Source organism: Eumetopias jubatus, unplaced genomic scaffold (genome assembly GCF_037043125.1).
Source record: "Eumetopias jubatus isolate StellerSeaLion01/CBP00866 unplaced genomic scaffold, mEumJub1_p1.0 scaffold_17, whole genome shotgun sequence".
NCBI lineage: Eukaryota > Metazoa > Chordata > Mammalia > Carnivora > Otariidae > Eumetopias > Eumetopias jubatus.
The window spans coordinates 76,537,615-76,825,972 of record NW_028274823.1 but is presented as its reverse complement, the minus strand read 5'-3'; the positions used below and the strand labels follow the sequence as shown (position 1 = coordinate 76,825,972).

Genomic DNA, 288,358 nt, shown 5'->3' with positions numbered 1-288,358 from the left:
AATTCCAGAAACATTTCCAGTTCTAAAATTATGTGTATGAGTAATTTCATGCATACCATATGCATACCATAGTGGCAAATTTTCACTAGACTATCACATTTTCACCAGCTTTTTTTTTTTTTTTTTTTAAGTAGGCTTCGCCCCCAGTATGGGGCTTGAACTTACAACCCTGAGATCACCAAGTCACATGCTCTACTGACTAAGCCAGCCAGGCACCCCACCAGCTCCTCTTTTTATTCAAACATTATTTTCACAGCGATATAACTAATAGTAGTGCATCAAAAGCAGATAAATATTTTCAAGTAGTTGAAATGGTTACTTCATCACAAGCTTGTTTCTCTTTGGCTCGGTCTAGTTTCTTTTAGATCTTTTTTTTCCTGTGTGTGTCTAATTTTTACCCCTGGTTATAAATCCAAAATCTGCACAAGAAAATAAGCTCTGACTCACTGGAGTTTTAACAAATTTGGCAGATCGTGCAGAACGTGTACGTGACAGTAAAAAGTTGCAGACATTGACCTCTGTGTTGTGCAAGGGCTTCTGGGAGCCGACTCTGGACTTTTAAATCTGCATGATTAGGGAAGAAATCATCTGGGTTTGACAACCACAAACACTCAGGAACCCTGTGCTCCTCACGTTACCTGCAGATCATCACCCTTTTAATCTGTGCAAGAACTCCCTTGAAAACCTATTAATATCGATGTGGAAAACTGTTGGAGGCCCAGGTTGGATACTGACCTACTGGTTGGGGAAATGTGTGTGGGACCCTTGACGGTGGGGCTTTTAGGAGAAGGAGTCATGAAAATAATGACCCAGGTAATTTGGCACAGGAGCTGGAATTTGAGACAACCAGCTCTCTTGCTGCTTGTTATTCTTCCTTATCTATCATTTAATAGCCAACCAACGTTATTAACACACCCATTGTGTAGGCACTGGGGACAGAGATCTCTACTAAGAGCTACATTCACCACTCAGAATCAGAGCTATTCAAAGTGTGAATATTTTCAAAACTCGGTGTGCCATGAGGTTGGGTCATGAGAGCCATACCTCATAGCACAGAGAATGGACCCTAACATAGCATCTTTAAGAAGAGGTTCTGGCCATAGGCGATCAGGAAGCTGGTCTGTGTCTAGGAACAGAGCCCTTTGCTTGTATAGGACCCCATGTGAAGTTGTAAAGACAATTCAACCTTTAGCACTTCGGGTGGTTAGTGTGTTTGTTAAACTTCAGCAGCTACTCTTAAGGGTCAGCTCATTCTAGATTCTGCATATGAAAGAGCACCTCTTCAGAGAGCCAGCCCAACACCCCTGGAGAGTTTTTCATGAATGAAACCCCAAGATTTGGCAAGCAGAACTGTGCATGAACCAGTTCAGGCATTTAAAGCTGGATTCATTTAGAAACTAAATATTTTGAAAGAAGTGAAGACAATCTAATTACAAATCTAATATAATCCCAAATGCCCAGATGCCTTCTTTCTATAACTTTCCCCCATCTCTCAGGGACGAGCTATAAGAAGAAGAGAAATAGAGTGATTTTATCATAAAACCTGACGGTGGGGTGGGCTGCAGGCCAGGATTGACTCCTGCCAGCAGGATGAAGGGGCACGGTGAAGTAGACTGAGAACACCAAAGCCCCTCACTGGACATTTAAAGAGGGTACTTAGCCAGTTCTTGGGACCTGGGATGAGGCAACGGTGTCCTGTGTTGTTTTAGCTCAGTGAGCACCAGATTTACTGTTCGGGAGTTTTCCTCTGCTAACACCTGTTAAAAAAAAAAAAAAAAAAAAAAGAATCCCAGCTCCCCTGCCACCTTCCCAGGCCTCACGCCATACACTGGCAGGCTTCCTTCTAGAATGCCACTCCATGGTGAAGTCCTATGTTGCTGTAAAAGACAGATTAAACCCAACTAATACTTCAAATCTATGTGCCATTTCAACTTCCTTTGGGCATGCGTATCTTTTAAAGTTAAGACACATTTGTTTGAGATCTTAGCTCTTTGGAAATCATCCGTATCTGGAGGTGTTTAGGGGAAAATTGTAATTTCAGATTTTTTAAGATTCTTTTGTTTTTTTCATGTTGGATAAATGGTTTTATTTCCTTGCTTTTTATTTATTTATTTTTTAATTCAAATTAATAAGCCATCTCTCTGCTAGAATTACAAAGCTGCATGGCTCATAAAATTCATCAAGGAATTCAATTAATTCTCTATCCCAGCAGATACATATTCAAACCAATCTGTTAGGGGAATATCATGTCCAAATAGTGAAGATGAATTCTGACTGGTTTCAAATTCTGGGCTTTGCCAGCAAAGCACCCTGCCAAACAATACAAGCAATGCAGCAAGCCTAGCAGAATGACCAGCTCCATCCTACACGCTAGTGTACATGAAGCTCCAAGGCATCCCCGAAAAGGCACCCGACTTCTCTCCCACCTTCATTGATCTCTGCCAACCTTGAAATGCAACGTTTTCTTTCATCAAAGGCACATTCAGCGCCTGGCCTGAGGATCTTGCTTTTTCACATCCATTTGCGTCTTTAACTGAGCACCATTAGCCAGTGGCCTCGCTGCTCGTTAATGCACACACTTCCTAGAGAATTTGGTTGGGGGCCACGGATGCAAAGACATTTAATCATAATTGTCCATTTAATTGGATATACAGTTCTTGTTCTGCCCACGAGGCCCGAGAGAGCCTTTAGACATTTTTAATCTGGGGTAAGTTTCTTGTTTCATTCAAGTCGAAAGTCCAAGGGCTACTTTCTCTTGTAAGTGAGTTTTTGTAGTTACTGCTTTGTTTTTAATGAAATCATTTTTACTGTACATTTTTAGTACCAAGTCAGTAGGCTCTTACAGAAACAACGTATAAACAACAAGAACACTAACGTGTCACATACCCAGGGCAACCACGAAGAATGAATACCTTCATATGCCAATAAAGATGCTGTGTTTTCTGCAACATCATCTTTTTTTTGTGTAAAATTCTACGAATTAATCCAATTTACAGAGTTGTGGTCTTTTTTTTTTTCATTCATCTTTTAAAATAATGTAGGTCTGGGGCTCCTGGGTGACTCAGTCGGTTGGGTGTCTGACTCTTGATTTCTGCTCAGGTCATGATCTCAAGGTTGCAGAACGGAGCCCTGTGTCGGGCTCCATACTCAGAGTGGAGTTGGCTTGGGATTCTTTCTCTCCCTTTCCCTCTGCCACCCCCGCTTCGGGGTCACATGCATACACGTGCTCTCTCTAAATAAATAAATATATAAAATCTTAAAAAGTAAATAAAATAATCTAAGTCTTATAAATATTTAATCACCTTTTCTTATGTGTAATGTAGGACTACTGTGGTTTGAGAAAAATCAGGTAATCATGGCAGTACTTAAGTGTCCCTAAAAGCAATTCCAGACGTCCTCCACGAAATTACTACACCCCTAGTTACTAGAGATGTGTGTGAAAAGCATGTGGTTTGTTCTTTGAAACTTCTATGCTTCAACCGATAATTTGTAAATGCATTGATAATGCAGTTCACATAATTTTTTTGAAGCAACTTCTCTCTTCAAAACAACTGTATGAAATCAAGTCGCTGTTTAAGAACTTTTAATGTTATTGGCCAGACAACAAAAATTTCCTACCATCCTTTTGGGCCACTGTAGCTCCTGAAGGCCCCCTTCACTCCAAATGTCTTCTTCCCTACATGGCTGTCGTGCTTGGTGATTCTGTTGTTCCCGCTCTGGGTTTATTGCTAAGTGCTGCTGGCCCTTCAGGAACTCTCTGTATTAGGGGGAAACCCCAATCAAAGCAAATCATTTCTTTGACCTGAAGATTCTGCCGTAGGACAGTCTGGCCAACGTGATCTCAGGAAATAAGGGATTCATGGATGCTAATGGACGTGTGTCTGCGAATTCAGTGTGCCTTCTCTCTGGTAAGCCAGGCTCCACTCTTCACTTCCTTTTTCTTCTTCAAAGCCCCAGAGGCTGAACTTTTTTTTTGCTTTGCTTTCCTAAATCTGCTGCCATCTACATGGCCACCAACAATCCTTTCAGACAGTAGAAGGGCATGCAACTGGTCCAGGGCTCCACCCAGCTTTCCTGTCCCTCCTTCCCTCCCTCCCTCTTTTCCTTCTTTTTTTCCCTCCCTCCTAGATTTTCCTGGATTAACTCTAGGGAAACAGACAGAGCTGTTGAAAAACAATAAGAGGAGCGAAATTATAGACACTCCAGGGGTCTTCTGACTTCCTCATGGTCGTCATTTCTGAATGTGTGTGTTTCTTCACCTCCTGTCCTTAGGTTGTCATGAAAGCAGAGATGAGTGGTACAGTGCAGAGCCTCTGGGACCAGACTCACGTGTCGGGATCTGGATTCCACCACCCACATGACCTTAAGCAAGTGACTTAACCATTCTGCGCTTTAGATTTCTCATCCATAACATGGAGATAAGAGGAGTACTTACCTCATAGGGACGTGAGGGCTTAATGAGTTAATATATGTAATATATATAGAAATAAGTCACAAATACCATGTAAGTACATTAGCTGTTATTACTTTTAAAATTCTGGAAATCCCACATCGCTTTTGGTTTGGTGATGACTTTTGCCATATTTAAGTGCCATAATTCTTGTATCTCAGAGGTACCCCAAAATTTCTCTCATAGTAACAGAAAATAAGAATAGGTTATACTTTCACTGAACTTTTATCATATCTTAACTAGGTCTTTCTTGCAAAATAAGATAGTTTAAGAGAGCCACACCAATGGTGGTGGCAGGAAGTGGAAATGTTTTCTGACTCAAATTCTACAACGTAGGCAGCCACTATCCTTGCCAGTTACAGGGATTTAGGAGAGGTGTACAGACCAGAACCAAGAACGGGCACTAGATTCTCCAAGGAAAAGCAGGGTCTTACACTTTAAATACTCTTGGCATTTGGCCCTTCTTGGTGTTCTGAATAAGTATTTCTTCATCCTTGTGCCAGTCATTCTGTTTTGTGACATGGAGAATGAAAAAAATACAACTTCACATATGTGCGTCTTAGAATTAGTTTATTATCTAACAATTTGATCAATAGGGCACTCTTTTTTTAAAAAAATTATTTGTTTATTTATGGGAGAGAGAGAGTACAAGCAGGGGGGAGAGGCAGGCAGAGGGAGAAGCGGGTTCCCCGCTGAGCAAGAAGCCCAATGCGGGACTCGATCCCAGGACCCCGGGACCATGACCTGAGCTGAAGGCAGATGCTTAAATGACTGAGCCACCCAGGCATCCCAATAGGGCACCCTCAAAAGCGTAATTGAAACAGTGATATAGAGCTGCAATTTGGGTTTCCTGACTTGGCCAGAGTTAAGACGAGTGTTCCTGCTTTCATTCAAGGTTATAAAGTCCTCCTTTTCTGACCAACATGTTTTTCTCGTACACAGTTGGAGGTATAGCTTTTTAAAAAAAATAAATAAATAAAGCTGCTCTAAACATGTGTGTTCAGGCTTCTGTGTGGACCTTTGGGTAAGTACCAAGGAGTGTGATTGCTGGATCATATGGTAAGAGTATGTTTAGTTTTATAAGAAACTTCCATACTGTCTTCCAAAATGTTTGAATTGTTTTGTATTCCCTCCAGCAATGAAGGAGAGTTCCCATAGCTCCACATCCTTGCCAGCATTTGGTGGTGTCAGTGTTCTGGATTTTGGCCATTCTGAGAGGTGTGTAGTGGTCTCTTGTTTCCATTTGCAATTCCCTGATGACATATGATGTGGAGCATCTTTTTATGGGCTTCTTTGCCATCCGTATATCTTCTTTCCTTTTTATTGAGGTATAATTGACATATAACATATGACATATAACATTATATTAGTTTCCGGCGTACAACATAATGATTCAATATATGTATACATTGTGAAATGATCACTACAATAAGTCGAGTGAACATCCATCACCATACATAGATACAAAAATTTTTTTTTTGTGATGAGAACTTTTAAGATTAACTCTCTTAGCCACTTTCAGATATACAAGACGGTATTGTTAACTATAGTCACCTTCCTGTATATGACATCCCCGTGACTTATTTATCTTATGACTATTAGTTTGTACCTTTTGGCTCCCTTCACCCATTTTGCCGAATTCCCCACCCCATCCCACCCCCCGCCTCAGGCAACCACATATCTGTTTTTCTATATCTGCGAGCTTGGTTTTGTTTGTTTTTAGATTCCACATATAAGTAAGATCATATGGTATTTGTCTTTCTCTGTCTGGCTTATTTCACTTAGTACCATGTCCTCAAGGTCCGTCCATGTGGACCTAGCTTTAATGATTTCCCAGGTGATTCTCCACCCTAAGCCCTCAATCATTTTTTAAAAATGTATTAAACTTATTTCTAAAAATGTATTAGAGGGTTGATATTTTCTAAAAGTATTCTAGGTTCAGTCAAATATATTGACATGCTGTGATGGGTTAATTTTATGTGTCAACTTGACTGGGTTACATGGTGCTCAGACATTTGTCAAACATTATTCCAAGCATGTCTGTAATAGTGTTTTTGGATGAGATTAACAGTTGAATTGGTAAACCCAGTAAGCAGATTGCCCTCCCCAATGTGGGTGAGCCTCATCCAGTCAGTTGAAGACCTGAATAAAACAAAGAGTCTGAGCCGCCCACAAGTAAAAGGGATCTCCAACTGACTGATGGCCTTGAGTGAGGACTCATCTTCTCCTGCCTTTACATTTAAACTGAAGCACCGCTCTTCTTGAGCCCACCAGCTTTCAGGCTGGAACTTAACATGACCAGCTTTCCCGGGTTTCTCGCTTTTCAATGCACACTGCACATCTTGGGATATGTCAGCCTCCATAGTCGCATGAAACAATCCCTTAGAATAAATCTCCTTATGTATGTATATACACACCCTATTGGTTCTGCTTCTCTGAAGAACCCTAATACACCTGCGTTTTGGAAATTGCCTCTTTGTTAACTATGATGGGGGAAAACGTAGCCAGGTAGGCCAGAAGCTGCTAGATCTAGCACTTAGTGGGAGAGGGACATACCTGAGATGGGGCAGCAATGTTGGGGTGGGCTGGCCCCTCCCTGGGCACATGGTCAGAAGGGCAAGGCCATGTCTACCCAGTTCCTCAGGGCCTGGCATGGTGCTCACACAAAAGCATTATTTGTGAAATGAATGAAGCTTTCAGCAACCTTCTAGTGAATGCCCTCCTCCATTTGAAAGCTTTCTAATTAAATATTTAAATGTTAACTTGAAGCAAAATATTTTCATAGTCACCCTGCTTGTTAAGAGCTGAGTTGTCTTTGCCAGGAATGGATAAAACAATGCCCTTTTTTTCTGAGTGGTATATAAAAGGATTTTGGTTTTCCTGAATAGAAGTAAAAATAGATCCATCAAGAACCTGTACAGAATATTACTGCTGAGCTACCATATTTCTTCAAGACAAACATATATCATGTCCCTGGAAAAGGTGAAAACAGTCTCCTTCACTGATGGGGACAGGTATTTGATTTGGCTGGGGGCGGGAGGGTAGGGGAGTGCAAGGGAAGCAAACAAAGGAATTTAAGCAGGATAGTAATCTGACTTGGGGTGGTAAGGCATAAAGGGAAACTGGTTGCGTGTCAGGGAGACCAGTTGTGATGACAGCAATAGGGCTAGACAAGAGTAGATGAGGCCATGGGCTGGTCTGGGTGGTAGGGACGGAGGCAGGGCCAACGGGACTGGTGATCGCTGGGATGTGGTCATGAAGGAGGGCAACACCAAGCTTGACTTCCCAGTTCTTCACTGGAGTAAGTGGGCACTCTCTTCTCTGAGATAGGTAATTTAGGGGGAAGAACAGATATTAAGCAGGAAATGATGTCTGCCATTTTGGATGTATTCTATTTGAGGCACTTGGGACTTGTTCAATGGACAGTTGCATTCTGTACAGGAGGCACAGGAGGTGGTCAGGGCTAAGAAACAGGATCATGGGTTACTAGCATAGAGGTTGTAATCAAAGCCAGAGAGATTGAGTAAAACATGAGAAGGGTAGGGAAGGAAAAATGCAACACTAAGGGCCACCAACATTTAGGGAGACAGCGAGGAAGACGAGGCCACAAAGGAGATGAGAAGGAAGAAATCAGAGAAGTAGAAAGAACCAGGAGAGAATGGAGTCTCAGAAGCCAAGGGAGGGACAAAAGAAAGAAAGAAAGAAAAATTTTCCCCAGCTTCTCACGTCTACCTGCAGACATGAGGCCCTCGGCACCTGCTGACTTCTCTCCAACCAGAAATGCTTCCCTGGGAGTCCTTGGTGGCATTGCATCTGTGTTTCTCTCCCACGGGATTCTCCGGATAAGGCATTTCTCCCCTGGGCATGGTGGGCCTTCTCCAGCCACATGGCTGTGGCTCTGCAGTAGCTGGGGGTCAAAGGCACTGTTGCTTCCCACTCTACTATTCATGGTCCTGTTCTGCCATGGCCACCCTAGGCAGTCAAGGTGCAAAAACTTCAGGGGAATTTGTGACAGAGTGAGGGGGGCATGGTTCCCTCCCCTTTGAGTCACGGTTTTTCAGAGGCATGTTATTTGTTGGATGGATCTCCAGGTTTGGGGCATCCACTGGTGGAAGATTTTAGAAATAGTATGCTGGAAACCCCTACTTCCTTCCAATGAGTATGTGTTGGTACCTTAGGAGTTTGTTATAGACTTGGTTCCTTTTCTCAGCTTGTGCTCTCTCCTGGGAGGTCCCTGCAAATATGACTTTGGTGGAAGACCTGTCTAATTACCCCCACGTGTCCAGATCCCCCTAGTGGTAGCCACGACTGGAGTTCCAGCTCAGCAGCTCCTTCGATCCCGCGCAACCATTCTCTGTTGGATCTGTGATGCCACTTTGTCAGCAGATTTGAACCTCACCAATGGACACTAGAGGCCATGCATGGAGCAAGACGAGCTCCTGTCTATATAAGGATATAGACTGGTGTGGATAAGTGGATGCCTCAGTAGTTAGAAGGTCAATCTTCACCTCTGCCAGATACTTTCACTGGAGTCAGACTTCAGCAAGTCACAGAATCCAATGGGAAATGAAGAGTTCTAGACCAAAAGAGCAGACAAATTCTTCTAAGAGGCTAGGCTGTGAGAGAAAGGAGAAAGATGGGATGGTAGGAAGCTATAGACAACAATGAAGTTGAACTTGGGGGCCTTTTTTTTTTTTTTTTTAATACGGTGGGAGAAGTTTGGATGGAAGGCAAATACCATAATTTATTTTTTGTCTTCAGTTTATACTCCCTTCTGTTTTTGTGGTCCAGTTGGTTCTCTTACATTATTTATTGAGTCTATTACCAAACATACGATGATTTTTCTGTAACTTGTACAAATCCAACAGCGACAGCCCCGATCACTTGGGCCTCTTCGGTGTTTTGTCCTATTCTGTCCTGGGAGAGGGAGGGGCCGAGGTGCCATCAGGATAAGGTCCTTGGATGCATGGTGGCATTTGGAGCACGGTCCCTCACTACACAGACCCTCGGAGGAACAGGATCTTCAGCCCTGGGCATGTGGAGAGGAGAGCAGTGGAGGGCAGGGTTCCAGGGTGCTTCCTGTCACCTTGCTGTCACTAAGGAGATGGACGACACATGGCCTGGTTTCGGGGTCACAGAGCAGAGCCTCTACTGGCTGTCAAGACCACCTCCCTGTTTTGCTTATTTTGTTTTTACTTTTATATTTCATTTTATTATTTTACAAAGAAAATTTGGAATATAGTTGACACAGCATGTTACATTCATTTTAGGTGTGCAAACAGCTTCTTGCTCGCCTCCCCCGCTTCCTGCCTTCTCCCTGCTCCGCCCCCCCCACCCAGCTGCAGGCTCCCGTCTCTCAGCTGGGAGCTGGTCTTTCTGTCTCACTTTCTCCTGTGGGGACAGTGGTGATTTTTTAAGCTCTTTTTCTCCCCCACTTGGGGTACAATTTACCGAACATGAAATTCACCATATTAACCATTTTAAAGTGCCCCATTCAGTGGCTTTTAGAATATTCACAAAGTTGTGGGCCGGTCTCCACTATGTAAATTCCACATTTTTGCTTTGACCTTTTAAGCCCACGGGAAGGAGGGAACGGGTGAACCTCATCAAAATTAATGAGAGTTCCAGTGTCCAGAGGCATTCACGGTTTGGAGAGTGAATCCCCTTGTTTCGTATTTTCTATTTATAACCTTTTTTTTCCTCCTCGCAGGCCATGTAAAGACAGACTGCTTTATTTAGTGTCTTTCATTTATTTATTCACTAATTCCATTTCATTTTGTTCAGCGTATTTAGAATCTCTTCTAGGCCAGTTAATACTGATGACCCAGAGGTGAATAAGGGAACAAGGTCCCTGTCCCCGAGGAGCTTGCTACCTAGCAGGATGACACTGCAGTCAAGTAGTCACTTTTGTGGTTCGTGCTGTGGAGTAAATGACAGGAAGATAACCAAATCTGGGAGTGAGGCGCAGTTTCTCTGAGCTAATGGTGTTGAGGGTGAGGCCTGGTGCTGAGTAAGATCCACTGGGAAGAATGGTGTATCCAGGTGTGAGTGCAGCTGTGTGTGGACAGGGCGGAGGAAGCTGCATGGGGTGAAGACATGGGCAGGATAAAGAATGACAACTTTGGGCAACTAGGATCCAGTGAGGCTGAAGCACCAGGAGCTGTGGGAGAATGGAACAAGATGGCGCCGGGTGGGAGGGGCAGTCTCACAGGACTTTATCTCGAAAATGAGAATCCATAGAAGAGGTTAACATGGTGACGATAGGATCCATCAACTATGTGGAGACTGGCTGGGAGGCCCTTACAGGGTGAGGAAGGGTGGCTGTTTGGGTTAGGATAACAGTCATGAAGGTGGGGAGGAAGAAGGAAGAGATTTAAGCGAAATTTGGGAGGTGGAATTGGCAGGGAAGGCGAGGAAGATCTCCATGATGACGTAAGCAACAGGGTGAGTGGTGAGATAGGGAACTCTGGTGAGAAACAGTTTGGAAGGAAGGGTCACAGTTTCACTTTAGGACAGGTTGACTTTGAGGTACCTGAGGATGCATCCATGTGGAAAGTCCAAGGCAATTAGTTTGTGGTGTCTGGCACCTCGGAGGACATGCCATGGCCAGAAACAGAAAGGTAGAAGAGGCAGAAAGTAACCATAAAATCATCCTTCATGTACAGAGTATCGGAAGCATTTGGTTGGATTGTTTACCTGTCTTTCTTCCTACCTCAGTGATTCTCAATTTTGTTCTGCCCATTCCTGGACCACACGTGCATGGCTCGTCCCAGGAACGTCTCTCATCGTGTACAGAGATTCTTCCCTTTCTATAGGCTCCTTGAGAGCGGGAAGGTGTTCCTTACCTTTGCATCCCCAGGGTCCAGGACACATTTTAGAAACTCACTAGTTTTCTGATTGACAACTGACCAACAGATCACATGAATCAATGATTGCGTTGGAATCCATATAAAAGCACCAATGAGAGATAATGGTTGACATCAGTCTCGAATGTTGTAGTACCCATTGTTAGAGTTAAAATAATCTTTAGTTGTTTATAAGAAAAATACAAAATCAAACAGGAGATCAAAATGAGGACAGCTTAAAAAGTACACCATTACGATATATAAATAGAGTATCACAAAAATTCAGTCATTTAAAAGCATTGTCTTTATCAGCTGAAAAAATGTCCTCTGGGAAGCTTCAGAGGGCATGTCTCAAAGGAAAATGGGTCATTGGCTGTCATATGACATGGAAGATCGTGGCTCAGCTTGGGAAGTCAAGAGAAGCTACCCCCCCCTTTTTTTTTTTTTACATTTCCAGAAGGGTTAGTAAACTCAATCATTTCATCTCAAGTTGCACTGTTGACTGATCATTTCAGTTCAATCTGTGGAGTTGGTTTCTACGAGGCATCCTCAGCAAAGCACAGCCCCAGGAGGAAAGAGAACAGGCTCTCGTCTGCTGTGGGCTTCGAGTGTCGAGCACCCCAGCTGTGGCACCCCCTCACCCCAAGGCTCCAGTGGGCCCAGCACATGGTTTAGCTTCTCGACACACTCAGGAAGCAAGACTTGCCCTCATCCATTTATACCCAAGCGCACAGTCTTCAGAGGTGAGTCCGAATTCCCAAGCAGGAAATCATGCAACAAATTAGGGTGAACGTTTCTCATCACTTCTTTGGGCGAACATAGTTATGTATGTTTCAGTTACAAGGGCAGGAAAAGGTTTTAACATTATTAGGCCCAAAGTGTCATTAAATATGAAAAATGATCCAACAAATTGTTCCTGCATGTGTAAGTGAACAAAGAAAGCAGATGTTAGTCCGTAGCTAGGAGGGAGAGGGCCATGGGCACAGTGAGGAAATGTGACTCAGAAACAAGTGAACAGCTCTAAGGTAAGCAACACAAAGCAGAAACATGGACCCCAAGGAGAGGAAAAGTATAGAACAGGAAGGGCAGGAGTGGAGAATGTTATAAGGAGGATGTGGTCTTGGTTCAAAACTAAATGAAGTACCTATTGCTTTAAAAAAGAAAGTGAGGGGCGCCTGAGTGGCTCAGTCATTGAGCGTCTGCCTTCGGCTCAGGTCATGGTCCCAGGGTCCTGGGATCGAGCCCCGCATCGGGCTCCCTGCTCCGCGGGAAGCCTGCTTCTCCCTCTCCCCCTCCCCCTGCTTGTGTTCCCTCTCTCGCTGTGTCTCTCTCTGTCAAATAAATAAATAAAATCTTAAATAAATAGAAAAGAAAGGGAAAGAAAATCTGCTAGGCTTTAGTTGTGAGTGTCGTATTTAAAAGAGCGTATTTTTATACTATAACTTATAGAGGAAGAAGAAAGCTAGTGCTCGTGGTTGGCGTCTGCTGTAATTCAGGCAGAGCAATCCCTTTGCCTTTTACACGAAAGCCGCTGTTGCTCACGGCCACTTCCCTGAATATGAAAGAGCGTCACTAAGTCAAAAGGGAGAAACACCAAACATCCACAAATAGCTAACTCTAGAACTACATGGAGGGAAAGCCTTACTGACTTAATTCCCAGAGCATGGACCTGTTCGTAGAGCAGACTGGTCACGCAACTGACCTGGATGAAGGGGCTCCTGGACCCTCATCTCAGTTATGCCGGCCTCATTCTGCTTCTCAATTTGGAAAATAACTGGGCTCTTCCCATCTTTTATCGGGGCTACATGTAAGGGTTCTACAACACCACCTATAATGAATACAAGGTTGGCTCTGGGCTGGTCTTAGGACGGCAGCCAAACCAGAAAGGATGTGTGTGCTGATTTTATGCTCCAGCAGAGGGCAGTACCACATAAAAATTACTCTCAAGGAGACCCTGACCTGTACCATCTTTTGTCTATTACGGCAAATTTTCTATGTTGTTGAATGATTGTTCAACCACCAAAATGGGTGCCTGGTCCACACGGGGTATCTAGAAATATCAGTGGGCAATCCTGGCAAACAACTGAAGCCCTAACCATTTTAAACCTTACAAGTGAAGGAAAGCATGGCTTGTTTGAGTCTCTCTGGCGAGTCTTCCTCAGTGTGTGTCCTGCGTGTGTGTGGTGTTTATTGCAGCTTTCTTCCCCTTTCTCATATTTGCAAGCAAATACATTGGGTTCATAACATAAAGCGTCACTGTGTAACACTGCAGTATGCGAGTGTTATTTGAAAGACTATATCCTGGAATGGAGCTGAAGTGATTTCATCTTTCTAATAGCAAAAGGACCTCATCATAAGCTGTTTCATTCACAGCATGGTCAATTTAACCAAGATCCCTAGGAACACATAATGAGAAAAACTCCTATGTATTAATGAACTTACATTTTAACAGTTATTTCATCAATTAATCATTAAGTGATTTCCTTCCTTTCCACTCCCACTTTTGTGAAGTCTCAGCATATTTACGCTGTTACGGTATTTGTGCTAAAGATTTATTTATTGTAGAGAAAGAAAGAGAACGACTCGGGGGAGGGGCAGAGGGAAAGAATCTTCAAGCAGACTCCTGCTGAGCTTGGAGCCCCACGGGGCTTGATCCCACGACCCAGGAGATCATGAACTGAGTCGAAATCAAGAGTGAAATCAAGAGTCCAACACTTAACCGGCTGAGCCACCCAGGTGCCCCGCTGTTATTTATTTGCTGAAAATCAACTTAAAAAGTATTTGGGGTTATTATGCAATTGTGTTCTGGTTCTATTTCCATTGAGGATTACTCTTTGATATGCCTGAATGCAACAGAGACAAAAGTCACCCTACATTTAATCTAGAGTCCGAATGAACTTGTATTTAAAAAAACTTTTGGCTAAATTTCTCTCTGCTAATATACTTCTAATAATTGAAACTTTTCATAAGGTAAATGCTAATTGATAAGAGATGTCAGTAGGTGCAAATAATGGTAGAATCAAATTCAAAAAGTATGGTCATGTCAGCTCCCCCATTTAAAAAAACCCCGCCTACCCTGGCACTTCCCCCACACAATTATAAATGGGAATTTTAAGCTTTCATAGCCAGGATAGGAAATTATTAGCAATGAGGACTTTGGAAGCAATGATGCCAAATGGGGAGATGAGGGGTGGGACTCTGTGGTCATGTGCTTTTCCTGGATTCCTGAATTTGACAGTAAAGGAGCCCACTCCGCTCCACCCGTACCTGAATCCCCTGAATTCTGTCTTCACGTTTTTGATCTACCTCAAAGGTCAGTTCAGCAGACACTTAGGAACAATAGCCATGTTCAAGATACATATGATGGTAAGTTCCATTGAAAGTCCATTTTGAAGACGAACCATGAGAGACAATGGACTCTTGAGAAACTGAGGGTTCTAGAGGGGAGGGGGGTGGGGGATGGGTCAGCCTGGTGATGGGTATTAAAGGGGGCACGTTCTGCGTGGAGCACTGGGTGTTATGCACAAACAATGAATCATGGAACACTACATCCAAAACTAATGATATAATGTATGGTGACTAATATAATTTTTTTTAAAAAGTCTGTTTTGAGATCGAAAGTTTCTGTCCCACAGAAGCAGTGCCTCCAGGGACCCGTGTTCCCAAACCAGCTTACAAAAAACGTTTAATTCAGGAATTTGTGAAATCTAGAACTGACAGTTCCAAAGAACCTAATCCCCACGTATAACTGTGTTTCCGTGGGAAAATTTTTCACAGTATTTCCCAGATTTAACGTCTGGGATATTAGGACCTTAAACATTTTTTAAAATTTGCAGCTGTGGCCCTACGGGATGGAAATTTAGAAGCGCCCCCCTGCCCCCCCCACTACTGTTCCAAGCCACTGAGGGGGGTCTGTGACCTGCCCTCAGTGGCTTGGAACGTGGCTTGGAACAGTGGGCTGGGAAGCGGGGGCGGGGGGTGTACCAGGGAAGTTGGTGAGGCAGCAGAGGAGGGGAGGGAGGGCAGGGTAGTGGGGTGGTATTATTCCAATCCTCTCCTCCCTCGGGTTGCTCTTTCTTCCCATTGCACCTCTGTTCTCTGTGAGCTGGAGGCAGAGGAATTCTCTGGAAATAAGGGAGACCTCCCCGCCCTCCCCACCATGGGAATGATGGCTGGGCATGGGGCTGCAGGGATCACCTGTTGTTTTGGGTCTCTGTCTGGGGGGCAGGGGTAGGCCTAGAGGCGGGGGAGGAGGGAGGAGCCAGCTGAGGAAAGGGAGCCAAAGGGCTTTTCCCTCCCGTCTCCCTCCCTCTGGGCTCTCCCCACTGCTTCTACCTGGCCAGAGCCTCTGCAGCCTGGTGCTGAGCCGGGGTGACGAGTCTGCCAGGATGGAGACGGTTAGGAGGGTACTGTGCAAAGATGGAGTTCCCCAGCAGCACGGAGAGGGGAGGGACTTTCTGTGGCACTGGCCAGGCAGCGGTCAGCAGGACATCGGTCAGGCTGGGATCCCCTCCTTGAATCCTAAGGGTGGTGGGACACAAGGTGACGGCATCCCCTGCTGGGGGTCCATACCACGCCGCACTGAATAATCACAACCCTTTTCCCTAGCGTTGTCAATAACAAATACCGAAAGCTCCTCTATATTTTTCCCCAGCACATTTTGGGCTAACATATGGGGGGGGGGGGGCGTGTCGCGTGTAGCTTAATGAGAACATGGAGCATAAAAATCAAATTCCTAGAAGATTAGAGCCCCTTTAATGAGTTCTGTATGGTGCCTGGAGCATGGCTGACAATAATTATTTAACGACCCCCTCACTGGACATCAACTGCTGAAAAACCTATTTTTAAAAATCTCCACATTTTATTACGGGCTGCTCCTTTAAATACATCCTGTGATAAACCTGACATTTATCTGATAAATCAGACAAGGGAAGATGAGCTGGGTGTGATGAACCCTGAAGGAGAAGTGATGAGTAAATCTCCATAGATTTTGCTAGTTTAGAGTTTACATTTGGTAGCGAAGCTGACTGTATATATTAGCAACCTAATAAAACCCGCTAAAACTGTTCGTGGAAAACTACGTTAGTGGTTGAGAAAATAATTTTCTTTTGCGTTATTCCTAATCTTTTTTGTACTCCAGTCAATGCTCTTCATCATTTTTGCTTGTTTTAATCAGGGACGTAGACAGAATACCACCAAACCGAAAGAAGAGCCTTAGTTGTCTGAACCCACAGCCAAAACCAAATAGCGCTTTTATGAAACTGTCAAGCAAGCCAAGGCTTTGCCTTGCATCTGTTACCCTGTAAAAAATCGAGAATATCGGATCTCTCCAGTAACAAACCCTCCCATCCTCCACACTTTACCTCCCCTTAAGCCACCAAATAAGAACACCAGATATTGTTTGGACCCAATTTTTCATTTGGTTTAAAATCCTTTGAAGTTTGGATTTTAGTACCGATTCCCGGTTCTTGGCTAAACCGCTAGGTAGTGCTTGTTACAAGTGGCCCTGTTTCCAGTTGGGATAGCAGGTGCTAGAAGAGTGGTTAGGTTGCAGCCATGGGCCAGGTGATGTTTATTTATTTCTTCACTGAGCTTGATCTCAGGCGTGAAACCCTCAGCCTTATATAAAAGATGTAAAAGTAAACATTAAACTAATTTTTAAAAAGTCTTGGGTAACAAAGGGCATTTGGTGTACTCTCTTTGTCAAACACCATGCCCAAGGTCCTTATTCCCCCCGAATCCTGACTCTCTCTTCCCACCACCAATTTTGCATTTCTTCCAAAAATGCTTGAGCAAATGACATTTTTGATAGTGCACAGATTACCAAAGTATTTGTATAAAAGAGACGGCACATACGGTGTGAAGGTACGGCCCCATAACACCAATATCCTGCTACTTCACCTAAGCACTTTACGACCAAAACAGGTAACTTCTCTGTGCTGTTTTCTTGTCAGCTGTGGGAGTGCTGTCCATCCTGAAGGAGCCCATGGATGACGATCGACTGGGGCCATCAACAATCCTAGTTCTTATTTTAATCTTCCACAGCATTGAAGGGAGAGGATAATTTTATTTTCATCATGGCATGAATCCACTCCGATTGTAGACTTTGGCCCAGGCCCCTATAGAAGTCTACAAAGTATCTTTCCCGCTTCCAGGTTCAAATATTAAATTAAAACCGAGGTGCAAAACTAAACAAAAATCCGCCACCAAAACATAACCTACCCCTCCAAAAAAACCACCAGCTTTGGGGAAAACCAATGTCCACGGTTCCACGTCCTTATCCTAAACTCTTAAAAAAAAAAAAAAAAAAAGGACAGATCCTCAACCTGTGGTTGTTTCAAGGTCCTGTGCCTGGCTCAAGGTCCAAAGAGGCCAGTACGAAGAAGCGGAGGTCTAGAAGTTCCTGGGGTGGTCTCCACGCCCCCTCTTGGGCCACTCCTCGTCCACCCACCTGTGCAGGACCTTCTCCACGTCAGCCCTGTGGTAGAATCTGCACAACTCCATCAGTTGGCCCACTGGTCTCTGGCTGTTCCGCAGCAAGAACTCCAAGGTGGGGCTCTGAGGCCTCTGCTCCAAGAAACACAGTTCATCATAGGGCATGCCCCATTTGCTGGCAAAATTCCTCCAGTTTTTTACTGTCGGGTGACATGGATCCAGCTTTATCCTGATGACGTCAAGCAAGTCCTGATCATTGAGTAAGTCACTTATGGTCGGGGCCCGGAGCGAGCAGGCGGGACAAGTACAGTTCTCCTTGCAGGACTCACCTTTGCTTATATCTGCAGGAACAAGCAATACAGCCCACAGGTCAGCAAGAAAGCAAACGCATGCATCCATCTCTCCCGTCCTTGATTTTCCTGCTCAGATGCCGAGAGCACCGGTGAGAGTGTAACACAGCGTAGCCTACAGATACTCATAGATGCTTTCAGGTTACTCATTTCCATAGGCTCACACAACGAACGTGGCGTTCTTGACAGCCAAGGGATGGGTGGCTTTGCTGGAAGCACTAGTAAGACTTTATACAGCCAGTTTCCCTTTCTTTCGGAGACTCTCTGAGTCTCACATTGGGCATTTGCAAGACTGCTGGCTGGAATTTGGGCTCCGAGGAGCAGGGCTCTCTCTGGGGGCGGGTCCCCGGTGGGAGTCACACTGCGCTGTCCCACAAGTAAACTAGCCCATACTTGCCTGAACCTCCACTCTTACCCCTTCCAAGTTACAAGTCGGCCCTGACGGCTTTTTAATGCCAAACACAGCACGTTGGGGTATAAAGGATTGCACAACTCTTTAAAAGGCCTTTAGACACACACCCACATACACTGAAAACTGGAATATTCACTCCATATGCATATTTGAAACGGAGTGATAATTGATAATGCTAGAAAACTTACTTTTGAGATTTATGGCCACCTTATCATCCTTTGCCTTTATCTGTGTTTTCTTCACTCACTTCACTTCTTCTGCCTTTGAAGTAGAGCCAATACCCTGAGGTGTGCACCGTGGGATGGAAGAACAGGAGGCTTTTGAGCTGAGCCTCACCAAGAAGGGCACAGCCCCAGCCCAGAGGAAGGGCAAACATTCTTCCATCAGTCATCTTTAGCCTCATTTCAATGCAAGGAGGCATGTTGCGGGGTGGGGTGGGGGGCGGGGAATGAAGGAGTCGGGAAGAAGTGCTCACAAGTCACTTATCATTAAGTTGCTAAGTGGTGTTTGCACGACATGGCAACCTGAGTGTCTTAACTTCTGCATCAGCACCGGGGCTCCTGACCCTTCTGACCAGGGATTTTAACAGCCAAAGGCTACACGAGAGACCACTGGCTTGGAAAATTCTGGGAGGTTGGTTACAATGACCTTTACTATACTGAGCCCTGGACTTCCCAATTTAGGAAAGGAAAGAATTTGGGAAAAAGGAGTGTCTTCGGTGATCTGAAGGTTGAGAACCAGCCATCCGGAGGCAAGCACAAACGACAAAATGACAAGAACCATGAAAATCCTGCTGCTACTCTTTGACCTACTAACATAACTTCTGGGAATCCAGCCTAAGGAGATAATCTAGAATATGTATACACATGACTGATTCTAATTACAGTCTTATCTTTATTATCCATTTTTTTAAATAAATGCCAAAGGTGAGGGACTAGTGAGATAAATTATTGTACTACTTGATGGAATTTTATTTAAGTAACTATGAAGACTAGGTAGCGACCCAGAAAACGCGTGTGCTGTAATTTCAAGTGAAAAGTGCAAGATGTAAAGAATGTGCGTCCTTGACATTAGAAGCGTGAAAACTCTATACTACGGAAGGAAATGCACAAAAATAGTAATAGCTATTGTCTTAATTCTGTAGGAGTGTTTCTGTTTTCCAAACTTTCTCCAGTGGTGTTTTATTTCTGTGGTAACCAACACAATGTATTACACGAATAAGCAGGCTCCCACCTGACTTTGAAGGTCACCTGGACCTCCTGTGGCTTCTAATGCCCCCCTCACCCCAGCTCCCCTTGGATACGGCTGCCTCTGGAACTGGGCCCAAGGCTCCTTTGCCCCTTTGGACACTGTCTATTGCACGGCAGGGTGCATCCTCCCTGAAGGTTCCTTCCGACAGCCGAGCCCCAAAACCCCAGCCCCAGCCCACCATGTCCCAGCTGCATCCCTCCCCCATCACCTGACGTGCTGGGATCCCAGCCTGTCTCGCTCCCTGCCAAGTCCTTGAGAGGGACAAGGAGGTGCTCCAGGTCTGTTCTTAGCCAGAAGCTTTCCCCTCCCCCCCTCCCCCCCTCCCTCCCTTTGGTCACCTCCTCTGCTCCCAGTGTTCCACCACACACTCCCACTGAAATGGAAGGCCCCTTCTTTTTGCATCTGTGGGACCCCCCCGCACAGCCCTTGACATACAGCAAATGCGTAAGCAATGTTTATTGAATGAGTGAGTGAATGCACGAGTGAACAAATGAGTGAGCAGCCCTGCTTGCTCTTCTGGGCTCCACAACTGAGCACTGGGAAGCCCCTCTTGATGTTCAGATGACATCTCCAACTCAGGGGACCTAAAACAGTACTGAAGTGTCTCCCCTTAAGCATCAAAAGCACCCTGACCCCCTACTGACACAGCTCCCTAGGTGTCCTTGTAGACTTTTTCACTGTATTCAACCAGTGACCACGTCGTGGCCTCCACGGGAAGCTCTCCATGCTACAATTCCTGTCTTCCTTCCCAGAACTTCCTTAAATACAATCTGTGCTCCAGACCAGCTGGACTACTCCATTCCCCGAACTTCATCCATCCTGTAAAGCCTACCTCAGATTAATTAAAAGACAGACTAATATAGCGCAGGGTAGAAAAATTGGAAATTATATACCATTACAGATTTTGTATAAACTATTGAACATTTAGGGTTTTCTCCAATTCTCATGACTAAGAGGAACAATATGATGCAGACCCTTGCATATATATTTTTGGCCACATCTATACTCATCGTACCCAGTAATGGGATTATTAGGCCCAAAAGTATGAGCATTCTAAGGCTATCAATGCATGTGCCCCAAAGTGCTTTCCAGAAATAAAGGTGGTACTAATTTACACTCCAACCAGGGAACAGTGATGCCGCTTATCTCACTTGACCTTTGTCAGCACCGAGTGAAAAATGTTTGTTGGTTTCACAGGCAGGAAAATTAGGCTTCATATTCTTCTGCCTCCACATGTCTTTGCTGGTGTTTTCTCCCTGATCAGTTTTCTCTCTTCTCCCCCTCTCCCTCTCGCAGGACTCCTTCTGCTGAACTTCATCCATCCTATAAAACCCACCTCAGATTCACCCCTTGCATGAAATCTCCCCGGCTGTGGCCCGGAATGCTGCCCCATTCAGAATCCCATCATTTTGTTTGCATTTCCTGACTCTCCGTTGCGGTGAGATATTCTGCATGGTTTTCTTGTTCCTCATTACACCTTAAATGCCCCAGAACAGATCCAGATCATTCTGCAGTGTGCTCTACATCTTAGAGTTTAAAAATGTTGCATTACATTTCTATGTAATATAGCCGTTCTTGAGCCATATTAATAATGATGCATTAAGAAGTAAAGCTTTGGGGCGCCTGGGTGGCTCAGTTAGTTAAGCATCTGCCTTCGGCTCAGGTCCTGATCTCAGAGACCTGGGATCGAGCCCTGCATCGAGCCCCGCATCGGGCTCCCTGCTCAGCGGGGAGTCTGCTCCCTCTCTCTCTGCCCCTCCCCTCTGCTCATGCTCTCTCTTTCTCTCTCTCAAATAAATAAGATCTTAAAAAAAAAAGAAGTAAAGCTTTAGCAGCACAATGGGACAGAAGTCTATTTGTTTAAAAAATGAACTTTGTAATGGTAAAGGTGATTTTTTACTAAAAGAAAGGTATAAGGGAAATCCTACAATTTTCTTTGCTTTTATTTAAAGGTAGGGTCAAATGAACAATATTCCATCAAATGGCCAAGAAAGCAGGCTACCAAAGAGTATGTATAATTCTGATTTTCTAAAAACAAACAATATAGTAGGGGCGCCTGGGTGGCTCAGTTGCTTAAGAGTCTGCCTTCAGCTCAGGTCATGGTCTTGGGGTCCTGGGATTGAGCTCTGCATCAAGGCAGGCTCCCTGCTCACTCTCTCAAAAATGAATAAATAAAATCTTTTTTAAAAAGACCAAAAGACAATATAGTAATTCATACCCATGTAAAGCATATATTATATATATAGTCACAGACAGAAAAAGTCTGGAAGCATGTATAACAAAAATGTTACCAATGGATATTTCCTAATTTTTTTTTAAATGATTGTGTTTCTTTGGATACCTCAAAAATATTTTTTATATGTCACAGAAAAAGAAAGGAGGATTTAAATCTCAAAGTCCAGAATTAAATGTATTGGTGCCCAAGGGTGATCTCTGGTACCACCTTTGTAAGATTCATTGTTGGCAAGGTTTTCTCCTTTGGTGTCAAGACGACGACTAAAAATAATACAATAATAAATAATATAAAGAAGAAAGACATCAGTAAGGTTTCTGTGAAGCTCCTTTAAGCCCTCTAGTGTAAGAGAAGCTTTTCTTTGAACAATTACATTGACGATTTATTAATTTGTTTGAAAATAGATGATGTGCCAAAAATCTATCGATGTTTTCCTTTTGTATTTTCCGTGACACAAACCACAAACCGTTTATTGAATTGCAAGCTCCACGAACTGCCAACACTAGTGAATTTAGAGCTGCCTTTTAGAATCATAAACTATAATTAGCTCTCTGGCGGACTTAAGAGGAGAAACATGTTTTGTTTTGTTTTGTATCAAATATATTTTGTCCTGCCCTGCTTTAAACACCTATCATGTAATAGTGCACATAAAAGGCTAGGCTAGGTGATGCCTTGGGGAAGAAACAATTGTGGGGAGAGAGACAGAGGACCAAAGAAGCTTTCATCAGAAATGGGGAAAAATGGGATTATTATCTGATGCCTCTCAAAAAACAAGCAAAAGATTGCTGTACAGTTGAAGCTCAGAAATTGTTTGCCAGATGAATGAATAAGAACAATGCTTTCTCCCAGGAGACAAGGGACGCTTGTTACTTTTAAGTAATCTCTACACCCAGTGTGGGGTTTGAACTCACGACCCTGGGATCAAGAGTCACATTCTACCCACTGAGCCAGCAAGGCACCCCCTTAGAGACTTGTTACTATTGTTTGATGACTCTTAGGACCTGAAGAGAGAAAGTTAAAAGAAAGGGAAGTTTGCTGGTGTCTCCTGGTGATAAATAGATATTGGTGGAAAACAATACAGCGTTGGTTAAAATACAACAGAATGGACTGATTCTAGATTGGGGGAGCAGAGGAAGGGGCTATTTCAGAAAGGAAGTTACTTATGTATAAAAAGTCACTCAGATTCGCTAATGAGGGTCCTCACTTGCCACATTTTGACGCCTGACTTGTGTATTTTCTGCTGATGAAAAGCCAGAATGGAAGACACCATTAACGTATGACTTCTTATTCTAGAGGCCAAAGCCCTGGAAGACTCGTTCTCTGTGAGTCTAGTCTGAGTACCAGCTTACACCCGGGGAGAATTTGTCACAGGAGGAAGTGCTGGATTTCTGTGTCTCTTCATCACACCAACTGTCATTTATGGAAGGGCTACCGTATGACCAGCCCGGCATGGAGCCCTTGATCCTACATCATTCCAACCTGTGTCATGTGGGGTTCATCAAATCTCAGCACTCTAACCTCCTAGAGCTTGACTTCTCCAGGCATTTAACGTCCACAGACTTCAGATTCCTCATCCATAAAATGAAAATGATAATTTCTCTATCTCATGAATTAAATGCGATAAAGGATGTGAACGCATTTTTGTCAGGTCTTATGTAAAGATGGTAGGTCTTACTTTTTTTTTTTAAGGACACAGGGAAGAAGAGAGTCCCTATGTAGTCTGGCCTCTGCAGATACCTCTCAGCTCACTTCCTTCTCTATCGCTCTTCCCTGCCCACACTTGTCCCTAGATCGCTAAGCTCAGGCCTGCCTCAGGACCTTTACACCAGCTAGCTCTTCTCCCTGGAGTCTTCCGTCCTCAGATCTTCACATGGCTGGCTCCTTTGCATTGTTCAGGTCTCCGTGAACTTTCTTAGCTAAAGCAGCTAAGCTTCCCTGCCAGGCAAAATCCCATTACCCTCGTTTATTTTCCTCAAGGCACACTCTACCACCGTATGTAATGAATTATTTCTGTTTATTGTCTGTCACTCCCAAGTAGTACATAAATTCCAAGAGGAAAGAGACTTTCGTATCTAATGTCACCACTTCATCCCAGGCACACAGTAAGCGCTCAGTAATATTTGTTGAGTCAATCAAATGAATGAAGAATGTGTCATGGAGAAACAGTCCAATTATAGTCCAATTAGAAACCCCTGGGCAGCCTAAGAAGAGCTATCTAGAAAATTCCACATCAACCGAAACATTTTTGTGTGTGTGTGTGTGCTGAGCATATATAAGGCAGAAGAAAGATGCCTGGTCGCTATGGAGAAGACGTAACCTGTGTACAACAGAGATTAAGAACAGCTTTAGAGGCATGCCAACGGACTCAGTATCAGCTAGCACGATGCAGGTGTGCAACTTGGACAGGTAACTGAGCTCTCCAAGGCCATATCCTCACTCCCTGAACAGGGACAGTGAGATCTATTTCACAAGGTTGTTGCAAGGATTGAATGAGAGCATCCATTAAAGCCTCAACCCACGGCATGGTGGGCAGGCAACAAAGGATTAATAGCTGCGGGTAAAGAAGCACAACCAACAGCCCTTTTTAAAGCAGTAGTTCTCAACCTTGGCCACGAGATGGAACTCCTCCTCCCCCAGAACCCTGCCCACACCCCAAACCCTCTGGCCCCACCCACTGAAATCCTTATTTAATTGGTCCTGGGGTGCAGGAGGGACATGGGAATTTTTAAAGGCTCCCCTGGGAATTCTAAAATGCAGCCAGGGTTGAAAACCATTGCCTTAAAGACATCCACAGAGTAAGTTCTTAGTCAGAGGGCCTGCCATAATTACATTTTGGAATCAGAGCTACTTTTGAGAGATGGTGTGTCTGTTCAGTGATTAAGTCTTTGAACAGATAACATGTCCCCACACTCAACAGTAGATGAGTGGGTTTTCCTATGGGGTGTTTTCTGTCCTCTCCCCCTGCTCTTCATCCTCTCTCACACACACACATTTACATAGACTTTAAAGAAGTGTTTCGGGATTCTAGAATGTTCTCCCTCCAGGTGTGGCTATGTCACTTAAAACAACGGTAAGAAACAGCTCGCATCCAACGGCGCAGTGTCTAACTCCGGTTTGGGGCTGGCGGGTTTTAAAATACTGTTCAATTAACAGTTAATTGTAAACTGGAACAAGATTCAGGATTCAGAAAGGTCATGATTACTTGAGCCTAGAAATTGGCTCCAGTCAGATGTTGGCAGTGGATCACAGATTGACTTAATGTGTCTCCCTGCAGGGTAGGTGCCGTTTTATCTTGTACACTCTGGCTTTTCGAGAACTATTACCACACGGGTGTTTCCCTCCAGTGTGCTCAGGACCACTGTGAGCTCTTAGATCATTTATAATAATGTTCCCCAGGATAACTAGGTCTTGAGTTAATTCAAACAATTAAATAGTAAACATTTTTTTATTGGCAACTTAGCAAATAGCAAAATATTGTGGTCCTGAAATAAAATAACTCTATCCCAGGTGTCTATAAATTATCAGATTTGGAGCCTGCAAAATACCAACAAAGTGTGAGAGTAGAGTCAAATACTTCTGCAGTTATGTGTGTTAAGGGTATAAACTCATGCTTTTTTCTATGTGTGTGTGGTTTCCAATGTGGTTGGAAATATATTTAAAATGTCAGTTTATGGCTTTGATAAATCACTGGGGTGCGCGCGCACACACACACACACACACCCCCCCCACATTATTCATCGGAGGTAGTTTATATGCTTTGAGCTGGAAAATGATGAAGAACTATTTTTATCTCCCAAGAAACTAACCCAAGGGCTTTTGGTGGGCGTTTGATCTCTTAACCAAAGGGAAAAACAATGCAATTTCATTCTCTCTCTCTCTCTAAAACACCCTTTTAAGGAGACATCAAGTTGGCAGCAGCTGTGGGGAGTCTAACTGACAAATTGGAAGGATCTGGGCTAGTAGATCACGCTGTGCCTTGATTTTGTCATCAAACAAAGCTGGAGTGTAGAGGGCACTTTAAGAAGAAAAAAAAAACAACAACCAATTTAGGTCAGGAAGGACCCAGGTAAAAATTCAGCTTAGAATTCCATGTGAATTTGGATTCTGAAATTACGTGACACAAACATATGAATGAAGTGTCATGTAATGGACCTAATTTGAAACAAAAGTAACAATCCTATTTTACCTGCATTTCTGTGGGGAAATTAGGTTTAGGTTGGGCAAGCGCTGAATTATGCAAGGTTGTCAGAAAATCATCCTTGAAAAGCTGGCCAAATGTGGAGAGCAGGTGCATTATTCTATTAATCGGGGGCACCACACAGAGTCTTCTTTCTCGCGCTCTGCCTCCCATGGGTGTTTGCTTCTGTACTCCCTGGTTCCATGAAGAGGGGACTTTGCTTTTCCAGGGGGAGCTGATTCTGATTTGTATTCTCTTTCTTTCCTTGCTTACAAACTGTCGGCTGTCATTTCCCATGTCTGTCTAATCCCTCCCTCTGTGGCAGTGCCTTCCATTGCTTATTTTAACCAGCTATAAGCTGGATCACAGATAACTAAAGTTTTCAAAGACAAAAATTTAATAAAATCCAGGCTCTGAGTTCAGGGCCTGAGGGCCTGATCCAGGGAAAGTAGGGAGCTTTTTGTGAAAGCTATTACCGTGATTCAGAGACTGACTCTGAGGGCGGGGGTGTGAGGGTGGGCTTTGGTTTTGTTCCAGGTTAAGACTGTATCTGAGAAGGCTGACCCTCACCCCCCCTGTATGACACTCAAGCATTTGATGTGTGTACTACCCAGGCAATGCATCTGACCAGTAGAGAGGCAGCCTGGTTTGGTGGTTGGGATTGAGCTCCTGCCAGGCCCCAGGCCTGAGTCCCACTTAGGACTCCTGTGACCCAGCACCAGCCACGTGATGCAGCATCACTTCTGTAACCTCCATCTTGTGAGGAATATAAGTTCAGAGCTGTCATGTGCACTTTTTCTAAGCGGCTCTTTAAAGTGCTTACAACAGGGCCTGGTATATAGTAAGTGCTAAATTAGTGTTTGTAAGTACAATGATAAAGCTTACTTAAGCTGCTACTCTCGCTCAAAGACCGAAATATACAGATCAGCTTTTGCCAGTTTACTCAAGAGCAAAGCCATTAAGTGTCTCTCATCCCCTTGTTTATGAAAAACAAAAACAGAAACAAAAACCCAACCAAACACTCACTCTTGTGTGCAGGGTAGCACGTCGGGTGCGAAAGGTATTGACTTCAATAGCACCATATGCACGCAATCATTTTACCTATCACTGTGAAAAGTTTATTCTCTTCAAAAGTCTTCCATTTCATTTTGACACAGGTAAAATTTTTTTTTTAAAGATAAATGTACTTCTATTTTTTTTTAAAGATTTTATTTATTTATTTGAGAGAGAGAGAATGAGAGATAGAGAGCACGAGAGGGAAGAGGGTCAGAGGGAGAAGCAGACTCCCCGCGGAGCGGGGAACCCGATGTGGGACTCGATCCCAGGACTCCAGGATCATGACCTGAGCCGAAGGCAGTCGCTTAACCAACTGAGCCGCCCAGGCACCCGACACAGGTAAAATTTTTTAAGAGATGATTGAAATTTGATTAAAGTTAATCTATTGGTCAACAACAACCTTAAATCATAAAGGTTTATAGATATTCCTAAACAACTTACTTTATCCATTTTCATTTTAGCTCACATTCCACATTACTATGTAGGGTGTTAGTCTTTTAAAAGTTTAAATACAGGTTTTTTGTTTTGTTTTGTTTTAATTAGAAAAGAAAGGGGTGCCTGGGTGGCTCAGTTGGTTAAGCCACTGCCTTCGGCTCAGGTCATGATCCCAGGGTCCTGGGATCGAGCCCCGCATCGGGCTCTCTGCTCAGCGGGAAGCCTGCTTCTCCCTCTCCCTCTGCTGCTCCCCCTGCTTGTGCTCTCTCTCTCGCTGTATCTCTGTCAAATAAATAAAATCTTAAAAAAGAAAACAAACGAAACATGTGCTTACTGCAGAAAATCTGAAAATTCAGATGAGCATAGGGGAAAAAAATTCATGCTCTTACCACTGAGGTCGATCAGTTAGCCTTTTATGGATTTCCTTATTTTATCACATGTTATATATATTTGCCTACATCTGATCATTTGTTATATACAAGTTTGTATATACAGGTTAAAAGTTGGGGGGGAGAGATTTTTTTCTGATATCCACTCATGTTAGAAATTTAAAAAATATAGGAGAGTGGAAAGAAAACAAAAATTGACTGCTTGTGAGCAAAGATGCTTTCTCCGCCTCACATCACCCAGCTAGTGCTTCTAATTTGAGCTTGTCGGCTGCAGCATTTGTGGAAGAGAGATAATTACTGGCCAGCAGTCCTAGCCTCCGGTGGGGGGCGGGGTGTGGTCCAGGGAAGGCAAGTTCCAACGGGGTGTCCAGATGGGACCCTGACCTTAGGCCTGTACCGTGAAACCTACTGGGAAGGCTCCAGTACAAATTCAGCTGACTCAGTTTCCCCTTTGACTTCTCTAATCACAGCAGGATAGTGGCTGGACTGGAACCAGGATCCCAACTTCTGTCTCCCAGAGCTGTACTTCTGTCTGGGACTCACATAGTAGGTCTTTAATAAATAAAGATCTACTGAATGAAAAAAAAATCACCTAGAGTCTCACCACCCAGAGCTAACTGCTGCTAACACCTTTTTTCTTTCTTTCTTTCTTCCTTCCTTCCTTCCTTTCTTTCTCTCTCTTTTTTTTTTTTTTAAGTAGAGCCCAATGCAGGGCTTGAACTCATGACCCTGAGATTGAGACCTGAGTTAAGATCAAGAGTGGGATGTTAACCGACTGAGCCACCCAGGTGCTGCTCATGTCATGTTTCTAAGGGAGGAAAAAAATTGATTATACACTACATGTTCTGATTTTCAGCATGGTTACATGGGCACAGTCTAGGTAGGATTGGTGACCCATTATCCTGAGGGCTTTAGGGTCCACCACCCTCCCCCTAAGAAAGAAAGAAACAAAACCCTGATGACTCAGGTCCTTCAATATGTGTTTTAAGAGGTATAGAAAACATTAGGGAGGTTTTAATGTTTTTTAGTTATTCTTTTGGTAGCTTCTTTTAATGCTCACTCCAGATTTTCTCCATGATGAATTAATAAGAAATCTGAAGACGGCCAAAGTTTCCAACTTACATTAACAAGTGGGAAAGGAGGCAGATCTTCATGTTTCTCTGGTTAAACACACCAGCGGCAGACGGGACGAGCACATGGCCGGTGCGGGAGGGGCTCCTCAGCTAACAGAGCGCCCCAGGCACAGAGAAGGGATGGAGGCAGTGACTGGCTGAGCCGGCCCTTCCCACAGGGGCCTGTTTGGCCCCAGCCCCGTTGCCTTCTTCCACCTGGCAGTTTTCCATCAATGCCAAGGCCCCCAGCTCTGTTGTGACTGCTACCCCCTCCTAAACTTTTCCTATTGAGAACCCGGCTGTGCCCTTCACAAGCCAAAGAGGGTCAGCTCGGAGAAAATACTCTGAAGGCTTTTGTGAAATCTGGTTACCATTTCCTTCCACTTCCCCTGGGCCTGTGGTTGGAAAGTTTCTCTAGCCTTTAATACAGATTTTTAAAGTTAATGATAAACATATTTGCAAATTATCTTTAATTCTGTCATGCCAGTTATCAGAAAAGCCCAGACCTCTGCAGAATCAATCCTTTACCTGAAAGGGGATCTCCAGTACTGTCTGGAAAGCCATTTTCTTCTCCCTGTTAACCAGAAAGCAACCTTCATTAGAATTATACCCATATGTGCACGGAGATAGTATCAATTTTCCAATGTAGTTAAATTTCCACCAGAGCCTGGCAGGGGAGGTGGTGATGGCTCTCAAGAACAGTATTGTAATGGGTATAGAACTATGCATTTCTTCTAGAATAGGGGCTCCTGGAGGGCAGGAGCTTTGGTCTGTTTGCTCCCTGTGCTGGGTTCTCCATTCCCAGGACAGCGCCTGGCACACAGCAGACCCCAGTGGATGAAACAATGTGCTACATTTTACTTTTATTTCACACGAGGGATGATTTTTATTTTATTCCCTATCTACTCTTTGTTTGGGCTTGCTGTCAGTCCAGGTTGTAATTCGTTTCCGGATCTATTGTATTTTTTAAAAATATATTTCGAAACGGCGAAGAGACACGGTCCAAAGGAAGTGTCCAAATCTCTTGAGAGATGATTGCGTTTCTGCCCTTCTGCTGGGGGTTCTGTTTTTACAAACAAGGCTGTGCTACGGGATAGGCTCCATGTAGGGATACAGTTTCCCTTGCTGGGGGGTGGGGTGGGGTGGGGTGGGGTGGGGTGGGGTGTGTATGTGTGTGTGTGTGTGTGTGTGTGTGTTTTCAATGAAGTCAGCAGAGGAGACCATCCTCAGGACATGTTTGTTTATATTAACGACATCTTCAGACAATGAAAGCCTCTCTCTGCCGCTAGTATGACCCCCTCCATCAGGTTCCAGAATTAGCACCAGCATGGGGTCAGAAGCCCTAGGTTTTCATCCAGCTACACTAATAACCTAAAACACCTCACTTACTGGCTTGGGTCTCTGCATCCTCATTTGTAGATTAAGGTAGCCGACAGATTGGCTCATCCCTAAGGTGCTCTGTGTTCTCAGTTTCGCCCTGAAAGACGTGCTAATGCCCTGGGGTCATGCCTTTTAAATAGTCTTTTTCTCTCCATCGTCTAAGAAGCCCTCCCCCTCACTCTGAGCTCATAAATCCCCATGTCTCAGCCGTGTAGATACATTTGTCTAATTATGAGCCTCATTTTTTTTTCCACATAAGAAGCATTCCGATGTTTAACCAGCCAGATCCCTGCCCCCCCTCACCCCCCAACGAATCTAAATATTTCTTGTTTCTGTTTGAGTCTCGCCTCTCACCACTGTCCTAACTGGAATGAAAAGCAACCTGCTCGCTCTATGCATACAGGGGCTCAGGGTTATAGGAAGTTTTTGAAAGAACAAAAATCTCTTTTTCTTTTTTACTTTTACAAGCCTAACTCCAGAAGCTCCACAATGGTAGGGCCACTGTTCGACGGGTCATGCAGGGACCTGCCTTCCCACATCTGTACAACTGTGGCAGGACTGGGCAGGCATGCTTTTTTTATCAGCAAAGTCACGGTTCTGCTCACCGAATTGGAAACATGCATGGAGCAAACAGAAACAGGACCTTCAGCTGGTGCTGAGAGACACAAACGTGAAAACGGAGGTCCCCGCTAACCCATGAGCTTTCCCTTAACTAGAGACTACGTAACATGGCATATGTGACCTGATGTCTCATAACCTGGAGAACATTTCTACCAAAGACAATGTCTGGCCAGAATCATCCCCATGACAGAGATGAGGGACATGACATGACTCAGAATGACTTTTGAAGGTTGAAGGAGACAGAATAATAGAATAATATCTACGATCTCTGTTCTTGCTCTGATTATTATGTCATGATACTTCTTAGGTTAGTTTTCTAAGAGTGAAATCAGAAAAGACTTATTTTTGCATTTTTTAAAATGGCCTTACTGAAACCACATTCATGCCTTTACTCCACACCTCCGGATGGAGTACCCAGGATGTACCAGTTCCCCATGTTGAACCTATATACAGAGATAAAGAAATCTGAACCCCTGACCTCAAGGCCTGCCTTCAGATATGCTGGGGAAGTAGAGACGCACACAACTAACTAAAATACAAGGCAGACAGTGATGGGTTCCAATAGAGAGGTGCAGACAGAGAGGAGACGTTTCCTCTGATGGAAAAAACCACAGGCGGTTTCTTTGAACCAGAGATATTTGAGATGAGCTTTGCTGAGGATCTGGACAGTAGGCACTTGGAGGCAAGGGCATTGAACCAGAGGCCCATGTGAGCTGGCAAGGAAGTGGCAACATGGCGCCTGTAGGGCACTTCCTCTGAAGCAAAGGCCATGCAAGGCAAGAGATGGAGATGCTCTGAGGCCAGACTGAGGCTTGGAAGCCCATCTAAGGAGCAGGGCTTCCTCTCACATACAACGGGCCACTCACTCAGGAGCTCTCTCCAGAAGCAGGCCTGCTCAGAGCTGGCCGGGAGTGGAGCAGGAAATGCCCCCTACTGTGTGTGCAGCATAGGTACATGGCGGTTAGGGAGCATGTACAGGCCAGGTGACTGTGGGGTGTGGGGGCGGGGGAAGCAAGATGGCCTCAGAGGTGACAATTAATGAGACCCCAGACCACGCATCTGGGAAAGGAAGGGATAAGGCCAGAGCCACCACAGAGATACCGTCATGAGGTGAAAGGCGATAAAATCAAGAGTTTTGAAGGGTGATGGATGAGACCATGAGATGTCCGTGGCTGTTGAAAACATGGTGCTGGGTCCTTGAGGGAGGCCAGGGCCGGAGAGGAAAATATGGATGTTGACACGATTATGGAAGAAGAGAGATGCTGGAGAGCAAGACGTGTGGTCACAGCCTTGAAGAGGACACCGACACGTATATTTTGGGGGCAGGGGAGGGCACGAAGGGGGGGAGCAGAGAAGGGAGGTCAGAGAGGAGGGAGAAAAGCAAGAGGTGACAACATCTGTGGGCCCCGCAAAGACAAGATTTGGTGAGGAGCTGAGTGGTGACATCCGAAAGCAGTTCCAGCTGAGCGAAAGCCAGCTTCCACCAGGTGGGCAGTGAGGAGAGGCGTCAGCCCGCAGTGCTACACTCCCCTCACCCTTCTGTCTGCTTAACTTCCTCTTATCTTTGGGGTCCCGGCTCAGACATCACTTCCTCTTGGAAAGCCTTCTGCAAACTCCAGTGTGGGTCATGTGTCGGGGTGTTCCCAGGGCATCCTGTCTGTGCCGCCCCACGGGACGCTTGCTACACTGGGTGTGGGGAGTTGAAGTGTCTCTCTTCTGCACTAGACTCTGGACTACCAGGCAAGGGCTCATGTCTCGGCTGTCCTGTGATTAGCACGTGGGAAACAGATAACACGTAGTATCTGTGGAAGGGACAGCGAGTGGGAGGGAGGAGAGGAAAGAAGACACAAGTATGGTGTGGAGTCTGTGGTCTCCGGAGCAGGGGATGAACTGCCGTCCTCCATGATGCTCTCTCCGTGCTTCCCTCATGCCCTCTGACCCTGCTCGTTGGCCTCATCTTCTTGGGCCCTGATTCTGTGGCCTCCAACCGCACTCCATTGTTCTGGCCTCACCTGGACTCCTGTCCACTCAGTCATGGTCCAGTGTCTTAGCCACGTGTTTATAAACACCCTAGACTTGTCCGTCAGCTGCGAGCCCCCGGCCAGTCCTTAGCTCTGCCCTCCTTTCCCCCCGTCTTGCTCTGAACTGCTGAGTACGGCTTGGGAGAGAGAAGTGATAAACCTCCCACATTCATAAGATCACATATCTGATCTCAGCTGGGTCTCAACTCTTCCTCGGTCATGCCTGGTTTTTCTTCCACTGTCCTCCTTAAGGCCCCCTTGGGTTTTGTTCCAAACCTTTTCCACTCAGCTGAAGGCTTCATACCCATTTGCGTCACTTATCCCGAGAAGGGGCTGGGCCTGTGTGTTCTTTTCTCCTATCTCCAAAGAGATGGTGTCTTTTCATCTTCGAGGCCTAACCTTTATCCTTGAACTAGGGTCCTGTGCAGGTGTTTTTAATGGCACTTTAAAACCGGGAAGGTTGGGACAGATCTTATCCATCTTTATATTGCCTAGCGCTGAGCTTAGATGCTGCGTGCAGAAATGTTAGTTCAATATAACTGAACCCAGCATTGTCGCAAGGGGGCCTCTCACTACAGCTCAGCCCTGAGGAGTGGTCTGAGGTGGACAAGGGAGCAGAGGATCAGCTCATGGACAAGGCCCAGGATACAGAGGATGTCGCAAGTTCTGTGATGGTTCTGGAAGCAGCTGACATGAGGGATTTCCAAAAGGAGACTGTGGGCTCCACCTGGATTTCAGAGGGATGTGACATACCAGTAGGGAAACATGGGCAGATGATCCCGGGTGGCAGACAGGGCCAGTACCGGTCCTCAGGAGGTGTGCGCTGTTGGGAACCTAACATAAGCCCAGTTCTAGGAACCGGAGTCCAAGGGACTGGGGGAGCTGTGACTTGGGCACGGAGGTCCAGCCTGTGGCATCCCTGGGACCTAGGACTGGGGCCTGAGGAAATGAATGGTGCTCAGTTGCACAAGCCGTAGCTTGTGATCTGCTGCTCCTGTTGAAACTGATCCAGGAACATGGAGGAGGGCAGAGTTGTAGGTCAGAGTGGCACCGGGCTTAGCTGTGAGCAACCCAAGACAGCAGGAGAAATGAGCCAGGGCCTCCTATCACATACAAGTCTCCCCTGTTCTAAGCCAACCTCTGAAACCAGTCCCTTCATTCTACCCCCTTTCTTCTTTCCTAATTCTTCCCAGACTTCTCAAGGACTTACTTCTGCAGAGTGCATACTATGTGCCAGGCACATGATGCTGTGGGTTAGCTCACTGCCTACTCCAAGTACTTCTCAGGAGCGAAGAACTACCATTTACAAATGACAAAAAAGATTTCTGTTTAAAAGCCTTATTTTAATTCTGAACGAAGTTCAAGTATAAAATATCGGTTTTGTGGGAGAGAATAGTTTCTGGGTATGGTTGGGCCCATGTGCCAAAAAAGAAAGGTCTAGATAAGAAAAAAGATGGAAACGACCCAAATGACTGTTGACAGATGAATGGATTAACAAAATGTCGAATATGACCCAGCCTTAAAAAGGAAGGAAATTCTGTCCCAGGCTACAAACATGGATGAACCTTGAGGACATTATGGCAAGTGAAATAAGCCAGTCACAAAGGGGAAAATACTATATGATTCCAGTTATATGAGGTACTTAGAGGAATCAAATTCAAAAGACAGAAAGTAAAATAGTGATTACTGGGATGTGGGGTGAGTGGACAAGGGAGAATTAGTATTTAATGGATATAGAGTTTCAGTTGGGGAAGATGAAAAAGTTCTAGAGATGGATGGTGGTGATGGCTGAACAGCCTGAATGGACTTAATGCCACAGAACCATATACTTAAAAATGGCCAAGATGGTAAATATTACGTTATGTGTACTTTACCACAATAAAAAAAATTTTTCTTAATCTCCTTAGGAAATTTGAAGGGACCGCAAAGTTGAACACCAGCGTTTTCTATACCCAAGCAGGCTAAAGAAAATCCCCATTTTGTAAAGCCTTCTCATTGTGAATACGGGGGAATTACCTTATACTTGGGAAAAGATGTTAACTGCTGCCAAGAATTCTTTGAGCAGAAAGTTGGCTAGGTTGCACTCGTTTTGTACTTTGGTTAGCTTATAAATGAGTCGCCAGGTCCCATTTCTGCTTAGGGAGCTGAAGGCACCAGGTGACAAAGAGCCACCTCTGGAAATTTCACACAGATTTCACATGGCAACAGAAACCCAAAGGCCAAGAACACTCTGTGGGGAAAACTTTCTCCTCAGAGATGAATGTGTATCCCACGTGGGGATGGACTGATAAGCAGAAGACGCTGACAGATTGATGGGGAAGGTACTAATCGGCACCTAGGAGTTAGTCTTCTAGGAAACATGCTCTTCCGGACTGTCTAGTTCCACTTTAAATGTCTATGCTTAGCTAATGAATAAAGAGTTCCATCTTTGTTATTTTGTAAACCAGGGAAAGGAAAACTGGGTGGGAAAGCACTCAACAGGTTGGTTCACCTGATTATCACCTGAGTCTGGTTGGAAACCACCATGGAGACCCAAACCAAGTTATCACTGCTCACTTGGTTGCAGCAACCCGAATTATACCCAAAGAGCCAGAAAAGAGCTACCTTCCACGCAAATGGACTTACCCACTTGAGGTACCAGTTCAGTCAAAATGCTTAGGTAGCTTCTTTGGGAGAACAACCAATGCTAAAGCTTGATCTCTGTGCTTTAAGACAATATTTTAGTAAATGGCTTTGAAAATATGATTTTAAAAGCTTAGGTGTGCAATAGTAACAGATCTTCTATAGCTTGGATTTAGACTGACCTAGAGTCTCCTGTCACATGGCCAGTGAAACTCAAGCCACTTTCAGTGGTGTGAATTCCCAAGACACAGTGGGTATCTGGTGTAACTCTCCTGAATGAATGTTATCGATCATCCGCTTCTACACATTAGGACTAGACTATGAGTCTCCTGTTGGATTTTTCTAAAGCAATTTATACTTAATTCTTTTTTCTGCAAATTAAATATGATTGTTGCAGTTAACTGTTTACACTTTTACTTTTTACTGAAGTATACTAAATATATAAAAAGCTGGGCATATCTATTTATTTGAAAGTATATTCCAGAAACTGGCCTTTAGAAATGTATTTAATTTAGGGTACGTTTACCAAGCACCAACGCAGCGTCCGAGGCCATTCTAAGGCTTGGAATATGGAGACAAAGGATCCAAATCCTCGTGGCTTCAAGGTTCCAAGCCGGTAATGAAACAAAGACATGAGCATAAATATTGATACCACAAGGAATGAGAAACGTGTTAGAAACGCACAGAGAGAAAGCCAGGGGAGCACAAAGGTGGGCAGAAATTCAAGTGAGACCTCAGGGAACAGGGAAAGTTCCACTGAGGATGAAAGAACAAAATGCAGAAGAATGGAAATTTGAAATAAAGGCTGCACTGCTTTGCTGGGGTGAGAGCGAACCTGTGGGTTTGTGTACATTTGGTTCAAAGAGGGTTCTATCCAACCGCAAGGAAGACCTGCTACTTCTGGAGTTGAAGTGGGGGTCAAAGCCCGGAGCAGCTACTCCTGTGACTTGGAGGCCAGGCACACTCAGGTGTAATTTCACACCCTTGCTACGGTTTCAAAGGTGAAGGAGGGAGGGGTTTTCCCCTTGAGCATGAAGTATAGTTGATTACTGTTCCGAAATATCATCAAGTGTTTCACAGGAGGTTACAGTTTGCACATGCAAAGGGAGAGGGTGTCTCAGAGAGGCAGGGGGTTTCTGCCTAGATTTCTAACACTCGAAAATCGATGCACGCGATGCCGGAGCACACACTGCCTGTAAGATGAGCAAGCACCCTTACCACTCTGCAGTTTACCCTATCACCTTCCCATGGTGCATAATTATGTAGGGCTGGAGACAGACCACTTGGTTGCAAGTGTCAATATATGGAAGTTGGTTAGGCCTTTTTAAAATTTTTTTTTAAAGATTTTATTTTATTTATTTGACAGAGAGAGAGAGAGACAGCGAGAGAGGGAACACAAGCAGGGGGAGTGGGAGAGGGAGAAGCAGGCTTCCTGCAGAGCAGGTAGCCCGATGTGGGGCTCGATACCAGGATCCTGGGATCATGACCTGAGCTGAAGGCAGACGCTTAACGACTGAGCCACCCAGGCGCCCCTAGGCCTTTTTTTTAAATTTAAGATTTTATTTATTTATTTGAGAGAGAGCTGAGAGAGAGAGAGAGAGAGAGAGAGAGAGAGAGAGAGAATGAGTGGGGGAGGGGCAAAGGGAGAGGGAGAAGCAGGCTCTCTGCTGAGCAGGGAGCCCAACATGGGACTTGATCCCAGGACCCTGAGATCATAATCTGAACCAAAGGCAGACACTTCACCAACTGAGCCATCCAGGTGCTCCTGGAAGTTGGTTAGGCCTAAATACCATTCAAATGTTTGAATGAGTTATTCCATGACTTTAATTTGAAAAAAAAACAAAAACAAAAATACACACAAAATAAAAAATACAGATGGCTCCTGACTGATTTTTCTTTAAAAAAAAAAAAAGGCTTATGATTTTTTGGCTTTACAGGGGTGCAAACATGATACATGTTCAGTAGAAACCACACTTGAGATTTGGGATATGCATATTTTCTCGGGCTAGCGATCTCCCAGAACGATCCTCTCTCTTGATGCCAGGCAGCGGCCCCAGCTTCCAGGCCACCATGCAACCACAAGGGTCAACAGCCAACACACTGACAACCCTTCTGCACCCACACAGCCGTTCTGCTTCCCACTGTCAGTAGGGTGCTCAATGACATGAGATCTTCTGCACTTTATCAAATAGGATTCATGTGAGATGCTCTTGCCCGACGGCAGGCTAACATAAGTGTTCTGAGCGTATTTAAAGTTGGCCGGGCTGAGCTATGATGTTTGGTAAGTTAGGCGTAGCAATGCATTTTTTTTTTTTTTTTTTTTTTAGATTTTATTTATTTTTGTGAGAGAGAGGGAGAGGGAGAAGCAGACTCTGTGCTGAGCAGGGAGCCTGACGTGGGACTGGATCCCAGGACCCTGGGATCATGACCTGAGCCAAAGGCAGACGCCCAACCAACTGAGCCACCCAGGCGCCCAGTAACGCATTTTCAACTTAAATATTTTTAACTTACGATGGGTTTATGAGGGCATAACCGCACTGTAAGTTAAGGAATATTGTTATTCAAACTGTTTTTTTCAAAAAGCCACAAAAGATGTGAAAATCTTTCAATCTCTCAGCCCATCTCCCTCTCAGAGGTTACTGGTTACAATCTGGGGCATGTCCTCCCTGATTCCTTAGTCATAGGAACAAAGACTGAGACAGTTTTTTAACCCCAAACCATACTAGTCTGCATCTTTTTTTTTTTTTAAGTGGAGGAGGAGCAGAGGAAGAGGGAGAAAGAATTTTAAGCAGGATTCCCACCCAATGTGAAGCCCAATGTGGAGCTCGATCCCACAACCCTGAGATCATGACCTGAGCTGAAATCAAGAGTCAGACGCTTAACCGACTGAGCCACCCTGGCACCCCTACAATTTGTTTTATTTAACAATATCTTATGGAGGACAGCCGAGTGGCTCAGTCGGTTAAGCATCTGCCTTTGGCTCAGGTTATGATCTCAGGGTCTTGGGATCGAGCCCCATCTTGGGCTCCCTGCTCAGCGGGGAGTCTGCTTTTCCCTCTGCCCCTCCCCCCGCTCATGCTCTGTCTCTTTCTCTCAAATAAATAAAATCTTTAAAAAAATAATATCTTATGAATATCTTTTAAGGCCAGTGGTCTCTCCTCTTTTTAATGGTTTTAATTGTACCGTGTCAAAGTACCAAAATGTCTTCAACCAGTCTCTACAGATGGGCATATAGGTTATCTGCAATTTTTCTCTATTTCAAACACACTCTGCTGGGATTTCTGTAGGATCCTTAAAGGGTGATCGCCTAATCAATGAGTAATAGATGCTGCCAACCAGTGTCCTGAAAGTTGTATCAATTTGCACTCTCAACTGTGCATGTAGGTGGTTGTACCCCAACACCCACACCAGTGGGAGGCTAGTGGAATTGTAACTCACTAGTGAAATTCAAAGGCATTACAGTCAAATAAAGCACTGAATGATAATGAGAACAGAAGCCTTTAAGTCAAACAATTAGAGTGGATATAATGAGGGACTGTATAATTTAGTGATTAATAAACTCCTCTTATGCTGTTCCTAGGGAAATAATTACTAAGTGCTAGAAAGCCGGCATTTCTGCCCTTTGGCTTGTATGTGTCTGACCACAAATATATTATTTTGACTTGGCCCAAAAGTAGAAATAAGTTAATAAAACATCACATTAGACTATCAAATTAGATTCTAGATCTTCCTTGACTTATGACAGTGTTATATCCCAATAAACCCATTGTAAGTTGGAAAAACCCTAAATTGAAAATGTACTATGATAGCTAACCTACTGAACATCATAGCTCAGCCCGGTTGACCTTGAACATGCTCAGAACACTTAACATTAGCTGGCGAGTCTGGGTGGCTCAGTCAATTAAGCCTCAGATTCTTGGTTTCGGCTCAGGTCGTGATCTCCAGGTTGTGGGATCGAGCCCCATGCTCAGCAGTAAGTCTGCTTGAGCTTCTCTCTCTCTCTCCCTTGCCCCTCCCTCCTGCATGCTCTCTCTCTCAAATAAGTAAATCTTAAAAAAAAAGAGAGAGAGAGAGAACACTTATATTAGGCAAGAGCATCTCTTGCAGTTGGGCAAGAGCATTTGATAAAGTGCAGAAGATCTCATGTCATTGAGCACCCTACTGACAGTGGGAAGCAGAACGGCTGTGTGGGTGCAGAAGGGTTGTCGGTGTGTTGGCTGTTGACCCCGTGGCCGCGTGGTTGCCTGGGAGCTGGGGCCACTGCCTGGCATCAGGAGAGAGGATCATACTGGGGATCACTAGCCCAAGAAAATATGCATATCTCAAATCTCAAGTGCGGTTTCTACTGAACACGTTTCGCGTTTGCACCCCCATAAAGTCGAAAAATCGTTCAGTTGGCCCATTCGAAGTTGGGGACTGTCTGTACTTTGATCTTTCTCTTAAAAGTTCATTTCTGGAAAGTTTATTAAAGAAAACATTATCGAGGCCCTGGAATGATGACTGCAGTGGACAGCATGAATTTGTTGTGGGAACAGCAGTTTACATTTCATTATTGTGTCCAGCATTCAGAAACACAGAATACAGGTGGTCCTGGTCTACCCCAGCTGAGCGCAAGGCAAGGCAGGGTCCACCAAAAATCAGCAAGAGCAGCGCCGTCCGAAATGCCTGACAAGGGGAGGGCTGTTGAGAGCTGAGGCTGCAGGCAGGGGGAGAGAGGAGGAGGGAGAGCAGAAAAGGGACAAGGTTGGGTGTTGGGGGCGGGGGTGGAGGACTTGCTCCCTGTGATGATGTGCTACCAGCCACAGTCATTCCCAGGGATGGCGCAAGCAGAGCGAGGAGGCAGGCCAGTGGAAGGTCACCTTGCTGGATACACAAATTAGTCTAGAACAAGTAAGTTTCTTGATACAACCTGCGGAAGTTCAGTTCTATCCTGGGAGTCAGATCTTTATGTGTTTTAGGCAAAACTGTTTAGGGTATCAAGACAAAGAAAAGATCTACCCCTTTGAAAGATTCTAATCAAATTCACCTGGTACCACTTGGTTTTAAGGGGTTCGTGTATCTGTTCTCCACATGGGGCACCCCAATCCCCAATCCCCTTAGTAGAGGTGAGGTGGTCAAGTGTGTAGACTCGGGGGCGGGGGTGGAAGGTGGGTAAGTGAAGGAGAGAGGGAGCAGGGGAAGTGGGAGATGTATAAAACTTACATTTACAGAACAGGTGGTTCCATCCCAGCAAAACCCACCCTTGAAATTCCTTCCCCTTCCTCTAAATGCGCCTCGGGAGCCCTCTCCCAGCCTGTTTCAAGAAAGGGCACTCCAGTCTGGACTGGTAGTGAGGGACCGCAAAGCCGAAGGAAGTCCCTCTCACCAGAGTTAAAAATAGCAAGTTCAGGCTCCACGGAAAGTTTTCTAGTTTTACCTAACAGCACTGCTTCCTCATTCTCGAAACGTCAGTCTCAGGGATGAAGTGAGAGACCACTAAGTATTTCCTCCAGCCAGAGCTCTCTGCTTTTCCCTCAAAGAACAAACCAGAGGGCTCAGCAATCTGTTAAGCAGATCTTGTTGGCGCTTGAACGGATTGCTGCGAAAGGGCAGGTGGTGACCTGCCGGGCTGCCTCCCCTCAGATACCATCACCGGCGAGCGCTGCCTGGGTCCGTTCCCTGTTATTATAAAGCACATAATTGCTCCGGGTTTGCAGAGTCTGCTAGATCAGTGGGTCTGCCAAGGCAATGTAGCTGCTGGAGAGGATTTTGCCAACTACCTCTCAATCCAATTTAAGCAAAAGAGCAGCCCCACCGTTTACCGGTTTTGTTCCAGTCGCTCTGACCCACGCGGCGCTGCCAGACAGAGAGCATTTAGAACTGTGGGAAAAGCCAAAAATCTCCCCAGGCAAGAGGCCCAGCAGCAACTGGGAAGAGCAGTGGCTACTGACTCAGAAATGCTGGGCATCGGGGGTGGGGAGGGGGTGTGTGTGTGTGGGGGGGGGGAGGGTGACCCAGGACAAGGCACAGGTCCCCACACTGTCCCTCATCAATGGTCTCTGGTTCCCTCTGCTGTAAAACAAAAGAAACCACGAACAACATGAATTCTGGGGGCCCCCTCGGCCCGAACCCTGCCAAGCTGTCAGTTTGCACATCTGGGCCCAAACCCACGTTCTAAATTGTCAGGATCAGCAGTGCCTAGCTAGCTGGCCTCTGGGAGCTGGGAGGAAGGTGAGGACCCAGAGATCAGAAATGAAGGCACGGAGGTGCCTGGGTGGCGCAGCTGGTTCAGTGGCTGACTCTTGGTTTTGGCTCAGGCCGTGATCTCAGGGTTGTGGGATCGAGTTTCGTTTGGGCTCCGTTCTCAGCACAGAAGTCTGCTCGAGACTCCTTCTCCTTCTCGCTCTGCCCCTCCCCCTGCTTTCTCTCTCTCTCTCTCTCTCAAATAAATAATCTTAAAAAAAAAAAAAAGAGGCATGGATGGTAGATGAGGGGTCAAGGCCACGGGGTGGGGGGAGAGAGTCCTACCTAAGATACAAAACGTGTGTCCTCCTAAGATACAAAACATGTGTCCTTGGAAATAAAAGACTTCTGTTTCTTTGATGAATAAACAAGATCCAAGATTAGCCACAATGTCTTGGGCATCAATCATTAATTAAGAGAGTTCTCTGACTTGCAAAGGGTTGAGAACTTCAGTCTTGGTCTCAGTAGGGTACTTGGTATACTACTGTCAACAAGCATGCTTGGCATTCCATGGCTTAAAAAATGGGTGTGGGCCCCCTGCCCCCCTCCCATCTAGTCTGGGCAACATACTGTGCAGCTTTATCTTTAAAAGGTTTTGTTCAATTTCAAAGAAATCACTTAGTTATTGAGAGGCTTTCAACAGATAAAACAGCATCTTTTTATTTAGTGGCGTTTGTCGCTAGAAACTGATTTGAGCTCTTATAACTCGTTCGGAGGAAGGTCAGACTGGCAGCCTGGCCTGTTAGGTCTAGTCTGTAAATACAGATGCAAATGTAGTCTAAGAAATTGACAGCCTCACACGGGGGCGGGGGCGGGGGCGGGTGGGGGGAGAGAGGCAGGGGAAGGACGTTGACCACAGCACTATTTCAGAGAGCAAAACAGTTGAAACCACCTCAAGTTCCACAATAAGGAAACTCTTAAATTACTCTACGGCCAAGAATATCACAGGATATGAGATGGGACATTTTCCTAGCGTCTCAAGAGTTTTGACTGGGGCCCCAAGTGGAGGACAATGGTATGTGGTGCCAGGTAAATCCCAAAGGACTAGCTAAAAAGGGGCCCAGAGTGGTGGTGCCACCTTTAATTACCCCATCCCCACCTTCAGCTTTTGTAAGAGATTTCTTCGAAGGAACTGGAAGAAGAGGCTATTTCCCTTCCCGTGCCATTAGGAGGGAGGGGAGCCTCTCTGCCCATTCAAACCAGGTGAGGGGGCCTCAGGATCACCACCTGTGGGGGGGTGCTTGCCAGAAGGGGGAGGCCAGCCTCCCACTCCTTGACTGGATGCTGACTGACGTGTAGCTACCCTGGGCCCGACGCTCCTGCCACTGGGAGGCCCGAACCGGCATGTATGAGCAAGTGACAAGGGAGCTGTCCCTGCCCCTGACATGTTTCCCGTGGCCAAGTGGAGCGGAGCCATCTTGAAAGGTCCCTACTCAGGTAAGACGCTGTGAGATACCACTGGGGGAGAAGCGGCTGGGGTTGGCTGTTGGGGGCAAATGCAAACATTCAGCTGGGAGTGCTCCGTCCACATCAGGCCATTATAGGGTCCTGTGTTCTCACTGGGGGAAGGAGAGAGGAACTACGTCCATATCTCTTTGGGCCTCAAAATTTCAATCAGGCCTGAGCTGGAGGTGAGGAGACAAGCTTTGAGTTTTAAGGCCAAGAGTTAATCAGGTACGGTATGATGTTCATTTAAATGCAACACTAACCAGATATTTATTGAGCGTTTACTGTGTGCCAGGAGACTGGTACTATTCTACCCATTTTAGGAAGGAGGAAACTGACCAAGAGAGGTCAGGTAACCAGCTCAAGGTGACAGAGCTAGGGGCCTCATAGGTCCGCCTAGCTCCAAAGCCCATGGTGAGGCCAGTAGCAACCCCAAGCATGGAGGCTGGAGTCAATATGCCTGCACGCTTCAAATCTTGGCTCTCCTACTCAGTAGCTGAGTGGCCGTAAATGAATTATTTAACTCCTCTGTGTCGCAGTGTGCGTCTGTAAAACGGACATCATACTAGTGCATCCCACATAGGGTCATTTGGAAGATTAAATGAGTTCCTACAGGCGAGTGCTTGGAATAACTCTTGGCCTTAAAAATGTTAATTACTATTCTTTTGATTACACCCCATTAATCTCTTAGAATGCTTAGAATACCGTATTAAGTTGAGAAAGGAAGGGTGCCTGGGTGGCTCAGTCGGACTCTTAGTTTTGGCTCCGGTCAGGATCTCAGGGTCATAAGATTGAGCCCTGTGTTGGGCTTCATGCTCAGCAGAGTCTACTTGATATTCTCTCTCCCTCTCCCTCTCCCACTCATACTCTCTGTCTCTAAAATAAATAAATATTTTTTTAAACGTTACATGTACAGTGTGATTACAGCTATTTACAAAAGTTATATCCCCGTAAAGGGGGAATAAAAAAAGAGGAAATAATACTTCCCGTATCTTCTTTTCATAATAACATGACTTTTATTTGGAGATTAGTTAGTTGGGAAAAGCCCTGGCTTTCTGCTTGGAAGAGGATGTAAACAATCAGGGTGTGTGTTTTCTGCACAGATTAGTGGTTGGCACACAATACCCCGGATGCTAGAAGGTAGGTGTTCATCCGTCCATTCCACTTATTAAATGCCAAACGAGTATTAGATTCCAAGATAAATGCTGTAATATAACCAACACCAGATCACTGAATGCTGTTTTAGGTTGAATTGTGCCTCCTCCCACCACCCCCCCCCCCGCCCCCACTCCGAATTCATACGTCAGAGTCCTAACCTCAGTACATGACTGTATTTGGAAATAAGGTCTTTACGGAGGTAATCGAGTTAAAGAGAGGTCATTAGGGAGGACCCTCATCCAAGAGGATGGGCGTCCTTATGAAAAGGGGACATTTGGAGAGGGGCACCACACAGGGCTACGCCGGGAAGGAGCAGGTGGGAGCATGCACGGAAAATGAAAAGTTAATGCTGTGGGCGTGTCTGGTCCCCTCACGTCATGGATGCATATCTACCCCAGCCTTCCTCACTATGCCTCACAGTGAAGTTCCCGGGGCATTAAGAACTATCTGTGATGGGAACCTACCCCAAACCTGATTTCAGTTAGAATCTCTGCGGGATGGGACCCAGGCATTGGTGTATCATAAAAGTTCTCCAAGTGATTCCTATGTGCAGTCAGGGTCCAGATCCATTGGGCTGAGCAGATCATAGGTGGACACTAATTTTAGTAAGAAAATTTAAATCTGTTTTCTATGGGTCACTAATAGGTGCTTTCCACGTTCTGTAAATCTGTCCTTAAGGATTCTCGTTCCTGCCTACGGCATCAGATCATAGAGCAACCACTTGATGAGCGAAGGACGCCTGCCCCTTCTCTGTGCAAAGTCACGTGTCAAGCTCACGGATTATCTAAAAATGGCCAAGAAGGGTAAGGTGGTGAGAGGATATGGCAGGTGAAGGGTAGGAGGTACATTTGTGACCAATCTTGCAATAACTGCACCTGTAGATTTATGTTAATGTGAACTAAAATTATTCATACATCAGCCTTGCTGTAGAACAGGTGAATTTAACCCATGGCCAGATGCTATTCCTCCCATTCAGTGATTTTGTTTGCAGGAGAGGAAGTGGGGTGCCTCGGAATCACCTATAGGGCTTTTAGAATCTACCCCTGGGTTTGGGAAGGTTCCGCCCTCCTCTTCCTATTCTGGAAGCTCAGAGCTCCTACAACCTGCCCCACTCCCTTATCTCTACCCCGCCTGCCTCTCTTCTCAGTGATGGCCAGCAGGGTGGTCTCAAGGTGCAGGAGCCTGTCTGAACCCCCAAAGTCAATGCCTTGAGCTGTGTTTGTTTCCTTGCATGTCCTGCCAGCTCAGCTCCCCTGTGGGTTTCTGGAGGGAGAAACCTGGCCGTGTGGGTCCCTGCAAGCCACATGGCCACACGAGGGCCTGGGTGGGTGGAAGGGGGGAGGCTGCTGGTACCTGAGGCTCTTGATTTCTGGGGACTCTGCACGTCTTCTGCCTTGACTGCTTTCTTTTCACATGTTCCCCAAATGTGTCATTTGCTCTGGTACCCAGAACACAGCAAGCTTGATTCCAAGTCCCGATTACAAATGGCAACTCCCACCCAGTCCCTGGGGCTCCCCGTCCATTTCCCCTGCTTCGTTTCCCTCTGAGCACTATTACCAGTGGAAACACTCGATATTATACCGTTTGTTCCTGGTCAGCCTTACGTATTAGTTGCACACCCACGAAGCCTCTGTGATGTGCTAGATGACATTTTAAGAGCTTAAAGAAAGATCAATTCATTCCCCGCCTCCCCACTGCCCAGATTAGCTGTTTTCCTATTTCTGGCAGTGACCCCCGAGTGCCCGGTCACCAGTGTTCCTTCTCTTCAGTGCCAAGCCTGACAGATGCCAAACCCTCTCACCTCCTTCCACACATGTTGTCATTTGGTTCTCGTTTTGTTCTGTTTGCAAATGTCCTTATGAGTTGAATTATGTACCCCGCCCCCAAGGAGATACGTTGGGGTCCTGGCCCCTGGCACCTCAGACCGTGGCTGTATTTGGAGACGGGCTCTTTACAGAGGTATTGAGTTCCATGAGGTCATGAGGCTGGGCCCTAAACCAGTATGACTGGCGTCCTTGTGAAAAGGGGACGTTCATACAGAGAGCCATGCACAGGGAGGAGATGGCCACTGACAAGCAAGGGCAGAGCCTGCCCCCAGCGCCCTCAGAAGGATCCGTCTCGGACTTAGAGGCTCCAGAGTGGTGACACCCCACTTGCGGTGCTTGGGCAACAGCAGTCCTAGACACCAGCACGGGTGTTCGGAATGGCACCCTCCTCTCTTCACTCTACCCTCCGCATCTCACACCCGAGCCCTGGGGACCCCATTCCTGGGTGAGCACCAGAGCCTCTGGGTTTCTCCCTAGGTCTCCCGTGGATAAGCCACCGCTGGGATGACTTGTCTAAAACTCTGTTCTTATGCCATCACTCTACAGGGAGACTCAGGAAGCTCCCCAGGTCTGGGAGACCAAGACCTCTTTGCCCTAAGCAGCACTTTCCGAAGTAGAGCTGTTAACGCCGCTGGATGCCCAGGTTAACAGGCATGCCCAGGTGGTGGGAGAAACATGGCTTCCTCTGTTCAGAGAAGTTTGCTCATCTGCCGAATGAACTCGATCAGCTGTCTCCTCTCCCTCCCTTCCCTTATGGAGATGTGCTGAGATTCTCCGAGAATCTAAGGGAGAGTTTCTCAGCTTACCTGCCTACGGGGGCCTCTGTTCTGGGAGCATCCAGAAACATTACTACTCAGCTTTCCAGGCCGGAGATGTCAAAATGCTAACTTTGACTGTGGCTCTAAGCATTCCCCATTATATCCCCGGTACCTAAGAGAGTGGTGGTATCGAAGACTTGACGGATGGATGGATGCGGCATCATCTATCCTGTTGCAATCCATTTCCAATTTACCAAATGCCACCATGCCACTGCCTCATTCATGACGGCCTCTCGCCTCCCTGCTGTGTGGACGGAACACACCCTCTAGCTCCTAATCTCCTCACTAGATTTCCTCCCTTCCCGCCCCACTCAAGGGTCGCCATCCAGGGCGCTACTCAAATCTGACATCAGCTATCCCAGCTTCTAGAGTCTGCATCTAAAAATAATGCTTGTATCTTTACCTAACCAGTCTTCTTTTTGTCCTGTCTCTGAAAAAGTTGAGATTCTGACTTTTATTTATTTATTTTTTAAGATTTTATTTATTTGAGAGAGAGGGAGAGGGAGAGAATGCGAGAGGGGGGAGGGTCAGAGGGAGAAGCAGGCTCCCCGCTGAGCCGGGAGCCTGATGTGGGACTCGATCCCAGGGCCCTGGGATCACGACCTGAGCCGAAGGCAGATGCTTAACCGACTGAGCCACCCAGGCGCCCTGAGAGTCTTACTTTTAAAATGCTAACTCATTGATACGTACCTCAGATATTTATCTAATATATGTGTGCCTGTATCTTCCCTGCCAGATTATACATTCCTTGAAGGAAACCAGTATGTTGGGTGTTCCCTACAGGACATTTTTTTAAAAAACTAGGCTCCACACCCAGCATGGAGCCCAATGTGGGGACTCGAACTCATAACCCTGAGATCAAGACCTGAGCTGAGATCAAGAGTCAGACACTTAACCAGCTGAGCCACCCAGGCACAACCCCACAGAACATCTTTAAGCACATTATCAATCAGTATTTGCTAGGAACATTAATCCTGTAAGGAAAACAGACCCCACTAATTATTACTTCTCCTTCTTCTCCTGTTTTGAATCTCTCCACTCCTGGTGATACCTTATCCTCTAAAATCCACTGTCTCCCATCCTGAAAAGAAGCAGCTTTTTTTCCCCCGTATTTTCTCACACCCTCAAACAAGAATTCAATATTTTTTCCTTGCTCCCTTAAGGAAACTTCCAGGACTGCATGAACTTTCTTATCACCCACTCACTCTTTAAGCCTTACACTTACGTTTTTGTCCCGATGACCGATTTTTCCTTCTGAGCCCCTTTTCTTCCTCTGGCCTCAAATGAGGAACACTTGAGGTGTTCCTCAAGCTTCCATCCTTGGCTCCCCTCTTTGCTTTTCTACAAGGACTCCCTCCTTGGCAGTCTCGTCCACTCCTGAGGCTTCAGCTGTAACCTCCTGATGTGAGAGTCCTAAACCAAGACCTAGAGCCGCATTTTCTATTGCCACAAATCTCACATGCCCCAGCCTCTACAAACCTCGATCTCCTGTTTCACAGCCCACAGACAAACAGAAGTTAATCCCGGCAACACATGAATCCTATCTTCTTCCTGAATTCTTTATTTATATTTTTGGTAGGACCAGGTCCCAGTTACAGGCTTAAAATTTACCCTCATCTTCTCTGCAGCCCCCTGGGGCTCCCAGATATGGTCATTGGTCCAGCACTCACAACGCCCAATACCTTCCATCCACCCGTGTCTGGCATTCAAGGCCCTAGGGCCCAGGCTCCAGCTTATCCCTCAGCCTTATCACCTAGGACCTCCTAATACTTCAACTCCAGGCAAAGTATTTGTCAGCGGCTCTCTCCTCAGAGCGTTGACAGGTACCGCTGCTGGTAGCAGGGATGCTCTCGTCCTGCCCTTGACACACATCCCAGAACCACTTCCGTGTCAGAGACGGTAATACCACACAGCCGTTCAAACTGATGGCACGGCCATGTCACAAACTGAATAAAGTTTGTGAGATAACATTACATAACAGAAGGAAGATATATTTACAAACAGGTTTGATAATTATTCATATGAAAAAAAAACGTATGAGGGAATCCATCCAAATGACAAAAAAACAGTAATATTAGAGTAGTGGAATTGTGAATGAGGTTTTTCATTTTCCTAGATTCTAAATTTTACCTAGTGTGGTTTTTAAAATACATTTTTACTTTAGGGGCGCCTGGGTGGCTCAATCAGTTAAGCAGCCGACTCTTGATTTGAGCTCAGGTCACGATCTCAGGGTCGCGGGATCGAGCCCTGCATCAGGCTCCATGCTCAGCGGGGAGTCTGCTTGAGATTCTCTCTCCCTCTCCCCCTCCCCCCACCTGCACGTACTCTCTCTAAAATAAATAAATCTTTAAATAAGATAAAATGAAATACCTTTTTATTTTAGAATAGTTTTAGACTTACAGATATCTTGAGAAGATGGTATAAAGAGTTCCTGGATACCCTACACCCCATTTCCTTTATTATCATTATTATTATTATTTTAAAGACTTTATTTCTTTGACAGAGCAAGAGAGCACAAGCAGGGGGAACAGGAGAGGGAGAGGAAGAGGGAGAATCAGGCTCCCCACTGAGCAGGGTGCCCGATGTGGGACTCAATCCCATGACCCTGGGATCATGACCTGAGCCGAAGGCCGATGCTTAACAACTGAGCCACCCAGGTGCCCCCATTTCCTTTATTGTTAACACCGTACATTAGTATGATACTTTTGTCACAACTAAATGAGCCCAGTAGTTTCATGTAGTTTCTAAAACTTAAAAGATAAAGACTTTAGTTTGGTAAAACCAAATAAACAACATAAATCGAGGAAAATGTCATTCTTTCTATCACCTCTAACTCCGCGTTAGCAACCTGATCTTTATTATTTTTATTATTACTCCGGTTTCGTCTTGGCATGGATTGTTGGCTACAAACTGGGACCAATTTTGCTTTAGTCTCATTTGCCAGATGTTTGTGCATGTAGTTCACATAGTTGAAACTTCATTGTTGGCTAAAGGTTCTGGAAAGTGTTTTCTTGAACATAAAGTTCCAGACATTTTTTTTTTTTTCCCTAAGTAGGCTCCATGCTGAGCATGGAGCCCAGCATGGGGATTGAACTCATGACCCTGAGCTCAAGAGCTGAGATCATGAGTAAGATGCTTACCCAACTGAGCCACCCAGCCGCCCCAAGCTCCATGAACGTTTTTAAGCCCTGTGAACCATCCCCACACCTAGAATCTCACGTTGGATGCCCTACTTCGCCAGCGAGTCCGTAAGCTCTTTGGGGGTCTTCTCTCCTCCCTGCCCCACCCCCTGCTTTTTCTTCCATCCAAGAACACCCGGTCCAGATTTGGTCTCAGAACATACACTCAACAAATGCCACTTGTAATAAGTTGTAGACATAGGACAGGCTCTACCAGATGGGCTATGTGTTTTAAGTTCCTAAAAGTAAAGGATTCTCTATGTAATTTGTCTGAGATGTCAGACTTCGACTTTGCACATGAGGACGCTGCAATGTTTTCCCTCTGCATCATCCAAAGTGGATTTTAGTTTTCAAGTAATAAAAAGCATTCACACACCAAATGTTACATATTCTGAAGAACATATCTTCAGCTTGCTTTTAATGTCGGAGCTCCAGAAAATGGACTATGGGTTTTGTTTTGTTTTGTTTTCTTAAACATGTCTCCCCTGGTGAGTTTTCTGTATTTTAACTGCCAAGTTGGTTTCAAAGAATCCTTTGGATATCTAGCAGTTAGAACAAATCCTATAGATTATGCAAAGAAATAACGAACTGAAGTAGCTAGGTACAGTCCTACTTTTCATAGGAATATGACAATTTCTTTTACAACAGAACTGGAAAAAAAATCTCAAATAGGTTTCTTCCCCTTTTATTCATTTACAGATCTATTTTTATCTTTTAGTCTTTACTTCAAATAGCCAGACCTATGACACTAAAATTAAACAGTTTCTGAACAGTGTCCTAATCTTAACTGGTTTTGGAAAATCCCTAAAAGCAAGCTAAACAAACAATGTAGCATTCTTGCATCTTCATGAGAGTCTATATCGTGTTACAAAACATGCGAAGAGCAAAACTTGGTTAAACAAATCGAGGAACGCAAGAAGAGAAAATTTCAGACTTTGGGGTTACTACAATTGTTTAAATTTAGTCGGTGCCCAAGTCAATCATTAGATCGTAATTCCAAGGAAAATGCTAAGGATTCCTAAAGACTATGTATATTCACAACAGGTGACTGAAGAGCCCCAAACCAAAGTTAAAAGCAGCATCACTGACAACTTTCAAGAAAGCTGTGTACAATTAAAACTGACTGTTCTATCAACTACAGTATAATTTTGCCTTTTTTTTGCAAAAGTGATCTGACTATCCAAGAGTATCACTATTAATGATCTATGACAGACTGATGTTTGACAAGTAAGCCTAAACAGAACTTTCAATTTGTCTCACTAAAAAAATTACCTTGGCGTTATGGAACGGGCAGGACCAAACTAGCCCATCTTGAGGCAAGACATGCTTTTTGAGACATTTGACACTCTAAATATAGTTCAGCAGCTGTGAAGCGTTGTGCAATTCTGCTAATGAGCTTTGAGCGAATAGAAAGAAGTGGGCTGGACAATACAAGAAGTAACGGAAGCACAAGGTGACCCAAGGAAGCTTCGGGAAGGAGGTACCTCAAAAGGTGAACAATGGAATGACAGGCAATTCTCAGTTTTTTGGGGTACATTTTTGTCCTTTCTGAAGTTTAAAATAACAAACATTCTTTTATAATCAGAAAACAGTACCGGGATTTGCTTTTTGGGGAAGGACAAAAAAAAAAAAAAAATAACGTGTTACTGAAAAAAGGAAAAGTTTTATAAAAACATTACAAAAATGTTATTAGACTATCCAGTTTTGTTGTGGCTTAAAAAAAGCTTCCCATTCACAGCAGACCAACTCCATCTGAAAGAAAGCAGGCTCCGCTCTTTCATTCACCTACACTGATGGTCTGTGTTTAGCCTACAGACAAAAGTTTTTTTTTTTGAAAAACGGATTAAAGCTACCATAGTAACCGGGAGTAACAGACGTTGTGTGGATGTGCTCTATCTACCGGGCTGTCTAAAGATCATTTCCAGACTTATTTTATTACCTAAAAATCCTCTTCTTTCTTTTCAAAGCTCTGGAAGAGAATTTCTAAAAAAATTCTAGGAGGATTAGCAAGAGCCTAAGGGTGAAAATATAACTGAAAGGAGTCTTACCTGATGTTGCACATCAGAATCTGTTGGGCAGTTCAACGTAATGGGATCACATTCCTCAGCTGGGGGGTGGAAAAAGACACAAGCTTGATAAAGAACACGCTCTGCGGTGTAAGGCCTACCATTAGGATGCAATATTATGTGCTCCCGAGACATCTAGTAAAATCAGGAAGGCCTCAGGTCTCCTGCTCTCTCTGCATCCATGTGTAAGGCCCCTAAGCTACACCCCACTGCCTGGGAGGGCACCAGCCACAGTCCCCACTCACCCCTGAGTAAAGAGTCTCAGCTCCCTGCCAGTCCACAGAATTACTCAGATGAGCCAGTCACATCCTCCCTGCGGAACCAGGGTGCTCCATCCTCTTGCCACATTTACCACCTGCAGTCCCTGGTTGTTCACGCTGTTCCCGAGGGCAACCCTCTGTGACCTTGCATGGCTTGCAGCGTCCCCCTCCCCCAGGCCGTGAGGATAAGTGACTCATAAACTGCTGTCCCTCTCCTTTGTCCAGTATCAGGTATGTGTGGCCATCCGCCTAACCCGAGGGCAGGATCCGTCCCCCACCAGCTGGGTAAACAGGAGGTGGTCTGACAACTGGCCTCACAGACAGCATGGCCCACCCACTATGGAAGACATTCGGTCAGACTGAACCAGTGTCACTGGCCCAGTGAGGGCTGCCTGGGACAGAACTGCCAGTTGCCAGACATGCACGTCGGTGTTTGTCCTCTCTTCCCACCTAAAATGTCCTCGTCCCCAAGATGAAAACTGCTGTTCACTGTCTGTCCCCCCCCCCCCCCCGTGTGACGTGTTGTCGGGTTCCACTGATGCTTGGCAGGCAAGCTTGGAGGATTCCAGCTCTAAGTGCCCTGACCGGTCCCTACTTAAGTCCCAGCTATCAAGGGCTGGGCTCGAGCTCTCCGGGGGCTGTGTCCAGCCTGGTGGCCATCACGGTACTTGGGGCAGGTGCACAAGGACCGCGATCGTACATGGCCAGGATGGCTGTGGGGATGGCCCTTTGGGAGGTCTGCAGAAAGCAATGAGATCACCAGCCCAGGGAGAGTGAAACATGGCTTCCTGCGTGTGGTTGTCTGGGCACAAAAGGCGACCTTGTCTGTCTCCTCTGCTGTCGCTGCCCTTGTGGTGGCACACATGCTCTCCTGACCCCCGAGGGCATCAAGGTACACATCCATGGCAGCCCGTGGCCCAGGAACTGGGGGGAATGGGAAAGGAGTGTTTGGCACGTGGCTGTTGTGCCAATGCCACGCCCCCAAGCCCGTGCGCCCGGGCTTAGCGCAGCTGCTTACAGTGGCGTGCCAAAGGACCAATCCTGCGATCGTGGGCCTGATGGACCCTACGCGACCCATAAGCAGTAGGCCTTCCTGGAGGTGGACCCCCAGGCAGATTGACTGGCCTTCCCTATGAGGTGGGCCATCAGCCTCCTCAGCCTGTCCCCATAAACCCCCCAGAGAGTCTGCACCGTGAATGATCAGAAAGTGAATGCTGAGGCTTTATGCAGGTAGAAATAAAAATATTCCACAGGAATCCGCAGAGAAAGCATAAAAAACAAAGGAACGGCAGGGCCATAGCCAAAAGCCCAGTTTCAGCCTGTTGCCGCTGGGCCACTGGGCTACCTGTGCCTGATACGATGAAGATCCGGATCCTCAGTTACAGGGGAAACCCATGGTCCCCCTGCGGCATGGCGAGGGGTTAGTTAGTTCGAGCCTGACGCAAGCCTGGGGTCCTGAAACCACATGAAAGCAACCACTACCGTACGGCAGGCAGCCATGGCAGGCCCCAACCCCCATATTACTGATCTGAGGCTCTGTGGAGGAGGAAATGTAGAAATATGAGCAGAGCAGAGGATTCCCCCACCTACCCAGAGTTGATCTGCTGACACAAAAAGAAAAGGGCAGGGGAAATGAAAGAAAGACAGAGGTCCGGAGTTTGACCCAATGGCAAATCCAACATTTACTACAATCATTTACACAGCCCACAGATGAAAGAGTGCTGGATGGGTGGCTCAGTTGGCTGCGCATCCAACTCTTGATTTCAGCCCAGGTTGTGATCTCGGGGTTGTGAGATCGAGCCCGGTGTCAGGCTCCACGCTGAGCATGGAGTCTGCTTGAGATTCTCTCCCTCTGCCCCTCTCCCACTGCATGGGTGTACACACATTTAAAAAAAAAAAAATAAAGTGCCGGATGCCTCTGTGCCTGATGACATAAGTTCTGAACTAGCTTTAATATCTGCTAAAATGCATCAATTGGCAAAACCCTCATGGACTTAATCAGTACTGGGGCTCCAATTACAGTTACACCTGGAGATGCCACTAAAGGTCAACCCGGTGTCCCCCCCTCCCGTAATCTTAGGAGAGCTCCTGAATGTACAATAGAGGACAGGCATGCCTCACCCTGACCGTTTTGCCTCAATATCCCATGGTCACGGCACCCATTGCCCTAGAGCATCCCACAGGGGGCATGGCTACTCCGACTCCATAAATTAATATTCAATCTTTACAGTTAGAAGGTGACTTGACAAAATGAGACCCCATAGACCTCTTAGTTCAAATAACCAATATCAAGGTAAATTAAACAGGACCTTCAAAAATCAAAACTTATTATTTAAGACCTGATGAGTGAAAGGCTGATTATCTACTGCTTCTCCATTTAACAGTTGAATATGGCCTCTTCTTAAACATGGAAGAAAATGAATGGCACCTCAAAGTGCATTACTGCAACCTTAATGCAGTGGTCCCATCCTTTAAAGCCCCATACCTGATGCCCAGTATTATTGAAATTACTGACTCCATCCTATCAGCCACTAGTAAATATGTGGCTATTAGAGATTTGTCTAATATGTTCTGTCCGGTGTCTGCTTTAGCAGCCTCTCATTGTAGTGTGCCTTCATCTGCAAAGGCACCTATACAGGGTAACCAGGCTACCCACGGGGTACCTAACAACCTCGTCCTACCACACAGCGTTTGCAGGCAAGATCTTAACTACACCCAACCTTCTCCAGGATCACAGGTATGACATTACATGGATGACATCCTCCTCTGAGGACATCCATTTGACAGAGTCATCCAAGCCATCGAAATATCCATAAAAGAGCTCACAGAAAGGGAACGGCACATTGCCGCCCAACACAGTGCACCGCCCTGCCAACTTGGTTAAATTCCTAAGACTCTTCCGGTAAACTAAGGGCTATTCCATCTCTGATGCTGCCAATAAAGAGTTATGGAGCCTCTCAGTCCCTGCAAGTTAAGACAAGTCCAACATCTTTTAGTTCTTTTGGAACTCTGGAGGCAACATATTCCCCCATTGACACACTTTACTTACGCTCATTGCTACAGTTACTTGCAAAGTGGTCCACCATAAATTTGGCTCCCTCCAACAAAAGTCTACAACAAGCATTCTCAGAGACCCCTTCATTGCCAGGGTTCAACAACCTCTTCATATTCCTCTTGAAGTCCCCAGACCACCCATGATAGCCATAAGTTGTCCACATGCTTCTGATGCAAGAAACTGCCCTCCTAGGCCCTTCTCTCTCTATACCATTAGAACAGCGATTGCTGGCTACATGCCAAGCTCTTCTGGAAATAGAGGCTCTCACTGTGAGCCTCCGTGCCCTGCTGCCCGTTATGCCTTAGGTCACAGAAACAGAACCGCACAAGCTTGACATGGCTACTGAGGCCTTGCTACTAAGTGGAGCAAACCCCGGACCCTCTGGCATGTTCCACCCATGGGAGGGGGCGTCCCCCACTACCCTCAGTCTCTTACCAGATGCCATGATGCTGGAAGAGGTTACTCTTCTGAGATGCCTGGGTTACCTGGGGCGGGCGGGGCGGGGCGGGGCGGGGGGGGAGTCCCTTCAGAGCAACTGAGTGAATAGCAGTGGGAGTTTGCAAACACTGAAGATGAGATCACCACCAACATACACGATGGAGCTCATGGATAGTTGTGCTTTCCAGCCCATCCAGGATGTCCCTGATAACAGATGGGATTTAAGGGTGAGCACAATTGGCCAAACTTCAGGGTGTCATCTTAGTGCCGGCTGCCCTGGTCAACAAATGGTCCCGTCAGCAGCATCACTATTTTATTATTATTATTATTAATTTTTTTTTTTTTTTTTTTTTTTACAAACTCTTGAACCATTGCCTAAGACTTGCCCACTCTGGGGTAAAGAGCTCTGGGAATCTCTTGCCTCACAGATGAACAGAATATAAAGCAAAGTGACAGATGTCTTGCCTAGAGTAAGACCACCATATAAGGTCTCGCAAGAACACTCTCTATCCCCTTGGAGCTCCAGACATTACTGGATAGGGACCAAGGTGTTCATTCCACTTCTCAAATACACAATGCCTGGCTCTGAAAGGAGCCACTCGCTGCAACTTCCATCTACTCTATAGGCAACAGGTTCCATCGGAAGGTAGAATGGGCTCCTCCCAGAATTCCTGTTTTAGTTACAAAGTGCAAACAGAACCCCTGCCTGGTGTCACTCCTGCCAGAGGCATTGGTTATATCGATTCATGGCCTCCGGGGCCATGCCCTCACTGCCCCCATGTCACACCACATGGCCCATTCTCTCCTGGTCAAGTGCCTGTTTTGCTATTTAGGGAGGCCCTTCTCTACCCTGTAAGTCTCAATCGTCACTAAGATTTAAATTGATGTCAAGATACTGCGGAGTCCACTGGGGTATAAGATCTAAGACTGAGACTCAATATTATGTGCTGTCTTGACAGCTGGTAAAATCAGGAGGACCTCGAACGGCCTCAAACCGCACTCTGCTCCATGGATAAGGCCCCCTAGCTAAACCTAAGCCACAGCTGCCACATACCCCTGAGTGTTGGGTTTCAGTTCCCTGCCAGCCCACAGAATTACTCAGATGAGCCAATCACATCCTCCCTGGGGAACCAGGGTGCTCCATCCTCTTGCCACCCTTACCACCTGCAGTCCCTGGTTGTTCAGGCTTATCCTGAGGGCAACCCCATGTGACCCTACATGGCTTGCAGCGTCCCGCTCCCCCAGGCCATGAGGATAAGTGACTCATAAACTGCCGTCCATCTCCTCTGTCCAGTGCCAGGTATGTGTGGCCGTCCGCCTAACCCCAGGGCAGGATCCTTCCCTCACCAGCCGGGTGAGTAAGTGGCACTCCAAACACATTCCCCTCTGCTTAACCCTGCATCAGATTCCACTGTGCTCATTTGCTCGTCTGACATTTGACTAAGCCTGGCAGACAGCAGGCAGTGGGATTATACCTGTCTTCATAGCTCAGCCTCCTAAAAGTCCAAGCAAAGCCATGTCAGCTCTATTTTCAAAGTGGGGGTTGCCAGTGAAAGTCAAAGGAACCCGAAATGCATGTGCCACGTTGAACACCTTTTAAAAACTTGACTTGGGGAAGAAACCTCCATTCTTAGGTTGTTTGACCTAGGTGTTAACTTCACAGCTCCCCGGCTTGGAGTGAAGGTGGCCCAAATGTGTGAAAAATTGATTTTGGTTCCATCAGATTTGAATCTTTGTAGAATTCAATACTGCGGTCTAAACTTGAAAGCTGAGAGACATATAGAACATTATGAAAGAAAGGTTCGTGCAAACTTTGAAAGTTATAAAGCTTTAAAGAAAGAATCATTTATCAGGGGTCAACAGTTAAGACCGAATGAGAGATTCGTTGATTCATCTCTTTCTTACATTCGTTAACATTCATTCACCTATTAAGTGCCAGGCTGCCAGATTTGTTCAAACAAGGGGCTACATTCATGGCCTCCTACTCGATTCCAACTAAAGGACATTTTTTCCCCTTAATAGTATTATCTGAGAAATTTAAACTAAAAGCATGGTTTTTTCACTAAGATTCTCCATGATATCTTTTGAAGCGAGAGCAGTAGAGATCTTGCCTTGGCCTGTGCTCAAGATACAGTGCCCAGCATTGTGGCATCCAAAGCACGGTGTGGTTAACAATGCAGATTCCCGGGCTCCACGCCAGACTTCCGTCACTGGAATCTCGGAGCCCCCAGAAATCTGACAGCCAACGGGCATCCCACAGAATTCCGATGCACTACAGCAAAACGTAACAGACGTGTGATTTCAGTCACACTGATTCTCAGAAGGACTACTGTCATAACAGTTAACCCAGCATTTTGGTAAAAGCATGGTTTTTTTTCTCCCCAATATGAGGATAACTTGAACTTACGTAGTTACTTTTGTGAAGCAGTATCCCAAACGCTCCTATGGTCCTATCCCTCTCTCTCCTCTCTGCCCTCCTCCAGAGGAAAAAAAATTGTGCAGGATGGGGTTGCCTGAGCAGCTCCGTGGGCTCAGGTCATGATCTCAGGGTCCTGGGATCGAGTCCCGCATCGGGCTCCCTGCTCAGCGGGGAGCCTGCTTTTCACTCTGCCCCAGCTCGTGCTCTCTCACTTTCTCATTTGCTCTCTCTCAAATAAATAAATAAACTCTTTCTAAAAAATGGTGCAGGATGGTCACCTTTGTATTCCAAACCGTATAATTTGGGGGAGGAGGGAGTTTATTGTTACAGGAGTCCCAGTCAAGGTTGAGTGGGAGGCAATGAACTTGGACCAGGACACAGCAAATCATGCAGGCAGGAGGGGTGTTTGGTTTCCTCTTAGAACAAGGAAGCCTATTAACAAAATGCTGTCAATCAATGAGGGGAGAGATCATATAAAATATTAACATATTGGCTTGTGAGTTTTAGGGTAAACATTTTTACTTCTGAATGATTTTAGTGAATTCCTTCATATTTATTTTTCTCCTAACTTTTTCAAACTGAACCACTACTTCTACATGTAGTTAACAAATTGTTCTAAAAGGTCCCCCCCAAATCATCTATGTTTGAGTTCCGATGCCTCAAATTTAGTAACTATAGAATTAGTCTACTTTACTTCTCTTTAACTTAAAATTCACCACAAATTTTTTTGAACAATAAAAGAGCAGGAACCATAGAGAAAAATATGATAAACTCTTGACTGATTTATGATGTACTTATGCGCAATAATTTCCCCTCACTGGGAACAGTGGCTCAAAAATCAGAATTTTTTTCTGAACACATTTTCTCTCAAATTGTGAAGAGTCACAATCCCTTCAGAACACTTAAGCCAGCAGTTTCTACAAGATATCAGGAGCTCTCTGATACAAAATAAGCTTCACTCATGTCACAAACTGCATGATCTCATCCTTTTTAACAGTTGTGCAATATTCCACCACACACACACACACACACACACACACACACACACACACACACACACACCCCACCCCACATCTTCTCCATCCATTCATCTGTCAGCGGACACTTAGGTTGCTTCCTTCTCTTGGTTATTGCAAATAATGCAGTTATAAACACAAGAGTGCATATGTCTTTTCAAATAAGTGTTTTTGTTTTCTTTGGGTAAATACCCAGTAGTGGAATTACTGAATCAGATGGTAATTCTATTTTCATTTTTTTTAAGGAACCTCCATACTGTTTTGCACTATGCCCGACCCCTGAAACTGATGTAACATTATGTGTCAACTACACTCAAATAAAAAAATAATAAAATAAGCCTCACTCTTAAATTAGTCCTGAGTTTAGTGCCTGCAGATTCTCATAGAACAGCTCTCAGAAAACAGTCCTAACAAAATGAACCCCCTGAAATCTCTAAAATCAGGGGAGGCAGAAGCTACACATTTGTTCTCAATAAGAAAACAAGTTTAACAACATGTTTCATCTCAAAAACATGCTGATCACTGGACTACATTAGTTTTCCACTGTTGATTTATGGTGAAAGCACATAATTCGGAACCACTCTAGTCTGGACGGTGTGAGGAATAGCTTTATACTGCCCATGAATACAGTAGGAATATACTAGAAGCATCATAAAGATTTTGTGAAACATGCTTAATCTGCTTAAGAAAATGAATTTTGAAGACTTTTTAACCATATGGAAATCGTTCAAGCTAATTACATGTAACTCCTCTGTTAAATATAGCAGGAACCCCTAAAATTGGCTTAAATGTTAGAGTCCAAGTTTGGACTTAATTAGATTATATTTACTTTTAAATCTATACATTGGCCCCATTGGTAGCTTTTAAAAAATACTAGCAGATATCAAGTCATAGATATTATCATTATTATTATTATTTAAAGATTTTATTTATTTATTTATTTGACAGAGACAGACACAGCGAGAAAAGGAACACAAGCAGGGGGAGTGGGGGAGGGAGAAGCAGGCTTCCCGCGGAGCAGGGAGCCCGATGCGGGGCTCGATCCTAGGACCCTGGGATCATGACCTGAGCCGAAAACCAAGAGTCAGATGCTCAACCAACTGAGCCACCCAGGCCCCCTTGGGGTAAGTTTTTCAACTTCTAGACATTATGTATAAGATGATGTGTTTCTTTAGAGATAAGAAATCATGTGCTTAATTAATTATACTGTTCTCTGTGAATAAGGATAGAAGAAAGATCTAGTCATATTTCTCATAAACGTGGTTTTCACAGTGATGTTACTTGTAAAATCTTCACCAGTTTAATTAAGATTTTGTAAATCTCAAATTCCAGGAGAAACCCAATAATACTGTTACTGTTGTATCAGGTTGCTAAGCAACCAGTCTTCCCCCCCCCCACTTTTTTTTTTCCCCAAAACAGAAAATCACTTTCAAGGGTGTTAAAAAAGATCTTTAGACAGGGCAAGACATGACATTGCATTTCCAGAGTCACTGTAGCTCAGTCGTTGTCTCAAGCAATGCTGTTTTTGCCAAGGGGCTGGGAAAGCATCCTCAAGCCTGATTTTGCACATTTCCGTGGCCAGATTTCCCTCCACCATCTGATGCTTGCCTGTGTCAGGCACTGTCCTGGACTAATTTCACTGGATTCTCACTAGTGTTCTGGGAGGAGAACACTGTCCTTCCTGCACTAGGAGACAGGGAACTGAGACCCTGACATGTGGAACAACCATTCTGAGGACACTCAGAGTCCAGCTGGTGGTCTGGCTACAGTTTTGTTCTCTTGTCTATATGCCTCCCTGGTGGACACACCAAATCCTTGAAGCTTCTTAGGTTAAAGTGAGGTCTGCCTCCCAACCACTCAGGTATGCATTTACACACAGGTTCCTGGGCCTGGCCCCAGACCTACCACATCGTGATTCCAGAGCAGCTGGGCCCAGAATCTGGATTTTAAACAGCTCCCCCCCCACCCCCACCCTCGATAATTCTTTACTGCACACTGAAGCCTAAGGAACACCACCTGAGACTGCCTCCCATCTGTCCCTGGTCGCCTGGCTTGCATCTTCTACCTCTTGGCTGAACTAGAGAATCGAATCACAGACTGGAGGATTCAGGACACTTAGAGTCGTTCACCAACAGGGGAAAGGAGGAAGGGAGCTTGCCAGAAGCCTCCCCGAGTACAGCCAGGATTTGGACTCAAACCTGGCCTTTAGTCTCTTTTCCCTACATCACTGCCACTCCCAGGGCATGCACAGGGGGCAAAAGGAATGAAACGCTAGCGGTGTAATTTCTGGGCGTAAGGAGAAGAGTCTGGCGAGTAAGGACTGGAGGGAGGGGAGCCTTGGCAGAACCCTGCACTCAACCTCAGGTGGACCCTGGGGGGGAGCTCCCTCCCCACCCTCCAGTCAGGTGACCCTAGGACTACCCTATCACAAGGACTGCCAGGAAAACCCACATTAGCGGGTGCTGGGAAGTCGTACCTCTCCAGGAACCTGGGGGCCCCTGCCCATCTCTGAAGCTGATCAGATCGGATGGTCCCCCACACCGTCCGTCCACCCCTCCCTCTCTGGCTTATCAACAGAACACAGGGGAAATACTCCAGGAGGGCAACCAGAAAGCCTCCACAACAGACATGGCTCTGCAGACTGCCCCACAGAAGAAATTACAAGAGGCTATGCCTAGCCATGTCTATGCCATGGCTAAAACATTAGTCCATGAATTACAAAAGATAGGTTTTTGGGGGGTTTTGGGTTTTTGTTTTGTTTTTGTTTTTTTGTTTTTTTGTTTTTTTTTTGCTTTTCGCTTTAGGGCCTGACAAGCATCCTTTGCCCCTCTGTCTAATAACAGAAGCCTCTTTCCTGTGGTTTGCATGGAACTAACTCTGTGCCCTCCCCCACCCAACCTCAAGGGCACAGACCTGACCAATGTCCTCCATCCTCCTGATGGCAGCAACTGATTCACGGATGGCCACGTGACCAAAACTCCCCGAATGACTGTCATCCCTAGAACTGTGCTGTGGGCGCTGGGGGGGGGGGGGCACCATCTTGACGGGCACCGCATACAGCTGGAGGTACAGGTGACCATCTTTCCCACCATGAAGGGAAAGCCTGCCGCAAAATGGAGCCAACACAGATGAAGACGGAGCCAATGAGAGACACAGAGAGACTGAGCCTGAGAGCATCCTTCAAATGTCCAAAGACCCGAAGCCAGTATGTCTCCCCTCCCTTTTTAAAATGAGCTTGAGTTAGGTTTCTGCCACTTGCAACCCAGAGTCCTGGCTCTCTTCACTTTATGCAACTTAAAAACACCATAGGGATTTAATGTGTAATAATGTGTAATGAAATAATTTATAGACTTTAATAAGAAACTCCATGCCTGAGATAATCAACAAGTCAAAAGCTAAATTGTCAGCCTGTTTCTGTTTAACAACTTTAAGTAACAAGAGATGACTTTGACTAGTGCTTTGTTCAAGATCTTAAAATAATCACAAGTTCAAGTAGTTATATTAAGTGTACATACCTTTAGGGAGTCCCGTATCTTGAATGGGATATTTGTCTGACTGTGGAAACCAACAAAAGAAGAGAGTTATTTTTAAACCCCATAGCTCAGTTATAAGAGCAAAGTGAAAAGAAAGCTTTGTTTGGGGAAAGTCATGATTTTAGCTTAAAACCTTGCAAGTTTCTAGCCTTGGATTTATCAACAGGCCTGACCCATTCCTCACTTTTATCCTCGGCCTATAAAAATGAAATCAAGGTTGACAAGAAGTTAATGTTGGAACGTGAGACAGAATAAGCCTTCTAAACTTCCTCAGCTCTGACGGCTAAACCACACTTCCTCTCTTTTCTGAGGTGCTACCCCTGCACCCCCTCCCCCCGTTTCCTGTAGTTGAAAACTGAGGAGCATTTGTTTTTGTGAATTATGGGGATAGACCCATTTCTCATCCCCATTTCTGTGGCGTCCCTTTGGGTCAACAAGCCTGTGGACCAGGGAGTACTCACTCTTGTAGAGCTCTGTTCTGGGTTGACTATGACAGGATTCGAAAGCCAGCCGGCCTACCGACTGCACAAAGATCTACAAAGATCTACTCATCGTGTATAATTATGCACAGTTCCTCAGTGCACTGGATGGAGACAGTACCATGGGAGGGAATTCAAAATAGCAAAGGCTCTTGCAATCGCATATTTCTTTCTTGGTACCTCCATGCAGGTATTCCGGAAACTTTTGACTTCCGATCAAACTTTGACTTCCACGAGAGGAGCGGGAATGTGCCCAGTCTCCCCATCCGGTCCCCTAACCCCTGCTCAGCTCCCACTCCCCATCTGGGCCTTCGCATCCATGCCCTCCAGCCTTAAAAAAAAAAAAAAGGCTGCACCTTCCAAATTGCCTGTAGGTCTCACGCATGTCTTCCTCTGACAGAGGAGAAAAAGAAACAACCGTGGGACCAAGGATTTTGCTTTAAAACTCCTTCCCTGCAGTTTCTTTGGAGCTGAACAGTGAAGTTTCCAAACCTCTAGAAGCCTCGAACTCCTCTTCCACAGAAGAACACAATCAATCAATCATCAATCATGGAGAACTTAAGTCAAATTCTCCCTGAGACTAAATTCTTCTAGAGAGTCTGTTCCCCAGAGCACGGAAAACACACCTGTACTATAACACTTCTCAGGCTGTTTTATTTTGTTTTGTTTTGTTTGTTTGTTTTTTTAAAGATTTTATTGATTTGACAGAGAGAGACAGTGAGAGAGGGAACACAAGCAGGGGGAGCGGGAGAGGGAGAAGCAGGCTTCCCGCGGAGCAGGGAGCCCGATGCGGGGCTCAATCCCAGGACCCTGGGATCACGACCCGAGCGGAAGGCTGACGCCCAACGACTGAGCCACCCAGGCACCCCCAGGCTGTTTTTAAAGCACGGACTTGCCTATTTCCTCAGATAAACTCCGAGTTCTTCAAAAAAAGGAACTATGATCTTTGCAAACCCACACTTTGACTCAGTGCTAAATAAGCATCTACCAGAAGTCTACATGAAGGGCCCAACAGGCTGGAGCAAATGCAGGTTTCCTGGAAGGACTGACATTTGAGCTAGGCGTGAAGAATGCCCATGAACTCGGGTGACCAAGAGGAAGGAGCATGGTGGACACAGAGGAGCAAGTCCAGGTGGTGTGAAGGGTGACAGGTGTAGAAGCAGAGATGCACACTGGAGAGGGGCAGGGGTGGATAGGAAATGAGGGAGCCAGTTTACATGGAAGATTCTGGAAGCAAGGTGAAAAGATTTAGGTGGGTGCCATTCCGGGTTCTTGGAAGCTTGGGCCATCAAACTTTGCTTTGTGCCAGGCATTGAATATGGGAAGACATTCAATACAGTCTTGCAGGAACTCACACAAGCAAATAATTCCAGCACGGTGTGATAAAAAGTAGGGGTTGGGTCGTGGAGAAAGGAGCCCCCCAAGGCCCCAGGGTGAGGCAAAGAAAGCGTCACAGGGGAGGAAGCACAGGAGTTCCTTAGGTGAGGAAGCTGGGAGATTTTCCTCACTGGACAGAACAGCGTTAGCATCCCTGGAAGGTGAGAAGGCGTGGGGTGTTTCAGGAGCAGCAAACAGCTACACTCAACTGGCTCATCAGGAGGGATGCTGAGATGAGGTCATGGATGACCTCATCTGCCACGTTGAGTACAGGCTTCATCCCGGGAGCACCTGCAATGTCATGGGCTGACATGCATCCTCCCAAAAAGATCTGTTAAAGTCCTAACCCCTGGTCCCTGCAAATGTGACCTCATTTGGAAATAGGGTCACTACAGACTTAGAGAGAGGACTAGTGAAGATGAGATCATACTGGAGTAGACTGGAGCCTCGACTCAACAGGACTGTTCTCCTTACAAGAGAAGAGACGCAGAGATGCAGACCCACGGGGAGAACCCGGCCACGTGCCAAGGCAGCGGGGGCACTGGAGGGATGCAGCTGAACGCTGAGAACCACCTGGGGTTACCGACCACCACACAGACCAGCAGAGATGAGAGAGGATTCTTCCCCATCGGTTTCGGAGGGAGGAGAAGGGCCCTGGCCTTCCCAACCTGCAGACGTGGCGGGGCACTTAGGTCACCCGCTGCGTGGTCCTTGGTTGCGGCAGCCCCAGCCAACTGACCCAGGGAGAGTTTGGGGGAAATCACCGTGCCCTGGCACGGAGAAGTGAGCAGGGGGAGGCCGTGACCCTAGGCGAGAGGGAAGGAGAACCTGATGTTGGCAAGAGAGTGGGAGTCTGAGAGCAGTGCAGGCTGGGTGCTGGGGAAGAGGACCGGAAGGACAAACGGAGTGCACCTTCTAGCGCCGAAGGTTCTCGTTCGGGGCTACAGCACGCGGAATGGTGAGCGATAGCCACAGGGCCGGCCACGTTCTGTCTTTCTGGAATGTAGGGACAGGGGGTGTTTCCATACTGACTTCCACCGTGCGTCCAGCTTTGTCCCCCATGCTGTCCCTTAGCAAAGTGTGCAGTGGGGACTCGAGACATAAGGACAAACACCTCAGGCCTTCAAGACCCTGAGGTGCCTCGTGAATCACCAAAGACTTCAGGATATTTCATGTTTCATTGAGTTATATTGTCTAATGATATTGTTGTGTGTATTTTATGTCATTCTAACTAAATTAGTTAATCAGAATTTTTCGTGGACTGGGCGGTTCCTCTCCTCCAAACACTTTTTTTTTTTTTAAAGGAATATGTCACACCCTATGTGCATAATAACACATGTGATGTTGCCAGAGGCAGGGATCTGGTCATAAGCAAGAGGCGGTACCACATCGGAGAGCAGGGCTCCCGTGTGGGTGATTTTATACAAATCTGTTAACATTCATCGCTTCATCTGTAGAATGGGGTGGCTGTCCTACCATCTCAGTGATTACTTGGAGGATGAAGACGATGTATGTGAAATCCTTGGTAAACCTTCAGCAGCAGACACACCACAGACTGGTTCTGGGAGGGCCGGGCAGGGACCTGAAGCCAGCTACTAGGTCTGCATCCCGCCTAGGCTGCTTCCAAGGTGGGCCATTTACCCCAACCCCTGTGTCTCAGCTGTTCATCCGTGAAAGGGGCAGAGCTTGCCTTATGGGGTTGTTGCACATGTGAACCAAACAGCGTGGGCCCAGCTAGCCAATGGGTAGCCCCCAGTTAACTGTACAGTAGTCCTGTTGTTTCCTTCATCTCACAGTAAATATTTTGCATTTTGAAGAAGAGGAAGTTAAAAGGAGCCAGATAAATATTTAAAATGGACAAGTATACAAAGACCTGATATAATCTAAGAAGACCATAAGAACAGAATCTAATACCATTTTTAGCCCTGAGAAACCCAAAGTTTATTACATCACAGAGAACACTGTGATAAAGACATTTATCTTGGGAAAACCTTACTTCGAGGTTTCTGATCTTCGTGTAAATACTAAGCAATAAAAATGTAACAAAGGGAGAAAAGGATTAACAAGAGCTGTCACCACTGATGTAAAGATTATGACCTACCATGTTAAAGGATAAAGTGCTAGGGTCTGTGTCTTCCACCGGCTCCTTTGCCGTATGATCTGTAAAACAAAACAAAATAAAACAAAACAAAAACAAATGGAGAGTATTTTCTTTAAGAGACGTGTCCTTTGAGAACTGTCTTCATAATGATGCAAGCTACCCTAGTCAGGCTTGAGAAGAACGTTATTTTCAACCATTTACTAGAAACGAAATAGGAAGGAATGGGGTCAGATGGCACCAAGAAAGAGATTAAGACAAGCTTTGTTTAAAAAAAAAAAAAAAAAAAAAACACACCATACTTTGAACAGTTTACCCGTAGAGATCTACAGACACTCGGAGTTATATATAACCGTGGATGACGCAAACATGGTACCCAGGACTCTTTGGTATAATTTGATTATAACTCTGAGCAGGGATGACATGATCTTGATTTCTCCTTCTCTCCATGTTTCCCACTCTTCTGTAATGCTTTTTAAAATCATTTAAAAATATTAAGCTTCTGGCTGTGGTTTAGGTAATTTAATAAAGTCAACAACCTCCCAGGATCATTATCTACCAAAAAGTGATTTCGACTTCCCAAGATTTTGCTTATTTACCACGTGTTGCATTTAAGAAATTGAATGAGGAAAAACGGAAAAACGTATAGGCCTCGGTCGAGGCCACCACTAGATCTTAAGAAATTATTCAAAGCAGAAAAGAGCCCTCCCACTCCGAGACACTTGCCCAGACATCTGCCAGAAAACTATGTTAATAAAGAACCAAATCCATTTGAGTGGGGCCCTCTAGATTTGTGCAGTGCACAACCTAAGAAACCCGAGGTGGAAGCCTTAAACCAGCCAAGAATTAAGTATACACTGTGGACCAGGTACCAGGCCCAGCACATGCCTTTGGGGATCAAAACGAGCATATCAAGATGATTTCCTGATATATTAATTTGTGTTTGTTCTCCTTAGATGGCTCCCTTCTAGAATGTGTCTGGGCTTTTCACAGATCTTTGCCCGGCAGGTGTTGACAATGCCCAAAGGAGAGGCAGTGTGAAGGGAACATCTATCTGTTTGTTTTATGACAGCCTAGTCACTGGAGAGATGAGGGGCCCAGAGGAGTGGGGACGAACGGAGATCAGCCCTCTGCTAGTGTCCTCCCATGGAGTGGGGGGTAGACATCTGCAGCCACATGAGTGGGACTGTGCCCCGGTCCCTGGCAGGGCCCAGAGGTAGCAAGGCCACATCACGGGATGCACAAAGGGGACTTCCCCGCCCTAGCAAAGAAACCCATGATCTTGTGCCTGGCACAGATGCAGAGGGCCGCTGGATCTCAAGGGTCTTTTAAGGCTCAGACCCCGAGGGTATTGATGCCTACCAAGATGACACCCTAGTTCTCCTGGCACCACATCCTCTCGGATTCCTGTGTGATGCTAAGGGGGGGCCCAGGGCCCCCATTCGGACTAAAGATGGAATTTCCTGGCAGCCCAGTAGAATATAGACCTGAACATGGATTTAAATCCATGTAAAGAAATTAAGAGCCACTTGTGGTGCTAATTCCACTCCAAGTTCACAGGACTTCTGCGGCCCAAGTAATAGGCACTTAGACAGCAGAGCACTCAGTGTTGAGTAACGGAAGCGCAGAATGATATGGAAACAAGAGGAGGAGCCCGTGCCCAGGCTTGGGTGCGTGGTGGGGGGGGGAGGAGCGGGACAGAAGAGCCTGCAGGGGTACTGACAGCTGAGCCTGGAAGGCTGCGCTGAAGTGAGCCAGGAGAAGGGGAGGGACAAGCATCGTAGGTAGAGGGAACAGCATGGGCAAAGGCCGAGAGATGAGAAACGACACGACATATTAGTGTACTCCAGATACGTCCAGCCAGACTCACCAAGTTTGGTTTTTGAGTTTTTCTTTTCCGTCCTTCTCGTTCTGGTTCCTGGCTGGGGAGAGGGTGGTAGACGCCACCTCAAGTTCCTTCCTCCTGCCCCTCCTATCACAGCCTTGCCTCAACAATTCCATTTTCACTAGAGTGGAGCTGGAGATAATACTTAAAAACATGCCCCCCCCCCCGCCATCAGGGGTGCGGTATGTATACTAGCAGGTACCAACGATGGAATTTCAGATCCACGGGCTGTGCAGGACCTGGGGAGCTGGGGTGTGTGTGTTGGGGGGCGGGGAGGTGGTTTCTAAACGACCCTCAAAAGGATCTGTGCAGATACCATCCACTGTATCTATGACAAGTTAGCTCTGTTTCCTACAGAAAAATTAGCATGAGAGGAAGGAAATGGAGGACATGGCTGGGAAAGGCAGAATTACACCAAAAGGGGCAGCGAGGATGCAGACAGCACAGTTACAGGGAAGGCAGACTGGGCTTGTGTGCAGAAGGCCTTGGCTCTCCCAGCCATGTCGCCGCTGAGCAGCGGTCCGGCCTTGAACAAGTCCAGGGGTGTGACCTTGGATGACCTAAGCGCTTGCTGCCTCAGGCTCCTACCCCTGTAACCTGCAGTCAGGGGGCCCAGGAGATGGATGTTCTGGTCAGGCCGGGGGTGGGCACCCCATCCACTCCCCTCAGACCCTGACCCCGCTCTGGGTTGCACCTGAGTATGTCTCCGGAGGCTGGGAGGCGAACGGGAAGGGCCAGGCCGATGACAGCACCTGTCTGGAGGCCCAAAGTCTCTTGCTTTGGTCTGAAATCCCTGAGAATAGATGGAACTTACGATGGGAAGGGCACAACGAATTTAGGTTTCTCATTTTCTGAGGCATGGCCACAAGGCAAAAGGGCAGTCGGGAAAGGCAACGGGCTCGGAACCAGCCATGGAGGCACCTTCAGGGCTTTGGATCACATTCGCTGGAGCCTCTGATGTGGATCAGACCGTGGAGAAAGTTCTTCCAGGCGCGTCATTGCCAAGTTCGCTCACAGACCCAGGCTCCCGTGGTGCCCGACGTGCTCTGCCCTGACCCTGTGCCTTCTTCTGCCTGGAAAGTCCTTGTGGTTTGCACCCAACTGACCTTGTTTGCAAGACCCGGATGGCTGTGTACCGAAGAGATTATTTGGAGGAGGGCTGACTCTAGTTATCTCATACTGGCCTGGAAGTAGGAAGTTGTCCTAAAGCATTTCTGAGAGCTCTTGGAGCTGCACGGTTACAATATTTTTAAGTCTGAAATCAAATCGTTTAATCGGAAGCATTAAAAGGTTTATTTTTACAGGCCCCAGGGAATAGCGGGGGCGGGGGGGGGGGCGCCCAGGCAAGGCTCTGATATCAGTTGAGACATGAGGCACAGGAGGGACCGAAACAGAAAGGGGGACCATGGGAGCTCAGGCCAGGGCGGCACGGGGACCTTCCTCTAGCTCTTGGCTGTCGCTCTGGTGTCCCGGGCAGTCCCCTCCTCCCAAAGCCACCTCGCCTCTCCTGGATCGGTGACTCTAAGCAAGGCACAGACCTCCCCAAATTAGCTAGCAACTGACCAAAAAGGATCTCACTGGTGGCAGCGAGGATGGTGTTTAATTTATACGAACATCTTCTGGAGAGTTCTCAAAAGGCATGAGAGAGGCCCAGGGTGAGCTCACGCAGCATGGCCCTTGGAGAGGGCACCTGGCCTTGCTCTTGGAGACCGAAGGTGAGAGCCAGCGAGGTAGGCAGGCTGCACGATCACTTGTTTCTCTGTCCCTAGTCTGTAATATTCACGGGTGAACAGAGAGCCTCCGCATGTCCTTCCAGCTCTAAAGGTCTGTGAGTGGTGAGAAGCAGGGCCCCCAGGGGCAAAAGAGCATCTTCAGGCTAACGTCACTAGGACATAGGAAGCCAAGGTCCACAGCACCTTCGTCTGAAATCCTGCTAGAGCTCCCACTTACCTAGTGCCCAGCCTGTGCCTGTTTTCCACTACTTTCAGAGGTTCTAGAAGTTCGTGCACTGACCATCACTGACAGTGGGGGAAATCTCTCTGTCCAGGTTTTCCCTTGTCACAAGGACGTCAGTTACAGGAGATCAAGGGCCCACGCTAATGACCTCATTGTAACTTGACTGCATCTGTATAGACTCTAGTTCCAAATAAGGTCCCATTCTGAGGTACCGGAGTTAGGATGGCCACAAGGTTTCAGGGGGGAAATGCAGTGCATAACGGCCCACTCTCTGGCCCCCCCAATTCATGTCCTTCCCATGTGCCAAATACCTTCACCCAACGTCCCCCGAAGCACTAGTCTTTCCGGCATCGACTCGGAGTCCAAAAATCTCAGCCGTTCTCATCCACTCGAAGACCCAAATCTCACCCGTAGAATCAGAACCGCCGACTTCATCCCACAGCTTCTTCAGAAGCAAGAATCTCACATTTTGCAACACAGCCCCCGGTGAGCTGCCCAACAGCTGCGCTGTTCCTTCCTGACATCTCCCTTCATTAGTCCCGGCAGCCGAGGGCTAACAGTTCCGAGAGACAGTTTCTCCGAGGAAGTTCAAAGGCGGCCTCTGAGGACGTTCTTTGGGAGCCAACAAAGAGGGGAGCGTGTCAGAGCTTCCTGACCCCCTTCCCGGGGCACCCGGAGCCAAGAGAGTGAGGCCTTGGGAGCTTTCTAGTGACGAATTCAAGACAATTCTTCAAACTTGGGATTTCAGAGTTAACTTATTTTTCATTCGTGATTATTTTTGTGTGTGTGCGATAGCTTTTCTTTTGACCTACAGCTGTTTTCATTCCTGGGTCTGAAGAAGCCCCAGAGTCCTAACCCTATTCGGGACTCCGAAAGCTCTTAGAGCCGCAGGGCGCCTGGGTGGCTCAGTTGGTTAAGCGACTGCCTTCGGCTCGGGTCATGATCCCAGGGTCCTGGGATCGAGTCCCACTCCCTCAGACCCTCTCCCCTCTCATGCTGTTTTTCTCTCTCAAATAAATAAATAAATAAATAAAATCTTAAAAAAAAAAAAAAGCTCTTAGAGCAGCAATGCTGGGTGGTGGTGTGGACGCAGGATTCATCTCTCCTCTTCCCTGATTCCGCAGCAGCCCCGCTCTGTCATCCTCAGACCTCAGAGCAGGGGGGCTGAACAAGCGGAGGAAGGACCAGGGGCTCAGGAGGGTGCCCACCTAAGAGTGACTTCCCTGGAGGGTGGCCAGGCATTCAGTGTGTAGTCAGGCTCATGCCTACAGAGGGGACAGAGCTGAAGAGGGGCCAGGGAAGGGGAGAGGGAAAAGAGAGAGGGAAAAGGGAGAGCTACAGCATGCCATGGTTCCCAGTGCCTCTGAAGAAGAGCTGGCTGGTCCGGCTTGTCAAACACGGCGCTCACTCTCCGGTCCTGGCTTCTGCTCCCAGTGCTACTGGGCTTTGCCAGGAGGGCAGGCCGCCACCTGGGACCCACCTGAGCCCACAGGAGGGCTGGGAGAGGTAAGATGCCACCCAGCACCGTCCCGAGCTGCTCCCAGCCACCAGCCGTGCCACGCGGTGCAAAAGGGACGCCAGAACAAAGGAAGGACACATGCCCACATTGCCAGTGGCCCTGGGCACTCAGCTCTTGCAGCGCATCGCACCTCCTCCTCAACGGAGGCTTTCAAAGCCTCTTTCTTCGTTCCTGGCTTTCACGTCTGTACGAATGTGAGCCAGATTTTATTCACCTCCGACAGACGATTCTGACTCATCCCGTGTTAGATTTTTATTAGCGCCGGAGATAGAGTAAGATAGAAATGCTGCAACCAGCATGACTATTTTCCTTCTATGTGACCTCAACAGTCTTACACATTTTCTTAGTGTACAAAGCTGTCTCTTTCCATGAAGCTCATAACATGGTCTAGTAGCATGTACACGCCTTCGTTAGATGCATGTGGAGATACAAACGTCTTTTTTTAACCTTACAAGGTGAAGTCAGGGAACACATCTAACTTGAGGAATACGTTTCTAAAATGTCAATCCAAGGAAAGCTTTTTCTGCCCACAGTTTGAAGCGTATGGGGTGAAATTTGTAAATTCTTTCACTCACTTGGTGAGGCAATAAGGAGTTCATCCGGGCTTACTACGTGCCGAGCACCGTGTCAGGTGTTCTAGCTAAAGGGACGCGCACCCTCTCCGAGAGCTTTCGAGGCTAGCTGGGGAGAGACATCAGGGACATAACCACACCGAGAAATGGAGGCCAGTGCTAGAAAGGAAAGAACAGGGTGCATGGAGACTGCATGGGGCTTGTGAGCTCAAGTCTGAAGAATAAGTAGGAGGTAACTGGAGTGGGGAGGGGAGGGAGATGAAGGGGGGGGGGCTCTTCCCAGCAATGAGAATCACCTGTGCAAAGGCTCGGCGGCAGGGGCGGGGGACGAGGGCTCTCAGAGGAAAAAGGAGGCAGTGTGATTGAAGGGCAGAGAGGCAGGGGCAGAACAGGCATCAGTCAGTTGGAGGGTAGGGAGAGCCGGATGTGAGGACTCTGGACACCTTCTGAGGACTGAGAACCTGTTAGAAAACCGATGCCGGTTTCTAAGTAGACAAATGACAGGAACTGATATGTCTTTGAAAGGTCACTCTGGCTGCCTTTTGGCGAAGGGGCTGGTAAAAGGCAAGTGCAGGTGTGAACACACCAGATGGCGAGTGCAGGAAATCAGGTGAGGGTGCACGGGAACTTGGTCGGGGGTGTACACGTGACAATGGCCTTTAACAAGTTCCACAAATTGGTACCATCTGTAGCTTCATTACAGCGCTGGAAGGGGTAGGTGGGTGTGTCCCGGAGGTTATAGAAATTACATGAGAAAGGGAAATCATTTTAGATCTTTTTTTTAAACCGGAGGAACCGGCACCTTATTGATAGAATTCCAGAGTGGGAAATGGATGCACATGAGGACCTCTTTGAGATGTCTGAATTTTTTCTTCGACATCTTTCCAAGTGACAAGGAGACCTCGACCTTAGGAGGCCTCGCCCCTCTTTGTAGCCAGAAAGATTTTACCTACAGATATGGGTTCTTCCTCTTAAATTTAGTCAAGGAGACAGATTCCTTCCGAAGGACACCCTCCTATCATTCTATCCTCTGTTCACGCCTCACGTGCCGGGATTTCCAAGACCTTTTGTTCCAGGTTGTGAGTATCCATTTTGGCAGGGCCGGGCTGACCAAGAACACCATCGTGGGAAATCTAGATCCTGTAGTGCTGTTACATAAGGTCATCTAAGACTGTATTAGCCCCCCTGGTGGTCTCGTCACACTATGACTCACTGAAACTTTTTACACATTGTATCACTATTAAGCTGTAGTTTCTGAGCCTCGCCTTCTCTGGTGCCATTAATTTTTAGGGGCCCAAGCGGACTTTACAGTGGCCCTCATTCAAAGGATCTCTGTATCCCCAAGATCTTTCTGAATGCCTTTCACCATGATCCTTGAGTGAGATCTGAGATCACTGTTGGTAAAAATCAGGCCCAATACTTCTTGGCACTTCATCCATTAGGTTCTTGGAAGAGGAGGTAGATGTGGAGGTGAGTGGGGACCAGAGCGGGAGGATTTCTCTCTTCACTTCCCTTTCTGTTTTCCCAAATAATGGGTATGGGGGGGGAAGGATATCCAATTTATTTTTTTCCATCTCCCGTTTGAAGAATTTAGATCTTTCTTTAGAGTCTCCAGGAAACTCTCCCAAACCCAGCATACCACGATGCCAATTCAGCTGTCTTCTGACTCACCTCCAGATACCGTCTCCTCCTAATTGCTCAAGCCACAGATTAATGGTGGAATGTTCAAGCCCTGCTCAAGCCCAAGCAATAAAATAGGAAACACGTTTATCTAAGCAGTTACATGCAGTTCTATACGGGTATATATGGTTCTCTGCCTAGCCTTTCCAACCTCAGCAAACCAAGAAAAAGCCCCAGTGTGCTCTGGGGAATACATCATTCATTCATTCCTGTGTTCAACAGTCGTGGCGGATCCCGGCCAAGACCGTGGAAGAGCAAGGACCGAGAAATCCTGGGAGGTGAAGTCTGAGGAGGATTTCAAATTCAAGTAAGAGATGAAAGAAAAATCTAGACTCCGTCCTCAGGTACACACACTATTTTAAATTAAGGCTAGAACTAGAGACCACTCTAATCAAAGGCCTCTACAGGTGGGATCCGGCTCTCGCTTTCGTGTATACTAATTTACGAAATAGCTCTGAGGGTCAATATACGGAACAAAACCATTTAATAAAAGTGAAAAGGAGAGAAAAGGAGACCTGGGAAGGCAGGTGAGTGGGGAGGAAGGAAGGGCCAGGGAGGAAAAAATGAAGATCACTCCTTGCGCTCTGGGCTGCCAGAGAGGTTTGAGGGACTTGTTTCAACCTGGGATGCCGAGTCCAGAACAAAAGCGACGGGGCCACAGCGTGGGAAGAGGGAAGGAGCGTCCTCGGCACGCGCGGGGGTGCCGAAGGACCGGGGCCAGAGCGCCCGCTGGCGGGGCGGGGCGGGGCGGGGCGGGGGGGGGGGGGACCTCGCGCCGCGTACTCGCGGCCCCGGCGCCGCCGCCGTTCCCGGCCCGACCCGGCGCGAACCCGGGTGAGGCGCAGCGTCCGGGAGTCGTCCCGGGGGTCGTCCCGGGGCTCGCGGGAGGCTGGGCCCCGACAGCCCCGCCAGCTCGCGGCCCGCGGTTCCCGCTCCGGGGGAGGGCGCGGCGCGGTGTCACTTTACCTGCGCGCAGAGGGTCGTCCGGAGAAGCCATGGGGCGGGGTGGGGCAGACGGGCGCCCGAGCGGGGCTGCGCGGCCTCGGGATCGGGGCTGGAGAGCGGGAGGCCAGGGAGGGCAGCTCCGGCGGCTCCTGCAGTTGCGACGCGCCCCTCCTCCTCCAGCACCTCCACCTCCTCCCAGACTCTCCGCCGCGTCCTCGTGCTCACTTCCTGCTTCGGCAATTAGCAAAGCCCCTTCTCCGCGCCGCCGCCTCCCTGCCTCCCTCCCTCCGGAGGCGCGGGCAGGGGTGCGGGGAGGGGGGGCCCCCGAGGGCCCCTAGCGTCGCCGGCAGCGGGCGTCCTTCCTGCCCCGCGCCCAGGCTCCGCGAGCTGGTGTCGCCGCGCGGCCCACGCGAGTGCTGTCCCGGACTGGCTGCGAGGAAAGGATCAGCCCTAAAACCTGGCGGCAGTCTGGTGTCGCTTTGGGGGCTCCCTAATCGCGCCCGAGGCCCGGACGCAGCTCTCGCAACGCGGCCTGGGCTGGGATGCGTGCCCGCGATCTGCTATTTAAACCGTCTCCTCCTCTTCAGGCAGGGTGGCACACGCGAGTAGCTTCGATCTGGATTTTTGTCATTGGTTATTACATGACCTCCAGGGTAGGTGCTGCACAAAGGGAGTGAAAAGATACACACCCGTACGGCCATTCTAGAAAAATAGCTCGGGGTTCTCTCGGAAATGCGGCATTGGTCCTTAAAAGCAAAGCACTACGGTTTAATTGAAAAGGGATTATGCACCGGTACTTAAGTGAGCACAGATTGGGATCGTTTACCAAGAATATATTTAAAACAGTTCTGTTTTAACTAAACCTATCATCAATCATATATCTATTACACAAAGGTTACAGGCAATTTAAATTGAATAGCAGTGTCTTAAGGATTTTAAATAATCCATGTCTGCCTTGGCACACGAGAATGGAAAGATGGGAAATGGTTTGTAAGAGATAATATAGCTTTTAGTATACGGTAGCAGCAATTTATCGTAAAGGAGCGGCCTGCAGCTAAATACTCAGCTTTGAAAAATGCAGAAAAGCAGCAAATGTCTACATAACCTCTTGGTCACCAGAGGCTTGCTTTGTGCCTTTCATCATGTTTCATAGTCCTGAGGCCCATAGCGCTCTCTAGTTTATGTCTTATTCTCTGGAATAGGCCATGGAAGAAACACCAGGCTCAAAGAAGAGGGTCCTGCTGGGGTGTCTGAAGAGGGTACAACCTTAAATGGAGCTTTCGGGGGAATTTTTTAGTGGGAGGATAAACTTCCCTTTGGTCTGCTTCTGATAGGAAGGGAAAATTTTTTTAAGAGTATTTTCTCTTCGAATCTATTCTGAGGTTTGGTTTGTGGTTCTTCTGACTTCTCATGAAGATGGAATTATTTCTGAAGTTGGTTGTCAGGAACCGCATATCAAATTGAGCTATCTTGTTAGCAACAGAAGTTCAGGGGTTGCTATAAAGCTGTTTTGCTTTTCAAAACCCTGAACTATAATTCATGTATCATGGCCATTCTTTATTACATCAAACAGGAGAGAGGTGGCAGAAATGCACTTTCGGGTTAATTTTTTTACAAGGAAGGGTGACTATGGACCTTGGTTATTATTCCTATTCCCTTTCATTCAGTTTCCCTGAACCTCCTTTTCTATGAATTGCAACCATAACCCATCATTATCTTTATTGTTGCCACGTGCTTTGTGTACACTACAAATGGGAGGGTTTTTTTTTTGCAGTTTACAAAAAACTAATTTAAACACACTCATCCACCAGAGTTCCCAAAGGGTTCCCATTTAAACTATTTCCTGTTACATTATGTCATTCTGCTTTTGCTTCTATTGCTGTCTAAATAGTGTTGTAAAACACTCTTTAAAATGGGCATTTTTTAGAAGATTTTGTTTTAAAGATTTTATTTATTCATTTGTCAAAGAGCACAAGCAGGGGGAGTGGCAGGCAGAGTGGGAAGCAGACTCCCCACTGAGCAGGGAGCCCGATGCAGGACTCGATTCCAAGACCCTGGAATCATGACCTGACCCGAAGGTAGACGATTAACCGACTGAGCCACACAGGCGTCCCTAAAGTGGGCATTTTTGACATTTCCTGATAGCACCTACATACTCATGAATCTCAGAATCATGATAAATGGAGATAGTGGGCTTGGTAATCATGGAGTCAAGCATGCTGGATTTGACTCATGGGCCTGTCACTGTGCGTTTGGGTTGCTTGCTAAACTTGCTTCATATAAACCCAAATGTGTAAGAATTTGCAGGATTGTGACAGTTCAGTGGAATAATGTGTCTATAAAAATACCTAAACCAGTGTCTCTCACATAGTAGGTACAAATATACCAGTTCCCTTCCTGCCTTCATTCTGTCTTTGGAATTTCTTCCATTGGGAGAAGTTCCTACTGCCTTTGTTACAAGAAATGAACTGATATTTATTACAGCGTTGGTACATAGCATGGATCGATGCATTGAGTGATAGCATTAACATACTTTTTGAACGGCCTATTGCCCCCCCCCCCCAAGCACCAAACAAAATGTCAAGCCCTGGGGAAACCAAAGTGAGAAGTCCCCAACTTTTAGGAGTTTAGGTACAGGAGAGATTTGCAAAAACTGTTTCACTGTAGAACCAGGGTAACGAATGGTTAAACCAGGAGGGGAGTGTGTGTGGGAGAAAGGCACTGATGATGTATGAAGCCATTTGGCTGGGTGTTGTCTACCCTCAAAATGACAATGTGCCATGAAAGCTTCCAGGCAAATTTATGACAATATGGCTAACAGCCTTAAGTGGGGCGGGGGGGGGGGAACAACCACACAAAAAAACTGTTGGTCTTGTGTCTTTTCACAGATAATGAGTTATCAAAAATGTTATCTTTAAATGGGGAAAACAGGAACTCAAAATGTATTTCATTTGATTCATCACAGAATATGTTGTTTTTGTTCATTTTACACCATCTTCATTAAGTGTTATTTAAATTTATGCAATCTGAGATAAAATGTTATATTCTTGAGGGTATGTGCATTGTATATAAATGAACCCAGCAATTTGGGCTCCTGGACAGGGTCTGATCTATATAAAAGTGGCTAGAGCTGTAAGGATAGTGCATGGATTGGGGTCTATCGGAGGCTCCTTTTGTTCCAGAATGAAACAATGCCTCCCTCGGTTGCATTTGCTTGATACAGCCTTGTGGAATTGCATGTGGTGGAAGAGGCCTAAATGGGAGTTAATACGTTCGCTTGTCTCTTTAAATTGTGTCCAGAGTGTGTTTAAGGCAGTCGTAGGGGACCTTGGTGGTTTTGCCCTCTGACTTCTCATAATAATGCCCCAGTTTTCTTCCGGAGAATCACCGTTCCCACTTTCAGTCCATGTGGTTAGGCGGTGGCAACGTCACCCTGACTCCTGACTCCAGCAGTTGGCATGTGACCCAGTAATGGCCTTTCAGAACATCACTGGGTGAGTCCGTGAGTCTAGGAGACGCTCGAGACCTTTGCTGGGTCAGTGGGGAGATGGGTCTCTAAATAACTAGCCCACTTGTGCATGGTGGAAGAAATGAGCAGAGCGACACGTCTGCCAGGGTGCACATCACAGAGAGCCTTGAATGCCAGACGAAAGCATTTGAGACTATTTTTTCAGGCAACAGGAAGCCAGGAAGCTAGTTTTGAAAAGCAGCGTATGAAAATTGGTGTTTTGGGAGGATTAGTTGGACAGCTGTGTGTAGGGTAGGGTGGAGGAAGGAGAGAACGCAATCCTTGAGTGCATTTAATCTTTACAATGCCCTGTAATTTATTACAGAGTTGAATTTGCATCCTTATCCAAACGTGAGGGAAACTCATGTTGGAAAATTGTAAATGTTCTTTTGTTGCCTTTTGAAGCATTCCTTGTCTCACACGAAGTGATTGCTTTACAAATTTGCAGATGTGTGTTAAAATGATGTATTCCAAAATGGTAACAGAGGGACTAAAAAACTTATGTAAGTAAAATATTATCATTTTTGCTGATTTGAAGCCTATTTGACAAGGGGCATAGCATTCTGGTGCATATATTTAAACATGAATAATTCTTAAAGCTTCCTCTACTCACTTATATAAAAGCCCTTTTTCATATAGAAGATTAAATCTCTCTTGCCTACTCCTACCAGCTTACTTTGAATTATTTACCATCCAGAAGCATGAGCTAGAAAACCACAGTTTTTGTGCTGTTTAGTTTTCCACAAAGAGAATTGCACAGTGTGGGTGATTCTCAGTATGGTGTGTTGCTAAAAACATTTCGAATGGATAGGAAGGGGGAGGTGTAGAGAGGTAAGGAGACGGGAGAAAAGGTATGGCTCTCTAATGAGCACTTTATTCTAGAATCTTCCTCCAGCCTCGGGATCTCACCACTCACAAGTGTGTGCTGGTGCCTTGATCTTATGGGCCATCATGCTCAGCATCTTCTAGCTGCTTTCTTAGTGAATATATACGTAACAATTTATTTCTTGCTCTAGATTTTGAAAGAAAAATCTGTTCAGAGGGATGAACTTTATATATTAAAACCTGAAACCCAACTAACTAAAGTCAGCTAGAAGAGATTTTGTTGTTTCTGCTGTTAGAAGAGGACAGATGAGAAGAAAACCTGGTGTTATCAGTGACCAGCTAAAACTTGTATAGTAAGCACCCCAGAGCTTAGTTTCCTGTGTTGTGTACTCCCAGAACGTGGAACACAGGCTCAAGTCGGTGCTTGGAAATCTACAAAATCATCCATCGTTAAATAAATTATTTTAACAACTTGTCATTTAGAATTTATTCTGAGCTAAGACAAGAAGGTGGGCTTAGATCTAAGTGAGTCAACTGAGAAACTATTAGAACGTAAGTGAGTTTAACTTGCAGGAGAGAGAAAGCTCAACATATGGGATCCCAACAGCTTTCTTACAGACCAACAATAACCAACGGTGGGGTTGTGGGGGATGATCCCATTTACAGTAGCAAATAAAGCTATAAAGTTACTGGGGATAAATTCAATAAAATTATTTAAAAATTGCAAGAACTGAGGCGCCTTGGGTGGTGCAGTTGGTAAGTGCCTGACTCTTGGTTTTTGGCTCCAGTTGTGATCTTGGAGTCGTGAGACGGAGCCCTGCATGGGGCTCTGCGCTCAGCACGGTGTCTGCTTGGGACTCTTTCTCCCTCTACCCCGCCTCTAAAATTAATAAGTAAATCTTAAAAAAAAAAAATTGCAAGAACCACAGAGCTTTCCTTAAAGACACAAAAAGTAAATCTGACTAAATAGAGAGCTATCCCAGGTTAATAGACAAGAAGCGTCAATATTGGGGCACCTGGGTGGCTCAGTCTGTTAAGCATCTGCCTTTGGCTCAGGTCGTGATCCCACTGTCCTGGGATCGAGGCCCGGGGTGGGCTTCCTGCTCAGTGGGAAGCCTGCTTCTCCCTCTCCCTCTGCCACCACATCCCCCAGCTTGTGCTCTCTCTCTCTCTCTCAAATAAAGAAAAATCTTAAAACAAAAAGAGGCCTCATTATTATAAAGGCACTCATGATACCCTAATTAATCTATGGAGTTAATAAAACCCAGGCAAGCTAATAAGATTTTTCTTAGAACATGAAACGTTGCAAATGTATATGAAAGGGTAAATAAGAGAATTTTGAGAAAGAATAACAAAAAGGGGGGATTTGTCCTATAAGATAGCAAAATTAGTAAGAAAGACTATAAGAGAGAATGTCTTACCTTCAGTAAGCAGGAAAGGTTTTCTTTTTTTTAATATATATTTATTTATTTGAGAGAGAGCACCTGTGTGCATGTGAGTGGGTGGGTGGGGAGGGGGAGAAGGAGAGGGAGAGAGAGTCTTAATCAGACTCTGTGCTGAGCGCTGAGCCCAACGTGGGGCTGGATCTCTTGACCCTGAGATCACAAGCTGAGCTGAAAACAAGAGTCAGTTGCTTAATTGCATGTGCCACCCAGGTGCCCCAGAAAAGGCTTTTTAAGGCAAAAAAATAAACAGACATGAAAGAAAAATCTAATAAACCTAACTGGATAAAAATTTCAAATTCTGCACCATAAGACAATAGAAAATTATAAAATGGGGGTAAACTTATATATAATATTCTATTTTATAACTATAATAAAAGATAAAATTTAATTATAAAATATTTGTATTTCAAATTATAAAACAGAACAGTATATAATATATAATTTATATATATAAAATATAAGATCAGCATCCAAAGTTTTCAGCATTCTTTAAAATAAAGTATGTTAAATGATAATATAAGGTCAGATAAAGACTAGAAAATTCCTAGAAGAAACCTAAATGATCAATAAAAATATGATAAGGTGCTCAACCTTATAAAAATAAGAGAAATACAAATTAAAGCAATAGTGAGCTAGCAGACTGGCAAAAACTTAAAAGCTTGCCAATATCAAATACTGGCAAGATTGCAAAGAAACAGGTCTTTATACACTGTAGGAATGTAAAGTGATATGGTCACATTGGAGAGCAATTTGACCTAAAATTGCTAACTTGGCTAAAATTGACCTAAAATTTCCCTAAAGGAACACTTACATGTGATACAAGGAGGCATGCATAAGAATGTTGGTTGCAACATTGTTGGTAGTAGCAAATATTAGAAACAACCTAAATGTCAACCAATAGGAGAAGGAATAAATATATAATATAATCATGCAATGCAATATTTTACAGAAATTACCAAAAGTAAGCTAAAAAAACATTTTAAGTGAAAAAAAAAACAAGTTGCAATGTGATATGAGGGGTAGACACAAGCCAATCTATGTTTTCTATAACTACGTGTAAAATTTTAAAAAAATGAATACATGTCAACTTTGGAACCAGATTTACCATCCTGCCTGAAATAAGAACAATAAAAAACCCAAGTAAAATATATGAAACAACAGTTTTTAAAGCACTACACATCAGACAAAAAAGGTCAGTGATTCCTAAGAGCTGGGATATAAGGAAGGTGATTCTTTTTTTTTTTTAAAGATTTTATTTATTTATTCGAGAGAGAGAGAATGAGAGACAGCACGAGAAGGGAAGAGGGTCAGAGGGAGAAGCAGACTCCCCGCTGAGCAGGGAGCCCGATGCGGGACTCGATCCCGGGACTCCAGGATCATGACCTGAGCCGAAGGCAGTCGCTTAACCAACTGAGCCACCCAGGCGCCCCAAGGAAGGTGATTCTTATGATTGCTCCGGCTTACTGCCTTGCAGTGCAGGGAAAGGGAACACAGCAAAGCCGTATGACTCCCTGATGGGAAGAGATGTAGCTAGAAGTCACAGGGCAGAATGCTGTAGAGACTTCACAGAAAGTTCCTCAGAGATCCATGGAGTGTCCCTCTTGACTACTCAGCATAACATTTACTGATGGATGCATTCATGTTGGAAATGACCCACAGTTGGAGAAAGGATGATTGGAGGGACTATGTCAGAGGATTAGAGGGGACAGTACCTCGTGCTTACTCAGAGCCATGAATAGTGCTTATTCCTACCAACTGGAATGGAAAAAAACCTTATATTTCATGAGAATTTGGCAGAGTACACAGAAGATCTTGCCTCAGTAGTGGAGAATAATTAGGAGAATAATTATCCCTGGACTGATCAAGCACTGCCCCAGTTCCACCCAACAAATCTTAAAATCAAGACTCAAAAGGATCAAACACTTTTCAAGTAATTTAGCTGCATCCTGAAACGCTCAATAAATACAAATACAAAATATAGAAATACAGAAATATCCAATACCCAATAGGGTACATGCAGTGTCTGGGATACAAAGATTACTGGGCTTCCAAGAAGTAGGAAAACGTAGGCTCATAAGGAGGAGAAAAATTAGGTAATTGAAAATAATCCAGAACTGACACAAATGTTAGACTTAACAGAGAAGGACACTACAACTTTTATTGTAACTGTATTCCATAAGTTCAACAAGCTAAGTAGAGACATAGAAACTATTAAAAAACCGAAAATAAAACTTTTAGAGATTAAAACTGTAACACCCAAAGGGGGGAAAAATACGTTGGTTGGGATTAACAGCAGATAAGATATTGCAAAAGAAAAGATTCGTGACTTTAAGACACAGCAATTGAAAGCATTGAAAATGAACCTCAGAGAGAAAAAATAGTTTTACGAAAATGAACTGTGGGACAACTTCAAGCCATCTAATATTCATGTGCCTGAAAACCCTGAAATGGAAAGATGAAGGGGGACCAAAAATTGTTCGAAGAAATAATGGCTGAAAGGTTTCCATATTGGATGGAAACCTTAAACCCACAGATCCAAAAAGCTCAGTGAACCCCAAGCACTAGAAACATGAAGACAACTTCACCAAGCCCCACATAATCAATTTGCTCAAAGCCATAGACAAAGACAAAGTCGTAAGCCAGCCACAGGAAAAAAAAGATCCATTACAGAGGGACAAAATTAAGAATGACAACAGATTTCTCATCAGAAAGCATGCGAGCTAGGGGACAGTGGAGAAATGTCTTTAAAGAACTGAAAGAAAAAAACACCAGTCAACTGAGAATTGTACACCCAGTAGAAATGTACTGCAAAAACGAAGATGAAGTATTTTTTCGGACATACAGAAGCCGAACAAGTTCATCTCTGGCAGACTTGCACTAAAGGAATTGTTAAGGGAAGTCCTTCAAGCAGACAAGAATATGACACCAGATGGAAATTTGGATCTACACAAAGGAATGAAGAACAAATGATGAATCTGTGGTTACAAAGAAAACAATTTTTCCCCCTCAGTCGGTGACTTTAAAAGCTAATAGATTTTTAAAACAAAGTAGTAACAATGTATGTGGGGTTTATAATATATGTAGAAGTGAAATTAATGTCAACAATGACTCAAAAACCTGGAGGAGAGAAAAGGAAGTATACACTTCTAAGGCTCTAATGCAGGAATTGTTGAAATATCACTTAAGGCTCTACTGTGGTATGTTAAAGATGTATAAATAAACTCTAAAACAACCACAAAAATAATAAATAAGAGTTATGGTTAGTAAGCCAAGAAAGGAGACAATATGAAGTCAGAAATAATACAACTTGGCAGTTTCTTAAAAATAATTAAATATATACCTACCATATGGTCCAGCCATTCCATCCTTATTCATTCAAGAGCAATTAAAACAGGTCTAAAAGAATTGTGCATGAATATAAAACCTAAAACTATAAGCCTTGTAGAGAAGAAAACAGAGGAGAAATTTTTGTGACTTTGGGTTAAGCTAGGATTTCTTAGGTACAACACCAAAAATACATACTGATTTAAAAATTGAAATATTGGACTTCATCAAATTTTTAAAAATATTTATTTGAGAGAGAGAGAGAGAAAGCATGAGTGGGGAGGAGGGGCAGAAGAAGAGAGGCAGGCTCCCAGCTGAGCAGGGAGCCAGGGCAGAGGAAGAGAGAGAAGCAGGCTCCCAGCTGAGCAGGGAGCCCGATGCGGGGCTCTATCCCAGGACCCTGGGATCATGACCTGAGCCGAAGGCAGATGCTTAGTGGACTGAGCCACCCAGGTGCCCCGGACTTCATCAAATTTTTAAACTTTTCCTTTTCTAAAGAAATTTAGAATAATGGAAAGACCAGCCACTGCTGGGAGAAAATATTTGCAAATCATGTGTTTGACAAAGGACTTTTCCCCAAAATATGAAAAGAACCCTCCCTCAACACATAAAGAAACAAACAACCCAATGAAAAATGGACAAAACATTCAAAGAAACACTTCACCAAGGAAGATGGCAAATAAACACAAGAATAGATACATCACTAGTATTTTAGGAAATTCTAATTAAAACCATAATGAGATACTACTTAACACCTGTTAGGATGACTAAAATTTAAGACTGATTATGCCAAATGTTGACAGGGATATGGAGGAACAGAAATTCTCCTGCCCCAGTGGTTGCAGTGTTGAGTACAACCTGTTTGGAAAACCATTTGGCAGTTTCTTGAAAATTTAAATATACACCTACAACATGCTCTTGCTATTCTACATATTTATCCAAGTTTTTAAAAATCACATATCCAGACAAAGACTTGTGCACAGTTCAGTGCAGCTTCATTTGTAATAACTCTAAACTGGAAACAACCCAGATGTCCATCAACAGGTAAATGGGTAAAAATATTGAGATATACCTTTAGAGTGGAATACTACAAGGTAATAAAAGGAATGAACTATTGTACACATAGCAGCATGGGTGAATCTCAAAATAGTTATGCTGAGTGAGAGAGGCCAGAAAAAAGGAAGAGTATATAATATGTGACTCCATTTATATAAACCTATTGAAATGCAAACTCGTCTGTAGTGATAGAAAGCTGATCAGTTGGTGCCTAGGATGGAGGATGGCAGGGAAATATGATTACAAAGGGAAATGAGTAAACTTGGGGGATGGATAGGTTCACCACATAGAGCTTGGGGTAATAGTTTCATAGATGTATATGTATGTAAGAACTTATCAAACTGTACACTCTAAATATGTGTAGTTGATTGTATGATAATTATACCCCAATAAAGCTTTTTTTTTTTTTTAAGGATGGATACATGCCAAACCTATAACAATGGCTAATAATGGCTATCTCTGGGCAACAGGGGAAGACAGCGAGGACTGGAACAGAGTAATGCTTAAAGAGGCTTTAGCTTTTTCTGTAATTTTCTAATTTTATGCATAAATATTTATGTATATATTTTTTAATTAAAAATTTAAATAGAAAATTTGGGAATACTTGTCATAAGGGTGCCTGCTTAACAAAATCAGTCTTGACCTGCCTTGCCCCCCCACCCCCATAAACACTGTTTCAGGCTGATCTGTTTGCAAAGATTTAGTCACTTGGAAAATTTTCCTTCATTCTCCTCATTTTCCAGACTATGAAATGTTCAGTATTGCAGACTATGACATAAATATGAAAATAATAATTGACTTTTTATCCATTTTACACAAAAAGTGGTGGTTGGCATGTTTGAAATGGTTTGAGACTTTTCCTATCTGAGATTATATACCAATTAGCATTTCATTCCTCTGTGTCACACTATTTTGATCTCTTTTAAAATGCAAATAGTTTCATGCTATTATCAATTATTTTTATCCAATCAGGTTTTCTCTGGGGGAACAGAGGAGCATTAGGAAGAGAGGAAATAATGAAGAGGAGCAAGGAAATGCACCAAGAGGGAAGGTAGAGGGCACCAAAGGCAAACACAAGTACAGAGGACCTGTGCGTGAACAATCTCAAACAAACATCTGTACTAGCAGTTTCAGTGGAAGCAACGTGTACTTTTTTTATCAGTAAGTTACAGTTGACACAATTAGCATGGAGAGAAATTTAATTCAGTTGAAACAGAAGGGGAAGTTTAAGTTGCACGTTGTAGAATATAATTTCTCATAGGTTAACAGAATTTAATTGACCTTTCTCTTATAATCATTGAGAACTTGCGTTTTAGAAATGCCCATCACCAGCATTTCAATAAAAGCTTTCTCAGTTTCAGGACTACTTATTTCTTTAGTTGAGAGGGTGGACTGTCACTTAACTTGTTTCAACAGGCAACTCCTTATGACACTCAGACATTTTCCATTTCAATCAGTGCAAAGATTTGAAAATGTGGAAAGAGGACTAATCCTCATCTGTCTCCTCCCCCATCCTCCTCTCCCAACCAAAAGATCCAATCAATTATGAATATCACAGTCATTTTCTTAATAGAGTTTGGGACTGAGGGTTATAGATGTGAACTTGGATATAAGGAGAAAATAATCCAAAGAAGAATAATTTTAAGTGCACAAAGATAATAATTTCAGCTGAAGTATAACTAAGAAATAAGAGTAGAAGCACCTAAATTGTCAATAATAGTAGAGTGGTTGAATTATGATACCTTAATGATAATCACAAAAGTAACAACAATAAAATCATTATTTTGCTTTCAAATACTTAAAACCTTATAATGGCCAACATGGAGCCTGAAAGTCATCACCACTCCTCCCTGACAACAAGGAAAAAGCTCAACAAACTGGAAAGTCAACAACCCTCCTTAGACCCATCAGAGAAGTGGGGTCACAGGGCAAACCACTGCTTTCAAAATTGGAGAAACCAAAGGGCCAGTACAGAGGATTACAATCTACCAGAACAGAAACCCATAAACAGAAACCTTCATTGGAATTAATATCAAGGCAGGAAAACCTGCACTGTAATTGATCAATTGCGGAAGGCTCAGTATGGATTTCTGAGAAATAAAAACTCCATGGGTGACCACACATTTTTATGAATTTTACCTCATAAGTTTGACCAGGTTCTCACAGTGAATATCAGCAGCAAGAGGAGAAATGGAATAATTTTGAAATACCCACAGCATTCTGTTCTTAAAAGGGCCTTCCCTTCAGAGGAACTATTCTACCAGAGTCGAAACTATTGGGGTTTTATCACAGCCTAACCAACCTGGAAGAAGGAAATGTCCAACTTCAGCTGACTCTAACCTTTCACATGGGGGAAAGGAACAACCCAACTCCAACCCACTCTAGCAATTTTGTCTCATCTCAGGGTGAGAGTGGACTGAGAAGCATTTGTGAAGCTTGCAGTCCAGAGGCACAGACTCACTAGAAGACTGAAAGCAAATAATATGACTACAGAATGCTTCCTCTCCCCCACACTCACCACCACATTACTGAAGGCCTATATACTGCAGTTGCTTTTACCTAGTACATCATCAGGAAAAAAATTACAAGGCATACTAAAAAGGCAAACAACAGAGTTGGAAGAAACAGCAGTAGAACCAGCCTCAGATTTGGCAAGGATGTAAATTATCAGACAGAGAATTTAAAACTATGATCAATATGTTATGGGCTCTAATGGATAAAGTAGACAGCAGGCGAGAACAGATTGGCAACTTAAGCAGGGAGATGTAAATTCTCAGAAGAAATTGTTTTTAAATGCTAGAAATAAAAAAAAAACCCACTGTAACAGAAATAAAGAATGCCTTTGATGGGGTCATTAGCAGATGGGATATGGCTGAGGAGAAAAACTCAGAGCTTCAGGATAAGACAGTAAAAAAATCCCAAAATGGAAAAGAAAAGGGAAAGAAGACAGAAAAAGAAACTAGAACAAAATATTCAGGAACTGAGAGGTAGCTACAAAAGTTTTAACATCCATGTAATGGGAATATCAGAAGGAGAAGAAAGACAGAAAGGAACAAAAGAAATATTTGAAGGGAATAATGACTGAGAATTTATCTAAATTAGTATCAGAGACCAACCCACAGATCCAGGAATCTCAGAGAACACCAAGCAGGATAAATGACAAAAAGAGAAAATCAAACCAAACCAAACAAACAAAAACTGTACCTAAGTGTGTTATATTCAAACTTTAGAAAAGTAATGATAGCAGTGCCTGGGTGGCTCAGTCGGTTAAGCATCTGCCTTTGGCTCAGGTCATGACCTCCGGGTCATGGGATTGAGCCCTGCGTCAAGTTCCCTGCTCAGCAGGGGGTCTTCTCCCTCTCCCTCTGCCCTTCCCATCGTCCCTGCTCTCTCTCTTGCTCACTCTCTCCCTCTCTCAAATAAATAAATAAAATCTTAAAAAAAAGAAACTTATTTTAAATATAAAGACACATATATAGATTAAAAGTAAAGGGATGGAGATACATATACCATGTTAATGCTAATAAAAAGAAAGCAGGAGTAGCTATATTAATTTCTGACAGAGCAGACTCCAGAGCAAAGAAAGTTATCAGAGATGAAGAGAGGCATTACATAATAATAAAGCAGTCAATTTTCCAAGAAGACTTAACAACTCTTAATAGGTATGTGTCTAACAACAGAGCATCAAAATGCATGAGGCAAAAACTTCTAGAACTACAAGGAGAAATAGATGAATTCATTATTACAGTTGGAGAATTCAATACCCTCTGTCAGAAATGGGCAGATCTAGTAGAAAACCAGTAAGGACATAGTTGAACACAACAGCACGATTAATCAAGTGGACATAATCGACATCTATCAACTATTTCATTCAACTACGGCAGAATACACATTCTTGATAAAGAACATGTACCAAAAAATACAATTAACATTACACTTAATGGTGAGAAACTAAGTTTTCCTGCTAGATTAGGAACAAGATAAGGATCTACATTCTCAACACTCCTTTTTAACACTGGAAGTCTTAGGTAATGCAATAAGACAAGAAAAGGAAATAAAAATATACTGATTGGGAAGGATGAAATAAAACTGTCATTGTTTGCAGATGACATGGTCATTCATGTAAAAAAATTGTCAAAGAATTGTCAAAAAATTCCTGGAACTAATAAGCAATTATTGCAAGGTTGCAGGATACAAGGTTAATATAAAAAAGTCAATCGCTTTCCTGTATACTAGCAATGAACAAGTGGAATTTGAAAATTAAAGACACAATACCATTTACATTAGCACCCTCCAAAATGAAATACTTACTTATAAGTCTAACAAAATATGTATGACATCTATATGAGGAAAATTATAAAACCCAAAGAAATCAGAACAACTAAATAAATGGAGAGATACTCCATATTCATGGATAGGATGTCAGTTATTCTCAACTTGATCTATAGATTCAACAGAATCCCAATAAAAGTTCCAGAAAGTTATTTTGTGGATATCAACAACCTTATTCTATGTTTTATATGGAGAGGTCAAAGACTCAGAATAACCAACACAATATTGAAGGAGATAAACAAAGACTGATAAAAATCAACTTCAAGACTTACTATAAAGCTACAGCAATCAAGATAGTATGATTGGCAAAAAATAGACCAACAGATCAATGAAACAGAATAAAGAGCCCATAAATAGACCCACATAAATATCGTCATATAGTCAATTGATCTTTGACAAAGGAGCAAAAATATTCTTTTCAACAAATGCTGCTGGAACAACTGGACATCCACATACAAAAAAAAAAAAAAAGAATCTAGACAGAGACCTTACACCCTTCAGAATTAACTCAAAATGGATCGTAGACCTAAATATAATTGCAAAGTTATAAAACAGATGACAACATTGGAGGAAACCTAAATGACCTTGGATATGGCAATGAGTTTTTAGATACACACCAAAGGCATGATCCATGAAAAGAAGTAACTGATAAGCTGGACTTCATTAAAACTGAAAGCTTCTGTTCCGCAAAAGACATTGTCAAGAGAAAGAAGAGAAACCACAAACTGGGAGAAAAATATTTGCAAAAGACATAGCTAATAGAGGACTGTTGTTAAAAATAGACAAAGAGCTATTAAAACTCAAACATAAGAAGATGAACAACCCGATTTAAAAATTGGCAAAGGACTTGAACAGATACCTCACTGAAGAAGATATAGAGATGCCAATAAGCATATGAAAAGATGCTCCAATGCTCCACATCATGTATCATTAGGGAATTGCAAATTAAAACAATAATGATATATCACTACACATCTATTAGAATGGCTAAAATCCAAAACATTGACAACATAAAAGGCTTTTGATGATGTGGAACAAGAGAAACTCTTCATTCATTGCTGGTGAGAATACCAAAATGGTGCAACCACTTTGGAAGACAGTTGGGCAGTTTCTTACAAAACTAAACGTACTCTTACCACATGATCCAGCAACTGTGCTCCTTGGTACTTATTCAAAAGAGTTGAAAACTGTGCACACAAAACAACCCCGCATACAGATGTTTATAACAGCTTTACTCATAATTGCCAAAAGTTGGAAGCAACCAAGATGTCCTTCAGTAGGAGAATGGGTAAATTGTGGTACATCTAGACAACGCGATATGATTCAGCAATAAAAAGAAATGGCTATCAAGCAATGAAGAGACATGGAAGAAACTTAAAATTCCTATTAATAAGTGAAAGAAGTCAATCTGAAAAAACTATATGCTGTATGACTTCAACGATATGACATCCTGGAAAAGGCAGAACTATGCAGACGGTAAAAAGGTGAGTGGTTTGTAGCAGTTAGGGAGGAGGAGGATGAATAGGCAGAGCACAGAGGATTTTTAGGACAGTGAAATCATTCTGTATGATACTTTAATAGTAGATACATATCACTACACAGTTGTCAAAACACATAGAATGTACAATACCAATAGTGAACTCTAATGTAAACTGTGGACTTTGGGTGATAATGATGTGTCAGTGTAGGGTCAGTGCATGTGACAAATTATCACTGTGGTACAGGATGTTGACGATGGGGAAGGCTGTGTGTATGTGGGGGAAGAGAATTTTACTGTGATCCCTAAACTGTTCTAAAACATGAAGTCTATTTAAAAAAAAATTTGTAATGCAAGACAATACAAAACAAGAATGCATATCAAGAGAGAAATAATGTTTAAAGGGGACAAAAAGCTTGAGTAATGTGTACCTAGGGATTTTGGGTTGTACATTTGTAGGGAGTTCACATTGTTGTTAGCAATTGTTTATCTGTCCAAAGCAGAAGTAACACAAATAAATAGTGACGAAAACTCAAAAACATAACGTTCAAAAATGCCATCTATGGGCTCTTAAGAAATGGAACAAAATTATTTTCCATCCAATACTTCTTGGCTTTATAAGGGTTGTGAGGAATGAAGGACAGAATTTAAAGTCAGCTTTATGATTTTTAAAAGATCAGATAATGTGTTCTACAAAGAAGCCCCTCCCCCCCCAGTAACAAAGAAATGAATATGGTAGCAGAAGGTGGAAAAAATGCTACATCCCTCTCAGCTCACGTTCTCTGAAGACCTGGCACTTAGTAGAGACACAATAACTATTTGAGGAATGGCAAATGGTAGTCTTTTAGATTCCTGAGATTTTCACTAAGAAGCCTTGGTGTTGTCATTGTAAATGAAGCTTGTGAATGGATTGTTTTTTTTTAATATGTAAAGAATGTCTACACTGCAAGTACCTGCAAATAACTGAAGTTTTGGAGAGAATATTTTAATCAGCAGAGAGGGTCAAAATGACAAAGTTCCAGGATCGGAGTAAATATGGGATTTAAAAAAAATGATTGAAGTCCTTTTAAAAGACAGTTGGCTGTTTAAACCAAAAGTATAACTCACTGAGAGAATCACCACATTATTTATTTGGGTGGAAAGGACCTGGGGGTCCATTTTGCAGAGGACGAAAGAGAATCACTAACAGGTCTCATGCCTTGCCCAGCGAGTGGCTAAAATCCATGCCTCAAGAGACCCTGTGCTGGAATGCTGGCTAGAACCATCTAGAATCATGTTACTCTTTCTTGCATGCCAACATGTATTTAAGTTTAGAGCATAGTTAAGAGCATAATAACTAATAATATATATTAGTTATATATAATATATAAATATATATATTGTATATATTATTATATATATAATTTGCTTAATTAAGCAATATAATATATATAGCATATGTATATACATACACATACATATATGTGTATATACATATATACATATATAGCATATAAATAAGCAATATAATATATATATTATATATAATTTGCTTAATTAATAAAAAATATATAATTATATATAATATATATAAATGTATATATATTATATAAATATAAATAATAATATATAAAAATAACAAATAAAACCAGTTAAGAGCATAATAACTATGAGTTATGTTAAGTTGTAATGATTATCAGTGTCTTTAAAAGCCTTGTAAAATTCCTTTTTGAGTAACTCTCACCCCACCCTTAGAGAAATTTTTCTGTGAATCACCTCTTTGAAATGTCTCATTGTTGTTATGTATTTACCATAGGGGGGAAAAAAAAAGCTCTCTACTAATGGGGGCGTTCAGAAGGGGGCGCCACTGACAACAATGAGAGTTTTTGCAGCCAGGACCATTTTGCTGCAGAAACAGATGAAAGCAGTTCAGGTCAGACAGAGCCAAGTGCTAGAGGGATCTTTAAGTTACAAAAACCAAACCAAAACAAAACAAAACAAAAATCGTTTTGATTTGGCCAAGATTTCAAGTTTGCTACTCAAGGTATGACCTGCTTCTAAGAAGGGCGAGTGACTTGCTCAAAATTATATTTGGAGAAGATGGAACTATTTGATGCAGCAAATCCATGTAGATCATAAATTACTAGGTATGGAATACATCGAGGGTACAGGAAGGAAAATGCTTCACCTGATCTGATCAGGAAGTGGTTGAGGCCTAAATTAAAGTGATGTAAAAAAAATAAAGATCTGGGAAATATATGGGGGAAAATCCCTAGAACAACAGCAGTAATAACCAGCTACTATTTATTGATCCAGACCCTGTGGTGGGCAAAGAAGAGCCCACTGGAGCCAGAGGATGACCTCCATTTGTCTTCAGGATCTGGCATTTCCTGTGAGCCAGGCATGGGGTTCTGCACTGGAGCTGAAAATGCTGGGGGCCCTCACCGCTCCTTCCTCTTCCCAGGGGGATGATGGGCACGTCCACAGTACAGTGTGACAGGCTCTTTACTAGAGGGAGATAAAAGGTTGCCAACGGTCGGTTGGAGCTGGGAAGGAGCCACTTAGCAACAGATTTTCAGGGGAGGTGAGGCGTGAATGCAACACAGAAGAATGAGTATGAATGTGCCAGGTTTCCAAGTGGCAGGAGGCCACACCGTGCATTTGGGAAACTACAATAAGTTCATGACAACCGATCTGGCAGCATCGGGTGGGAGGGGGAGGCTGGGGATGGAGGCTGAGCCCAGAACTTGACCCTGGGGGTGAGATGGTTTGTATACTATGCTGAGGAGCTGAGATACTACACTGTGGGGGCACAGGGAGCCACCGGAAGATTTAAAGTAGTGAAATAATAATTGTAATAGAGTACTTAATTGCATCTTAGCTTTTATCAAGGGTAAGATGCACTACATTTTATGTTCTGCTAAGAAAGAGAAATGTTGTTAAACTATGACATGTCAAGTGCAAGTTGCTTGCCACCTTAAGAGATGTTAAAATGGGGGGGGGGAGGACAAATCTTAGAACCAGTAAACGATGGTAATAGAATAATTAAGAAAGGGTGAACATTTGGATCAACAAAAAAGTGATTATTGTTTGCTATGTGCCCCAAACTATCTTAAATCTTAGAACAAAAGACGTGCTGGGTATCCTTCCCTTCCTAACGCCCCACAGCAGTTAGACCCAAAGTATAGAGGGCAGCCAAATACCATCTGTCACCATGTACCATGTGCAGACTCTAAGAGCAATGGCCTTTCAGAGAGGAAAGCGTTGAGAGTGGACTTTCTGAGGTAGAGAATTACTAGCTCGGAAAGTAGGAAAATTGACACAGAATCAGAGTTGACATCACTATATGATAGTCTATGAAATTTCCCTTCTCAGAGATCTTGAGGCACCTCAAAAACGTAAATATTTTTCATTTTGGACAGAACATGCAGGATAAATATGATCTATCCGAATTCCTGGTTCACTCATCAGGAATGTTTCTTAGGCTTCACTGGCACAAGAAAAAGGGTTTTGATAGTCCAGGGGGAGTCCTGACAGAAGCAAGGCACGGCATTTAGGACAAACTATCCACTGGAAAGAGAACAGATAAAAAGCCAGACTGGTCTGACCCTGCAGGCTAGGTAAGGGTTGGTCTGGCAATAGGGGCAGATGGGAAGTGCCTATCTCCTGCTAAAAGATCTGGAGAACACCCCTCCTGGAGAGACCACTGGGAGAGCAGCGGGTGCCGAGAGGCACTCAGGCCTTTGCTTGAGGGACCCCTGCCTGACGCTGGAACCAGCGAGTTGCAAGGGAGCTGAGCAACCTTTAACTCTTGAGAATTGGGTTGGAGGGAGAGGTCGGTGAAGGAGGAAGATCCAAAACTTGTGTAGGAGCTACAAGGGCTGGTGAAACCTGGCGTCTTACAGTAACAAGTTCTTTGCCTGTTTGAAACTTGACAAAGCAGTGAGGAACCACCAACAGGCACTGCACCTCCCAAATGAGCTTGCTGTTGTTCCCCATCAAAGGCAGATGAATCTTCTCGGGGAATGGGGAGCCATGACGGATTTTTGGTATCACTCGGACAGCTGGAAGAGTCATCAGCTCACACGCAGTGGGAGACAGCTTTCTGCAAAACACATTCCAGGCCTTCTCCATCATTCCCATGGCTCCCAGCTCCTCTTTGGGATGTTGCTCTTCCCCCATGAGCCCTCAGGCCCCTTCTGACTGCCCAGGGCACTCCATTGTGGTTTCCCAAACAGAACTCAGCTTACTTCCCATAACCAAAATGTACTAGTGATGCTTCTTGTTATCAAAACCTTAATTAATGATGGAAGGCCATATGCTACGATGTCAGTGGTGGTAATGTGTTGGCCTTCTCTAAGGATACAGTATTTTAAATTAGGACCCTTTATGCCAAAAGTAATTAGCAAATCTTTTTGTCTATAACATGAATGATAATTTCATTATTTAATTATCATTTCATTAAAAAGGTATATCCCTTCAAAAAGCTTACATATTCTTAGTAAGACATATATAGTGAAATAATAATGTCTATAGCTGGATAATGGAGAGAGAGTCAAATGATTGATACAGAGTAAGTGTTACAAAGTTCAGAAGAGATAGAAATAGGAGAGAAAGACGTCCTTTTGAGTTGTAAAGTTCACAAGACTAACAAGAGCTAAAAACTATCATTAGCCTCTGAATGATTGGATGGCAGCTGGGGTGAGGAGAAATGGGAACAAAGATCATGCAGACAAGGGGCCACTGTAGATAGTCATTGAGTGAGAAATCAAACAATAATGAGAGAAAGTTTTCCTAAAGATTCTTATGGGGGAAAAAAAAAGAAGAAGAAGATAGCAGGAGGGGAAGAATGAAGGGGAGTAAGTTGGAGGGGGAGATGAACCATGAGAGACGATGGACTCTGAAAAACAAACTGAGGGTTCTAGAGGGGAGGGGGGTGGGGGATGGGTTAGCCTGGTGATGGGTATTAAAGAGGGCACATTCTGCATGGAGCACTGGGTGTTATGCACAAACAATGAATCATGGAACACTACATCCAAAACTAATGATGTAATATATGGTGATTCACATAACAATAAAAAAGATTCTTATGGGAGATAAGGTTGGAAAGAAGTGGAAGGGCTCAACTGAAGAAGACCCTAAATGCCAGCCAGCGATTTGTTTGTGCTTGAACATGATACATATTGTAGGTTACATGATGACATTTTTGGGATGAAATTTTAGAATTACAGAAATTAATTTTACTTGGACTATGAATGTTTCATATAGTAGGTACTAGGATTGGAAATTAAGGACTAGAAACATGCCTGTTTCATGTTGTTCCTTCTGAAGGGCACATCTACTATTCAGCATTACTTCTTGACTCGTGGTATAATCTGGTTTTACACGCTAAACTTTTTTTTTGTTTTTAGGAACATGTCCTTCAGTAATACAAAAGTAACCTGAATCTGTACTGAAAGATTATTGATGTGAAGGACAGGATTCTAAAAAGAAAATAACAACTGAGTGTATTTAATTTTAAAACCAAATGGACCATCAATTTTTATGGAAGGAGTCTTTAACTCTTTTGTTTTCTCCATTTTTCTACCAGAATCAGTCAGTAAACGTGTAGTTACAGTACTGTCTCTTCCTATGAATTATTAATTATTAAGCCTAAAAATCGCAGTCCAAACTTCCCAGTGTGGGGTTTGAAAAATACTGCTATTGCGTGTATGTAGAATTTGGTACTACTTACAAAGTTAGAGGTTATCAGCTCCAATCTCAAGAATATAGCGAACAGTTAAACGGATCATTTCATCAGCAAGCACTAGGCACGAATTCTGGTGCACTCTGTTTTTCTGGAATCCTGATCTGTTGATTTCATAAAATGTTTAAGACAGCATCAAAAAAGAAAAAAAAAAAAGCCACCCTTAGTTTTCTGCTTCCAGCAAACATACAGTGATATGGACTCGATTCCTTGTCCAGCCTGAAACAAGCCCCAGAACGGACAAGACAGATGAAACAATGGTTTTCAAGGAACTCTGCATCAAAGAACGATCATCTCTGAGACAAAAACCAAAGCTGGTGAGTCCTAGACCGTCACAAACACGCACTACCTGGAGAAAGTTCTCAGGCCAGGGGAGGCGTGGCTGGTAAGTGCCTGGAGGTAGGTCACAGAAAGGCGACCGAGAGGAGGAGAGCCCTACTTTTGGGCGGTCCGGGCCGAATCCTGGCCCCGGGGCTGTGCAGGTGCAGGTGCAGGTGCAGGGCTGAAAGGCTGCGTTCTGAGCCTGCGAGGAGGCTCGCGGGAGCGCGGAAGGGCGGTGGGGAGGCTGCTGGCGGAGGGAAGGGGAGGGGAGGGGAGGGAAGGGGAGGGGAGGGGAGGGGAGGGGAGGGCGCCTCGCCCGCACCGCCTCTTGTTTTGGAGGCCCGCGTGGTCCTGCTTCATTGGCCGCCGTGGAGCCCGAGGCCGCGGGGAGGCGGAGCGGCCTCCGCAGCTGTAGTTCCCGGGTTCTCCCGGCCGCCGGCCCCGCCTTCCCGCAGAAGGCCGTCTCCCCCCCGCGCGGGACCACGACTCCCACAAGGCGCCGCGCTCGGACAGGGCGTGGCCGGTAAAGGGGCGGGGTCTGCGTGGAGGGGCGGGACCGTGATGCCGGTGTCTTGGTGCTCAGCATCTCCGCCTCCCCACGCGGCTTCCAGGAGCTCAGGAGCTTTCTCCTCGTTGGACTGACATCTGACGGCTGGAGTCATTTAAGTCCCCGGGGCGGCGCCTCGACCGGGCGCTCGATGGGCAGAGTGTGCCAAAGTGTTAGCTGGGGAGGCCCAGGGCTGGCGACGGGGTAGCTAGCGTTGAAGCCGCTGGTAGTCCTAGGCTTCCTGGGGAGCCTGTCTGAAGAGGTTACAGGTGCTGGTAGGGGAATCCCGGGGCGGGGGGGGGGGGGGGGAACTGGGGCCCAAACCAGCGCTTTGAGACTCCAAGCCGGAAGCCAACAATAACTGGGAAAAGGCGCAACCGCTGAGGTGCTTTACTTTTGGCGGAGAAGATAAGCAAGAAAGATGACAGCCAAACCAATGGGATGTCTGTAGACATGCTGAAACTTTTAGATCTGTCTTCTATAATTCCTTACCTGTCATTCATAGCGTTTATCTTTTTATTCCTTGTGTTGCCTTCTGGGAGAATTCCTTAGCTTGATAGTCCAGCTCTCTGGTTTGATTTTGAGCAGTGCCCATTCTGCTATTCAGCTCATCTCTTGAAAGTTTCCTTTTTATTTCAGTAGCTGTTTGTATTTCCAAGATCTCGGTTAATTCTTTTCATAACTGCCTGCTCTCATTTCATGATATGATATTCTGGCTTATCCCTATGATTAACTGTACTGATGTTAATGTCTTAATCACTTTTTCCCCCACCCAGGTGCAAATTCTCTCTTGAAAAAAAGGATAAAACATATTAAAGTTGTTCTTTTTTTTCATGGTTTGGTTTTTCTGCAACGTTTATGATTGTTGGTTTATGTCTCACTCATTTTTATGTACCCCGAGAGTCACTGTTTTTTCCTCTCTTTGCAGGAGGGAGGGGGATGAGGAGGAGGGAACTGCAGGGTTTTAATTTTTTTTTTTTTTTAACGAAAATGGGAAGAGTCAAGGTTTGTAACCTACTGGTCACCTGGGTACCCCTCCCCATTCCTCCTGAGCCTGATAGTCATCGGGATTTGGTTTGTTTCTTTTACCCAAGTTCCCATACTCTCTGCTCCAAGCTGGAAGCAAATATCCCATTTTCTACTTTCTGAAAGGCTGTATTTTGGTGAAGCTTCGGTTCTAGTCTCTCAGCCAGTTCCCCTTTCATTTTATGCTGGCTTTCTCCCTCCAGGTTTTCACCCCCTTTCTTCTTGTACAAATGGGGATGGTAGGAAAGAGTGAGGAGCCCTTCCAAATATTTTTTTAAATTTTTTGTTATGTTAATCACCATATATTACATCATCAGTTTTTGATGTAGTGTTCCATGATTCATTGTTTGTGCATAACACCCAGTGCTCCACGCAGAATGTGCCCTCTTTAATACCCATCACCAGGCTAACCCATCCCCCTACCCTCCTCCCCTCTAGAACCCTCAGTTTGTTTTTCAGAGTCCATCATCTCTCATGGTTCGTCTCCCCCCGACTTACTCCCCTTCATTCTTCCCCTCCTGCTATCTTCTTCTTTTTCTTTTTTCTTAACATATGTTGCGTTATTTGTTTCAGAAGTACAGATCTGTGATTCAACAGTCTTGCACAATTCACAGCGCTCACCATAGCACATACCCTACCCAATGTCTATCACCCAGCCACCCCATCCCTCCCACCCCCCACCACTCCAGCAACACTCAGTTTGTTTCCTGATATTAAGAATTCCTCATATCAGTGAGGTCATATGATACATGTCTTTCTCTGATTGACTTATTTCACTCAGCATAACACCCTCCAGTTCTATCCACGTCGTTGCAAATGGCAAGATCTCATTCCTTTTGATGGCTGCATAATATTCCATTGTGTATATATACCACTTCTTCTTTATCCATTCATCTGTCGATGGACATCTTGGCTCTTTCCACAGTTTGGCTATTGTGGACATTGCTGCTATAAACATTGGGGTGCACGTACCCCTTCGGATCCCTACATTTGTATCTTTGGGTAAATACCCGGTAGTGCAATTATTGGATCATATGGTAGCTCTATTTTCAACTGTTTGAGGAACCTCCATACTGTTTTCCAGAGGGGTTGCCCCAGCTTGCATTCCCACCAACAGTGTAGGAGGGTTCCCCTTTCTCCACATCCCTGCCAACATCTGTCGTTTCCTGACTTGTTAATTTTAGCCATTCTGACGGGTGTGAGGTGGTATCTCATTGAGGTTTTGATTTGGATTTCCCTGATGCCGAGCGATGTTGAGCCCTTTTTCATGTGTCTGTTGGCCATTTGGATGTCTTCTTTGGAAAAATGTCTGTTCATGTCTTCTGCCCATTTCTGGATTGGATTATTTGTTCTTTGGGTGTTGAGTTTGATAAGTTCTTTATAGATTTTGGATACTAGCCCTTTATCTGGTACGTCATTTGCAAATATTTTCTCCCTTTCTGTCGGTTGTCTTTTGGTTTTGTAGACTGTTTCTTTTGCTGTGCAAAAGCTTTTTATCTTGATGAAATCCCAATAGTTCATTTTTGCCCTGGCTTCCCTTGCCTTTGGCAATGTTTCTAGGAAGAAGTTGCTGCGGCTGAGGTCGAAGAGGGTGCTACCTGTGTTCTCCTTTAGGATTTTGATGGACTCCTATCTCACGTTTAGGTCTTTCAACCATTTGGAGTCTATTTTTGTGTGTGGTGTAAGGAAATGGTCCAGTTTCATTCTTCTGCATGTGGCTGTCCAATTTTCCCAACACCATTTGTTGAAGAGACTGTCTTTTTGCCATTGGACATTCTTTCCTGCTTTGTCAAAGATAAGTTGACCATAGAGTTGAGGGTCCATTTCTGGGCTCTCGATTCTGTTCCATTGATCTATGTGTCTGTTTTTGTGCCAGTACCATACTGTCTTGATGATGACAGCTTTGTAATAGAGCTGGAAGTCGGAATTGTGATGCCGCCAGCTTTGCTTTTCTTTTTCAATATTCCTCTGGCTATTCGGGGTCTCCTCTGGTTCCATACAAATTTTTGGATTATTTGTTCCATTTCTTTGAAAAAAGTGGATGGTATTTTGATGGGGATTGCATTGAATGTGTAGTTTGCTGTAGGTAGCATTGACATCTTCACAATGTTGGTTCTCCCAATCCGTGAGCATGGAACATTTTTCCATTTCTTTATGTCTTCTTCAATTTCTTTCATGAGTATTTTATGGTTTTCTGAGTACAGATCCTTTGCCTCTTTGGTTAAATTTATTCCTAGGTATCTTATGGTTTTGGGTGCAATTGTGAATGGGATCGACTCCTTGATTTGTCTCTCTTCTGTCTTGTTGTTGGTGTATAGGAATGCCACTGATTTCTGTGCATTGATTTTATATCCTGCTACTCTATTGAATTCCTGTACGAGTTCTAGCAGTTTTGGGGTGGAGTCTTTTGGGTTTTCCACATAAAGTATCATATCATCTGCAAAGAGTGAGAGTTTGACTTCCTCTTTGCCGATTTGGATGCCTTTGATTTCTTTTTGTTGTCTGATTGCTGTGGCTAGGACTTCTAATACTATGTTGAATAGCAGTGGTGAGAGTGGACATCCCTGCCGCGTTCCTGACCTTAGGGGGAAAGCTCTCAGCTTTTCCCCATTGAGAATGATATTTGCTGTAGGTTTTTCGTAGATGGCTTTTATGATATTGAGGTATGTACCCTCTATCCCTATACTCTGAAGAGTTTTGATCAAGAAAGGATGCTGTACGTTGTCAAATGCTTTTTCTGCATCTATTAAGAGGATCCTATGATTCTTGTTCTTTCTTTTGTTAATGTATTGTATCACGTTGATTGATTTGTGGATGTTGAACCATCCTTGCAGCCCAGGGATAAATCCCACTTGGTCGTGGTGAATAATCCTTTTAATGTACTGTTGGATCTTATTGGCTAGTATTTTGGTGAGAATTTTTGCATCCATGTTCATCAAGGATATTGGTCTGTAATTCTCCTTTTGGATGGGGTCTTTGTCTGGTTTTGGGATCAAGGTAATGCTGGCCTCATAAAATGAGTTTGGAAGTTTTCCTTCCATTTCTATTTTTTGGAACAGTTTCAGGAGAATAGGTATTAATTCTTCTCTAAATGTCTTATAGAATTCCCCTGGGAAGCCATCTGGCCCTGGGCTTTTGTTTGTTGGGAGATTTTTGATGACTGCTTCAATTTCCTTAGTGGCTATAGGTCTGTTCAGGTTTTCTATTTCTTCCTGGTTCCATTTTGGTAGTTGATACATCTCTAGGAATGCACCCATTTCTTCCAGGTTATCTAATTTGCTGGCATAGAGTTGCTCATAATGTGTTCTTATAATTGTTTGTATTTCTTTGGTGTTGGTTGTGATCTCTCCTCTTTCATTCATGATTTTGTTGATTTGGGTCATTTCTCTTTTCTTTTTGATAAGTCTGGCCAGGGGTTCATCAATCTTGTTAATTCTTTCAAAGAACCAGCTCCTAGTTTCATTGATCTGTTCTACTGTTCTTTTGGTTTCTAGTTCATTGATTTCTGCTCTGATCTTTATGATTTCTCTTCTCCTGCTGGGTTTAGGCTTTATTTGCTGTTCTTTCTCCAGCTCCTTTAGGTGTAGGGTTAGGTTGTGTATTTGAGACCTTTCTTGTTTTTTGAGAAAGGCTTGTATTGCTATATACTTTCCTCTCAGGACTGCCTTTGCTGTATCCCAAAGATTTTGAACAGTTGTGTTTTCATTTCCATTGGTTTCCATGAATTTTTTTAATTCTTTAATTTCCTGGTTGACCCATTCATTCTTTAGTAGGATGCCCTTTAGCCTCCATGTATTTGAGTTCTTTCCGACTTTCCTCTTGTGATTGAGTTCTAGTTTCAAAGCATTGTGTTCTGAAAATATGCAGGGAATAATCCCAATCTTTTGGTACCGGTTGAGACCTGATTTGTGACCTAGGATGTGATCAATTCTGGAGAATGTTCCATGGGCACTAGAGAAGAATGTGTATTCCGTTGCTTTGGGGTGGAATGTTCTGAATATGTCTGTGAAGTCCATTTGGTCCAGTGTGTCATTTAAAGTCTTTATTTCCTTGTTGATCTTTTGCTTAGATGATCTGTCCATTTCAGTGAGGGGGGTGTTAAAGTCCCCCACTATTATTGTATTGTTGTCAATGTGTTTCTTCACTTTTGTTATTAATTGCCTTATATGTCCTTCCTCATCTCTTACTACAGTCTTTGTTTTAAAATCTAATTTGTCTGATATAAGGATTGCCACCCCAGCTTTCTTTTGGTGTCCATTAGCATGGTAAATGGTTTTCCACCCCCTCACTTTCAATCTGGGGGTGTCTCTGGGTCTAAAATGAGTCTCTTGCAGACAGCATGTTGATGGGTCTTGTTTTTTAATCCAATCTGATAGCCTGTGTCTTTTGATTGGGGCATTTAGCCCATTTACATTCAGGGTAACTATTGAAAGGTATGAATTTAGTGCCATTGTATTGCCTGTAAGGTGACTGTGACTGTATATTGTCTGTTCCTTTCTGATCTATGCTGCTTTTAGGCTCTCTCTTTGCTTAGAGGACCCCTTTCAATATTTCTTGGAGGGCTGGTTTCGTGTTTGCAAATTCCTTTAGTTTTTGTTTGTCCTGGAAGCTTTTTATCTCTCCTTCTATTTTCAATGACAGCCTAGCTGGATATAGTATTCTTGGCTGCATATTTTTCTCGTTTAGTGCTCTGAAGATATCTTGCCAGTCCTTTCTGGCCTGCCAGGTCTCTGTGGATAGGTCTGTTGCCAATTTAATATTTCTACCATTGTAGGTTACATATCTCTTCTCCTGAGCTGCTTTCAGGATTTTCTCTTTGTCTCTGAGACTCGTAAGTTTTACTGTTAGGTGTCGGGGTGTTGACCTATTTTTATTGATTTTGAGAGGGGTTCTCTGTGCCTCCTGGATTTTGATGCCTGTTGCCTTCCTCACATTAGGGAAGTTCTCTGCTATTATTTGCTCCAATATACCTTCTGCCCCTCTCTCTCTTTCTTCTTCTTCTGGGATCCCACTTATTTTAATGTTGTTTCGTCTTATCGTATCACTTATCTCTTGAATTCTGCCCTCGTGATCCTGTAGTTGTTTCTCCCTCTTTTTCTCAGCTTCTTTATTTTCCATCATTTGGTCTTCTATATCACTGATTCTCTCTTCTGCCTCATTTATCCTAGCAGTTAGTGCCCCCATTTTTGATTGCACCTCATGAATAGCCTTTTTGATTTCGACTTGGTTAGATTTTAGTTCTTTTATTTCTCCAGAAAGGGTTTCTCTAATAACTTCCACGCTTTTTTCAAGCCCAGCTAGTATCTTTAAAGTCATGATTCTGAACTCTAGGTCTGACATCGTACTAATGTCCGTATTGAGTAGGTCCCTGGCTGACGGTACTACCTCTTGTTCTTTTTGCTGAGGTGATTTTTTTCGTCTTGTCATTTTGTCCAGAGGAGAATAGATGAATGAGAGAACAAAATGCTAACAGGTTAACAACGTCCCCAGCAAATATACTGTATACAAATCAGAAAAGACCTGAAACCAGGGGAAAAGAAAGGGAAAGAAAGAAAAAAGAAAGAGAAAAAAAGATAAAAACAAAAACAGAACAATACAAAAAAAGCAGAATATGATCAAATATGATCAGGCTAGTGCATAGATCAGTGCCACACACTAGATTTTGGGCGTATTTTGGTCTGTTAGAAAAAAGTGCCTCCTAAAATTTTAAAGGAAGAAAGACATATATGTACAAAATAAGGGTTGATACAGTGAAGGGATGGAAGATGACTGTAAAGATGAAAACTATAAAAGATTTTATAAAAGGAATTGATAAGATAAGTTGTTTGAAAAAAGAAAGAAGATTTAAAAAAAAAAGAAAAAAGGGAGAGAATGTCATCAGGCAGGAGACTAGAACAAAGCCATACACTAGTGATTTAGGGTATATTTTGATCTGTTAGAAGAAACTGTATCTCAAAATTTTAAAGAGAGAACAACTTATATATATATATGCCAAAAATAAGGGTAACTACTATGAAGGGATAAAATATGACTCTAAAAATGAAAAATAAAAAATGTTTTTTTTCAAAAAGGGATTGATAAGATGTTGGTTGAAAAAAGGGAAAAAGAAAAATTAAAAAAAAACAGTTAAAAAAATTAACTTTGATGAACTAATGAATCATGGTAAAAAAAAGCCATGAATTCTCTGTGCAGTATTCCCCTAGCGCTGGAGTTCTCCCGTTCTCCTTGATCGGTAAACTTGGTCTTGGCTCGCTGGCTGTTCGTACTGATCTTCTGGGGGAGGGGCCTGTTGCTGTGGTTTCCAAATGTCTTTGTCGGAGGCGGAATTGCCCCGCCCTTGTGAGTCCGGGCTAAGCAAGCTGCTTGGGTTTGCTCTCAGGAGCTTTTGGTCCCTGCAAGCTCTCGGTAAAGCTTTGGAGGATGAGAGTGAAAATGGTGGCCTCCCAATCTCCACCCGGAGGAGCTGAGAACTCGGGGCCCCGCTCCTCAGTGCGCCCCCAGTGAAAAGCAGTCACTCCCGTGTCCCCAGTCTCCGGCCGCACTCCGTGCTCACCCGGCCTGTGACCGAGCGTTTCTATCTCTGGCACCCGACCCCGTGTGGAGTCTCCAAACCCAGCAGATCCCTGCGGTGCGCTCCCGCGCCGCTCCTCCCGGGGGAGGGAGGGGAGTCTCCCCGGCTCTGCTGCTTGTTGGGTCCCTGCTGGAGGAGCAGTGGCCCGACTTCCGGTAAGTGGTCGCTTCTCTGTTCAGAGAGTTGTTGCTACTCTCCTCTTCGGTCTCCTGTTGAGTTCGTAGGTGTTCAGAATGGTTTGATCCCTATTCAGCTGAATTCCTGAGACCAGAGGAAATCTAGGTCTCCTACTCCTCCGCCATCTTGCTCCGCCCCCCTTCCAAATATTTTTTAATATCTTCTTTTCAGTACTTGAAAGGGAACCAAACATCTTCACCAGGACTCTCAAAGATGAATGAAAAACCAGTAATAATTTGCTACAGAAATGACAAACATCGATTCTTTGTACTGCATCTAAACAAGTAAATTTTTAAAATTAACATTATGGTAAGCATAAGAATTTGCTGGAGGTAATCCTTTGAAAGTTGATGTTTGTTTACTTTTATATCTTGGTCAAGCAAGGCACCGAAGAGTCGTGCTGATCATCCATATTCTATATAAGAACTCTCAGTTCTCTTAAGGACATGAAAGAAATTCACTGGAGAGAGGGGAGGGAATAAATGACTAACTTAGGATAAGTTCAAATTTAAATTGGTACATCAAAAGCTCTCTCTAACTGCCTCTCTTACACATATCTCTACTAAAATAGCAAACCCAATAGAGTACAAAATTATTTGCTTCAAAATACATAGCCTTGAACTTTTGTTATGTAGATAGAAAATTACCCAGTTGCCTCTATTGGTTGGTTAGGATTTTGAGAGGAAGCTCATGTATAGAAAGGGGGATTTTTAGCACCGAGAGAGGCCAAGAAACTGGGGGACATTAACACTGCCTGCACAGTCTAGCAGCAACTCTCTGAGGTCACATGCTGATTTTGGATGGTCATCCTTTCCCTCGGGGAGGTCATGACTGTTCAGAGTGAATGTGTATATCTGAAGAGAGGACCTCAAGACCTCTGGAGGTGGGCATGCCTCATGCACCGCTCAAGGGACTTACTGCTTCAGGTGTTTGCACAATAGACTCTAGTTAAAGTCCACCTTCAGCTACGTACAATCTACTGCAGGTGATGGGCCCTCAGAGGCCTTTGCAAGAAGTCAAAGCCCTGACTGTTAAGAACACAGAATTGGATACTACGTACGTAGCATACATGGTGTGACCAATAGGCATTAATAGTCACTCAGAGGTTCTGGTACATTGTTGTCCACTAGATTGTAGGGGTAAAAAACATCTGGAAGTTTCCCAGGAAATGGTGGATTTTTTTTTTTTTTTTTTTGGAAAGAAGAGGAGGGTGGGGTTACTAGACCTTAGGAGGTAATGAATAAAGCATGAGAGGTAGGAACTGAATCGTGAACTTTTGTTGTTGGCTTGGCAGGAGTTGAGGTATAAGGTCCTGGGTCTGCATGGAGGTGGGTAGGTCACAGGGAAGCAGTGAGGTTAGTACTCTAAAGGGGAGCTGGCATTTGGGTTTGGGTATCAAGAAATCACCAATGTAATTAAGCGGGATAACCATGTTTGTACTGTATGTGTGTGTGTGTGTGTGTGTGTGAGTGTGAATTCTTCATAGCTGGGGATACTGAGTTGGATGGTTATTGATATCCTATCCAATTCCAACATTCCTAGTATTTATGACTTCTCTGGCTCAAGTATTAGCAACAGCTATGGAGAGAAGTGTTAGACCCCAAAGCATGGAGCACAGTGTATAGAGAGTTTCTTCAAAGCTTGAAAGAAGGCTTTATCGGTGTATTTTTGCCTGCTCAGGCTGCCATAACAACGAGACTGGGTGGCTTAAATGACAGAAATTTATTTTCTCACAAATCTGGAGGCCGGAAGTTCCAGATTAAGGCGCCAGCAAGGTTGGTTTCCAGTGAGCCTTTTCTTGTTGGCCTGTAGATAACTATCTTTTCAACTGAGCTTCTTCTCCGGGGGAACTCAGAGGGGAGGCAGGGAGAGAGCTGTCATGTCTCTCCCCCTTATGAGGACACCAGTCCTAGCAGATTAGGACCTCCATGACCTCATTTAACTTGTATTACCTCCTTATAGGCCCTATCTCCAAATGCAGTCACCCTGGAGATTAGAAATTCTACATACGACGTTTGGGGGACACAATTCAGTCCATAACAGTCAGTGCAGCAGAAAAACCACAGAATGAATTCTAGAGTAGTCACACTGTGATGTTCTAAGATAAGTGGCTATAAGAAAGCCCCTCTGAAGTCCAATAGGGCGTTAGTGCTAGAGGCCAACAGGGAAATCCCATATGTTCCACAGTTCTGAGTTTGATGCAAAGATAACTCTGAAGGGAAGATATTTGGGAGGCCTCTGCCAACCACCACCTCTAGCCAGGGGTGATTGTGGCGTGAACGGGTCTCAGAGCCCAAAGTGCTGCATTGAATCAAGACTTTGGGGTTGGAAAAGTACCACCCCCAAAGCCTGAGAAGGATGGTGCTGTAAGTTACTTAAAGAGTACTGTTCAGGGAGATAGGAAATCTGGGGTGTCTTCTTTGTTCTGTGTGAACAAACCAGATGTGAAAACTCAGGTTAATTCCTTAACCATCTACAATCTACCACCATGTGCTGGTGTCATGTGTCCCAAGCCCCAGAGTCAGTTTTATCCATAACCACAAGCAGGTCCTTTGGTTCCCAAACTCTTAATTGGGCTGACAATCACAATATATACAGGGCACGTGACAGCCACTGGTGAGAAGTAAGGGTTGTCTTCCCCTTGGGGGGAGTGGAAAGGCTCTGGGAGAGGGCAGACCATAGGGTCAAATGCTGAGCCAGTGCCTGGGAGTGGAGGGATGGGGGAAGAGTGTGCTGATGACAGCCTTGTGGAGGGAGGGCAGAAGGTGCCATCACTGTGACACTTCGGACACTTCTGGGGTCAGAGAGAGGGGCAAAGGGGGATAGAGTGACAGCAAAGTGATTTGGCTGAGCTTAAGCTCATAGCGCCTTAGCAAATTAGAATGGGAAATACCTTGCTATTGTTTTTGACTCTGTGAATGTGCATTTATGAGTGACAGAGTGGGGACAGAGAGAGAGAGAGAGAGAGAGAGAGAGAATATGCATTAAATTTTAAACAAGGGCAATAAGGGATGCCTGGGTGGCTCAGTCCATTAAGCATCTCCCTTCAGCTCCGATCATGATGCCAGGGCCCTGGGATCGAGTCCCGCATCAGGCTCCCTGCTTGGGGAGCATGCTTCTCCCCCTGCCTCTGCCGCTCCCCTTGCTTGTGCTCTGTCTCTCTTTCTCTGTAATAAATAAATAATAAATAAAAAATAAAAAAGGGCAATAAGTAATGTTTACTTTTATTTCTGATGAGATTTCTCCTGTAATATTAAGAAATACAATATAATTGTAAATGGGGTGCTGGTGCTGGACTCCAGACATAGGTGCAAAGAATTGAAGAGGGCGATCCAAGGAGCTAGCCTCTTAAGAGAAGTGAACACTTTGTCACTGGTAAGATCCCGGGTCCTGCAATACAATATAGCTCCTGTGATCTGGGTCCTGTTAAATGCTTCTCGCCATCTTCAATCTAATAGTTTGATTCTTCATTGCATTAAGTCCAGTGGGCCTGGCTGCAGCCCAGTGTGGGGACCCAGGGGAAGCTAGGACATTTGGCCCTTTGTTGAAGGAATTTTAGTAGTATAAATAGCAATAATTATCAGTCCTGGAACGCTTCCGCTACTCTGCTCCAGGCACCGTGCTGTGACCTGGGTTTACAGTGGTGAGATAAACATAGAACTAGATGTGGGCTCTGTTTCCAAGAAGCTGAAGCCCACAGTTCTCCTTGGCCCATTCCCATTCTGTCTTCTCCAGCCACCGAGCGCCTACAGGGTTGGACATGTCTGCTCTGTAAAAGGACTTCGTTGTCCTCTGTGGGCTCATCAAGTTGGTGGAAGAAGAAGCAGGGCATTTCTTCTTTCCATTTGCTGGTGATTTTATCATCGGGGGATGGTTTCTGGTTGCGGAAAGTTGGTGCTGTTATCTGGCATGGCCAAGTTGTTAAGCGTGAGAGAAGAGTGGAGAAAGGGAGCCTGAGATCGTAGAGGAGGAGCAGGTCCCGAGCAGTCTGTCCTTCCTTCCCACTCTAGGGTGACAAGCAGATTCCAAGAATGCGGTCAGTTACCGGAGGATGGCCGGCAAGGAGTGAGGAGGGGTTTGGGTTTAAAAGCAAAACAAATAGCCCAGTTCTGTTAACTGATTTTCTGAATGCAATTATGGGAAGTGCGGTACTGAAGAAGATGGTCTGCGGAACAGAGGGAACAGAGGGGTGGGGGGATTACAGAAAATGTTGACCAGTCATTGAATTTATCACTCTTGATATCCCGAGCACAGCACTCATTAATCTCTAGCCTGGTCAATCTGTTGTTTGTAAAAATGAGCTTTCTCCAAACTGACAGTTCTCATTTTAGCAACATAAATCATACTAAACTTTATGACTCATATATTTAATCCTGTCTAGTAAAGAAAACTGGAGAGTTCCATAGCTCTGTAAACATTTAAGAAAAACAATGGACTCAACTCTAGTTACTTTTTAACCCTCTTGACTTGCTGAGGGAAGGAGAAAGTAAATACCAAAAATCTTATCACCAAGCACAAATTGCAATTTGTACCTGTCAAAATGTTATTCAATATATAAATCATCAGTCTCCTCAGGTGCCTTTTACCTTCTTGTATCTCTATTATGCCGGGTAAATGAGTAGTGACCAGAGCCCAGCTGGCTCATCGATCACAATTCAGCTTACTCTCAGAAGTACAAATAAATTCCATGTTTATCCTGGTTACTGGACACTGATATAGAATTATTCACTGGCTGATTCCTAGATCAGAAACCACAAAAAAATTCTTTTTTTATGGAATTATAGTTGACACACAATGTTACATTAGTTTCACCTGTACCACATAGTGATTTAACTACTCTATAGGTTAAAGCTCTAGATGCAAAATTTTAATAGAACAACAATATCCTTGATGGTATCATGGAAACGTAAGTGCCCAGTGCACTTTTCTTAATGTGGACAATTACTTAAACATCACAGTAAATGAATCAAGGCCATTGTCAAGCCTCCGTCAAGGAGAGTCATTAACTAGAGGGATTTCCCATTGCTCTTCAGGATGATAACCTCTGAGCGACAGGTTCTGTTAGTTGGCCACACACATTTGGAGCCTTGTGGACTTTTTGACAGCTGAGCAGCTTATCTGTGTTTCAAGCATTGTGATCCTTTTTCTTCATGCAAGAGTGCCAGTTGTCACCTTTCCTGTTGCCACTGTCTTTAGGAAAGTTCCTGACTCTGAAGGTCGAATCAGTCCTCCAACGGGATTTTCAGGAGAACCACCTCCAAGATGATCACCTGAGATATCTCCAAGAAAAAACTGAAATTCTAAGCATCCATAATAAGTCTATTCATGTTGATAAGGAAAGGATTTTCCCCTTAATACCAAACAGGCTCCATGAGAGCGAGATCTTTACCTGTTCTGTTCACCCTGTGTCACCAGTCCCTAGAACAGCACCCGACACATCTCTCAAGATTATGTTGTTTTGAATGAATCACTATGGACTTTGATAGTGAGGTAGTTCATGGTCCTTAGGCAAGAGATGGGATTTACGTTGGGATTTCAAAAATGGGAGGAGCCAAAGAGCAAAATTGAGAAGCTAAACGTGAAAGGATACACTTTACTGGACTGGGGTAGGTCTGAATACATTTCAAGCATAACTAACCAATGGCTGTGGGTCTCTATGCATTTTGATAATATTCCTTTGAAAATGTGAGGCACACAGATGTCATCTCCAGTGAATTCTCCTTGTCCATATACAGAATCGCACACACAAAAAAAGGCATCCTGACTGGCCTTAGCTCATTCACTCCGGGATTATAAGTATTTCTCCCCCATGTTCTTTCTGACATCATGGACTTTCAGGTTGACCTCTCCCATCTTGGGTCCCGCTCCCATTAGTTGTAGATGTCATGCAATGTTTGCAATGTGAGGGTTGCAATACTATCTGACCTTTGGTCATAATATATCTTTGAAAGCCAGTGTGTATTTTACATTTACGGCATTTCTCCATTTGAACTGGCCACCTTTCAAGTGGTCAATAGCCACAGGTGGCTGCTAGCCATGGTATTTGGACAGCACGGGTGTAGAAAGTCCATACATTCTTCCACTCAAAGGATCTTGTGAGTTAGGCTACATCTTTTTTTTTTAGTGTCTTTTAAAAATATTTAAATTCAATTAGCCAACATATAATACATCATTAGTTTCAGATATCGTGTCCAGTAATTCATCAGTCGTGTATAACCCCCAGTGCTCATCACATCACATGCCCTCCTTAATGCCCACCACCCCGTTACCCCATCCCCCACCCATCTCTCCTTCAGCTGCCTTGTTTGTTTCCTATAGATAAGAGTCTCTCATGGTTTGTTTGTCTTCCTCCCTGATGACTTCCCATTCAGTTTTCTCTCCCTTCCCCTGTGATCCTCTGCGCTACATCTTAACCTCAACAATCAAGTCAAATGGGTGTAGTAACTCAATCATGTATATCTATTCTAAACCTGGTGAGGCAGATGCTTGCACTGCCTTTGTCTCTGCTAGAGTGCTTACATTTGTTATTTTTATTGCTGTTGTTTTCATGTCTCTTGTTCACTGCATGTCTGATAAAAGAATTAGTGAAATGTGTGACTGCAAAAAATGTAATGAGTCATGCATGATTAAGACTTCCTTCTTGACCAAACTTGAGTCAGGTTTCTCTGAGTCCTCTTTCGGCCCAGGCCCTGAACTCAGGCTCTGAGCATTTAGTCCAGTTTTAGCAAGAATCCTGCCGAGTCAATTTTTCAGAAATCTCCTGTCCTACACTTGATATCTGATCAAATTCCTTATCTCTCACCCTTGGTATCTTATCACTCTTATTTTTAAGATTTTGTTTATTTGTTTTGAGAGAGTACACGCGCATGAGCGAGGGGGAGAGGGAGAGGGAGAAGCAGACTCCCCGCTGAGCAGGGAGCCCAATGCCAGGTTTGATCCCAGGACCTGGGATCAGATCATGACCTGAGCCAAAGGCAGACACTTAACCAACTGAGCCACCCAGGTACCCTGATATCTTACCACTCTCAATATCTGATCAAATTCCTTATTCCCTGGGGTGCCTGGGTGGTGCAGTTGGTTGAATGTTTGACTCTTGGTTTCTGCGCAGGTCGTAATCTCAGGGTTGTGAGATCAAGCCTCACATCGGGCTCTATGCTCAGCGCAGAGTCTGCTTAAAATTCTCTTTCCCTCTCCCTCTACCCCTACCCCTACTCCCTCTCTCTAAAATAAATAAATCTTTAAAAAAAACTCCTTATCCCCCACTCTCAATATTTTATGACCTTGGCCTTCCTTCAGCAATATTCCTGTCCAGGTGATTCAGCCAGAATCCCTCCACCCTTACCCATGATGTTCCTTCTTAATTTTCCATTCAATGACACCCCACCATGCTCTTTAGCTATAAATCTCCATTTGTCCTTGCTGTATTCAAAGCTGAGCCAGATCTCTCTCTCATACTATAAAATAAAATCCCATCATAGTAGCATCCCTTGAATAAAATATTCCCTACAGTCTTTAGCATGTGTCACAAATAATTTTTTTCCTTAGCAGTCAAGAAGGTGCTAATGGAGAACCATGACAAAAAGCATAACTTCCTATAATGGACATTTCCTGGGTTTACCTGTCAAATATTCTTTTCCTCTCCCTCTAAGGTAGTACCCTCCTCAGTTCCAGTTCTTAGTAGAACAGCCAACTGGCCCAGGGGTGGGCAAGTGAGCCAGATGGGGCCAAAATTAAAATTCTGTTGAGAAATTGGACCTTGAGGATTCAAACCAAGGATGAAAAAGAGTTGGTGCTCCATTATTCTGATGGCCCATTAATTCTTGTTTTTTTGGTTCCTGTATCTATCATAGTCCCTGCTTTTCTGAAGATAATGATCACTCATCTGAGTACACAGTTCACAGAGTCCCTTTATGTGGCCCATGTAGGCCAAGGTGGTGGAGGATAATAGATCTCTGTAAGTTTTAAAAGATGCCTTTGTCCCCGTTGCCCACGGCCAGTAAAGACAAAGGTCTGGGTGGGAGAGGGGACATTGGAAAAGGTGAAGTTATAGCTACTCACTGATTTTGTGGTTGGTGGAGAGAAAGCAACACCCACATACAGGGCCAGTGGGGTGGGTGGCTGGAGGGAACATCCTTGGATCTAGGAGGTATGGGGGAAGGAGAGATGTTAATAACCTTTTTCTTTAAAACTGTCCCTGAAGCCTTCCTCACAAAGGAAAATGCCCTAGTGTGACTCTCCTAAACTTTGGTAAGACCCTTAAATGTAACTGACTGCTGGGTCTGATGCTCCCTGCTAGATAGCTCTGATCATGATTTGATTGCTACTTATTTTATTTTTAAATTATTTTAAATCCAATTAACTTATAATGTATTATTAGTTTCAGATGTAGAGGTCAGTGATTCATCAGTCTTATATAACACCCAGTGCTCATTACATTACATGCTGCCTTCCTTAATGTCCATCAACCAGTTACCCTATCTACCTGCCTCCCTCCCCTCCAGGAACCCTCAGTTTGTTTCCTATGATTAAGAGTCTCTTATGGTTTGTCTCCCTCTTTGATTTCATCTTGTTTTATTTTTTCCTCTCTTCCCCTATGATTCTCTGTTTTGTTTCTTAAATTCCACGTACGAGTGAGATCATGTGATAATTGTCTTTCTCTGACTGACTTATTTCACTTAGCATAATACCCTCTAGTTCTATCCAGGTCATTGCAAATAATTGCCATTTAATTTAACTCAGAGACAGAGAAGGGCACTGGAAACAGCAGGTGATGGCCCCAGCTCCTGCCCCTCCCATGCAGAACATCTGTCAACACCTATGGACATCTTTCACACCCCCATTCTTATAAATGTTGCTCCGTCATTACATGGGGCAGACAAAGGCTTCTGGTCAGTGGCGTGGACACACTGGACAAACTTGGCCTTCAGTAAGACAAGGACTAGATTCAGTTACTCAAACCGAAACTGGGAAACTACCAGCCTGCCAGGAAGTCACATTGGAGGTACCCAACCTGTGCCCCTCCACAACCTGTGCCTCCCTTGAGGGTTTCCGACAGTTGTCAACAGTACTTTCTTTCTAGAGGCCCCATGTGGACCTCTGGGACTGCACCTCTTGTGTAGAATTCAGGCATTATTTTGCCTCCTTCCCAAAAGACATGGACTTGTACTTTAAGGGTGGGCCTGAGGAAAGACCACCAGGAGGTCATATAGCCCTAAGATGATGGCAGAGCTCCGCCTAAAATGAGGCTACTTTTGGTTACTAAAGGGAATCTTTCAGAGCGATGACTGATTTATTACTTACGCACATATTGCGGACGGTTTTCCCTACAATGGGAGTCATCCAGTTAGAAAAGGTGGTACAAAATTTGTTACCAACTTCAATGACGTGACTACCAGTTTGGCTATGGGAAGCAGTCAGGCCAGCCTCAACCCACTGCCTGAGGTTATTATGGGTGTCAGAATTGCCCTAGACTTCTTCCTGAAGGGCCAAGGCAGAGACTGTGCAATCACTAATACATCCCGCTACACCTGGGTTAAAGCCTTGCACCATGTGGCAAGGTCAGTACGGAATCTTGATGACAATGATGGTTTATGAGATTTGTTTGGCTGGTTGGGTCCAGGAGCCTGGAGGGCATGGCTGAGGTCAATATCACAGGTTAGCTTCATCCTTCATCCTGTTCTATTGATAGTAACTTTAAATGTTCTATGAGATCAGATGAATGGATTTGGTCCCAGCCTCTACTGGTCAGAGTCATCAGATTGTCTCACTTGTGAGAAAATTCACAAGAAGCCAAGAGAGTATAGAAATAAGGAGTGGGTATTGTGGGAGACGGTTCTCCACAGATTTATGTCTGCACATCTTGTGGGCAAAGGCATTGAAAGCCTTGGTTCCAGACTATCTTTTTAAGGATATTTATATAGTGAATATCTTTGAAACATGGAAAGAGTATCTCTCTCCTGAGCAGATGGCGGGTTGGCTTCCTGTCCTGTGTAATAATGATAATGTCTCCCTCTAAGGGAAGTTCAGCCAGGGGGCGCCTGAGTGGCTCATTCCGTTAAGCGTCTGCCTTTGGCTTGGGGCATGATCCCAGGGTCCTGGGATCGAGTCCCACATTGGGCTCCCTGCTTGGCGGGGAGTCTGCTTCTCCCTCTGCCCCTCCCCCCTGCTCCTGTGCACATGCACGCTCTCTCTCTCGTGCATGCGTGTGCGCAAAAATAAATAAATATAATCTTAAAAAAAAAAAAGGAAACTTCAGCCAGGCTTACTGCCCATTATAAAAGATTTGGTGTCCCTATATTCAGGATTCCTCAGCGTGCACAGTATCCACCTGGGCTGCCCCATGTTTCCTCCATGGTACCCAGGGAATGAGCGAACCAATGTGAACATGAAGTTCATGCTACTTGCTGTGCCATTAAGCAATAAAGTCCTTTGTTTTTGACTCAAATACCTTGCATTTCCTGCCGGTGTCCATGACATTGTAGCAGGCTAGTCACAATAAAAATTTCAGACCCTTCACAGTTCCTGATAAAAAGCAAAGTAGGCAGCTGAATTTTTAAGTATGGAGTCCACAGGAATAGTCTGGGAGTTATAGGTCCTGAAACATTCCTAATTTGCAGATGAAGAGCCTGAGCCTTTGAGATGAAGGGCTTATCCAAGGTTATGGCAAGGGTACACAGAGCTGAAACTAGATGCAGGTGTACGTGCTTATTTGTCAAGGCTGGCTGTGAAGTCGAGCTGCCTCAAATCTTGGTCCTTTTTGTCACTTCTTTTTCTCTGACCCTGTTGCATAGTTTTGGAAGTAGGGATAATAATATCAGCGAATGGGTTATTCTGACTTTTCAAAGTTTTAGTCCTTGTCAGACATTTACCACAATGCTCAGCGTGCGGATGTGTGTGTGTGCACACACACGCTTGGCACTCAAAAAATTGTTCCATAATATTAACATTGCTTATCAGTGCACTTTGTACCCACCACCAGTTGGCTGTTTTGTCAAAAACTGATGAAAACAGAACCGTTATATGAGGAACTTCTAAGCCCAAGCATTAAGTGCTGTGAGAAACCAGCACCTGGGTGGTCTTGTCTCAGCTGTGCATCTGTGATTAGAAGGTGGCAAAGCAGGCTTTGGGGACATGGTTCGTCCCTTCATGAAGCAGCCATTCAGGAACTTTCTCAGAAGGGCTAATGCCTAATCTTCTGAAGACCATCAAGAACAAGCCCGTGGTCTGTTAAAATCAGATTTATTGACTCAATACAGTGAGGGAGGACATTCCTCAGGAACCATAGAGTGCTGGTTACCACGAGGAAAGCATCTTTTACAAAGTTTGGGCTCCCACTGAAGGAGTCTGAAGCAGGTATATGGGAAGCAGAGGTCAGTTCCAGATCGGATGCTCTTTCTGAGGGGAAATTAGTAGAAGCAGGGATTAACCAGGACTTGGACCCTGCCTTAGTCAGTTCAGGCTGCTATAACAAATGACCATAGACTGGGCGGCTTAAACAACAGACATTTACTATTCCTGGAAGTTCTAGAGGCTGGGAAGTCCAAGATCAAGGTCCTCGCAGATCTGATGTCTGGCAAGAGCCTGCTTCATTGTTTGCAGACCTCCATCTTCCTGTTGTATCCTCACATGGCTGACAGCAGGCAGAACAAGCTCTCAGGTCTTCTCTCAGAAGGGCATTAATCTCATTCATGAGGTCTCCAATCTCCTGACCTAATCACCTCCCAAAGGCCACACCTCCCAATGGCATCACATTGAGGGTTAGGATTTAGACATCTGAATTTGGGGAAGACACAAACATTCAGTCCATTAACCGGTGTTGTCATGAGGACAGGGTAGCTTAGCAATTGGGTATCCCCAGGAATCCATGGGACTAGCAAAGCAGATCAGGGGGTGTCATTGGTAGGAAAGCAGGAGTTCCCCAAGAGGGAGTCCTCATAACATTTTACAGAGACAGCATGACCCTAGAGAAACAATGGTTCTCATGACCCATACAGCGGCCTTCATCTATGCCTGTCCTCCCAGCCGGATTCACAGCAAGCCTGCTTCTTTCTTTTTCAGTACAAATTGATTTCCACTCTTTGAATCCTAATGAATTTTTGCTCTTTTACAGTTAGTAGGTTGTCCTTCAGGATTTGGCACGTTAGGATTAGCAACCACGAAAACCGCCAAAGGTCCAGAGCCCTGGGTTGCCGAACCGAGCTTCTGTCACCATTTCCCAAGGTAGGGACTCCAATTACTCATGCACCCTGTGCTGCTGCCAAAGGTTTGTGTACACTGGCTTGTTTTTTAAAAAAATGTAATTGCTTATGTGTGTGTTTGAATGGTGGTGATCACGCTGAACTGGGCTTTCAGTGAAAATGGTGGCCAAGCTATACCTAGAAGTCACTGAAGAAAGTTCTAAGAACTCCTGGTTGGTATGAGGCTAGAGAGAGAGAGAGAGAGAATGAGAGAAAAGAAATCTGCCTACCTGCGTTTTGAAAGTCCCTGGGCAAATCGCTAGGGCTGTGCATTCACCAGATGGAGATTCCGTGCAGGGAAGCCCTCCTGAGCCTCATGTCCTTGTGCTCCTCCTCCAGGAGCAATTCCTAACTTGAGACCAGGGTATGGAAAGGAAGAGCAGCAGAGTAGGGTCCAGAAGGAGGGACTGCCACAGACCATGGGGCACGAGAGGGCAGAGTGCGGACTCTCTGGCACCTGCTCTGTGTGGAGGTACAAATGGGCTCATCTCATCAGGTGCAGGGGTGCCCTTGGCCCCTATGGTGGGCTTTGCTGTGCCCCAAACTCGGGAGGAGAATAGGCTTGTTCAGGTGACTTACTTTTGGCTAGGAAGGAGCTGATGGCAACGTAAATAGACCAACTAGGGAATGATGTTGGAACTTGAGGGTTCATCCTTTATGACTCAACTTTCTCTCCTGTCTTCCCTCGCTCTGTATTGTGTTCTCAAAGAAGTTTTTGGCTTGATATTCCTGTTCACTGATTTACTCTTCAGCTGTGTCTTTTCTGCCGTTCAGCCCATCTGGTGAATTCTTTTGCTGTAAAAACTGTCTTCCCCTTGCAAGATCTTGTCTCTGTACCTCGTCTATTTTCTGCACGTGCCATTGTCTCTGAGCCACTAAAAATATTAACTGTAGTTATTTTAGAGCCCCATCGGCCCTTTCAAAAAGATTATCCATTTATAGAGATTGTCATCTCTCTTTAATGACGCTGGTTTCTCCTCAGAGATGTGTGAGTGTTGGTTATTAACAAATCTGACTTGAGAGTCCCTGATAACTCGGGGTCTTACTCTTCACACCACGGAGGGTGGTCTGGGAGGAACTCGAGCCTGAAGGCAGACCCTCCTCGTGTTGCTGCCTGGCTCAAGGTGAGACATGAAGCCTTTTGGGTCACTTTCCCCATCTTTATGTCATGGTGATGATAGGGTGATCTGAGGTATCAAAAAATTTTGTATTTTTATTGTCTCTTCATAACTGAGAAGTAAATGGGCATATATTATGGGAATGTCAAATAAAAACATACAACATATTAAACATTACTTGTTTTTTACAGAAACTTCTATGCAAAAAAGATACTTTGTGCTGTAAAATATATAAAGATTGATTTCTTTTAAGTCATCTTGTAGACACAAAAGTAGGCTTCAGATAATCAAAGAGAACACTCTTTTCTAGTTCCCAACTGATACTTAAACTAGCAACAGAAGGATCATCTATCTTTCCTCAAAGCTTTTGTAACAACCCTTCAAATAGAAAATCTCTGAATGCTGATGAAATGATTTATGAGTTTAGAGCTTACCAATGGTATTGACCATGAATCTCTGAAGCCACATAAAATTGAGATATGTTTTGGGGTACCTGGGTGACTCAGTCAGTTCAGCGCCTGATTTTATTTTTTAGATTTTCTTTTTTTTAGATTTTTTGACAGAGACAGAGAGAGAGAGGCACAGCAGGGAGAGCAGCAGAAGGAGAGGGAGAAGCAGATCCCCCCCCTTGCTGATGCGGGGCTCAATCCCAGGACCCTGAGATCATGACCTGAGCTGAAATCAAGAATCAGATGCTTGGGGCGCCTGGGTGGCTCAATCAAGGCGTGAAGCCTGCTTAAGATTCTGTCTCTCCCTCTGCCCTAACCCCATCCATCCCCACCCCCTGCTCCTGCACACTCTTTCTCTAAAAAAAAAAAAAGAAAAAAATTGAAATATGTTTTGAGCTGAGCTCAGGATGCTTCAGTCTATCCATGCTTCTTGGGAAGGGCTTCTCAGCGTTCTTCAGGTAGATCACCAAGGGCAACTATTGCTCTCCATAGCTCAAGTTTAGTATTATGGAAAAGCTTGAACTAACAAGATTAGAATGTAATGTTTCTATTTTATATTACTATCCTTCAAATGCATTAATGGTTTCTTTTATAGTATCTCCAGAATTATAGTGGTCTTATGCCAAGGATAGGATCAGACTCACCAAGACTTTAAATATTTTTTAAAGATTTTATCTATTTATTTGAGGGAGAGAGAGAGGGAACACAAGCAGGGGGAGTGGCAGGCAGAGGGAGAAGCAGGCTCCCTGCTTAGCAGGGAGCCTGATGCGGGGCTGGATCCCAGAATCCTGGGATCATGACCTGAGCCAAAAGCAGATGTTTAACCACTGAGCCACCCAGGTGCCCCATCCAGAAGTCTTTTCACCTCAGCAGGGTTTACTGCATTTCCTTTCACCTGGACTAGAGAGTAGTGGAATGCCTGGTTCTAAGAAGGATAAGACCATTATTCCCAAGCGGTCCGGGGCCAACCCCCGCTTTGACTAGCATCCATACCAACCACAGAGCCGAGAGGAGGGAGGCTGAGGTTATGACAGCCGTAGGCCTGAAGAACAAACTTCTCCTGGGGGGACCATCATCCTGCTCGATGTAATGACACTTTACTGGGAAATGTCTGTAACTTAGTTGAGTTCAGGTGCAAAAAGACACAAACTATTTAAAACTAATATTAGTACTATTTAACCTAATATATTAGTAAATACATAACTAATATGAGTGATTTAATATTTTAAGCTAGCTTTTTAATTTAAGATAGCAATTTTTTGTGACATTAATGCTTCAAGATCATAGAAACTAATAAGCATGTTATGGAATTCATATATACAGATTGTAAGATAAAGAAAGGTTGACAAGCTGGACAGCAAAGGAAAGGTCAAATTATTGGAAGGAAACATCCAGTAAAGAACACTGTTGAAAATCTAATCTAAACATACAGCATAGTTTATGTAATCTTGGTCTTTTAAATACTTGTCTCTTTGTTTTAAATTTTCTTATCCTGATAACATGGTCCTTCATAATATTAAGGTTTTTTTTTAAAGATTTATTTATTTATTTTAGAGAAAGGGAGAAAGCACCTGCATACACATGAATGCGTGGGGGTGGGGAGAGGCAGAGGCAGAGAATCTCAAGCAGACTCTCTGCTGAGCGAGGAGCCTAATGCAGGGCTCAATCCCAGGACCCTGAGATCATGACCTGAGCCGAAATCAAGAGTCGGACACTTAACTGACTTAAGCCACCCAGGTGCCCCTATAAATATTAAGTTTTACTGAGTATTGTCAGCTGATAGCTCTGTGATAGGCCTTGTTCTAGAGAAGTTAAGCAAGTTCAGGTGCCAGCATCCATTTCCATAACCCCACTTTGACAACATCTAATACTATTCGTTCCTTGCCTTCTCCAAAAATTAAAATAGCAGTTATTATTTACCAAACGTCTGCTCTGTGTCAGGGCAGGCTGTAGGAGCAAATCTTCCATTTAAGGAGACCTAATAAAGCTTGCTATTCTCGCGGACTATCCTTTTTTTGCTTCTCAAGGGCATTACTTAAAATGCCACGGGGGAGATGGCTTCAGATCCCGCTTTCAGATGACCACAGCTTATTCTCCCAACTCACAAAACTAAGCCTAAGCCAATGGGTTCAGGAAGAGATGGAAGTCTAACAACTATTTCCCAGTTGAGTTTCAGTGAAATTGAAGTGTAGTAGGTACCTATTAGATGGTCTGTTTGTCCTTCTCACTGCCACCCCTAACCTGCATCCCTTTGAAAACTGCTCATTCATACCAATGGATCCCTAATGGGTTGGCTGAGGGAGTGGCCACATTTGGATAACACGGCCCTGCCCCAGGCCCAGGACCTGGCACAAGAGTTCACACCTGACCACGCTGAGCCAATCAAAGTGCCTTTGCTGAGAGTTTGGACTGATTACCAAGATACCCCTCAGAGACCACACGGGTTTGAGGAGGGAGGGAGGGGAAGCCTGGCGCTGGGGCCGTCCGTGTCCTTCTGTATAAACTGGGGAGCAGAGAAAGCTGGTCTGCAGGGCGAGGTGAAGGGAAGACAGATGTTCAGAGAGGAACAGAGGTATGAGGGAGTGGATCTTGGTGGTGTTCGGTTGCCCACTTCCAGTTTGTTTCTGGGATTAGATGCCCTGCAACCCCCATTGACATAAGCCGACTTCAGCCACCAGAACTCGAAAGCGATAAGACCAGTGAGCGCATTTCAAAGAAAATACTTTCCTGTTTGCTAAGGGCTGAAGAGAAAACAAAAATTAGAAGCACTTGTTTCAAAGCCAATGCTAGTATATTCCAGGAGTCATTAATATTTTGGAATGAGGTGACTTCTCCTCCTTCTACACTTGTCCCTTAGAAGAAAGGTAAAAACCAGCAAAAGGTATATTGATTGAGGTAGGACTGCCTAAAAGTAAAAGCACAGATGCTGGAGAGAGACTCACTGGTATAAATCCTGGGTCCACAACTCCATAGGAATGCAACCTTGGGTGAGTTACTACGCTTTTCCAAAGAAAGAGAGCTCTGAAGGGTTGCCGGGAGGATTAAAAATGTTCAGTACCTGTAAGCCACTAGGAACCGTGCCTGGCACCTAGCAAATGCTGGATAAATGGGAGCTACCATTGCGCAGGTGGTGCTCTGCTCTCACGGTGCCGGAGCAGAGATCAAGGGGCCATTTATACCCCCTCCCCACCCGCAAGAGATGCTCCGCACACTAGAGCTGGTCAGGGATGGGTGGGAGCGCTATTTGAATCAGAACCAGAAATGTTAGCAATAACTCAAAAACAACTTCTCATAGCTCCTTCACCCTGCACTTACTTTCCAGGAGGTTGTTTGTCACCAAGCAATACAGAGCATTCACTTTAATTTATATATATATATAATTCATGTAACTATATAATTCATATAACTATATAATTACATATAACTATATATATTATAATTATAATCGGTATAACCTGTATTTTATGATACTTGGTTTTGTGTGCAACTTTTATAAAATAACTCAAATTTTTCATTTCAAAAATCCATACTTTGACTGTGCTAAAAAGCCAGATAGTAAGATTAGAAATCCATGGATTATACTGGAGAGTTGATGTTTGGGGAGGGTCTGGAAGGAAAGGCGTGGCATAAGTGACTCCTTTCACACTGGGGGACATGTGTATTCCAGGAATGTGGGTCAGCCTGGCAGTCGTTCCCATTAGTGATACCCCCAAATGAAAATCCTCTTAAATACTCACATAAGGACCAAGTTCAAAGGACTGATTTGAAGACTTGCAGAACACATACTCTGTTGTCTTTTTTCCAAATAAGAGAACAGCATTGGAAATACAAGCTACAATCTTCTTCTTCTTCTTTTAAGATTTATTTATTTATTTGTTTGACAGAGAGAGACACAGTGAGAGAGGGAACACAAGCAGGGGGAGTGGGAGAGGGGGAAGCAGGCTTTCCACGGAGCAGGGAGCCCGACGTGGGGCTCGATCCCAGGACCCTGGGATCACGACCTGAGCCGAAGGCAGACACTTAACAACTGAGCCATCCAGGCGCCCCATGCTACAGTCTTCTTAAGGAGAAGGTGAAGTCCTTGAAGGGAGTCAGAGAATGGACACCAGTGATCAAGAAAAGCGACAAAACAGAAGCGACTCTACTCCTGAGTGGAGATGGAAGATCAGAAGGTTGGGAGCAGAGACCTCCTCCACGGAGCCTGCACAGGAAGCACCAGGCTCTTCAGGGAGGTGATGGATCTGATCCTTCCAGAAGAAGAAGCAGCAAGAAGCAAAAGGGAGCAACCACATGGAACCAATCAATGTGGTTTTGAATGAAGGGGGTGGGGAGGCATTGACCTTGAGGAATTCCCGCAAGAGTGCTCAAGCCCCGTGTTGTGAGGTTCTCAATGTCTTGGGGTACAGACTGACAGAAGGGAGAAACTCAGTGCCAACACAAACTTAGCTTCGCCAGCCATCTATGACCAGCAGGGCTGTGCAATCAGCCCTTCCCTGTCTGCAGTCAGTCTCTCCATGACCTTGTCCCGGGCTCCACCAGGTGAGGTTTATTTCCCACTGTCTAAACAGCGGTGGCGCTAGTCCTCACTGTGATTTCCCCTGGGTCCTGGGTGGAGCGGGAGAGAGCAGGAAAGTGGGAAGAGTTAAGAAAAGGTTCAAGGGTACCTGGGTGGCTCAGTCAGTTGAGGTTGAGGTTGAGGTTGAGTGCATCTGACTCTTGGTTTCAGCTCAGGTCATGATCTCCAGGTCCTGCAATGGAGCTCCGCCTGGGACTCTGAACTCAGCCCAGAGTCTGCTTGTCCCTCTCCCTCCCCCACTGCCCCTCCCCCCACTTACGCTTTCTCTCAAATAGATAAAATCTAAAAATAAAAGGGGGGGGTGGAGAGAGAGAAAAGGAGGAAAGGGTCCTAATGTGCTGGTTCTGTTACATTACTCTCTGATCTGTTTTAATCTTATTAAGAGTTGCCTTATAGAAGTTAATGTGTGAAAAAATGGAGAATTACGGCATGAGTTATGTTTTTTAAATCTTAGAGTCTCCCAAATGTGTCTAGCACATTGAACGCCAGCCGAGCTCAATATGTTGGTGATTTTTAAAAGATCTTTCTTGGGACCCCTGGGTGGCTTAGTTGGTTAAGTGTCTGCCTTCGGCTCAGGTCATGATCCCAGGGTCCTGGGTTCGAGCCCTGCATCGGGCTCCCTGCTCAGAGGGAAGCCTGCTTCTCCCTCTCCCTTTGCCTGCCACTCCCCCTGCTTGTGCTCTCTCTGACAAATAAATAAAATCTTAAAAAATAATAAAATAAAAAGATCTTTCTTCATGTGACATTTCTCTTTATATAAACTCAGAGTTATTAATGATTCTGAATTATTTCACGTTTTCCTCTGTTGTCTGGTAGAAGGAGGTTTTATACTCAAGAAATGCTGTGGGGTAAGAAATCAGTCTTTCGCTTTGGTTACTTTCATTCCTATTATTTTTTTTAAAAGAAAGAGAAGTGTCTTGAGAAAAGGCCAGAAAACCCAACGTCAAGCAAAAAGTCACTCATATAAGTCACAAATAAAAATCCAAGAAACAAGTCACCACTATCCCTTTTATAGTACGGTATTTGTGAGCACCAGTATCCAGCTGGTTCATTCTTACAAATTCATCTTGCCATTAAAAATACAAAGTGTGTTATTACATCTTCCTCCCAACACCTTCAGGTTGAAGTAGAACTGTTTAGTCAACTGTTTCCTCATTCATTAAAAAAACAAGTCAACTGAAAACACAGTCACGGTAGAATGGCAATACATTTGCTAACGTCATGGAAATGCAAATAGTGCAATTTAATTCACACAAACTCTTAACACTGTGGTAATCTAACAAGGAGCTCTGAGGCCTTTGTTATTTTTTTTAAACATTTATTTATTTGAGAGAGCGTGCACACATGCACACGAGCGGGGGGGGGGAGGGGTGTGCAGAGGCAGAGGGAGAGGGAGAAGCAGACTCCCCACTGAGCAGGGAGCCCAATGTGGGGCTCCATCCCAAGAACCCAGGATTATGACCTGAGCTGAAGGCAGATGCTTAACCGGCTGAGCCACCCAGGCACCCTGAAGCCTTTGTTATTATTATTATTTTTTAATTGTTAGCCATTTAGCAGTGCTTCAGAGAAAACCTTGAGCGGGTGGGATTTCTTGTCTTGGTCCTGAAACGGGTAACCATAAGGTTAAGGGGACTAATAAGCGCAACTACAGACTAATAAGCAGAACTACAGCCTTTTCCTCAGGCCTTGTTCACCCATCCACCTTTAGGTTTCCCTGACTCTTTTCCTTAGGTGAGGCAGATCTGAGGCTCTCCCTCCCATCTCTCCTTTGGCTGCCTCTCAGATAAACCCTTTCCCTGCTGAATACTTGATGTCTCGGTGATGGTCTTTGCTGCACACCAGGCTGGCAAACTCGAGTTTGGTTATAGTACCAACACGTAGGATAATCATGTAGACATTTTGATTCTCTGATGAACTTTTTGGAAGAAGGTATATCCTTTGCTAATGAAAGATCACTTTTCATCTTACTGCCTTTTCAAGAAATGCCATACGCAAGTGATCTAAGAGGAATATTGAGGGTATTGGAGAAACAAGATTCACGTTTTACTTAGGCAAGTCTGTTAAGATCATAAAATGTGTTTTTCTGAAACAAACCTTGAGAAGGAATGTCAAGACAATGTGTCTTAGTGCTTTCTGCCTAGAAAGTGAATTCACGCCACATGTATACTGGTGAAGTTATAGAACAAAGATGAGCTAATCATCATAGTGATGGCATTGACATTAAAGCTTGGGTAAGTAAATTCAATTTCTACAACACATGAATTTAAAACTTTTATTTCCCTATAATAAACACATAATAAATACAGCCTCTTACAACACACTTGTAACCCTAAACTCAGGATTATGAATTAAATTCCACAGGAGAGGGAAAAAATTTTTGTACTTCAAAATAGATTACTACAGGAGATTGTTTCACCTTTCATAGAAAAAGAATTAGCCAGAAACTCAACTTCATAATGCTAAAATTCAGAGTACATTCAGCCCTTCCTTAACCCCACTTGGGTAGTGTTCTTTTCTTTTGGTGTCATTATGATGACTGATAAAGTAAATATTTTTCCTCCTTCTTTTTCTCTGTCCAAGAGTAACGACAAGTTCAGTGTTGATGTCTCAAAAGGGCTTGCATCATTGATTTTATCCTCTCAAGGAAGTCTACTAGTTTTCTAAAAACATTAAATTTAGGGGCGCCTGGGTGGCTCAGGTGGTTGTGTCCGACTCTTGGTTTTGGGTCAGGTCAAGATCTCAGGGTCCTGGGGTTGAGCCCGGAGTCCGGCTCCACACTCAGCCAGGAGTCGGCTTAAGATTCTCTCCTACCCTCTGCCCCCGCCCCTGCTCGCATGCACGCATGATAAATAAATAAATAAGTAAACAAAATCTTAAAAAAAAAAAAAGATGAAATGACCCTATACCAGGACTTCCCTCACCCTTAATCTCTTGTATCCTAGACTTTCAAGCCAACCCCCTGTCCCATATCCAATACTTTGCTTCAGTGTGGATGAGGATTTATAATCTTACCACCACGAAGCCTTAAAGAAAATTCTCAGCCTTCGTATATTTAACGATCTTTAAAATTGCAGCACTGAGCAGATGTTGCCTTCTAACGCTACCTGGGTCACTGATCATTTTACTTCAGAAAATTTCATGAATTAGAGATTTGCTAGTTAGACATTTGCAGTCTCAGACTTGAGCCATGACTTTATTAGTCAGGATCAGAAGAAAGAATATATAAGGGCTCCAGAAATAAAGTAACCCAGTTAAAGAATTTAGGAAAGAATTACACAAGTGTCCGCCTATACACAACACTCTTCACAGTCCCTCCCTTGTTGAAAACTCAGGAGAAGGAGAACACAGCCCCTCTCATCTCTTCCCTCTTGGTTAGCCAGAGCTGCCTTCCTCGCTGGGAAAAGCAAATGATCCCCCACCCACGGCATTGCCACTAATTTGTGGTGTGATTTCAGGCAACTTCTTGGTATTTCAGTAGTAACCCGCTGGGGTTGTTGGGAGAATTAAATAAGTTAATACTTGTAAAGGGAAAAGCACAAAGCCTGCCATGGAACAGTCCTAGAGGCAGCTACTGTAGTAAGAGTAATACTTGCTTACCGAGTAATCCAGTTTCAAGCTCAGTGTAGCCCTGGGGTGGTGGGGGTCTGCCCGATTGCAGAACAGGAATTAAAAAATAAACTATAAGAATTCACCACTTTATTTCTTAGAAATTGGGAGAATATTTGTGGGACTTCACTTTTAAAGGTGTTTGACCAAAAGGATTATAATTTTTTAAAAGATTTTATTTATTCATTTGGCAGAGAGAGAGAGAGAGAGAGCACAAGCAGGGGGAGTGGCAGGCAGAGGGAGAGGCAGGCTCCCTACTGAGCAGGGAGCCTGATGCGGGGCTTGATCCAAGGACCCTGAGATCATAACCTGAGTTGAAGGCAGACCTTTAACCAACTGAGCCACCTAGTCGACCACAGACCGCGAGGATTATAATTTTGAATCCAGATGAAAGTATTGCTATTGGTATGATCACCACGGTGTGCATTCAACATGCTAACCTTAATAGATGGTTACGTTTCGACGGTTTTCTCGGTTACCTGTTGCGAGCTTGGACCTCATGGTGCCCATGTTAAATTATATAAATAGGTAAGTAATCCATTGGCACACTAGAACAGTGGTTCTCAGACAATTAGCTGTCTACAGATATTTTCGATGGTTACAACTGAGAGCACTCCAGGATAAAGGTCAGAGGTGCTGCTAAACATCCTACAATGAGCAGGACAGTACCCACAATGAAGAATTATCTGGCCCCAGGGCGCCCGGGTGGCTCAGTCGTTAAGCGTCTGCCTTCGGCTCAGGTCATGATCCCAGGGTCCTGGGATCGAGCTCCACATCGGGCTCCCTGCTCCGCGGGAAGCCTGCTTCTCCCTCTTCCACTCCCCCTGCTTGTGTTCCTGCTCTCGCTGTGTCTCTCTCTGTCAAATAAATAAATACAATCTTAAAAAAAAAAAAAAAAAGAATTATCTGGCCCCAGATGACTGTAGTTCCAAGGTTGAGAAACCCAGATGTAGAGGAAGGAATGCCAAGACTTGGCATGCTGAGAATACTGGCTTTGAGCCACATGAATGTTATTCTCATTCATGCCCTTGCTATGTTCCCAAAAGGACAAGAAAATTATTTTTATCCCTTGCAGATGAACTTTTTAATTAAGGACATAAGACGACCTGAGTTTTGGATGTTAGTCTCCTGGTTCCCTTGCCAACCCAGCATGCTCATGAATCCATCATGCTCAATGGCAGAGATTCAAGTTATGTGAAAGTTCAGTTATGTGGACTTTCGATCACCAAACCTGTCACTGTGCAATGCCTAATTTGGTGGCCACCATCATTCACCCTGAACCCCCCATCTGGCACCCTGGCCTGAGATGACCAGCCAGCTACCTAGTGGTATGCCAGTGACCTTGGACTTCATTCTTCTTGGAAAAGGCAGGAATTTTTCCTTCACCAGTACAGACACATTCTGCATTTGGATTGGCCTTTTCTGTCTGCCCTGCCTCCCCCAGCATGATTATGTGTGGATCCTCTTTTGCAACAGGAAATGAATGAGAATCAAGTAATGGGACAAGCCATTTTGGACTATAAAACACAGTGGAACACATTAGAAAGAATAATCAAAATATTTTTTAAGATTATAAATCTGATTAAAACTTGGTTAAGCGTCTGCCTTCAGCTCAGGTCATGATCCTGGCTAAAACTTGGTTACTTATGGAAAAGAAATATTAAATTGCAAGAGATCAGTTGCATTATGTAACAGACATTCAATTAGTAGTTGAAATGTTAAGGAATGAAGAAAGTTCTGACTGTCTTTTGATAAATTTGGAAAAACAGAATTCTGTTTTGAGCAGTGTGCTTTTAAAATTAATTGAAATGAATTGTGTAAACATGAATCCAACAACCTTTATTAAGTATTTAAGCAATGTTGCAGACAAGATTGCAGACTACCTTCCCTCAAGATCACAAGATAGCCGCTAGTAGCTTGTAAGACAAGACACTTCTTCACTTACCTCTATCCTGGTCATAGACTAAAAGCTCTTTCCATAGGTCTGACTGGACCAACATTGGTCACTTCCCCCACCTTGAACCAATTGTCTGGGGGTGTCATGATTGGTTCTAATTTTGGTTTCTGGTTCTATTATCGTAAGGTCAATGGAGTCACCATATTTGGCTTAGATAAATCAAGACCCACCCCTGTGGCTAGGAATGAGATTATCAGCTCTGGAATCACGTGAGTCATAAGGGGTACAAATAAATGATTGATGAATATTGGTGATCTGATGCAAAGGTGGAAGGGAGGGACAGATGCTGAGGGAAGAGTGTCCATAAGGAGCAAATTCTCTTTCCCTTGTCCAGAGTCAGGGCCACATACTTGCCAACACTGTAACTCTAACTCCCTCCTTCTTGTCTGTTCTCCTGGTTGAGCAAAAAAAAAAAGAAAGGTAAAACAAAACAAAAAACAAACAAACAAAAACATAGCCAGGTGGCAATTGCAACTTCTGTTTCTCCGCAAAAAACTTACTCTGTCCTGGGAGGGGGTATAGAGAGAGGGAGAACACATCAGTAGAACCTTTAGACCCACAGGACCAAGAGTCCTGGGAAAAGGAAGCAGGTGGTTCATGAGCTACGACTGTGGAAAGAATCCTCTTCTCTTCCTCACCCAGCTCTCCTCTTGGGTTCCTGCATCTATGCATTCTTATACGGGAAGAAAAAACTGTATGGGTCACTAATTCAAGGTATCTGAAAGGCAGGATCCAACCCCCCATCATGTCACCCTTGGTAGCATAGATAAAGCTGACCCACAAAGGAGGGAAGACCACGGAGAAGGTTCCAGAAATTGAGCAGGAGCTCTGACCAAAATGCGCCTGAAACTTAATCTACTTTCTGATTTCCCGTTCTTGAGAAAATAAAGTTCATTGTTTCTGATTCAGTTTTAAATGGAGATTTTCTAAATTGATATATTGATATATTGTAATACAACGAGGTCATGAAGAGAATGGTGAGAGTCGGAGGTCCACTCTGGGATCTTCCTTAATCACCAGTCCTAATAGCAAAGGTGCATGAGGACTACTAGTACCCTACAGTGGCAGAAGGATCATGGTCTCAGAGCCCTCAGGAATAAAGCATTCAGGTACTCTGCTGAGCATAGACCCCTGACCAGTAGAGCTGCTGGCCAGATGTGACAGGGAGGAAGGGAAAAATGAGCACCAGCTGTATCTTCTGACTATGATTTACTCTGTATTTCCTTATTTTCTTTGTCTTCTATTTATTTGAAAAATTTTCCTTCTCCTTATGCTTACCTCTCACATTATTAGCAGGAGTTTGGGCAATGGTTAAATTCACCACGGACTTCAGAATATTAAGGAAATATTGGGATGGAATCCAGAAATGGAATGGACATTATTGGGAGCCTGTAAACTCAGAAAACATTCAAGTCTTTATTTCTAGTTGCAAGAGGTAGGCATGACTTTGGGCTGCCTTTCACTGGTAAGAGGATGAGAGTGTTTACAGTTGTATGTGGAAACTTGCAGGATCTCAGGAACATTTTGGGAAAGCCTCAGAAGAAGGATTTAGAGTGTATAAATGTGTGTGTGCTGGGAAGTTAAGTACTGGAAAATGGTGGTGTTGGAATATAGCTGTGTCTTTTCTGCCCAGCGCCCATCTTTGGAGAGCTGTCTTCACCCACTCCACATGGTACTTGATATGTTAGCTCAGTTCCTTTGAGATCAGATGGCAAAATGGGATTAAAAGAGATTTCTCTGGGGGAAATGCCTATGAGAGGGAGCTGGGAAAGGGTGGGAGAGCTGTCAGACCTGGATACTCCCAGGCTTGCCTCATGTCCCATCTGAGCTCACAGGTTGGCTGGGAGCAGCCTGGGGGGAGCATGGGGTCCGAGCTAGCCTGGCCATGGATTCACAACATCAGAAGCCTGCAGTCAAAGATCTGAAAGGCTCATTCCCCTGGCCTGTACAATCAGTAAGAAAAGGGAACATGTCAGCCTACACACTCCTACCACAAGGGAAGTAAGACTAAGTGGGTCAATGACATACCCTTTCAGGAATTTCAGTTTCCAAGGAGAAAACCCACAACAGACTTAAGGTCAGAAGCAGTCACAATGGCAGGGCCCACAGAGAAGTTCCTGCAGCTGAGGACTTCGGTGCTGCCATAATTTCCGTTTCAAGATTTTTATGATTCAGCACATTCTTTGACTATATGGACTATTCAGTATAATCTTAATATATCCTTGTTCAGTATATCTTAATATATCCCCTTGATTTGAAAATTTTAGAGTTATTTTCTATTGCTTATAAACTTCGAAGAACCCTAGCAGTGGAGGAGTAAAGGGGCTAGCTTTTGAAAATAAAAAATATTTTTAGAGAAATATAAAAGTAGGTACATAGTATTATTTAAAATCTTAAAGAGTTACATACATGATATCACATTATATGTGTTCTGGAAACCTGTTCTGTAGGCATATGTTTAAGATTTCATCCATGTCTATAGTTCATTATGCAATAATCCATTGAATGAATATACCGTTCATGAGAATGGTATACCCATTCTCCTCTTCATGAACAATAAGAAGGATTATAATTTTTGCAATTACAAAGCTGAGAGTACATGTATGTGTCTTGTGCACCTGTGCAAACATTTCTATGGAATTCATACCTAAGACTGTAATTGCTGTGTCCTGAGGTACCCACTTTTTAAAACTGGTTGGCTGGGAGCAGCCTGGGGGGAGCAGTTCAGTTCACAATGTTTGAAAAATTTACTTTAGGAACACAGCAAATTTCTCATCATTCCACATCATTGAAATACTTAGTATCTTTAGATTCATAATGTGGCATATTTATAAAATGAAATATTATTTGACAATAAAAAGAAATGAAGTGCTAATACATGCTAGAACACAGGTGGACCTTGAAAATATTATGCCAAGTGAAAGAAGAGAGTCCCAAAAGACTATGTATTGTATGATTCCATTTATATAAAATGTGTAGAATAGGCAAAGCTAAAGAGACAGACAGTGAGGGGCTGAGGGGTTGGAGGGAAATGGGGGATGCATACCAAAGGTATGGGGCTGCTTTTGGGGGAAATGGTCCAAAATTGATTGTGGTGGTGTTTTCACAATTTTGTGAATATACCACACTGGCTGCACCAGTTTACATTCCTACCAGCAGTGCAAGGGGTTTCCCCTTTCTCCATTGAGCTGGGCACTTTAAATGGGTGAATTATATGATATGTAAATTACATCTCAATAAGGCTGTTACCAAAAAAAAAAAAATGTTTGGAGACTACTGGTCTAAATAGAGTAGGAAATACTAGCAACAGTAATAATGTAACTGATGGAGAAAAATGAAATAAATAAGATACCGATTTTTATTGCTTACTGGAGATGGGATAAATTAAAGATGACAGAGAGTGCAGATAGACAGGCAGAAATGTGGTTTTATGAGTTGAGATGATACCAATGTCAGAGAGGGTGCAGATTTTGTTGGCAGCACCGTGTGTCTCCAACAGCTGTGATTTAGGGACTGTCAAAGCCTAGTGATGCTGAGTGGCAGAGAGCTTTGGGTGTGCCATACAACAGGAGAAGTAGGTGGCTGCCTTCTGTCTTTCTGATGTATTGTGGTTAAAGCGTTTTGTGAAAATTAAAGGTAAACCAAAACCATGAGTTATTTTATAAATATTTAAAGGACAGAAAGTAATTTTAATTGTGTCAAATGTGGTACATTGAGGACTAGGATTGACTTCAAACTACGATGTGCACTTCTTATTCTTTTTTTCATTTAAATTCCAGTTAGTTAACATTCAGTGTAATAGGAGTTCCAGATGTTCAATGTAGTGATTCAACACTTCCGTACATCACCCCACGCTCATCACGACAGGTGCGCTCCTTAGTCCGCATCACCTATTTCCCCCATCCCCCCACCCACCTGCCCTCTGGTGACCATCAGTGTGTTCTCCATAGTCAAGAGTCTTGGTTTCCCTCTCTCTCTCTCCATATATATACATACATATATATATAACCACTTCTTTATCCATTCATCAATCAATGGACACTTGGGCTATTGTAGATAATTCTGCTAGAAACATCGGGGTGCATGTATCCCTTTGAATTAGTGTTTTTGTATTCTTTGGGTAAATACCTAGTAATCAAGTTGCTGGTTCTTAGGCTGCTTCTATTTTTAACTTTTTGAGGCCCCTCCATACTGTTTTCCACACTGGCTGCACCAGTTTACATTCCTACCAACAGTGCAAGGGGTTTCCCCTTTCTCCACCTTCTTACCAACACCTGTCGTTTATTGTGTTGTTTGATTTTAGTCAGCAGATGTGAGGTGATACCTCGTTGTGGTTTTGACTTGCCTTTCCCTGATGATCAGTGGTGTTGAGCACCTTTTCATGTGTCTGTTGGCCATCTGCATGTCTTCTTTGGAAAAATGTCTATTCATGTCTTCTGCCCATTTTTAAATTGGATTATTCATCTTTGAGGTGTTGAACTTTATAAGTTTTTATATATTTTGTATACTAACCCTTTATTGGATATGTCATTTGCAAATATCGTCTGCCATTCAGTAGATTGTCTTTTAGTTTTGTTGATTGTTTCCTCCGCTGTGCAGAAGCTTTTTATTTTGATGTAGTCCCAATAGTTTATTTTTTATTTTGTTCCCCTTGCCTCAAGAGACATAGCTAGAAAGAAGTTGCTACAGCCGATGCCAAAGAAGTCACTACCTGTGTTCTTTTCTAGAATTTTTATGGTTTCAGGTCTCACATTTAGGTCTTTTAATCTATTTTGAACTTATTTTTGTGTATGGTGCAAGAAAGTGGTCCACTTTCATTCTTTTGCACATTGCTGTCTAGTTTTCCCAACACCATTTGTTGAAGAGACTGTCTTTTTTCCCACTGGATGTTCTTTCCTGCTTTGTTGAAGATTGACCATATAGTTGTGGGTTCCTTTCTGGGTTTTTAATTTCGTACAATCTATGCGTCTATTTTTGTGCCAGTACTGTACTGTCTTGATCACTACAGCTTTGTAATAGAACTTGAAGTCTGGAATTGTGATGCCTCCAGCTTTGTTTCTCTTTTTTCCTTTCTTTCTTTTTATTTTTTTATTTTTTTAAGAGAGAGATAGATCATGAGCAGGGGGAGGGCATGCAGAAGAAGACGGAGAGAGAAAATCTTAAGCAGGCTCCATGCCCAGCATAGAGACAGATGTGGGGCTCGTTATCATGACCCTGAGATCATGACCTGAGCCAAAATCAAGAGTCAGATGCTTAACCAACTGAGCCACCCAAGTGTCCCAACGTTTGTTTTTTCTTTTTCAGGGTTGCTTTGGCTATTTGGGGTCTTTTGTGGTTCCATACAAATTTTAGGATTATTTGTTCTAGCTCTGTGAAAAATACTGTTGGTATTTTGATAGGAATTGCATTAAATATGTAGACTGCTTTGGGTAGTATAGACATTTTAACAATATTTGTTCTTCTAATTCATGAGAATGGAATGTCTTTCCATTTCCTTTTGTCATCTTCAATTTCTTTCATCAATATTTTATAGTTTTCAGAATACAGTTCTTTCACCTCTTTGGTTGGGTTTACTCCTAGGTGTCTTATGGTTTTGGGTGCAGTTGTAAATAGGACTGACTCCTTAATATTTCTTTCTTCTGCTTCCTTATTAGTGTATAGAAATGCAACGGATTTCTGTACATTGATTTTGTATTCTGTGACTTTACTGAATTCACTTATCATTCCTAGCAAGTTTTTTTTTAAAGATTTTATTGATTTACTTGACAGAGAGATGAGCGAGAGAGAAAGACAGAGAGAGCAAGCCCAAGCAGGAGGAGTGACAGAGGGAGAGGGAGAAGCAGGCTCCCCATTGAGCAGGGAGCCCAAAACAGGGCTCCATCCCAGGACCCTGGGATCATGACCTGAGCCAAAGCCAGACGCTTAACCGACTGAGCCACCCAGGCGCCCCAGTTCTAGCAGTTTTTAATGGAATCTTCCAGGTTTTACATATAGAGTATCATGTCATCTGCAAATAGTGAAAGTTACACTTCTTCCTTACCAATTTGGATGCCTTTTATTCCTTTTTGTTGTCTGATTGCTGTGGCTAGGACTTCCAGTACCATGTTGAATAGAAGTGGTGAGAGTGGATATCCCTGTCTTGTTCCTGACTGTAGAAGGAAGGCTCTGTTTTCCCCATTGAGGATGATGTTAGCTGTGGGTTTTTCATACATGGCCTTTATTATGTTGAGGTAAGTTCCCTTTAAACCTACTTTTTTGAGGGTTACTTATCATAAATGGATGTGGTACTTTGTCAAATGCTTTTTCTGCAGCTATTGAGATGATCATACGGTTCTTTTCCATTCTCTTATTGATGTGCTGTATCACAATGATTGATTTGGGAATATTGAACCACCCTTGCAAACCAAGAATAAATACCACTTGATCATGGTGAAAGACTTTTTTTAAATGTATTGTCCGATTTGGTTTGCTAGTATTTTATTGAGAATTTTTCCATCTGTGTTCATCAGATATATTGGCCTATAGTTCTGTTTTTTAGTGGTGTCTTTACCTGGTTTTCGTATCAGGGTAATGCTGGCCTCATAGAATGAATTTGGAAGTTTTCCTTCCTCTTCTGTATTTTGGAATAGTTTGAGAAGAATAAGTATTAACTCTTCTTTAAATGTGAAGCAATCTGGTCCTGGACTTTTGTTTGTTGGGAGTTTTTTGATTACTGATTCAATTTCTTTGCTGGTTATTGGTCTGTTCAAATTTTCTATTTCTTCCTGTTTCAGTTTTGGTAGTTTATGTTTCTAGGAATTTATCCATTTCTCCTGTGTTGTCCAATTTGTTGACATATAGTTTTTCATAATATTCTCTTATAACTGTTTGTATTTCTGTGGTGTTCATTGTTATTTCTACTCTCATTTGTGATTTTATTTAGCACTTCTTATTCTTTCTGGTTAGCACACCTGCCTGTCAGCACTGCTTTCTCGTTCTTGGTGGAGAAATGATAAAATTATTATCCTCCTTATACTGTATGGTACATGATCTAAGAGTTGCTAAATATAACATAAATCTGTAATTACTGATTGCTAATGGGAGAAGCAATATTCTCAACTGTGGTTTTGGTGATATTGCTATCTTGGTTCATATCCACAAATGAATGGATTTTCAGTATATGTGGGACTATAGTTCTAGATTTTCCAGAGGTCTTGATTTAGTATGGTTTAACTATTGTCGAGAATAGTAAGTGGTGAAGTATATCTAAAAGTAATCCAGACTAGGATTTCATTCCCAGTCTTTCATTCATTCATATATATATATATATATATATATATATATATATACATATATATATATAATTTGATACTTTCTAAGGGAATAACACACACACATATATATTTATATGTGTGTGTAATATATATGTGTAATAACACACACATATATGTATTTGCATATATATATATAATCTAAGACTACATATACCAATTTTCTCATGAAGAATTGTCATGAAGAAAAATCTCTCTGTGAAGAACTCTGTCTTATGTGCATAGTATTTCAGGGGTTTTCAAGAAACAGTCAATTCGGGGCACCCAGGTGCCTTAGTCGATTAAGTATCTGCCTTCGGCTCAGGTCATGATCTTTGGGTGCTGGGATCGAGCCCCGCGTGGGGCTCCCTGCTCAGCAGGGAGTCTGCTTCTCCCTCTCCCTCTGGCCCTCCCCTCTGCTTGTGTACTCTCTCTCTCAAATAAATAAATAAAATCTTTGATAAAGAAAACCAGTCAATTCGTAAGTTAGCTATACATTCATCATCATTATAGTTTTCTGCAAACATGACATTTGGAGCATATTATCTATATAATTCTAGCATTTTGGCTTACTCATCTTTCAAAAGGTGCATTTGTGAAATAAAAACTTTAAAAAACCTAGAGTCTTAAAATGTATATATTTTATGCTCTGAGGATGATTTATTATTAAGCAAACCTTGCCAAAAGGCCATTTGATAAAGTGGACTTCCCGGATGCCTGGAATCTTTATTATTAACACCATTACCTTAATGTCTTCTAAGGAGCTGTTTGCATTTTAGCGAAGCTGAGGTTTTTTTTAACCTGGAAATAGTCCCTGATTGAGCAAATGAAGTGGACAACATCTGCTGAAAGGGGCTAATGTCAGGGGAAAACCGTAAAAAGCTAGGATAAGCATGGCCACTTCAGTGGCTATTCAGAGTCCAGGAGGTGTGGACATTAGTGAAATGGGCTGCTGGGGGCTGCTGGGGGGTGGGGGGAGCTCCAGGGAAGTGGTGCATGGACCCATTCTAATGGCATCAGTATCTGCTAAGTTCCAGCTGATGGTTGACAGGTGGGACTGTTGTCAGACCTTCAGACTTTTCAATAGGCCAGCAACTTGGGTATAAATGCAAACTCTTCTTATTGCTAAATGTTGCCATCTAATTACATTTTTAAATGATCTGTTGGTCCGACAATTTGCAAGCCAAACAGGTTAGTTCTGGGGGCCATATGGGGCCCATTCACCACCAACTTGAAACCTTCACACTAGAACATTTCCCAAAGGAAGCTGAAAGATACTGAGGACAGATGTTAGGCTCTTCTCAGTTAAACCTAGGGCTCATGACATCAGGAGGTCTCCCCTCTGCTTTTTGTGGACTACCCATGATTAAACTTTGCACAGTGTCCCCATGGCCAGGCCAGGTCCTTCCCCGAAGAGGGAGTTCAAAGTCAATGTTCAATCTCTCACCATTTTCAGAACCAGCAGAGGCCCCCATCACTTCCCAGAAGTCACAAGGAAATCTTCTGAGTTAAATCAAATCATGGGAAAGGCTGCAGCTACTTCTGCCAGGGATTTAAGAGCATGAAAGTTATAGGTATTGCCCTTTCTCCACTTTCCTCCCACATACTGCTTAATACTTAGGTTCTTCAATAACAAATCACTGAGAGCTTGGAGTTATAAAAGTCAAGCCAAACAGACTCTTAAATATGGTGGTTGCCAGAGGGGAGGGGGGTCGGGGTCGGGGCAAAATCGATAAAGGGGATGAAGAGGTAAAACTTACAGTTATAAAGTAAGTAAGTCATGGAAATGAAAAGTACAGCACAGGGAATAATGTTGTGATAACTTTGCATGGTGGCAGATGGGGACTACACCTACCATGGTGAGCATCTTGTAATGTATAGAACTGTTGAATGAATGGGGTGCCTGGATGGCTTAGTTGGTTAAGCATAGGACTCTTGATTTCGGCTCAGGTCATGATCTCAGGGTCATGGGATCGAGCCCGATATCGGGCTCTGCTCTCAGCAGAGTCTGCTTGCCCTCTCCCTCTGCCCCTCCCCCTGCTTGTGTGCACACGCTCTCTCTTAAATAAATAAATTAAATATTTTTAAAAATTGTCAAATCAATATGTTGTACACCTGAAACTCACATAACGTTGTTTGCTAATTATACTTTAATAGAAAGGAAAAAGGCAGGCCAGGGAGTTGGGAGTTGGCGTAACATGCCCGCTACTTAAGCTAGTTAACGTTCTGCTGTGTTAGAGACTGAGCTCTGGAACCAATTGCCTGATTCAAATTCTGACTCCACCCCCGCCTCAGTACCTGTCTGAGCTTACCCCATTTGTAAAATGGGGATAGGAAAATACCTATTTGTGAAGTTGTTGTGAGGATGAAATAAGTTAATACTCAGTACACCATACAGTTGTTTGCTATTATAGGAAAAATGTTATTTTGGAAATTTGAGGGAAACTGGACCTCAGAGAAGATAACTGACTTGCCCAAAGTCACATTGCTTAAAAAAAAAAAAAAAAAAAAAAAGTAGGTGCCGAAGTTTGAACTCCAGTGTAAATCCAAATATAGTATTCTGGTGTATTTACCCCGCCTTCCAAATTTTCTCATAATCATGTTGGGTTTGTCTGACTCCTTCATATATGTGATTTGTACATAACCAGGTTTTGCTGCGGATCCTGGCTGCACTGGAATTTGTATACTATAGGAATCGATTGCAGTAAACATCCTTATAAATAATCGTTTGAGCTCTTCCAAGAGGAAAACAGGTTCAAGGCAGCAAGGGGAGATTCACAAGGCAGAGCTGATGTAAGGGGAGAAAAAAGCTTCTCCAGAAACAGTGGACTCCAAATAAAAAGCTTTGTCCAAATGTAGAGAAAACTAAAAGCTTATTACTTGGTACGTGTTTGGGGATGTACTAGAACAATTTGGGGTTGAGTAGCAAACCAGGCAGCAAAGTCTAGAAATCAAAAGAGGCCTCTTGAACTAAATGGCCTTGGGAACTTAATACACACCAAAAACATTTTTATTAGCTCAACGTCTATCAGTGAAGGCCTTGTACATAGCAAGCGCTCGCATCAGAGTCATAAAACCTTAGGTCAAAAGCAGCTTAATGATCCCTTACAGATAAGGAAAGAGAAGCCGGGACAGATGCCTGACTTGCACAAAGTCACGCAGGGAGTCAAAGCAGAATGAAAACCAGACTCCAGGAACACGATGCCCAGACCCCAGAATCAGATCACATGGAGCCCAATCTGACATCACCTCTTGTGTCTTCTATGACTTTGGGGAATTATGAACTATTTCTGAGCTTCAATGTCCACATGTCAAAAAAAAGAGAAAGCAGCACTTGCCTCACATGGTTGTTCTGATGATGATGATCCATACACAGCACCAACCATCAAGCCTGACATGCAGTGAGCCCTCAAATGCGTCTGTCGCTGACATCACGGGCCACCAGCGCAGGGTACTCTCAACTGCACTGTCACATATCAGTCATTTAATGAATAAATGATCAGGACGGACTGTTTTCTTGGGCTGATATAGAAAGGCACCTGCTGGTGTCACTAGGCCGGGGACAAGGCTTCTCTTGGAGCAGGTTCTCTCCGGGACACCAAGCCCATGAATTACGGGGGCCAGATAGGGTCTCGGCAGGTAGTCAGCCTGGATGGAAACCCGAGCACATTTGGGCGAACATGCTGCGACTTCTTTTGGAGGCTGAGTGGGGAGAACGCAGCACAGAGAAGCGGCATTCACGCTACCTCTTCCTCCCATGGGCAAGCCCCTTGGCTCCCTTCCCCGTGTGCCCCAGGTTATGGGCTCCCCCTGCTTCCTACCCACACGACTGCTTCCTCCCTACCCTGCTGGGGGATCTGGAGTCGCTGAGACAGGACTCCAGCCACAAAGCGATGACCCTGGAGGGGTCTAGCTGAGGGAGAAGGGGGGCAAGGAGGGGCCTGCAGAGGGCGAAGTGAGGACACTGGACGTTTCAGCTTTTCCCCTAGGACTACTGGAAGCTAGAGGAAGATTTTTCTGGCACTTTTTAGTGATTGAAACACTGGTTCTGCCGTCTCTCATCTTCTGACACCTGCACTTCAGAAGACAAGAGGTCGGGCCATGGAGTTATCCACCCCTGCAGAGCTGGGGCTTATTAGATGGGTGGACTGGGGCGGGCCCTTTCGGTGATTTCTCTGGTAGAGACGCTGATGAGGAATGATGACAATAACGTCAATAAAATGTATGCAAATCATCACTAGAGCTTTTTTTTTTAAGATTTTATTTATTTTTAGAGAGAGAGAAAGCAGGGGGAAGGGCAGAGGGAGAAGGAAAGAGAGAATTTCAAGCAGATTCCCTGCTGAGCATGGAGCCTGATGTGGGGCTCGATCTCTCAACCCTGAGATCACAAACTGAGCTGAAATCAAGAGTCGGATGCTTAACCCACTGAGCCACCCAGGCGCCCTGCCATTTTAACCATTTTTAAGTGTACAATTCAGTGGCATGAATGCATTCATAAGATGTTGTTGCAACCTTCATTACTCTTCACTTCCAGAACATTTTCATCATCCCAAACTGAAACTTGGTATCCATTAAACACTACGTGCCCATTTCCTGGTCTCCCCCAGCTCCTGGAACCTCTATGCCACTCTCTGTCTTTATGTATTCACCTGTTGTTGGTACCTCATAGAGGAGGAGTCATACAATATTTGTTCTTTTGTGAGTGGCTTATTTCACTTCGCGTATCTTCAAGGTTTGTGTATGTTGTAGCATGTGTCAGAATTCCCTTCCTTTTCCAGGCTGAAAAACGTTCCATTATGTGTATATGTCACATTTCGTTTATCTGCTGATGGCCCAAAGTGATTTTTAAGCAACTAGATATTTCATTTCCAAGATCTCTAAAAATTTTGTAATATATAATGAACTTTCATGTATGTTATCTCTTCAGTGTTTGAAGACATTAATTATACTTCTAAAATATATAAAGTTCTGCCCTATTTGCTCGGTTACCTGTGTTTTCTCCAAAGTAAATAAGTCCCTTTATTTTCTCTCTCCCATAGTGTCAGCTAGCCCTAATATTTGGTAATTTTAGCTCATGGGCTTATCTTCCTAGTGGAGACTCTATAGACTGTCTGTGGCCTCTGTTTGTACATCTGTTTCAGATGGGGAGTGAGAGTCTCGGGAAGCACCACGAACAAATGTTGGCCAATTTCTAGTGAGAATGAGGGAGAGGCAGGATGGGCTCCCCACCCTCACAACTCCAGCCTAGAAGCTGAGTCCCCTCGCCTCTTACTGCCCCCTTACCAGAAGAGGACAGAGAGGGACCCAGGTGACTGGGCTACCCTGGTTTCAGTCTCCCAACCAATCAGCTTGGCTATTTTTCTTGGTCCTCCCACTGGCATGGTTTCCCCCACCTCCATCTCCATACCTGAAAACTGGAAGAATGCTTCTAATAGATTAACTTTATATTTTACCCTCTTTTCTTCAGTATTTCCTTTAGAGAGAATCTTGTCTGGCAATATCAAGGGCAAATAATTGCCTTAAAGAAATCGTATTGTTACCTATGGGGTAGGTAAGTAATAGCATATACAAAAGGACTGCAGTTTTTAATTTATGGGATTTTTTTAAAGACTTATTTATTAGAGAGAGAGAGAGAGCGAGCTTGTTGGGTTGGGGCAGAGGGAGAGAGAATCTCAAGCAGACTCCATGCCGAGCGCAGAGCCCATGGGGGTGGCTGGATTTCACAACCTTGAGAACACATCCAGAGCTGAAACTCAACTGACTATGCCACCTAGGCGCCCCTAAATTACATTTTTAAAAAGATTTATTTATTTATTTATTGGAGAGAGAGTGAGAGTGAGTGGGGGAAGGGGCAGAGGGAGAGGGAGAGAGAATCTCAAGCAAACTCTGTGCTGAGTGAGGAGCCCATTGCAGGGCTCGATCTCATGACCCTGAGATCATGACCTGAGCCAAAATCAAGAGTGGGATGCTCAACCGACTGAGCCCCCCAGGCACCCCTGAAGATTGTGATCTTTTAAACCAAGCTAAACTTTTAACTGTCTACATGCCCTTTCCTGTTCTTGATGCTTCACTACCAACTCTAGGAAACAGCCTCAAGTTCAGACTTTCAGAACACGGGAAGACTCTGGAAAAGATTTCTTGAAGGGGGAATATGGTAAGACAACTGAGTAAAGAGGCTGTAAGAAATGCTAATTCTGATCATGCTTGATTTCCACTGGGGAATTTTTCTTTTCAGGCAAAGGTGGGCACTTTGGAGGGAAATAGAAAGTAGACTTGGCCCCAAAAGAGCAAAGAATAGTGATGTCACTCACTGGTAACTGGTTTCACTGGCATGAAACCAAAATTCCAGTCCTTTTTCTACGACCAAACAACTTTTAGTGACCTCTGCTAAGTCAGCTCACCTCTCCATGTATCCTCATCTGTAACATGAGGGCAAATACCCCTGCCTTCCTCAAGCCTGATAAGGTCACTGCAAGAGTAAAATGAAATAACAGGATCTGTTGTTGCTGACTCTTTGCTATTTCTAAGTACATTTCCTTTAATCTCAATGGTTTGTCCAAGCTTTGTCAGCAGATCCAATGGCATAATAAAGACAAGGGCTAAACTGGAACCATATTTTGGATTATGAAATTATGAAAGGAAGACTCATGACAAACTTTCCACCAAATGACACCAAGCTTTAACCTCCACGAAGGCAGGAACAGGGTCTGTACTGATCCCAACTGAATGCTCAGCCCCAAGCCAAGAGGTTAATACAAGAGCAGGCAACAGATATTTGTCACACGGACATGAAGAGTGGTCTTCACGGTTATCTACATGGAGAAACTGATGAGAACATTGCCCATATTAGGGTCCGAATGCAGGGCTCAATATTCTACCTGATATGGAAGGTAGCCCAAACAGGGAGAAATTTGGAAAATACATTCTAATGGCTGTTTGCTTAGGCAATACTTTATGTTTGGCTTTGAACTGTACATATTGTGTAATTGTGGACGTGAACAATGTGGATGGAGATTATGCAGAATAGCAACATATTGCTTGATGTATTATATAGTGTTAAGGAAATCCTTGGCTCTTCAAACTGTATAGGTAATTAGCAGACTGTAGTTTGGTGCAAGTCAGAGTGTTTGCTGGATGAATTGCAGTTCATAGTTCATTCAGTTCTGGTTACAGGGCCTTGTAACTATCCTTTCTGTTTACTACGTTATATAGTTTTATGATAAAAGATGAGCCAAATGAACTGCCTTATAATGGTTTACAATTTTTCATTTCTGGGTCGTTTTGTAAAAAGTTCTCTTTCTCTCTCTCTGTTTTTCTCTGTCTCTCAGGAGCCAGACAAACATACTTTGGACCTTTGGAGCAAACATGTCCTTTCCCTGAAAACCAAAAAGGGAAATGAGAAAGAGGGAAGAGAAAGATCACATTTTATAATTTGAGCAAAATCTGATGCTGGCATTGGTTGTACTGAGCTGAGCCTGGGCAGAGAGATGGGGAACTGAGGTACCTCCTTGCTTTCCTGAGTGTAGACTGGTAGATAGAACTTTATGATAGCTTGCAACACTGTCTTCATCCAAAACTCACGGTAATTTAAAATAGGAATACAGTATTAAAAAACCTGTTAGTTCAAGGGGCGCCTGGGTAGCTCAGTCGGTTGAGCATCGGGCTCTTGATTTCGGCTCAGGTCATGATTTCAGGGTCATGAGATAGAGCCCTGTGCTCAGCACGGAGTCTTCTTGTCCCTTTCCTCTGCTCCTTCCCTGTCTTATGCTCTCACTCTCTCAAATAAATAAATAAATAAAATCTTAAAAAAAAACACCAAAAAAACTAAAGATCACAATCTTCAGAAAAAGATTTGTTCACATATACCTACCCGCCCCCATCCTTTCTCCCTAGCCAATATGACGTCTTTAGTGTTATCACTAACTTTAATATTTTTACAAAATTATTTCACATATTAATATAAATTAATTATATTAATATAAATTAATATATAATTTATATATATTAACTATATTAATATAAATCTAAATAAAAAATTAAAAGGTACCTACATTCTTGCAAATATATCTAACGGCTTTCATTTGTCCATATTTTCTGTCCAGATCTTATCTGTATGTGTACAGATGCCATATGTAGTTTTTAATCATGGTTCAATTTTATTTTTAAAAAATGTCTGTAAATTGGGGTGCCTCGGAAACTCAGTCAGTTAGGTGTCTGCCCTCTCCTCGGCTCATGATCCCAGGGTCCTGGGATCAAGCCCCATGTTGGGCTCCTTGCTTAGTGGGGAGTCTGCTTCTCCCTCTCCTTCTGCCCCTCTGCCCTCCCCTTGCTTGTGTGCACTCTCTCTCTCTCTCTCTGACTCTCTTGCACACGCTCGTGCTATTTCTCTCTCAAATAAATAAATAAAATCTTTTTTAAAAGTCTGTAAATAATAATACCCTAGCTCACTTAAACACTCATTTTATTCACTTAAAAGGTTTAGGACGGATCTATAAGAAGAAAAATCAAAGACCATTGCTCTATACTTGAACCCTCAACTGAAGAATGAAGTCTTTGCAAGAAATTCTTTCCTTTGTGGGTCAGAGGGCGTAGAAGGGGGATGGGCACCAGCTTAGCATTTAGGCATGGGAAGTACTTTGAGGTGAGATTATATGTTTAAGTTATAAGAAATAAAAATCTTTGGGGAAGAGAAGAAATAAATGAGCCATTAAAAACTACTCTAAATTTTAAAAGAAGAGGAAAGATTGATTTAAATGTTCTGTTACAAAAAAATCTTGTAAAAATGGCAAATACAGTAGAGCATAATATTATTTACATCAGAACATGTGCTTTTGAAGATTTGTGGTCTTGTAATGAATTACCTGTGTAGCTCCATGACAGAGAATAGCCATTTTAACAGGAAAAGGCATGTTTACCGTGAAAAGATACCCAAACACAGAGTGCTAAATGATATCTTCACAATCTGTCTTCTTCACCTGAAGTTTCTACTTTCAGTTGGCCATTCTTTCCATCCAGAAGCTTAGATAAGATGTAAATGCAAGAAATAAATACAGCTGGCTTGGCACTGGCAGAGCATAGGTCCTGAATCTTCAAAGTCTAAAACCTTCCCTGCAAAATATCTAGCATGGTGAGGAAACAAAGGAGATGGGGGCTCCTTGAGATGTGGATTCTATGCTCACTCATTATATATAACTCAGCCCCTCACTGTAGTCTTAAATTAGCTTGGTTTTATTTATTTTTTTAAAGATCTTATTTATTTATTTGAGAGAGAGAGAGAACAAGTGGGGGGAGGGGCAAAGGAAAAGGGAGAAGCAGACTCCCCGCTGAGCAGGAAGCCCAACGTGGGCTCCATCCCAGGACCCCAGAAACACTGAATGTTATACGCTGAGACTCTTTGTAGCTCTACAGCTCATTCGAAACCACAACTGGTAAAACCAAGAACTCTAAGATAAACCAAGAACTAGGACCTTGCTACTAAAGCACATCCTAGCGTCTTAGGATTTGTCAGTTATGGCGCCCACTTTCGCTCTCTGGCGACTTTATGGAAGGCTCCGTGGAAGGGTTCTTCTTTGATTTTTCCTATTGAATGGAGACAAATGAGTGAAGGCTTTCTTGAGGCATAGTATATTCTTATATTGGTCTTTGTTTATATTAAATTAAAAGTAGGAGGCTACTGTTCATCTGACATGATAACAAATAACAAAATAATAACTCCTAACCTGGTCATAACCAAAATTCAGAATTTCTAGGCAACCGTATTTTTAGTTCAACAGCCTGGGGTTCACTATTCACAATTCCGAATTTGTCTCTAATTTATATATTTGCCTTAGGGTTTGCTTTAAGTTTTCGTTGAGCAAGTAGCATTGGTTGGTTGCTTATTGGCAGGAGGAAAATCTGAACACTTCAGCCCACTATGTCTTGCTATTGGAGTCACCAAGGAGAACACAGTGCCGTCCAGCACTGGATGGAATATCCTTTCAGTCACGAGGCGAAGGGACAAGTAAGATCAGCTTCAGTAGTGGGTGTTGGCCTCTCATGGCCAGCAGACCCCTCCCCCACCTGACGCAGGGCAGTTGGCTCTCCGGCACCCCTCTGGAACTGCAGCAGAAGGACCCCATCCCCTCCCCCCAGGGGACAGATACAGCAGTGGGGTTGGCGAGGTGCCATATGACGCTTAAGCAGGACAAAGGATCACACACCGAGTCTGAAACAGAGAAAGATATTCCCACACAAGGTGACAAGTTCAACAGAGGATGCGGTGACTTTTTGTCTCTTGGTAAGAAATGTTCCAGACCCAGGGCCCATTCTTACGCAGCTCATGGGGGTTGAAGAGCTGCATGCATAAAATTCCTTTCCCCGTAGTTTTATTTTAGTATTCCTCTATCTTACATTGACTTTGTATAAAGCTATTTCATTTAGGGGCGCCTGGGTGGCTCAGTCAGTGTCTGCCTTTGGCTCAGGTCATGATCTCAGGGTCCTGAGATCAAGCCCCGCGTAGGGCTCTGTGCTCAGCAGGGAGTCCGCTTGTCTCCCTCCCTCTCCCTCCTACTTGTGCTCTCGCGCTCTCTCAAAAAATAAATAAAGTCTTTAAAAAAGAAGCTATTTCACTTCACAGTAACTTCACCTGAGAGGGTTTCCAAACTGAGTTAAATCCCATTTTCCCTCATTATATTGGCCTTGGGATACCATTCCAGCTTCTCAGGAATTCTGAGCCAAGGACATCCTTTTGAGATACTTTTTAGTTGAGAAGGTAATGCCTTTGATAACTGCCTGAAGGTATGCCGTGAGCCTTACAGGGGCACTCGCAAGTGAAACAAGTGAATTGTTCCGCTTATAGCATACCCATCATACCCTGACCGAGTGTTCCGTCCTCTGTTTGGTCTTTCTCCCACTGGGTGGCTGTGCTGCAGCGGTACCTACTGTAACTTGGCTTTATGAAATATCTGTATAGAATTTCCAGGGAACAGGATCCAGGGCTCCCAGGCTGTTGCTCGTAAACCGGACCCACGACGGCCTAGCCACGTAACCGTGTAACCATGGTTCCGAATGGCCACACACCTAGGGCAAGTGGCCCAAGACATAAAACCAAACTGACCATTGTAATGCTTCCATGTAATAAATCTCGTCGGGTTGAGCTTACTTTTCACACTCTGGAGGGACATTAAAGATAACAGGCTGGTTTTGTTACATTCCATAACTGTGGTGACAACATCCTTCATTGAACGAAAATTCTTTAATTCTGTTGTAATAAAATGTAGCAATGTGGTTTTATTTTTGAAATTATTTCATAATTCCTTTGCCACCTCTTAGTTCCAAAGATGCTATCAGTATCATTTTCTATTCACTTTATAGTTTTGCCTTTCATTTCTTAAAAAAGATTTTATTTATTTGTCAGAGAGTGAGAGAGCACGCAGAAGCAGGGGAAGTGACTGGCAGAGGCAGAGGGAGAAGCAGGCTCCCCGCTGAACAGGGAGCCTGATGTCAGGACTCGATCCCAGGACCCTGGGATCATGACCTGAGCCGAAGGCAGACGCTTAACCAAATGAGCCACCCAGGCGTTGATTTATGGTACTGCTTTTAGGGTGTGTTAGGTTTCATATACATATATTCTAACTCAAAGCTCTCTCTTCTGTCCCTTTGGGCTATTTATCTGTACTTGGGCTACTATCACCATTTTATAATTTATTTAAATGGCTTTGGATTATGTCATAATACCTAGAAAGGCAAGTCCTTTCTTTTCTTTTTACAAACTGACTTAATTATTTATGGATGTCTATCTATATAAAGTTTATAATAAGTTTATTTGGTTTCTCAAGAAAAATCCAACTGGAATTTTGTTTGGAATGGCACTAGATTTAGAGACTAATTTGGAGATAATTGATGTTTTTGTAATATAGATGCAGTCCATCCCAAATCACAGGATAGCTTTCCTTTCTTTTTCCCCTCAGACCATCTTCTGTGTAAGTACGCGTCTCTTAACCTCCTACAACATAGTGTAGGTGAGGACCTCAAAGTACTATGTTAGACAGTAGCAGTGATGTTGGGCATCACTTACCTTGTTTACTATCTTAAAGATCTTCCATTAGGTATATGTTTGCAGTATTTTTGGCATCGACGATTTATTGAATAAAAGATATTCCCTTCAGGGAGCCTGGCTGGCTTAGTCGGTGGAGCATGCAACTCTTGATCTTGGGTATGAAGTCTACTTAAAGTAAAAAATAAAAAAAATAAAAATAAAAAGGTGTTCCCTTCTATTCTTAATTTGCTAGAGTTTTTTCCCTCTTAAAGCTAATAGCTGAGTTTTTTTTCTGCATCTATTGATGATTATATAGGTTTTCTCCTCCAGTCCGTCGGTATATTGAATTGTATTGTTTCATGTTATTCCATTCCTGGAATGGAATATATATATTCCACACACATATATATATTCCATATATTCCTGTAATAAACTAAACTTTGTCATCTTATTTATATCCCGGCAGATACAGTTTTGAGATTTTGCCATCTCACTCATGACTGAAACTAGCCTGTCTTTTTCCTCTCGTATTGTCCTTGTCGGGGTTTACAATTAAGGTTATACTAGTCTAGCAGAACAAATAAGACTATTTCCTCTGTCTTTATTTTCCAGAGGTTTTACAAATTTGGAATGATGGATTCCTTTCAAGTTTTGGTAAAACTTGCTTTTAAACCGGCCAGATACAAGCATTTTTCTTTTCTCAGAAAAAAAAATGCATAATAGGAAAATAGATAAGTATCTGTACATATACATACATATGTGTGTGTTTACAGAAGTATAACAAACATCCAGAAGAGCGCAAAAGACATAAATATATACCTTTATTTTCACAAAGTAACTTTAAGAGTGCCTTCTGCTCAGGTCATGATGTGGGGGTCCTGGGATAGGCCCGTTCAGGCTCCCTGCTCAGCGAGGAGTTTGCTTCTCCCTCTCCCTCTGCTCCTCCCCCTCCCCAGCTCAGGCTCACTCTCTTTCTCTCAAATAAATCAATAAAATCTTAAAAAAATATATAGAACATTACCTGATCATTTCTTCCCAATTTTCTTGCTATTATTGTCTTTTTAAACTCATTAGATAGGTATTAATGCAATTTAAAAAAGAAAAACTAGATAGTGTGTATTTATATTAATTTGTTTTTACTGATTACCTATCCATTCTTTAATGTTAGACTTTTGTTTTGGGGGACCTTTGTCTATGATTTTTTTTTAAGATTTACTCATTTTTTAGAAAGAGAGAGAGACAGAGAGAGACCAAGCAGGGGGAGGGGCAGAGAGAGAGAGGAAGAGAGAGAATCTCAAGCAGGCTCCCCACTGAGCACAGAGCCTGACATGGGGCTCTATCCCATGACCCTGAGATCATGACCGGAGGCAAAATCAAGAGTCCAGCCACCTAACTGACCGAGTCACCCAGGTGCCCCCAGTCTATGAGATGTTTTTTGTTTGTTTGTTTGTTTGTTTTAAGTATCTGTTAGAGATAATCTCTCTGGCTTTAGTTAATATAAAAATGTCATTACTTTGCCCTCATTTTTGGAAAATAGGCTTGATGATACATAATTCCTGGTTGCCACTTACTTTCTCTCAGACTTTGAAGTTTTTTATTGTACTCTGTTCATTGCTGCTTCGAGAAACCTATTTAATTGTCTGTTACTCCTTCAGAAGTGATCTGCCTCGTCTCCACGATTGCTTTTAGGATTTTTTCTCATTTCCTGGGGCACCTGGGTGGCTCAGTCGTTAGGATCTGCCTTTGGCTCAGGTCATGATCCCAGGGTCCTGGGATCGAGCCCCGCATCGGGCTCCCTGCTCCTCGGGAAGCCTGCCTCTCCCTCTCCCACTCCCCCTGCTTGTGTTCTCTCTCTCGCTGTGTCTCTTTCTGTCAAATAAATAAATAAAATCTTTAAAAAAAAGATCTTTTTCTCATTTCCTTTTTTTTTCCTAAAGATTTTTTCATTTATTTTTTGACAGAGAAAAGGGATCCTGGGATCCTGGGATCATGACCTGAGCCAAAGGCAGACGCTTAATGACTGAGCCACCCAGGCACCCCTTTTTCTCATTTCCTATTCTGCAATCTCACTACAAAGCATCTGCATGTGGGTTTCTTTTTATTCTTTTTTTTCATTTCTTTTTATTCATCTTGAGATTCGCTGAAGTTCTTAAATTTGTGGATAGGTGTATTTTATCATTTCTAGAAAATTTTTGGTCACTACTTGAATATTCCCTTTCTTTCATTTTCTCTTTTCTCTTCTCTTGACATTTTTGATTCAGTGTTTGTGGAACTCCTCATGGTAGATTTCGTGTCTCTTACCCCCTTTCTCAGATTCTCCATCTTCTAGCTTCTATGCTGAAATCTGGGCACTTTTTCAGAATTATCTTCCAGTTAACTAAATCTCTCACCTGTGTCTACTTTTTAATCTAGTGTGAGTTTGAAATATCCCTGCTTATAATGGAGGATAGTTGGAAGAAAGGCAGGCAGGGACAGGGCCCCCCATCCTAATGGGAAACTATCCTTCAAAGGAAAAAGACCCCATTCTGTTATTCTAGGCGTTACTGAGTGCCCCAACTTTAAGTCTTCCTACCGGGAGGACTTCACAACTTTTTATGTAGCAGAAAGGAAGGGTCCCAGGCCAGCTCAAGAGCCAGTGGGATATTTATTTATTAGTTTTAAATTTTTAAGATTTTATTTATTTGAGGGAGAAAGAACGAGCTCAAGTAGGAGGATCGGCTGAGGCAGAGGGAGAAGCCGGCTCCCCGCTGAGCAGGGAGCCTGACGCGGGGCTCGATCCCAGGACCCCGGGATCCCGGCCTGAACCAAAGGCAGATGCCCAACCGACTGAGCCACCCAGGTGCCCCAGCCAGTGGGATATTTAAACAAAGAGCTTCATCTGGTGGCCTGAGGCTGGCAGGCATGTGTTAGGGCAGTGGCGGCCACCGCCCTCTTGATCCCCGAAGCTAGGAACCACGACCCTGGAAGGAGCCTCCGCCCTCTCTCACGTGAACAACTAACTATCTGATAGGGAGCTGAGCGTGTGGACAAAAACCTGATTGGGTGACAGGTGCAGGGAGGGTTATCACAGTAAAACAGCCCACGCCAAAGAGCCCATAAAAACACCTAGAATTAACCACCAAATCGGCAATCCTCTCGGGTCCCCTCCTTCTTGGGGAACTTTATACTATCGCTCAATAAACTTTGCTTTGCTGCCCGCCATTCTTTGTCTGGTCCACCTCTTCATTCTTGGAAGCATCTTCATCAAGAACCGCGGGCACTAAAGGAAAAGTGATCCTGCAACACTTATATTTTGCATTTTTAAATGTTTTCTTTTGTTACTGTTTTTATATCAACTTCAATCATCCCTTGCTGTTCATTTATGTTTAAATTTGGTCTTCACTTAATTTGCTTACACTGGAACCATGTCTTACATAGTTATTTTATATTCAGAATCTGATCATTCCCATACTTGGAGTCTCGAGGCATGAATCTGTTATATGTTGTTTCTGCTGACTTTTACTGATAGCCAATGATTTGGTTGTTGTTGTTTTTTTCCAAAATGGTGACTTCACGGTTGACTGCAGTGAACAGGTGGCAATCCTGAGTGCCTAAATCCGAGTTGTTTTCCTTCAAGAGAGCTTTTGAGTTTGTATCTACCAGAAGCAGGTAAAATCACTTTAGTTCATTTGAGGATCTGGGTTAAATGGGTAGCCTGAGGTTGAACAACTTCATCCTGCAGCCTGCTAATCAGAGTGATGTTACCTACAATTGCCTAAGGGGAAAGGACAAATTTCCTTTGTTTTCTACTCAATCAGCTTTCAGCTCACTAGCCCTTTTAATAGCTTTATTTTCCTTGGTTCCCAGTCTATTGTTTGGAATAACTTTTTCACAGTATAAAGTACAGGTCCACTTCCTCTTCCTTGTAGTACAAGACCTTGTTTTGTTTTGTCTTTTTTTTTTTGATGACGTGAGCTGTTCTCCATCCTTGGGTTAAGAGAGGCTACTTTCCCTTTCCCCTGGAGGGAAGAAAGGAGTCAAGGTGACCGAGCAGCGATCCATGTAGAGAGCCCATTGCTGGTGGGAGCGCCTGTTCTCCCCCAAGTAAAACAAGGGTATGTTGTTTTTGTTACCGTTTCTAGGGAGGTGTCAAACAGGAGAGGGAAATTAAGCCAAGAGCAACCACTAGTGATATCTGATCTTCCTTTTAGATGTCTGTTCGTTGTGATAAGGATGCATGGATGAAAATCCTATCCCAGACTACAAACACAGGTTGAAAGAATTAGAGACACTGACACTCTGGCCACCTCTGGATGGACTGATTTAATGGATGTAAGGGACTGGTGGTTGCGAAGTCTATTTAGGACTGTTGGCTTATGTCTTACGGATCCTCTTTATCTAGCTAACCATTTGTTTAATTTCTCTTGTTCTGTTGCAATGAGCCCTGACAATGTTAAATCCTCCCGACTGTTGTCAGTTGCTACCACCGCCACATATTCTGCTTCTATAACGAGGTCAGAGAAATGGAAATATCTGTGCCATCAGAAGCTCTTATTGGGGACACTCTTGTAACTCTCCCCCCTCCCCCACATCCACAACATTCAGTGAGTTTTTTTGTGTCCTTATGGTAGTAACAGCTAACGTTAGTAGAGTCCTAATCCCGGGCTGATGCTATGAGCGCAGATTCAGTGGTGAACAAATCAGGCATGGTCCTTCCATATGCTCACTGAGCTTAAAGTTGCCTCTTCTTTTTGACAGTCCCACTCTCTCCCTTATTGAAGCTCACTAGGGGTTGCCCTAGTAAGTATTATAAAATACCCACTGCCTTCTTTGAGAAGTCAGACTGACCCTGAACCCAGAGGTAGGAGAAAAGGTAGTATTACAAATTGAACATTTTTATCATGAATGTCCATGAAGCCTAAATAGAGTGGATGTCTGCTGGGTTGCCTCGATCAGTCTGCTCCCAGCCCACTCCCAAACGTTCTGACAACTGTCCACTGTTGTCCACCCCGTTCAAATAAAAGTACCCATATTTTTGCAAATATGGGCTCGGGCAGTTTCTGGAAACTTGGAATTGGGGCCGAGAGATTATAATCTTATTCTAGAGAGGCTGAGAAGTAAATCTTAGAGAAAACGTTTCTGCCGTGGTTTGTGTTTATGCAAATGAGAAGCTGAGAAAGCTCCTGTGTGGTGAAAAAGAGGAGTTGACAGCCAGGAAAGGGCAGAGAGATGAGAAACACTGAAGTTCCCCCAGGAATTTGGCGTCTCTAATTCCAGTTTATTCCTGTAACATAGCTGCGTTCTTGCTCTTGTCGTCCACGAGTCCCTCCTGTGTCCTTTTAATACATTCTTCCTTGCTTAAACCTGCTCTGGTAGATTTCTATGAATATTGCGCTAAGACACAACACTGGAAAAGGTAAGTGTGCTTACAGAAAATGTTTTCCTGTTTGCTAAAGGCTGAAAAGGAAGATTAGCACTGGAAACATTTATGTCTGGATCAACTCCACACTACCTAAAAACCGCTGGGTGACTTTGGCAAAAGGCACTATGCTTCATGGATCAGTTGAACTTTTGCAACTCCTCCTTTTATGCCTGACTCCATTTGTGTGCCCACCATGTGAGTACCCATTCAGAGAGAACCGGGAGAAGTGCAGTAGGGAATCATTCGTCATGTATCAAATAAAAAATTACACAACATTGGGTTGATTATACTTCTGTCATGACACTGCATCTTACCTCGTGAGTCTGAACCAAGAATAGCATAACCGTTTTGAACAGTACTTTCCCTCAGTACTCTCCCATGACCTGGAGCACCAGAAAAATCTTTCAGGGGTTACTTTCACTCTTTGTCCCCATGCATTGTTTCAGCTATTCTAAACAGGAACCCTACTCTCATCCTTGGCCAGGGCAATTATATTATCCTAACAGCTCACAAGTCTATTTTCTGTAAATGAGGATTGTAGGACATGTCTGTATTATGGGTTAGAAAGCTCTTGGCATGAAGTCTACACTGCTAACTTATCTGTTCAACAAACAGTTATTGAGTGATTACTACGTGTCAGGTGCTATTCTGCATGCAGAGGAATCTTACTTTTTTAGTTGAAAAGAAAGGAAATAAACAAGATAAGTAAAACAGGTAGAATTTAAAAATAGTGCTAAGGAGAAAATAAAGCAGAGAAAAGAGAGAAAGTATCAGGGCAGGGGGAATTACAATTCTAGACATGGAAGGTGAGGTGCTCCAAGAAATGGAATTTTGAGTGAGTATTTGAAGAAGGTGGAGGAGCAGGCCACATAGGTATTTGGTAGTTGAAGGAGAGTATGCCAGGTAGAGAACAGGAGTTGCAAAGGTTGGTGGAAGCTTGCTCAGTATGTTTGAAGAACAGCAAAGAGGCAAATCTGGCTGAAGATGAAGATGCCGAGGAGAAAGTAAATAGAGCTGAGGTTAGAGAATAATGAGGGTCAGATCACATGAGGTCACTGTAAACACTCAGGCTTTTTATGAGGAGCAAGGAGGGAGCCTTTGAAGGGTTATAGGCAGAGGAATGACATGATCTGATGTATGTTTTAACAAGAGTGTTATAGTGTTTGGTTGAGAAAAAATTAAAGGCAAGTGGGGAAAGAAGCCGAGGACCAGTTAGGAGGCTTTTGCAGTGATCTGCATGAGAAACAATGGTGGCTTGAACTAGGGAGGCGGTGGTGGGAATGGTGAGAAGTGATCAGATTCTGGATATATTTCCAGCAAAGAGCAGCAGGATTTGCTATTGGACCAGATTGGAGTGAGAAAGAAAGAAAGGGAAAGGACAATAAAACATCAAGAATTTGGGGCTGACTCACCCGAAGTAGGGAGTTGCCATTTCCTGACAAGGGAAAGATGTCAAGAGGAGTATATTGGAGAAGGATGCTTATTAGACACCAAAGCAAATGTGTCAGGGGGCAGATGGACATGTGTCTGCAACTGAACGCAGAGGTCTAAACTAGAGAGAGAAATTTGGGAGCCACTAACATATGACAGCATTCAAAGTGATGGGAAGAAATTGCCAAGGGAGTGAGAGTAAATAACAAAAGAAAAGGCCACACTTAAAGATTTATTTATTCATTTGAGAGAGAGAGAGAGAGAGAGAGCACTCATGAGTGGGGGGAGGGAGGGAGGGGCAATGGGAGAGGGAGAGAGAGAATCTCAGGCAGGTTCCCCACTGAGTGCAGAGCCTGATGCAAGGCTTGATCTCACAACTCTGAGCTCATGATCTGAGCCGAAATCAAGAATCGGAATTTTTTTTTTTAAGATTTCATTTATTTATTTTACAGGGAGAGACAGAGAGAGAGAGCACAAGCAGGGGGAGCAGCACGCAGAGGGAGAGGGAGAAGCAGACTTCCCACTGAGCAGGGAGCCTGACATAAGGCTTGATCCCAGGACCCGGGATCACGACCTGAGCCGAAGGCAGACATTTGACCAACTGAGCCACCCAGGTGCCCCAAGAGTTGGACTCTTAACCGACTGCGCCCCCCAGGTGTCCCAAGAAGGTCATATTTAGAGGCCATGGAAATGAGGACAAACCAGCAAAAATACTGAGAGGAAAGAAACTAAGGGGTAGGAGCAAAACCAGGGGAGGTCAAGTGAAGAAAGTGTTTCAAGGAGAAGGTGCTCAGCAGTACCCAATGCTGCTTCAGGTCAGGTCAATGAGACCTGAGAACTGATCTTGGATATAGCAATAAAGAAGTCAGTGGGGAGCTTCCATAAGAGCAGTTTTGGTGCGGGCAGTGGGGACAACCAGTTAAAGTGGGTTAATGAGAGAACAGGAGGAGCAGAATTGGACACAGCAAATATAGTTAACTATTTTAAGGAGTGTTCTGTAGGAAGAAAAACATGGCAGAAATAGGGTCAAGAAAGTGTTTTTAAAAGGTAGGAGTACTTGCAACATGTTTTTACATATTGATGGAATCTGCCTGCAGAGTGGGAAATCCATCATGCAGAACACAATGAAAGAATTGTTAGAGCAACGCCCTTTGGTTAGCAAAGGGAACAGAGCTGGGGTGTAACAGGTGGACGTAAAGGAGAAAAGGCAGACGCAGGTTGGTAGGTAGGTGAGGGGGTGGGAGACACGGCTATACTTTGGTTTCTGTATGCTTTTTGGAAATGAAATAAAATTTCTGGTTAACATACTTCTTTTTTAAATACAAAGATAGTCATGGCAGAGATACTGACTCTGGGATGAAAAGGGTATCTTTATAATTTAAAAAGTCCTCATGTTGCTAATGCTGTTGCCATGAACAGTGACACAATGGTGTGCTAATATTCCAAGACAGCCTGGTGGTTTTCTTCCAAATAGTTCTTTCTGACACTGTTATCTGGACATTTTAAAGTGTTTTCCTTAACAATCAACCCTATTAAAATAACCCCACAATAATTAGTTCTTTTTATCTAAACATCAGCTAGTTGTTAGTTTAGATCTTTGAGTCAGAAAGTTTTTCTTGCTATTTTTTTTTCTCAAAGTGTACTACATTCCTGTTTCCTGGGCATTAGTATGTGTAGTCTCGTCTATTTCAAAAGTTGGTAATATATGGCTGCTGATTGCTCCATTCATTCAATTTGCAATTTATAGCTACTTTCCAGTTCAAGCTATTAAGTGTGGGAACACAGGATAATGGGCCATTTGCTGAATTGCTGATACTGATGCTCATGCTGCAAATTGGAAGGGATAATTCTAAAACGTTTAAATGATGTTAGGAAAAGGCTTTTTGTTTGTTCATCGGTTGAAAAAAAGGCTTGGTAGAGCACTGTTTTTTAGGTGGAATCACTGAAAGTCAGGATTGAAAAACTCTCAAAGATCACCTGGTCTCATCATTCATTTGATGCTTATGCTCCCTTATAACCACCCCTGCTGAGTGGTGGTCTTTCCTTAGCTCCAGTGCCAAGGAAGTGACTACTTTACTCCTCTACATCATAGAAATTCATCAGCATAAACACATTAGTAGTTTTCTATTCAAAATTACTCTTTGGGACAGTCAAGAGATTTTCCAGTTGTTACTCAAAAAATACACATCGGAATTAGGCTTTTTTACATAGATACAAAATGGAACATGCCGATGGCATAAATATCTTGTGCAGTAGGTTGAGGTGCAGAGAATCCTCAGCTAATCCTGGCATGAAGCACTAGTCCTTTCATAGGTGAGAGTATAGAAGGGTACAGGGAGTCTGAGCTACAGGGTGCTATCCCAAAGGAAGGTCCTGTATCTTCATTTTCTTTCTTTCTTTCTTTTTTAAGATTTTATTTATGTATTTGACAGCAAGAGAGAAAGAGAGAGAGCACAAGCAGAGGGAATGGCAGGCAGAGGCAGAGGGAGAAGCAGACTCCCCACCAAACAGGGACCCCGATGCGGGGCTGGATCCCAGGACCCTGGGATCATGACCCAAGCCAAAGGCAGATGCTTAACCAACTGAGCCACCCAGGTACCCTGTATCTTCATTTTCTTCCATAACCTTCACAGTGCTATAGACATTTCTCTTGTCTCTGCCTTAGCACAAGATATCCGTATTGCTACATTCAAAATCCCACCCTCCTGCTTCATAATTTTGGTCAGAAGATTGAGTTGATAATCATTAATGTTTACTAAGATAACTGGACACCACTACACGTCTTTTTTTTTTCCCTTTTGAAATCACATCATGCTGAGTGAAGAGAAATCATTTCATGTTAATGAATTTGATGTTTTGCTTTGTTTTATTCTACATGGTTAGAATTTATTCTGACTGATACGGATTTTTCCATTTGTGACATGAACCTCGGGGCAGGAAAGTTTATTAAAAAAATGATTTCCCTGAGGAGAGAGGAACGAATAGGTGGAGCATGGGATTTTTAAGGCAGTGAAACTACGCCATCTGATACGACAAGGGTGGATGCATGTCATTACACGTTTGTCAAAACTCACAGAATGTGTAACACACACACACAAAAACCCTAATATAAACTATGGGCATTGGGTGTTAATGATATGTCAGTGTTGGTTCACCGAGTGTAACAAATGTACCCTTCTGATGGGGGATGTTGATAATTTGGGAGGGCGTGTAGGTTGGTGGGAGGGGTATATGGAACTGTATATTCTCCTCCATTGTGCTGTAAGCCTAAAACTACTCTATTAAAAAATAATTTCACAAAGCTTTCAGATATAAACATAGGTTTTTGAAGAAGCGGGACTTCTAATTTCCAAAGTGTTCTCTTGTCATTAAAAATCTTAGAGCATTCTTGATAAATTAGTAAATTTTTATACATGGCAATTAAAATAGCACGATGAAGCCTTTTGATATGAGGACTTCTTTGATAAATTATTTTGTACAGTGAAGAATCACTCTAATTTAGTGGTATGGTAAACCCAGGGATGTCTGAAAAAAGCACCACAGACTAGAAGCATGAGATTTTAAGACAGTTTAAAAACAGAACCTGAAAACTGGGGGAGAGACTGTCTCAAGTAATTGTAAAGTTATCTTTAAAATAACTGAATTATCTTCTCTGTGTTTTCTAATTGTTTTATAACCCAGTGACAATTGAAGCCTGGTAAAAAAAAAAATTGGTAGTATTTTCTAAGAAATTGTAGTTGATTTTATTTTTTTGTTTTTATGTTTTTTAAAGATTTATTTATTTATTTAGGGTGGGGGCAGAGGGAGAGGGAGAGGGAATCCCAAGCAGACTCCATGCTGAATTCAGAGCCCAAAGCGGGGCTCCATCCCAGGACCCTGAGATCATGACCTGAGCTGAAATCAAGAGTCAGACGCTTAACTGACTGAGCCACCCAGGTGTCCCAGTTGATTTCGTTATATAGCAAAATAGTGAATCCCTGGGATCATGGGAGAAAGGGGAGGCATAAATGACCCATTTCATTCTTGGGGGACTGGAAGAGTCCTAAGGATGTAGTTTAGTTTAGTAGGGTGGCTCATCCTGCTCCTGCGGGTGATTGTGGACAGGGTCAAACAATGAGAATCCCACTGGATTCCAACCCTAAGACGTTATCAGGTAAGAGGCACTTACCATGCCTTAGAAAGTATTTTTTTTTTTTTTTCAGAGAAGAGCACAGGATTTTATGTAAGATTCCAAATGCAAGATGGACATCCTGCTCAAGTAGGAGGAGACGATCCTTGAAGTCTGTGTATCTATGAGAGATTATCAGAAGTCCCTAAACAGAAGAAGGAAAATACTACAAAATGGAAGCCAGCAAGTATGTGACTCCATTAAGGCCACATGGAAACCAAATCTGAATCAAGATGTTGGTGAGTGAGAGGGGCTGAGGCACAGGAGGTAGGGATCAGACACAATCAAAACCAGACTTTAGGGCAGGAGCGAATGGGGACGAGGAGCCAGCAGGGCGGCGGTGGGGGAGGAAGTGTGAATGTGAGCCTTGGAAAAGAACCAGCAGCACAAAGCAAGGATGGAGCAACTCAATATCCACATGAGTCTGAACTCAGGAAAAAGCACCTGACTTTTGAAAAAAATGAAACTTCCTGAGGTTCCAATGACTGCATGGGAACACGTTGACAGGAGGGAAGAACTCAGTCAGGGCCAACACAGAAACACCTCCAGCAGCCACTGATGACCTCCTACCACCTTCTCTGCCTTTCCCTACCTGCCCTCACCGTCGCCATGAGCATGTCCCTCTCTACTTCCTGTAATGTTCATCCTCACATCCTAAGAACATTCGCAGTGTTCGCCCTCATGTGTTGTGCCCTGGATCCTATGCAGAGTGGACTGGAGTGGGAGCTGGACCAAAGTCAGACAGTCCCAATGTGCAGGCAAGTGACACAGAACCTTGGGATTTTGTGAAGTCTTTTGCATTATAGACATTAGGTGGGAGAGTGAAATTGGCAAAATAATGATTCTAGTTTTCCCAGTTATCACATTTAATAGATTTCCCCTCTGATCACATTATATGTTAACTTCTAGCATAATGCTATATCCTTGTTATGTAAAAGAAGGTTTTATGCAAACTGCATACATCTCTGCGTAAACTCGTTTAGAAATGGAAATAATTCTAACTTGCTCCAGTTTATCAGCTTTAATGCTGTTAAGTGAAAATACTTGAGCATGTCACAGCTGAGCAAATATTAAAGAAAAAGAGTGAATGCTTTAGGTAGGTAACTAATAGCAAGCCAGAGGCCAGCCAAGTTCTTTCATTTTAATTACTTTTAATCCCTATCCCTTGACAAAGGAACAGGGGAAGAGATGTTCTCAGCAAAATGTAAGAAATCCTATCACCAAGCCGAAATTCCCTCTATAACTAAGTTACAGGTGGAAATCCGCTTCTAAAAAAATTGCCATGGCAGGTTGTTAACACGCAGGTACTATCTGCAAATACGCTTGTTTAAACACAACAGATTGCCTCTACTCAGCTGGTTCATTAATCACAATTCAGCTTGCTATCAGGAGTGAAAATTACTGATGTTATTAAATTTCCACCCCATTACCTTGACTTTTATTTGGAACCATGCATCAACGATTTCCTTCGCTAGAAGTCACAAGTTCACCAAGCCAAAAAATCACCAAAGAAACACAATACATTTGATGTTATCTTGGAAACCTAAAGAGTCAGTGCAAAGTCTCTTCAGCATTATAGTAACCTGCTCAAGACCATTCTCATGCCATTCCTTCAAGAACCTTGGGTTTAGACATTTCAAATAGTGTTTGAGAAAATAAACCTTTAATGCTTAAAGTAATGAATTTCCAGTAATTGGTTTCAACCAATCCTCTGACAAGTCTGTTACCGTCCTCAGTCTTTTTGATAGTGCCCCCAAAACACCTCTGTTTAAGGAACTGGAATCCCTTGCCTTAATGAAAGGCTGTCAGTTTCATCTTACTGCCTTCTCCAGGAATGTTCCAGTCCAATGATGCTATTTCCCAGCTGTCCCCAGGAAACGTTCAGGGGTACCCCATCCGGGATTGGTTCTGAGACAGATGTCTTCTAAGAGAAATTGAGGTTGTAAGAAATATTAACCAATCAACAAATATTTATCAACTACTGTTCATGGGAACCGAGACAGCCACTAAAAAAGAATGTAGTATGAGAAGACAGAGTCTTCTGAAACTTTACTAGCTAGATGTCTAGAATACGCATATACACAGCAAAAGTAACTCCTAATACAGAATAGCAGATTGTTGGTGCTAAATGAATGTCATGGGGAGGAACAGCAATAGGACTCTGGAAGGCTCACTCTAGATTCCCGGGATGAGATAATTAGGCCATCCTCTCAGAGAAGAGAGAGGTATGGCGGACAAAAGACGGGAGGGGAAACCAAGGGGTAGAGAGAGATGGGGAATCCTTTGCATTTGAGAGCTAAATGGAGAGATTCTGCAACAAATATAAATTTGGTTTCGTGCGTGTTGTCAGTGTGTGTACATTTCAAGTATGAGTAAGATTAGCCTTAAGCACAGTTTGACACTATTCATTTAAAACCTGAAGCACACGGGTCGTCCTCCACGCACATAGGCTGATGCTGGTTGGCTCCATTAATCATCACGGGAAATAGAGTCATGGCTGGCCCTAGTGGAATTACCATCTCATGACCCTGAGATCACTATCTGAGTTGAAATCAAGAGCCAAGCCACCCAGGTGCTCCCCCCCGCCCCCCCGCTTCCCTTTCTGTTAAGAATTGAAGGTAGTAGCACTCACTGTTGATTTGTGTAACCTCTTGCTCATTCCCTGTAGACTTGTAGGGGTGTCAGCCAAGGGGCTTGCTCCCTTCCTCCAAGCTAAGTTCTAGAAGGAATTTGAATTTTGGTAGGAAGGACAAAGGACTAAAAGCAATTGGCATTGATGGTGCCCTGGAAAAGACTCTGCTTAGTGTCTCTGAACGCTGTCCTGATGAACTTGCCTTTCTGGAGGAGTGAGCAGCGAAATCTTTCTTGGTACTGTAAGCGCTTCTACATTTTTGTCATTTGCTATTCTTTCTTAAAAAGTTTGGCAGGAGCTGGTTTTTGTGGCTTTCAACCAATGAGGATTAGCGTTGGCACTTTCTTCCCTCTGTTACAACTTCCAGCCACAGCGTTAGAGGGGGAAAGGTTCAAACTGAGCATCATTGTGGAACTGTGCAGGAAGCAGGGGTGACATCACTGGTACTTGGCGCAACGCTGGTTTCAGTGCAGTTGATTTTAGGAAAAGCAAAGGTACACAAAGAGCCCGGGGGGGGGGGTGGCGGGGGGGAGAGAACAAAAGAAGCAGTCTGTTCACAAAGGAAAAACGGCCCTCCTAACACCCATAACAATTAACAGTAAGACAGATCTCAGCAGACGTCATTAGGAATGCATCTCAGGCAAAACACCGACAATTTCTAATTTCACTCGCCAAGGAAAAAACCCATTCGTCCCCAGAAGTTTTGTGTCAGGCATCTGAGCTGGAAACGAATGGGGGTATTGTTGTTGCTGTTACTTCCTGGGTTAGGTAACCAGGAAGACAATAGCTATTGGACCCCTGCGCTGGAGTGACCCCTTTCCTCCTTCCGTCGACTGACCACGCAAATTGTTCTGCAGGGACAAATCTAGAAGGGCTCTAACTACAGACCGTGGTTGCTGCCCTTGATTTCACAAGCACTAAAAGACCCGAGACGAAAGGTCCACTGAAGGACCTGAGATTTTATAAGAAGAAAATTTATAATCTAGTCCTTTTTTAAAAAACCATGACCAAAAAAAATCCCGGGATTTTTAAATAATGTAATCCCACAAAGTATGTGTTACCAATAAAAATCAAACGCAGTGCAGAGATGAGGAATCTTGAAAAGAAAAACCACTCGGCTGGATTTGATAAGAGAAAAGCTTTAGCAGAAGGATGGGGACAGAGCACATGTATAATGAGGGACAGAAGGGAATGGGAGATTAGAAAATGGAGGTTTGGCAAAGAAAAGAAGAGGAAACGTAGAAAAGTAGCTGAAAGAGTCAAGCGAAAATTCGCTCTGTTTTGAAGCTGCTGAGGAGGAAGGGGACTGAGGTGGCTGGCTTCTGGGCGTGGGGCCGGTGCGGTCACACGGGGCTCTGTGCTCAGAAGGGCCCTGCACCTGGTCGAATGCTCTGCTGTCACTGTCTTGAAATTCTTACCATCTTTTGAACCAGGACCCTGCATTTTCATTTTGCATGGTCCCCTCAAATTATGAAAATGCTCAGAAAGGTATAACACACTAGTGTTGGCTGATTAATGTCCCCCCAAAATGTGTACATCCTAATCCCCCAGACCTGTGAGTGTGTTACCGTATGTGGCAAAAAGGACTTTACAGATGTGATTAAGAATTTTGGGGACTGGCACCCACCCACCTACCCAATAAACAAGTTCTGTCTCCAGAAAAATGATTAAAGACAGAATTTTGAGGTGGGGAGATAATCCTGGATTATCTGGGTGGGCCCTATGTAATCACAGGGGTCTTTATAAGAGGGAGGCAGTAAAGTTAGGGTCAGCAAGAGAAGGCATGTGACAATGGAAGCCGAGGGAGTGAAGATGTGACAGTGTGGTGCACAGTTATGAGCTAAGGAATGCAGGTGGCTTCTAGAAGCTGGGAAAGGCAAGGAAACATATTGTCCCCTAAAGTCCTTAGAAGATGCAGCCCTGCTGATCTAATCTGGACTTCTGATCCTCAGAACCTCAGACCCCTAAGATAATAAATTTGTTTTGCTTTAAGCCTCTAAATTTATGGTAATTTGTTATAGAAGCAATGGGAATCTAATACACACTACATATATGTAAGCTGATGTATTGCTAGTTTTCTAGAAATCAAGGCTATTACTATAAATAACAGCTATCATTGAACACTTCCTTTGTGCTAGGCACCATACTAAGCCTTTTATGTATATAACCTTATGTAATCCTAAAACGGTGTTTGAGGTGGCCATTATTCACTTACAGATGAACAAATTGAGACTCACAGAGGTTAAGTAACCAGTAAGTCTGAAGCCACGTAATAATCTAGGATGTTTTAGAGGTGGGAGCTGAAGCCAGTCTGAATCACTCCAGGAGCTTCTGTGTGTTTATCCCCATTCCTATACATTATGATAAACTTTTGGGTTTGTTCCCGTTCTTCGACGTGCATCATGTTTGCCTCAACAGAGGAGTGGGAGTGGGACGAAGAAGAGGATGACATCCACGTCTGCGGGTATGAAATGAAGGAGGAGCCCGAGCCACCTGTCCAGGTCGCAGGTGGCTTAATGAGGCACTTGCAGTAGATGTGAGGCTACAAAACACTGAATGAGACAAAGAAAGCGCTCTGGCTCGGAAGCCGAAGGTCCCGCAGCGCCCGTTCCTAATTTGCCTAGGTTCCGGGCGCATCCTGGAGCCTCCCGCCTGTGCGGCGGCAGGGAACCACCACACAGGGATAACGCCCCGCCCGAGTTCCAGGAGCAACTGCTCGGGGAGGGGGCGCGGCTCGGCGGCCCGCCGAGGGGGAGGGAGCCCCACACGCACCGCCTCTTGTTTTGGAGGCCCGCGTGGTCCTGCCTCATTGGCCGCCGTGGAGCCCGAGGCCCCGGGGGAGGCGGAGCGGCCTCCGCAGCTGTAGTCCCCGGGTTCTCCCGGCCGCCGGCCCCGCCTTCCGGCAGGAGGCCGACTCGCGGTCGCGCGGGGACCACAACTCCCACAAGGCGCCGCGCTCGGAGGGGGCGTGGCCGGGGCGAAGGGGAAGCCAGGGGCGGGGCCGCCTAGGGGATGAAGTGGGGGGCGCTCGGCTCTCCAGCCTCACTCGCAGCTGCGGGGAGCTGGGGAGAGTGGGCCCCGCCTCCGGACGGGCGTGCAGACCTCTGACCCTGGAGTCTCTCAGCTGCCGGGAACCGTCCCCTTGGGTCGTCGCCCGGGCCGCCCGCCGTTCCCCGGCCCCGAGGGGCCCGGCCGGCCACGGTGGGGGGAGAGGTCAGCATGAGCCGGGGGGCCCGGCGGGCCGGCGCCGGGCAGGGGGCGGCGGTCGCAGTGCAGCTGCTGGTCACCCTGAGCTTCCTCCCGAGCGTCGTCGAGGCCCAGGTGAGCCCGAGTGATGGCGGGGCGGGGACGCCCGGCCGAACGCCAGCGGTAGCGGCGAACGGGCCGCGGCCGGGGAGCGGGGAGGGCCGGGGCCGGACCCCGAGGGGCTTCTGGCGAGCGGAAAGGGCTGGGGGCTGGAACCCGAACCGTCACGTCCAGGAAACGTCTGCGAACCGCTTGCGGTGTGTGCGGGGATGGCGACGCTCGTGGGGCGATGGCAGTAGAAAGAGGAAGATGGTGACGGTCCCCTGAGGTGCTTTCGCTTTTCTTTCTGATTTTTTAAGCGGCTGGGAGTGTGGTGGGAGATGAGATGGGAATGAAAACGTCATCAGCTGTTTTGGGAAGAGAACGCGCGGTAGAAAGGGTGCAGCCCTCCCCTTCAACGGGGAGGGGAGGTGGATCCCCGCGCCCCGCAAAAGTGGAGTGGGTAGGGAGGGGGACAAGACTTAACTTCCTTGAACTTTTGGACTAGAGAGCCCCTCGGCTTCTACCCTTGCTCTAGCACCTTTCCTTGCTTGGGACTGCTGTGTTTTTTACCCAACTTGTGCCATGTCGGCTAGGTGGCATCTCCAGGTAAGCCCAAGTAAGAAACTGGGGTGGGGGGGCTGTGTCTGGCCTTACAAGGCCTATCAGTAATGAGGTGATGGCTGGAGAGTCAATTAGAATTTGGGGGCTGCCTTTGTGAAACCTTTTTTACCTAAGTGTTCTCACTACGCTGGAAATCGAGGGTTTTGGAAACCAGAGCCTTTGCCTTGCAAGCCCTGTTTGCTTCTTTCTACAGAAGAATTTGAATAGCCTGCCAGGTGCTGCTATGCCTTGTCTGCACCTGCTACAAAGTGGCAAAACTGCTGAGAGAGAGAGAGAGAGAGAGAGAGCGCGAGAGAGAGGTGTCTCAGGTGGCTCGATAATGAGGGGAGATGTCATTTGAAGCAATTAATGCTCATTGCTGAGAAAAACTGAAGCTATGAGTGTAACCGTGTAAACATGTTTTTCTGACTTTACTCACGTACTTTTTTTCATGGCGTTACGGTGTTGTGCACTAAATCCCAGAAAGCCTGAATATCCTATTTGTGTGAATATTTTTTTAAATGAATGATTTGGTAAAAAAAAATAAATAAAAGGGGCAGACTTGGATTCGGTGTTGGTGAGCATGTTAAAAATGCAGATTCTCTGGCCCCACTGCCACATCTTTTGATTTAGTGGATCTGGATGTGACCCAGGGATCAGCAATTTTAAACAAACCTTGTTTGTAAGTAACTGTAATGCAGTTATCCTCTGAACTACCTTTTGAACCCTGCTTAGACAACACTGAAATAGTGGAAATCTGGAAATCTTCTAAAAAGTAAATTTTCCAAATTGTCTTTAGCAAAATTATTTTCTAGCTACTGGTTGGGTGATAGGGTTTTGGGTGGAATATACATTTAGGTATTTTTCTAAAAGGGGATTTTTCTCATTTTTTTCTTTTTATAGCCTATATTAATTGTATACTTTGTCATCAATCTGGAAACTTCACTTCAGGTTTTTTCATCTAATTACATGTGTTACTGTTTTATAATTGCATGTGTACTTTTATCCCAATGAATATATGTCATTTTATCATGTCCAAATGAATACATATAGTTCCAAAATTAAAGATTTGTGCATATTCAAAGTAGCTTTGTGCCAAACAGTCCTCAAAAGTGGATACATTTGGTTTTTGTTTCCAGTGGTATTTTCTAATATAGTGTTGGAGCATATTATAGATAGTATTTTAATTCCAACATGTTTAAATATCTGTTACCTCATTTTATTGGATCTGTCTCCCAGAAGTGCGCCTATTAAGGTAACTGAAGTTCAAAAAGCTTACATGACTAATATCACTTCTTAAGTGCACAAGATTAAACTGGAGCCCTAGTAGGCCCCCTTTTCTTCTGCACAATACATCTCAGCATGCTTGCTTCTTTAGGGTATCGAAATAAAGCAGAGGGAGACCCAGGAAAATAAAGTGGAAATAAGATAGTTCTTTCACTTCTCTTATGTGTACTAAATTGGGAGGGGAAATAAAAGTCCAGTAAAGCATAAAGGGAAAAATTGGATTTAAAAAAAAATACCTCCATTTATAAGAAATCATTTAGGAAGAGGGATATATTGAATATGTCTCCTTGGAATGAAAGCATAAAGTTATTTTTGAGCACATAAAATGATAGGCATTTGTATATCTCAAACCCCTTTTTCTTTTTTATTTTTTTTTTTAGATTTTATTTATGTGAGACAGCATGAACCGGTGGGGGTGTGGGGAGGCGAGGAGCAGAGGGAGAACAATTTGGGGCTTGATCCCAGGAACCAGAGATCATGACCTGGGCCAAAGTCAGATGTTTAACCAACTGAGCGACCCAGGCACCCCTCATACCCCATTTTCTTATAAATTAAATGCAAATGTGCTTTGTAGTCTGGGAAGCACTACAAAGGAAAGACATAGTGCATATAAGTGGTATGACAAGTTAATCTTCCTGTAAAGAAGTAATTTTAGTCAGATGTATTTTTAAGTCTTTCTAAATGCATCTGAGGTGGCATGAAATCAGAGAATACATAGAGTTCCCCTGTTCCCAATAGAAAGCTGATCTTGAGACTCAAATAGTGTTGTTCCAGTCCATTACCCGGAGGATTTTCCCCCAACCCTGAAGATCTTGACTTTCTGCTGTAATAGCTCCTTAGTGTGGTATGGACAAGAAATAAAGGCTCAGTGTGTGCCCAAAGAGAGGAAACTAAAAGGAGACCCCACCATAAAGCTTGAACTCCTAAGAGCTACATCCTCAGTATGAGAAATGAGTCCTACCAGGAATAAGGGAAAAGTAAGAAACTTGCTAGGGAAGTGGGAAAAGACTCCCTTGAGAATCTATAACCAGGAACCAGCTCTTATAAAGGTTTGCAGACCAAGTTCATGGCACCTATGCTAGGAAAAGCTTCAAGTGGAAAATTTAATTTGTAGCAGACCTAGGTGGGTATGCCCCTAGTTTACTTAGAGTAAGAGCAAATACCCATCCCCTCTGGAGGAATTTATTTTCAACCCAGGCCCCAAAGAACTCTTGAAGATATAGTGCCAAGGAGAATAAGCAGCTAATAGTCAAAAATCACCAAACACTAGGCACCGTGAATGAGGTACTAGAAATATAGACTATGGAAAAAGACCTGTCATGACCTTAGATTCTGAAAATATCAGAGCTAATTTAAACACATTAAACATAGTGAACTTAAATACAAAGGGACGGTTGGCAGAGACAGAGACCTTGCCCTGAAACTATGGAAAGGGAACAAGAGATTTTAAAGAATGATCAAAAAAAAAAAATTAAAACATAATGTGATGGGATTTCTAGAGCTGAAATTAAAAACTCAATGGATGGATTAGATAGCTGATTACATCCAGCAGAAGAAATGATTATGAACCAGGCAGCCATTTTGTGTCTTTTTCTACTTAATCCTCCAACACTTTCCCTTTTCTTAGCTTCGTACTTCACTAACAAAATTGGAGTAATCAATGTAATCCATATGTGTTTACCTATTAGTCTCTGTACCCACACATCATGACTTCCAAAGGATTATCGTAGATGAACTATGAACTCTTATCAAAGGCTAATCCCTCTCTTTTGTATATTAGGTCCCATTCCTTCTTTCAAGGACATGGCTCAAGCAAATCTTCCCTTTCTCTCCTGGATCATTAATTTGTCCTTGTCTGATGGACTGGTGCTGTCATCCTAAAACGTAGTGGTAATTCTAGTTTACAGTTCTCTCTCGACCCGCCCGTCTCTTCCTGGCTCCGCTCCATTTTTCTGTCCTCTTCTATAGAGAAACTCCTCAAATGAATTATCCTTATTCCTTCCATTCTGGTCCTCTCTTCAGCCTACTCCAGTCAAACTTTTGCCCCTGAAAATGCCTCCTCAGAAACTGCTCTTGTCAAGGTCACTAATGTCTTCCTTGTCGTTAAAGCCAGTAGTTAGTTTTTAAACCTTAGCTTTATCTATAGACAGCATTTGTTCCCACAGTTAATCACTTACTCTTCTTGAAATACTTTTTTTCTTTGGGCTTCCAGGATGTACTTTTCTGATTTTTGTCTTGTCTTTCAGGCTAGTCTTTCTGGTTATCCTTTGCTTGTTTCTCCTCTTTCAACCCCACCCATGACCCCTGGGATGGGGAGAGGGGTGCTAGAGATTGAGCTCTGTAAAAGCTCTTAAAACAAGATTGATGAGTTTCCAGGTGGGTGAATACAGACCCTTGCTGGGAGGGGGGCTCGGAGGCAGGGAAGGTCTATACTTGCACCCCCCAATACCTTGCCCTATGCCCCTATCTATCCTATTTGGCACTTCCTGAGTTGTATCCTTTACAATAAACCAGAAAACAAGCGTTTCCCTGGTTCTGTAAGCCATTGCAAATTACTGAACTTGAGAAGATAGTCGTGGGAACCCCCAATTTATAGCTGGTCAGTCAGAAGTACTGGTGGCTTGGAACTTGGGACTGATATCTAAGGTGGGGACAGTCTTTGTGACTGAGCCCTTAATTTGTGAGGTCTGCTCTAACTCTAGATGGTATCAGAACTGAATTGGGCACCCAGTTGGTGTTGGAGAGTTGGAGAATTGGTTGATGTGAGAAAACCCCAAGTTCCATTAAAGCCAAAGTCTTATAATGGTCTCCTATTTTTCCTTTTCACCTACTACATAGTCCTCATTGTTCCTCAGAAACTTTGGGCCAGCTGACTGCCTCGGGGCATTTATATTTTTGTGTTCCCAATGCCTGGAGTGCTTCCCCGCCCCCCACTCTCCCAAATTGTGTGGCTTGTTCCTTTTCCCCTTTCAAGTATTGCCAAAATTTCACAAGACCTTTTGTAACTCTCCTTTTAAAAATAGGAGCAGCTCAGTCCTGCAATGCCTGTCTGCATTCCCTGGTTTTCCTATTACTTTATTACCATCTGACAGACTCTGTACTTGGCTTATTTTTTTTTTCTTTCCTATGAGAATGTAAGCTCATGGAGGGCAGAAATTTTTGTTTTTTTTTTTCTTTTTCTTTCTACTACTTCTGCACTTCCAGCAGCTAGAACAGTGCAAGGCTTATATTAGGTAGATCCTCAAATATGTTGAATGAATGAATGAATGAATGAGTGAATCAATAAAGGAATGGAAAATAAAAGCAAATGAATTATTCAGAATGAATCTCAGAGGAATAATGGGATAGTAAATTTTAAAGAGAGCTTAAGAGACATGGTCTAATATGTCTGGTTGGAGTTCCAGAAGAATGTACTAGAATAGGGAACAAGTATCAATTCCTGCATGTTAATATGAAAAAGACAACCCAGTAGAAAAATGAAAAAAAGGCAGGTATTTCACACAAGAAGAAATACAAATGTCTTATAGAACATAAAACATACTTCATTAGTACAAAAATTCATGCTTACTAGATTGGCAAAAATTTTAAAAATATCAAATATTGGTAAGGATAGGATTTAGCAGTAACTTCTGTCTGCTGTTGGTAGGATTATAAATTGGCATACCTATTTTGAAAATGAGCTATAATAATTCCACTTGTAATCATATAAGCTGGAGAAACTCTTACACACATATATATAGGGAGATAATGAAAAATACATTTGTGTAGCATTATTCTTTAACTTAATCTGGAAACAGCCGAAGTATGGATTGCATTAGTTTCCTCTTGCTGCTCTAACAAATTACCACAAATTTAGTGGCTTAAAACAATACAAATTTATGATCACATAATGCTGTATGTAGGCCAGGAGTCTGAAAATGGGTTTTACAGGGGTAAAACCAAGGTATCAACAAGGCTGCGTTTCTTCTGGAGGCTCTAGGGGAGAATCATTCCTTCCCTTTTCCAAGCTTCTAGAGGCTGCTTTGTTCCTGGCATATGTCCTTTTCCCCTGTCTTAAAAGCCAGTAATGTAGCATCTTCCAGTCTGACTCTGACACTTGTCTTCCTCTTACAAGGATCTTAGTATTGAGTCCACTTAAATAATCCAGTATAATCTTAACCATCTCAAGATGCTTAATCACATCTGCAGAGTCACTTTTGCTGTGTACAGTAACATATTCACAGGCTTCAGGAATTAGGGCATGGATATCTTTGGGGGGGGCATTATTCTGCCTACCTTACAGGTCAACAATAGAACAAATACCTTGTGATATTTTCATATAATGCAACATTTATAGCAGGGAAAAATGAATGAGGATAAAACTCATTATGGTGGGTAGCTGTCAAAATATTAGCAAAAGAAGTACATCACAATATAATTCACACGATAGATGCCATTAATATTAAGGTTCAAAAACAAGCCCTCTATATTGTTTAGGGATATAGCATTTGTGATGAAATTAGAAGGAAAAGTAAAGAAATTAACAAAAATAATTCTACCTCCAGGGGGAGGGAGATGGCCATAATTAGAAGGGACTTGAAAGATAATAGCCGTATTCTATCTCTATTATTTTTAAAGATTATTTTAGAAAGAGGTGGGGTGGGGAGAGGGAGAGAAGCAGGTTCCTTGCTGAGCAGGGAGCATGAAGGGACAGGCTGAGGCTCCATCCCAAGACCCTGAGATCAGGACCTGAGCTGAAACCAGGAGTCAGATGCTCGACCAGTGAGGCACCCAGGCGCCCCTCTATTTCTCTTTTTAAACATTTTGGTGATATGCAGGTTTTTGTCTTAGTAGTTGTCCTTAAGAGTTAGAAATAAACATGATAATTTTGTATACCTTACCCCAGCCTCTAACACAATTAAAATATATTTAAAAACCTCCAAATATGATGGTTTACTGAAAAGCAACAATTTAAGAAAAATTCGTAAGAAAGAGCAATCACTGGATAAAATATTTTTAAAACCTCAAAAGTTGTCAGTTGGTATTTCTACTCCCCCTACCCGCTGCAATTACTTAGAATTTGAAGTTTTATAAATAGTAAGCTAGAGAAATGGAATGAAATTCAATAGAGTTAGTGCCAGGATCTTAGTAACTAGGATAGTAAAGCATCCGGAATTCTAGGGCCAAAATTGTTGTTAACGATCCTTTGGTCTTTAAAGATAATATACCTCTGACTCTTTATGGTGTAGGGAGTTTGGGAACACATTTGCATTCCTAGAGGAAAAGCAGGAGAAAGTAACATCCGGGAAGTTCTGGTTTCCATTTTCTGATCATCTTTGCATAAATTCCTCCAATGGATCATACAAATGATCCTTAACAACGTAGGTCCCATTTTTGTTTTTAAATCTTAACCTTAATTGAGATAGTTGTAGGTTCCATTAAGTTGTAAGAAATAATACAAAAAAAATACCACCTACACTGTGTCTAGTTTTCCCCAACAGTACCATTTTGCAAACATACAGTGCAATATTATCACCAGGTCATTGACATTGATGTACTCTGCTGATCTTAATCAGCTTCCCCCTACTCTCACTTGTGTCTGTATGTATTTTGTTCACTTCTTATCACACATTTAGGTTTGTGTATCCACCACCATAGTCAAGATACTGAACAATGTCATCACCACAAGGATCCTTCCTCTTGCCCTTAAGAAAGTTAATTTTTTTTAGGGAGGGAGTGGTGACGGGGGGCAAAGGAAGAGGGAGAGAATCTCAGACTCTCCACTGAGCACGGAGCCCATCACAGGGCTCAGTCTCACAACCCTGAGATCATGACTTGAGCCGAAACCAAGAGTCAGAATCTCAACTGACTGAGCCACCCAGGTGCCCTTCCTCTTGCCCTTTTATGACCACACTTACCTCCTTTTTACCCTTCTCCCCGACTCCGACTCCTATCCCTACTCCGGTCCTTAAGCCCTGGCAACCAATAAACTGTTCTCCATTTCAAAAATGTTGTCTAAATGAAATCACATAGTATGTACCCTTTTGGGGTTGGCTTTTTTCACTCAGCCTGATTCCCTGAAGATTCATCCAAGATGTGGATGGATGTCAGTGAGTCCCATTTTTAAATTTAGCTGAAGAATGTTTTATGGAAGTTTTGGATTCTGAACTCATTTTGTAAACATCAGTTTCTGTTCAGTTAATGTATACTTTGAGTAGTGGATAAAGCATGTATTTTTAAGTGCGATTGACTTGGGACTAAGTCTCATTTCTACTTTGGAAAAATTATTTTAACCATGCTAAGCCTTAATTCTCTAATGTGTAAAATGAGAATAATACCTATTTCATAGAATATTTCAAGACTAAATGAGGTAACATGTAATGTTCTTATCACAATGCTTATCACATAAGTGTTCCATAAATGGCAGTAGAAAAGAAAGGTAGTGTTACTACGGCAATATTATTACAGTCTATGACTTTTAGGTTAGTCTTGGAAGAAATTGCTTTAGCATTCCACCTACTTCTTGGATTTTATGTATGTTTGGGGAACAGAAGGAACATTCAATATATTTCTCTAGCCACTCAACAATAATGCTTAGTTCTTCAGAATAGGTATATCTAATCCTTATATTGTTTTTTACTTAATCGGCCATAGTAAAAATAAATGATTGCTTTAATGTTATGTATCTTTTTTTATAAAGGATTTTATTTATTAGAGAACGAATGGGAGAGTGGTAGAGAGAGAGAGGGAGAAGCAGACCCCCTGCTGAGCAGGGAGCCTGACACAGGGCTCCATCCCAGGACCTTGGGATCACGACCCGAGCTGAAGGCAGTGGCTTAACTGACTGAGCCACCTAGGCACCCCTTTAACGTTATGTATCTTAACAAAGACTAGTTACCTTGAATGAATAAATTATCTTTTTATATAATAGTACAGATTTGTTAAGCTTGGAATATCTATAATTTACATATTTTAAATTTTATATATATATTTTACCCCCTAGGTCACCGGAGTCCTGGATGATTGCCTGTGTGATATTGATAGCATTGATAACTTTAACACCTTCAAAATCTTCCCCAAAATAAAAAAATTGCAAGAGCGAGACTACTTCCGTTATTACAAGGTATAGTTACAGTTTTTGATTCCGTTAGTAGCAAAGATTTTTACATAGCTGTTTACAGATGTGACTTTTATGATCCTTTTGAAAATCCATTTTGACTTCTCAGCACCCTCTGCGCTTTTTGTCAGTGGAATGTATTAAGTACTGTAGTGAGACCTGATCGTCTTTTTGAACACTAAGAACCTGAACCCTCTTCTTATGTTTGGGGCATTCCTCATCTTTCAGTTTTGGTTTTGAGACAGAGACTTCTTCCACAGAAGCTGAAAATGCTGCAGACTTAACCTGTCAGCCGTCGTTGTAACTTAGGCTTCGCCCTCTAGACCCCTCCCCAGGCTCCGTGCTGTGCTGATGGCCAAGTCCTGTGTTAGCGCTGTTCACGGTGTAAGCACCGCAGCAGCAGACATCTCCTGGGGAGCTCACTGGAAGGGCTGCCAAACCAGGCTGAGGGTACAAGCAGAACACCCTTCGGAGTAATACCGCAGAATGGGTTCTTAAATCGAACCATCTACTCTAGACCTTTACAAAATAAAAAACCAATGATCGTTTAAAGGTAGCACCAATAAGGCAATGTTCAAAAGAGCAGCATTTTAAATTTAAAAACAGTATTTTCAAGCAGCTGTTATGCTTTGCTGTGCTCTTGCTCTCAATATTCAAATGGGTTTATAATTTCTTTGATTTTCATTTTTAGTTTATTTTAAAAACTGAGCATGGTTTTCTTTTTTGTCCTGATTCTATATAGCTATCTTAGTCTTTAAATATTTGAGGATAAAAAAAAAAATTAGAGCAGGAACTAATGGCCATTCTTTTTATGTCACCACCAAAATTTTGGCACAGTTAGCCATTTCCCATATTTTTGCAACACTTTATACAGGTGTCAAATTTCTGGGAGAAATTTCTCCCTAATTTCTGGAAAAACACTTATACAGGTGTCTAATTGGTCTAACTGACCAAAAGAGGGAAAGACACTTTGGTTAACAATCCTATTTGCGTAACTATGTGGGGAGAGTGATTGTTTTCTCAAAGGAATATTAGGGGATATTACAGAAGAAGGAAAAATGGAAGTTGGATAGGCAAAATAACAGTGTTCTAAGAAAATGTTCTGACCAATTTAATGAAATTACTCTATGTGTAATGGGGGTATCCTCACACTTGCCCAAGGGAGGGTAATGCAGTGATTTAGTTAATGGGTTTGTCTCCAAGTCCAGGATATTCAGGTGATATCTATTCCTTTTCTAGTTCTGCCAACCTGTAAATTAAACAAAAAGGACATTTAACTGCCACCAGTATGCTGTCCATACACTAGTGGCAGAAAAGGAAAGCAAAGAGAATAGCTTAATTTTAAACATGTGCATCCATACTTATGATTGAGCAAGCAAGGATACAGAGGTAGAAGCAACAGTCTACCCGTCACCCGCTCAGTTGGCTGCTGTAGTTGGTATTTACAGTTTCTTAAACTATTCATTCTGTTCCTTTATTCACCAACTATTTTTTGAATGATTACTTTGCAGTAGGTGCTATTCTTTTTTTTTTCCAGAGTTTTCCTTTTTTTTTTTTTTTTAAGATTTTGTTTATTTGTCAGAGAGAGAGAGAGAAAGAGAGCACAAGCAGGGGGAGTGGCAGGCAGAGGGAGAAGCAGACTCCCCACTGAGCAAGACTCGATCCCAGGACCCTGCGATCATGACCTGAGCTGAAGGCAGATGCTTAACCAACTAAGCCACCCAGGTGTCCTGCAGTAGGCACTATTCTAACTGCTGTGGATACAATAGTGAATAACACACAGACTGACTTCATGAAACTTTTATTCTGATTAGGAAGGCAAACAATAAACAATGAAATATAATTTCATATGGTTATAAAGTAAGTGCTATGGAGAAAAATAAAGTAGGAGATAGAAAGAGTAAGTTAATGGGGTGGGGAAGGTAGGTAGCTTTATTTTTATTTTAAAGCTTTTATTTTTAAAGAAGATGATCAGGAAAGGAAGGTATTCATGCTCTGCCATTTGAGTAAAGACCTACATAATGTGAAAGCCATGACAAGACATGGAGAGAGAACATTCCAGGGAAGGGGAGTAGAACCTCAGGTATAAAGGTCTTGAATGCAGGCGTAAAGGTTTAGAGTGTTTGAGGAATAAGAAGACTGGTATAGCTGGAGCAAAGTGAGTGAGCTACGGAGAGTTGGAAAGGTAGGTAGGAGCCAGATTTTTTAAAAAAAGTATATTATGGGCCTTGTTCAGCACATAAGGATGTTGAATTTTAGTGTAAGTTGATAAGCTTTTGGAGGGATTTATACAAAATAGACTGTCAGGGTGTGTGACAGGAAATAGAGAAACCATGTAGGAGGTTTTTGCGTGAGACCAGATGGAAGGGAATAGGGTTCTGGAATAGGGCAGTAGAGTTGGAAGAAGTAAAAAGTGAGCAAATGAGCATCGTATATAAGAGGTAACACCAACAAACTTGTCTGATGGAGTGAACGTAAGCTGTGAGAGTAGAAGTGAAATCAAAGATGATGTGGCATTTTGAGCATATTACAAAAAAAAATGTATCCTGACCAAGTTAATCTTATTCTAAGAATGCAAGGACAAGGCTTTTAGGTCTTCAACACAGTTCAACACGTGTTCCTAATTTTTAAAAAATTTAATAGGAATGATGGATCCATCCTTAATGTGATAATTTTAATCCTAACATTAGCATTGCCACCATCTTGCTTTTTGGGAAATAGTAGAGGAATTCTCACTTAGGTGAGGGACCAAGACAAGGGTACCCACTCTCTTCTTTACTGCTGGAGGTATTAGTATACCAAACGAGAAAAAAGCAACCAGAGGCACAAACATTTTTGAAGAATAAGTAAAACTATCTCCATTTATAGATGACAAAAGTATACTAGAAAACTCAAATAATGAACAAAATGATTAAAAAATGCATTAAGATAGCAGGCTATAAACTTAATATACAAAAACCCATATCTTCATAAATATAAACAACGAGAAGATATGACGAAACTAAATCCCCATTTACATTAAGCAGTGAAAGAAGATGAAATATATAGGAGTAAATGAATCAATAAATCTGCACAACCTAGAGGAGGAAAGCTTCAAAACACTACTGAGAGACACAAAGTAGGCTTCAAGAAATGGACTGATGTCTTTGTAGCATAAAGATGTTAATTCTCTCCACGTTAACGTATAAATTTAATGTGATCTTCATAAAAGTGCCAATAGTTTTCTACTGGAGCTGGACAAGTTGTTACAGCTTAAGTTCTGTGGGAAGCAGATTCTGAGACCATGGTTAGTGGGCAAGGGGTTAATTAGGGACCGCTCATGGCACCGACAGCTCGGGGAGTGAAAAGAGCAGAGGGAGAGGTAAAGCTATGAGTCAGCCTCTGTGGAAACATCAGGTGACCCTCTGGGAGTCCTTCAGATGGGATGGCCCTCCAGAGGTGTCCCCACTTGCAGGAGAGGTCTGTGCCTTTGCAGCCCTACATCAGTCATCTGATGAAGGCCACCATTGGAAGGGGTGGTGTGACCTTGGGCAAAGTGGCTGTCTTCAGCTGAGGTTGGCTGCCTCATTTCCAGAATTTCAGAAGCTAATGTTTCCGGAAGCTGGGGTAATAAACCCTTATTCCTGAAGGGTGATGTGAGCAGCACGTTGCAGTGTCCACTACAGTCTACTCCTTGCACTGTGTATTAGTTTTCTACCACTGCATTACAAATTAGCCTAGAATGTAGCAACTTAAAACAGCACACTGAGAAGGTGGCATTTGGGGAAGATCTAAAGGGAGTAAGAAAGCAAGTCATGTTGGTATCTGGAGCAAGCAATACTTCAGGCAGAGGGAACGGCAGGAGCAAAGGCCCTGAGACCACAGTGTGTCTCATGTATTTGAGGAACAACATGGAGGCCAGTGAAGAAGGGGCAGAGAGCAGAGGAGCCAGACCATGGAAGGCATTCTTGGCCATTATAGGGACTTGGATTTTGAACTGACCCAATTTTCAGAGGTATTGTATGTGGGGTAAGAAAGCAAGGAGTCGAGGTTGATGCCAGGATTTGGGCCTGAAGATCTAGAATAATGGAGTTGCTGTTTACTGAGATGGCAATAAGAATGTCCTGTGGAGGGGCACCTGGGTGGCTCAGTCGTTAAGCATCTGCCTTTGGCTCAGGTCATGATCCCAGGGTCCTGGGATCAAGCCCTGCATCGGGTGCCCTGCTCAGCGGGAAGCCTGCTTCTCCCACTCGCACACCCCTTGCTTGTATTCCCTTTCTTGCCATGTCTCTTTCTCTGTCAAATAAATAAATAAAATCTTTAAAAAAAAAAATGTCCTGTGGAGATATCAGCGAGGCATTGGACACACAAGCCAGGAGCTCGAGGAACCTGCAGTTGCCAAACAAACATCCCTTTGCCTGGAAATCTCCTTCTCTAGGAAACTTCTAGTCCTACCCATTTTACATGTTACCAAAAGGAGGCATTCCCTGACAACTCCATGGTCAGAGTTGACCACTCTCTCCTCCTGTTGCCAGTCTCTATGTATTGTTGCCTCTTCCTCTGTAATATAGGTGTTAATTATTCTATTTGTTGAGATGTCTATTTTTTTTTTTTTTTAGAGCAAATGTTCGCGTGCATGTGTCAGAGAGGGAGGGGCAGAGAGAGAGGGAGAGAGAGAATCCCAAGCGGGTTCCATGCCCAGTGCAGAGCCCAACATGGGGCTCAGTCTCACGGTCCTGAGATCATGACCTGAGCCAAAATCAAGAGTCAGACACTTAACCGACTGAGCCACTCAGGTGTCCCTATTGAGTTGCCTATTATGTGTCCGAGGCATTGGGGATAAAATAATGAATAAAGCAACATCTCAATCCTGACAGTGGGGGATACAGACAATAAACAAGTCAGTAATATTCAGGCAGTGGCAAGTGCTATAAAAAGAATATAAAACAGGGTGTGGGGTGCATATTGGGCACTACTTTGGAGAGTCGGGTCAGGGAAGGTCCTGGATGAGGTGAAGGGAGCAGGTCATAAGATGTGGTGTGACAGTATGGGCAAAGAGAAGGCTGCTGTAAAGGCCTCGTGGCAGAAGGGAGAGCATGGTGCCTGCTGTGTGGACGACAGATGGTAGTAGAAGCAAGGAACCTGGAGGGGTCTAGGCGGGAAGGGAAGCGGTGGCAGTGGAGGCGGTGGGAAGACATCGATAACGAATTGCTTGTAGGAGATAGGAAAGGAGTTTGGGCTTCCATTAAGTTCAATGTAAGAAAATCCAGAGTTTTTAACTATGGTTAAAATGTCCTGATGGGGGGGGGGCACCTGGGTGGCTCAGATGGTTAAGCGTCTGCCTTCGGCTCAGGTCATGATCCCAGCGTCGTGGGATCGAGCCCCACATCGGGCTCCTGGCTCAGCGAGGAGCCTGCTTCTCCCTCTGCCTCTCTCCCTGCTCATGCTTTTTCTCTATCTCTGTGTCTCAAATGAATAAATAAAATCTTTAAAAAAAATTGTCTTGATGGTGAAAATGGTCTGCCCCTGTCCTATGTCTACCCTCATCCCCCCACTAAAAGTCGGCTAAACTGCGTGGTTTTTTGTTTGTTTGTTTGTTTTTTTCAGTTCTCACAACTGTTCAAGCTGTATCACTTTATCCAAACACATGTTTTTCCTAACATTCATCCATCCTAAAATATTACCTCCTCAGAGGCCACCATCCATCAGCCCCCCCATTATTTTCCATCACAAACTCTGGTTGTTCCTTTGTAGCACTTACCACGATTTGTAGTTGAACAAACATACAAACGTGTGATTTCTATTCCCTCCTGTAGGCTGTAAGTTCCGGGTGGGGGAGTGCTTTTTTACATCTCTTTTTGTCCTAGACCCTACACAATGCCAGACAGACCGTGGGTGCTCAGTACACACTGAAGTGGGTGAGTGCTAGAGAGAACCCTAGTGAGTAAGGTAACAGTAAGATGCTGACGGACATTAAAGTAGAACGCTCTCCAGGGTCTGCAGAGGAGCAGTGTACTTGGACTTTAAAGTGTCAGAGGACTAATAACTTATTTTTTTTTAATTAATATTACATCTGGATGTCAGAAAAACTGCAGTTGTTTAAAATTCTGAACTCTGTAGATGCCACAGGATAGGAAGCTTTTTCTTCTTCCTACCACCACGTCACTGGTGCCCAGCACAGGGACACCTGGAGAGCATTGCAGAACCGTGCCACACATGTACTAATGTTAACCAATCTTTCTCTCAAGGTCAATCTGAAGAGACCATGTCCTTTCTGGGCAGAAGATGGCCATTGTTCAATAAAAGACTGCCATGTGGAGCCCTGTCCAGAGGTAAAATAAATTAAAAAAAATAATAGGGAAAACATTGCTTCCTCTTGGGCTCTTAGATAAGTGTGAATTTGTATTTTAGGCCACTTTTGATGGATTTAGACTTGTCCTCAAATTCATATGGTGTCAGCTCTCTTTTTAACCAGATTACTGAAGATTTATTTTATACTCATCACCAAAATGGGTTTGAAGACACTCTTGTATCCAGTAGTATAGATTGGTTGTGGAAGTATAGTATGATTCTAAGACAAATGGAAAATTGGGGGCCTGTTCTAGGACTGGATCTACAATTGGCTAACTCTGATTTCAGGCTTTATTGAATATGCATCTTGTTTCATAAGAAAAGTGATGCTACTGGGCCTTAAATTTTACATTTAGAATGGGAATTAGAAGTGGGTAAAGAGGAGGAATTTCACTTGGTCTTGTTACCTTAAAAAAAAAAAGCTATACTTACATTTTAGACTTTGTTTTTTGACATCTAGCATAGTTGATACTTCTTAAACAGTAATTCATTATAAGTTCTGTTTTCATTTCACTTTTTGCTTTTCTTACCTAATCAGTTAATCTAGTTATCCTTAAAAATGGGAAAAAACCATCTTAACCAATGTCCTTTCTAAAGGGACAATTAAAAAAACTCTCTTCATTTTCCTTTGAGAATAAAATGTTTTTTTTTTAACTTTTTAGTTTGAAATAATTTCAGACCTACAGAAAAATTGGGAGAATAATACCAACAGTCCTCACTTATTTTTGTTCAGATTCCCTAAATGTTTATCACGTTTGCTTTATTATTCTCTGTATATATACATGTTAATATTTTCTGAATTATTTGGGTATAAGTTACTAACATGGTGATACTTTACCCCTAATTACTTGAGTGTGTTTCCTTAAAAACAAGATTATTCTCTTATCTAACCACAATGTAATTAAAAAAATCAGGAAATTAACATTAATTATAATACTAATGTCTAATTTATAGACCTTAGTCATACATTGCTAAATGACTTAATGTGCTATATAGCTAAAAAAAAGTGTTAAAATATAGTGTTATATTCATTTCATGTGTACAAAATAGTGATTCAGTAGTTCCACGTATTACTCAGTGCTCATCAAGATAAGTGTACTCTTAATCCACTTCACCTGTTTCAGCCATTGCCCCCTCCCACCTCCCTTCTGGTAACCATCTGTTTGTATAGTTAAGAGTTGTTTGGTTTGTCTCTCTCTCTCTTTTTTGTTCTTTTGTTTGTTTTGCTTCTTAAATTCCACATATGAGTGAAATCATATGGTAATTATCTTTCTCTGACTGGCTTATTTCCCTAAGCATTATACTCTCTAGATCCATCCATGTTTTTGCAAATGGCAGGACTTCATTCTTTTTTTTATGGCTGAATAATATTCCATTGTATAAGTATATACCACATCTTCTTTATCCATTCATCTATTGATGGATGCTTGGGCTGCTTCGTGGTTTGTCTATTGTAAATAATGATGCTATAAACATAGGGGTGCATATATCCCTTCAAATTAGTGATTTTGTATTCTTTGGGTAAATACCTAGTAGTGCAATTGCTGCATCATAGGGTAGTTCTATTTTTGATTTTTCAAGGAATCTGCATGCTGTCTTCCACAGTGGCTGCACCAGCTTGCATTCCCACCAACAGTGTAGGAGGGTTCCCCTTTCTCCGCATCCCCGCCAACATCTGTCTTTTCCTGACTTGTTAAGTTTAGCCATTCTGACTGGTGTGAGGTGGTCTCTCATTGAGATTTGGATTTGGATTGCCCTGATGTCAAGTGATGTTGAGTATTTTCTCATGTGTCTGTTGGCCATCTGGATGTCTTCTTTGGAGAAATGTCTGTTCATGTCTTCTGCCCATTTTTTAATTGGATTATTTGGGATTTTTTGGTGTTGAGTTGTATCAGTTCTTTATATAATTTGGATAATAACCCTTAATTGGTTATATCATTTGCAAATATCTTCTCCCAATTAGTAGGTTGTCTTTTAGTTTTATTGGTTGTTTCCTTTGCTGTGCAGAAGCTTTTTATTTTAGTGTAATCTCACTAGTTTATTTTTGCTGTTGTTTTACTTGCCTCAGGAGACTTACCTAGAAAGATATTGCTGTGGTCAGCGTCCGAGAAATAACTGCCTGTGCTGTCTTCTAGGAATTTTATGGTGTTAGGTCTCACATTTAGGTCCCTAATCCATTTTGAGTTTTTGTGTACAGTGCAAGGAGTCCAGTTTCATTCTTTTGCATGTAGGCATGCAGTTACCCTTTGCTGAAGAGACTTTTTCCCATTAAATATTCTTGCCTTCTTTGTCCGAGATTAATTGACAATAGCATCATGGCTTTATTTCTGTGCTCTGTATTTTGTTCTGTTGATCTATGTGTCTTTTTTTGTGCCAGCACCATACCGTTTTGATTACTACAGATTTGTAATATAATTTGAAATCTGGAATCATGTTCCCTCCAGTTTTGATTTTCTTTTTCAAGATTGCTTTGGCTATTCGGGGTCTTTTGTGGTTCCATACAAATTTTAGGATGTGTTTTTTCTAGTTCTATGAAAAATGCTGTTAATATTTTGATACGGATTGCATTAAATGTGTAGCTTGCTTTGGGTAGTGTAGACATTTTACCAGTATTTGTTCTTGTAATCCATGAGCATGGAATGTCTTTACATTTCTTTGTGTCATCTTCAGCTTCTTTCATGAGTGTTTTATAGTTTTCACAATCAGGTCTTTCACCTCTTTGCTAAGTTTATTTGTAGCTGTTTTATTATTTTTGGTGCAGCTGTAAGTGGGATTGTTTTCTTAATTTCTCTTTCCCCTGCTTCCTTATTAGTGTATAGAAATGTAACAGATTTTTGTACATTGATTTATGTCCTGAACTTAACTCATTTTTCAGGTCTAGTAGTTTTTTGGTGGAGTCTTTTGAGTTTTCTATATATAGTATGTCATCTGCAAATAGTGAGTGTTTGACTTCTTCCTTACCAATCTGGTTGCCTTTTACTCCTTTTTGTTGTCTGATTGCTGTCACTAGGACATCTAGTACTATGCTGAATAAAAATGGTGAGAGTGACATCCTTGTCCTGTTCCTGACGCTAGGGGAAAAGCTCTCAGTTTTTCCCCATTGAGTATAATATTAGCTATGGGTTTTCTGTCTAAGGCCTTTATTATAGTTGAGGTATGTTTCCTATAAACCTACTTTGTTGAGGGTTATTAATCATGCATGGATGCTGTATTTTATCGAATGCTTTTTCTGCCTCTCTTGAAATGATCCTAAGGTTCTTTTCCTTTCTCTTACTGATATGATGTATCACACTGATTGATTTGCAAATATTGAACCACCCTCGCAACCGGGAATAAAGCCCACTTGATCATGGTGAATGATTTTTTTTTAATGGATTGTTGGACTTGGTTTGCTAGTATTTTGTAGAGGATTTTTGCATCTGTGTTCATCAAAGGTATTGGCCTGTAGTTGTTTGTGTATTTTTAATTAAAAAAAATCTTTTTATTATTATTTTTTTTTGTAGTTCTGTTTTTTAGTGGTGTCTTTATCTGGTTTCGGTATCAGGATAATGCTGGCCTCAGAGAATGAACTTGGAAATTTTCCTTCCTCTTCTATTTTTTTTTTTTTTAAATAGTTTGAGAAGAATAGGTATTAACTCTTCTTGGAATGTTTGGTAGAATTTGCCTATGAAGCTGTCTGGTCCGGGAGTTTTGTTGGAATTTTTTGATTACTGATTCAATTTCATTGCTGGTTATCAGTCTGTTCAAATTTTCTTTCTTCCTGTTGCTGTTTTGGTAGATTATATGGATCTAGAAATTTGTCCATTTCTTCTAGGTTGTCCAGTTTTTTGGTATATAATTTTTCATAATATTCTCCTACAGTTGCTTGTATTTTTGTGGTGTCTGTTGTTACTCTCTTTCATTTGCAATTTTGTTTGGGTCCTCTCTCTTTTTCTCTCTCTCCCTTTTTTTAAATGAGCCTGGCTAGAGGTTTATCAATTTTGTTGATCTTTTGTAGGAACCAGCTCCTGATTTCATAGATCTCTTCTATTTTGTTTTTAAAATTTTTCTGTATCATTTATTTGTGCTCTGATCTTTATTATTTCCTTCTGCTCGTTTTGGGTTTTGCTATTCTTTTTGCATCTCCTTTATGTGTAAATTTAGGTTGTTTGAGATTTTTCCTGCTTCTTGAGGTAGGCCTGTATTGCTCTAAACTTCCCTCTTAGAACTACTTTTGCTGCATCCTCAAGATTTTGGACCATTGTTTCATTTTCATTTGTTTCCATGTAATTTTTTATTTCTTCTTTGATGTCTTGGGTGACTCATTCAGTGTTTAGTAGCATGTTATTTAACCTCTATGAATTTGTGCTCTTTCCAGATTTTTTCTTGCGGTTGACTTCTAGTTTCATAGTGTTGTGGTCAGAAAAGATGCATGGTATGACTTCGATCTTCTTGACTTTGTTGAGGCTTCTTTTCTGGGCTAATAAGTGATCTGTTCTGGAGAATGTTCTGTGTGCCCTTGCAAAGAATATGTATCTGCTGTTTTAGGATGGAATGTTCTGAAACTATCTTTTAAATCCATCTGGTCTGGTGTGTCATTCAAAGCCATTGTTGTTGTTGTTTTTTAAGATTTTATTTATTCATTTGACAGAGAGAGACACAGCGAGAGAGGGAACACAAGCAGGGAGAGTGGGAGAGGGAGAAGCAGGCTTCCCATGGAGCAGGGAGCCCGATGCGGGGCTTGATCCTAGGGCCCTGGGATCATGACCTGAGCTGAAGGCAGACGCTTAACGACTGAGCCACCCAGGCACCCCTAAAGCCGTTGTTTCCCTGTTGATTTTCTGTTGGGACAATCTGTCCATTGATGTAAGAGGGGTGTTATAGTCCCCTCTTGTTATTGTATTCCTATCAATTAGTTTTTTTATGTTTAACTGTTTGTGTATTTGGGTGCTCCTGAGTTGTGTGCATAAATATTTATAATTGTTATATCTTCTTGTTGGAGTCTCCCCTTCATTATTGTATAGTGTTCTTCTTTGTCTCTTGTTACAGTCTTTGTTTTAAAGTCTATTTTGTTTGATAGAAGTATTGCTACTCTGGCTTTCTTTTGACCTCCATTTGCATGACAAATCTTTCTTCATCCTCTTACTTTCAATCTGCAGTTGTTTTTAGGTCTGTAATGAGTCTATTGTAGGCAGCATTATAGATGGATCTTGTTTTTTTATCCACTCTATGTAATCCAGAGACATCCACCCTATGTCTTTGGATTAGAGCATCTAGTCCATTTATATTCAAAGTTGTTATTGATAAGTATAAATTTATTACCAAGTTGTTACTTGCTTTGTGATTGTTTTGTAGTTTTTCTCTAATCCTTCCCTTGCTCTTTTTCGTGGTGTTTTGCCTTTCTTTAGTGATATACTTGGATTCCTTTTTCTTTATTCTTTTCATATCTGATGCTGGTTTTGATTTGTGGTTACCATTAGGTTTGTATATAGCATCTTCCGCATATAGCAGTCTATGTTAAGTTGATGGTTGCTTAAGTTTGAACCCATTCTTTATTCCTTTCTGCCCAACATTTTAGGTATATGGTGTCATATTTTGTATCCTTTGTGAATCTCTTGACTGATATTTACAGATATACTTATTTTTATACTGCTTTTATGTTTCCTACTTTTCATACTCTTAATTCCAGTTTTTTCGTTCCAAAGTGTCCCCTTTAACATTTGTTGTATGGCTGGTGTAGTAGTCATAAATTCCTATAGGTTTTGTCTGAGAAACTCTTTATCTTTCCTTCTATTCTGAATGACAGCCTTGCTGGATAGAGTATTCTTGGCTGCAGATTTTTCTTTTCAGTGCTTTCAATATATCATGCCACTCTCTTCTGGCCTACAAAGTTTCTGCTAAAAAAAAATCAGCTGATAGATTTTTGTGGTTTCCCCTTGTATGTAGCGGTTTTCTTTTCTCTTGCTGCTTTTAAAATTTTTTCTTAATCACTACTTTTTGCCATTTTAATTACTATGTGTCTTCGTGTGGATCACCTTGGGTTGATTTTTGTCTGGGGATCTCTGTGCCTCCTGGATCTCAGTATCTGTTTCCTTCCCCAGATTCAGGAAGTTTTTAGCTATTGTTTCTTCAACTAAAATTTCTCTTTTCTTTTTCTTCTTCTTCTGGGATCCCTGTAATTTGAATGTCATTACACTTAATGGAGTCACTGAGTTCCCTAAGTCTGTTCTCATTTTGTATAATTTTTTTTCTCTCACATGCTCAGCTTGATTACTTTCCATTACTCTGTCTTCCAGGTTGTTAATTCATTTGCCTGTTTCCTCTAGCCTACTATTTATTCCATTTAGTGTATTTTTATTTTCATTATTGTGTTCTTCATCTCTGATGTGTTCTTTTTTATTTCTGTGTTAAGGGTCTCACTGATGTCCTCCACTCTTTTCTCAAGTCCAGTGAGTATGTTTATGATCATTACTTTAAATTTTCTATCAGTCATACTACTTACATCCATTTCACTTTGGTCTCTTGCTGTGATTTTTTTTTAAATTAACATATAATGTATTATTTGTTTCAGGGGTACAGGTCTGTGATTCATTAGTCTTATGCAGTTCACAGCGCTCACCATAGCACATACCCTCCCTGGTGTCCCTCACCCAGCCACCCCATCCTTCCCACCCCACCTCCACTCCAGCAACCCTCAGTTACTTTCCTGAGATTAAGAGTCTCTTATGGTTTATCTCCCTCTCTGGTTTCATCTTGTTTCATTTTTCCTTCCCTTCCCCTATGATCCTTTCTCAAATTCCTCATATCAGTGAGATCGTATGATACTTGTCTTTCTCTGATTGACTTATTTCGCTTAGCATAATACCCTCTAGTTCCATCCATGAAGTTGCAAATGGCAAGATTTCTTTTTTTTTTGATGGCTATGTAATCCATTGTATATTATATACCACATCATCTTTATCCATTCATCTGTTGATGGACATCTAGGCTCTTTCCATAGTTTGGCTATTGTGGACATTGCAGCAATGTCCACAATAGTCAAAAACAGCGGGGTGCATGTGCCCCTTCGGATCACTACATTTGTATCTTGGGGGTAAATACCCAGCAGTGGAACTGCTGAGTTGTAGGGTAGCTCTCTTTTCAACTTTGTGAGGAACCCCTGTACTGTTTTCCAGAGTGGCTGCACCAGCTTTCTTGTTGTGGTTTTGTCCTGTTCTTTCATTTGGGACATATTCCTCATCTCATTTTGTCTTATTCTCTATATCTGTTTCTGTGTGTTTGGCAAAGTCAGCTATGCGTCCTCTTGAAGTTCATGGCCTTATGAAGAAGAGGTGCTGTATTGCCCCGCAGTGCAGTTGTCCCCTGTTCTCCAGGACCTGGCAGTTCAGGGAGTGTCTCCTATGTGTGTTGCATATGCTCTGCTATTGTATCCTGGCTACTTTTTCCTTTAATCTAGTTGTCTGCAGAGGCTCTCTTAGCCTGTTGTGGGCTGTTGTTTGGTGCCCTGCTGGGGTGTGGCACATTTTAACAAGGTGTGCTGGTCTGTTTGTGAAATGATACCTGTTGCCTGCACTGGTGGTTGGGAGGCTGTGTGGGTGGGGGACCAGTTTTAACAGGGTGTGCCTTGAGTTTCTGCAGGACCCACAGCTCCTGGACCAAGGCCCTGCAACGTGTGGGTCAGGAGAAGCTGCATTGGCGATGTTTACATTGGTGGTCTTCTGTGGGAGGGGATCCGCAGCCAGAACTGAGGCAAATGTGTTGAAAAGGGGATCTGCCCAAGGTGGGTAGGGCTCAGTGTAAGCAATTTAGGTAGGGGGTGTTGCATAGTGCTGGTTCCTGCAGATGCTTATGTGTTATGCTGGGTTAGGGGTAGGGGGTGAGGGAAATGGTGCCTGCCTCCTTTGTTCCTGGAAGGGTCTCTCCCTGTGATCCCTGACTCTCTGGACATGCTCTGAGATTAGTAAGTAAATCTCCCTCCCGTAAGCCCTAGGCGTTTTTCAAATTGCTGCTTCTGTGCTGTAGCTACCTGGGCTGTTTGCATGCTCTCTTTTTTAAGAGCAGGAACTCTACTTCCTAATGCCTTTCAGACTCTTCCCAGAGTGGAGCTGCTGATTTTTCAGATTCCAGGCTTCAAGTCCCGCTGGTTGTAGGAACTCATGAAATTTGGACCCTCTGGCGTTCAAAGTCAAAAGTTATGGGGATTGGTCTTCCCCGTGCACGTGTGATAGTCTGTTTCTCACCCTCTCCGTGCCTCCAGCTCTTGACTGTGGACAGCCAAGGCCTGTTTGATTCCCCACTGCATCTCTACCCTTCCTGCCCAATTCGATGTGGCCTCTTCTTTGCCTTTAGTTGTGGAGTTTGTTCTGCCAGACTCTGGGTTGTTTTCTGGATTATTTGTGCTGATGTTTCTGTTACCTAGCTGTGCCCACGGGGTGAGGTGAGCTGGGGTCCTCCTGCCCTGCCATCTTCCCGGCCTCAGTCCCAGCTCGGTTTGGTTTGTTTCATGCTGGATTTTAGTTATTAGTTTTACATTTATCATTACTTCTAATAATTCTCTTTTGTGATTGTTATCTGTTGTTCATGACAATCACCTGTGATGCCTACCCCAGTATTTCTGGAAGGCTTGTTGTTAAGATTTGCGGAAGTCAAGTTACTGCATTTAGTAGCATCAAACCTTTAAAAAAACTGCTAAAGATTTTGGTTTTAGCACATTATACTGTACTAGTCAGAGGACACACTGCAGCCAGAAGTCACTTTTGGTTAATATTTATTCCACGTTTTAAATTCAGGGTGCGTGGCTGCTAGATTTGACTTGAGTTTTATAGTCTTTTCTGCCTTCTGTTAGATGTACTAGAAAACACCGAAATAATAAAATACTGACAGCAAGTAACATTTTAATCTATTAATCTTTTTATTGATTAGGGAAATCTCTCTTATTATTTATTCCATTATTCTGACAGGAAGATATTTATTCTGAATATTTGGTTAAATTTACCTATGTTAAAATTTATCATGAAACATGAAAAGATTTTAATAGGTAATTTGCTACGCCGTAGATTCAGATGTTGGAAATCGGTCCCCTAGATTGATCAGAGGACCAACCTGTGATTTTCTGCTTTCGGATTTGATTTTTTGTTTAAAATTGTGTCTGATAAACCAGTTATGATTTCTAGATTTGTTTATTAAAGCCCCAAAACTAATTATTGGCTTTGTAGAAAAGAAAGCTGGATCTACATGTGGATTTTCTATTAGTAAACCCTGATTACTTAGATTGGCAAACCCTAGGTGAATCCTATGGACCAAAGAACTAATTCTTTTGGTATTAATCCCAAACTGCCTTCACTTTAAATGTCAATTTAGAGCTGAAATTAAGATTGAGCATAAAATTTTTCAAAGAACTTTGAAAATTTTTAGAGCTTCTGTTTCTGTGGTAAGAAAGTTTGTGGAAAAGTGATTTTTGTCAGGTTTTTTTTAAACTTAAAAATTATGTAAACTATTCCATACTGCATGAGTTCAAATTATAGCTGATTTTGACACTCTTATTTTGTATATGTCATTCAGTTTGCTAAACTATGATTTACAAGTCCATAAATTGGTGTAATTCTTTACCATTTATCTTAAAAGAGGTAGTATGAAAACAGAATTTGAGTGTTCAGTTTTTCATCATAGACTAAAATAGGCTTTGTATTTGAGCAATGGCATTACTAATTTGTGAACAAATCTCAAAAAAAAAAAGATAACTTCCTAAATTTTTCTTGTTGCTATTCTTTTAAGAGCAAAATTCCAGTCGGAATTAAAGCTGGGAGTTCTAATAAGGTGAGTCACTTTTCTTCCTTGAATATTTTTGCTTTACATTGTGAAACTTACCATTTACTGCTTGACAGTGGTTGCAGAAGAGAACTGTACTGGGGCTAGTTGGGAGTGGGCACATTTTGCCCCACAGTCCCAACTTTCTAATTCTTGCAGCAAGCAGAGAGCTTGTATGTTTTTATAGTTAAATTATATAGCTTCTTTTGAGATATTTCAATTCTGTTTTCTTTAGAAGAACTATAGAAGTATAGTATAACCACAGTATCAGATGGCCTGTGCAACAGGTGCTGTATCGTGCATGTATTTTTAGTCTTGTGTTCCAACTAATCAACCTGTCCTATTCAGGATTATATTTTATAGACCAAACAGTTAGATCAAGGTATTTGGAGCATAGTACTTTTAAATGGCATTAAAATATTGCTGTGTTAAAAGATTACCCTTTTCTTCTTATAAGCACGTCATAATTTACTTAGCTGTGCGTGTTTTTAGATAACCGTTTACTTCTAGTTTTTCACTGTCATGTACACAGAATAAAGATCATCATACCCTCTCCCTCTGCTTTCTCTCTCCATTTTCTTTTTGTGTTTTCTCCCCTGTGTGGTCTTTTTGTTTGTGTTTACTCTCCTTTATTTTTGTTTCAGATATAAAATAAAGTGTTAGAGACATTTGACATCCCTTCTGGACTCCTTCCCAAACCCATTCTGTTTCCTCCCTCCCCAGAGATAGCCACTTTTTTGAAATGGATGTGTGTCCTTTTGCAATACTTCTTACTTTTCAACTTCCATTGCATGTGTACCCACAAGTAATGTATAGATCTTTTAATACGTAGTTTTAAAACATTAAGATTATATTTTTTATTTTAAAAATATTTTCTCAGGGCGCCTGGGTGGCTCAGTTGGTTAAGCGACTGCCTTCGGCTCAGGTCATGATCCTGGAGTCCCGGGATCGAGTCCCACATCGGGCTCCCTGCTCTGCGGGGAGTCTGCTTCTCCCTCTGACCCTCTTCCCTCTCGTGCTCTCTATTTCTCATTCTCTCTTTCTCTGAAATAAATAAATAAAATCTTTAAAAAAATATATTTTTTCAGTTATTTTTTACTCTGCATTATGCTTTCGAAATTTTGTCTCTGTTGATATATGTAGCTTTGTTAATTTTAATAGTTGTGTAGTATTCAATTGTATATCATTGGTTAGCTTTTCCTCTGTTGATGGACATTTCAATTGTTTTGAGTTTTTTGCTATTACAAATAGTGATGTACCAGCATTTTCATCCTTTGTCTTATTGTGTACGCATGTAAGAGTTTTCCTAAATCGATATTTAGAAGTAAGGTTGCTGGGCCATTGGTTATGCCTATCTCATATCTCAACATGATGAGATAGTACCAAATACCTTTCTAAAGTGGTTGTACTTCGTTTGTGGTTTTGTTTTTTTGTTTAAGATTTTATTTATTCATTTGAGACACAGAAATAGAGAGCATGAGCAGGGGGAGGCAGAGGCAGAGGCAGAGGGAGAAGCAGGCTCCCCGCCGAGCCAGGAGCCCGATGTGGGGCTTGATCCCAGGACCCTGGGATAATGACCTGAGCCGAAGGCAGACGCTTAACCGACTGAGCCACCCAGGCGCCCTGTGGTTTTGTTTTTAAGTGTTGCTCAGGATATGGTTTCAGTTGTAAGACTGTTGGTTCAAGGGTTTATGCATTTTTACAGCTTAGATAAACATTGTCAAATTGCTTTCCCAAGAGGGTTTTCTCAATTTACATCATCACCAACATACCAATGCTAATTGTTTTTAATGTCTTTTTTAGTTGGTGGGAATTTGTGACTACATATGTGAGAGGTATTGATAATGGGATGTATCTGTATCATTGTTGACAGATTGCCAGTGGAACTTGAAATAAAGAGAAAGGTAATAGTTATTACTAAACTTACTATGTACTTCCTTTCAGTACTCGAAAGTAGCAAACAATACCAAAGAATTAGAAGATTGTGAGCAAGCTAATAAACTGGGAGCAATTAACAGCACACTAAGGCAAGTTTTATTTTAGTAGTATAAAAAATATTCTCTTATTTAGTATATTTATATCAGAAATCTTCCGTTTTTCTTGTGATATTTGATAAAACAGTAAAGTTTCAAGTCATTCTTAAAAGGAAGAAGTTATTCTTCATCCTAAATTTCATGATTGCTTTGCTTCCTCCTCTTAGTGGATTTGTTCTTAAATTTCTAGAATGTATCATCAATAGTGACTTTATCAAAATGTAAAAATATAGAAGATTGCCCAAGTAGCAGGGCTTATGGATCCATTCTTCCTGGTTATTATAGTAAAAGGAACTTGAACCTCTAAGCCTTTTGTAAACAGTAATTCAATCTGTGTATTACATTTTGAACAGGGAAAGTTATGATTACCATAACTATTAAGTTTCTTGTTTTTTTTTTTTTCTAATGACTTTTCCTTATTTCCTCTAAGTAAAAACCTCCTTTTGAAGGCCAACATAATTTGTGAGTGGTCTCAGATCATGCACTATGAAATGACTGAACATATCTATAATTGGGTGTAGGGAATGGATTATTACTGATATTCTTTTTAATTTCCCTATTTGCTTAGGTTGGCATTTGGGTACTATAATTGTTAAAGACTTGATAAAGTTATCAGTCTTATTTATTGAAGAAAAATTTTAACATAGAAAACTGGAGAAGATAATATAATAAGATAATATAATAAATTCACTCCAAGTGAATAGATACTTTTTCTACCATGTTTTTAAGAAAAGAGAAATATCAAAGATAAATTTGAAATCCGCTACGCCCTAATTCCCAATCCTATTTTCTTTCCTTCTTTCTGAGCGGTAACTACTATCATGAATTTGCTGTATATCCGTCTATGCTTTTGTTTTTATTATATATAATGATGGTTATTTTATATATGATTTTATTTTTCCCTTATATAAAATAATACTGTATTTAACATTCTTCAAATTTATTTTTACACTGTACATTTTGCTTTCTAGATCTGTCCATGTTAAAACATGGAGATTTGTCTCATTCTTTCAACTGATGAACGGTTTTTATCATATGACTATCTCCTATTTTACTTATCTGTTCCCCTACTGATAGACATTTGAATTATTCAGATTTTTTACTTCTACAAATTATGCTACCTTGAGCACCCTTGATAATTTTTTTGGTGTACACGAGGAAATTTGGCATGCACTAGTAAAATTGCTGAATCTTAGGATTGCCCACGTGTACCTAGTCTCGATACTGCCTGATGACTTTCCAAAGCACTGTGTGGCTGTGTACTGCCTCCAGTGCTGAGAACTTGTTTGGTTCTCCGCATCCTTGCCGAAAATTGATAATGTTTGCACGTGGAATGGCATCTCATTTTTGTTTAATTTATATTTTGTTGATTACTAATGAGTTTGAGCATTATTTTCTCTGTTTATTGAATATTTGTGTTTCTTATGAATGAATGAATGCCTACAATATGTCAAGCACTGTTCTAGAGTATTAAGCATATAGTGGTGTACATGACAATTTCTTTTTCTCATGTAGCATAATCCTCTTTGGAGATATGCAGTTAATAAGTAAAACATATAAGAAGTAAGTAAAGTGATGATGAGTGCCTGGGAGAAGTAAAGCAGAGAAGAATGACAGAGGGCTCGGAGTGGTGGGGGTCGGGGCGGAGAAGTTGCACTGTTGTAAATTGGATGGTGAGAGAAAGCCACAGCGATAATGGGACATTTGCACAAAATGCCCATGAAGGTGTAAGTCATAAGTCATAATATGGCTGCCTGGGGAAGGAGTATCTAGGCATGCATAATTGTTAGTAAAAAGGACCTGTGGCAGGAGTGTGTCTGTATTTGAGGAATCACAAGAAGACCAGTGTGGCTGGTGTACAGTGGTCCAGGACAAAGTAGTAGAGGACCGAGTCAGAAGATGCTAGGGATGGGGGCAGGGGTAGGGTGGGTGGAGATTTTGAAAACAATTAGGAATACTGCTTTTAAACTGAGTGGACTGAAAAGTCATTGGAGGATTTTGAGAGAATGCTTTGAGGGAGCCAGGTGTTATGTTGTGGAAGCCTTGTTATGTGGTTATGGTAGTAATCCACGAAAGACAGGATGGTGATTTAGTTTAGGGTGATAGCAGTAGAAATGATGAGAAGGGGTCAGATTCTGGATAGATTTTAAAGATAGAGCTGACAGGATTTGCCGGAGGATTTGATGTGGGGTATGAAAAAAAGATAGGAACTATAAATGACTACAAGATTTGGAACTAGAAAAATGGGAGTTGCCATTTACTGAACTGGGGATACTTGCAGGAGGAACAAGTTTGATAGCAAATTATAGTTCAGCCTTGGACTTGCTACATTTGAGCTGTCTGTAAGACATCCAATTGGAGATGTTGAGCAGGTAGTTGGATCCACAAGTCTCAATTTCAGGGGAGAGAGAAAATGTGGGAGTCATGTGTGAATATATGGTGTTTAAAAACCATAAACCTGAATGGGATTACCCAGGAAAGAATATAACTAGAGAAGTCATCCAGGGATTGGGCCTTAAGTCATTGTAGGATTTTAAGGTAAAGTGCCTGTTTATATTCTTTGCTGCTGTTTCTCCATGGGGGGTAGGGTGGGGTGTGGAGGTGGGACAGTCTATACTTTTAAATTATTATTCATTTGTAGGCATTCTTCATATAATCTGATAATAATTCTTTGTTGGCTATATGGGTTGTTAGGGCTTATCTTTTAATTTTGCTTATAAATATTTTGAACAGAAGTTATTTTTTCAACTTTTAAATTCAAGTATAACACAGGTGTAATAAAGTATACAAATCTTAAGCATAAAGGTCAGTTTAATTTTACAGAGTGAACCCAACTCTGCAGCAACCATTCAGAACAGTGTACTTGCTGCCCCAAAGATGGCTGTGTGTACTTTCCTGGTCATTACCACCGTTCACAGTTAACCACGATTTTGAATTACAGTAGCAGAGATTAATTTTGCCTATTTATATAAATGAAATAACATGGAACGTATTTTTTTTGTGTCTGGCTTATTTTATTAAACATCATGTCATGAGAATCCTTCATGTTCTTGAACTTCGTAGTAGCATTTAATTCTTTTTTCATTGGTTTCCATAGTTAAGACTGCACCAAAATGTTTCCATCCTATCACTGATAGTTGGGAGTTTTCCACTTTGCAGCCATTTCAGAAAATACTGTGGTGGACATTTGGTGGTGCATTTGGTATGCATTTCTGTGTAGAGTATACCTAGAAGTGGAATTAAGTAATACTGCCAAGTGGTTTTCCCAAAATGACTCCTAAAATACATTGCCACTAATAGTGTACAAGAGTTCCTCATTCCACAACTTCTCCCATCCAAGTACTAACCAGGCCCGACCCTGCTTAGCTTCCGAGATCAGACGAGATCGGGCGCGTTCAAGGTGGTATGGCCGTAGACCTCATTCCACAACTTCTCCAACAATTGGTACTATAATTTTTAAACAGCTTTACTGAAATTTAATTGAACTGCAGTATACTGTACCTGTTTAAATATGCCATTTGGTGTTTTGACAAGTGTCCACTCATGAAAATCAGCTTAATCAAGATGGTTATCCTTTTTACCACCCTGAAAAGTTTTGTCATGCCCTTTGGAAATCACTCTACCCTGTTCCTTCCTGCCCCTGCATTTCCCACTTCTAAGGCTACTACTTTAACTCAGCGCCATCTTGACAGGAAGCGCTGGGCGAGGCCCAGGAAATTGTTAGGTAAGTAGTTTGGCATCCATCTTCAAACTGACTTTTAGAAAAGCTGGACTACGTTCCTTCTAACTCATTTGTAAGCCAGACTGGGCCAGCTCTGTTAGCATTAGATTAGCCTTCCCTATCTTTTCTGCTGCCATGGCTTTCAGGCAGGGTTTAGGTTGAAACAATCAGGAAAGCATCATCACATAAGGATGCTCAAAAGATAAAAGTTCCTCTAAGTTAGTCATATTGTTAACAAGAAAGTAGGAATTTATGTCACAATTGCTTTGTCCTTGACTATTTTCAAACAGAAGACTTAGCTAATTAAACGTAACTATGGCTATCAATCATCTTAGCTGTAACTAGAACTTAGGCATTCGTGTTTTATCGCATCCTGTATTCCAGCTGAGTCAACTACGATACAAGTATTTCCATTAACTTGTATTAAGTTAATTAAGTATTCCCATAGGAGAAAAAAAATCCCACCATGAATTAAATTGGAAACATTTATTGATAAAGTTGCTGGAGTGCAGCCAGCCTTATATATTCTTGGCTATGATAGTAACATATTTAGGAACTACGTCATTTGTACTTGGTACACAAATAATTTTTTTACATTATTTTTCCTATTGTGTGGTAAATGAAGAAGAACAGTTCTCTTACAGATGTTGCCATTACATATATACATGTATACCTGAATATAGGTTAACGTGAATATAGGTCAAAGTTTATTTGAATTACTATAGTTCCTCTATTAGTTCTCCAAGTAGCAATCTTGATTATAGATTTTATTAAATGTGAGGTAGTATAGAAAATGAATGATATGCCATGATTAAAGTGACATTGGTGTTACCAGTGAATAACACATAGGAAGGGAGATCCTAGAAATGCAGTTTTTGGTATTTTTGTTCTATAAATACAGAAGCAGTTTAAATTAAAGGAATTATGAATGTAAATTTAATTCTTATTTTAGAAAAAATGATTACTTCTATTTCTAAGTCAATTGAAAAGGCTAGGTTGACTTTTGTGTTTAACTACATCTCATGTATTTGTAAATGAATTTTCCAGTTAATTATTGAACTCTAGGGCTAATAATGGTTTTAGTATAGTTAAATAAAAATCCTTCATGGAAATTAATATCTATATTTTTCATATAACTTGTTATTCCTTCATGTAACCACTAATTGAATTTATAAACTATCTAAATTAAAGACGTGACCTCAGATTATCTGTTTTTAATTATATAAGATGCGGTGTAAACATTTTCAACTCCAGATTTAATCATTTTTCTTTTTTATTCCCTCTTTCCCCTAGTAATCAAAGCAAAGAAGCTTTCATTGACTGGGCAAGATATGATGATTCACAGGATCACTTTTGTGAACTTGATGGTAATAAAATAAACTATTGTAATGAAGTTATTTTAACCTTAATCCTCTTTTTTTAAAAGATTTTATTTATTTATTTGACAGAGAGAGCACACAAGTAGGCAGAGAGTCAGGCAGAGGGAGAGAAGCAGGCTCCCCACTGAGCAGGGAGCCCGACGTGGGGCTTGATCCCAGGACCCTGGGATCATGACCTGAGCCCAAGGCAGCTGCTTAACCAACTGAGCCACCCAGGCGCCTCAATTAATCTTAATCCTTTTATGAGAAATTGAAATCCATGAAAATATGAATCAGTTTTAACTTGAATACACTGAATGTTGCTGTGTGGATCTTACTATTCATAATGGCATTTATTGAGAGCTTATGTTCTAAGCTCTGTGCTGAGTGCCTTAAGTACGTTATTTCTAATCTTTACAGTTACCTTAATAAGTATGTATTATTTCATATCCGAGGAAACTGAGTCTCAGAAAGACTAACTTGCCCAGAATCACACAGTAACAAGAGGCTGAGACAGGATTCAATCCCAGATCTGACTGGATCCCATACCTATATTTTTTCCATCATGACATACCATCTCCTAGGGACCTCTGTTTCAAGCCACTTAGTTTAGGTCTGTGAACATATAAACACGTTCACACTGGAATTTTCTGGAGGTCCCAACAAACTAACATAAAGACACCTTGCAATATTGGGGAGGACTCTAATTTGACTTCCCTACAACCCTCTTTCCAAGAGTCCCCTGGAACAGTACAAAGAGAGAGTTAACGTTTAACAGTAACTACCATGACTCTTACTTCAGAAGGTAATTGAAGTGACTCAAAAGTTTTGATCTAAGGAGAATAGTCCCAAGAATTGTGCCAAGTAGGCTTAAATCATTCATTTGGCCTCTCTTCACTTTTTACCTTTATATCATGGGTTGTGGAAAAGAATTTGGGGTTCAGGCGTGCATAGCTGGAGACAGCAAGAGTTCCTCTGAACTTTGAAAGCACCTCGAGTGGTGGCAAAGCTATCTAAAGGGCTTTAGAAGATCCATCTGTAGAATTGTGCTATTCATCCAGTCTACAATGGAGTAAGTTACAGGGAGCTGCCACAATAGTACAGTCAGTTGAGAAGTTGCCAGGAGGTGGAATGTTATCACCATGATTTATGTGGTTTCAGCAAGACATCTTTTTGTTTTTTTAAAGTAGGATATCCCTACACTATATATGTACATTATCTATCTATCTATCTATCTATCTATCTATCTATCTATCTATCTATCTAGTGTGAGCGGCAGGGAGGGGCACAGGGAGAGGGAAAGAGAATTCCAAGCAGTCTTCGGGCTAAGCACGGAGCCTGACTCGGGGCTTGATCTCACCACCCTGAGATCATGACCTGAGCCGAAATCAAGAGTCAGACAACCAACTGAGCCACCCAGGCACCCCCAGCAGGGATTTTTTTTTTTTTTTTAAGATTTTGTTTAGTTGACAGAGAGGGCACAGCAGGGGGAGCAGCAGAGGGAGAGGGAGAAGCAGACCCCCCCCCCACCCCGCCGGCTGAGCAGGGAGCCTGATGAGGGACTCGATCCCAGGACCCTGGGATCATGACCTGAGCCGAAGGCAGATGCTTAACGGACTGAGCCACCCAGGTGCCACCCTCCGTCCCCCCGCCTCAGCAGGGATATCTTTAAGAGATCTAAAAAAAAGTTTCTTTGGGTATCTGGATATAATGGGAAATTAATAAAATACTACTTTATGATATTTAGAATTGGCAAAGGTTTCATCAAAGCAAGCTGTTGTACCTAGGTTAAGTATTGACGTCACTGCTTACTCTTTCATTTGCTCTTTGGTTGTCATTCTAATTATACTTCGTGTTCAACACTCACTTCTTGCCAGCTTATCATTTTACCTATTCTTTGATTAAAATATTTTTAGTAGTGCTTAGTTAACAGATTTTTAGATTAAAAAATCATTTCTGTGAATATTTCTCATAGTAAACAATGTAAATATATATTTCTATTATAGGTATTTACCAAAAAATGCTACTCAATTGCAGAGATCACTTGGTATGATCAATGATGTACTCAGTTACTTCTCATCAGTATAGTGTTAACTAATTTTTTAACATTAGCTTCTTATATTGTAAAAATGAAAGAGATGTCCTGTAAGAATTTATATAAAATCATTCCTTAAGATTTTTAGGATTTCATAATTTAAAAAATTAGTAATTTTTATATTTTGTGTGGTCCTTAAACATATAAACCATTCTACTAGTTGGATTACCGCTATTCCTCTGGGTAGTGATGTTCGTGGATATCCCTATGATTTATATGTACAATTTGTAAAAACACATCAGAGTAGCTTTGGAGTCATTGTCTAGTTATTTCAGTTATCTAAAACCATTGGATTAAAACAATCTAAAGAATATTCACCCCAGTTTATTGGAATGTATCTATACACCCCTGTTCTCTATTTTGTTGTTGTTCTGTCTTTAAGGGAAGATGATCCTTATAGATCAAATAGTAGATTTTTAAATAATTTAACAGGTTAAGGTAAGCTGCTTTCCCTACTCCTATTTTGTTGTTGTAGTCACTGTTACCTTTATGCATGGCTTCTTTTGCTTCGGGTTTCTGCTCAAATGTCACCTCATCAGAGAAGCCTGCTGTCACCTGCTTGTAGAAAATAGAAAGCACTCTCACTCTGTGTTGGCACTGCTGCCTGCTCTCAGAGTACTGAGGACTATCAGAGAGTGCGGGGCGGGTTATTTAGTTTATCTGTTTGCTGTCCGTCTGCTCCAACTAGATTGTCAGCCACCTGAGGCTTTGTCTTTCTGGTTCACTACTTTATCCCTAGTGCCTAGAGCAGTGCCTGGACATGGTACTTGCTCAATAAATGTTTGCTGAATGAAGTGGTTGGTTCATAAATAACCTATATAGTATGACAGATTTTTACTTTTATATTTTCCCTTAAAACATGTTCATTAATTTAAATATTGTTTAAAACCATAGTTTCTAAATCTGGCTGTGTATCAAAATGATTTGGGAGCTTTATAAACTATAGATTCTCCTCACCTGAGTAAATTTTTTTTTTTTTTTAGGATTTTATTTATTTAGAGAGTGAGAGAGCACGAGAGGGGGGAGGGTCAGAGGGAGAAGCAGATTCCCCGCTGAGTGGGGAGCCCGATGCGGGACTCGACCCCAGCACTCCGGGATCATGACCTGAGCCGAAGGCAGTCGCCTAACCAGCTGAGCCACCCAGGCGCCCAGAGTAAATTCTATTTTAATAATGCATTACTAGCAGTCGGGGATAGAGTTGGTGATGGAGGGTGAGAGGCTCAATCCTGAGTCTACAGCAGTATTTTTTTTATCTGTGTCCACAAACAAAAAGCCTGCACGCTAAGTTGGCCTGTGCTATGTCTGAAGAGATACTTGGGTTAGGAGGTGTGGAGGGCTGGCTCTCATCCTAGAACATGCAGTGTAGCCTCCTAACACTAATACTCAATTGAGACAGTGAAAAGGAAATTCAGTTGGGAAAAAAGGTATACTTGAAAAGGAAGAAAAAACACTAGTTGAAATTGATGAATTCCCAGAATTAGGTATTTGATTCAGTGGACAGTCTTTGAATCGTTAGGTAACTCTTAGCATGGTCAAATAGAACAGTTTTGGAAGAGCTCTATAAAGGGAGGAAGAAGAGAAAGCATTTGGGGAGGAGGACATATTAGGGGTCCCAGGAGCGTTATCCAAGTGAATGCTATGGCTGTGCAAATGGAAAGAAGCTGTAGTTTCTGAACAAATTAATTAAAATCATGTCACAGGTGGTCCCAGGGGAAGGATGGGGGAACCGGCTTCCTCATCTAGACGCCATGAAGTTCTTGTTGGTGTAGGTCAGGGGCTGACGAGCATTTTCTTTTGTATGTGGACACATAGTAAATATCTTCGGCTTCGTGGACTGCACGGTTTCTGTTGCAACTACTCAACTGTGCCGTAATTGTGTGAAAGCAGCAGACGAACGTGGCTTATGTTCCCATAAAACTTTCTTTACAAAAAATACGCAGACCAGATTTGGCCTGTGGGTCATAGTTTGCTAACCCCGTCTGTAAGTTAACAAGACCCACCTTTTCATGATTTGAAAAAGTATTAAAATTTTTAGAAACCACTTAAAAAAACCAACAACCCACTTTTGATTAAATTAAGGGAATACACATTAAGGACATTGAGAATAAAAATTTTAAATTAAACATTGATATACTTGATTTAACTCTTGTGATTTGTCACTCCCTTAAGGTATAATGATTTAAGATGTATCTTAACATCTGAATCTTGTTTTTCTCTATTGGTTGTTCAGTTGCTTTTGTTGGGTGAAGAGGTTGATATCAGTCTGATGTGTACAGTCGCAGATGACCCCACATATGTGTAAACTTACATGCACCCACACATTTCTTTATACATGTGTACATATATATCTCAGTGAACGTGTATGTTTATGGTAGGTTTAATATTTGTAAAGCTTATATGTAATCAGATCAGTTTTGCAAATGAGCTTAAGAACAACTCAAAGAAATTAAAAATATATAAGAAACTAGTGAATTGTAAAACTTCTCTTTGAACTTTAAAAGCCACACTCCATAATTTGAATCTTTCTTTTTTTAATGAAAATTTTTTAAAATTACCGTTTTTAAGTCTCAAATCAATCCATGTCCTTGGACAGTTTCTGTTCATCTGTAAATTACCTGTTTTCTGTGCCTTAACTTGTAGAGTATCTATATAATGTTAGGGCTAAAAATACAGCCAATATTCTTCAATTCATGTTTCTGTTGTCTATAAGCTAGATATAATTCATTTAGTAGTGATATTTTGTAATTATATTTGTGTTCTTCCTATTTCCTTACAAAAAGTACCAGGTAGTTCTTGGAAGGTATGGCTCGGGATGCTATTGTCCTCTTAGGGTTACAGATAATCTCATTTGTGATCACTGAATGCTCAGTGAATACTGTTGGCTGAAAGGAAAATATATTAGTAATGAAAAAAAAAGACCATATTTTAATGACCATATTTGGCCACTGTTTTCAGTCTGGTGCCTGCATACCATGATTTAATCTCATGACACAAAAAGGTAAGAAGCATACAAATAAAGGAGTACATCTGTGTCAACATAGATAGTGCTTTAGTTTCCATGTATTATGATCATCCGTTTGTGAAGCATGATCATTATAATTTTTCTGTACGTATGAAAGCATGTATTTCCCTTTTCTATCCAGAATGTAAGCCTTAATAATGAAGACCATTTTATCTTTTGTATCCCTCGGAGATCTCTATTAAAATGCCCAAATAGTAGAGATCTAGTAAAGACTCATTTGGATTTCAACACAGAAAATGGTTATTTATGGGTGTCTGGGGGGCTCAATTGGTTAAGCGTCCGATTCTTGGTTCCAGCTCAGGTCGTGATCTCAGGGTCATTGGATCAAGCCCCGCATGGGGCTCTGTGCTCAGCAGGGAGTCTGCTTCACATTCTTTCTCCCTCTCCCTCCCTCTTCACCCCTCCCTGCTTGTGCTCGCTGTCTCTGTCTCTCTCAAATAAATAAATAAAATCTTAAAAAAAGAAAATGGTTATTTAATTTATATGTCTTAACAAGTTCCTGAAGTTGTGCCTGCTGTATATGGGCTTAAGAGGGGAAAAGCACTTCTGTATGAACAGCGATAAAAATAAAATAAACCGTAATGTGTATTGGTTTAAACTAGAGCATTGTGTAACTCTGTGATCAAATTTGAATCACAAAGTTATTGAGCCATTTATTTCATAAGTCCAAAGTAGAGAATAGCAGGAAAATCTCTTTTTAGTACAATATACGCTAAAAAGAAATGTTTCTAAGCATGTGTTTGGGTAGGTGTATGCACAGGGAAGAAATCCTATCAAATAGTGGAACAGATTATGATTCGGTTTAGGTCTTTTTGATCCTGGGTGGTTAAAACTTAAGAATAATGAATGCTTCTAAGAAGGTCAGGGGTGTTCTGTTACTTAAGAGAGCACGGAGTATCCAGAGGAAAGGGAGGAGTTGTTTTTTCCTCTCACAAGTATGAGTTATCCCGGGTCAAGTACAGTCACAAGTGTGCTAACCTCTCTACCGTTTAAGTTGGAGATTACTTGAAAAGCGTAGCCTTTCTCTGACCTTTTGGTAGTTACGTTTGTGTTACAGTGTTACATTTCAGACAACTGGTGACCTGTGGGTGGTTTTTATGAATTGTTTCTTGTTCAGATGAGCGATCTCCAGCTGCTCAGTATGTAGACCTGTTGCTGAACCCCGAGCGTTACACTGGCTATAAAGGGTCCTCCGCATGGAGAGTGTGGAACAGCATCTACGAAGAAAACTGTTTCAAGTAACTGGAGGGGGCAGGGGAAGGAGGAGGAGCGGCTAGAGGGAGGATGGAGGAAGGGGAGTAGGGTTCTGTTGGGGAAAAAAAAAATGATGTAAAAGAAGTCAAATCATTTTATGTTTGAATTTTGCACTTGCTTTTTCAGGCCTCGATCTGTTTATCGTCCTTTAAATCCTCTGGCACCTAGCCGAGGTGGGTTTTTCATACATTTTCATGCCTTTAGAGATTATTTACAAAATGCCTCTGTAACGAAACTTAATCTGAGTAAATTTTCAACTATATTTTCTTTAATTTGAGTGATCAAAAGTATAAGGTGAATTCATAGTTCAGCCTCAAGTTTTCTGCATGTTTTACATAATTACTGGCTTTTATTGAGTGCCTGATATGTACCAGGCCCTAAATAAAACAGGAGTTTTATGGGAAATAAATCAAAATATATGAGTAATCCATAGATATAAGAGGTTTCCTGGGGAACTCTTAAAAATCTGGATGCCCAGGCCCTATCCCATACTAATTAAGTCAGAATCTGTGGGCTTACACCCAAGTGTTGTTTTTTTTTTTTAACTGTCCAGATGATTCCAGCACACAGGCATGTTTGAGAACCAGTGGCTCCCAACGTGCTTCTCAGAGTTGAGTGTGCATACAAACTACCTCGGAGCCTTGTTGAAATAGAGGTTCCGATTCTGTGGGTCTTGGGTGAAGCCCAGGATTCTAACGAGCTCCCAGGTGATGCCCAGCATGCTGGCTGGTCCACGCACCACGTTTGAGTGCTAAGGGTGCAGAGCTGTTGAAGACACTTAGGATGCCTGCAGCACAACAGTAAACCTGCGCCGGCCGACTAGGTTGCCACTTGTCACACCGGGCTGTTGAGCACATGAAATACGGCTGGTGCAGAACCAACTTTTACATCTGGCTGTTTGTTTAAATTTAAGAACTGAAGCAATGTAAAATATTTTGTCATTAAGCAGAACTTTACCGTTTGATAGGACACCTTTAGCTGTGGCCTCACACAGTTATCGCATTGGAGCGCATGTGTGCTTCTCACTTTTAAAACACGGATGCTAGAAAAAACTTCACTAGAAATTTTTATTAGAAAAATTTGGAATTACATATGTGGCTGGCATTATATTTCTATGGGACAGCATTTTTGGAGGTTAATCAACATAAAACTTACTGGGCACATCCTCAGTCTGTTGTCAGCAAGGAGCCAAACCCTGGGAGTAGCCCTGTAATTGACTTGCCATTCTGATGTTTTCTTTAGACCAGGGTTGATTTAAGAACTTGAATTTCCTGGTCTAGATTTGTATCTTGAAGGCATTTCTGAGAGCCATAGAGACACAGAAAGGTTGACCGAAGGGACTGCTTTTAGATGCTCACTGTCTTACAATGCGGCACATTTTCTTCCCCAAACTCATTCTGATACTGCTGGAAAAGGGAATTGGATCATAAAAAAGGTGTGCATGGTTTCTTATTCTTTGTCTCTTTTGCTATTTTTACCCTTCTAACTTACTATAAAAATGAAAACCCCAGACACACACACACACACAATGGAAACAACACAAAAGTTATATAAGGTAAAAAGAGAAAGCTCCCCCCTACCCTTCCCCTATACCCACCCTGCCTCTACACCTCTCTTCCATAGTACAGAGTTTGGTAGGTATTCTTTCAGATCTTTTCTATGATCACTTTTTTTTTTTTTTTTTAGGATTGGAGTTAAAATATTTTTTTATTTTTTAAAAATTTTTATTGTTATGTTAATCACCATACATTACATCATTAGTTCTTGATATAGTGTTCCATGATTCATTGTTTGTGCGTAACACCCAGTGCTCCACGCAGAACGTGCCCTCTTTAATACCCGTCACCAGGCTAACCCATCCCCCCACCCCCTCCCCTCTAGAACCCTCAGTTTGTTTTTCAGAGTCCATCGTCTCTCATGGTTCCTCTCCCCCTCCGACTTACTCCCCTTCATTCTTCCCCTCCTGCTATCTTCTTCTTTTTCTTTAAAATATTTTTTTAGATAGATGTATAATTGACATACAACATTGTATTAGTTTCAGGTGTTTAATACAATGTTTAAATATTTGTGTATATTGCAGAATGATCACAGTGAGTCTAATTAACATCTGTGACCATAATTACAGAATTTTTATTCTTGTGATGAGAACTTTTAAGATCTATTCTCTTACCAACTTTCAAATACAGTGTTATTAATTGTAGTTGACATGCTGTACATGACAGTCCCAGGACTTATAAGCTGGTACCTTTTGACACCCTTTACGTGTTTTGCCCACTCCCCACCCCCTGCCTCTGGCAACCACCCGTCTGTCCTCTGGATCTATGAGCTTGGAGGGTTTTGTTTTGTTTTTAGATTCCACATGCAAGAGAGCTCATACAGTATCTGTCCTTCTCTGACTGACTTCCCTCAGCATGAGGTCCTCGGACTCCATCCTTGTGGTTGCCAGTGGCAGAATTTCCTTCTTTTTTATGGTTGAATAATATGATCGCTTCCTATTAAAGCAGAAAATATAGTTCATTTAACGAAACCGTCACATCCTAAGAAATACCTCACGTCCATGTTGTGACAAATTAGAGACGTGAGACTGCTGGAAAGATGAGAGGAAGGAGAGTGCCACGTAGGAAAAGACAGAGGCAGAAAGAGGGGGAAGAAAACCGGACTAAGAAAGAAGGGAGACGGAGCACCAGGTGAGGGGAGAGCAGGGGTCCTGGTTGCCGGGTGAGAAACCCGTGCAGTAATCAGGCAGGCTCGGGCTGATGCTCTCTGTGTGCTGTGCCCATGGCAACTGCTGGTGTCAGCTCGCAGCTCCTCAGCAGGCCCGGCTCGGCTGCCTGCATGCTCTTGCTGAGCCACACAGCGAGGCTTCTCCTGCTGGCTTTCCAACAGCTTTTGAACCACAGAACCTTTCTTCCCTAAAATGAAACCCGGTATGAGAAGTCCACATACAAAGCCGATAAAGGCCGAGCTGCTCTGCTCCTGAGAGCCCAACCTCTGGCTGCTTCCCCCTGTCTGGGCAGCTCCGTGGCACCCCCCAGTGAGGGTTTCACTGACCACGGTTTGGGAAATACTTTTCTTAAGGTGTGTATAGGCCGAGGAGCAGCAGCTTGGAAGAGAGGGTTGTGTATATAATGATGAAAGGAGTGCCTGTGTCCATTGGCTAATTATTGAAACTAGTGATCTTTAGGAGTATTTTTAGATGCTTTCTGATATTTTTTACTGTATAAAACATACGAAGATCTTGTACTTTGGGCCTATATTCTTTTTAAGAAGTCTCACTTGCAGGGTGACTACACCCTGACCAAGGTCCATAGTGTAATTAATAGTTTAACACACAGTAAGTGTTTTAATCTCATATTAAAGTAAATAAAATTGGAATCTGAACTGTGGAGGACGGTTTCTAAAATCCTGTTTACTGTTTTCTTTTTCAGGAGAAGATGGTGAGTTAAAATTCTTGTGTTTGGGTATGCCTCAGGTATAGAGGAAATGTTTTTAATGATCAAAATTTGATTTTTCCTCTGTTTAATTCAAAAGAAAATATTTATCCTATTTTTTCAGAAATAGCTACCAAAGAATGGTGACAAAAAAATAAGAGTTTTATAATGTAAATTTACCCTATGGTTAAAAAAAACTATAAATTCCCTTTTACTTAAATGTTTAGTATAGAAACCAGGATTACATTCCGACTTCCCAGTTATCTGGTTATTATAATCTACTAAAATATGTTCTGAAGAAATGGAGAGAAGTTAAGATAGTTTTGCCAATAATTGGTCTTGTGACTTTATTTTCTTACTGACTTTGTAACTTATAATCTGTTATTGTAATACTTAATCTGGTGAATAGTGATTTATCAACAGTTGGTTATTCCAGGTTACCAGATGAATATCAGTCATAATAAATTGCCCCCAAACAGTCAAAATAATTATTTCAAATGGATGTTTACTTATCTGTGTTCGGGGACACAGTGATGGGCATTGTGCAGGATAGAAATATGTGTAAAACATGACGCCTTCGCTGCAGGAGCTGACAGTATACAGCAGGAATGATAAGCACTGTACATAATAAGAGGTGCTGCACATACAGAGTACAAGCAGTAGGAGGTGGTAGAGCTCTTCAGACGTGGGACAGAGCCTGTCTCACTGGGGGGGGGGGGTCTGGAAGTGCCATTTGAGATGAGTCTTGAGTAATGGGACAGATGTAGTCTAGTAGAATCGGATCCTGTGTGTGATCAGGAGAAAATGGCATGGACCATGGAGTTGGAAAGGGAAGGATCAGGCATGTTTGGGGAGACCCTCTGAGCAGTAGGGAAGACTTTATGTGGGAGTGGTTTAAGTTAGAAAGGTGAGAGGCCAGATTATTGAGGACTTGGGAGCTCAACTTTCCCTGATAGCATCTGGGGTTTCTCGAGTAAACAAGTGAGCTCATGATGAATGGCCCTTAGGAAGAGTATGTTGAATGAATTAGTCTGTGGGAAGATGTTTGTGTAGTTTTACAAAGTGTGAAGACTCTCAGGAAACAAAGCAATTCCTCACCATCTAATTTATCCCCTAGACTCCTTGCTCCGCTCGTCTATGTGTTGGGTTTTTCTTATGCTTTGCTTTTCTTAAATAAAGTAATGCATTTTGTGAGTTACTTATCTTTAACTATTTTGATCTGTATTGACTGCCATTTTTGTTCCACTCAGAACAGTACTGATCTAGAAATAGATCTTTTAGCATTGGTACATAGGTAAGTCAGGTCCCGCTGTATAATAGTCATTGACTTTTCTGAAAAATTATCTCGAAAATTAAGGGATTTTAAAGTTACCCCTCGAAATTTAGTAGTCTTAGATAATTGAGGTAATATACATAGCTTTACTGCTCAGGAAAAAATGGAATAATTACTGATTTGATTTTTGTATTATAATTCACTGTTTTTTCTAGAATTTTTAAGGAGTCCTATGGTTATCAAAAGCAAATTTAAAATTTTTAAGCTCTTTCACCTTCTAATGATTAAGATTTACATAATATTTTGACTGAAATGTTTTCTTAAAATTTTTGCTTAGTTAAATATCATTTATAAGAAAATTGTCCAAAAGTTGCTTAAATTACTTTAGGGCTTTATTGTCTAGAACCATATGCCGATTTTTCTACTTCACAAGAAGCAGTGGCCATTTCTAGAGATATTCCTTAGTCTGTCATAGGAAATATTTTATATACTTAATTTATTCTGATTTGTAAATGACTGTTTAAAATATTTTAACCCAAATCTGTGTGTGTTTGTGTGTTTTTTTAAAGGAGAATCATTCTACACGTGGCTGGAAGGTAAACTTATATGTCTGCATTTTAAATTTATTGGTTTCTTGGAAAAAATGTATGGATTTATTTAATATATTTTTGTAAGTTCAGGATTCATTACCTAGACAACTAATTGTGACAGTGTTTGAAAGGAAATGACATATTTTAAGTTATTGTATTTTAGGATACAATGGTTTGACAATTTGGAGGCTATTGCTCAGCCAAGAATAATCAGCATTAGGGAAATATACAGGGCAGATACTGGCCTCAGGTTTTCATAACTAGCTTCTCAGTGTTATTTTCATTCTGTATATACCACTGATCCAGACTGCTTTCTAGTAACCATTATGCAAACCCACTTTGTAAGTAGAGACCTTCTTTTTGGAAGGAAGTACTTTTTATATATATATGAAATTGAGGGAAGGTAAATTTGATTTCAGAAGATTTTAAACAATGTTTACACATGTTAATATAGCCTAAACTTGTCTAATTAAAAGATAAAGCAATATAGATCCCAGGAGATACTTTGCATTCTTTTTAAAAAATTTTTTATTGTTATGTTAATCACCATATATTACATCATTTGTTTTGGTGGATACTTTGCATTCTTATATTTTCTAGTGTTGAAAATACAAATGCTATCAATGGAAAGCTAAAACATTCTAGGATTTTAACAACTTTGTTTAAAAACTGGATATATGATGCTTTTAGAAAATTTACCAAATTGCCATTCATTTATGAAAGCAAAAGTTAAAATGTATTCATGAAAGATAAGCAAGTTGAATGATACAGGGGATCATAACCTTATAGGAACTCTACAGAGTAAAACTAAGTACTTAATTCTATTTTATGGTCTGCTAATCGGTGATGTTATCTTGTGAACATGATTTCTCTTTGTTTTTAATGAAGTGTGTACATATATTGGCCATTATTAAGGTGAACGTTATTGACGTACCGCTGCTACTAGGAATGATATTGATACATGGCCTGTGTGGAAGACGATTCTTAACTTTGTTTCAGTAGCTGTATTGTAAAGATACAAATTGTGGAAAGTAGTACTTAGGTTAAAAGAGGTGGTGAGAGACTCTGAATATTGCTAGTGGAGGTTGGGAGTGAACTGTATGGGCAATATTGAATTCTAGGGTATTCTGTATTAACCACTTTTGTAGTATCCTACTGATGTAAGCCCCCGAATATTGATACATGGTTTCAGAGAACACTCCTATTTTTATAGGCAACTGACTCAGCTTTTCTGAGATTCCATTTCCTCATCTGGGCATGAGACTGGCAATAGCCAACTATCGTACCTACACTGTGAGTGTAGATGATGCCTGTGAAAATGCCTCTGAAAATCACTAAACAGTGTCCAAATGTCACATCCTGTTATTGTAAATCTAGCCCTTTTGTGAGAGAAAAAATTACAGTCAGTGTCTTATAAGTCACTTGATGAATGTGAATTTGAATGAAATTAAATCCAAAAGAAAGAGACCTACTCTCTAAATTGGATAGTTGAATTTGCTTTGTATTGTTAGAAATAGAAGCAGTATAAAGAACACACAAAAAACAAATAAGTCAAAAAATGGGCAGAAGACATGAACAGACACTTCTCCAAGGACGACATACAAATGGCTAACAGACACATGAAAAAATGATCAACATCATTAGCCATCAGGGAAATTCAAATCCCAAAACCACACTGAGATATCACCTTACACCAGTCAGAATGGCAAAAATTGACAAGGCAAGAAACAACAAATGTTGGAGAGGTTGTGGAGAAAGGGGAACCTTCTTACACTGTTGGTAGAATGCAATTTGGTACAGCCACTCTGGAAAACAGTGTGGAGGTTCCTCAAGACGTTTAAAAAAAACAGAGCTACCCTATGACCCAGCAATTGCACTACTGGGTATTTACCCCAAAGATACAGATGTAGTGAAAAGAAGGGCACATGCACCCCAATGTTCATAGCAGCAATGTCCACAATAGCCAAACTGTGGAAGGAGCCAAGAGGCCCTTCAACAGATGAATGGATAAAGCTGTGGTCCATATATACAATGGAATATTAGCCATCAGAAAGGATGAATAGCTACCACTTGCATCAACATGGATGGAACTGGAGGGGATTATGCTAAGTGAAATAAGTCAAGCAGAGAAAGACAATTATCATATGGTTTCACTCATATGAAGAACATAAGGAATAGCACAGAGGACATTAGGGGAAGGGAGGGAAGACTGAAGGGGGAGGAATCAGAGGGGGAGATGAACCATGAGAGACTACAGACTCCAGGAAACAATCTGAGGGTTTCATAGGGAAGGGTGGGTGGGGGATGGGGTAGCCGGGTGATGGGTATTAAGGAGGGCACGTGTTGCAATGAGCACTGAGTATGTTATATGCAAACAATGAATCATGGAACATTACATCAAAAACTAATGATGTATGGTGACTAACATAATAAAAATAATATTAATCAGGAAAAAAAAGAAATAGAAGCTGGTAAATTTTGCCTTTGTAAATCAGCTTTTGCAGATGTTACTTAACAGTCATTCAGGAATTTCAACCAATAAACATTGTACATTGACTATTTACTATGTGAGCAGAATCATATCAGATGGAGTGCAGGAATATGATGGAAAATTATTTTATGTAGCCTTTGTTACTTACTGTGTTACTTAACATTTTCACGGGGACCTCAGTGGTCGGAGACTGCGTCATGCAGGGAAAAGCTGTCCAGCACTTTCCTGCCGACTGTGTTGTGTCTTGTTAGTACACTCAGTTGGCACATCTTTTATTTTTACCATTTTGCTTTAAGTTACCTAATTTTCAGTTTATGGAAGTGCATTTCTACTCGCTCCTCACTTATCACCCATCCCCATTTCAAATACGGAGCTTTGAGGGCTTTGCAAATGAGAATGGCCTCCTTGTTTATGTTCTTATTTTTAGGCATATGAATTTTCACAAGCTTTGCTTTGTCTGCTTTCCCTTCTCTGGTCTTTAGAGAGGTAGATTAGAAGGAAAAGAAAATGAACTTTAGATCTGATCATTTTATTTGATAACTGATATGATTAAAAGTTTTACTAGAAGAGAAGTAATATTTTATCACACTTGTTCATGATGTTTGTATACCTTGCTATCATGAACATTCAAAATTGCTCATATACTTTTATTTTTTTAATTTTTTAATTTTTTAAAGATTTTATTTATTTATTCGACAGAGAGAGACACAGCAAGAGAGGGGACACAAGCAGGGGCAGAGGGAGAAGGAGAACCGGACTCCCTGCTGAGCAAGGAGCCCGATGTGGGACTCGATCCCAGGACCCTGGGATCATGACCTGAGCTGAAGGCAGATGCTTAACGACTGAGCCATCCAGGTGCCCTCATATACTTTCAGAAGAAGCTAGAAGCTGTGCAAAAAAGAACTTATTTTCTGCTTTTTGGTGACCATTTGTACAATGGGAATATTCTGGCAAGAATTCTGAATTAGAGAATGAGATCTCAAAAGAATTGTTTTTTCCTATGAGAAGCTATATAGGGTAGAACAGAGTAAATTGAAGATCTAAAAGATCTGGGGGAAAATGCAAAGTAAGCCACATTTTAAAAATCCCTCAGCTTATAAATGAGGTTATTTACTATTCCTTTCCACTATAGAAGCCCATTTTCCCCAGGAGTAATGAAAAAAAAAAAATGAAAAAAAACAAAAAATGCTGTTGGATGGTAAGGGAAGGAAAAAGTGAATTGCTTTGCATTTAGTGGATTCTTAAAACTTAGGTTTTTGCATTTTTCTTCATTTAAAAAATTATAACCTTCTCTAGATTTTCTTTTTTATTATGGTAAAATATATATAACATAAAATTTACCATCTTAACCATCTTAAACTTAGTGGCATTAAGTACATTTACAATGCATATTACTCTTATAATAAGAGAAAATCTTTTAAAATTGAGGCAGGGGTAGGATAGGATAGTGGAATTATCTTGACCTCCATTTGAGCAAAACCCTTAAGACTACATAAAATAATTTTCCATCATATTCCTGTACTCCGTCTGATATGATTCTGCTCACATAGTAAATAGTCAACATACATTGTTTATCGATTGAAATTTCTGGTTGACTGTTTTCCAGGTTTGGGCTCCTTACAAGTGGACCATACAGTTACGTAGAACTGGAGAATTCTAGGGCAGAGGATTAGTAAGACACACTAAAGAATCTGAGGAAGAAGAGAAATGGAATGCAGTCTCTTCTTCCTCCACAATCAAGTAGGTTCAAAGAAAGGACATGTCTAGGGAAGGGAAAAGGAGACACAGCTATTGTTAAGCCAAAGCAGTGACTTTGAATTATATTTGCTTTAGTTTAGCCTAACCCATGAAAAAATCTGTGCTGTTGCCTTCTGGGTAGTGTGGGAACTTGCCAAGTACATCCTTAGTGCTTAGATCTCCAGAGTCCAACATTTTCTGCCTCATTCTGCATTAAGTTATCATATTAATAACTCCATTCTGAAGTCAGAATCTTATCTTTTAGAGAAGTTTGATCTAATCATTTAATATTATTCCTTATTTTTAATGTCCTTGAAACGTTTAAAAATAAGCCTGTGTACTGAATCTTCTTGAGTCAGTATTTCCGTTATCTAAATGGATGTGGTTTCTTTTTCAATATTTTTCTGAATAGGTTTGTGTCTGGAAAAGAGAGTCTTCTATAAGCTTATATCTGGACTTCATGCTAGTATCAATTTACATCTATGTGCAAATTATCTTTTGGAAGGTAATCACATTTTTATGTAGAAATCTTCTATTAGTGTAAAAATTGTTGGGGGGGGATATATATTCTCTAGAGAAAAAAATCCTATTTCTTAAAGCTCTATTATGTATTTCTCTTTCTCTTTAGAAACCTGGGGTAAACCTAGCTGGGGACCTAATATGAAAGAATTTAAACGCCGCTTTGACCCTGTGGAAACTAAGGGAGAAGGTCCAAGAAGGCTTAAGAATCTGTACTTTTTATACTTAATTGAGCTTCGAGCTTTATCAAAGGTGGCCCCATATTTTGAGCGCTCAATTGTCGATCTTTACACTGGAAATGGAGAAGAAGATGCTAACACAAAAACCCTTCTACTGAATATCTTTCAAGATACAAAGTAAGAATTGAGTATCAGTGATCTGAAATTCTGCATTCTGAATATGAATGAGATAGTACTTGAAATACAACAGAAACTGACTCCTAAAAGTTAAGGTTAGGAAGAGGGAGAATTAGACCTGAGAAGGAACATGGTCAGTAGAACAGTAGAACAGCCCCAGTCACACTTGAGAATAGGCCCTGTTTTCAAACAGAACTTTGAATTTTATGTAGTATCAAAGTTTGATGCTATTTTATTTTAAAGATTTATTTATTTTAGAGAGAGACAGCACGTGGGGGGAAGGGACGGGAGAGACGGAAAGAGTGAGTCTTAAGCATACTCTGGGCAGATTGCAGAGCCCAGCGTGGGGCTCGATCCCACGACCACGATCATGACCTGCACCGAAACCAAGAGTTGGACCCTTAACTGACTGCGCCACCCAGATGCCCCAAAGTTTAATGCGATTTTAGTATTTTTTCCTTTTTTTTTAACCAATTTTGTATTCTTCCAGTTGCTTTTTAAATTCAGATGATGCTGTGTGTTCACGTGAGAGTGGACACCTAAGGGAACGTTAGCTTTACGTTCTAGAATATACCTCTTAAAAAAATGCTGGTCTATAAAATTTGAGTTTACTGGTTATTAAAATGAGCATGAACCAAAGTTGGATTAAGAAGTGTTCAAATTATGCATTAAAATTTAAAACATCTTTTTAATGGTGTTGCACATTTTTCACATAAATTGCTTTTAAGTTCAATTTTTAGATGATTTTTATCATGTAACTTCTTTAAAACATTACAGTCTGGTAAATTAAAAAGCCATTTTTATGTGACTTTACTCTTTGAGTAGTTTACGTGTGAACTATTTGCCACCTTCCTGTGTTATTGAACTTTACATACAAGTAAATTACAAATTGTAAATATTTGTGGGGATAAAAAATTCTGCCAGAGCTCTACTACATAGTATGTGAACTTTTTGTCTGTAACTTGTCATGTTGTCATTTCATCAGGTCCTTTCCCATGCACTTTGACGAGAAGTCCATGTTTGCAGGTGACAAAAAGGGGGCCAAGTCATTAAAGGTAAAAAGTTCTTGATTGGGGGCTAGGGTGGGGAGCAGTTGACTGGCTTTGTTTTAATCCCGTCCATCTAAACTCTTCTTGCCCAGTCCTCCATCTTGTTGAAGTTGGTCTGACTGGATTTTACTATAAACGGCACAGAAAGCCCCTTCTCCAGACTTTTCAGTTCCTTTCTCCTTTCTAGTTTGGCCAACTCCTAGGGAAGCCTCTGTTGTTAACTGACCGACGAATATGGTACCTCTGTGAAGGTCTTTTAAAAGGTGTTATTTTGAGAGAAAGTTTTCTTACTTTAAAATCACAGTGTGTATTGTTTTGATTTTAAAAATCATGACTTTGGCGCTTTGAAGGCAACAAATACTGTATTTTTCTGAAGTTTATTTTATGGAATATTTTATGGGATGTTCAGATTTCTGGAACTATTATGCTTTTGTCTTTATGGACTAACATAAAAGGCAAAAATTACCTGTTACCCTGTGATATCAGAGGAGAATGTATTTTAGGAGCATTTTCAAACTTCATGTTGGGAGCTCTTTGTTTTCATTTGCTTACGGCATATTAAGGAATACGTTGTACCCTTAAAATGTTCATAAAAATATTTGAAATTGACTGGCAAGCAGTCTTCTAGTGCAGCTCCACGCCTTTTATGTGCAATTCTGAAATCCAGAAAGCTCCAAAAACTGAAACATTTTTCTTATGTTTGGTGCAAATTAATTTGTTAGCAAAACCTGACCTGTACTGATATAAGAGTATTTATAGTGCTTTTTAAAAATTCTGCTTTGTTTGAATATTCTTACGTTTTGCTACAGAACCATTAACGTATGTGACTACTAGGTGTTGCCACACACTCTGGTGGGGTGTTTCATAATAAATTATGTACTATATTTCTGAAATTTGGAATTCTGAAACACATTTGGCCCTGAGATGTTTTAGATGCTCACTGATAAGTGAGCACTGAGTGATTCTCCATTGGTAAGAGTCTCTCGGTGCTTCTGAAGTGAAGTAACTTAGTCATGACTGTATTTTAGTTTTGGAAGGTGGTTTTGTTTTGTGATTATTTTAGGAGTATATTGCTATTGTGGCATTTACCATGACGTTAATTTATTTTTATAATGCTTCCTATTTTTAAAGTACTTATACAAGTATTATACTTTTGGACAACTCTGTGGTTCTTTTTGTGGAGGAAGAAAGAAGATAGGCGTGGGAAGAGAACTAGCTGTCCTCTCTGAATGAATGGAAATTGTGTTTGCTCTTTTCCAAAGGTGTATAAAGGAGAACTTAAGTCCGTTTTTCCATCTCCTCCCAAGAACATGAATTACATGAGAATGGAGCAAAGGACTTTCGTGTTCCTTATTTTGTCTTTTTAGCCAGGGTACTGTTTCTTTGGAACCTTTGGAAAGCAGCCGGGCAGGGCTTGCTGGTGGCCAGAGTTTTCAGGCTGCTTGCCTCTAGCTTCATGCAATAAAATGCTTACCTCAGTACAATAAAATGAAATTTATTCTCTATGTTTACCACATGAAAAAGATGAGGAAAGTCTATTAACTACTGTTAGCCTCAGAGGAGACTGGCCTTTGAGTCCTAGAAACCATGCCCAGTTGCTCACAGGCAGAAGAATCCTCCCTGGGTAGGAAGCAGTTGCAGCACAGTCCAAGGATGCAGTTAGCAGCCATCCCTGGAGAGGCTGGCTGGGAAATGCAGGGGACTGTGAGAGCACACCCTTCGTACAGCCCTGTCGTCATCGGTGCTCATGGAACGCCCATCACAGTGTGTGGTGCTAAGGAAAAAGATGAAAACTGATCAGTGGTCTAAGACCACTTTTGTTTTTTTCTGATTTGGACTCACGCAAGCAATACATGAAAAATAAACCAAACATAATATAGATAGATTTACCACTGGCTGTATGCGGATATCAAGTGGAGGCAGCAGTTAAGTTCCTTAAAAGTAAAAACCATGCATCATTACTTTTGTTTTTCCCATAGTGCCTATGTTGGTGCTTTGCATAGAGGAGCACCTCAATAAAAAGTTTGTTGAATTAATATGTGGAATGAATTTTATGAATTTCCATGGCTAGTTGTTTTAGGTGCCATGTTATGCCATACAAATCCAATTATTTTTCTTCTTCACTGTTGAAAAACACAAGTCATTCATTAATAAGCTTCAGAACTTTTATTTCTTGTATAATTCATACAAGTGCAGTTTAATTTTTAAGACTCTAATGAGAATAAAAATATTTTCTGCATGTTAGGAGGAATTCCGCTTACATTTCAAGAATATCTCCCGTATAATGGACTGTGTTGGATGTGACAAATGCAGATTATGGGGGAAATTGCAGGTTTGTGTTTTGTCTTCTGTTTTAAAACTATTACCTTAAATATTCCTACTGGGAAGTTGCAAGTTTTTATACCCTCATTGTTCATTGAAACAGAAGATCTGAGGTATGATTTTTCTGCTTTATTGATGAAAAAGATGAATATGTTAAATCTGTGTTACATGTGTAAGAATGTTTTTCCTATTCTGTGTTAATGATTTTGGTTTTATTGTATCTGTTTCTGTTGGTACAATCTGAGATTCATTTCTGAACTTGGTGGTTATAAATAGTATAAGTATTTTGTAGACCCATATAAAAAATATATAAAAAGAATTATCAAATTTCCATCACAGAATTTGAATTTCAAATGGTCACAAAAAAGAAAAGTTCTGCCAAGGAGGCCCATTTCTCTCTTATATATATTCAGTGTAAAAAGGATCATTTGATGTTTTATCTTATTTTTTTACAAAGATAAGTCAGAAAATCAGGAGACAGAATTATTTTAATGGAGACGACACTGAAAATCAGATGTTTCTTTTCCTCTTGTTCTAATAATTGATAAATTTTTAAGTGTAGTTATCACTAATAATTTCTAAGTTTTGAATTGCTAGGGGCTGTCAGAAATGCTTTCAAGGTTACATACTGAACATTGTAATCCTCATGTGATATTTTCTAGGTTAAGAAAAGGCATTTTAGTAATTTATGTCCAACAAATGTTAAACTATTTAGGTTCCTTAACAGTTAAATTTATCATGCATACTGTATGAGGACGTAGAAACTGTATTTTGCAGTTTGACATTTTGGTGAAAAGTTCAGTTCATATGAGTTTCTTGACTCTCATCACAGTGACTGCGTATTCCTTTCAACCTTTATAGTAATTGTTATTACATTAATTTAATTTTTATGTGTTTCACTATTTTCTCTAGACTCAGGGTCTAGGAACTGCCCTGAAGATATTATTCTCTGAAAAAGAAATCCAAAAGCTTCCAGAGAACAGCCCATCTAAAGGCTTCCAACTCACTCGACAGGAAATAGTTGCTCTTTTAAATGCTTTCGGAAGGTAAGAATACTTTTCACAGTGAAGACCTGCTGGGTTTTGCCGGTTTCAGCAAACTTCAAAGATCGTCTTCTCTGCTAAAGTAGTTTGTTTTGCTTTATTTGGTCAACAAAGAGAAAGAATTATATACTGTCATATCCCTACTCACAGCCAGGGTCTCAGCAGGTCACAGGAAAATTAATAGTGTCAGATTGCCAGTGTTTCTGTTTGTCTCCTCAATTTTGTGGGGAAAATATTCTAATATTCAGCCGGCTATAGCTTGGTCAAGTACAATAGCAGGAGTAAGGAAAAGAAAGCTTGGTTGAGATGGTGATGAAAGAAAGAGATTAAACTTTCTCACTGTTTGGGCACCTGGGTGGCTCAGTTGGTTAAGCGACTGCCTTCGGCTCAGGTCATGATCCTGGAGTCCCGGGATCGAGTCCCGCATCGGGCTCCCTGCTGAGCAGGGAGTCTGCTTCTCTCTCTGACCCTCCCCCTTCTCATGTACTCTCTCTATCTCATTCTCTCTCTCAAATAAATAAAATATTTAAAAAAAAAACACCTCACTGTTTTTTGTCTTTTCTTTAAATAAAGATTTTCTGTATTTGAGAGAGAGCAGGTGCATGCAGGAGCAGGGGGAGGGGCAGATGAGGAGGGGGAGAGAGAATCTCAAGCAGATGCCATCCAGCCCAACGCGAGGCTCGATCCCACAACCCTGAGATCATCAGGACCTGAGCCAAAATCAAGAGTCGGAAGCTTAACCCACTGAGCCACCCAGGTGCCCCTGATTTTTATTTCCTAAGCAGAGGAGGCTTTTCCCCTCCATTCATTCTTACTCCATTTTTCCCCTGCACAGACCTATATAGTTTGCTTTTGGTTTATGCCACAGATGGTTTCAAACAGAATTTGAATTTGCCTACAGAGATACATGTGGTACCAGCTGAGGATTACAGAACAGAAGGAAAAGAATCCTAGAAAATAAGAGAAAATAAAACTGTGCTGCCCTGGAAAATACAAAGTCAAGGAAGAACTGTTTAAAAAAAAAGGGGGGGGTGGGAACCAAGTGATACAGAGATTATTTCTTATGTTTTCTTAATGTGCATTTTTAAGTTAAAAAGGGGGCAGTTAAGTGAAAAATAAATTGTTCCTTCCCCATCGTAGAAGATTATACCTGTTGTTCCCATGTATTTACAGAGGACTGTGTAGTTTGGGATTTCAAGCCTAAGCTAGACATGATGTCCATTACTGATGATGTCCATCAGTAATTAGTACTTCCCGAAGAATTTAGTTCACCCACTTATGAGGCCTGTAAATAAGATAAAGCAGGAGAAACTGAATTAAATTTAGAGTATTTAAATGTAATTTAAGTGAAAAATATTTTCAACAATTTATACATTTTAAATCCAAATAAAATTAAATCGAGAAAAAAAAAACAGATGTTAACTTCCTCAAAATGTCTCTGAGTCTCAGAACATCCATAAAGACAGCCCTGTCGGCTTCAGTTCTCTATCTGGAGCCTGGTATTTCCTTCTACTATTCTGTGAAGAGAACTGGGTTCTGAGCCAGACTCGTTAATATCATCACCACACAGTTACAGAATTCTTTTTCTTGTGATAAGCTTTAAGGTTTACTTTCTTAGCAACTTCCAAATATATAAGCATTATTTTATAAGTTTTTTAATTCCAGTGTAGTTAATATACAGTGTATTATACAATATTACAATTATACAATATACAATATTATACAATATACAATTATACAATATTAGATTCAGCTGTACAATATAGTGATTCAGCAGTTCCGCAGGACACCCAGTGCTCATCACGGCAAGTGCCCGCCTTCACCCCCACCACGTTTCCCCCATCCCCCCCCACCTCCCCTCTGGGAACCATCCGTGTGTTCTCTGTAGTTGAGAGCCTGTTTCTTGACTGTCTCTCTCTCTTTTCAATATATGCCAATACTCTGTTACAAGGACATACCACAGTTTACTTAGCCACTCTCCTTTTAATCTTAATTGAGCCCTGTTTCTTAATTTATATGGATTCTGTACATTTACTTTTCCTTAGAGAATGTTATTCTTTTTTGTTATAGTTTTTCTTAATAATTGTTAATGGGATCTTTTCATTTTATCTTCTACCTGATTATCAGTCCCTTTAAAGAGTAAATGACTCTGGCTGCATTAACACATAAAATTACCGTGTTACACCTCGGCGAGTTTGTGCATTCGTTTTTCTGAAGTGAATTGGTTTTCTCTGACGGCCTGTGGAATACAGTTTTACCTCAGAGCACCGAGCCCCGCATCGTTTGTCACATGGTGCTAGTAGGCAGACACACACGATGACCATTATCCGTAGGTCTGGCCACTGAATCCTGGAAAACGGGGCTTCTTTACCTTGAATACTCTGCAGGTGTCTTTCCTACAGGAACAGCCATTTTCTGATAGTTTCAACTTTCATATCAAACGGTTTCCTTTCCAGCAAACAGGTGGATAGGGCATTGCTCTCCCTGTTGGGTGTGACCGTGTACCACAGCGCCCCTCCAGGAGAGAAGCGGTAGGTCAGTGCTGGTGCGCTGTGCGCCCCGCGGGCGCCGGGAGGAGGAAGAGCTCCGTCGGGTAGTCAGCGGTGAGGTCTGGCTCGCGTCTGCCCGGAGACTGTGCTCCCCAGGTCCCAGTGGTGCCGGTCAGTGTGTGGTCTCCGGGTAGGAGCGACATATTAACCTATAGTTAATTTGTGTCACCTTTTGAGTTCTCTGATCCTCTCCCTTTCCTGCCTAAGCCAGACTTTGAGCACGCTTTTTCATTCTGAACACACCGCCTGCTGCTGACTCGGCTCTCTTCTCTTTAGTTTTAGGCCTTGGTCTCTTTACCGTATCTTCATATATACTTGAGGGTTTTGTTTTTTTTTTTAATGGGTACTTTAAGGTACAGCATATGATTTTACACATTTATTTTAATCATAGTTTTTTTTCTAATTAAAAACAGTTTCGATCCTTTAATATTCTGAGGATTTAGACGAAGAATTCATTTTCTACTAACACCACAACTTGCAAGCGTAAAAAAGAACATGTTGAAACTCTAGAGAGCATGGACTTTTTGAGAGGTTATATAGTCATGAGATAGGATGAACTGGTTGGAACCCACCTGTTAGCTGGGTGGCCCTGAAAAATTACTTGATTTATTTCACTCTGTTTTCCTCAAATTGGAACATCAGGGTTAATTTTATCTACCTTAGAGAATTACTTTTTACAATGACTGAATATGTGTGTGATATGCTCAGGACATTGCCTGGCGTACTAAGCTCTCGATACAAGAAAAGTTCTTATTTATTAAGTATTTAGAGTAAAGAAGCAAGCTTAATACTGCAACTACATCATCTTATGTTATAGAAAGAAAAACATTAGATTTTTATCATATCAACCCTGAATTGTATGTAAGGATTACTGAGCTTATAGAATTATTTTTTTATGATTCCCATTCCAGAGTTTTACTTCTGGGCCTGGGCCCAAAACCATGCATGCATTCATTTGCTCATTCAATAATTACTTATTGAACACTGTAAATAGTGGTAGATGTAGGGCACAGGTATTCAGCAGTAGATAAAAGAAACAATCGCTAGCCCTGTGGAGCTAACATTACCCCCCATGCAGTCAAAGCTCCACATATAACTTTTGATTCCCCCGGGAACTTAACTGCTAATAGCCTACTCTTGATCGGAAAAGCTCACCAACAACATAAGCAGTCATTTAGCATGTATTTCATATGTTATATATATTATATACAATATTCATGCAACAAAGTGAGCTGGAGAAAAGAAAGTATTAAGAAAATCATGAGAAAATAATTTACAGTACTATCTTTATTGAAAAAAAAAATCCGTGTGTAAGTGGCCCCACACAGTTCAAACCCGTGGTGTTCAAGGGTCATCTGTAGTGTGTTTGGGGAATAAGGAAGGAGTGGACATTTGGAGAGGAATGTGCAAAACGAATTTATAAGACCAGTTGTAAATGATTAGAGATTCTTTATTGTACTGAGTTATTCATATCACTGTTCCCATCATTAATCTAGAATCTGTTGGTAATAAGTAACTGGTTCCGTTCGCCCCTGCTAACCCAAGAGTAAAGAGCTGTAGCTGTGCGTTTTGTCAGTCTTTAATAAGTAATTACAGCATACTCATTTAAAAATGGAAGTTTCATTGGTCAGTGTTGTTTATATTTTTATTTTGGATTTTGCTTTCAAATTATGGCTCATAGAATGGTATCAGTAATTTGAAATATGTGCACATATGAACTGTACTAATACGTTCTTTTCTTCTTCTATAGGCTTTCTACAAGTATAAGAGAGTTACAGAATTTTAAAGTCTTATTACAACACAGTAGGTAATAAAGGCTTTTGTCTGATTAGAGACATAATCGGACTGTGTGAAGCCTGTTAGTCTTGGACATTCAGCAGAAGGAGACTAACCTTCAAAGACTTGAAGAAGGAATTCTGAACTCTTAAAGAAAAAATTAAAATGTTCACTTGAATATTTATGATTCTTAATAGATTGTCAATTAGAGATATTTATAAATGAAGTATATACTTTTAAAACATGTAAGTTATACTAATTGTGTTTAATTTCATGTTTCCATCTGTTGAAATAGTCTGCTATTCTGTTTTAGAATTGGTTTTTTCTTATTCTGTCATTCTTTATTTCCAGTTGTCGGACTTAAATGACCACTGTAATAAACACTGTTAGCAGTCTGTTGTGGAAAGGAGAGCTAGAGAACAAATGTTGCTTCGGGCTAGGATCAGTGATAGAAATTTATCAGTGATTTTTCAGACGTGTCCTTCGCCTTGCCTGATGTCACCTTCTGTAACCCGGAAGCATCAGTGTAATGAGTGGCCCTTTGAGTGTATAGTTATGGAAGGGACTGAAGAATCCCCAGGGCTTCAACTTCAGTTTCACTGGTTTTTATTTAAGATTTTTAGTTGCTGTTGTTGGTGGTGTTTTGGTTTGGTCTAAAGGCCCTGCTTCAGTAAAGGTGAATTCCTGCTGTCCCTCAGCTAGCTGCCCAGCCAGATAGCCCTTGTGCCGTGGGCTGCTCCAGAGGAGTCTTTACTTAGAACCTATACTATGTATCTGTTTCTTTTGATTTTGCATGTCTTTGTCCGTACTCCAATTTTAGAAAATTTTTGTTTACTTCGAGGAAAAAAATTTGCATAAATACTTGTTTCACTTTGATAAAATTCGAATGGGATTATATGGATTTATAATGCCACTTTAAAATGATATACACAAAATTTACTTTTAAATTAAGCGTTCTTGAAGGATTTTATTTTAGAGTACAATCTATGCAATCCTCTTTCAACCTGAATTTCTTTGGTAGGTTATTTAAACAGGTAGATGAATTCGAGCCTCGTGAAGCTTCCCCTCTCCCTGACTTTCTTTTCAGTTCGGTTCATTGTATATAAATGGTACTTTGTGTGACTTGTACCAACAGATGACCTTCATGTCCTAAGCTCATTTTCTAAAGCTGGGATTTAAATATCCTCCAATATTTAAAATATTCTTTTAAAAGCTGTTAGAGATAGAATGTGATTAACTTGGAAGGAGGCATCTGTGTAGAAGTAATGCGGGTACAAAACCTAGAGTTCCTCCTTCGACTCTTCAGTCTTTTATGAAGTAAGTGCTCTTAAACCTGTACCTTACCTGCCAGAGTCTGAAATGTGTTCATCGATGATTTAGTGGTGTATTTTAAACTGTATTTAGTTGGCTCACCCCTCTTTTAAAAATATTTGGTCATCCCTTGGGAGGGATATGGTTGAAAGGAGTAAGGTCTCACGGATTATTTTCTTACCCCAGTTTCAACCTTTATAGACCCAGGGGTTTTTGTTGTTGTTGATGGTGGTGACTTTTTTTTTTTTTTGGTTAAGTCAAATAAAACAGGCCGGCTTGATTGGAGCCTTCTCCACTTTTTCTTTTCATTTTTAGGGATGTAAGTATTGTGTGGTAGGAGAGGGGGACCCCAAGGTAAACTTGTCTAAAAAGTGAATAATCTTGTTGGTAAATTAATAAGAATTATTCTTAGTATTCATTCAGAGTTTAAGAAAATGTGAAAGTTTTGCACTTTGTCTATTATTACTGTAAGTTTAAGAATCTTTTTGGTAGTGTTACTTCACTGTTCCCTCAGTTAAAAGCTATTATTTAAATTCTGTTTACTGGAGAAAAATCCTTGGTCATTTCCAGTGATTTTTTTTTTCTTTACTGTGATTTGTTTCAAGCTTAGGAAAAATTGTGTGTTAGAGTGAGTTCTAGGAAACTAAATGGTTAGTATAAAAAGTTCTTTTCAAAGTTGTAATGAATTTTTGCACCACCAAGAAAATAAACAAATGAAGTATTCTTAAGCTGAAATTTATCTGATTAACTTGGTTTTACCACAAATTGGGTTGTTGGGGGGCAGCCTACATTTTTGTGTCTGTATTTCTTAAATGATTGTGTAGGTGTAGGAATCTTTGTTTTGTGAGCCTGGTGATACTGTATCTTTGTGATATAACCTGTTTTTCCAAGTCCCAGACCCTTTGTTCTACAGGGACACTAGAGGACCGACTGCCTTGTGAAAACGCTTGGCTGGTAATTCCTCTCTCATTTTGTCTTTATCTCGTCACCTAATTTAAAAGTCCAGCACTTGATAATATAACTGACAGAAATGATTGTACCAGCTGACGAAGTAATGAAAATGAAGAAAAGGAAAAGAATTCCTTCCTTCAATGGCATGAGTTTCTTTTCCTTAAGTGGCATCTATGTAAGTTAGAAATACTATATATTAAAATTGATAAAATTTGCATGTTTCTCCTGTGTTGATTCTTAGATTATAGAGGATCAGACAGAATAGTAATAGTTTTCCCAGTTTTGAAGTTTAAGTCAGAAATTGTAACATTGTGAATTTACTCGATACCTGTAGTCTGTATGTCCATGAAACACTGCCGTGTTCTCCAGCTTTACCTAGGTGCCGGTATAAGTAAGGACGGACAGCTGTTTCGGTCTTCATCAGCATTGCCTTCAACTGGAAGCTTGGGAACAGTATACGGTAAACCTCTCAGCAGTTTGCAAAGGGAAGTACCTGCAGAAACCATAGCTATTCACCCAAACACACAGACGGGTTACTTGGTATCATGGAAGTTATTTGGTAAAACAAAAGAACACACGCAGACGCATGCACAGGTGGACGGGCATTCTAGTTTAATATCGACAGGTGCGGCTTTGATTTTGAACACCATCCCAGATAATTTGTCGTGCCCACCAGGCTGTAGCGAATGTGAGTCAAATGAATGTTTCTGCAGTCCGTCTTTCTTGTCCCCGCCCCCCACGCCTTTGAAATGTTTCCCTTTACGAGCTGAGGATCTGATTGTAATTTGCGGCGACCAGAGGAAATGTGTAAGGAGTGTGAGCTTGTTTCTTACGTGGGCCAGTGTCGGCAGCCGCTCTAGTCCGGGCTCTCCCTGGATTCCTTAATCTTCCCGGCAGCACTGGTTGGCAGGTACAATCACCAACCCGTTTTATAGATAAGAAAACCGAGGACAAGAGTGGCTAACTCTCTGTAGTCACAAATTCCAGGTTGTGGGGCTAGAGTTTAAAATCAGAAAGTGTGACTCCAGATCCTTTGCTCAGCATGTCATGTATCTGTGTTACTACTGAAGTTGGCTTATGACTGTTCAACTAAAAATTGGGGGCTCTTAGCACCTTCTGACTTGTACGGAGTCATAAGGCTTCTTAAATCTACTTTATTTTTCAAATAGGTAATACATTCACATGGTTCAAAGACCAAAAAATAGGACAGGCTCTACAGTGGAACGGCTTCTTCCTGTCCTCGGCCCACCTGTCCGTACGGCATATCCTCCCCCATCCCTCACCCCCATAACCTCTGTTCGTGGTCGCTTATGCTTCCATCCATACTTTTTGGGGGGGCACATACAAACAAATACAAATGTAAAGTCTTAGTTTTTCCTTTCATTTTTACCCAAAGAGTGGCATCCTATACACACCGTTTGCTTTTATTCACTTTATTTTTCTTGGTTAGTCTTCCCACCTCCCTAGACAGCTTACTCATTAAAACTTTCTTCTTAGTAACTGCTTAGTATTCCATTATATGAATGTACAGTTGTTTAGTTAACCAGCCCCTCTTAATGGGCATTTGGATTGTTTCCAGACCCTTGTGCATGTGTCTTTTCACACATACATAAATGTGTACTTGTAGAATAAATTCCCCAAAATTCCATTTCACAGACCATGATAGAATATTTCCCTCCGTAGAGGCAGTTACCTGGTTCACATACAAGACCGTGCCTGCTTACCCACCACCTTACCTATGTAGATGTGCGTTTGACGTTTGCCACGCCGGTAGATACAAAATTACATATCAGCGTGTTTTAGTTTCTCACTTGTAGTAAGAAATTTTTTTTTCAATTTGGTGTCTGTCTTTTGACTTGGCTTATGGTGGTTTTGCCATGCAGTTTTTTTTTTTTAATTTCTCAATTTCTCAGTGGTTTCCGGACTTTGAGCCATAGTTTGAACACCTTCCTTGCACGGCAATAATTCCCCTGCAGTTCCTTTTAGAGCTTTCATGGTTTTTTAGATCGAAGTTTTGATCCCTTTGGAGTGTGTCCTGGTGTAGGGTGTAAGTTATGGATCCAGCCTAATTTCTTCCTAGGTGATCACCCAGTTCCAGTACCACTGACTGAACAGTTTGTCCCATCCTCCCTGGTTTGAGATGCTACGTTTATTATACCTGACATCACACATGGAGTTAGCTCCTCCGTATCAGGGTTCTCGTTCTGTTTCCTCGGTCCGTTTATTCAGACACCAGGACTACGGCTATTGTAATTACTCAGGATCTGTGGTTAAGTATCTGGTGTGTTGGTCCCTTCTTCTCCCCAACTCCCGCCCTTTTTAAAAAGTTTTCTTTAACTGTGCTTATTTATTCCATATGCACTTTAAAAAAAGTTCTTTAACATATGTATCATGCTGGAACTCTGCCCAGTTCAGGGTTTTTCTCTTAAGGGTTGTACTTTTAACCACTTTAATGTGTCCCTCTTCTTTTAATTTTAAACATGATCTGATAAAGATCTACTTTTTATTGCCTGTTCTGTTATTTCAGTATTCTATTGCCAGTGCCCAAACACGGGAGGGCAGAGAGACACAAGACATTTAGTGCCTGTGTGGACAGAATTTCATATTCTCAGTGTTTCTGTTTTAAGATTGAGTTCTCAATTCTTGGAGACTAGCCTTATGTAAAATCCTTATTTCCTTTTTTATTCCGTTATGAATTCTCTACCCACAAGTTGGATATCTGAGAAAACAGGGCTGGGCCCTTACGGGAGTATTATACTTGTCAGATCCACGCTCAGTGGATGAAAGTGCAAGTGAAAGAGATTACCTTTACAAAAGCAAGCCACCGTCTACCACCAGAACAGGATTTGACCATTCACTGTTGTAGATGCTGGGAACATGGCAGTGAACAAAACACAGATATCCCTGCCATCAGGCAACGGAGGATTCTATAACCTAACTAGGCTGTATCGAGTTTGAAGTGAGAATTCACCGAGGGAAAGAACGTACCAACTGAAGAGGAGCAGCTATCCTAGAAACCTGTCTGGTGGGGATGCTGCTCTCAATGTGAGCGAATCTCCCTGTCTGCTTGCTGGTGCCATCAGGTTGTCACAGGTTAAAATCCTCCAGCTAACACCCCTGGGTCAGAGTCTGCATTCTTCAGGCAGCACCTGGATACCTTATTTCCCTTTCCCTATGGATTCCCTTCACAGAATAGACCTCTAAATGGCTGGGTGTTTTCCCTGGGGTAGGTATTGAGTCTACAGACCCAAATCCTAGGCTCTGGGCTAGTGAATTCAGGAAGGGGACCGTCAAGGGTCCTCCGCAACACAAAATGGATGGCCCCGGCAGCCCATTTGTTTATCCTAAACATGCCCTTTTAGATCCCAGTTAATGCCTTCAAGGAGCACCATGACTTGGGGACTGCAAAGGGACCGGAGGGACAGTTGTAGGTTAGCAAGATTCATGGGAAACTGAGGTTCAGAGAAAGGGAAGGATTTTGAGGCTCATACGGACTGAAGAGAAAGGTCACAAATCTAGGTGGGGAGCCGTGTGGTCTCCTGTTCTGACTGCACTGACGTTCAGAGGCAGGAAATACGTTCTGGAGACAGAGTCTGACGTTCTAAGTAGTAGGGCAACTACACTGCCAAAGGGAAGACCAGTTTGGAGGCTAGAGTGGAGTTAGTCTCGGCAAGGTATAAGCAGTTTCTGGGAAAGCAGAGGATGGGTTTCAGTCCCAGGTCAGGGACTAGATGAGAAAAATCCAGTTTTGGAGGAACCAGGCAGACACCGTTAGGAGCTGCTGAGTCACTGGATTTGAATCTGAGGACTTTGATCCCCTACTTGATGACCTGGGCAGAGCTCCACACCGAAGAAACCCACCTCAGCGCCCAGGCCCGGGGAGTGGCACGATGGGTACGGGGAAGCCGCACAGATATCCGGGCCGGGGGCACGGGGACACCTTCAGCATATTTCCGGGTATTGTGACCCACTGCCGCAAGGGCTTTCCACATATCCCTATCAAGGGCCTAGAGTAGGGTTAAGAGAAGGATGTGGCTGAGTTTACAGACTGGACCCACAGACTGGCAAACACCTAGGCGTCCCCGTGTCTAGCGTGTAACAGGCACTCAGTAGACACTGACTGAACTCCACTCCCTTCATTCCTTTTTAAATGTTTCCTCACTTTGATTACTTTGTAGTTTTTGATGAGAATTCCACTTTTTAGCCTGATCCTCTCCAGCAGCTCCTCTGGACCATGAGAAGTCTTGAATATTAAGCATTATGCACAGTTAGGACTTTTTTAAAATAAAATTCTCCCGTGGGACAAAAAATGGAAAGGCATGTTAGATATGTCTTTGATCAGACTTACACTTGCCTAGATTTTATCATACAGTACTCTAATGTGATTTTTTTTAACAAAGTTTCTTCAGTTGGTAATCTTAAAAAAGCCTCAAATATTTAGACCCATTTAATTCTAATATAAGTTTACTTTTATTAAGAAAGCATTATTCTAAAAAAAATAAAAATTCTAGTAATATCTACTATGTAAATATAAATGAGAACCTTTTTCTCTAAGCACTTTTCATGCTCTGGGATTTACTAAGGCTTATTCCTTTCCTCTTAATAGGAATTAAGTGTTCAAGGAATTAACAAAGAGCAGTTCTATTGGATTTTGGGAAAAGAGGCTATTTGGGGATGCAGGAGCCAGTGTGCCTGATCTACGCCGCTGAACATGGTGACCAGCACAGTTTTACCACCACGCCCCATACATCCAAGAAAGAACTGGCGTAACTATGACTGATGTGTAGAGTATAAGACTTAAAAAAAACTCCTAACAGTCCACAGCTGTGTGTGTAACATACTCGGGATGTTGTAATCAGGGGCTCAGTTAAGTGGGTTAATTGCAGAAAGAAGAAGGAGCCAGTGCCAGATACCTACACAAATCAGTTGGCATGTTTAGACAACTACCTGCAGAAGGAGACACCTCTTATGCCTATTTCCAGTAGGCGCCCAGAAACACTCACATGCAGCCTTTTAGTGTTGAATCAGACTTAGTACAAAATTTTCAGTGACACTGCCTCTTCCCCATACATTTTTAACTTTCAAACGACCAGGGTTTTAATTTCATCATGTTGCCTTAAAAAGACATTTAGGTATTTTACAACTGGTAATCCCCATTCCTTGCCGCCTTTGAGCCTTTAATATTTCACAGGAGGAGCAGTTTTGTTAGTGTACCTCCTTAACAGGACAACACAATTAGGGAATTAAATTTTAATTTCCCTTTTCATACCTACCCTACCCATAATGTTTCCCAGGGTATACATGGTCATTTACTTTGAGAGAAAGATAGTTTAATACAATCCTATTTGTTATATTCTAGATGTGTGTACAATACTTGTGCTTTAGCAATACTTTTTAAAAGGGGAAGAAGAGAAAAATAGGCTCTTAGAACATTTTTATCCTTTCCAATAAAAAAAAAGTTCAAATAGTAGCAGCTTTACCATAAAAATGGATTATGGCTTTTATCACTTAATGCTGGTTATTTCAATTTTCCTGCCAGTAATAACAGGATAATAATGTGTTGATACAGCACGAATATAATAATTGGTGATTTTAGTGATTTTTTATTACTGTATTTTTAAAAATATACCTACCCTTGAGAATGACCTAATTGAAGTACTTTCTGAAAGCATGATTTAAGTGTATGCTGGGTCTGCCTTTAAATTCTCCCAGGAGAATTAGTAACAAAGACAGCATGACAAGTAGGGTGTTCTTAAAGCTATGTAGAATAACAACAACTTACAACATTTTAAGGCAACCCAAATAATCAGTGCAAATTTTGCTTCAGTCTAGAATTTTCCCTGATAGTGACCCCAATTCTTCCATATGCTGAAAGGCAAGAACACTGTTTTGTTATGTTATGTGGAATTATGTAGGATAAAGGCATTCCATACAAATGAAAAACCCAATCATAAGCCATTTAAAACTTGAGATGGCAATTTTAATTACCATCAAGAGAAGTAGACTCGATCTCTGTGAAATCAATGCCCAGAGAGAAATCCTTTCTGAAGACCAAAATGGGAAATAAGAGACATTTTGGAAATGGGTTTCGTCATGAAGAGAGAACTTATTTACGTAACTTTCTCTTCATCTGCTGCTGCTCCTCCTCCCGTCCGGAGAGGTGAGATTCTCTAGGCGGAGCAGATACTGTCTCTATGGTGACAGTCCTTCCTCCAGTACCTTCCCTCTGTTTTACAGAAAATCAGAGCATTTAACCTCCCTGACAGAGTTTCCTATCGTAGGCAGTGTCACCTGTATAGATCTGGGAGGTTTCAGAATCGCACCCGTGGCTGGAGAACCAGCTGATTTCACTGAAGCGGAAGACAACTGAGAAGCAGTTTTCTGGAACATGCCTCTTTACATGGCTAAGGGACAGGAATCGTGCTCCCGGATACTTAAAGCTGCCGCTTCCAATAGCCTGCCTTCAGAGCCATTTAGAAACACCAGGCATTATTTTAAATATGATGGGAAATGACAGGAAAAGTGTGAGGACCCCACACCGTCTTCTGGGTCAAGGGCATTTATTATTCATCCCCTTTCGAGAACCTCTCCTCTGTTCCTTGAATGTAACGAATGGTCCGTGATTTGGGAAAGGTGCTGTCTTGGGAAGTACTGAGGTGACAGATGCTAGATTTCACTGGGCTGAAAAACTATGCGAACTTTCTGAATATAGCAGAGGAGGGTTAGCAGGGTAGGTCAGCTCTACCCGTGTTTTTAACATATCCGCTTATCACTGAAGTGTATACGTTAGTGCCCTGCTGAAAAGAGTAGCACATTTTTGGTGACATTTATGAGATTCTTTGAGATAACAACTGTCTGGACCGTAAAGAACTCGAAGGAAGGAACCAATTACCTTGTATGTAGTCTGCTGATTCTCTGCTACATTATAACTTTTAACACTGGAGTTGTAACGGGCTTTCTAGATGTCAACTGTATTTGGAGTCTTCCAGGTGTGAAGCTCAGCATCTGCACGGCCTGAAGAGGTAAGGATCTGAAGAATACTTAAGTCCAAGCCTTAAACAACCGTTAGACCATGTACTGTATACTTTTAAAGTGAATTATGCATAAAAGTCCGTGCAAACTACAAACATTGCAATAACATTCTCAAAAAATCCTAGTATATATTTTAGCATTATTAAGTTATATAAAATACATCTTTATAAAAGTACAGAATTCTTTTTAACGTTTAAATTATACCCACTGAAATGGGCAGCCAGGCTCACTTTTTAGTACTAAAATAAGGTTTTCTCAATCTAAATTATTGCTTAGTCCTATGGAGCCATTAGAAACCTGTAACAAATAAAAATCAATCAAGTCCTATTTCTTAAGGAAAAGTGCCTTAAAAATTCAGCTGTCATTAAGTTAGTCTCTTTGAAGCTCTCCACTTGAGGAATCTTCCATAGAGTTGTTGACTGATGCTACCCGTGGCTTGGTTTGTCAGGATCCAAAGCGGAGTCTGGTTGGAAAGTTCCCACTGGTGCCAGGAAGCTGTTAGTCTGTTGTCCCCAATCATAGTAGTCTGGAGTAAAACTTAAAAAGAAAAAAACAGATAGTATAATGTCTCAAGTCACCAAACTTTCTACTGATGACATGTCTATTTTAGATGGATAAAACTGGGATTTTGTATAAACTGTAGACAATCCCAGTTTTTTTAAAGTGGCTTCTTTTTTTTTTTCTTTTCAAGATTTTATTTATTTATTTGAGAGAGAGAGAGCACAAGCGAGCACAAGCAGAGGGACAGGGAGAAGCAGGCTCCCCGCCGAGCAGGGAGCCCGATGCGGGGCTCGATCCCAGGACCCCGGGATCATGACCCGAGCCGAAGGCAGTCGCTTAACCGACTGAGCCACCCAGGCGCCCCTTAAAGTGGCTTCTTGGAGCCCACGTGCAGTGGCTACAAGCTCACCCCCAAAGATTACTGAACTCGGGACGCCTGGGTGGCTCTGTCGGTTAAGCATCCGACTCTTGATTTCGGCTCAAGTCCTGAGCGCAGGGTCCTGAGATAAAGCCTCGCGCTGGGCTCTGCGTGCGGAGCCTGCTTAAGATCCTCCCTCCCTGTCCCTTTCCTACCCCCACTCGTGCTTGCTCGCTCTACAACACACACACAACAAACCTGAACTCCACAGAGCCCAGAAGCATAGTATTACTAGAACCATAAGCCAATCACTACGTGTAACAAAATATTTTGCCAACAAATTATATCTGGTACCTCTGGACGGGTAACTTCTGTGCATCCACTTTATCATCCGTATCGTCAGTAGTATCAGTGACTACCTGCTTGGGCTTCTGTGAATTAACACCTATAAAGTGCTTAGAACAGGAGCTTGATACACAGTAAGCGTTCACTAATATACATTTTATTATTCTCCTCCTGCATGTAGTGGAAGAGGGGGCTTCTTCCACCTAGGGGGTGAGGGCGCTCAGCTCCATGCTGCCTTTGGCAGGTGAGGGGCTAGGGCTGCTCCCGCGGGCTCTGGAAGGACGTGCAGTGGGGGCACTGGGTAAGAGAGCAGCGGTAGGGGTGAGGCCCCGAACAACTCTGGAGCTCGGGAAGTCCGTGTTTACTGGCTCGCTTCCAGACTTCTGTGTTCCTCACATCTGCTGGCGTGGTCTGTGGAGTGCTGCTTTTTCTCTTCCCCTGAGCACCATCTTTTATTCTGTCTGGTGCCCTGCTCCCTCGGGCACTGAGAAAGCAATATATCCTCCCAGCTTCTCCTCCCTTTTCCTGGCCCCCAACAAGGGCTCTTTTCCCGAGCTCTTTTAAAGTTTTCCAAGGACATTTACTGTTGGTAATAAGGAGTAGAAAAAGCTAGGCTGTCTTCTCTTTTATCATTCCACCCGGGATTGGGGGGTAGTTTATATTAAAATGTTAATGATTGCCTTTAAATGCACAATGGATTGCCAACAATAAGCTTTCACTTCCAAGAAACACAGCCCCGCACCAGGTCCTGGGAGCACAAGCACAGAGCGGAGGGGGGCTCAGTAAGCACTAGGGTGGCCTTGTTGCTTCTCTCACCCCTGCTGGCCCCGAGGGCCCAGATTCACTGGCAGGAAGAGGGGACGTGATGATCCCTGGGCCATGGCGGGTGGCTGAAGCATCACAGGAGAGGGAAGGGAACCCCGGGAGCTCCCACCCCTCCAGTCTGCCACACCAGTAAGGAAGCAGAATCCTGGGCGTGGGGCTCTACTCTGGTGGCACCTTGTCTCTCATCGTCAGGGGCGTCTCCATTTCCTATGCGCCTTGCACTCCCTCCGACTCCAGGGTTTTTATGGAAGCGTTTTCTCTTGGACTGAATCGATTTCACTGGTGCAGTCCTCAGCCTCCTAACCGTGCCTTTTACCACGAACGAGGGTCTTACCTTCCCTGAAGTCCCTGAGGGGCAACGCTCCAGGCAAGGTCATCCTCACTGTCATATCTTCGAGGGTTGTCAAAGAAGTAAGATCTGGGACTGAACCCGTGGCTGGGGACCATTCCAGGGCTGGTCTACAAAGACAGTTAATTGTTCAGTATTCCTCTAGACAAAGATAAACAAGGTCTCTCTTGCTGGAGACTGAAGATGCCATACTCATCTGAAAGGAGGACGTACCTGTTCGACTACAGTGTTCATTTTAGTTGCTTTTATATTTAACTTTTCTCAGTATGGACAAAATCTTCTTTCAGAGTTCTCTCTGCAGCAGTGAATTTACCGTGTTTTAATCCCTTACTAAAACACTAGACAATGCCCAAATTAACCAAATTAGATATAAAGCTGTATAGTAATGTGGATATTTACAAGCCAAAATAGTCATGATAGTGATCAAATAATTTTGAGAGGGTTTGTATCCAGTTTCCATATCCTGCTTCTATAATCATTTCCTCCTGTTTCTGTCCTCAAGCAGAGTTCACCATTCAAAAAATTTCAAATGACTCGTTTCAAGTAAGCAGAAGATTAGAACTGTATTATATGGCAAACCAAAACTGGCATAAGATCCAAAATTTGTTTGCCATCCCTGTACCTATCATCAGTGCTCTATTTTAAACAAGAGTAGGAAACAGGGTTGCTTGCCATCTCATGAGTATTTATATGTAAATTCCTCCTTTTCTAGGACTAATCTAGCCAAATAACAGGAAACAAAACCTAGATAAGGTGGGATGCCTTAAAATTTATTATTTGTAGCAGTTCAGGAATGTCTACGTAAAAGAATGAAGTTGGATCCTAACCTCAAAATGGATCAAAGACCTAAATATAAGAGTAAAAACTATAAAATTCTGAGAAGAAAAATACAGGAACAGATCATGGCGCAGGATTTGGCAAAGGATTCTTAAATATGATACCAAAAGCATGAACAACAAAAGAACATAAAATTCATCAAAATTTAAAACTTGAAAAGATACCATCAAGAGAGTGAAAAGACAGCCACAAAAAGGGAAAAAATATTTGCAAAATCACTTTATCTGACAAGGGACTTAGATCTAAAATACATAACATAAAGAACTCTTAAAACAATAAAAAGACAACTCAATTTAAAAATGGGCAAAAGATCTGGAGAGACATTTCTCCCAGGAAAAGATACAAACGTCCAATAAGCACATGGGAAGATGCTTGGCATCACTCATGATCAGGGCAACAGGCACACCCATCCAGGACATCTAGAATCAAAACGTCCATAACAAGTGCTGGGGAATCTGTGGCGGACCCAGACCCCTCCTGCCCTCCTAGCGTGAGTGTAAAATGGCGCACCCACTGGGGGCAACAGTCGGGCAGGTTTGTTTTGTTTTTAAAAGTGTAACCTCCACTTCCGGGAAGATGGCAGAGTAGGAGGACCCTGAGCGCACCTCATTGCACTGATACAACTGGATAACACATCCCAGAAAAGGGCCCGAAGACTGGCAGGACCACCTCCACAAGTACAGGTAGAGAACCGGACCCACAAGTGAGGGCAGGAAGAGCGGAGACGTGGCTGGGAGCTAAGGGGCCGTGGCTGTCTGCACGCCGAGGGGGGAGATAAACAGATTCTCACACCAGGGGGCCTCTGAAAACAGGCCGGGCCAAATTTCCCGAGTTCTTACAACCAGCTGGAACTTAAAGCCTGGAACTTCAAAAATCAGCAGGCTCAGTTCCCAGAGAGGCTGGAGGGGGAGAGGAAACCTCTTAGACAGCCCAACAGACCGACTGCAAAGGTGTGGCCTGGAAGGGCAGTTTGAAAGATGCCTGTGGCAGATGGGAGAGAGTTATTTACTGATCTCAGAGCCTGGACCAGAGGGACAGATTTCCCTGAGAGACTCCTCCAGGAACAAAGGAGCTCGCCCGCCCAGCAGAACCAGAATGGGGCCCAGCATTCATTACATAACTTGCTTCCACCGCGGCCTGCCCCCTGCGGCCGGGCCTGCCTCAGTCCTGGTGCCGGGGGTCCCCCTCCCCGGAAGGCCTTTGCAACCTTGCCAACGTGGTGTGACCCTACTGTGTGTTTTGCAGGGCCTCGGTCCTGGCAGCAGCAACGGGTCACCCCCTGTGGAGGATGCTCGCTCCCTGTTAAGACTGCACGCCCTGCCTGCACATTGCAGAGTGGCCCTGGCCAGCCTGTCTCCTTGAGGCTGTGGGTCACCTGTGCAAGAGGACGGGCATGCAGAACGTGCGGGCACCACCCATCCCACTCACACGCTTTACGGAGCAGTCCGGGCTGGCCCGGGACTGGGCAGTGGGGGCACCACCCCTCTGTAAAAGGACCGTGCCATCTTGTCAGAAGCGTGCACCCCACCTACTACTTTCAAGAGCTGGATAGGCAGCTGACTATCCTAACAGAAACAGACACAGAGGACTAGACAAAATGAGCAGACAGAGGAATATGTCCCAAATGAAAGAACAGGACAAAACCACAACAAAAGACCTAAGGGAAACAGAGATAATATGACTGATAGAGGATTTAAAGTAATGATCAGAAAGATACTCACTGGACTTGAGAAGAGAGTAGAGGACATCAGTGAGACCCTTAACACAGAGATAAAAAAGAACCAGTCAGAAATAATAAATGAAATTTAAAATACACTAGATGTAATACGTAGCAGGCTAGAGGAAGCAGAGTAATGGAAAGCAATCTGAGCAGGTGAGGAAAAAAATTATGCTAAATGAGAATAGACTTTGAAGCTCAGTAACTCCATCAAGCATAATAACCATTGCACTTTAGGGATCCCAGAAGAAGAAAGAGAAAAGGGAGCAGAAAATTTATTTGAAGAAATAATAGCTGAAGCCTCCCTACTCTGAGGAAAGAAACAGATATCCAGATCTGGGAGGCATAGAGATCCCTCAAAAAAATCAACCCAAGGAGGTCCACACCATGACACATAGTAATTAAAGTGGCAAAAAATAGTGATAAAAAATGTTAAAAGCAGCAAGAGGAAAAAGACCGTTACATGCAAGAGAAACCCCAAAAGGCTATCAGCTGCTTTTTCAGCACGAACTTTGCAAACCAGAAGGGAGTGGCATGATATAGTCAAAGTGCTAAAAGGGAAAAGTCTGCAGCCAAGAATACAAACAATCCTAAAATTTGTATGGAACCACAAAACCCAAATAGTCAATGCAATCTTGAAAAAACAAAACTGTAGGTATCACAATTCCAGACTTCAAGTTCTATTACAAAGCTGTAGTAATCAAAACTAGGGTACTAGCACAAAATACATAGATTAGGGCGCCTGGGTGGCTCTGTTGGTTAAGCATCCGACTCTTGGTTTCAGCTCAGGTCATGACCTCAGGGCTGTGAGATCGAGCCCCGCATCAAGCTCTGCGCTCAGTGCGAAGTCTGCTTTAGAGTCTTCCCCCTTCCTCTCCCTCCCTCACTGCTCCTCCCCTGCTCATGCGTGCTTGCTCTCTTCTCTCTCTCAAAAAAATAATAGACCAATGGAACAGAACAGAAAATCCAGAAATAAATCCACAATTATATGGTCAATTAATTCCAACAAAGAAGGCAAGAATATGCAATAAAAGTCTCTTCAACAAATGATATTAGGGGGTGCCTGGGTGGCTCAGCCATTAAGCGTCTGCCTTCAGCTCAGGTCATGATCCCGGGGTCCTGGGATCAAGCCCCACATCGGGCTCCCTGATCAGTGGGAAGTCTGCTTCTCCCTCTCCTACTCCCCCTGCTTGTGTTCCTGCTCTCTCTCTGTCAAATAAATAAAATCTTTAAAACAAACAAAAACAAATAATAGGAAAACTGGACCACTTTCTTACACCATACACAAAATAAACTCAAAATGGATTAAAGACCTAAATGTGAGACCTGAAACCATAAAAATCCTTGAAGAGAGCACAGGCAGTAATTTCTCTGACACTGGCCATAGCAATGTTTTTCTAGCTATGTCTCTTTTGGCAGGGGAAAGAAAAGCAAAAATAAACCATTGGGACTTCATCAAAATAAAAAGCTTCTGAACAGCGAAAGAGTCAACAAAACTAAAAGACAACTTACTGATTGGAAGAAGATATTCAAAAATGACACATCCGAAAAAGGGTTACTATCCAAAATATATAAAGAATTTTTACAACTCAACACCCCAAAAAACAAATAATCCAATTAAAAAATGGGCAGAAAACAGGAACAGACATTTCTCTAAAGAAGATATCCACATGGCCGACACATGAAAAGATGCTCAACATCACTCATCATCAGGGAAATGCAAATCAAAATCACAATGAGCTATCACCTCACACCTGTCCAAATGTTTAAAATCAACAACACAAGAAACCAGTGTTGATAAGGATGTGGAGAAAAAGGAACCCTCACCCACTGTTGATGGGAATGCAAACTGGTGCAGCCACTGTGGGAAACAGTATGGAGTTTCCTCAAAAAAATAAAAACAGAACTACTCTACAAATCCAGTAATTGCACTACTGGGTATTTACCAAAATAATACAAAAACACTAATCTGAAGGGATACATGCACCCCTATGTTTATAGCAGCATTATCTACAATAGACAAACTATGGACACTCAAGCCTGAGTGTCCACTGATGGGTGAACTCGATAAAGAAGATGTAGTGTACATATACAATAGAATATTACTCAGCCATAAAACAATGAAATCTTGCCATTTGCAATGACATGGATGGAGCTAGAGAGTATAATCCTAAGTGAAATAAGTCCGAGAAAGACAAATACCATGTGATTTCACTCATGCAGAATTTAAGAAACAAATGAGCAAAGCAAAAAAAAAAAAAAACCAAAAAAAAAAACCCAAAAAACAGACTCAATTATAGAGGAGAGAGGGTCACCAGAGGGCAGGTGGGTGAAGAGAACTGGGAGCACACTTACCTTGACGGGCACTGAGAAATATATGGAAGTGCTGAATCACTATATTGTACACTCGAAACTAATACAACACTATATGCTAACTACATTAGAATTCTAAAAAAGAGGTTCAACATAGAGTTACCTTATGACTTAGCAGCTGCTCTCCTAGATATGTACCTAAGAGAAATGAAGACTTTTTTTTAAAGATTTATTTATTTGAGAGAGAGAGCGAGCGCGCGCATGCTTGTGGAGGGTGGAGGGGCAGAAGGAGAGGGAGACGATCTCCAGCAGACGCCCCGCTGAGCAGGGAGCCCGACACGGGGCTCGATCCCAGGACTCTGAGATCATGACCTGAGCCTAAACCAAGAGTCCGATGCTTAACCAACTGAGCCACCCAGGCGCCTCTGAAGACATGTTCACACAGAAACCTATACGCTGATGTTTATAGCAGCACTGTTCCTAAGAGCTAAGAAATGGAAACAAGATGGGACACATCCGTACAATGAAATATGATTCAGCCATAAAAAGGAATAAAGTAGTTATACATATTACAACATGGATGAACCCTGAAAACTTTATGTTAAGTGAAAGAAGCCAGTCACAGAAAACCAGACACTGTAAAGTCCCATTCCTGTGGAATTACAGTGTAGGGAAACCTACAGACACAGATGAATAGTAGCTTAGGGGCCGAGGGAGGGGAAGTGATAGCTAATGGGTATGGGTTTCTTTTTGAGGTGATAAAAAAATGTTCTCAAAACTGGGGTGATGCTTGTACATATCTGAATACACCCCAAACCACTGAACTGTACACATGACACGGGTGAATTGCATGGTATGGGCATTCTATCCCAATCAAGCCGTTCAAGCAACAATAAAAAACATGGAGATTCTCAAACTTCACAGTGCATTCAAATGACCTGGGGTGCTTCGTATTTAAAACGTGAATTCCCAGAAGCAACCCCGGAGATTCTGATCTCGGAGTCAGTCCTGACACCAAGTGCCCTCAGGACTCCGATGTGGACGGCAGAGAGCCACACTTTGAATACAGTCATATCGGCCTAGTGCTGCCGGGTGGAGAGGCTTGTTTACACCGACCGAATTATGGATCCAAATGGTAGAGAACAGTTTAAAGAAATTCCCCACCTGCAATGTGCTTTTTTTTAAAAAGTCAATGAATAGGAGTTGGGTTATAAATTCCCCCCCCACACACACACCCACGCTAAGGAATATTAGACTGTTTTTTTCCTCCAAGCAATTATAGGAATTACAGATAGCAATAAGATTATTACTGAGTCATACAAAGTAGCAATTTAGTTTCTCCAAACCTTATGCCAAAGAAAGCCACAGCATAGCACAGTAATTAACATTATGGACTCGGGAGCCAGACTGCCTGGGTTTGATCCCAGCCCTGTCTCTGCCAGGCCACGTGATCTGGAGCCTGTCTGCTCATCTAAGCGTGATAATAGTTTCTATCTCAGAGGCTGAGTGTGAGGATTAAAGAACAGAATATATTTGGGGCGCCTGGGTGGCTCAGTCGTTAGGCATCTGCCTTCAGCTCAGGTCATGATCCCGGGGTCCTGGGATCGAGCCCCGCATTGGGCTCCCTGCTCTGCAGGGAGTCTGCTTCTCCCTCTCCCACTCCCCCTGCTTGTGTTCCTTCTCTCGCTGTGTCTCCCTCTCTGTCAAATAAATGAGTAAAATCTTAAAAAAAAAAAAAAAACACAGAATATATTTAAAGTGCCTAGCGCATGGAAGCACTCTACAATGCTTGGCTGATTTTACCAAATTGTGCAGGTGCAGACGGCCTAAGGCTAGTTTACGAACACTGGTGCTTCCCCAAGCCAAATCTGACACCCACATTCCCTGCTAATGAGAGTTCCTTCATGAGTAGAAACGGGAAAATGTTTTTCTATTTAGGATTATGCATCCCTCCCGCTGAAGTCACTTCCTTGTAAATTAGGAGGAAAGATTATTGAGGGCATGAAGAATCATTTTAATTCACCACTCCGTTGTTGTAGATGAGCACTTATCCTCAGTGTGGTCCCTAGATCTTTTCAGGCATCTGCAAGGTTGTAACTATTTTCACGATTAGTGATTAGCGTATTAAGATGTGACTTGCCTTTTCCATGGTCTCAACAGCAGCACGAATGGTGCAAAAGCCTGTTGCTCGGGCACGTGATCAAACAGTGGCACCAGCCGCCTGGCCACAACTGTGGTCACCACCACTACACAAGTCAGTTAGAAACCGTTTCACTTAAGAATGTCTTTGGGGGCGCCTGGGTGGCTCAGTCGGTTAAGCGTCTGCCTTCGGACAGGGGCGCCTGGGTGGTGCCATCACTTAAGCACCTGACTTGGTTTCAGCTCAGGTCGTGATCTCAGGGTCATGAGATCGAGCCCCACATCGGGCTCCACGCTCAGCGGGGAGTCTGCTTGGACTCTCCTTCTCCCTCTGCCCCTGCCCACCACCTGCTTACTCTTGTTCGCTCTTTCTCAAAAATAAATAAGTGTTAAAAAAAAGAAAAAAGAACGCCTGTGACAAAGCAATCCAAGTTATTAGTTTTATTAAATCTCGGTCCTTGGGCCTGTCTTTTTAATATGTTAGGTGACAAAATGGGAAGTAAGCATACAGCACGTCTGTTGTGAGAAAGCTTGTTTTCAGGGAGAGACCCCGTACAGCCGTTTGAGTTGTAGCTACCTTTTCTCATGCAACTTCACAACTCAGACAAACCATGCTTTTTCGGACATGGGTGTTTGGCATACCTTGCCTTGAAAGTAATTGAACTGTCAGACAGGTGGACAGTATTTATCATTGATTAAATTTGAGTTTTTTTAAGCAAAAATGAAAGCTTTGGAAAACTGGTATTCTCCCACCATGAGCTTGATGGCATCCCAGTACTTAAAAGATTTTCCTGAAATGATCAGTGGTGATATTTAATAAGTGAATTTTAGCATTCGGAAGATCTGCATAACTCGGTAAACCAATATTTTCCAAGTGACCAATATAAAAGGTATGTGTGGGTAAAACATACATTTAAAGTGCAAGATAAACTAATGGATGTTAATGTTTGACAATCTGAGGAGTTTATTGGTATGGTTTTAGATTTAGACTTTTAAGAAACCACAACTTGTTCACTTTTGATGCATATCAAAGAAAAATATCCACAATTATGTTAAAAGGTATTAAATTACTGCACTTTACTGCAAATATCTATTTCTGTGAGGCTGGGTTTTCTTTACATACTCAACCAAAACAATGTATCACAACAGATTAAATGCAGAAGCAGATAGAACCCAGCTGTCTTCTATTAAACCAGATACAAAAAATCTGAAAATTTTGAAACAATTCTACTCTCCTATTTTGTTTTGGAAAATGTTCTTTTCTCAGAAAAAAAAAATTATGGTAAGATGTAATGGGCTTATTTATAGTGAATTATATTTTTTAAAATTTTAGACACACATACACACACATCTCCAAATAAGAGCTTTTGCAGGTCCTCAATAATTTATCAGTGTAACCCCGAAGAGTCAAAGAATCTTGAAAAAGAAGAACAAAGCTGGAGGCATCATGCTCCCTGCTTTCAAATGGTATTACAGAGCTACAGTAATCCAAACAGTATGATACTGGCATAAAAACAGACACAGAGATCAATGGAGAAGAGAGCACCCAGAAAGAAACCCACACTTACATGGTCAAGTACTTTACAACAAAGTAGCCATGATTACATAATGCGGAAAACGACAGTCTTTTCAATAAACAGTGTTGGGAAAACTGGACAGCCACATGGAAAAGAATGAAATCAGGCCACTATCTTATAGCACACACAAAAATTAACTCAACAAGGATTAAATACTTGAATGTAAGAACTGAAACCATAAAACTCCTAAAAGAAAACACAGGTGGTAAGCCAAGTGAAGCCACATCAAACGAAAAAGCTTCCACACAGCAAAGGAAACCATAAACAAAATGAAAAGGCAACCAACTGAAGAGATGTTTGCAAATCATATATCTGATAAAGGGTCAATACCCAAAACATATGAAGAACTCCTACAACTTGACAGCAAAAGGTTGCTGGAGTGGTGGGGGGTGGGAGGGATGGGGTGGCTGGGTGACAGACATTGGGGAGGGTATGTGCTATGGTGAGCGCTGTGAATTGTGCAAGACTGTTGAATCACAGATCTGTACTTCTGAAACAAATAATGCAATATATGTTAAAAAAAAAAAAAAGATGAGGCTAGCAGGAGGGGAAGAATGAAGTGGGGGAAATCGGAGGGGGAGACGAACCATGAGAGACGATGGACTCTGAGAAACAAACTGAGGGTTCTAGAGGGGAGGGCGGTGGGGGGATGGGTTAGCCTGGTGATGGGTATTAAAGAGGGCACGTTCTGCGTGGAGCGCTGGGTGTTATGCACAAACAATGAATCATGGAACACTACATCAAAAACTAATGATGTAATGTATGGTGATTAACATAACATAATAAAAAAATAAATAAATAAATAAATAAATAGGCAAAGGACCTGAACAGACATTTTCCCAAAGACCTACAGACGGCCAACAGGTACATGAAAAGATGCTCAACATCACTCATCATCAGGGAAATATAAAATAAAACTACAATGAGCTATCACCTCACACCTGTCAGAATGGCTAAAATCAAGACAGGAAACAAGTATTTGCAAGGACGTGCAGAAAAGGGAACCCTCGTGCCCTCACTGCTGGTGGGAACGTAAGTGGGTGCAGCCACGTGGAAAACAGTATGGGAATTCCTCAAAAAAGTAAAAATAGAACTACCCTATGACCGAGCAATTCCACTTCTGCATATTTCTCTGAAGAAAATGAAAGCATTAGTTTGACAAGATACCTGCACCCTCATGTTCACTGCAGCATTATTTACAAGAGCCAAGACATGGAAACAACCTAAAAGCTCATAGATGGATGAAAGGATAGAGAAAATATATCTATAATGGAATATTACTCAACTACCAACAAAACCCCCACCCAAATCCTGCCATTTGCCACCCCATGGATAAACCTTGAGGACATTATGCAAAGTGAAATAAGTCAGACAGAGCAAGGTAACTACTGTATGATCTCGCTTATGTGGAATCGAAGAGCAAACAGAGAAAACCCCAGCACAGGTATAAAGAACAAATGGGTGGATGTGCAGGATGGGGAGTGGGCGAAATAGTGCAAGGGGTCAAAAGACACAAGTTCCCAGTTATAAAATGACTGTGTCCTGGGGATGTCATGTACAGCATGTTGACTACAGTTAATAATAGTGTGCTGCATATTTCAAGGTAGTTAGAGTAGACCTTGAAAGTTACAAGAAAAAAAACCGTAGCTGTGTAGTGATGGATGGCAACCAGACTTACGAGGGTCATTTTGTACTATCTACAGATATCCAATCACTACGTTATACACCTGAAACTAATACGTCAATTACAGCTCAGTACAAAATATCAGTCAGTGTAAGGTATCCTGAGACCAAAATGTTTAAGAATCACTGCTCTAGGTAATACTCCAAATAGCAGATCTATTCAAGCACAGTAACTAAGTAACTCCATCTATACACAGTGTGTTGAGGACAGGTGTCCCTGGATAATGAGATCTGAGAGTACACATTATTCTGTATTCATTTAGTAAAACCATACTTTGAACACTATCACATTAGCCTCCCTCTCGTTAAATTCGGAAATCTACTCTCCTTCAGGCTGCCTTGAGTTTCGGGAGCCCAGTTCTGAAGGCTCTGAAACTTGAGCTGATGAAAAGGTACACGCAGAGCCTGGGGGAGGCCTCCACGAGCTCTGGGAGTCTGCCTTAGCGACCCCTCACAATCCCCTAGGCAAGCAAGGTGCCCAAAAAACTTCAGGGAAGGAAGGAAAACAAGGCAACTGGTCTCTCGGCCTAGAATCCACTGTCTACCTGTCCCATTTCTGTGCCAGGGAGCCTGAAGTGTTTAGGATCTGACTTTACAGACGCCTCCAGCTGTTCCCAAAGCAAGTAAAGTCAGATGAAGTGCAGGGCCATGGTCCTGCAGCTAAAAATAATGGAAGGGGAGGAAACGGATGCCAAGGTCTAGAAAACGCTACCCATTGCCTTCTCTGCAAGGGCCCCAGTCAGGCTGTGCTGCCCCGCCCGCCCCAGGCCAGGCTCGCTTTTTTTCCGTTTCTGGCTCATCGGTGACTATCCAGAGATGAGTAAGAAAAAAACAGGGTAGGGGCGCCTGAATGGCTCAGTCGGTTACGTGGCCGACTCTTGATACGGGCTCAGGTCATGATCTCAGGGTCACAGGGCTCCACACTCAGTGGGGGGTGTGTTTGAAATTCTCTCCCTCCCTCTGCGCCTCCCTGCCGCTAGCATTCTCTCTCTCAAATAAATCTTTAGAAAAAAAAAAAAAGAAAGAAAAAGAAACAGAGTAGAACACAACGGATTGGTAACTGTATCTGCTTTCCTTCCTGCCCACCCACACTTGGCTCTCACTGGCCAAAAACCATTCACTACACTTTTCCGTGGGTTTCAGAGATCAGTGACTCAAAATGCTACCACTTGTTAACGTGGCTGGAATAATTTATGGAGCAGAAGCTCCCAGGAGTTTCCTCATTCTCGCAAGTTGTACATTTTCTGCCCTGTCCTCATAGACACACTTATGCAAAGCTGGCTGAGCAGACACGGGACCGAACCAGGGGAGTGGGGTTAGCATCCCTCATGCTGTTTTTATTTCCATATCGCCGAGTTCCCAACTCACCATCTAGCATAACACAGGGATGAAGAACTCGAGTACCATTTTCTATTTTCCTTTGCTAAAATAAAAGCTTATATATTTAGTTCGCCCCAAGTCAAGGCTCAGATACCAGGGAGACTGTTGTTGCGTTAGGAAAAACAATCACTATCTCCAGGCCTTGAGATGCAACTTTCATTTCTTCTGGAAAAGCTAAGCTGAAAAAAATGAATTTCTCTCAAAAAGAGTTAAGGCAAAAGACCATCTCAGACAGACAAGGGAACTTTTTACATCACAACAGGATGGAAGAGGCACACTCCTGAAAAATCTAAGGACAAAACCAGATTGCATGCTTTGTGATTAGAAGCAGGAGATATTTTCTGCAACTACAAGATGGCTTACTGGGCGCCTGGGTGGCTCAGTCGTTAAGCGTCTGCCTTCGGCTCAGGTCATGGTCCCGGGGTCCTGGGATCGAGCCCCGCATCGGGCTCCCTGCTCCGCGGGAACCCTGCTTCTCCCTCTCCCACTCCCCCTGCTTGTGTTCCTGCTCTATCTCTCTCTGTCAAATAAATAAATAAAATCTTAAATAAAAAAAAAAAAGAAGATGGTTTACTTACAAGGTCCTTTGTAGGGTTTCTAACTCGGAAGAAGTAAACGACTAAGGTGGTGGGTAAGAGCTCCCACACAAAAAGGACCACTCCAAATACCACGTATCCAGCATCTCCCAGCTGATTCTTCAGATCCGCCTGTTGAGAAGCAAGGGGAGGCCCTGGAGTCAGCAGGCTGAGAGCGGAGGGAAGAAGTTTTGCTGTGGTTCTTCCTAATGTGAACAGAGACTAATTCTAACACGGTGTGATTCCCCTCCCCTACAACATGCACGTTGAAATCAGGTAATACTCATGGTCAGGACCTCAGGAGCGGAGGTTTTCCAACCACACAGGGCAGATAATTCTCATCTTCAAACAGTCAAAGACAGGAACTGCCAATCTCTGATGTTTATTACTTCACCCTCCAAAACTCTCCTTATACCCAAATTAAGTCTCCCAAATTTAAGTTGATTTTCTTTCCTTCAACAATCAAATAAGGAGATGTTAGGTCACTCCCTCCCAAATTTTTGAGAACAGCATACAACCGTCACCCTCTGTCTCATCCCTGGGATAAACACATCAATTTTTAAACTTCTCTTCCCATCCCCCACATCCTATTCTTTATCCTTTAAAGCCTGTTGCAGGCGAGAGCGTCCGGAAAAAAAGCTGTTCAGAGCCCAGGGTGTTTGTCTGGACCAGTGGGATGGCCAAATGGGCCTTGTGTGTCGTCTGTCCCCCTCCTGCAGGGCCGGGGGCTCAGGGCGCAGGTGCACGGTCGCGTCTGGGCAGCTCCCCCACAAAGGGCAGCATTTCGAACAAAGTGCACCAAAAACGAAGCCATGAAGGGCCGATCACCTCAACGGAGTCCTTTTGCCTTCTCTAGAGCATCGTGTTTGCAGGGCAGTAGCCAGAGCTGATCAGGCTGCTCCAGACGCTGCCTCCCCAACTCCGCACCTCGCACCCCATCTCTAACTCAGCCCGGCAGCACGCTGCCCTTCTTCGCTTCTACACGGACAACGTGCTGCTCGTGGCTGCCTGTTAGGTTTGCTCCTAGGTTATTTTGGTTGCAACACACAGGTCTAGATAGTCATAAATAAATATCCCCCCCCCGAAAAACAACAAAATTTTAAAAATTGTGTTATTTTGGGCGCCTGGGTGGCTCAGTTGGTTAAGCGACTGCCTTCGGCTCAGGTCATGATCCTGGAGTCCCGGGATCAAGTCCCGCATCAGGCTCCCTGCTCAGCAGAGAGTCTGCTTCTCCCTCTGACCCTCTTCCCTCTCATGCTCTCTGTCTCTCATTCTCTCTCTCAAATAAATAAATAAAATCTTTAAAAAAAAAAAATAAAAAAATAAAAATTGTGTTATTTTAAATGTGTTATCATTATAAGCCCTCAGCTGAAAGAAACACTGAAATAATTATTTTGTTAAGACCTAACCTCTCTTGTTTGACGGGTACGGAGGAGTTTCGGTTTGGGAAGATGAGCACGCTCTGGAGACGGCCGGCGGTGACGGCTGCCCAGCAAGGGGACCGTATGCTTGAAAGTGGTTACGACAGTAGCTGTGATGGATATTTTACTGCAATGAAATCCTTTGGGTCTTATGAATAAGTCTCTAATTTATTGTTTCAAGTTTTGATTTTTATATATTTGATTTTCTCAAAACAGGGCACACCACCTTCGGCGGTGCCTTGCCCGAATTTCTCCCATCCTGTACGGGTGGGATCGGTTTGGGTGGTGGTGGTGGTGGTGGTGGTTTTAATCCTTCCTAACTTTAACACCTTCCCCATGCCTCTTCTGAATTTCACCTTGTCCTCACATGTTTATCGGGGTCATTTAATGCCTTCTTCTAGAGTGTGAATCCGGTCCAGGGGGTGATCACTGCTGCGATCTGAGAAGTGCATTTGTATGTAGTTGAGCATTCAGCATTTTTCCAGGAAAAGTTAAGGAGCTTTTTGCAATTCAATCCAGTAGACGCCTATTATAAAACAGCAGTTCTGTTTATTGTAATGGCTTACTTGTGTGTCTGTTTTCCTCAGAGGACATAAGCTCCTCTGTGGGCAGGGGGGCAGCCCGTGTGTTTGTCCCCCAGCACTCGGTCCAGCGGGACAGAGAATCACTGTTCTCAACTGAAAGGATGTCACCTCATTCTCATTCTTTTTTATTTTCAGCTTTTGGGAACAAGAATGCCAGATGATATGTCACCACCTTTGTTCCCTGCTTTGTAATTGATAATTCATGAGTTTCTAGAATATATTAAATGGGAGAGAATATCATAGGGAGACTGTTGGTAAAATGAGCTTTTTACCAACACCTTCATCCCCTGGTCATTTTTGTCTCAATTTCCTCACACGCTGTCTCCATGCTCCATTTTAAAAAAGCCACAGTTTTAGGGGCATCTGGGTGACTCAGCTGGTGAAGTGTCTGCCTTCAGCTCAGGTCACGGTCACGGGGTCCTGGGATTGAGTGCTGGGTCCGGCCCCCTGCCCAGCGGGGGGGTCTGCTTCTCCCTCTGCTTCTCCCCTCCCCTTGTGCTCTCTCTCTCTCTCTCTGACAAATAAAATCTTAAAATAAATAAATAAGAGCCACAGCTTTATGTATTTTCTGAAACCTGCATACAATCTGTTTTACCTTGGCAAATTTCACTCTTTAATAAAGCCATCTTACATTTATATGGAAACACTTAAAAACTTTCTAAGTACTGCTTGTCAAGAGCCCCAGAAACTAGAAGTACGTGTGCACACGCACGTGTACACCTAGACGCTCGCTCTCTCAGAACACGTGAACTGGAACAAGGCAGGTACTATGATCCCATTTGACAGGTGAGGATGCAGATACCAACAGGTAAGTGATGGTCAAGGTCACCCAACAGTTGAGCAGAAGCGAGGAGCTAATACCTCTCAGTCACATGGGGTGCTACGAAGCAAAGAGTTGCCGCTCAGGGCGCCCACTGACCTGGTCTGATACGTTGTACCAGTCGTAATCAAAGGAATGGACGTTCTTGCTCTGGGAGAACGACAGGATGAACAGGTTGTAGCAGGCTCTGGAGGTGTAAAGCAGGATGACGGTCACTCCGACGGCTGTCACTTGACACACAGAGGAGCCCTGGAAAACAGGGAGCCATGAGGGGCACACCCATTCCGGGTCCAAGACATCAGCCTCGTCCCAGAACCCGGCCTGGGTTCAGAGCTCATAAACCCACGCCCAAGCCTCACCGCATCCCACAGCCCCTCCTCAAATGTCAAATGATCTTCATACAGACGCTTCAAAATCTGGGAGTTGATTTGGAGATGCCTCAAAATATGGGCCATTTGCCTAAAGCCCAGGTCTGTAAGAATGAGAAAGTCAGGTGGCTTATGCTATTCAACCTCCAAGATGACTCCCCGACTTAGGAACCCACTGCCCAGCCTCTGGCCTGGGAACAACCGAGCCCAGCAGGATGGCGCCTGGGAGAGCGGGATCCCGCAGACTGTGGCCCCGGGGAAGGGAGCGCTTCCTCAAACTCCAGAATCTTCTAGGCTGGAAGCATTGGAATTCCAGTATCGATCCAGACACGATCTCGTGGGAGACAGAGCTCCTCACGGTCTTCAGACGGAAGACCGATTACAGCCAGGTGGGCCGAGTGGCAAATAAGGCAGACGGCGGGGGGGGGGGGGGGGGTCAGCCAGTCAGGGGGGTCCACCAAAGGACACGGTTCCGGAAGGTTACAAGCAGAGGAGTTACAGAAATCACCCTATCATTGCACAAGTGAGAAAACCAAGGCCCCCTCCCCGGCCTCCACACTTCCCTGGGCTTCCCAACCAAGGGAGACTTGAGATGACGCCGAGCTGGGGCCCACGAGCATGCCTGCCCTTCCCTATAACTCCGGGGAAGGGCAGAGAGAACAGAGATTCTAGGGTGTGCGGCATAGCAGCAAACCAACCTTGCCTCCCATCCCGACTGGCTCCATCTCTGACCCATCAGCACGAGATGATTGCTGTCCTGAACTCCAGGGGGCAGTGTCCACTGTCCTGTCAACGGCTCGTCAGTGCCGAGGTGAACCTCCATCCGATTCTGACAGAGCCTGCGGCCACACTGCCCAGTCCGAAGTTGCTGCAGAGGGCAACCCAGGGCAAGCTGTGCCCCGGTCTCCCAGTCTATACAGTGAGGAGGATGCCTACTCCCGGAGATCTGGGAGGACACCAGGAGCTTACGCATGCCGAATGCTCATCTCAAAGTGCCTGGAACACAGAGCATGCTAGGTGTGTGTTTCTGCTGGTATCATCAGCCCAAGCAATCCTGCGAGTCCTTTAAAATGTTGACTAAACACTGTATCTATAAACCGGAGATTACCTCCCTGCCGGTAACTCTGCACACTCCAATGCACTTGCAGCCACCTCGAAGGAAGTCTTCTTGCGTGCAAAGTTCAACGAACTACATAGCTCTGTGTTTGGGCAACCAGAGTACGGCCAATCGTTTGTGGGGGGGTCAGGTGTGAAAGGTATTTGCTGAGTTCTATTGGCAACCAGAAAACTATTTTTAGAGTCAGTTTAACCAAGGGCTCTTGACTACATTCCCACCTACCTTTGACTCCAAGTAAATGTTGGCCAAGGACATCTTGGAGATTTTGTAGAGACAGATGGAGAGAGAAACGGCACACAGCACAAAGAGGGTGTCGTTAATGGCCACACGCACAGAGACAATGACCTCCCTCTCCCAGTTTCCTGTCTTCACCAGCACCGCACAGGTTACATTCACCAACAGGAACACGAGGCTGATGAAGAGCGAGGCCAGGTAGAGGGGTAACCTGGAAAGGACCAGAGGGAAATGTAAGGCACCGTGCCCTGCAGGCTGGCTGTACGTTCTGGGTCAATCCAGAAGGAAAATGCGGTATTATTTTGGCTAACTGCTAGAAGCAGAACATGCCACAGTTAACACCCAAGACTGCAGATTTTGGAGGTAGCCGTTCTTAGATTCAGATGACAAATCAGCTACAAATGGTACCCTCAGGAAGGTGCCCTCAGCGCCTCGCTTGTCCTGTCTCCGGGAGGTGGTGCAGATCTGCCACAGTCCCTTGCCCAAGGCGGAACGGAGGCAAGCTGGCCGGGTCCCTGGCCATTTTTAACCTGTAGATTCCCGGAGCCACACACTTCTTTAGTGACTGGTGCAAGGTCTATAGAAAGACTTCTCAGACCGACTGAAACCAAAGTCAGCAGCCTCAAGCTTCTCTTCAGGACTGTCCATATTGTTTACTTCCTTCAATAAACATGAGAATAAGGAACAGATTTGCTTGGCTCAAAAATAGCCTGGGTCTAAGCTGACTACATTTTAAATCCAAAAGATGAAAATTCTCAACTATAAGTGGTTTCAAAGCTAGAGAGTGTCTTCCAAAGCTGTAACAGACCGGGATACAGAAACCTGCATAAAGGGCGCCTGGGTGGCTCAGTCGGTTAAGCGTCTGCCTTCGGCTCAGGTCACGATCCCAGGGTCCTGGGATCGAGCCCCGCATCGGGCTCTCTGCTCCGTGGGAAGCCTGCTTCTCCCTCTTCCTCTGCCCCCCACCCCGCACTTGTGCTTTCTCTCTCCTTCTCTCAAATAAATAAAAATCTTAAAAAAAAAAAAAAAAGAATCCTGGATGATAATCCCAGCTCCAGACGTCATCACGGACAGGACCCATAGAGGGAGGTACACAGGGAGAAAGAGAATGTGTAAGTAAAGGGTGAGGAAGCCAGCCATAACTTCGACACCAACCATGTGGCACCCACGACAGCTAGTGTGATGTGGCTCCAAGCCTCCACCCCACCCTCCTTCCATCTCCTCCCGACCTGCCCTCATCTGCCCAGTGTGACCCAGAGACACACAGAGCCGAGACATCAGGCCAGTCTCTCGGCTACTCTGGGCTGCGTGTCCTTATCCATAAAAGATGAGGACTCTCATCGTGCCTCAAAGAGCAGCCATGAGAATCCAGTGGGTCCTATGCCTTCCTGTTACTCCTCTATCCTCACCCCACGGAGCCTCGAGGTCTCACCCCCGCTTCCCCTTTTGTCAACAGCAACTTCTACAAAGTCTTCACCTCATCCCGTCATTCCTTCCTCCACAGGTACTCCCCTGCTGACCCCACGTTCTCCCATGACCTACTCCAAAACAGAAAGGGGTCAACTCTTGGCAGCCATCTTTGCCCGCCTTCCTGGAGCTCCCTTGTCCATCGCGCCACAGCCCTGCGCCTGCACCCCGTTCCTCTGTCTGAGCTTGCCCCTGGTTCCTCTTCCTCCCCCAAAGTGACAATGCCCTTGGCTCTCTCCTCTACCCCCTGGGAAATACCTTTACTCTTGTGGGTTCAGTTACAGCCTCGGACGCCTCAGTTCACGAAGCTCACCTAGAGCCGTCGCCCTGTCCTACACCCAGACTCATGCTCCAAACAGCCTGCCACGGAGGCCCTGCCACCTCAGACCATGTCCAAGCCTAACTCCTGATGTTCCCCCTCCAGCACTCCTCTTGGTTTTCCTATATCTCTGAAAGGCACCACAATTTTTTGTAGACTCCTAAACTATAAAGATCTTCTTTGATCGCACCCCCAGTTTAATCAGTTGTCAAGTTCAACAGATTCTCTATTCCTACTCCCCTAGCTGTGAGCCCCCTTTCCCATCGTCACCAACCACAGGGCCTCATGCTTCTGCCTAAAACCAATGTGATGGTGTCCAGACTGACCTCCACCCTCAACCCCACCCTGGCACCCTCCAATCCCTTACACATCCAATCAGTCTACGGAGCCAGGTCAATCGATGGGCGCCCTACACGCTAATTAAGCCAGTCTATGTGCTGGCCTGAATCCCATCCCTGTGTCTGCACCCCCGTCTTTACACAAGCTGATCTTTCTGCCTAAAACCTTCCTGCCCCTCCATTTCGATCCCATCCTGCTCTGCAAGCCTCTAGGACCACCTGTTAAAACAGAATTCTGTCCAGTATTTTTAAGATTTTATTTATTTGAAAGAGGGAGTGTGTGCACACACACAAAAGCAGGGGGAAAGGCAGAGAGAGAAGGAAAAGAAGCAGGTTCCCCGCTGAGCAGGGAGTCTGACGATGACATGGGGCTCAATCCCAGGACCCCGGGATCACGACTTAAGCTGAACTGCCTGGTATTGTCTTAAAGAAATCAGCTGTGTTGTGAGACTTGAAACAACATGGGCAAAGTACTTGTAATCCAACATTAAGGTCAAAGTCAGAAAGCAAAATCAAATGTGGCAGAACAACTCTGTTCTGGGAAATGTATACGAAAACCTACAATGGAAAACATCACTGTGTCTCCTCAGAGCTGGAGGAGGTTTCTGCGGGGCAGGAGGGGTGAGTTCACTAGATTTGGTTTCTTTCTTTCCACGTGTCTATATTCACAAACTTCCAATCTTTTTCTATTTTATAATTTTTTCTAATAAGCTTGTATCACTTTTATAATGAAAAAAAAAGACAGCTTGCAAAACTTAACTTTTCCCCCTGGGCCTGCAGCTCTGAAAGAGAGAGATTTGGAGGTGTGGAGAGCGAGCGGGCGGGGTGGGGGGGGAGGGGGTGGAGGGGGTGGGTGCGGAACAGATCATCTCGCAAGGGTGCGTTTCCGTGGCAACAGTGTTTTACACCCTGCCCCAGAATTACTTCTCAGCTCAAACCATAGAGTCAGGAGAAACAGTTTGTAATGAGAAAAAAAGACCAAAGGAAAAGAAAATCGGTGGGACCCTGCATCTGGGAAGATGACTTTGCTCGTGAGCCCAGAAGGATCGGCAAGCGCAGAGATGAGTCTCTTAAGGCAGCTGACCACTCGGGGCTGGGGACAGAAGTGCCAGGCTTGTGGGCTGCCCGCTAATTTGACACAGAAGAACACTGCTACCTCCCACGGTGAGGGGATAGTATTAATGGCTTGTAAAGCGTTGTTTAAATTTCTCTTCTGAGATCTTAGATTCCTTCCAGAACGGAAAAGCAAAGCCCGGTTCATTATGCTTTTTACTCACTAAAAAAAATCAAAGATGGAGGGAAAACAGTTAAAAATGCTTAAAATCAGTGTTCTTGAGCTCCCCCTGCCCAGTATTCACACTTCGTAAGCCAAAGATGGAAAAACATAGGCTGAGAAAGAGAAAAACTGAATCAAATGGGCACCAACTCCAGCAAAGGTGAGAGCTCCCGGGTGTGTCAGGGAAATGGGGGGCACTTCAGTGGAAAATGAAGTGGTTCTTGGTTGGGCTGAATATAATTTTGAAGATGATTATCTTCAAAAACATGGAGCAGCTATAGGAGGAGCTTGACTGATGGTTTGTGTTTCTTTTCAAATGAGTTGTGGTTCAATTAGGGAAGCCAGTCTATTTAAAAGCCAACATACCAAAGCATCTCAAGGGATAAATCATGGCCTGAAATGTCTGTCATAGCATCTGGCTTAAAAGAAGTAGGGAATCGAACAGAGAAGACGGAAGATGGGCGTAAACACGAAGAACTCTGAGGATTTCTTCATTATTACATCGGAGTTAATAGGCTCCTCCCATTGGTACCTCACCCTCGTGGCTTCGAGGAACTTCTATCTTCTCCAGCCCAAACATCTCACCCACCTGAATTTCTCCTGGTCTTCTCCCTTCGTCTCTGCAGATCCCCTCCCGCTAAAAACAGCCTATCTTGGTGTCTGCACTTTGGTTCAAGGATCAAGCACTGCCCCACGCACACAACTTCTCATCTAATAGACCCCATCCCCCAAGGGCTCAGAGGCTGAAAACTTTTGAAACAGCCTTCCTTTCTGACCAGTGCTTTCGTATTTCACTTCTAGAAGATACCTCATTACCTCAGCCTCAACCAACCACTTCCAAGACAAGACCAGCTCCATGATCCAATCAGAATATTCTTTCTCCTCCCCAATATTCACCCATTCTTGTCTCCCTAGTCCCCCTGGTTGATCTACATTTCTAGTCAAGAGGCTGGAGGCAGAGAATATGGGTGCAGAGGAAAGGCCAGCTATTTTGTTACCAGAGAAGGGAGAGGATCGCACGTACTTGGAGCTGCTCCTTTAAAGGGTTCTCCTTAGGGCCAACATTTTTCTTGGTGGATCCTGAAGTCCCAGTTGAGTAGTCTGGTAGAAACATGCACCGAACTACCCAAAAAGTAGTGAACAAAGACTTCAAGATCAGATGAGAAAAACAAACATGGCACCATCAGTCTCATGACTTGTCTCTTGGCCTGAGTACTGTCATATTACTTTCTGAATTTCAGTTTCCTTGGATATCAAATGGAGATCAAAATACACATTTTCATGATCTTAAAAGTTCTCATCACGGGAAAAAGGAATTTTGTAACCATGTATGGTATAATGGATGTTAACTAGACTTACTGAGGTGATCGTTTTGCAATATACACCAATATCAAATCATTCTGTGAGATACCCGAAACTAATATATCATTATATGTCAGTTACATCTGGAGAAAAATACGCTTTCAGAATTTTATTTTTTTTAAAGATTTATTTGAAGGGGGGAGAACGCACAAGCAGGGGGAGCAGCAAGCAGAGGGAGAGGGAGAAGCAGGCTCCCCACTGAGCACGGAGCCCAATGCGGGGTTCGATTCCAGGACCCCGAGATCACGAACTGAGCCGAAGGCAGTCGCTTAACCGACAGCCACCCAGGCGCCACACTTTCAGAATTTTAAATAATAAATGTTTATAAATTTAAAATTATATATTTAAATAAAAATACAATACGCATACATTTTTACATATTTTTAAAGTCACAAGAGAATCAAATTTTCATTTTGATTCACGAAGGTAAGTGGCCAAAATCGCCTTTCCAGAAATGCCTGCCCATGCCATTGGAGCTCTCCTGGGCAGGGACAGCAGAACGACGTGTACCTGCCCCATGTCTTCTGAATGTCTGACTGGTTTCTTTCCTCTCGAGGGTGCTGGGGTCACAGACATCTGAAAATTTGGGGAAATCTATGAACCTTCTCCACAGGAAAAACATGCCTATCCACCTCTTCTTATAAACTTGGCATGTGATTTAAGGCATTCCCTTCCAGATTATGAGCCTCTCCTTTCAGCCCAGCACAGACTGACTTCTTCCACAAAATTCCTGGGACTTTCAACAGTACACAGCAGCCCAGGGCAGAGATTGCTCATTCCGTGAGTGGTTGTGTTGTTTAGGACATCTTTACAGAGTGTTTGCTCCTCAAGGACACAGACTACATTTCTGCCTCAGGGTGCCTAACCCGAGTCCCAAATAGTCAAAAATATATTTGCCAAATGAGGATGGAAATCCTGGCCCCTACCCCCACCCCCCCGGGTACTTACCGGTATTTGAGTAATTCCGGAGAATATTTTGACTTGGCTTTGAAAATCACCTGCAATGACAGAACAACATGGGGGTTGGGGATACAGTATACTGTCACCAACAAACCAACATCACCACTCGGAAACCTTCTTTCCCTTTATACCCAGGGGCCAGGGCCCATGTTCTGAAACTGAGATGTCTGCTTTATGAGGATGCTAAGCTAAAGATTTTCCAAGCTAGCCACACAATTTCAAAAGTAAAGATATTTTAAAATGATGACAATGGTTAAAAAAAAGGAAAAAATAAAGGCATTACTGGTCTACCACTGCCAAGTATTTCTCTTATAAGATTCGTATTTGAACCCGTACTTCCCTTAAAGATCAACAGTCTGCCCTCACCCTTTCTTAGAATTTTCACTGGCACCAAATTCATGTTGTTTGAATGTTAGGTGTCCACCTGCCCAGGCCTCAAATTCTGCAGCCCACTTTCAATGTCTCCGGGCTATAGAAGCATCAGACGACTATTATCTACAGGAGAAATGTCACATGTTGGAATTTCTCCACATCTTTTGTGTCCTGCACCATTGCTAACGTGTCCACGCAGGGTGCAGCGGCCAGCCTGGCAGAGCCTCTGAGAAGGCAAAGATGGGAGAAAAGGTAGGCAGCAGCTCATGCTCCAGCCCCAACTGTGACGTGGCCACTAGGCCCACGGTGCGTGCACACGGGGGCTCCTGAGGCAAGCGCAGGTGCCCACAGGGGTGTTGGGGGGCTGGCTGGGGAACTGGGATGGGGTAAGGTACATGTGCTCATGCCCTTGTTCTCCCGGATCCCTGGTGTCCGTGGGGCGGGGGCACCACTGGGAGAAGGGCGATGCCCAGCATCGGGAACTGCATCCCCTGCTGCCCAACAAGCCCCGCGGCATGGAGTTCCTAAACCCACCCCCAGCCTCAGCCTGGCCTGCTGGCCCTCTTGGTCCTGCCTCTCCTCACCAACCCCTCACACGCTCTCCTGTTTCTCAGCTCTCTTTGCATTTGGTGCTTCTCCCAGGTGATGCTCAGCCCCTGAGAATATCTAAAGGGCAGATACATTGCCTGAGCTGGACGGAGTAAAAGACAAGGGAGAACAGGGTGAGCATGGTTCCTGGGGGAGGGGAGGAGAGAACAGGCAGCTCTGGGACCTCTGAGGCCACCCAGGGGTTAAATATTGTTGCCCCCTTGCCTGAGGAAGATGCAGTGAGAAATCCGTACAAGAAGAATATCTGAAGTAACCCCAGGAAATTCTTCAGTGGATCCCAAGTACGTGGGTAAGTGTGCTGATGCAGATGTCACAAGGGAGCCTCCATGGGGACTGTATGGGTCAGTTCCCAGAATACATATGCAACAGGAGAAGCCATTTCCCTCTGGGAGCCTTCTAAAAGGCATTCATCTGAGGACCCTCAGTAGGTAATTTTCAGACTTACATCTGCATGAGGCCCACTGTGGAAAACAGTATGGAGAGCCTTCAAAACACATAAAAAAAGAAATACCATACGATCTGGTAATTCCATCACTGGGTATTTACCCAAAGAAAACAAAAACACTAATTTGAAAAGATATCTGCACCCCTATGTTCACTGCAGCCTTATTTCCAACAGCCAAGATATGGAAGCACCCTAAGTGTCCCCTGACAGATAAATGGATAAAGACGACGGTATGTATATATAATGGAATATTACTTGGTCTTAAAAAAGAATGAGATCTTGCCATTTGTGACAACATGGATGGACATACGGGGTATTATGCTAAGTGAGATAAGTCAGAGAAAGACAACTACCATATGATTTCAAATAGATGTGCAATCTGAGAAAACAGGACAAAACCAACAAACAGACTCTGAAATGCAGGGAAATGGTGGTGGCCAGAGGAGGGGTGGGTGCGGGGCTGGGCAGAACAGGTGAATGGGATTGAGAGGTACAGGCTCCCAGTTATAGAATAAATAAGTCACAGAGATGAGAAGTACAGCTTTAGGAAAACACTCAGTATTATAATAATGTGGTATGGTGACTACACTCATCACGGTGAGCACTGAGTAACGTATAGGCTTGTCCAATCGCTATGTTGTACACCTAAAATTCTTAACACTGTTTGTCAATTATATTTCAATTAAAAGAGAAAAAAACAAAAGAATCACCCGCAGAACTTGCTAAAGGTGCAATCTCCTTCAGAGAGGCCGACCCCGTGGGTCTGGGGAGGGGCCCAGGAATCTGCAAGTTAATAAATTCCCCGGCCCAGGTGATTCTGATTCAGCTAGTCCAAGGACCACCTCTTGAGAAATATTGCTCCTCTTGAATAGCTTTGCAATCATTCATTTAAAACACGCTGAAAGAGGTGATCACAACGATCAGAGGACACAGAGAGTCAGGGCACGGTGCAAAGAACAGAGATCGGGGGACACTCGAGGTCCCCGGACAGCCCCCAGACACACACACTCCCGCCCTCCCTCCGACGTCCAGTAATGCACTGCCACTGGGGGACTCCCAGAAACAGACTCCGTACCTGGGGAAGGGGAAGTGCATGGATTCCCACAGACCTCACAGGAAGCAAATCTACCAAGCTTCATGGGTAAGCATTCTGAACTTAGAAATGATTTTGTTTCTGACATGGATTCTTTATCTGTCCTAAATCGTTTTTGGAAGGAAGGAGGAGTTGACATCACAAATAAATTGAAATAAGACAAACAGGTGGCAAAGGACACTGCCTTTACTCTAAAGGGGTCCTGAGTCCAACTTTACCTGACAATCTCCCCTGAGATTTTAGGCAAGTTCCATCACCTTTGGTGTTTCTCTGCAGCCCATAAGGAGAAATGTTACAAAACAACCACTCTTAGGAATAAGGAACAGATTAATACGTGACTCCAAAGTTTTGCTACAAAATATAACTGATTCACACAACATAGAACAACAGTTTCAGAATAATCCTTCTTAAATAGTCCTTGGGGACCTTGCTTTTAATAATTCTTGTTTTAAAATTTTAGTAATTCTTAATTAAGAATTCACAGATATCAGGATGCCTGAGTGGCTCAGTCGGTAAAGCATCTGCCTTTGGCTCAGGTCATGATCCCAGGGTCCTGGGATTGAGCCCCGCATCGGGCTCCCTGCTCGGTGGGAAACCTGCTTCTCCCTCTCCCACTCCCACTGCTTGTGCTCTCTCTCTTTCTCAAATAAATAAACTCTTTAAAAAAAAAAAAGAATTCACAGATATCAAAGTGTAAAGAAACTACAGTATTTTTAAAAGGTGCTTGACCTTGTCAATACCCAAATACTTTTAATGTTGTGCCACACTTAGGGGGCTTGGTTGGTAGCAGGTAACTTCAGCCAGAGTGACTTAGGTTACTCATTCACACCAGGCACGGCCCAAGGGCACTCCATGGGACAGCATCCCCCAGACGGGGCACAATGAGGTGGTCCCATCCTGTGGACTCAGCTCTGTGCAAAGTGCTGGCAGGACTGAGAGAAAAACATGAGCCGTCCTGCCTTCAACAGGCTTAGAGCCGGAGAGGAGAGACCCAGAGGACACAAGATGGGATGCAGACCAGAAAGGCTCCAGCCTCAGCTGGTCCAAGCTCAGGCAGCGAGCAGGTGAGCAAGCCGTGGGCTCTGCCTCGTGGTGGGCACCTCGGCCTCCTCTGCTCCCCAGCCCCATCCTGCCCCGCTCTGGCACTTGCAGCTCCTGGTGGCAGGGAGGGGTATGGGTGGATCAGGGTCAAGTCATGGCGAATCAGGTTCCCTGTTTGCTCCCCGCACCCGCCCGTGCTGGGTTTTCAGGGCCGGGATGAGCAGAATGAAAGACCCAGCCAAGAGCTGAGCAAGGAAGGAAACACGACCCACCTAGTCACCTTCTTTATAAACCCAACAACAGACACTTGTTGACTTCCTGCAGCCCCTGGCCTCGGCAGCTCCATCTGCACACGTTGGGCGGGGAGTGGACTGAACAGAGGCAGGTGCGGGAGGACGGCGTCCAAGGCGAGCCTGGACCCAGAGCACCCTTCCCGCAACATGGTGAAGGATGGGGCTCCCAGCCATGACTGTCAAGTATTGGGTCTAGTACTGAAGCCATCTAAGCAATCACATGCTTTGTTCCAACACTTCCACTTCTACAAATTTATTCTGAGGCAGGGCTTCTCAAGATGTTCCTACAGAACTGAGAACTAATAAATGTTACTGGAAATAAGCGTCATAAGATCAAATAAATTTAGAAACTGTTAGGCTAAACGGTTTTTCCCTGCAGGAATTTCCCAGTCTTGAAAAGACTAATACCTGCTGTAAATCTTCAAGCAAAACGTACGGGAATGCGGTTTTCCAAACTTACTTGGCCGCTTATGGTCTTCGGAGTATTCTGGGGAACAGAGTGTGGGAAACACTGCCCTACACACCAAGCATGGACGGACACTGTCCACCGCAGCCTTAGTAAGACTCACGGTAATTATAACACAACAAACAAGAAGGAGAACTTTAAAAATGATATCCCCCCCGCAATACAGGGCCACCAGCCACACAGCACACAGAGCTCGAGGGGCCCATGGGTGAGGCGTCCAACCCTGAGGGGGGCCCTGGGCCCTACCCCGCCGAGCTCAAACTCACCCCGGCCTGGAGGGAAAAAGTCATCACCAGGGAAAGGCACAATCTGATGGTCAGTAAATCATTTGATCCTCTCGAAACTAAAAGCCAAGGTGATAACCACATCAAAATACAAGCCTTGACCATGATTTGTAAAAACTCGATGCCCTGCTGATCATGTGACACATCTATGTCTTAAATGCAATTAGATCTATTCAAGCTGTGCTAAGAAAATCTTCCTTCGTCCTTCAAGTTAATTCTTAAGGTTAAGTTCCTTAAAGTTGCATTTAAATTTCTGGCACTTTAAACTGCAATATTCTGTTATTGTGTATACACACACACAGGTGCATGTATACATGCCCACACACGTATAAATACATATATATGTACATTTTTTACAATACAATTTTTGCCTCCATTAATTAAAACGTATAAATGTCCAGATCAAGTTTCCAGCAAAATAAATCTTAAACTCTCCTACCCACCTCCACCCCAATCTGTGCTTCAAGAGACGTCATTAAAGGTTGATTCGTGCCCAGAACTGGAGCTAAATGTTCTGGGTAAGCCCTGCTCTCTGGCCTGCCGGGGATCCCTTATCTCGCTGCCCATCTCCTACAGTCTGTGCTGGCTCCCGCTGACCTCAGCAGGAACCCAGCCGGGAGGAGACAGCTCCTGAGGGGGAGGCAGACAAAGATTAATTACCCTTTCCCATTTTATTGTGCTCCTGACAGCACAGGCTTTGCCTGCTTAAGACCCATAAAATCAGAGAGAAGGAAGACAGAGACCGTGTGAAAAGCTAAGGAAAACTTGAGGCCAGACAAAAATTCATATCATTCCCACATTCAGATTGATGGAGTTCACACCAGGTCCACCGCATGGTGCACTGAATCCGGACTCAAGAACTGTAAAAATGAGGAAGAGCTGGTCTCTGACCTCAAGAAACTCACAACCAGACACAGACACGCCAGCAGTGTGAGGAGGGGAGAGGTGTAGAGAGGTGTGAGGTGATCTGAGGAGGTGTGAGGAGGTGTGGAGAGATGTGGACAGGTGTGAGGGGGTGTGCAGAGGTGTGGGGAGGCACGAGACGGTGTAGGGAGGCGTAGAGAAGTATGAAGAGGAGGTGTGAGGGGGCATGAGGAGACAGGAGAGGGGAGGTGTGAGGGGGCATGAGGAGGTGTGAGGGGGCATGAGGGGGTGTGGGGAGTGTGAGGGGGTGTGGGGGGAAGGGGCGTGAGCCGGGGGGTGTGGGGGGATGTGAATATGGCCCGAGGAGGCATGAGGCGGGGAGGCGTGAGGAGAGGCGGCTGCCTGGCGGGGGCACCTCAGCGCCCTGGGGAGGGCCGCGTCACAGCAGCAGGGCCAGGCCAAGGGGCAGCAGAGCGAGGCAGGGAAGGCCTGACGGGCCCTGGGCGGCAGCGCAGGGGGGGTGCGGTGGGGGTAACACAGTCAGCAAGCAGAGCTGTGCTTTAAGAGGGCGCAGGGGTGAGGACGAGAAGCAAAGCGCCCCTGGTGGGTTTGAGCGGAAAGGTGAAAATGGACGCATGTGTTTAAAGGCACATCAAGGACAGAAGGTAGGGGAGTGGTGACTCAGGTCGGGGGGGTTTGGGGAGACACAGGGAATGACCGCTCGGGCTACAGGGTTTCTTGGGGGGGGGGTGATAAAAATGTTCTAAGATTGGCGGCGGGGATGGCTGCACGCGGCTGGGAATACAGCATCCCTGAAACAGGGTGCCGCCTGGAAGGTGGGTTACGTCCCCACAAATGTGCAGGAGCAAGAGGGAAGTGAGCAGCGGGCCAGGGAGAGAGGGGCCTGGGTGGGGACAGGCCCGGTGTGTGGGGGGGACTGCGGGTGGGAGGGTGCTTTTGGGAAATGAAAGGGGGGGGCCACTCGGGGGCTGGGGCCTTGGTTTAAGATCAGGAGACCCAGACGTCATGAGAAGGGGTCTCGGCCCTGCACCAACGGAGGGAGGGAGAGGCCAGACAGCAGGGGGCGGTGGAGGGTGCCCCCAGAGGGAGGCAGACGGTGGGGAAACTGAGGCAGGAAGGAGAGCCCAAGAGGGAGTCACAGAGATGGCAGGGGGAGGTGGCCCTGGGGGACCAGGAAGCCTGGCTGGAACCCTGATGTGAAGGGAGAGTCCCAGCTGCTTCTTAGGGAAACAGAAGGGCAGACAATGGGGTCTCCTTTCCCTGCCATCCCTTTGGTGTCTACACAGCTGGTGAGAACCCCAGGGTTTTCAGGAGCCGCTGTGGCTGAGGGCTGGAGGGCAGGGCGTGAGCATGCAGCCACTTCCATGGGAAGCTGATGCTGTGTCTCAGAAATACAGCATTTCCCGTCACACACGCCCGTGGCCTCAGCATCACCTCCACTGTGGCATAAAGTCCTGCCTAAAACTGGTACCATGGGAAGAAAGCTCGGTGATTTCCCAAGAGGCCATCCAGGGGTGCAGACGTCACTGTGAGCGATCCTGGCTCCGCAGGTTCTGATTTAAGACCAAGTTCTGAGTAGGCATGAGGTGAAGCTGGAAGCTGCCCCAGGCTGACCCCTGAGACTGGGCTGGATTGTGGGCAACCTCCTGCCGCACCTGCAGGCCTGCTCAGGGTCCCGTTGGTAACCCCAGGCCCCTTGCACCACCTTTCAGATGACGCAGGAGGGCCCAGTAGGTGACGTCCTTGCTGGGACAGAAGCAGAGTCTCTAGAGCGGCTGCTGACCTCGGCCTCCCTCCCCACCATAAATTAGTCCCTGACGCTCTCACCAACTCTGTTCCACCCTTTGCACTCCTGCCTGCCTGTTCGTCCTCCTACTGACTCAAGTTGGCATTTGCTGCCTCACAATCATTTCTCCTAATGTCATGCTGGCTGCTTCTGGCAGAAACGTCCATGCTATTCTTTGTGGGTATGACAGTGTCCCTTGTGCATTCAGAGAAACTAAACAAAAGTAACCTCTCTGTCCCCAGAGGCAGTGTCTGTGGCGACTGAATGGAGCACTATGCTTCCAGACTTGCACTTGATTCAGAGGTGCTGTATGTAGCCATTCTGCCCTATAAACTCCCCCCACCCCACATGACCCGGGTCCCTGGGTCTGCCCTTCTGGGCCCCCGCTCCCTGGAAATGAACAGGCTGAGCGGGCACTCCCCAACCATCCCAGCCCTAACAGGCTCCAGGCTGCACACACCTGCCCTGCTGGGCCAAGGTCCGGCCGTGGGCTGGGGCCCCCAGGGAGACCCTCCCAGGAGCTGGCTGTGTGTGCCAAGCAGGCCGAAGTCGAAAGAAACCAGTATGTCTCTCTCGCTCACACACACACTGTCTTCAAATGTATGTATGCAGATTCACTTGAAAATGCTACAAATTTATGGTAGGGTTAAAATTCATCATAAAGTACGTACATCGTGTACACCCAAAGAAACTACCTAACCCAGGGAAGCCTGGGTGGCTCAGTGGGTTAAGTGTCTGCCTTCGGCTCAGGTCATGATCCCGGGGTCCTCAGATCGAGTCCCACATCAGGCTCCCTGCTCAGTGCGGAGCCTGCTTCTCCCTCTGCTTGTCCCTCCCCCTGCTTGTGCTCTTTCTCTCTCTCTGAAAATTTTTTAAAAATCTTAAAAAAAAAAAAAAAACAACTACCTAGCCCACACTCATGTACCCACCGCACAGTTCAACCTGGAACACAGCCATCTTTGCTCCAGCTCGGTTTTCATTTTTAACAAATGAAAAAGGTATCCCTGAAGCCCCCGGCATCTCTCTCGCTGGTTCTAATCCCTCCTCTGCAGAGGTAAGCCCTTTCTGAATCTAGCCTTACCATACCCAGGAAGGCTTATACTTTTACTGTGTACGTGTGCATTTACAAATAACGCATAGTATATCAATATACCATATGTAAAAAATACAGAGTACCATCTTGTGTGGGTTTTCACTACGTCTGAACAATATTAACACTTTCCACACCCTTGTGCAACTTGTTTGTTTGCCCATCATGACATGTTCGCAACACACATTCTCGCTAAGGCCCGGTGTCCCACTGTCTACAGGCCACATCTGTGTGTCTTTCTCTGGCACAGAGACATGTAAAGATGATCAAGAGCGTGGACTCACGCTGGCTCACCTGGACCTGAATCCTGGCTCCACCAACTGTCAGCTGTGTGACTTTGGAAAAGTTACCTAACCTCTCTGTGCCTCAAGTACCTCACCGGTCAAATGAAATTAATCACAGTACCCATCTCATAGGTTTCTGTGAGGATTAGGTGAATTAACACAGGTCTAGCACTTAGACAAATGCCGGTCACCTCGTAGACACTCTGTGTTTATGTGTTTGCTACCGTCATTAGTTCTTGTCTGTGTTCTCCAACCAGGATTCTAAGTGCACAACTACTAAACCGTGACCGCAGAGGCCTTCTTGACCATAAAAGGAACTTTCACACTCAGGAAGGTTAGGAACCAGGACACATTCGCCGTTCGCTCTTATGGTCCCTCCGCGCTGCCCACTTCCTGATATATTGGGGAAATTATGCAAACCCGAGGCCCTGGTCTCCCCAGGTGACAGCCGGTGGTCAGCTGCCTCTGTCGGAGTTTCCCTATGGTGAGCACCCTCATTCACCAGAGCAGGGTGACACGACAACCAGAGTCCCTGAGACCCAAATGGCGCATTTCTCCCCTTCTGCACGAATCCCCGAGGACAAGCATAAGCCACCTCCAGGGGATCAGCCATCAGGACAGCTCTCTGTGAAAGTGAGGAAGCATGGTGTCTTCATGTGCGCAGAGACGGACCATGCATTTAAAGCCATGGAACCCCATGAAGGAAAAAAGCGTATACGCTGTTTGTGCCACAGAATTACGGGGTGCAGTAGCCTGAAGCCAAGGTGGGCTCTATCCGGGTCCTGGGCTGGCCACATGTGAGGGGTCTCCAGGGAGGTGACTGGGCTCCAGGGTCAGGTCTTCACCGTTTCAACTCCTGCCTTTGAACTTGGCAAGCTCACGGCTCGAGGAGCGAGTCCTGCTCACTTCCTAGCCTCGTGCCGTCCCGAGGAACACAGGCAGAGTCCCCAGCAACTAAGTGAGCTGCTTTTGCATGTGATCTTGAGATGCACAGTGATCTTGCCTCGGCTCTGAACTTCCCTGCAATTGCTGTTAGCCGGCTCCAGCCCTCCCAAGAGCTCTGCTGCACCGTCCCGTCCGCTGACCCAGCACCTAAGACGCACTTCCAGGCACCCGCGTGCACACACGTACACACATGTCAGTGCCTCCACATAGTGGGACAAGGAGCAGGAGCTGGGTCTCTCGCCTAAACTGCCCCTGACTCTCAGTGCTCACTCGAGGAACAGAGGGAGAGGTCTCACAGGAAAGAGGCATCTCCGCTTGCTTCCTCCCGTCCTCTCCTGTTTCCAGTTCCCACCAGTCCAGCCAAGTTCTGCTCCTGCCTCCACGCCCCCAGTGGCTCGGGAGGGCCTCCCTGTCCTCGTCAACAGAACTGGGCTCCATCTGACAGTGCCCACACCAGCCAGGCCACCCCAGAAGGCTCTAGGCCGGCAGGCAGCCCAGGAGGGGCAGTGGCACCCGGAGAGCACCCCTCACAGTCAACCAGCAACACGTGGAGCCTGGCCTTCAATTTTCTTGCTTTTCCTTGTCGTCAGGCACCTGAGCATCTGGATTCAGGGGTATGGCTGGCCAGACAGCCATGAACCTGCTTGGCTCAGCCCTGATGACCTCTCTTCGCCTTTCTGGCCTTGGTGTCTATCCGTGAGACAAAAGGGTTAGTCCCAATACCCATTCAGGTGCCTTCTACCTTTAAAACTCTAGGACATGAAGGGCACCTGGGTGGCTCAGTCGGTTCAGCATCTGCCTTCAGCTCGGGTCATGATCCCAGGGTCCTGAGGTCGAGTCCCGCATCAGGCCCCCTGCTTCGCCCTCTAACCTCTGTCCCAGCTCATGCTCTCTCTCACTCTAGCGCTCTCTCTCTCCCCCAAATAAATAAAAAAAACCCAAAACTCTAGGACATGAAGAGCCTTCCCAGAGCCTGTGGCCTCTGCCCTGGGAAGCCCCACCCGTCCGGCTGCTGCCTTGCTTCTCAGGGGGCGTGGGCCCCACCTGTGGGCGGGGGGGGAGGACCTGGGCCTGGGTCACAGAAGCCCAGTCCCGCCCTGGGGCCCGCCGACTCCCCTGGGCAGAGGCCACGGGGAGAAGCACCTGCCGTCTGCGCTGGGACAGATGGAGACTGTCCTCTCCTGTTTCCAGTTCCCACCAGTCCAGCCAAGTTCTGCTCCTGCCTCCACGCCTCCCTGGCAGCATTTTCTCTCTTCAGCCTTGTGAATGGAAAGGACCTTGACCACACAAGGTGCCATGATCATCACTATGTTTCTGAGCCGCTCCTACAGCAACCGCCACTGCAGGGCACGATCTGCAGGTCAAGGCCCTGCCTGCAATTGTTCCAAGTGTGCATGACACGCACATAAAAGAGCACCTTAGTAGCAAGGAGGAGACCTTTCCAGCACAGGAAGCTTAGCTTGGGGGGGGGCGGGTGGTCAGTGGCCGGCCAGGCCCAAAGTCTCCCAGAAGGAAGGCCCTATGTGGCCGCCGCGGGCCACGTCTTACCACGGCCATGATCCTTGCACCAAAGTATGCAGAACTACAATATAAGTTAGCAGTGAAAGTGCCTCGGGTGTCTTTCCCTCCCCAAAATAACTTCCTGCCTCAGGAGTGAGGAGCATTCTGACATTCCGTGGGGACTACTGCCCTAGCTGGGGGCAGTGTGGTACCGGCTACGGACGGCCTGCTGGTGTCCCCCTCAAATCACAGGCTGAAATCCTGCTCCTTGATGTGATGGCATCAGCAGGTGAGGCCTCTGGGAGGCACTTAGGAGGGTGAAGCCCTCAGGAGGGGCAACAGTGTCCTCATGAAACGGGCCCTGGAGAGCTCTCCCTGCTCTCCACCATGTGAGGACCCAAGGAGAAGTTGCCATGTGCCACCCGGAAGAGGCTCTCACCAGAGCCCAACCATGGTGGCACCCTGATCTCAGACTCCCAGCTCTAGAACGGAGAGAAATAACTGGCTGTGAAGCCACCGTGGTTTTCGGTTATAGTAGCCTGAGCAGCCCAAGACGGCCCCGACGGGGCTCCTTGTATCCACCCCGGACAGAACGGCCCTCAGTACTTGCCAGAGAGGAAGCAATGTGGCAGGACACCGGGAGTGAGGACTCCTTCTGCTCCTGGAGCTGCCCCTGGCTCACCGTGGGCCACTGGGTGGGGCTGATGGGGACCAGGAGAGTGAGGGACAAACCCACATCCCATCAGAAACAATGAAAGGAACTGAGAATGTCCCACCCCTTGTGGACAGGACCTGGAGGATACATCTGCCACCACATCTGCAAAGGGCTGTCCTGGGGAAGAGGGACTGTATCTGCTCGGAACAGCCCCAAGGGGAGGAACCGGAGCTACCCAGACTTCCCCCCAAGCACCACCTTTCCATCCCGATGCTCTGAACCCCAGGAAACTGCCGCCGGGAACAAACCAGAGCAAACAGATTTGCCTTTACACTTAAATTGTAACAAATGCCGCTGGTTCTTTTAAAAACATGCAACGTGCATCCTGGAGGGAGAATTGTAGAGATGAAGGAGTGACCACTGCAAACATCCCACTTTGTGTCACCGCTCTAAGGACTGCCACCAAGTAATGTCGGCCAATGACACAAGAGATGTCCATCACATAGTGTGTTTGCCCACTCAGTGTCAACTTCCATCAAGGCAGGAGCCATGTTTGCCCTTCATCCTGTCTACACAGCATCTAGAGAATCACAGGCTCTCAGAAACACATGATAGCACCACCTCAACGTCCGTCAACAGGGGAAAGGGTGGCCAACTGGGGCAGACACTTACAATGGGATATCATCCAGCCTCAAGAAGAAATGATGTCGTGCCACGTGCCATGACATGGATGAGCCTCGAAAACCACAGGCGAGGCGAGAGATGCCAGGCACAGGAAGCCACTGACGGTGTGATTCCTTTGGTATGAAATATCCAGAACAGGTCACTGATGCTCACATTCTTCATGCTTCTCTCCCTGCTCCGTCTGCCACTGGTCACGCACAAGGCCTGATGAGCAATGCAGCTCGTAGGTCTGCAAACCCCCGGGCGGGCAGCAGGAGGTAGGGTGCAGCCTGGGGAGCTGATAACCCTGTGTGGGGATTTCTGCCATGCAGATCACGCTTAGCAAGTGTGTCTGCTGTGAAAGGGGTAGAGGGCTGATGATGTCACAAGACATCAAGCCGGTGGAGGGCCCTCGTCTGTCTCTGCAGCCCCTGGCCGGCAGGAGACAGGTTCCCTTCTGTGTGCTGTGGGTGGCATGTCGCTCAGGGCACTCCCGTTTGTGTGTGTCCTTCCCCATAGTCAGTGGCCCTTCGAGGAAGAAATCCCAACTTACTGCCTCTGGCCTCAGGCACCTGCGTAGGTGATCAGTAAGATTTGTTCAAAGCTAACAGCATTCTCTAAGCAGGAGATGAAAACCCAAGCCCAATTCCAACTTGTCCCGGCAACAACAACAAGATGAAGATGGAGTGGGAGCTTGGTGATAAATGCTGGGTTTGTTCTAACCTGGTCCCGAGGACCAAATCCAGCCCACAGCCTGTTTTTGTATGGCCTGTGAGCTAAGAGCACTTTTTAACTTTTTAAAAGAAACATATGAAAAAAAAAAAAAAAAGAATACACAGCAGAGACCGTATGGGGCTCACAAGGCCTAAGACACTGACACAGGCATCCTGCGCTCCTTCCTTCCTTGCGCTGCACCCCCCCCCCATGAGCAAATTTGAGGAAATCAACCCACTGGTAGAGAAAATCCACTCAGGCTTCATCTGTCCTCACTGGCAAACAGACTCGAAACTGTAGGATAATTAAAAAGTAAAATACTGACAAGCCTCTGCAGACCTCCCTGAGTGCAGTGTGGCAGGTATCATCTGGACCGTTTGCTGAGGCTATTTCTATCCCGAGAAAACCTGACCTGCCAGAATGTCAGGCCTGAGACAGACCCACAAACCAGGAAGAGGCTCCTCTGGCTAGAGCTGCAAGAAGAGCAGGAACCGACTGACCAAAGCCACTCTCCAGATCACTTGTTGCTGTTCTCAAAAACCTGAGAGTCTCTGAGTGATGTCACAAGGATGAGTAGCCTTCCATTCCGTCAACGCCCTTCTCTGGTCAGGCCGTGCCTCACCGCCCTGATGATGTCACCTCCAAGATGATCCCCTCCCAGGCACCGGAGGCCTTTGGGGTCTAAGATGAGGGACACACAACAGCCCCCCAGTTGGGGAGGGCACGTGCTGTCAGACACAGCCGCGGGCAACCCCCCGCCCCCACTAGTCCCTGCTTTCCTGACCCGGGGAAAGACAGGGGCACTAAAAGATGCCACAAAACCCTGTAGGTGACAGGGTGTATGGGACCCAGACCAAGGCTCCCGGTGGGGACAGGAGCCGCAGGTCTGGGCTCGGTGCACAAGGACACAGCCGGTAGGCTCATCCCAGCTTCTGCTGTTGGGAAAATCAAGGCTTCGTGGTCAGTGGGGTTGGATTTCGGGTTCATTGTTCCCAAGAGTACTGAGGACATTCATGAAATGTGGTTCACCTTAGGTCGGCACTGAAGCAATAACGGGAGCGGAGAGAATTAAAAGCTTGTGCTTTGAGGAGAGATCTTGGGCAACTGGGCTGTAGAATCAGAGGCCTCTTCTTAGGGAAATTTTTAGAAGTGAGGCTGGGAAGCTACTTCCTGGGAGGGGCTGGTGGTGGATGGTCGACTGAATGCAAGTAAGGAAAATTCTCCTGGGTTCCATGTGTGCCCGCCCTGGCAGAGGCACACACACAGGCATGCACACTGCTCTGAAGGCCGTGAGCCCACTGAGTGACCACAAGGAGCCAGAGACCAAGAGGTCATGGGTGTTGTGCACAGAAGTGAGGCCGAGTATATTTCCTGCCCTGGTGGGACTGTTTGGTCCCAGCTTTGAAATAAGGTACTTGGGGACTAAGGCTTGCCTTCTGGGTTCCTAAGCTTCTTACTTCTTCATAATCACCAACAGGCCTAGAAGCGTCCCTCCTCACACCTCCTGTATTGGACCCGGCACACAACAGTATTTGGTAAACATTTTTTGATCTTGATTAAATGGACTGCCAAGAAGCACAGCAAGACTCACTTATTCCTAAGATCAATACCTCCCTTTTCCTGGTAGGGGTGGAGAAAGGGTCCCTGGATTAGATTTTGGCTGCCTCCTGGTTCCCTATCAGCAAGTATGAGGACAGGGAAGCACTTCGAGTTGGGGGTGGCATGTGCAACAAGCACGAGCTCACAGGTGCTGGGCCTCGACCTGGCTCTTCATACCAGACTGAGTGACCTTGGACAAGTCACTAGAATTCTCCTGGCCTTGGTTGGCTCATCTGCAAAATGAAGGGCTGGGCCGCTGAACCTCCCCCTCTCCTTAACTCTTGGCTTCAGGAGCTGCAGCTATGAGGAGCTACTCACTTCCACACTCCCTCTAAGGGCGGGCCAACCGTCACTGTCATTTTACAAACATAAATGTTGCAACATGGCGGTAGAAGTCATTTCGATGACACGGTGGGGGTGATACAAGGCAGAGCTGGTACTGGGGTCTGACCTTCAAGACTGTGGTTTGGTATCTGGGCAAGAGCCAGAGTCCCTCCTGTTAGATGCAGAAAGAGCACTTTAACTGAGGTGCAAAGGTTACAAGACAGATGGTATCTCCTTTAACCCGCTCCCACCAGGGGATGAGCACCGTGGTCATTGATTTCCTGGTGAGGAATGTCAGTAACCAGCCACGGGAGCCGCACTATGGGTGAAGCCAGGATTCAAACTTGGTCCTGCCTACACAGTCCCTGCTCCTTCCATTCCTAGTGCCGTCCCCCCCACTTACAGGCCTTATAGGCCTTTGCTGGCATACCATGACCCCCAGACTCCCATAATATGCTCCAACAACCCCCATGAGCCTCAGCTTCCCCCCACCCCCCGCCCGTAACTGCCCTGCAGCTTCCCAGCCACCCTCTAAGACGTGCTGGAGTCCTGGCTTCTGCGTCAGCATCCATTAATCACACCACATCTCCTCCCCGCCCCCCCCCCCCCCCCCCGCCCTGAGAATTCACTTCTCCTTTTCCTTCCTCAAAATACCCTTCTGTCATGGCAGGAATTTGTCATGGGGCTCAAGACAACGCTGAACCAGTGAGACGTTGAGCTCTCTACTCCATCAAACTCAGGAGCCCCAAGGGTCTGAGGTCCAGACCCGTAATTCCAAGGGCAGATGGCTGGAACACACAGCTGCCCAGGTATCTCTGAGCCCATGGCCACACCAGGAGCACTACAGACGGGGCTGCCCTGGAACAGAAGCTGGCAACCTCTGCTACTGAGCCTCGACCCCACAGCCTGGGGTGGAGGGCACCCCAATACCCCATGTGCAGAGACACAGCATGAGCTGGAAACCTCTATGTGAAGAGCAGGCTCTGGAGGACAGACCTCGGTTCAAGCCTCAGCCCTACCACTTCCTGGTGCAGCAAAGAGCTGAGTGGGAGGGGCGCCTGGGTGGCTCGGTCGGTTAAGTGTCTGCCTGGGGCTCAGGTCACGATCCCAGGGTCCTGGGATGGAGCCCTGCATCGGGCTCCTTGCTCAGCGGGGAGTCTGCTTCTCCCTCTTCCTCTACCTACCACTCCCCCTGCTTGTGCTCTGTCCCTCTGACAAATAAATAAATAAAATCTTTAAAAAAAAAAAAAAAAAGACAAAAAGAGCTGAGTGGGAGTTTAGCTGTACCCCACACTGGTGCTGGGGACCAGAGCGAGAAACCACAGGTACTCAACACTCCATGTTCTAAAGACAGCCCTGGACGTGTGGGGCCGGCCGTTCACGCCTCACACGGGGCCTGCTAAGAGTCAGCAGAACCAGTCCTACCACTGGCCTCCTCCCCACCTTCCAGCCTATCCGAGAAGGCGGGGAACGGAGGAGAGGAGTCAGCAGCCCGTCCTCGGCAGGAGGGCAGCATTCATGGTGGGAGATGCGACCCTCACCCCGGGTCACTGAGGAGAAAACCCCAGGGGCACTGCTCAGGTGGATTAGGAAGCAGGGGGCCTCACCACCCCACTCCACAGACAGGTGCTTGCTGAGCTGGGAAGGCTCAGACCCAAGGGGTGTAGACATGAGAACAAAGTGGGTTGCGGAGAGTCCTAGCAGAGGCCACCCTGGGCCGTGGGGGTCTGAGGGCACCAGGACCTCCCGGGGCGGTATCTTCCTCCACTTGGGGTTTCTGTGGGCAGCAGAGAAGGAAAGGGGGCAGGTGGGGACCTGGGAGGAGACCGGGGGGGGGGGGGCACCAGCCCATGGCCTATGTGGCCAGACCTGAAGAAGGGATCGGACGGAAGGCAGACAGGCAGAGGAGCCAGGATAAAATAAGAGTCGGCCATGTAAACGCAGCCCCATGGCAGGGTCACCCACAGAGCCAGAGGTGGAGCAAGGCTGAAAGTGAACGGGTAAGGCGTCACTTGAGACAACCCTGCCCCTCCTCAGGCCAGCCCCAGAAGAGCCAGATTCCAAAGATGGAGGGGAAAAGGCTAAGAGCACAGGACACACACTTCCACTCCAAGCCCCGGAGAGACGGGACCGTGGCCCTCCAGCGGCTGGGGCGGGAGGAGGTGCAGAGGCCCCTCGGAGGGCAGATGATAATACCCCTCACCCAGGTTATCAGCGAGGCTCCGCGGAGACACATGAGGAAGCCCCAGGCGCGGGGCCAGGTGCGGGGCCAGGCACAGAGCACAGGACAATGATGGTGAAGACTTCCTCCAGCTCCAGGAGCACCTTCCATCCCTCCCCAAACTTCTGTCATGCTGCTCCTCGGCCACTGCCCTCTCCTTCTCCCCACCCAGCCCCCCGAAATGCCACAAGCCCACCTCTTCTCTGAGGGCTCGGGGCCCACTCAAGCCTCCCAGAGCTTCAATATACACTCTCCAAGTCCCCCCAAGTTATCACTTAACTGTGTGGGGTATACAGTTCATCTCTCCCCAGCCAGGGGTTCAGCTCCCAGAGAACAGGGGCTGCATGTATGGTAGAGTATGTTGTCCCATCTGAACACTGTACCACAAGGCACAGGCCATCACTCAGATGCCAGAGATGTGGGCGGCCTCCCAGTGCCTCCATGCCCGGACCAGGTAAACTTGAGCAAGCCATTGAACCTCTCTGACCCTCCACAAAACAGGGAGACCATCTCAGCACTTTCGTCAGAGGGCTCTGGCAGAGAATAGGACAAACCAATTAGAACCGAGCCCAGCACCCAGTGTATGCTTCTTGATTATTCGCTGCTTGCCCACTCCCTCCCAAATCTGATGGACTTGTTCTGAGATGGGCCCTGGGGAAGCCGTACTTCTTAAAGCTCCCAGGCCATTCCAGTGGTTGAGAACCTTGTCTAAGAGAAGGCACATGGGAGGGGGAGGAAGGGAGAGATGTCAGAGCTAAGAGTCAAAGGGTGACCCCCCCCCCATATACCTCCCCAGAAATATCAGTATTTGTCAGGAAGCCGGGGCGTGGCTTTGCTCTACAGAGTCTTGGAGACCAGCACTTAGGTACCCCCTTCTCCTGCCAGCCACCCTGGAGATATGAAGAGAAACAAGACTTGGAAGATCCAAAGAAGCCAGGGCCAGGGCTTGAGGCCTCTTGGCTGGACTGGCTCTGTCTGCCGGGTCACTCTTTCCCTCACTCAGCATTTACTTGCCAACCAGCAGATGGTGCAGAAAATGTGCAGCCCTGCCCCTAATCCAGCTAGTGCAGAATTTGCATGTGATTACACAGAGCCATGGCACTGGCCTGCATTTTCCTTTTTTCTTCTTCCTTGCCCCCCTTTTCCTTAAAAAGGGACACAAATAAAGACCTCCATACAAAATACGATCACGGTCACAGTTCTTGAAATAACATCAACCTACCTGACCTTTGTATCTTGCTGGAACTACCTCTTTGGATCCGATTAAAAAGCTGTAGTGTCTGCAGTGGAGCTGATGACTGCCTGAGTAGCTTTGGGGCTCAAAGGTAGTTTTTGGACAGATAATACCGATCACTCACTGGTGGACTGGAAAATATATGGATACACCAGACTTATCAGAAGGCTACAAGGGCAGAGCTGTTTTTGTAAGATAATAATAGCTACTAACCAGTACATATGCTATTTTGTAGCCAGACATATTGCCTGTAGATTTCTCCGGGGCTCCCACCACACCAGTGCAATCCTTTACTTGCCTCTCTTTTTTGAAGCGAAGACCGTTTCCTTACCATTTTCTTTCGAGAAACAGGGACGCTGTGAAAAGGAGCAGAATGCCTGCCTGCACAAAGCCTCTGTCCGTGAGAGAGCTCTTAAGCTGCCCTCACCAGGTGACACGGGTAGAGTCCTAGTGAAAACGGACATTTTAGTGCTTGGAAAGCTAATGAGAATCAGAGATGACCATGACAGCGTTGTGTAATTAAACCTTTTTGCAATACTTCACGCGGTATTTGCAAAGCACTTTACAATTACTACCCTTTCCTTATTCACACGTTCTCCCATTAGCTTATTAACAATATGCCTCATAAACTGGTTTCTCTGTGCCCATAAAAGAGCCCCAGTAAACTTTATGGCTTTTTCTTGGGGCCTCTTCGACCAGCTCGGACAGCAAGCTTGACCTCCCGCTGCAGCAGCTCGGGAGCTGGGTGTTACCCCAGACTGCCGTTTAGCAACCCTGAGAAATGAATTCGGGAGCCCTAGTTCATTCAGCAGGGCTCCGACGCAGGAGATTAGAAACATCTCATCCCAAACCGGACAGTCCCGCCCTGCCATCACTCAAAAATATCGGTGACTGACCCCAATCTGGAGGCCATCGTGCAGAGGACCCTTCCAGGCTCAGATCAGGGGCTTTGGGATGAGGGGACGCAGGAGGAACGTCTAGAGTTCGAGCCTCCCTGGTGGGCACACCTCCCAGCAGGACCCGTTCTGCCGTGTGCGGGAAGCCCCGCCGCGCCGGCTAATGCGGAGCTACACGGGCAGACACCGACTGGTGACTCCGGCCCTCACTTTCTTTCTTTCTCGCCCCCTCTGGGAAGGGGAGGGCGTTACCTGAGAGAAAGGCCTGCAGGGAGGACAGGGCTCGGGCGACCCCAGAGCCAGTGCGCTCTGCCCACACTCTCGGCCCCGCGGCTCCGTGACCGCCCCCCAGGCAGCCGCGGCCTCTCAGCTGGCGCCGCGCGCAGGGCGGGGGCCGCTCTGCCAGGTGAGCGCCCTCCCAGGGGCCTGCCGCTCCCCGCGCTGCTGCCCGCGACTCACCTGCGTGAAATACAAGTTCATGAGCGTGAGGGTGAAGAACTGCAAGCACACGGGGAAGCAGTAGAGCAGCCAGAAGACGAAGGGGCTGAGCGCGTTGGCCGCCACGAAATCTTTGAAGTAGAAGGAGAAGAGGACCGTCCGCAGGGAGGCCCAGAAGAGGCAGAGGAAGAGGAAGACGCTCTGGTAGCTAAGCCGCTTGTGGCGGTAGCGCAGCACCAGCCAGAGCTGCACGTAGATGAACACGAAGAGCAGCGAGTAGAACACGGTGTAGACGATGGTGAGGCCGAGCTTCACGTAGGGGGGCACGGCCGGCGTCAGCGTGGGCGGCAGCGAGTCGTTGCGGAGGGGGTCCCACGGCGGAGCCTCCATCGGGCCGGGGGCGCTGCAGCGGGGCCGGGGGCGCCTCATCTGGGCTCGCGGCCGCCGCCGCCGCCGCCGCCCCCGTGGGGGTCTCCCAGCATCGCCCTCCGCCCGGAGCCCGGCGACTGGAGGAAAGAAAACAAGCCGCACTTCCTCCCCCGGCACCACATGATTCACTGGGGCGGCCTTTGTCTGCGATTGGCAGCGCCGCGCCCGCCGCCCCCGCGCGCCCCTGCACTGCCCGGGGCGCCCGCGGGCACCCACCCCGCCGCCCCGCGCCGCACGCCCACCCCGCCCCGCCCCCGCACTGCGCGTCCCCGGCGCCGCCCCGCCCCCCGTCATCCACCGCCCCCCGCCCCGCCCCGCCGCCCTCGCCAGACCCCGCGCTGCCCGGAGTTAGACACCCAGCCGCGCGCTCCACCCACTGCCCCCCTCCAGACACTGCACCGCCCCCCTGCGCAGCGCCCAGCCAGACACCACGCCGGGAGCCCCCTCCCCCGCACCGTCCCCACCAGACACCACCTCCACCGGCCCCAAGCGAGACACCGCGCCGCGCGACCCCCGCACTGCCCGCTCCAGACAACACCCCGCCCCCTACACCGCCTCCCCCCCCCCTAGACACCGCGCGGGGCGCCCCAGCACCGTCCCGCCCCCTGCCAGACACCGCGCGCCCCCGCTCCGCACAGCACCTGAAGCCCCCGGAACCGCCCGCCCTCGTTCGGTGCTTGCGGCTGATCCCCGCTAACTGCTGACGATGACTTACTTGTTTTGCAGAAGTTAATTCTTTTATTTCAAAGCAACAACTTTTAAGTCCTTTTTTTTTTCCATTAAAATTAAAACTATGAAGTGGCCGGCGTTTTTCCCTAGAAATCTCAGGCTGGGGTGATGTTTATTTCTAAATCCCGAAATGCCCAAGACAGAGCTTGTGTTTCTGAAGTTGTGTATACCCAGAGTGAGGAAAGGAATGGTTCCTGTGCCTACGGCCTCGCCTCGGTGTTGACCAGGGCCCACGAGGGCATTTTTTCTCCCGGAGATCCACACAGTGCGCGCTGCGCCCCCTCACCTCCCAGCAGCGCGCTAGTACGGCGAGGAGCTGGGGAAGGGGGCTCGGAGCCACAGAGGCCACAGGGCTCAAGAGTAGGTGTGACTGCTCTGAGCATACGGGTTCCCATTCCAATCCAGCCCAGCCAGCGGGGTGGTCGGTCCGCCAGACCCCAAGTCCGCTCTTTTGCTGCTCCCAAGAGGGTCACTCCTCCCTGACGGAAAACTTGACTTGGGTTACGCCCCAGGGCGTTTCTCTAGCGTTACCGTGGGGTGCTGGGAGTTGTGGAGGGCTCTGGGCAGAGAGGAGATGCCAGGCTGACCTCTGGACAAGCAGTTCAGATAAAGAGAGGAAAGAGGCCCGAATCTCCAAGCCTCCGAGAATTTCTTGGGACTCCTTTTCTCATCTTTATAGTCAGCTTCGTGCCTAATTGTGTGTTTTTTCTAAAATAGGCCCCGTGGAGCCTGGATCCAGCCCTGTTTTTCCTCCAAATTAGTGTTTACACTTTCCCAATATATTTCAGGTGCTTCATCAAGACCAAGTGTGCCTTTGGTGTCAAGCTTCTTTTCTCGTTCCTCTTTTTCTTCTCCTCGCCAAGAGAAAATACCCCCCACCTCTGATCTTGTTCCCCTCAAATCCCTTCTGCACAGAGCAGCTGGAGTGATCTTTTTCTTTCTTTCCTTTCTTTCCCTTTCCATGTCATTCCCACGCTTTATTCCTTTCGCTTGCCCCTCATCGTTCTGAGGATAAAGTCCACATTCCTACCCTAGCTTACCTCCTTGACTTGTCTCTTTTTATAAGTGTTAGGGTCAAACACCTCTTAACTCCCCTACACCTAGAAAACTCTTTCCACCCCTTCCTCCAACAACTTGCCAAATCCTATTCCTCCAGAAAGTTTTCCCAGACTACACCACCCACCATCTACTCAGGATTAGGTTAGAGCACCTGTGTGCTCACAGAGCAGCCTTGCATAATTGGCCAGCCACCAGACTTGTTTGTGAGCTTCCTTAGGCTAGAAACTTGCCTTGTTTACGTGCTTGCCTGGGCATTCAAAAAATACCTGTTTATGTTTTATTATACTGAAAGAATGTAATTTGTCATTGGAGGCTCAGGCTCTGATATTTCTCCTCATCTGTAAGACCTCTATTCACAAGACCACTTTACGATCCAAGATGGCTGTTGGCTCTCCAACCATTGCATCCACTTCCCAGGCATTAGGAAGGACAGGAGAGAACTGGCGGGCACTTGTCCTTTCCTGTTTATGGAGCCTTCCCAGAAATACCACAGAATGCATCCACTTTCACCTCATTGTTAGAATTTAGTTACCTTAATGAGACAACAGCAAGAGAGATTAGGAAATGTAGTTTTGATTGTGCTGGTTTTTTTGTTTTTTTGTTTTGGTAGTTAGTCCATATGGCTAAAAGCCAAGGTTCTGTTACTATGGACAAAGAGGAGAATGGATTTGGGGAGGAACTAGCAGTCTTTACCAGCATCAAATGTGCTTTTTACTATTCTTACATTTTTGAAAATAAAAACCATATAAAATGCTTCCACTTAATAGAATGCAACATACCTTGTACACTTGCAAAATACCTTCACTGCTCCCCACAAGAAGAATCATCTTCTGTGTCCAGCTTGAAATCTAGGACCTGTGGGTGATAATCATTCCTCCTTTAATTCTGTCACGATCCCATCTCAATATTCTGATCTCCTAGATTAAGTTATCTATTACTAATTTATCCTATATAAACAGAAGAAAATTAAAAGTGAAAAGCAATTAGTTAAAATAGACATAAATATACATAAGACACAACAAGAAAGAAAATATAAGTAAAAGAGTCCTTATTTTTGCAAGTGGTCACAAGACTCTTAGTGTTATAAAACTATACCAATTTAGGACTCCTCTCTTAAATGCATATTATAAAATCTCCCTTTTCTTTTATTAAGCATCTCAGCTAATCAGGAGATAACTCTCATGTCTGAGGGAATCTGTGTATGTTAATTTTTTTAACAAAATCCATTGTTTCCCATTGGACATACCAGTACAAGAAAGCCCATCACAGCTAGATTCTATTGGTTTCCTTTTGCCAATATAACAGCAACCTTAACCTTAACCTTGAGTGTCACTATCATCAAAGTCAACACTAACTCCCCCTTTTTGCAACCTCAACCACTGGTATGAAGAGTCTGAAAGAGCCGGTATCTCCAGTTCAATCTCAAGAGAACGATGCTTGAGTCCCCTTCTAGAAGAATTCCTCCTTGGCTGCTGTGACCTTCAAACTAGCGAAGCCCAAAGGAGAAGGGAACAGAAACGAACACTTTGCAAATGGGTCATTTGGCGTATTAGAGATGTCATCCTCTTGGATCCTGTATCTACGGCTCCTGGCTGCAGGAGAAACACCATATATTGGCCCTGAGGTCAGAAGATGTCTTATGAATATAGGACAGTCATGTTGTCTATACAAGCGTGTCTTCCAGCAGGCACTAAGTCTACAATTGATCATTCCGTTATTCTATAAGCCAGCTGCTACCAAGGGATGGATATTAGCCCACCTCTTTTCTTCTTTTGGTATAACATGAGGTCCTTAGTCAGAAGCGATATTGTATGGAATACCATGATGATGAACGAGGCGCTCAGAAAGTCTGAGCATGATAGCATAGGCACGGTGGGCAAAGAAAGTAAACCCAAGTTCAGAAGCATTGTCTATTCCAGTGAGGACAAATCACTGATCCCCTCCATGAGTAAAGAAGTCTATATAACCTGCTTCCAGGTAGCTGTGTAGGACCTCCTCTGAATTCAATACCTTTTGGAACACTCACATTTGTTAATGATGCAGGAAAGAAACCAGATCAGCCTTGGAAGGGGGAGTCTAAATTGTTAAAAACCTCGATAATTTCAGTCTCTGCCCACTTGGTCACTGTATCCATGACCCACTGAATAAGCAGTGGGCTAGCTGGGGAGAGAAGTTGACTTACACCCATGGGACAAGTTAACCTGTCCTCTTAAATATTGAGAGTCTCCAGTGTCACTGGGTCTTCTGATGACCTGACTTGGTGGCTTGATGGATCAAAATAACATCAGGCTCAAGATGGGCAGATCAGACTGCCTGGTAAATTGACTTTCTTGATAAGTCATTCAGGTTCTTCCATGGCCCAGTAGCAAGCTAAATATTTTTCTCAAAAAGGAAAATAATTACTTGAGAAAGAAGGTATGGGATTTTTCCAAAACACTGATAGTTGACACTGTGATTCTCCTAATAGGGTTTGTCACAAGTCCCACACATGCTTCCAATCGCCACTGACACTTGGAGCACCACTGGCGGGGGGGATCCACTAAGTCGAAGATGTAGCGTTGATTGCACTGTGGCTGGAACAAGATGGAGAGTCTTCTTTATCTCTGGGCCATTCCTCAAAATTAGCACCTTGTGTCACCCAGGAAGTGGGTCAGAGAAGCACACCTAATGTGACAAATGTGCTTCCCCAGGGGACTTTGAAGCATTGTCTCTCTCTCTTTCCCATAGGGGGTTGTGTGAGGTGCAACAGCTCTTCCTTTGCTTTGGAGAACTTATCTTAACCTACCTAGATCACTAGACTCTCTAAAATTGTCTCCTAAGGTCACAAGCCCCTGTAGGTTCCGGAAACTTATATCCCACACTATGATTTGCATGTTTCTTACTAACATATCTAGAATAACTATGATGCGTGCTCTTTAGGTCCTCAAGCATGATATCATCAATGTATTAGTCACTGTGATATCCTAAAGAATGGTGAGATTATCACAATTTCTATAGACCAGATTGTGGCATGGAATCAGAGTTGCTAGGACTCTGAAGCGAGGTGGGAAGCCATCCTTGCCAGATAAGACAACGCTGTTTTTGGAGTTCTTTGCTTATTGGGAAATGAGAAAAGAGCATTTCCTCCATGGGCTGTGTGGATTTTCTGTACAAAGTCACCACCTTATTAAACTTATGATACCCATTGTCACTCTCCAAGACCTGCCCATCTTCTACATCAACTGGACAGTTAAATGTGGATGTTGTAGAAAGTTACTACTTCTGTAGCATTCAAGTTCAGGCCTAAGAATTGCATAGGGATACAAGTTGTCTGTTAATGACTTGTCAGATCTGGAGCATTTTGGTTTGCTTCTATCACATGGATTATGTAGGGCCATAGAGAACTGCCCATCTATTTTGGTGCTAGGGCTCATGATTAACTAGTTTCTGCCAAAGATATCTGATGGGCAGACAATGCTGATTCCCCGACTGGCCCTGAGAATGGTGACAGTCAGCATGCCTTCCACTGAGATGAGCTTGCCTCTCCCAGTGGTTGTGCCACCACTGACCTCTGGCACCTGGAATCCTGGCAAATATGAGGGAGTCTGTTTAACTCTAGTAGCTCTCAACAGCATCCCTGGTGTACACGAAATAGCCATGACCGTGCTTTTGAGAGATGGTGGCTTTTCCCTCACCAATTGATTTCTCAATGCCTTGATGAAAAGAGCATCTTTCTGGTCCCTCTCAGGGAACAGAGTTAGGGGACTGGTGAATGGGTCATACACAATATATCCACACCAGCATTCCTATTTCCTTGGATCCTGCTTCTCCATTAGGCCAAAGGAATTCATGTGTTTCAACTTCTCTTGGTGTGGGCCACCAGGTTTCACTCAACCAAGCAAGCAAGCAAACAGAACCATCCCCCCTTACTCCAGGAAGGGCATTGAGCTAGAATCTCTTGGGAAGGAAACATCCTGTTCTTCCCTCCATGGTTTAGTACCCTCAGAATTGATTCCCTCACGTATCCCCAAGACTTCTGCCAATATAAAGAGCAAAATCTTGCACTTACTTTGGTGTGTAAGTCTCCCTCATCCAGGTTTGGCTTTATAGCATGAGAAACATGTTGGTTTTGGTCCGAAGACCAATGAGACCAAGACAATGAGAAGAGGGGAGGTACAAAGGGACTTGCCCCCCCACCACCACCGCAAAGCGACTTCCTCAGGCAAGAACATTATAGGTCTTCAAGCAAATGAAGAACAGCAGGGAGAAGGGGCTACTTCCTAAAACAAGGGAAGCTTTGTACGCTGTGAATCCTCAGTCCCACGTGTCCTATTTCTCACTCTTTCCAATCAGTCCCCTAACCACCAAGAAGAAACGAGAGGAGGAGGCTGTGAATTTAACAAATGTTGGGAATCAGGAACCCACAGAATCTGCCTTTTGGTTTGAGAAGCTGTTGCAAAAGATATTCTTTCAGTAGTCATTGAAAGCCCCTCGTTTTCAGACTGCCTTGAATGATCATTTAAGACTTGGTCATTCACTCCTTAATCTTTCCAGTCATTGGGATCAACTACTCCACCCCACAGTTCTTGACTTTGTGCCCTTCATGCTGTGCTCTTGAAGCAACCGCTTGGTGTCTCAATGCCCTAACTTCAGTGGGAACTTCATTGTAGTGGGTGATTGCTACAAGCGACCACAAGTAATCATTTGTGCATGAACTGTCTTAATACTACTTGAATTTTAATTGTCATTAAATCCAAGCAGGCTAGATAATCAAGCTCAAATTCTCCCCCCATTTCCTGAGGGTGCATTGCTGCCAACCCTCCTGGTGTCAATTTCTGTATTTTTCAGGGTTCTTGATTGCAAGCAATAGAAATAATTGGGCATCTCTGTACAATTTTCCTCCTTTTATGAGGATGCCAGTCATACTGGATTAGGACCCTCGCTAAGACCTCATCTTCTTTATTTTTTATTAAATGCTGGTTAGTTTAAGCAGAAAAAGAATGTATCAAAAGGCACATTATGCAGCTTACAAAATCTTCAGGACTTCTGAAGGAATGTGGAGGCTAAGAGAGAGGAATGATGCCCCAAACAATGCTGCGGAACAATCGAGTGCTACCACCACCAACTCTGACGTGGTACTTTGCATCACAGGCCTACACCAAGGCTGGACACTGGAGACTGCCTGTATCAGCTGCAAATGAAAACAGTTGCAGAGAACAGAAAACCTGGTTAATAAATAGGTTAAAAAGAAATGCTTCTTTTTCTCCCGTATCTTGAAGTCAGTTGTTGCCAAACCTGGATTCAATTGTCCCCCAAATCTGCCGAGGACTCTGGCTCTTTTGATCTGCTCTACCACCCTCAGCATACTGGCTCTAACAACTCCTCAGGGTTGCGCCTTCATGGTGGCCACATGGCTGCTGCAGCCCTAGATAAGACATTCACTGTCAAGGAAGAAATCGGGAGAAGACGGAGAAGGTGACTCCCATAGCGGGAAGCCAAGATTTTTTTCCCAGAGATCTCAAGACAAACCTCCACCTGTGTTCCCCTGGCCACAAGTGTGCCATACACTCATCTAGTGACGCAAAGGAAGCCGAGAAAGCACACATTTGGCATGACCAGGCTCTACAGTAGGGGCAGGTAAGGGAAAGGGGTTGTAAAGGGCGTTGGGTGAGGGAATCTCTCTCTAGAATAAGATGATGCAGTTCATGCTTCTCTGAGTCAAGAACTTCCAATTCAAAGTCTGGGGCAAGGCCATCTGATTGACAGAGCTTGGACCACGTTCCCACATCCTCACAGCAGTGGTGGCTGGAAGCATAAGCATCTAGCATCTTCAGGGTCTTTGGTGGGAGCTCCTGCTTCCTAACATAGGAAGTTCCCTGATGTGGGAAGGGAGTTCAGATGCCGCAGGGCCAACATGGTGACAGAGATCTTCCCGCATTGTTATAGACCTTCCCAGATCATCGTCTGCATGCAGTTGAAAGTTTAGAATCGACTTTTGGGGAAACAGATATAACATTTGCATGAAATGATTATTTCATATATATGCGTGAAATTTTGTAAATTATCTGTCAGCTGTCCTCAGAAATTCTTTCAAATATTTAAAGGGTGAGAAGAAGGCAGTCCAAAGAAGGAAAGCTGCTTTGCCCCTTGGCTGGTTGCTGAGGTCCGGCTACCACGAGGCATCTCTCACAGCTCCGAACATCCTGTCCCGACTGAGGGTGCAGCTATCCAGGATCCCCCAGCTGCGCAACTGCCCTGGGCCTGTGGGCCACAGCGTGCCCACGCTGCAGGCCTTTGCCATACCCTCCCCATGCTCCATGCCCCCTAAAATGCATCTGTGTTCCACTCCAGAGGACTAGGATTTCCAAGGCGGTAAGAAGCTCATTTAGATAAACAGATCCTTGCTGGTACTCTCCTGGAAAAGAGCAGCCTGTCCTATTCTGTGCTGATTCCAGCCACTGAAATGTAGGATAGTTAGAAACCACACAACCACCGCAGCCTGTTCCGTCTAGGATATTAATAAAGGCCCCTAGAAGGCCCACACTCACGGGGAGAAGCAATCAGCTGAAGGAGGCGTGGCCCCCCGAGGCAACAGGAGATCTGCTTATCCAGATTCATAGATGTCAATTGTTAGACGAAACCTCTCAGCAGTTCCACTAGCCCCAGAATTATTGCTGGCTTACATTTTTAAAATCCACCCCCTGAAAACTTTGTGTCATGTGGCTTTGCCAGATTCCACTCCTGAAAGATTCTGTTTTGCTCTAAGCGAGGACAGTTTTGTCCCGCTTTGCCAAACCAAAACTGACAGAAAAGCCTAACGATCGCTTCATTTTCATGATCCGCACGTAGTAGGTGTTTGATTCATTATCGGATGAGCCACCGATTCACTGGCTGCCGTTCCTGTTCGTAGCCATTTCTTGTGGGGTTTTTGGTCTAAATTGCTCTCTTAAACTTTGAACATTAAGGGTTTCAAAGATTTCAGGAATGCTGAGAGATTTAAGGGGGAGTAGGTGAGACAGCATGAGTGAGGAGGGTTTTGCAAGCTGAGATTATTCTTGGGTAAGTTCCTATTTCAACAAATAAATCTTACTTTTTGTGAAATATGAATGACTTGCACACTTTTTTTTTTTTTTGCTCTCACGCTTGTAATTCCTAAATTAAAAGACTACAGGGGCACCTGGATGGCTCAGTTGGTTGGGCATCTGACTCCTGGTTTAGGCTCAGGTCATGATCTCGGGGTCATGGGATTAAGTCCCACATCTGGCTCCTTGCTCAGCGGGGAGCCTGCTTCTCCCTCAGCCTGCCACTCCCCCTGCTTGTGCTCTCTCTCTCTGACAAATAAATAAATAAAATCTTTAAAAAAAAAGTTTCATCCCTCCCAATAAGCATATCAGATTTTAATTCAGTCAGGTAGCCACAGTGGGATTATTTGTAACAAACTCCAAATCTAGGACAATGCTTAACCTGTGTCTAGCAAGTAGACAGATGGTGCAGCCCTCCCAGGGTTGCTCAGAAGTGCTCTTTCCATGATTCAATAATCTCATTAAAACTTTGGCATTAAGTGGATCTGGGGTAAAAAAAGGAACTTAGTACACACTGGGGCCCACAGATGTCAGGAGCATGGAATATTGCCTACTTGCCTGAAAACAGAATGAAAAGTTGACTACCATTGAGTACCCAAAAGCATGTCAACATCATACTCTGCTCCAGGGAAGTAATTTTCAGTGGTTTGCTCAAGTTTCGGGGGGAAAACTAGATCCGGTGCTTTCCAGGATTTCTTGGAAAGGCACTTAAGCTGCCGGCCATTGCTCCACATTCTTCTTCATACCCCTGTTATTGTCTCTAGAAAATGCAGTGCTTCGAGTAGGACATGCAGAAGAGGAAGCCGATTCCATCTATGGCATTTCATTATGTCTCAGGGCCTGAGAAGAACCATATCTTATTTTCAGAGGTGGAAAGTTCATGCACAACAGGGAAAATTAGCTGTTAAGATTATACCACGGGTCTCCTGGCCACACACGGTTAGCCACAGAGAGCGGCTGGAATCTGTCCCGTGAGCTCTGCAGAAAGGCTTGCTGACATCAGAAAGGATGAATACCCAACTTTTACATCAACATGGATGGGACTGGAGGAGATTATGCTAAGTGAAATAAGTCAAGCAGAAAAAAATCAATTATATGGTTTCACCTATTTGTGGAACAGCATGGAGGA

The 288,358-nt window shown here is 43.7% G+C and overlaps 3 protein-coding genes and 1 long non-coding RNA gene across 6 annotated transcripts; 2 read left to right on the top strand and 2 right to left on the bottom strand.

Annotated features, from left to right (window-relative positions):
• Nucleotides 1–14,722: 14,722 nt before the first annotated feature.
• Nucleotides 14,723–75,879, bottom strand: EDARADD (EDAR associated via death domain). 2 transcript variants are annotated; one of them, XM_028104567.2, is made up of 7 exons: nucleotides 75,758–75,879; nucleotides 67,183–67,241; nucleotides 63,208–63,247; nucleotides 52,487–52,545; nucleotides 29,674–29,719; nucleotides 17,747–18,071; nucleotides 14,723–15,816 (listed from the first exon to the last, which is right to left on the bottom strand). In XM_028104567.2, the coding sequence occupies exons 1-7, from the start codon at nucleotides 75,786–75,788 to the stop codon at nucleotides 15,627–15,629; spliced, it is 750 nt and encodes a 249-aa protein (XP_027960368.1). In that variant the 5' UTR covers nucleotides 75,789–75,879; the 3' UTR covers nucleotides 14,723–15,626. The 2 variants fall into 2 exon arrangements, with proteins under 2 accessions (XP_027960368.1, XP_027960369.1); XM_028104568.2 differs by lacking the exon at nucleotides 14,723–15,816 and having other exon boundaries at nucleotides 17,594–18,071.
• Nucleotides 75,880–105,966: 30,087 nt separating this feature from the next.
• On the top strand, nucleotides 105,967–161,996 carry LOC148162225 (uncharacterized). Its single transcript, XR_015767108.1, has 3 exons — nucleotides 105,967–106,048; nucleotides 118,180–118,289; nucleotides 160,352–161,996. It is a non-coding gene; the product is annotated as an uncharacterized LOC148162225 (long non-coding RNA).
• Nucleotides 161,997–165,961: 3,965 nt separating this feature from the next.
• On the top strand, nucleotides 165,962–226,432 carry ERO1B (endoplasmic reticulum oxidoreductase 1 beta). 2 transcript variants are annotated; one of them, XM_088020154.1, is made up of 15 exons: nucleotides 165,962–166,270; nucleotides 175,107–175,226; nucleotides 181,448–181,531; nucleotides 191,304–191,345; nucleotides 193,281–193,363; nucleotides 198,384–198,457; nucleotides 204,683–204,803; nucleotides 204,946–204,992; nucleotides 210,093–210,119; nucleotides 214,754–214,846; nucleotides 214,970–215,216; nucleotides 216,202–216,271; nucleotides 218,511–218,597; nucleotides 219,500–219,633; nucleotides 220,532–222,098. In XM_088020154.1, exons 1-15 carry the CDS (start codon nucleotides 166,169–166,171, stop codon nucleotides 220,551–220,553), a joined length of 1,353 nt encoding a protein of 450 aa, XP_087876280.1. In that variant the 5' UTR covers nucleotides 165,962–166,168; the 3' UTR covers nucleotides 220,554–222,098. The 2 variants fall into 2 exon arrangements, with proteins under 2 accessions (XP_087876280.1, XP_087876279.1); XM_088020153.1 differs by lacking the exon at nucleotides 220,532–222,098 and adding an exon at nucleotides 223,930–226,432 and having other exon boundaries at nucleotides 165,964–166,270.
• GPR137B (G protein-coupled receptor 137B) lies at nucleotides 219,480–278,546 on the bottom strand. Its single transcript, XM_028104522.2, has 8 exons — nucleotides 277,973–278,546; nucleotides 258,103–258,152; nucleotides 252,381–252,603; nucleotides 250,773–250,922; nucleotides 247,852–247,980; nucleotides 235,613–235,737; nucleotides 226,546–233,786; nucleotides 219,480–220,915 (listed from the first exon to the last, which is right to left on the bottom strand). The coding sequence occupies exons 1-7, from the start codon at nucleotides 278,378–278,380 to the stop codon at nucleotides 233,675–233,677; spliced, it is 1,197 nt and encodes a 398-aa protein (XP_027960323.2). The 5' UTR covers nucleotides 278,381–278,546; the 3' UTR covers nucleotides 219,480–220,915; nucleotides 226,546–233,674.
• Nucleotides 278,547–288,358: the final 9,812 nt, after the last annotated feature.

Bases quoted from the DNA above. Each gene is read 5' to 3' on its own strand.
- EDARADD (XM_028104567.2), bottom strand. From the start codon at position 75,788: ATGGCTTCTCCGGACGACCCTCTGCGCGCAG. The intron at 29,720-52,486 runs GTAAGACTCCTT...TCTGGTTAACAG, and splicing joins ATTCTGATGTGCAACATCAG to GGAGAAGAAAATGGCTTTCC. The intron at 15,817-17,746 runs GTGGGTGGACGA...CACCACCCTTAG, and splicing joins GTGGAGAAGGTCCTGCACAG to GATTCAAGGAGGGGATCCCA.
- ERO1B (XM_088020153.1), top strand. From the start codon at position 166,169: ATGAGCCGGGGGGCCCGGCGGGCCGGCGCCGGGCAGGGGGCGGCGGTC. The intron at 181,532-191,303 runs GTAAAATAAATT...TATTCTTTTAAG, and splicing joins ATGTGGAGCCCTGTCCAGAG to AGCAAAATTCCAGTCGGAAT. The intron at 218,598-219,499 runs GTTTGTGTTTTG...TATTTTCTCTAG, and splicing joins GATTATGGGGGAAATTGCAG to ACTCAGGGTCTAGGAACTGC.
- GPR137B (XM_028104522.2), bottom strand. From the start codon at position 278,380: ATGAGGCGCCCCCGGCCCCGCTGCAGCGCCCCCGGCCCGATGGAGGCT. The intron at 252,604-258,102 runs GTAAGTACCCGG...GGTCCTTTCCAG, and splicing joins CCGGAATTACTCAAATACCG to GTTACCCCTCTACCTGGCCT. The intron at 235,738-247,851 runs GTAAGTAAACCA...CTGTCTTTGTAG, and splicing joins GAAACCCTACAAAGGACCTT to ACCAGCCCTGGAATGGTCCC.